The 280,894-nt window shown below is 41.6% G+C and overlaps 7 protein-coding genes and 2 pseudogenes across 14 annotated transcripts; 6 read left to right on the plus strand and 3 right to left on the minus strand.

The window, feature by feature from the left end:
* Positions 1 to 12,933: 12,933 nt before the first annotated feature.
* On the plus strand, positions 12,934 to 33,848 carry LOC142379074 (hexokinase-1-like). 3 transcript variants are annotated; one of them, XM_075464168.1, is made up of 20 exons: positions 12,934 to 13,069; positions 13,162 to 13,342; positions 15,463 to 15,625; positions 20,166 to 20,314; positions 21,087 to 21,206; positions 21,543 to 21,638; positions 21,746 to 21,845; positions 22,176 to 22,359; positions 23,232 to 23,387; positions 23,526 to 23,759; positions 24,328 to 24,632; positions 25,462 to 25,610; positions 25,890 to 26,009; positions 26,856 to 26,951; positions 27,418 to 27,429; positions 29,911 to 30,010; positions 30,177 to 30,360; positions 30,637 to 30,792; positions 31,687 to 31,920; positions 32,903 to 33,848. In XM_075464168.1, exons 2-20 carry the CDS (start codon positions 13,280 to 13,282, stop codon positions 33,051 to 33,053), a joined length of 2,772 nt encoding a protein of 923 aa, XP_075320283.1. In that variant the 5' UTR covers positions 12,934 to 13,069; positions 13,162 to 13,279; the 3' UTR covers positions 33,054 to 33,848. The 3 variants fall into 3 exon arrangements, with proteins under 3 accessions (XP_075320283.1, XP_075320284.1, XP_075320285.1); XM_075464169.1 differs by lacking the exon at positions 27,418 to 27,429 and having other exon boundaries at positions 12,934 to 13,342; XM_075464170.1 differs by lacking the exons at positions 12,934 to 13,069; positions 13,162 to 13,342; positions 15,463 to 15,625; ... (3 more) ...; positions 21,746 to 21,845; positions 22,176 to 22,359 and adding an exon at positions 22,366 to 22,761.
* A 1,592-nt stretch (positions 33,849 to 35,440) lies between these two features.
* Positions 35,441 to 53,143, plus strand: zbtb45 (zinc finger and BTB domain containing 45). 4 transcript variants are annotated; one of them, XM_075464175.1, is made up of 6 exons: positions 35,441 to 35,719; positions 36,852 to 38,228; positions 38,574 to 38,708; positions 43,660 to 43,800; positions 47,863 to 48,136; positions 49,768 to 53,143. In XM_075464175.1, exons 2-6 carry the CDS (start codon positions 37,143 to 37,145, stop codon positions 50,184 to 50,186), a joined length of 2,055 nt encoding a protein of 684 aa, XP_075320290.1. In that variant the 5' UTR covers positions 35,441 to 35,719; positions 36,852 to 37,142; the 3' UTR covers positions 50,187 to 53,143. The 4 variants fall into 4 exon arrangements, with proteins under 4 accessions (XP_075320290.1, XP_075320293.1, XP_075320292.1 ...); XM_075464178.1 differs by having other exon boundaries at positions 36,864 to 38,228; XM_075464177.1 differs by lacking the exon at positions 35,441 to 35,719 and adding an exon at positions 35,728 to 36,668.
* A 3,492-nt stretch (positions 53,144 to 56,635) lies between these two features.
* dla (deltaA) lies at positions 56,636 to 62,885 on the minus strand. The gene is made up of 11 exons (XM_075464610.1): positions 62,353 to 62,885; positions 61,926 to 62,228; positions 61,580 to 61,640; positions 61,227 to 61,484; positions 60,211 to 60,271; positions 59,976 to 60,106; positions 59,307 to 59,476; positions 58,815 to 59,031; positions 57,922 to 58,702; positions 57,692 to 57,800; positions 56,636 to 57,587 (listed from the first exon to the last, which is right to left on the minus strand). Exons 1-11 carry the CDS (start codon positions 62,419 to 62,421, stop codon positions 57,582 to 57,584), a joined length of 2,166 nt encoding a protein of 721 aa, XP_075320725.1. The 5' UTR covers positions 62,422 to 62,885; the 3' UTR covers positions 56,636 to 57,581.
* Positions 62,886 to 77,793: 14,908 nt separating this feature from the next.
* Positions 77,794 to 82,518, plus strand: LOC142379078 (rho-related GTP-binding protein RhoU-like). Its single transcript, XM_075464179.1, has 3 exons — positions 77,794 to 78,320; positions 78,480 to 78,538; positions 80,104 to 82,518. Exons 1-3 carry the CDS (start codon positions 78,050 to 78,052, stop codon positions 80,590 to 80,592), a joined length of 819 nt encoding a protein of 272 aa, XP_075320294.1. The 5' UTR covers positions 77,794 to 78,049; the 3' UTR covers positions 80,593 to 82,518.
* Positions 82,519 to 93,390: 10,872 nt separating this feature from the next.
* arhgap19 (Rho GTPase activating protein 19) lies at positions 93,391 to 103,546 on the plus strand. The gene is made up of 11 exons (XM_075464298.1): positions 93,391 to 93,457; positions 94,377 to 94,651; positions 98,198 to 98,278; positions 99,679 to 99,888; positions 100,050 to 100,276; positions 100,547 to 100,633; positions 100,822 to 100,887; positions 102,231 to 102,437; positions 102,613 to 102,717; positions 102,932 to 103,045; positions 103,445 to 103,546. Exons 1-11 carry the CDS (start codon positions 93,414 to 93,416, stop codon positions 103,544 to 103,546), a joined length of 1,518 nt encoding a protein of 505 aa, XP_075320413.1. The 5' UTR covers positions 93,391 to 93,413.
* Positions 103,547 to 115,324: 11,778 nt separating this feature from the next.
* slit1b (slit homolog 1b (Drosophila)) lies at positions 115,325 to 207,803 on the plus strand. Of its 2 annotated transcripts, XR_012769647.1 has the most exons (39): positions 115,325 to 115,661; positions 132,757 to 132,828; positions 133,935 to 134,006; positions 134,141 to 134,212; positions 162,726 to 162,797; positions 162,906 to 162,977; positions 163,234 to 163,305; positions 163,490 to 163,653; positions 163,743 to 163,890; positions 164,569 to 164,640; positions 167,028 to 167,099; positions 167,456 to 167,527; positions 167,812 to 167,955; positions 168,050 to 168,213; positions 169,105 to 169,128; positions 169,283 to 169,427; positions 170,080 to 170,154; positions 171,415 to 171,558; positions 174,679 to 174,822; positions 174,904 to 175,070; positions 175,164 to 175,302; positions 177,239 to 177,307; positions 179,815 to 179,886; positions 181,360 to 181,431; positions 181,645 to 181,716; positions 190,232 to 190,395; positions 192,589 to 192,713; positions 193,326 to 193,420; positions 194,332 to 194,471; positions 194,608 to 194,698; positions 194,907 to 195,050; positions 195,521 to 195,749; positions 195,867 to 195,997; positions 199,791 to 199,945; positions 200,070 to 200,281; positions 201,407 to 201,531; positions 201,656 to 201,864; positions 203,054 to 203,385; positions 204,375 to 207,803. XR_012769647.1 is itself a non-coding variant. In XM_075464181.1 (38 exons), exons 1-38 carry the CDS (start codon positions 115,408 to 115,410, stop codon positions 203,314 to 203,316), a joined length of 4,728 nt encoding a protein of 1,575 aa, XP_075320296.1. In that variant the 5' UTR covers positions 115,325 to 115,407; the 3' UTR covers positions 203,317 to 207,803. The 2 variants fall into 2 exon arrangements, 1 of the variants encoding a protein (XP_075320296.1); XM_075464181.1 differs by having other exon boundaries at positions 203,054 to 207,803.
* Positions 130,504 to 131,459, plus strand: LOC142378104 (tumor susceptibility gene 101 protein pseudogene; annotated as a pseudogene).
* LOC142379079 (uncharacterized) lies at positions 149,107 to 156,093 on the minus strand. Of its 2 annotated transcripts, none has more exons than XR_012769646.1 (2): positions 149,327 to 156,093; positions 149,107 to 149,216 (listed from the first exon to the last, which is right to left on the minus strand). XR_012769646.1 is itself a non-coding variant. In XM_075464180.1 (2 exons), exon 2 carries the CDS (start codon positions 155,460 to 155,462, stop codon positions 149,649 to 149,651), a length of 5,814 nt encoding a protein of 1,937 aa, XP_075320295.1. In that variant the 5' UTR covers positions 155,463 to 155,754; positions 155,865 to 156,093; the 3' UTR covers positions 149,107 to 149,648. The 2 variants fall into 2 exon arrangements, 1 of the variants encoding a protein (XP_075320295.1); XM_075464180.1 differs by having other exon boundaries at positions 149,107 to 155,754; positions 155,865 to 156,093.
* A 54,958-nt stretch (positions 207,804 to 262,761) lies between the features above and the next one.
* LOC142379167 (zinc finger BED domain-containing protein 5-like) lies at positions 262,762 to 268,576 on the minus strand (annotated as a pseudogene).
* Between the last annotated feature and the right edge of the window lie 12,318 nt (positions 268,577 to 280,894).

Genomic DNA, 280,894 nt, shown 5'->3' on the forward strand with positions numbered 1-280,894 from the left:
ACTAAGGAAAATATCAAATTTGTATTAAAATGGCATCTTCCCATAATAGGAAAACAGTATCTATTACAAGAAAGATTAGAAAAAGAATCTCTCTTTTATAAATCAAATGTATAAATCTATGCAACAGTCGGAAACCCGTTTTGAGATCAATTTCTGGCAGATCCAAACACTTGGAGCCGAATGAGACCTTTTTAGGTTTCTTGAGACAGCATGTCCTCCTTGGCTCAACACTTGCAAGCAGAAGTCAAGTTATTTTTAACAGCAAGTCCTCTGTTACAGTGATACCCCCACCACTTACTGTACAGAAGCCTCTGCAGCTATTTTTGTTCACACAACCTAATCTAAAAGAAATAACCAGACTGAAGATACATAGAGAAACTGAAGCAGAATCAGTGACAAGTAAAAAAATAACACAGAACGAAAAAAGAAGAAGAAGTAGGATTTGGGTTTATTGCCAAGATGATTTTCAGCTGTCATTGTTTCATCTACTTACTGGATGCATCTTTTCTGCTGAAGACACTCACTTTTGAACTCCGGTATATTCTTTAGTGAAACACAGAAACTCATTAAACATCTCAAACCATGTTTTGTATTACTTTCTTGGAGACCCAAAGTAAGGAGTTTAAAAAATAAATCTGAGTTTTGCATCTCCCACAGGAGAAAACATTACGACATCACACCAAATTGGCTGCCAACTTTCACTAGAGAAAATACTAAATGGTTTTAGAAAACTGTGTTGACTCATTGCAAAAATGAAGAAGAAGACTGATCTGAGTGAGTGAGTTATACTGCAATTCTCCTGCAGATCATTTAGCTCCAGCAGTCAAACAATAAGCCCCTTCCTAAAAACACAGTTCATCCACACACGTGGGTTCAAACAGAGAACTGTGAACAAAGTCTTTTTATTGTATTAAAATTCAGTCTTTTTGCCAGTTTATTAGGGAAACCCACACCTAAAACATAACAGTACAACTGACTATATATCATGGAAGTTTTTCAAGTTTCTGCTGGAAGATCAATAAAGAGAAACACCCCATATCTTGCAGTCCATCATGACCTCTGCACTTCAAATGTGTAAATGTGCATTTACACTTATTACAACAGAAAAACTGTATTCAAACAATTCAAAATATGGCAAGCAGAAGTGAACATCATAAACCTGATAAAGTTCTTCCCTGTACTTGACCTAATAAGACTCTTCCATACATACCTACATATCATATATGGACAATAAATAAACAAAAACATCGAGATGATGAAGTGTGTGTGGCCAGTATTTACTAAACGTAGAAAAAGTCGAAAACCACTTTACAAAGTGGACACAAAAAGCTGTCAATTAACTGAAACCTTTCCTTTGTGGTTGATACTGACATCAAATCTCCACAAATTGAAATGCAGTATTTTCTTCTAATTCTATCTTCTGAAGCCAAAACTGAAAAGGATCAAGCAGAGTCGACTGAGTTATTTTTCACAGACTTGACAAAGCTTGCTTCAAAGACATAGGAAACATCCGACACAGGCTGGTGGTACTAATCATAATCAACAAACCATTTGTATATGGAGTCTCCATCAGTTTTGTGTTATTTTCTGTTAAGTGCTGCCACCTAGTGTCTGTATACAGAAAATTAAAATGCGAATACATGCGATATCTATACATTTATTCAGTATACTATGCTCAAAAATACTTTTCAAAATGCTGTGGGACAACATACCAGGATTAAAACATTTCAAATTCAGGACAAAAATATAACAAAAGCAACAGCAATACAAAGCAAAAAAATAAATGAAAAAGTGGACCGAGATATGAACAATGTTCCCACATCTCTGATGAATGGTCAGATTTTTAAACTGGTGGATATATTACCTCCACTTCAGTGCATCTTACATATTCTGTCAGTGGTATACATAATTATAGTGATGCTTCCAAATCTATCTTTAAAAATCCTTTTTTAAAACCTTAAAATGCATTCATTCAAAAATAATAATCAAGTTGATTGAATACCTCAGAGATCTCAGAAACACGGTGACTTTTAATAGTTGAAGTTTTTTCAGGTTGCTGTATTTTAGACCCCGATCTGTATTCAGTCTAGTTGTATGGATGAGATGTGTGTGTGTGTGTGTGTGTGTGTGTGCACGTGTCTATATGACTTGATCACTTGCTGAATTCCAGTTTCCCGTCTCTGGCCCCAGCACCGGGCATGTTTGTAGAAGGAACAAAAGTGATTATTGGAGCATGATAATGTGATGAGCAGGAAGCTTATAAGTCTGATGTGCCTCATGCTGGAGAAACACTAGATTTTACACCATCTGAGTACTATCAGATGCAATTATATGGAAAAGCTTTTTTTTTCTCGTTGTTGATTTGACAGTATTTTTTTTTAATGCTTTTTCTTCATTGTGTTTTTACAGTAAACTAAATGACTCGATTCCAACAGTTTCGTGATGAAAAGTAAATTTGCTAACTTCTTTTCATGTCAAGTTACACTGGGATGGCAGGGTGGTGATGTATGCTATCTGGTCCACACTTCAGTCTAACAAGTCTACAAAGTAAGTTAAAGTCAACGACGGGCTTGGTTATTGTAGCATTTAGTTCAAATTAGTTCAAATTGGCATAGACGCATGTTCACCATTGTGTTCATTCAGTTCAGTTTGGTTTATTCAAATAATACCAATCATCTGAAGGAACTTTAAACAGAGAATGCACAAGTCCAATTAAATCTAACTATAATCCAATTCAGTGTAATCGATTTAAATCTAAATCAGCCCATTTCATCATAGTTGTTTTCATACAATGCTGGATCGCATCAAATCCTCAGTTATACTCAGAAAACCATCCTGAGCATGCATGAGCTGGTGGGGGACAGTGGAGAGGAGAACAAGCAGAAACCTCAATCAGAACCAGAACCAGGAAGGGGGGTCATCTGCCTCGACCAGGTGCGGGGTGAGAGGACAGGAAAGGGGGGACAACGAGCACCATGACACCAGGCCAGGGATGCCTGCTGTGAGAGGGAGAGGGAGTGGGAGAGGGAGAGGGAGAGGGAGAGGGAGAGGGAGAGGGAGAGGGAGTACAGCCAGAGAGAAGCCCAAAGTTAATGTGTCATGATCTGTGAGTTTTGCTGGGTTTGGCTTTTGCTCTTTGGTTTCTGAACTGATGTCATGTTCTGTTAGCCCCTAGTTAAACTAGTCTTGGTTGTTTACCTTGGTTTTTACCTCTGTGTAGTTAGTGTTTGTCCTGTGACTGTGTTCTGTTGGTAGGTTACTTGTGGATGTTTGACCTTTGTCTCTTGTGTAGTTATTACTCTGTCTCTGCATTCCACTCTGTTTCCCGTCATTATACCTCGATGTTCATCATTACAATATCTAATCTTTAGATCATTATGCTAACACCTGTTCTGCATTTATCATCTCTCACCTGGATCCACTCTCCTAATCACTGTCTCCAGTACTTATTCTAAAGTAGTATTGGTACTAAATTTGTCCAATGCTAGATCCCAGTTGTTGTGTTCTTCTGTTCTACATTTTGAAGAAGTTCTGCCCAGTTTCAGAGTTCAGTATTTGGATTTCCTAGTCCAGCAGCGTCCTTTTGTTATTCACATTTCTGTCTTTCTTTGTCTGTAAAACAACTTTTTTGAGTGTGTTCCTGCATCAAATTCTAGACTCCTTTATATTTTCAAAATTAATGTTTTCAATGGGCACATTGAAAATGATTTCTCTGGATTTATATCTGTTAAATAAATGTTCAAACTATATATATTCATATAGTTACAATTACAAATTATATTCAAGTCTTTGTTGCATTCTGTAAATGTGAATTTTAATTCAGGTAGCACCAAAACTTGGTGTTTATGAACCAGCTCGAAATCTGTGGAAGAATCTTCAGTCAAATGGGATTCCTGAAAAACAGAAACTAAAAAAGATTGTGTGTGACAAGGATGTCAACTTCATAGGAAGACTTAAGAGTTTTAACTGATTTTTTTTATATTGATCACTCCTCAAGTGCAGTATTCCCACTTTTAACAAATCTTTGTATCAGATATGGGAACTGTATTTAGACGCAGGGTCAACATATGCAGGATGTTCTCTGGTCATCTACTGTGTGATTAATAGAGACAGCATCCATCCCACTTTGGAGGGAGCAGCTCTCATATCTAGAAACATTTTTATGAGTCATCCACAAACATTACAACCCAGGATTACACACTTCTTTGCAGTTTCCTACCTGCTGCACCCCCCTGCCCTTTCCCATTATATTATATATAGTTTTTTGTGCTTCTTGTAGGAATCTACCACTCTGAATCAGTGACTTACCCTATCCTTCTCTTCCACAGTCATTCATCTTCAGTTGCTCTGCCTCAGCCTCTACCACACTCCCCATGCTTATCGAGTAGTGTGACCTATGGACTCTCCTCCTTGTGGATTTATTCATTAAAAACCTTTTGTTGAAATTGCTAACGTGTGCTGGTGCTTTGTGTCGGTCCGGTGGTTCAGATTCACAACCGTGTCACTGTGTACCACAGACTTTGAAGGTTGCTGTAATTAAACTACTCTTGATCCAGGAGCGTAAGATATTTATCAACCTATATACAATCTTCCTTTGATGTCTTAAGTTCTTGATAAAATAGTTGCAGTTCAACTTTGTGATCATTTCTACAGAAATAATCTGTTTGAAGAGTTTCAGTCAGGATTCAGAGTGCATCATAGCACAGAAACTGCACTGCTGAAAGTTACCAATGATCTCCTCTTAGCCTCTGATAGCGGACTTGTGTCTGTGCTTGTCCTGTTGGATCTCAGAGCTGCATTTGATACGGTCGATCACAATATTTTATTAAAGAGACTTGAACATGTTATTGGTGAAATAAAAGCAGATAATACCTTATTGAGAGGCTGTATTGTCTCTGCCCTGTTCTCTCCCGTTATATGGATATACGCGGATCTCGAGTGATCTAAATATCATCCGAAGGACGCCGACTTTCACCAAACTGTTATCGGTGAGTAGATTAACGAATTTTATGCCAGAAATAAGGTCCAGGTTTAAAAAAATTAAAAAACGAACTTCAACTTTAAGAAGATGAAGATCAGTGAAATTCAAACAGCCTAGTCAGTCTTTGACTCAAGGAGAGAAAAGAGACTCCCTGTTCACATTGATCCAGAAAATGATAAAAGGATTACAGAAAAAAGCTAATATCTAATTTTACAATATGAGAAAAAGGTCATTTTTGACGTGTTGTCAATTTCCTTTCTTATAACTCTTAAAATCCCCTTCATTTTCCCAAAGACTGGGCTAAAATTCACAAGTAAATAGCATCAGAACCCAAGAATTGGAACTGATGAATGTTAAACATTTTTGCTTGCCAAATTACCCTCATGGTTGTTAAAATAGATAAAGTTTCTGTATGGGGACAATTTAATCACAGGTCATAACAATTTTCTTGGTTCCAGCTGCCCTCATTTTCATATGAACACACAAATGAAACAAGTGCAACAAAAGAGGAGTTTTCTGTACTCAAGGAAACCAGTGTATAACTTTAAAAACTCAAACCCATTTCATATTATACTTTTTAAATCAGACACGTGTTCGTTGATTACATTTAAAATACTGGAACGATTGCAAGGTTTTGGAATTGTATGGCAATTGTTACTTTGTAAGTAGAGATAACGACGTAGTCACCAGAGAAGGTCACCCTGAGGCAGCCATGACACCAGGGAGGGTATTCCGCCTCAGAGGGGAGTAAATATATGCTAAGCCCTCCCTCTTCTCCCTCTGTCCTGCTCTTTTGGTCAGAGAGTGGGGTGGGTGGTGGTGGGGGGCACTGACAGCACTTTCTTGTCACTATTGAAATCCCTGACTTGTGGTTAGAGCACTGGTCATGAGGGCAGAGACAGTGAGGGATAAAAGAGGCCCCGAATCATAACAAATCAAAAGAGGGGGGGAGGTAAGAGGGACGTCAGAGGCTTAATACGTCATTCTGAGTCAGCAGATGTGGTTCCTAACGCATTGCCAGGTGATGTAACAGATCTGCAGAAGGAAGAATGGGGGATCTGACTATGTATAGTAATGCTGAGACTTGTTGCATCAAACTACGTGTTGAACAGAAAAAGATTCCACAAAATACTTAGCGAAATAAAATGTGAGTTTGAGAAGATGTGTGTGGTAAGGTGTGCTTATGATCTTATTGACATTCATCTGCTCTGTTGAAGTTATCATATGATCTAATGGTGTTTTTCCAGGACATAGTCTGGTACAGAACAATACGGTTCGATTTGGCACGGCTCTTCAATGCTTCGTTTCCCTTTACATCCGAATCCCCTCACTGTGGGTGGGATCCATTGTTTGTATCCACAGGGTATGAAGCTGTGGTGACACAGAAGAGACACACAACTTTGGCATGTGTGTATGCATGTGTGTGTGTATTGATTACATTGATTTAGCTGATGCTTGTATCCAAAGCAACTCACATGAGAGGACAATGGAGGAGTTTTTGCAAAGAGCTTTTTAGTCATGGACCCATTATGTGATCCATGAGCACAAATAAGATATTTATACTGTAAACTGTGTCCCAGACTCTCAAATGACTATATGTAACATTTAAGTGTGTCGATGTGTGCACTGCTATACAACTCACAGGTGATGATTCTTTCAGACCAATCACCAATCAATCTGCAGTGTTTTCAGGTCACTGGATAGTATTGGCTTAATTCTCTTGGAGCTTCGGCTGAGGTAATACCAAAAAAAACGGATATGATATAAGAATAAGAATAGGCAAGGCAAGGCAAGGCAATTTTATTTATAGAGCACAATTCATACACAGGGCAATTCAAAGTGCTTTACAGCTACATAAAATCACAAGAAGGCAATAAAACCATTAAAAAGGAATAAAAAAAATAAAAGAAAGAAATTAAAAAAGAAAGAAATTTAAAACCCATTAAAATAATCATTAATTAATTAAAAAGTGAAGAGTGCAGATAAAATACTTTCAGGTGTCATATGCACAGCTAAATAGAACTGTTTTCAGCCTGGATTTAAACATTGTCAGAGTTGAGGCCTGTCTCACATCTTCTGGAAGACTGTTCCAGATTTTAGGGGCATAAAACTGAAACGCAGCCTCACCTTGTTTAGTCCTGACTCTGGGCACCAGCAGGAGACCCCTCCCTGAGGTTCTCAGAGCCCGAGTTGGTTCATATGGCTCTAACATGTCAGAGATGTACTTTGGCGCTTGACCGTGAAGAGACTTGTACACAAGCAGAGCTGTTTTAAAGTCTATTCTCTGAGCGACAGGAAGCCAGTGCAGAGACCTGAGCACTGGACTAATATGCTCGTATTTCCTGGTTCTAGTCAGGACTCGAGCAGCTGCGTTCTGGATGTACTGCAGCTGTCTTATAGCCCGTTTAGAGAGCCCAGTGAGCAGGCCGTTACAGTAGTCTAACCTGCTGGAGACAAACGCATGGATCAGTCTTTCTAAGTCTGGTTTAGACACTATTCCTTTGATTCTGGCAATGTTTTTTAGATGGTAAAAAGCTGCTGATGTTACAGATTTAATGTGGCTGTTAAAGTTCAGGTCTGAGTCCAATATTACCCCGAGATTTCTAACTTGATAGTTAGGTTTTAGAGAGAGAGTCTCAAGGTGACTGATAACACTTTCTCTTTGTTTCTGTGGGCCACAGACAATGATTTCAGTTTTGTCTGAGTTTAGCTGGAGGAAATTGTTTTGCATCCACACACTGATCTGTTCGATGCAGCGACACAGTGTATCTACAGGCCCGTGTTCTCCTGCCGTCAGTGACACTTAGATCTGAGTGTCATCTGCATAGTTGTGGTAGGACACATTATAGCTGTGTATTAGCTGGCCTAGTGGAAGCATGTACAGATTGAACAATACGGGTCCCAGGATTGACCCCTGGGGAACCCCACAGGTCATAGCCATTTGGTCTGAGACACAGTTACCAATTTCAACAAAATATTTCCTGTACTCCAGATAGGACTTGAACCAGTTTAAAGCACGACCAGAGATTCCCACCCAGTCTTCTAACCTCTGTAATAAAATCGCATGGTCAACTGTGTCAAAGGCAGCACTGAGGTCCAGCAGAACTAAGACTGAGACTTTACTTGCATCTGTGTTCAGGCGGATGTCATTTGTCACCTTGATCAGAGCTGTCTCAGTGCTGTGGTGGGGCCTAAAGCCTGATTGGAAAGTATCAAAAGCATTGTTAGACAGGAGAAAGTCACTAAGCTGTTGGTATACAACTTTTTCTAGGACTTTGCCTAAGAATGGCAGGTTTGATATGGGCCGGTAGTTGTTCAGTACTGTGGCATCAAGATTGCTCTTCTTTAGAAGAGGCTTAATGACAGCAGTTTTTAAGGCCTTTGGAAATATTCCAGTCTGGAGTGAGATGTTGACTAGATGAGCAAGTTGTGGTAACAAACTGCTCAGCACAGACTTTAGGAATCTAGTGGGCAACTCATCAAGGCAGCACGTTAATGAACTCAGGCTGCGGCTACACGAAAACGTTTTTCACTGTAAACGATACTTTTTCTTATCGTTTGGCTGTCGCGGCCACACGGAGCCGGCGTTCCCACTACCCCAAAACGATAGTTTTTGAGAACGGGTTCCAGAGTGGGAAAGTTTGAAAACGAGGTCGTTTCGTTTCCATTATTACAGCGAAAACGTTTTTGCGTCAGTCAAACGTTGACGCTGTGAGACTTCTCTATTGTCTCACAGCGTGGCGTGACACAGTGGCGTGTGTACTGCATCGTTTCATCGTTTTCATCTGTTTTCGTCTGGACCTGAGTCTTTACAGCAGCGTTGCCGTGTGGTTGCAAGAATTTTCGTACCCGTTTTAAAAAAAAAACTTGTTTCGTTTCCGTGTAGCCGTAGCCTCAGACTGCAGATGATCTCTTCGACAATTTTGTAAGTAACAGGTGTGAAATGTGTCAGCTCTAGGTGTCTAGCTGGCTGCAGAGTAGTTATTTGTGTTGTGGAAATTATTGCATTTTTAATGCCTTGAACTTTGTCATTAAAGAATGTTGCAAACTCATTACACTTGGATGTAGAAATGAGTTCTAAAGGCAGTGAAACTGGAGGGTTTGTTAATCTGTTTACTGTAGCAAACAGGACACGAGAGTTGTTACTGCAGTTTTTGATGATTTCAGAAAAATAACTCTCCCTTGTTCTACGCAAAGTCTGGTTGAATACACATAGCTTTTCTTTGTAAGTCTCATAATGAATAAGAATTCCTTTATTCGTCCCACAGTGGAGAAAATCAGGTTACAGCAGCAGCAGCAAGAGATAAAAAATAAAATAAAATAAAAAAAAATAGTAAAAAAATTAAATAACAATATAAACACTATAAACAAACAAACAAACAAACAAACAAAAAAAAAATATATATATATATATATATACACAATGTTTTAATATACACAGTTGCACATTTAGAAATATATCTGGTTGATATATCATTGCACATAGTTAAACTGTTTCAGTCTTAAGGCTGAGTTATGCCTCTTTTAACTGCCCTTGCACTTGCGTCTTGCGGTTGTGTTGATGGCTCGAGACGTTTATGCTTCATTTTGCTTTGTCGGTGGTTGCGTGTGCTGCGTGGCGATTCACCGCCAGGACAGTAGGTGGAGCAGCGGGTTTTTTCAATGACAAGCCTACTACGATGAAAGGAAATTCATCGCCAGGAAATCCACCGACCTCTTCAGCAAGTCTCTCTTCGAGTGGATTCATGTTTCTTCTTCTTCTTCTTCTTCTTCTTCTTCTTCTTCTTCTTCTTCTTCTTCTTCTTCTTCTTCTTCTGCGTTTGAAAACATAGACATAATATGTCTATAACATGTCTATGTTTGAAAACAGCGGTCTTTTATTAGGGGATGAAACCGGAAAATGAACACGCCGCCGGATGTGATGTAGATAGTGACTTGCGCTCGTGTCTTGCGTGAAGTTTAGAAAATTGAGGTGACACACGCAAGCACGCAAGGGGGGGCTTGCAACCGCGCAAGGGCTTGCGTTGCGTCTTGCGTCACCGACCATAAAGCCTGGTTTATAGTCGGTAACGCAAGACGCAACGCAAGACGCAACGCAAGACGCAACGCAAGCCCTTGCGCGGTTGCAAGCCCCCCCTTGCGTGCTTGCGTGTGTCACCTCAATTTTCTAAACTTCACGCAAGACGCGAGCAGAGCTATAGAGTAGCCACTCTGGACGCAAGCACAAGCCACTATCTACGTCACATCCGGCGGTGTGTTCATCTTCCGGTTTCATCCCCTAATAAAAGACCGCTGTTTTCAAACGCCAAGGTAGAAAGCGAAGAAGAAGAAGAAGCATGAATCCCATAGACATAATATATATAATATATTATGCCTATGATGAATCCACTCGAAGAGAGACTTGCCGAAGAGGTCCTGGCGGTGAATTTCCTTTCATCGTAGTAGGCTTGTCATTGAAAAAACCCGCTGCTCCACCTACTGTCCTGGCGGTGAATCGCCACGCAGCACACGCAAGCGCCGGCAAAGCTAAATGAAGCATAAACGTCTCGAGCCATTAACACAAGCGTAAGACGCAAGCGCAAGGGCAGTTAAAAGAAGTATAACTCAGCCTTCTATCAGGCTTTAGTGTGTGTGGGGTCTACTGGGAGCCCTGCTGGGTCTACTGGGAGCCCTGCTGGGTCTACTGGGAGCACTGCTGGGTCTACTGGGAGCACTGCTGGTTATTGGGAGCACTGCTAGGTCTACTGGGAGCCCTGCTGGTTATTGGGAGCACTGCTGGTTATTGGGAGCACTGCTGGGTCTACTGGGAGCCCTGCTGGGTCTACTGGGAGCCCTGCTGGGTCTACTGGGAGCACTGCTGGTTATTGGGAGCACTGCTGGGTCTACTGGGAGCCCTGCTGGTTGTGAAGTCTGACAGCTGCAGGAAGGAAGGATCTGCGAAAGCGCTCCTTCACACACTTCAGGTGAAGCAGCTGAAGGAGCTCTCCAGAGCTGTTACTACTGCATGGGGTGGGAGTCATTCCCCATCATGGATGACAGCTTAGCCACCATCCTCCTCTCTCCTAACACCTCCACTGATTCAAGGGGGCATCCCAGGACAGAGCTGGCCTTCTTGATCACTTTATCAAGTCTCTTCCTGTCAGCCGTGGAGATGCTGCTCCCCCAGCAGACCTCTCCATAAAAGATGGCTGATGCCACCAGTGTCATAGAAGGTTTTTAGGAGTGCCCCCTGCACTCCAAAAGACCTGTCTCCCGAGCAGATAGTCTGCATCAATTATGTCGTCCTACTTATAAGGGAAAACTAAAAAATGAGCCATTCCAAACCGCACCGTCCCATCTAACAGAGAAGCACAATTGCAAAACTAAAGTGGACTAAAATATCTGAACTACAATCGATATGAAATAGCTGTATGATCAGGAATGACAGCCCAGAGAAAAAGTGTTTGAGAGCAATAAATCAACTTTATTGTGGAAAAGACTAAAGAAAGCACTGATGGTGACGCAAACCTAGGGATAAAGACCTGTGATACAGATAAAAGGCCAAATTTAGATGTGAGTTGACAGATACGAACATTTCAATAGTGAGTCAAGTTAAATCTAAAGAACAAACTGCAACTCATCTCTTCTATACGTTCTCAGATCTGTTCTCTCCCAGCTTTTCTTTAAACTTTCTACAAAGGCCCAGGTTTACTCCTGGATTTTAGGCTGCGGCTACACGGAAACGTTTTTCACTGTAAACGATACTTTTTCTTATCGTTTGGCTGTTGCGGCCACACGGAGCCGGCGTTCCCACTACCCCAAAACGATAGTTTTTGAAAACGGGTTCCAGAGTGGGAAAGTTTGAAAACGGCCTCGTTTCGTTTCCATTGTTACAGCTAAAACGTTTTTGCGTCAGTCACACGTTGACGCTGGGAGCCAATTTTAACACTTCTCTATTGTCTCACAGCGTGGCGTGACACAGTGGCGTGTGTACTGCATCGTTTCATCGTTTTCGTCTGGACAGCAGCGCGTTTCCGTGTGGTCGCAAGAATTTTCGAACCCGTTTTCAAAAAAAACCTCGTTTCGTTTTCGTGTAGCCGTAGCCTTAGTTACCTAGTGGACTGCTCTCCCAGAATTTCTTGCTCATAAAAGAGCTATTCTCTGACATCAGCCTTGGAGGTCCTTGGAAACGGACAAGAATCTCTGTACTGAGTGCTGTGCCAACATCCCCTTAAGCTGAGGCTATAACAATAAACTCAGGGTTCATCTGCCATATGAATTGAAATCCCATAAATGAGAACTGTACTGTTAATCAACAGTAAGTCAATATAGCAAGAAACGACACTTTTCCTTCTTTTTTTTGGTATTAAAGACCACTAATCAGTGGGAAATGAGTACATACTGTGGATTGATTGAAACCAATGATTGTACCATGACCCAAAGCTCAAGAAATAGTGATGGTAGTAAAATAGTGACATCAACCCTGTTTTAAGATATCTCTTGAATTATGAATATATTCAGTTACCAAAATATTTTCAAGCAATGTCAGGGGGCGTCATTTTGCTTTGGGTGGGGTGTGTGCAGGAGATAAGAGACCACTAGTACGTTTCTCCGACTGTAATCATGCAGAGTTGTGAGGAGATGGCTTGTAGTTGCAGTCTGTAGATGATGCTCTTCCGGCTGCAGCTGATGCTGACTGCTGCAATCAAAGAAAAATGATGACATCATTGTGTGGTTGTCCTGCCCCTCTGCACGTCCACCTCTGGATACTGTGGCAACGAGACACCACGGCTGATGGCAGCTTATCATGCAGATGCAGCTTCCTCCCCCAGCTCACAGTCACCCCTCCTCCTCCTCTCCTCACTCTCTTGCTACCCCTCTTCTCATCTGCTCCTCCCCCTCCTTCGTATCCCAAGCTCAGCCAATCAGAGGGGTCGGTGGGGGCAGGGTGTCCAGAACCACCATTCCAGTGAAGAGCTATTACATCTCCCCAGAGCTAACAGGGAGCTACCGACTCAGAGGGAGGAGGCAGAGTAAAACCTAGCCTGTCTGTGTGTTTGTATGTGTGTGTGTGCGAGGCGGTGACGGCTGCCTGTCGCAGACTAGCAGGCACGGTTGTTGCTGTAATCTTGTTCCACCAGACGTTTTCCTTTAACCTTGCCCAGCTGCTCAGCTTTGGCCTGCTTCTTCTTTCACTTCAGGGTAAACAGGGATCAGCGTGGGGGGACAGGAGAGAACAAACGCCTGGCTTCCTTTCCTTCCTTCTCTCCTCCAACCACTTCGTAGTAGCTGACAGCTCCTTGCGGACGTGCCGGCAGGATGATAGCGGCTCAGCTTCTGGCCTACTACTTCACTGAGCTGAAAGATGATCAGCTGAAAAAGGTTAGTGAGATCAGCTTTGAAATACTACAGTGGTCCTTTTGTACTGGAGTGGGGAATTGTGTGATATGACAGCAGCCCATTGGATGGTTACAGACACTGGTTAACATTAGGATTGAGCCTTGGGGGCGTATCAGCTGGGAGAGGATGATGCAGGATTTTGGAGTTCCAGGAGGAAGAGGAGGAGGAGGCCATGATGAACTCTAATTTGGATTTCAGCTTTAATTTGTTCAGTAGTTAGCAGTATTTGATATGGATGCCCTTGAGAAGGCCTGTGGTCAGGCATTGTGGTGATGTGCTGCAGACAGATAGCTAATCGCTGAGTGTTTCCGGAGCATTCGTTGCCATGACGTCCAAAGCAGACAGGTGTTTGATGGAGAGTTGGTAAAAGTCAGGAGCTATATGAGCTCCTTCATCCCTCGGTTTTTCTGCTCACTTATTCTTTTTTTTTACAGCAGCCATCTGATGTTTCCTCTTTGTCCTTATGACTACATGATTTCTTTTCTTTTTCTTTTTTGTTTTTATTGTGGAAAAAACATGAACTCAGTACAGACCGTTGTTACATGCTGCAATTAGTGAGGTCTGAGCTTGATTACTATCCACTGAAATGGACCATGGGTTCAATATAAAGTAGCCATGGAATGAAATATTTCCAGTGGGGAGTCAATACCAATGGGGGTGGGGTGGTGTGATGTCACACTGCAGCAGATAGACATGTCTCTACTGAAGTAGGTTAATGGAATTAATAAATCAGAATGGGGTTTAACTAAAGAAAAAGGAAAAAAAATATGCACAAAAAGGGGAAAGTTTTGCAACCATATCAAGAAATACTATCAAAGTTGGCATTAGCCCACATCTCAATAAATGTGTAGAAATTTGATCAAAGTGTAAAGAGCAGACTTAGAAACACTACAAACATAGTCTGGAGTTCTTGGTGGTGGGATATAAATAAACTGCTAAACATCCTCAAAGAGGCATTTTATTTTAGACTGGAAATTCCTGTACTGAAATCTGAGATAATGCTTACCATAAAAAAGGGCAGCTTTTGACCAAATTTTTAACTCACTAATCACAATTTAAAGGAGAATTCCGGCATTTTTACAAACATATCCTATCTGTAGGAGACCAAGGAAAGTTGGCCAAAGGGAAAAACGCGAGAAATTTTCATGCCCGCTGTGCAAAGTTTTCCGATTGCGCTGATTTCCATGAAAGTGGGCTCTATCGGGCAATCTTTTAACCTTTCGTAAGGCTGTTAACATGTATCACAATACTTTTTACCGAATTGGCCGTGGTGTCAGTAGCAATACAATTCAACCCAGGGGCTAACCATACCGTTAGCTAGCACAGACATTATACATTTTGAGATTATAAAAACAGCGCTCTTACCTTTCTCAGCTTCCGTGTTCCACAGGCGTGCGCACAAATCAAAAGCCGAAGTCATACGCTATAGTATTCCAAAATTTGTCCACCAAAAACGGAACACGGAACCTGAGAGAGGTAAGGTGCGCTGTTTTTAAAATCTCAAAATGTATAATGTCTGTGCTAGCTAATGGTATGGTTAGCCCCTGGGTTGAATTGTATTGCTACTGACACCACGGCCAATTCGGTAAAAAGTATTTTGATACATGTTAAGAGCCTCAGGAAAGGTTAAAAGATTGCCCGATAGAGCCCGCTTTCATGGAAATCAGCGCAATCGGAAAACTTTGCACACAGCGGGCATGAAAATGTCTCGCGGTTTTCCCTTTGGCCAACTTTCCTTGGTCTCCAACAGATAGGATATGTTTGTAAAAATGCCGGAATTCTCCTTTAAAGCCAGAAAAGATTTCTAAACTGTGCTGAGTGATATAACAATGACAAACATGTCCTTGCCCCTGACAAATAAACTATAATAATCAGCAACACAGAGACAATTCACTCAATTCCTCTTCTTTAGCCTATATATATATATATATATATATATATATAAAAAAAAATGCAAGTTCAACTCAGTGGATTATGTCTATAACATGGAAAACACATGTTATGGTCGTCACTAAAATATTTTCATTCTTTTAAAATTTTTCTCTAACTTTCTTTTGAAAAATTCCCCTAACAGCTCTTCTTTGTCTATGTCTCTCCTACAGATCGATAAGTACCTGTACTCCATGCGCTTCTCTGATGACACCCTGAAGGACATCATGAACCGGTTCCGTAGGGAAATGGAGAATGGACTTGGCCATGACACCAATCCCACTGCCACTGTCAAGATGCTGCCCACCTTTGTCAGGTCCATACCTGATGGATCAGGTAGATTGTGATTGGTGTCAGTCCCCAACAAAGCACATGTCACTGCACAAAGTGAATTTGTCTGCTTAAAATCTCCTTGACTTTACAAAAGTGCTTCAGAGTCCTCTAACTCCTTACCAGTCCCGTTAATCTGGTAAAACATACCATGATAATATAAATCAGTTCAATTGAGTTGTCTGGTATTTTCTTTAAGGGTCAAGCATGGTAAATGAGCAACATTTCTCAATAATGATAATCAGAACATTTTTGCAGCTGAATGATTTTACTGCTTAATAAAGACGGGTATGGCCTTGTTGCATTGTATGCTGCCCATCTACACTATAAGTGTGTTAAGGCATAGCCTGATGTATCCTCTTTCTGTTTATAAAAATGTGCTGATGTGTTAAAATCGTCAGGCCTGTTCTGTGACATAAGCCTCTTTGTGCTCTGGATTTGGACACAGTAGATCAGTATTGTTTTTAGACCTTGGAGCCAAACAGTTTCAACACTCTGATCTCATATCAGAAGATACACCTGTCAAATGAAAACCTTAGAATGTCCGTTAGGCTTTTTTTCTTTCAACTTACTTGGATATAACTTAGTGGCACATATGTTTTTTTTACTGACTTCTCAACCATTCATGCTGCAAGTCTGAAGGTTGGTCTGTTATCAGCCAAAGCTTTGGCCAGACAGTAATACCATAATATCTGTTTTACATTATAATTAGAACTATGTTTTGATTATTTATTTGATCTATCTAAATGGCAAAGAGAAAATAAAATAATTTAGCAACAGTTAATTTTTTCCAATCGTGGATAAATTATTTCAGTATTCTCCTTTTATTACATAAAAAAAGTCAGCATCTGTATGTAGACTTTTTTTAATAGGGTTAAAAAAATAGGCTTTTTTTAAAGGGTTTATTAAGTGCAAATTAACCTCTGGGAAACCGAACCTCTCCTCATTTGTAAACTGTTACTCAAAAAGTGTTAGACAGACTGAGGCTTGAATGACAACAATGTAGCTGGGCAGAGCCACAAAGCCTCACTCCTGCCTTCTCACATTATAAATAGACACATGCTTCAATATTTACCCAACAGGGCTGAGATCAAGAAAAGGGCAAAGTTAAAGCCACGAGAAGAGTTACAAATGATAAACATTCAAGAGCCAGACATAACGGAAAGTCTGGTTAAGAATAAAGAAGAACTCTGCCTTCATTGTAACACCTTAAATTTAGTGAAAGTCAAATCTAATCTCCCCAGTTGGACTTGTTCTGTCTCAAAGGAAAACTAAATTAAATCCGAACCAAGCTCCAACAGAAATCTTAACACATAAAAATGTCGAAGACTAATCAAATATTTCCCTTTATGGCTTTGAAGTTAAATCTAGCCTAAATTTGAGTTTGGAGATTTTAGTTTGAATTGCATAAATGAAAAACCCATTGACTCACAAGTGTTTTATGCATTACTTCCTCTACAATTTAGCAAAAAATGATGGAGAATGACTTAATGGTTGCAAAAATATTTTTTGTTTATCCTCAGTCACGTCCTTTCCATGCAAAAACACAGAGCAATACACAAACATGCAACTCTGAAAAGGTTTTGGATACAATTTCGGCAATAGGAATCCGTCAGTAAATACTTTTTACAAGCTCATATAACAAACTACAAATTCATGACCATTCATTTCCTAAGCCTTTCCACACCACAACCAGCCAGACAAAATATTTGGCTTGGCTTTGACTATGCAAGGCTACATTTATTGATTCAGTTCGACTCAGTGGGCGTAACCTGGTCATGTTAACAGCTTTGAGATTACAGTGACATTTAAAGGGGAACTCCGGGGCATTTGAAGCGCAATCCCATTGCTAGAGATTGTCAAATACTGACAGTAGGACACAGACTGGTGCAAATCTGCGCTCCCTGTGCGGCGATTGCGCTGTTTGCGCAGCCTGTCATGCTAGCCAAATACGTGGTGGCCAAGGGGCAAATTCTAAACCTTCCACGTAAAACAACAACTTGCACACTGCAGAAACGTCACACCACTTTATAAACCATCCGACAATAAAGTCACAAGCCTTACCATCAAAACCATATGCATGGTTCTCACATTACTTTACTGGCATGGGGACGTTACAAAACAACTTTATAAACAGCATGTTGTATGCGCGCGCATGTGAAAGCCCAAAACAGTCAATGGACGATACTCCCATATACAAAGCAAATTATCTTCTCTAGAAAAACTGTGTTCAAGTATTTAAAACATTACAACAATACATGCCCAGTAATTTTGTGGGTTTCTTACCAGGTGATGAAACTTGCAGCAGTACAGACAAGGTAGACCAGTTATATACTTAGTGCAATGAAATCTACCAGCATTTAACTAAAAAAAGAATATATAATATGAAATGCCGTCGGGGTCTTGGTTTGCAAGAGTGTAAAATTGTTTTAAATGTTCATAAGGAGAATCGGTGTCTGTCTCCGTGCCATCACTTCCACTAGCCTTTTTTTTTTAATTGCAGCGCGCTCTCGCTCTCGCTCGCTCGCTCCTCCAGCCCTCCGCGCTCTCGTCGTTGCCTGCTACGCGGCGTTGCTATGCCTACCCCGCTCTGCTGCAATTCATCACGGGTAACGTCGTGGAAGCCAGTATGTTATTCAACTATTCTCAGCCGGACACTACGTTACCCGCAATGCATTGCGCACACAATGTCAAAACCATTTCTGTCTGGTGATACATGATTTAAGCGGCACCAGCGAGAATACAGGAGGGAGGAACTTTCTCTCGTTGCGTTTCAAAAGAGAAAACAGATGTCACTCAGTTTTCAATGGAAAACAAATTCCAACGTTCATTTACAGTGATGTCTGCCGTTCATGACACATAATGTGAACTAATTCACGTTCAAGTTTTTTATTAAAAAATGTGTTGCGTTCAGTTCAACGTTCACAAAAAAATGAGCGTGTTCAATGAACGCGTTCTTTTTAACTCGTTCACGCACAACACTGGACGTTTCTGCAGTGTGCAAGTTGTTGTTTTACGTGGAAGGTTTAGAATTTGCCCCTTGGCCACCACGTATTTGGCTAGCATGACAGGCTGCGCAAACAGCGCACAGGGAGCGCCGATTTGCACCAGTCTGTGTCCTACTGTCAGTATTTGACAACTTCTAGCAATGGGATTGCGCTTCAAATGCCCCGGAGCTCCCCTTTAACTCAGAGAAAGAAAGCCACGTGAGACAAATATGTCACAATGGAGAAGGATCACTCACTTGAGTAACTAGCCATACCACACAAAAGCCTTCTTCTGACTCAGTTTAGACAAACTAAGAAAGAGCATCAGAGCTGGTTATACCAAGACTGTCAAACTGACACTCTGCAACATATCAGTGACACTTGTAAATTAAGCCTGGTCACATGTCATTCCAGTCAGGTCAAGGGTATAAACAGGTCAAGGCAGCAAACACTACAGCCACGATATCACTGAAGAAAGTTGTTTTGTTTGGCTAAGCGTGTCCTGTTTGATAGTTTCATTTTCCTCCTTTACTCTGTCTTTATTTCAGTCTAGATTAGCATCAGGTAAAAGCCTAAAAAGTTCCTATTTTATTAAATGCATAAAATGGCCTGAATGTTTAAATTAGTGCAGTTTGATGATTGTTTTTTTTTAAATAGACTAAATTAAACTAACTCCATATCCGATGTCACAAGAAAGCTTACCTCTCTGGAGGATCAGTTTACATGTGGTGTCCCGGAGGGACATTGTACCTCGACACCGACAGGCAGCCAGCCCCATTAACATAAAGGGGTTTCAGAAAACTGGCTGATGCACATCCTGAAATGAACTAAAGTTGTGTGCCTTCACTTTTTTAATAGACATTTTCTATGTCATGTAATTTTTCCTCCCAACTGTTTAGACCAGATTATCATAAATGCAGGTGTAGACTGTAAAGACTGACAGCCATGACATGCATCCATACCCGAGCATTTCAAGAGTAAGAACCTTAAACCAGACTTTTTTGGGATGGGAGCACAGTCGTAATCATTAACAGCTTTTGTGTAATTAACTTTCATGCAACATTCTTAGCAGTTTGTGTTGTTTAGCAGATGTGCTTTTTGTCTTTTCAGTGGCAAGAAGAACTTAAAAATTAGATTAAACAGATTTAGGCTCGTGCTTCTCCATAAGTTGCCATTTGTAGTCCCTTTGGCTAATACAACCCTTCCAAAAAAACTTTTGGAAACAATTCCATGACATGATCAGTGGGTTTAAGTTTCGTTAAGAGTACTCTTTGGCTCATCAGGAAGAGATCGGACATTTTGATGAAAAGTCAGTTTTAGAAACTGAAGATACAAGATATATTTCCTGTCAAAATCCACAAAGAACTTTGGTCTCTGTTTGGTTTGAATACACTTCCGAGGGCTATGAGTCAGATGTGAAATGTTAGCCGCTATCACTCCAGAGGCTAATAGAAGGGTTGCTTAATTTCTCTGAAAAGCAAGTGCGATAAACAATCAAAACTTGACAATATAAAATATCACCTAATCATTAATGATTGACTACATTCTTTATTTGACAGAAAAGGGGGACTTCATAGCTCTGGATCTTGGGGGTTCAAACTTTCGAATCCTGCGTGTCAAAGTGACACAGGACAAGAAGCAACCAGTTCAGATGGAGAGCCAGGTCTATGAGACCCCTGATGACACCATTCATGGCAGTGGGACACAGGTGAACAAATTCACTAAATTAAGTTTCTTAGAGAAAAAACAAGGTTTGGAACATTAGGGCTGAAATTCTGGACCTTTCTAAGGTTGATCATATTTTCCAAATATGATCTGACGAACCTAGAGACATTCATAAAACAAGGTCTGAAATGCCTTTATGCTGCAGGCCTCTGCAGCAAGACCTGTGACAGACACGCAACTGTTTAAAAAAAAAGAAATATTCAGTTTTGTGTCTTCCCTGTGAAGAGCTCAGTTGTATTTAAGGTCAGCTTGGGAGTCAGTTTGTGTAAAATGATTTCTTAAGTGTTCCTGAGACCAATGTGAGTGATGATATAATCTGTGCTGACCTACACTGAACTGGGAGAGAAGAGCTGGCACTTGGATTGTAACACAATAACCAAAACATGAGCCATTGTACACTGCAACGGGATTGGTTAAGAGCATGACTCAGAACAAACATATGCAGTGATGATGAAATGATGCAGGGACAGCTGGCAAGAAATGTAATGTGATCCATGAACAGGTTTGTTCCACAGATGTATATCCATTGTGAGAGATCGTATAAAATAACATTATAAATAATCCTCACTTCAGAGAAAATGCCTTTATACACGTGATAAGTTTGAAGTTGAAAAGCCTCAGACTTTAAACAAGAATTTGCCACCGTCTAAACTTAGAATTAATAATAGAAATGCTAAATGTTTGGATAAAACTGTGCCGGTATTTTGTACGTTTCTTTTATATTCTGGAAGTAAACATCACTTATCTGTGTCCAGCTCTTTGGTCATGTTGCCGAGTGCCTGGGAGACTTCATGGAAAAGCAAAAAATTAAGGACAAAAAACTCCCCGTGGGATTTACATTCTCCTTCCCCTGTGCCCAAACCAAGCTGGACGAGGTAAGCACCGTTAAACAATCTGTTGTGCAGCTCTCAGAGCTTCAAAGATAACTGTGCCACAGCTAAATCTGAGACCATTTCCAGAGAGACCAAGATAAAAAGAATGCAACAACAAGCTGAATGTCATTTCTACAACTTCAAAATATCAATACTTTAATACTAGTCCTTTTCTCATGTTAGTTGCTCATAGTTTCTGATGGTTAATAAGAGAGCAATGAGAGCAGTGTTTTCTGTATTAGAGGTGTAAGGAGTCCTTTGACTGAAACAGACACGTTTCAGACTTTCCAAGTTGAATTGTAATTCAAAGGTCGGCTAATCAAACTACTTTTTGTATAGGCCGTCTTACTGACATGGACTAAGAAGTTTAAAGCCAGTGGTGTCGAAGGCATGGATGTTGTGAAGCTTCTGAACAAGGCCATCAAGAAACGAGGGGTGGGTTTTCTGTCAGTAGCTCATTAGGATATAAAAAGTCAAAACTTTACACCCTTGATGGGTGTTTTTGATCTAAATTTGAGTTGATCATGATCTTATTTTGTTAGGACTATGAAGCAGACATCATGGCAGTGGTGAATGATACAGTCGGCACCATGATGACTTGCGGATTTGATGATCAGCGTTGCGAAGTGGGAATCATTATAGGTGAAAACTAAGAACCAATTTGATTGCTTTTGTAATCGTATTGTGAATTTTACAAATGACAGTCCAGGTGAGTTTACGAGACACCTTTAACACAACAGTGTTGTATCATTTACAATACTGCAACCGGCTTTTTCCTAAGACTTACCAAGTATATTTCAAAACCCGTCAGTGCTCCAAAACGTTCCTTGATTTTGTACACACAATTCCTCCATTCACTGTACATTGGCTACAGTTCAACACGTGGAGGGTCAAGATTGCAGTTTACCTTCTGAGCTCCACAGAGCAGAAGTCCTGCAGGACAGGAGTCATGGCAGCTTTGCATCCTTTCAGGAACGGGAACAAATGCGTGCTACATGGAGGAATTGCGCCACATTGACCTGGTGGAGGGGGATGAAGGCCGGATGTGCATCAACACCGAGTGGGGGGCCTTTGGGGATGACGGCTCCCTGGAAGACATTCGCACAGAGTTTGACCGTGAGATTGACAGAGGTTCTGTCAACCCTGGAAAGCAACTGTAAGATAAGATTTTCTTTTAATCAGTAGCTTTGGTGAAAGACATCATCTACCTTTAACTTTTTAGCAATCTCGTCATGTCGTTTCTACATTTGGCCCAAAATATGCACAGCACAGTTGATACATTGACTTTGTTTATCATATGTTTACACCACAGTCATAACTAATTAAAGCAATACTATGTAACATTTCTACCTTAAAATAACAGCTTGAAAAAAATTTTGCAGCTAGAATGAGTTTTAATATTACGATTGGCCTGTCTCCTATGCCCTTCGGGGGTCTGAGTTGGAAAAACTGCGCTATGTAACTTTGCTGGACCGGCCCGGGAGCTGAGCGGAAGTACTTCGACTTGCTTTCTGGCACACCTACCGCAAAAACAAATAGACCCCTCTCACGCTCTCAGGTACATTTGATTACTCTTACCTTCTCGGTCGACATAGCTTGCACCTTCTGACTCCTTGCCGGTTCGTCAACAAACATGAAACGTGAAAGCGAAAGGGTGTTGTATTTACGACAGTGTAACCGTACATTACCTCCAAGCCTGTAGGGGGAGCTCCATAATGGGCTTTTTGAGAAGTTACATTGTATTGCTTTAAGGCCTTTCAACTGATATCCCCAAAGTAGTACGCTTGAATACCTTGGTTTGAATGCTATTTGTCGTCACTGCTACACACCCTACTGTAGAAAAAAGATAAATGTTTGTTCCTAAAGTACAACCATTACGTTACTACTACTGCTGATACAGCAAACAATGTTAGAGGTAGCCCAAATTCAACAGCAACAGATGTGTGTCATTTCTAATTCAAAATGAAGATGAAATAACGAATGAAAACTGTAGTGCATCTGAAAGTGCTGCCGTTTCATCCTGATCAGGTTTGAAAAGATGGCCAGTGGGATGTACATGGGAGAGCTGGTTCGACTTATTCTGGTAAAGATGGCCAAGGAGGGGCTGCTCTTTGAGGGACGAATAACCCCTGAGCTCCTGACCAAAGGAAAGATTGAGACAAAACATGTCTCTGCCATTGAAAAGTAGGTGCAGAGAAAATCTCAGTGAACAGCCTAAGAGAAACGTAAAAATGATCATGTGAAATAAATAAGAAGAAGTACACACCTTTTCTTCAACAGCAGGGATAATATGTTTATGAGAGGAAATGATTGTGATTCTAGGACTAAAGAGGGGCTGAAGAAATGTATGGAAATCCTGACGAGGCTTGGTGTAGAGCCTTCGAATGAGGACTGTCTGGCAGTGCAGCATGTATGCACCATCGTTTCCTTCCGCTCAGCAAATCTAATTTCTGCAACACTGGGAGCCATCCTCTCCCGCCTGAAAGAAAATAAAGGCGTTGCACGAATTCGCACTACTGTGGGTATCGATGGCTCTCTCTACAAGATGCACCCTCAGTGAGTATTCCAGGAGAAAGGTATTAGAGGACAATTTTAACAAAGGAGCAATCCAACGAAATACTGAAAAGTATGATTCAGTGTCTTGACGTTTGCAGTTCCTTCAATAGACCTCCAAGACCAAAGAGTTTAGAGATCACAGCCAAAATAAGATCACGGGGAACGCAGATTTGGAGGAATCTGCTATAAGGAGCATCTTCTGTGCTTCATCTAATATTAAATCTTACTCTCATAACTCCAACACAAATGAAAATCAGTTGCTTTTTTTAGATCAGATGCCTTGTTCTTTTGGAAAAACTTTTGAGGTAAAGGCTTGGTAAAAATCCTGGGTCATCAGTTATGGAATGAATGCTATGATTGGTTAATATCTGTGGTCTAAATGAATGATCAATATAAATATATTAAATATATTTTTTTTAACCACGTTGTCGAGGTCCAGTGCTAGCATTTACATCTAACAATATGTTGATAAATTAAGTAGCAGTGAGGAAAGTAGAAACTGTATGTATTTTATACCATTTTACAATAAAAGTCTCTCTAATGAGAATATCTTCTGCTCTATGAACAGATACGCTCGTCGCCTGCACAAGACAGTGCGTCGTTTGGTTCCAGACTCAGATGTCCGCTTCCTGTTATCTGAAAGTGGAAGTGCGAAAGGCGCAGCCATGGTGACAGCAGTGGCATACCGTTTAACAGAGCAGGCACAGCAGATTCAGCAAACTTTGGCAGAATTCCGGCTGAGTAAAACTCAGCTGTTGGAGGTGAAGAAACGCATGAGAGTGGAAATCGAAAGAGGCCTAAAGAAGGACACCCACCAGGAAGCTACAGTCAAAATGTTGCCCACCTTTGTTCGAAGTACACCAGATGGAACAGGTGACTAAAAAGCAACACATAGACAGGTGTGAGGAACAAATGCAGTGGTACAATTTGTTTCCTCTTACAACCTTTAAATACCTCTTATTTTAAACTATGTACAACCAAAGTTTTACTGTACATTGCACTACACGTATTCAAGAGAAGGCATGCTTTCTGAAACAGAGAGCATCTCTGTGTCATGTCCTTTTGTAACTAATTTTAAGCTTCATTGACAACAATGGCTGCAAATTAACCAAGTGTGACAAGGATAAGTGCCACATGCAGGGTAAGTTTTCACAAATTAGAGTTTCCCCTGTTATTTGTAAGAGATAAGGTAAGGGTTGCAACATGAAAAAGTCTCAGATCAAGGCTGAAATGAGTTTGTTAGTTTGCAGTTTTATACTTTATGTAGCAGATTCCTCCCCCCCCCCCCCAACAGCCAATTACCAGTGTCAGTTAAAGTTGCTGTGTCATTCAATGCTCTATGGAAATATTTTATGGTTGAAGTCACATTTGCAATTAATACTAAATATTTTTCACACATTTTCAGGTTTTACAAATGTTACATTAATAGAAGGGTGACACAATATAAACTAAACTCATCCAGTGGTTTATGGTAGGTTACTGCAAGGACACCACAGGCACGGTGGCCGAGTTTAAAGCAATCTAAAACATGAAGAAAATTAATAGTATTTTGTCCATGACTACTGTATGTGGTGGTGAAACTTAAGGCTGAGGGAAATTCTGGAGTCTTAAAAAATTATGGAGTGGGAGAAACAGCTCTCCCTAAATTCTGTTTTTCTCAGACAAACAAAGACTTTCTGTTTTTTTGGGTTTTTTTTAACAGAAAACGGAGATTTCCTTGCTCTGGACCTCGGGGGGACAAACTTCCGCGTACTTCTGGTAAAGATTCGTAGTGGGAAGAGGCGATCAGTAGAGATGCATAACAAAATCTATGCCATACCCATAGAAGTTATGCAGGGCACCGGAGAAGAGGTAACACGTTTTCTGTCTCTATCCTCCCTCAGAAATTCATGCTTATTTAGCTATAAGGGCCTTCCAGCTTGGAATTAGATTTACCCTATTCCAAGATTTATTCCTACAATTATAACATGCATCTATCCAAATAGAAACCATCAGTTTGTCCATGTAGTTTTGCCTGTTCTAGTGAAATAGAACACGATTTCTGTCTTACCATAGAAAGTACAGTGTATTGGTAAACCAAACCCGATATTTCTCAAGTGTCCAAACAACAATAAGTGTGTGTTTTTCCAGCTTTTTGACCATATCGTGCACTGCATCTCTGATTTCCTGGACTACATGGGAATGAAAAGTGCTCGGCTGCCACTGGGCTTCACCTTCTCTTTCCCCTGCCATCAGACCAGCCTCGATGCGGTGCGTGCCATTCCAGTTATCTCTAAAATAAACTCTTCTAAGTTGGTATCAGTCTGGCTCCAAAATAAATGCAGCCCTGGATCCATACCATTGTAGGCAGTGCTTATAAGATGGGTAAATGCAAAGGCAAGCAGGAAGCTTTCAGGGTACAGTCTCTGGTCAGTCACTGCGTGTATTACACTGAACAGTCACAGAATTGTAGAGCCTTGCTGGGAATGAAGAGAAAAATCATACCTATGACATAAATATATATATATATATATATATATATATATATATATATATATATATATATATATATATATATATATATATATATTTGTATTGAAATTGAAGGCTGCTCCTTTGACATGTTTTTTTTTTTTTTTTTTTTAAATGTTGGGGAGATGGGAGACAGTTTCAGAGAATGTTCTGCTGGAACAGATATTCAACTCTCATGACTGATTGGCCGTTTTTTTTCCATCAGTATACTTGTTTTCCAAATCAACAAACACGCTGATTAGAAAGAGTAAATATGTGACCAATAAGTGAGTGAATAAATAATCAGGAAGACTTCTTCCCAATTTTTGGCTGAGGAAGTGAGCTTAAAGTACTTAATGGAAATATATCCAATTCGCTCCTACTTTTTTTTTTCACCCTGTAGGTCAAACGTTTTGCTCAAATTAACTAAACAATTATTTAAAAAGGCTGATATAGCCATCAATATTTTGGTTTTAGGCACAGCACTTCAGTGGACTACAATCAAGTTTTATCTTTTTCAACTCTTTAGAGGATAGTAAAGTACTAATATATCCAAACACACTATTTCTGTGACACATTTCCCATGAAGTTTTGTGTACTCTGCAGGGTATCCTGGTTACCTGGACAAAAGGCTTCAAGGCGACAGACTGTGAGGGAGAAGATGTAGTGGAGCTTCTCCGGGACGCAATCAAAAGAAAAGAGGTAATTACAAAAAACCTGTTTGGATGTACCTGTCTCAATCCCAACATGCCCGATGCTCTTGGTAGAACTGCAGAAATGCAGACAACAGCAAGACATTATGGTTTTCCCCACTATCAACAAGTAAGACTTCAGCGTCTACAGCAGCCATAGATGTCACAGCAGAAATTATAATCAGAGGTTTATTTAAGGGTTGTTGAACAACATCACATGACCACATAAGCGCTAATCCTGCCACACAACTTTAGGCTGAACAGCTATTTTGCAGTTTCAGCATAAACACAGTTAACCCCACCCATCTGTGTAGACCCGCAGCTGAACTGTACCATTATGGCAAGCATGTAAAATACAACACAGTTTCCTTATCACTCTTAGAACAACTATATTCCTTAATAAATGATTAAAGTAGAAATTCCTAATGTATATATGTAACACTTTAGGGTTTCATGTATTGATTTCACTCTTTTAGATGGAGGATCCAGTAAGTATTAACTGAGAGTAAATCCTTTGCTGGCAGGTAAAGCTGGACTGTGGACTGGAGCAGTGTTTGTGCTTTTTTGTTGTATAAGCATGTAGTGACACCTGGAGATGGCAGTACTCCAGCATATTTTGTCTAGGAATGTGAGTGGACTGCATTGGCTCATTGTGGCATTTAAAAAATTGCTAGGGCTGATGTTAATCCCCCTGTTTACACCATTATTCAGTTTTGATTGATCCAGTTTAATAAACTGGTCTTATATCAAATGAACAGCTACTCAGTGATATATGGAAACATCTCTGAAGAAGGCTTCCATCCATCTATTGTCTTCCGCTTATCCAAGGTAAGGTTGCAGAGGCAATAGGTTCAGGAGAGAAACCCAGACATCCCTCTCCCTAGTGACACTCTCAAGGCCCATCTCAGAGGAGATATGTAATCCCTCCAGCGAGATCTTGGTCTACCCCAGGGCCTTCCAGCTGAACGTGCCCAGAAGACTTCCAAAGGGAGGCAACCAGGAGAAATTCCAACCGCAACTGACGCCTTTCGATGTAGTGGAGGAGCAGCTTTACTTTGAGTTCCCTACAGATGGCCAAGCTCCTCACCCTATCTCGAAGGCTGAGCCCAGCCCCCATCCGAAGGAAACCCATTTTTGCCACTTGTATCTGCAATGTCATTCTTTTGGTCTCTACCCAAATCTCATGACCATAGGTGAGAGCTGAAACAATGATGGACCAGTAAATTGAAAGCGTCTCGTTCCGGCTCAGCTCCCTCTTTACCACAACGGACCGGAGCAGCGCCCTCATTACTGCTGACAAAGCCCTAATCCATCTGTCCATCCCTCGCTCCAACCTGCCATCACTCGTGAACAAGATCCTGAGATACTTAAACTCCTCCACCTGAGGCAGTGACTCATCTCCGACCCGGAGAAAGCATTACACCTTTTTCAGGTGTAAGACCTTCCTCTCACCCTGGCTGTCTCAACCAGCTCCTTCTTCTGCTAGACATTCCCAGTTCACCCTTACAACACATTTGGGCTTACCAGGTCTGTCCGACAGTCTTCCTTGCCAACAGATGTAATTCACCACCGGGTAGTGATCGGTTGACAGCTCTACCCCTGTCTTTACCCAAGCTTCCAAAACATACGACCACAGGTTCTGATGATGACACAACTACAAAGTCGATCATCAACCTTTGGCCTAAGATGGCCTGGTACCAGGTACACTTATGAACCACCTTATACTTGGTGTTATAAGTTTTTTTTTTAAAAGGTACATATATGAACCTTTTTTTTTGGGGGGGGGGGGCTTTTTATGCCTTTAATGGATAGACAGTTGGGGAGAGAGAGACAGGAAGCAGGGGGCAGTGAGATGGGGAAGACATGCAGCAAAGGGCCGCTCGGTGCGGGATTCGAACCGGGGCCAGCTGCAGCGAGGACTGTAGCCTCTGTACATGGGGCGGCTGCTTAACCCACTACGCCACCGACCACCCCTTGGTGTTATAAGTTGTTTGTAATGGAAAATCCATGACTGGCACAGAAGTCCAAAAATAAAACATTGTTCCGATTCAGATCAAGGGGGCCGTTCCTTCCAATCATGCCTCTCCAGGTCACTCCATCATTGCCAACATGGCAACTGAAGGCATGAATCTGTTCTGTGCATTGACTTACTGGATTTTAACGAAATGCATGACTAATGAATTTTTCTAAGACAGCATCAGCATATACAAATTAAGTCAGAAGTTTATATACACCTAGCCTGAATTCATTAAAACTCTTTTTTTTTTTTTTTAACCACACCTCAGATATTATACTAGCTAGTTTAGCAAGTCTGTTAGGACATCCACTACTAGACACCTACTGTGACCAAGATGCAAACATAATTTAGAGTGGGAAGTGCAAACAAATTCAATCAATCAATCAATCAATCAATCAATCAATCAATCAATCAATCAATTATACTTTATTAAGGCCTGGCATCTTGTGAATTTCTTGTTTTTTTTTTCAATGAAGGAAATAATGGTGAGGCTAGGAAGCCAAAAATCACATTTCCAACCCACCAATCATGGCAGTGGTATAATGTTGTGGAGGTGCTTTCTGACAGAGGGGTAAAATAATTTAAATGTCACGAAGCAACATTTTCAACCTAACTTTCAAGTATTAAAGCTCACTTCCAAATAGACAATAACCCCAAGTATGCTTCCAAAGTTATGTCAAAATGGCACAAGGTTAGTCCAAAGGAATGTTGTGTAAGCAGGGAGGACAACAAAGCTGACTCGGTTTCACCGGTCATGAAATGTTTGACAATTCAAAGGACTGACCTAAGACACATGAAGTTTACTAGAATCAACTATATGAAGGTGTAAAGCATAATTTTACATTTAACAAGCTAGAGTGTATATAAACTTCAGACTTCAGTTCTCATTGCAACTTATATGTCATTTAACTGAACCTTGTCATGTGACTGATTTCCCCTGTGTTAATTGTAGGAGTTTGAGCTGGATGTGGTTGCCATAGTGAATGACACAGTGGGCACAATGATGACCTGTGCATATGAGGAACCCACTTGTGAGGTGGGGCTGATTGCAGGTGAGTGATGCATCACTTGTTTTAAAATGTTTTCCCTTAAATACAATTGATCTGTAATCTCTTAAAACAAGTTTAAAAAAATGCATCGGTAAGTTATTGTAAAGAGAAAATATTGATTACATATTTGCTACTGAGATCTAAGTCGTGTGGCTGCATATCTTCTCAGGGACAGGCAGTAACGCCTGCTACATGGAAGAAACGAAGAACATTGAGATAGTGCAGGGAACTGAAGGCCGTATGTGTGTCAATATGGAGTGGGGGGCATTTGGAGATAATGGCTGTCTGGATGACATCAGGACAAAGTATGACCAGGCAGTGGATGAGAACTCACTCAACGAAGGCAAACAAAGGTCTGGAGGTTATCTGTTTTAGTAAAGTACAAATGTCAGAAAAGAAATTCTGATGATGCTCTTCTCTCTATATTCTACTCTGAATAGTTAAGCACTTCATACAAATCCTAGATCAAATGTTCGACAGAAACAAATAAGATGCAATCAGTGTCCAAATTCATCACGATCATATATATCAGCACCGTTCATTTGAAACTGAGAAAATGGCCCTTCCTATAACAGGTGTGTCGTCATGCTACTGGTAAATGAAGCTAATCTCTTTCTTATACACTGCAGATATGAGAAGATGTGCAGTGGAATGTACCTTGGTGAAATTGTGCGACAGATTTTAATCGATCTGACCAAGCGTGGCTTCCTTTTCCGAGGACAAATCTCTGAAACACTCAAGACCAGGGGCATCTTTGAGACAAAGTTCCTGTCACAGATAGAGAGGTGAGTAAGTCATTTCTCACTCATAACTGATGGTAAGTCATCCATGTTGTTCCAGTGGCTGTTTATCATGTTTTAAATCTTTGTTTTCTCAACTGTGAAAAAACTCTTCTCTCATATTTAAAACTGAAATATATCTTTCAGTAGATGCGACTGTATATATTAATTTCTTCAGTTGATTGCAAGTCTATAGTGAATGTTTATTGGAGACAAATCTGGGCATTCACAGACAAAAAGCCTGTGTAAACTGTGGAATCCGTCTTGGACCACCTCCAGTCAGCTTTAATTTTCCACATCACATTGTGAAAGATTAATTGATTTTCTAAAAAAAAAATAGTTGTTCTCTCTCTGATTTCCACTGATTCTGGGATATAAAATGAAGTCTGATCACTGACAGCTACAACAATGCCTACTGGCACTTTCTCAGGATTATAATACTATTGAGCAGTACTGCAAATCTGGCTATTCGATGATCTACATTTACACCTTGACTACACAACTGTGACACTGATGTGGTATTTGTCACGGCAGACATACCTTTATTATGAAGTATCAAACGGGTGCAGATTGATTTTCATATAGCTGTAAAATGAATGGAAACTAGCAGTTGCTTGGATTATAAAAACACTACACCACAGTAAAAAATGTGTTTGCATGCCTTCGGCAGCTAAAACACGGAAAACATTGGGATGGTTTAAAAGGTTAACTGAATGTGTTTAAGCAAAACTGCCCACAGAAAAGTAGCATCTACTGGGACGACACACCAAGCAATCAGAGAAGGGGATGCTATACTTTAAACCTACCTTATACTCCGGGAACAGCTGAGAGGTATCCAGTGACTCTCCTGCTGTTGGCTGACCTCTGACTCATTCTCACCCAACCCTTCCTGCTCCACAGTGATCGTCTGGCACTGCTGCAGGTCAGGGCGATCCTGCAGCAGCTGGGACTTGACAGCACCTGCGATGACAGTATTATCGTCAAGGAGGTGTGTGGCACTGTGTCCCGCCGTGCTGCTCAGATCTGCGGAGCTGGAATGGCTGCTGTAGTGGACAAGATTCGTGAGAACAGAGGACTGGACCACCTGGACATTACCGTGGGCGTAGATGGCACGCTCTACAAGCTGCACCCACAGTAAGATCCAGAACACAATACAAGCATGTTTGTGGACAAAGAGATTTACCCATCCATCAATTTTGTATACCTGCTCAACTTAATTCAGGGTCACGGGGGAGCAGGAGCCCATCCCAACTGCTATTGGGCGAAAGGGAGGGTACACGCTGAATGAGTCGCCAGTCTGTTGCGGGGCAAAAAAGTATCTGAAATACAGAACGTACATAATCAGTCTGTCTCGTATTTTCTCAAAGGTTCAACAATAGAGTATAAATTTCAGTGGCGTAAGAGGAGTAAACTGAAGCTGAAGATTTGACTCAGTTATTTGGTCGACTAGAAAATAAAATCCTGAGAATAACAAGCAAAAATGCCCCCAAAAATAACTGGCTGGAGCTAATCGTATATTAGGTTGGGCTAACACCATTCTGAATTTTAGCTGACAACTTAATTTCAATCAAATACGAAAAACAAAAACAAAAAAAGAACATGTGATTAACAATTTGCCTTTTTCTGCTCATTTATAAGCCACTATTCTAAAGCAAGCTCACTAATACATTGACAATTGACATAACCCTTGTAAAAAATAACAAATATTCATTGGAATGAATAAAGAAACATAATAGAAAATGTCTGTTTAAATGTTAACCTTTAGAAATACTAAACATGGCACACACGTCATCTCCTCAGCAGAACAGGAGCACAACAAGATGAAGCCAGTAAAAAGAGCTTCAACTCTTTTAAAAATAATGTGGAAATATAAGCTTTCTACAGGTTTCACTCAGCTCTTCGTACAGATGAATATAAAAACATAATCACAATAGTCTCAAATAATTACAGTTATTAAATAACTGAAAATTATGCCAGGTCTGATATTGTGATTTCTCACCATTCTGTTTTCATATCAGGATAAATTTGAAACCTTTTCTTTGAATGGACAACATATCTTTCTTTTTTTTAGCAAACTGCTTCATAACCACAGTTTCCTGTTGATCTCTTTCCTCAGCTTCTCTCGGATCTTCCTACAGACAGTGAAAGAACTTGCCCCCAAATGTGACGTCAACTTTCTGCTATCTGAGGATGGCAGCGGTAAGGGAGCTGCTCTCATCACTGCTGTGGGCTGCCGCCAGAGGGAGCTGGATGCCCAGCAACAGTGAGAATCTCTCTCCTATTCACCCACAAGAACTACCTGCTGCTCCTCCGTGACGTTCACCCACTGCGCACTGCACAACCAGAAACCATCTCCCCTTTGCAGCTGTGCCCCACCTGGTCCACCTACAGCCAGAGAGACATACTGCCTGTATAGAGAGTTAAAACTGAAGATACAAATATTATTTATTTATACTGCCAGGCGGTTTATTATTTCCATATTTGTACATTTTCTTCAATAACTTGTCAATAATCTGATAAATCTAAACTCCATAGGTGTGCAATATCAGTGTATTGCTAATTTTATTTTTATATGGAGGCAAATATATAACTCTATTTATATAGCTGAGTCCACTTTAAATCCCAGCTCAGTAAAATTTTGCACCATAGACACTTTTTATATTAGAGTTACAATGGCAGCATCTCAATGTCATTTCCAAACGAAGGATGTCTTCTCACTGAATGATGAAAGTCGTTTCTACAGGCCTAGAAAACCAGCTCCTAAAGGGCTCGCTGCAAAGGGTCAAATTCAAGAGTCACGGCTGTTCAAATCATTGTCATTTTTTGTGCTGAGCTATTAACCTGTTTGTGTAACTGTCAGTGTCTCTCACATATTCTAATATTTCTGCAGCACCATACCATGTAACCCTTAAGAGTGGACAAGGTAGAAAAGGGGCCTGTTAGAGTATCTTATTGGTAATTATTGTGAATTAATAAACTTTTGGTGTTGTGATGAACCCCACTTCTATTCATATGTGCTATGAATAAATGTTTATTGGGCCCCGACTAAAGAATGGATACTACGACCGCTTTTGTTTGTATTCGTTGCTGAGTGTCAGTGTGTCCTGTGTAATGATTTATAGTTCTCAATGTCCAAAGCCCTGTGGAGACTGCATGCTTTACGTCAGAGGAGAGTGATTACATTTTTTTCTTCTTTTTTTACTTTACTATAGATTTGTGATCAACTCAGTGAAAAGATGAACTCATTAAATCATTATTTGTTGTAGAGTAAACCCCGCCTCAATTTCTTAAACAACAAGCACGTGGTCTGTGGTTGTATGTCGAAACTTGAAATACCAGACAGGGAAGTTGATGAGCAGACACATTCTAAGATGTGAAAATGTGAAACAATTATCAGAGCTTTTAGTTGAGATGTTTCAGCTATTTATTAATACCAGTGCAGGAAGTTGGATGCCTTTTAAGATTAAATAATGATCCGGAGCTATTTCATGGTCATATCCTGGTATTCATGGTCATATATTTCCTGAGCTCCTGGTCAAGCCATGTCCATTTTGAATAGAAGAGTCGTTTTTCTCAATCAAGGCATTTTTTAATGTTGACATACATCAAGGGTGCAAGTCAGAGAGAATAAAGAAATTCCCATTCAGTCTAAAAAAAAAAGAACTTGATGACACACTAAATATGAAATGCTAATGCTAAATTCCCAGCCTGATTTGATCACAAAGGGAACAAAGAAGCAATAAATCTAGTTGCTATATATATAAAATATGTTTTCTTCTGATATTTGTTAATCAATGATCAGTAATTCTAATGAAAGAATACTGTAAAATACTGTAAAAGTCATTCTTGATGTCAATATCTGACATACAACATGAGCTGCAAAGACTTCATTCTGAAAATTGATTCCAAACTGAGTAAATTTGTCAAGTAGAGCATACTATAAACAAAAAAAAAATTCATTGCACAATTCTCTGTGCGATTTGGAGTTCAATGGGAATCTATAAATATCACGATTTACATCAGTCCTATTAAGGCTGAAACCATTGATTATTTTAACAGAAAGTGTATCTGACAATTATTTTCGCTTAAAGTCACAAAGCAATTCCTCAGAGCCCATGGCACTGTCCTCAAACTTTGTTTAATCCATCCCAAATTCTACATTTAATAAAGGAAAATCTGCCAATATTATTTTCTATGGTAGAGAATGTAAAACTTCTTTCCTTCTCCGCTTGAAACGTGAAAATGACCACACAAAAATTGATTTCTATAATTAGACTCACTTGAAGTAGTTATCCTCAAAGGTTTAGGCTGATCCAGGTGCCCGGTTCACCAGGCCTGCTGTCTTCACTGTATAGAAGATAATTGGCTGCTCAAAACAAGCTTTAAAAATATCTTATTACACCCTGTGAGTGAGCTTTGATATTCAACACCCCCCAACAGAAGCCATCCTATCATTCTGACAGTTTATTGCTTTATTTTCTTTTTCAACCAGCTCTTTTAAAACCATGAATAAAATTCGACCAAGCACATAGGGTAGAATTTAAAAAATGGCTCATATGTTGCGTCTTTCTAGTACGTTTCCTCCTCGAAAGTTGCATCGGTGTGAATGTATGCACGTCTGTACGCATACATACCTCTACTGTATGTGGTATGAGAGTTAGAGGTACATGACCGACTCTTTTGAACAGCCTCAACCTGTATGTATTCGCTTGAGAGAATAGGTGCATGGAAAGCAGCTGTCGGTGGTTTAGGTGGCGTTATGTGAGATAAACTTCACCTCGATTTATGGGTCTCTGTCTGCGCCTGCATGTGTGTGAGTCTGAGTGTGTGTGCTCGTTTCCAGCTCTCATCAGGTTTGGAGCGTTACATGAGGGTTTCCTGCTGCATCCGAGTCAAACTAGTAAGCTCCGAACTGTCAGTGCATATTTAATAGGTAAGTAGTAGTGATTAAACAACACGCAGAGACACCTTAACTGTGAACTACCCAAATGTGGCGTGAACCCGCTCTGGGCAGAAAATGTAGCCCGTTAGCTACGTTCATGCTAACTTTTCTAGTTGTGTTTGGCAATTCTCGCTAGCTTGTGATCTAGCTTGGTTAGCTTTTTTTTTTTTAAGCGTAGGGGTAAGCTTTATTTCCGTTTCAATGTTGCTAGCTGAAGTGCCAGTTGTTAGTCTGTAAGTGAAACTTTCATTTGTGTTTCAGTGAATAGTAAATACCAGTTTGCATATATATATCTTGGTATTTTGAGCACATTTCCGTGCGATACTTTAACGGCTAATGTCAACAGCTAACGCTAGCTAATCTTAGCCACCGTTAACCTGAATGCTTTTTTTTGCTGGTGCAAATGTTGGCTTGTCAGTTATCCCTGCAATCAAACTTACAATTGGATACTGTTGTAACAAGATGTAATTCATCAGCATCTGTTTCCTCAGTTTTCGTTCCCCCTTTTACGTATCTATGAGACTAAATATCTTTCGCATTGCGTTACCGGCCACCCACTGTGCAGGACAGCCAAGTAAACTGACCTAAGGAGCCGCTGGACTCGAAGAAAGCACGTGCTGTCATTTGTCCAAAACAGGTGTTCCCGATGATGCACGCGACAAATTCGATCATTAACCCGTAGCTGCTCAAGTGTAACACTCAGTCACCATCTGCTACAGCTGCATTGCTTGGTTAAAAATGAAGCAAATCAGTAAAACAATTAGGGCTCCAACTACGGACTTTTTGGATTTTGTTATAAGTGTAGATGAATTATTTTCTTAATAGATTATACTGCTTACAGTATGTTAACAGACATGGATTATGCCACTCAGAATATCCTCGTTCATTGGCAGAATTTCCGATTCCTTACTTGTTTTAACCAATAGTTAAAATAGCCAAGGTAAGTTTAAATTTAAAAAAACAGGTCCATCCTTACAATTACTCAAATACATGCTCAAATGATTATCTGGTGATTATTTGTTCTTCTTGTTGACCAATCCGTGCACTGATTACTTTGGCAGAAATATAAACTTTTCGTTGAATTGCATTATGTGGATTCATGTTAATTTCAATTCATTTTAAGTTTTTTTAACAGAGAAATTGGAGCTGGTGGAAACAACCTCCTGGCATTGGCTCCACTCAGAATAAAAAAGGCAGTTCCTCTCACACTTCATCCACAGCAGAGAAGCAGTTTGAAAGCTTACATCAGACTCATGACAGTTTGAGCCTACGCGGCCCCACCGTGGCCCATGCACTATATCCGTTTCCCTCCCTGTCCTCCTTACCCCTCAAGCTGACGCAAAACCCCAGACACCTGCCCCCCCTCCCCCACCCCCATTCCCACCCCATACCAAGTGATTCACCCCCTCCTGCTATGGTGTCCGGCACAGAGACTGTGCACTATATCCATTTGCACAATGCCAGCCAGTCAGTGCTGGAGGCCCTGCGTACACAGCGGCGTGAGGGCCTCTTTTGCGATGTGACCGTGCGGATACATGACGCTTCACTGCGTGCCCATGCCTGCGTCCTGGCAGCTGGCAGCCCGTTCTTCCAGGACAAGCTACTGCTGGGTCACTCGGAAATATCTGTGCCACCGCTGGTGCCCGCTGAAACTGTGAAGCAGCTTGTGGATTTCATGTACAGCGGCTCACTGGTGGTTCTGCAGTCACAGGCCCTCTGCATCCTCACTGCTGCTAGCATCCTGCAGATAAAGACGGTCATCGATGAGTGCACTCAGATCATCTCTCAGAGGAAGGCAGCGGCAGGGGCAGCGAGTGCAGCTGCAGCGGCAGCGGCAGCAGCAGCAGCAGCAGCGGCAGCAGCGGCAGCAGGCGGGGGTATGCATGGAGTTCTCCCAAAGCAAGAAGAGCGTGGTGTGGGGAAAGGGAGAGAGAGTGGTGGCAGTGGAAGCTGCTCTGTTAGTAGTGCAAGTGGTGGTGGAGGGTACGCAAACTTCTCTAACTTCATGGCTGAATGTGGAGCTAGTAACATGAGTGGGGGGTTGGGGGGTGCTGCTGTTAGTGTCAGTGAGAGTGGTCCAGGCTCAATGGATCAAAGTAACACTGTAAGTCTGATGGCGCTGGGAGACATGGGCACCAGCTCCATGTGCGGTGGTGATGGGATGGGTGCTGGACCTGGTACAATCCTCATGAAGCAGAGCTCCAGCTGCACTCAGGACGTAAGGTACAAGCTCCGAGATCTGCTGGCACAGACGGCCAATGGAGCCAGCACTAGTAGCACAGGGAACCTCTCAGCGGGCTGCAGCTCCGGGGTTGGCAGTGTGGACAGCATCAGCAGGGACAGCCTCCGCGGCAACACAACTGACCTCTCTGACGACCTCGTAGGGATAGAGAGATACAGTGAGGAGGAGGACTTGGAAGGGAGGGAACGAGGAAGAGATGGAGACAGAGACAGGGGGGCGAACCACAGCCGCAAGCAGAGGCAGCCGTTAAGACTTCAGGTAGGGGGATAAGGGGAAGGGTTGCTATGGTTACAGCTTTCAGGCATGCAGAGCTGCAACATTTTCCTTTCTTTTTATGCTTTTCCCTCTTCTCACACTGCATTGGCGTATATTGCTGAGATGTTTCTGCATTTTGTACAATTGAATATCTCGTCTCAACTTCAGCAGGACTTGTCTTGTTGAATATCTATGGACTTCTGCATATTAACTGTAGGTAATTTCCCTTATTAGAACCTGTGTGAAGGGGCTGTAGATGGGTCAATGCGGTGTTGTTCTAAAATGTGCTGCCTTTTGGCTCTAACTACAGTTGCAAACTTGAGTTGACATGGACTGTTTTCTCCTTAGGTGCTAGGAGGAGAGGGAGTGGTGGTCAAAGATGAAGGGGTACAGGAGACAGATGGGAATGTCTATTCCCTGGAGGATGGGAGACGAGATCAAGAGCAGGAAGGTGCCCAGGAATCCATGGCAACCTTTGGGCAGGTATGTTAAATCAGAGGTGAAATGCAGCAGCTGAAGCCAGAATAGATGACTAAGAACAGAAAGAGTTTGCAAAAATGTTACATTGTAGATTTAAAGCTCACATTTCTTGAACATTTTAATAATTCATCAATGACTATATATAGGATATGAGTGAGAGAAGAACACCTCCTATGCATTTTGAAAACGGAGCTTTTTTTTTTGTCATGAAAAATAATAACTGATAACTTCTGAGGGGTCCTCGTGTTAAATTTTTATCATCATTTCCATCACAAGTCCTGAAGTAAGTAGAGGGGGAAACATGGTGGGGAGGATTTATGCCGCAGCCTGCTGTACACTGCAGACTACATAAGGAACATCTGCCACACAATCAAAAGGATACAGCTTTGCCTTTCAGCTTTCTCACAAGCTCTGCAGATTAAGTCATGATTGGGATATTGAATTATCTGTCAGGTTTTGGCAGTTAAAAAATGTTGTTTTGCTGGGAAAGCATGGCATGTGGTCTTCAGAGAATCCAGCACCTCTTGATAAATCAACTCCTTCGTCTTTGGGTTGCTTTTCTTTTTCTTTTTTTTTTTTTATCAATACCATGACAAGGTGTGAACCACTTTTGTTACTTCCTATAAGAGCACAGACTAGTCTTTTATCCATCTCTGTAAACTCCAAATTCCATTAGCTAAAGGTTACAATTTTTAAAAAAAAGTTACATTTTTTTTTTCCCCTCGTCCAAGTCCTTCTTTATGTATTAGATGGTCAATAAAAAGTCTAACCTTTGTGACCAAATCAAAGACATTACAAAACTTTTTTTTTTTTATTATCATTGCTGCTTTGATTTTTCTCAGAAAGACGCATGTTAATACAATATGTAATTATTACCAGAATCTACTGCAGTTGCATTGTGATTGTTTTTCCCAGACACTACCTGGTGATGTTATAGCTTTTGGTGTGGTGCAAATGACAATTGTAAGAAAATGATCGGTGTATTGAAAGATCATATTATCTCATCTCTGACTAAATTTATCTGTCAATGGGTGATGGTCCTCAGCAGTTCCAAAGAAATAGAGCTGATTTTTAGCATTAACACAGACACTTCAAGACATTAACACTAAATAAGAAATCTGAAATGGTTAAAAGTTTTCATTTTATTACTGTGTGTTTACACTGCATTTTATTTCCCCTCTCTGAATAACAAACAAAAAGTTTAACTTTAGTTTATTTCACCTTTATTTATACAAGTTGGCCTCGTTGAGACCCGTAGTCTCATTTTCAAGAAGGACCTGTTCACATAAACCATGCTAAAACACAACTGGTAAAACAATACAAATGGACCAAAATACCAAAGCACGAAAGGGAAGGACAAATGACGGCTGTGAAAGTTGACAAGTATGATGGTAACGTTTCGAGTACAGATTTATATCCAAAATTGTTCCAATGGAAATGTCTGCATGTGGATAAGGATGTGCAGTTGACCAAAGAATACAGAGTGCAACGATCTGGGAGGGGTTTACATCCTGTTATGAATCTTAAAGCATTGTGATAAACAGCAGCATACTGCTCCTTAACTTTAGCTTACGCATCTGTGACATTCTTTATAGTTCTTCAACTCATATGTCAGGTTGTACTGCTGTTTTGACCGTTTCATAGTCTGACTGGTTGGACCACTAGTGCAAATCTTATCATCTCCACTTATGTATGTGTAAGGTTGGAGTTTAAAAGGAAAGGGTTATGTTGTCTGATGAAGGGAAACATAAAGGAAATGCAAAAAATACACAGAATATACATATATATATATATATATATATATTAGGGCTGTGACTCGATTAAAATTTTTAATCGCGTTAACTACAGGCTTTGAAATTAATTAATCGAAATTAATCGCATATACTTTATCCTTTAGAAAATTAACATTTTCAACAAACACAGAACATATCCCTATTTGAAATCTGAATGTAGCATGCATGAAAACACAGTATATAGAATCTTGGATGTTAAGCTGCGTTGGGCCCCGTTAGCTTCCACGCTAGCTGCTACATGTTTAGCGTTGAGGTGATATTTGAGGCTTGATCAGCGGCGGCGCCAGCGATTTTTCGTTGGGGTTGCTATGCAGTTGCTGCATGAATGTGAGGGGTTGCTAGTGTAATGTAGCCTTGCATACTGTAAACTTTAAGTTATCAGCGGAGCTTACTGCTCACAAGCAGACAGATGTCGCACTGTGCGTTGTGGTGGAACAGCTGCATAGAAGGTCCAGGGGCAAGACAGCCCCAGCCCGTGTACGCAACCACACACGCACACACAGGCATACCTGTCCATCTCATTCATTCATAGCCCGTTCACTAAGGATAAAATAGCCAATCCACAAAGGCTACTTTGCCCACTGTGTTCCTCAAATAAGTTTTGATCAACTTCATCTTGGAAAAAAAGAGCTGGGAGTGAATGAGCTACAGTGCGGACTTTCTATTTCATGTCATCTGACGCACAACAGTCGGCGACAACTTTCAAGAGATAGTTCTACCCGGCGGGCTTCCAACAGTAGCCTCGTACAGTGCTAAATCACACAGGCACAACATTACGTTCAAACTTGTTGCTCACACCAGTCTGTCCGCTGCCACAGCGGACACATAGCCTACTCAAGCCAATCTACTCGCATCACATTATGGCAGAGGAAGCACGCTGGCAACCTAACATAAAGTAAAAAGTGTGTCCGTTATTTTCAAAAGATGGTGCTAACTGCACTGACACTAGGCTACTTAGCAAGTAGCTCTAGATAGACTGCAAGCACCTAGAGTCGACTAACAAACCAAGTCACAAGAAGACTATTTGATAATAGTGTTTCGGCAAGCATATGAAAAAAGACTGGGATTTCCTACCTTATTTGTGTTACTTGAAGAAGGACATTCTCAAAATCGCCATATTCCAGTTAGAATCGCCAAATATACATTTAGAATTGCAGTTTAGCTATGTTATGAGTGAATGGGTGCTAAAATGAGAGGAAAACTGTAACATATGACTATTCAAAAACGAATTAAACTGAGAATACAATTAAATAGGGCTTCTATTTATCTCATAAATCTGCTTTATGGAAATATTATTTTAGACCTCCGATTTCCCCGGTTAATTTAGAACAGACGTGATTGGCTGACTGTAGAATGACATCACCACAGCTACTGTAGATCTAGAAACAATGTGGATAGCCGTTTCACCAGTAAAGCTGGTGTTTTATACCTTTCCATATGTATATTTATCAGCTAAAGAACGAAAAACGGGGATAGGCTACCACGCAGCAACATACGTGATTCTTTACTTCTTAATATTGTTGTCGTTGTTGCACTGCACTTCTGTTCTTTGTGAGCAGTAAACCTGCCTCTAGCCCCAAAGTTGGGGTAGCTATGGGGTTGCTGAGCACATTCTTGGGGTTGCTATAGCAACCGCAAGCAACCCCTTAGCGCCGCCTCTGGGCTTGATACGCTGCGGTGATACGCGAATTCCTTGTTGCATAATCTGCACACAACCACGCTCTTGTCGACGCTTCCATCCAGCTGTATTAAAAAAAAAAAAAAAAATTATAGTGTGCGATTAAAATGCGTTATTTTTTTTAACGCGCTAATATGTGTGTAGTTAATTAATCGAAATTAACGCGCTAAAGTCCCAGCCCTAATATATATATATTTTATGTTTTAAAGTAGGGATCTAGCGATACCACTCTTTTTCAAACCGATACGATACCGATACTTTGATCTGAGTACTAGCAGATACCGAGTACCGATGCCGATACTTCTACCTCAAAAAAATTGCAATGAATTGGAAGACAGGTTTCGGTCTCACTAGCCTAACCACACTGTTCCTGATTAGCTCGACATCTCCCCTAGCCGCCAATCTAAAAAAATAAAACAAAAATGACAAGCCACCCTCTGATTGTGGTCTTTATGCAATAAATTGGTATCGGTTCATGGTATCGGTTAACTTTAACGAGTACGAGTATATTAGAATAGTATCAGCCCGATATCGGTATTGGTGCATCTCTACTTTAAAGGGATAGTTCGCCTCTTTTGACATGAAGCTGTATGACATCCCATATTAGCAATATCGTTTATGAACATTTTCTTACCCCCTGCTGTGTCCTGTGAGCTGAGTTCCAGCCTCGTTTTGGCGATGACGAAGGTAGTCCGGCTAGTTGGCTGGGGCTTAAAAAATAAAGCGTTTTGCTTCTCAAAACAATATCCGTTCAAAAGAATAATACATTTGCGTCACAAAATCGTTCACCAAAAAAAGTCTTGGTGCTATTTCTCTCTACCTTCGTATCACTACGGGCTGTGTAGACCGTGCAGACCGAGCAGTCCCCTGCTTCCGAGCAGCAAACACTGTAACGGATGCGGCTGTTGGCAGGTGGCTGCACGCAGTGATATGGAGGGAAAGAAAATGGCACCAAGCGATTGTGAGGTCTGACTTTTTTTGGTGAACGATTTTGTGATGCAAATGTATTACTATTTTGAACGCATATTGTTTTGAGAAGCAAAACGCTTTATTTTTTAAGCCCCAGCCAACTAGCCGGACTACCTTCCTCAACGGCAAAACGAGGCTGGAACTCGGCTCACAGGACGCAGCAGGGGTTAAGAAAATGTTCATAAATGATATTGCTAGTATGGGATGTCATACAGCTTCATGTCATAAGAGGCGAACTATCCCTTTTAACACAGTGGGGTAGGCACACACCTCATTTTATCTAAGGTAGAAGTTTGTGTCAAAACATGTATTTCTACCTGTTCTTTGTTTGCTCTCCTGTGATTTATGCAACGTTCTCTGTAATCACAGTTCTAGAGCATTAGACTGGCAGGATCTCCACCAATGGAGCAGAGTGTAAAATTCCAGGGTTTCTATAGTCCTGAAGCTGAAGCCACTAAAACTGTTGTTGACAGACAAAATTTTTATTATTATTGTTATTTGTGTTTGCCTTCAGGATTTCTATGATGAGCCAGGAGTCTTTTCAGAGAGTTTCTGGCCACAGAGCGAGCCTGCTCAAGCCATGGCTTTCAACCCCAGAGGAAGGGTTAATAAGCCGTTGACTCCACCTCCAACCACACAGTCTATCAACAACCAGGTTAGTCACTCTGTCATACTGCCTGATTATGTTCACTGCAAATACACAGCAGTTTGCAGTGGACAAGGACTGTTTGTCGAGCCTTTTAGCTCCTTGCTCAGAGAAATTACTCTCTCAGTAGGGAGGTGGGATCATTTGTGACATAACTGTATAGGGATTAGTAAAATGTTGTCCCTCTGAGCAACACCTAAAGAAAAGAAACTAAACAGATGCAGAGGGATGGACTGACAGTGAAGCCCAGGATTTACTGGGCCTACATACAACAGAGGAGTTACAAGATGATTCTGACTCATCTGCTGACTGTTACTTCACCTCAGCATTCCTGTGGGTGAGTGAAAGCAGCAATATAAAAGCTTTTGAAGGCGTGTAGTCTACTTGAGAGCTCCCAAGTTATTCTCAGTCCCTTGATGTGAACCTTCTGAATGTGCCTAAAATATGTACCACAGACAATTAGCCACTAAGTGGTACAAGGAAGAATAAAGATTTGAAGTTTGGGCTTTTTTAGATGGATTTTGTGTTACTTCAGTTGGATATTTGGGCTTCATTCCACAGAAGGATGTTCAAGAATGGTATTTTAGAGTAGAGTGTCTGTCTAGTTCAAAGTCAGCCATGATCCAATATACAAATTACCTGTTTATATGGAAACTGACAGCAGCCTGTGTACATAATGTGAGAATGGACTTCACTGCAAAGTACACCGCATCTTGTGTCTAATTTTTAAAGTTTTCAATTTAATTTTCCTTGTGGATTCAGTTTTATTCAGTTCAGTTGTATTATTGATGTAGCGCCAAATCACAGCAAATGTCACGTCAAGGCACTTAAAAAAGATACAGTTCAATTCAAGCCAATTAAAATCCAATTCATTGTAGTACAATCAAATTCAATTCATTGAAGTCCAAATGAGTCCAATTCATACGGCGCCAATAAAGAAATGGCCTAGCTAAGGATACCAACAGACTACATCAAAACTCCTCTTTGATCCAACCCTCCAACCCTCCTCCCGAGCAGGTCATCAAACTGGGTCCTGGTGAGCCTGAAATACAGCTGGAAGCGGCCGTCATCCAGACGCAACTCCTGGAGGCGGTGAAATTCTCCGAGCTGAGTGCACCTACGGATGATGCCACTGACCCAGACACGACTCCATTTCAGCTGCGGAGCGCCTGTCCATCTGTCTCCACGTCACTGTCGTCCAGAATCTCAACACTGATAGGCTGTCGTGACGCGAATATTTCGCCAAAGTTGGATTTTCTGAATTCGCGCAAATTCGCGTCTTGTCATTCGCGCAGCGGTATTCGCCTCATTCGCGCCGGCTCAAAACCTATTTGCGTCTTTGCATTGACTTTGTATGTAATCACGTCGCGCGAAAAATTCCGGTCTGAACGCACCGTAAAGCCCCCCAAAAATCCCTTAATATTAATCCCATCCTTTGGAATAAGAACGTTTTGTTGTCTCTGTAGGTTAAAAACATTTGTCAGTAATGATGTTAAGAGGAATAAATGTTAATGTGAGGAGCTGCTTGTTGACTGAAGTTATGTGGCTCACACATGCTGTGTTTTTTCTGAGATTTAGATGGTCCGTTCAACTCTGTTTGAATAATTCTGAATAAAATTTGTGAATGGCAGCTCTTCCTTTACACTGTGTTTGGACGGAATGCCTTTCGTTATCCTTTCAGTCTCTTCAGACTGATTAGCTGATTCCTGCCTGCTGTTGACAGACACACTGCAGGTCACCAGTGGAGTTCATGCATCAGTTATTGTTGTCTTCTCGGGCGTCTCATGTTTAAAGTTTGTGGTTAAGTCTCCAAATGTTGGGCCAGAGTGACGATGCTCCTACTTTTATGTCTTTATCTCATCTTAACTGCATGACAGTTTTGTGTCAGAAGAAGATCTCTGTCTACTGTTTCCGCATCTTCTCCTCATTATTACCTCGGGACTGTCGTGTCACAGGAGGCTCTGAATGCTCGTCTTTTTTTGTGTGGAGCAAAGGAGAGGGCTGCAGCTGCTCACTGAGCAGGCACAGGTAGATGAGGAGCTGTGCACTTTCAACTGTTCCCATATGTGTTGTTATGGTGACTGTCAAACAGGCTGCTGTCAACTTTCTTTCTGGTCTCTTACACAAGACACATGGACTCAGGCACACATGTCGTCACTCCATCCAGCTGCTTCGAAATACGTTTGGCAGTTATTAAAAGACATTTTCAAGGTATATTGCAATGCTGCCCTGGCGTGCCTCTCTAAGTTGCTGTTGGGCTGTCTCCAAAGATGCAGTAAATGTGAAGTTATTTAGTTTCATCTCCGTGCTATGTGTCTCTGTTCAGCAGCGAGGGAGGAGAGGGGCTGTGTGTGTCTGCAGATGCTGCAGAGGAGGTCGAGACTGACACTTTCCCTTGCAGTTGAAAGCCTATTTAGTTTGGAGCTTGGTATTGATTAGTATTCTGACTATTAATAATAATTATTATTATTTTATTTTCAACTTTTTGATCTAACCTGCTTTTCATTTCTAAAATCCTTTAAAAAGTTGTTTTTAAACAATTAACTGCTCATTAGCTGCTATATCCTGACTCATTGCTTCTGACAATGGACTTGTGTCTGTGGTGTACCTTTTTTGCCCGTCTTTTAACCAACACTAACAGACGTGTGCACATCACTCCTGTTCTTAACTCCCTCCATTGGCTTCCTGTCCTTTATAGAATTGATTTTAAACTATTAATGTTTGTTTTTAAAGCTCTTAACGGCCTCGCCCCATCATATTTATCTGAGCTTTTAACAGTCCGCAATCCTGGTAGAGCCCTGAGGTCAACAAATCAATTTTTGCTGGAAGTGCCCAGGTCAGAATACAAACCTTGGGGTGATCGAGCCTTTTCCGTCGCTGCCCCCAGGCTCTGGAATAAGCTCCCCGTCGAGCTGCGTCTTATTTCTGACCTGGGCCTCTTCAAATCTAGGCTAAAAACCTACTTATTTAGGATTGCTTTTAATACCCAGTAGTATGATGACACTTTTATCTTATTTGATTTTGTTGTATTTTATTGCTTTCACTGTTCTTTTATTGTTTATATTTGGTTTTACTTATTCTTCTCTTTATTTATTACCTGCTGTAAAGCACTTTGGTACATCGTAAGGATTGTCTGTAAAGGACTGTATAAATAAAGTACATTTACCTGCTAGATCTCAGTGCTGCATTTAACCCCATTATCACGTCATCTTATTAAAAAGACTAACATTTCATCTGCATCAACAGTACTGCTTTGAGCTGGTCTAAGCTGGTCTATAAGTAAATTATCTGACAGATTCCAGTTTTATGCGTATAAATGACGTGTCCTCCACCATCATAGTTGGATACGCTAATCGACTTGAACCATCATTAAAAAACATGATGTACATTTCTGATGTTATGCTGATGATGCCAAGCTCTCTATATCAATGAAACAAATCAGTTACTTGAATTGGAGATTCTCCCTGGAGACCTAAAGGCCTGGATGAGCTGGAATGATCTACTTCTAATTTCATCAAAGAACTGAGTTCCTTGTTTTTCGTCCTGAAAATGTCAGAGTTTCACTTTTAAACATTCTAGGGACCTTTGACAGCAACATATTTGCATCTACTACTTCTATGAAGAACCCTGACTTCATTTTTGACCAAACCAATCTTTTGGCTCACATATCAAACAGGTCTCTGGTTTAGCCTGCCGTTAATTATTATACAATTATTATTCCCTGTCAATTAAAAAGAAATCTTAATTTCCAGTGTTTTCTGGAATTTTGTACATTTATACTCGGTTGCATACATAGACAACTGCGAGCAGCATATATCTGTAGTTCCTCTTAGAGTGTCCACATGGAGGACCATGTTCCTGTTGCTCCACATCTACAGGCATGATCTGCTTGTGCAGAATGCATCAAGTCATCAGATGTGTTTAAATTCACAACGAATTACTGAATACACCTTTAGAAAGCTTCATGCACAATATCTTATGAAGGCCTTTATGCCACACAGACTGCGCAGGTGCCTATTGTGCCTATAAATATGCATGGAGAAACAGTAACTTTTGTGATTTCCCCCACAGCTTCTTTTCCAGTACCCAGTGAGCCAGTCGCAGCCACCTCCATTCTATGTGGGGGGGCCCATGGGCGGGATTGACAGCATGCCAGGAACGGAGCCCAGTCAGCAGGCTCCTCCTCCAGCCCCAATGACTCCTGCCCCACCTCCCTCCACCTCCTCCTGCTCTGCAGGGCCCTCTCCATCTTCCCAGGGATCTGAAACCTCGTTCGATTGCACGCACTGTGGCAAATCTTTACGTTCCAGGAAGAACTACAGCAAGCACATGTTCATCCATTCGGGTACGTTTACTTCAGTGTGATTGGGAAAACATATTGGGTCAGGACTTTTAAAGCTCTTTTTTTTATTATTACATAACCATTTCACACCACTTTCCATGTAAACAACAGGGTACATCACTGCAGATATCTTCAGAGGAGGCCCAAAATGTGCAGTTACCCCAGATTTATTCTGAAAGTCTTGCAGATTTAACAAAGTTATCTGAATTAGTTTTTATTTTGCTTCCTGTCCATGCTGCATTTTCCAACATTTTTTTTTTTTTTTAAATTAAATTCCGCTCTTTTTTTTTTTTTTTTTTTTTTTTTGTGTAATCTTGCTGACAGATAAACAAATAGCACTATAAGCATAGGCTTTTCTTCGTAACAATATTACATCTCCCTTCCCTTGGGGGATTCAGACCAGCACAATATAACAACTCTTTGTATTTTAAGATGGCTTCATCAACCATATTTTCAATAACCGATTAATCCAGAAATTTTCTGGATTCCAGAAGTCCAGAGTTTTTGGATTATTTTTTTATTATTTCACATTCATTTTGAATCAGGTATGATCAAACCTTTGACTCGTGCATTCTTTTTATTACAAACTGAGTGGATGTACAAACAGTTTGCCATCACCAGCTTCAGGATTTTGCTCAGTGTCATTACTGATTTACATCTCAACAGGTTTGTATATAAATCTATTCCATTAGCTTATATATTGTTCTGAGAGAATGGTGTTAGGAAAAGAAGATGGAATATAATCTGAACCTCATAATGAGCATGTTAGTTGTAAGAAATGTTACCTAGGACAGCACATAGCATTTGACCTTGCAGTTTAAATCTAAGTGCTTTGTTTTACAAAATTATGAGCCATCTACATGGATTAAGGAACGTCACCTTCAACTGAGCGTCTCCAAAACTTATCTGTGCATCATTCCAGCTAAGCAGTCTATCAAACAAATATCAAAATCACCTTTTCGTGTTTCCGACAAAGATACAAGCGCTAGGTGATATGAACCAGTGCTCAGCTGAATTTGGATCTATCGTATATACCAGTATTTTGTGGTATATGTAAATATAAATTGGGAAAAATATTGAGTTTAACTTAATGTCACATATATGATATCACAAGCAATGTTATTTTAATCAAATTTGAAACCTTCCAGGTTTTACATTCCTGTTCAACAAAGCATAGCTTTGCAAATAATCAGAAGTGTAAATAAGAATAACAGACCTCGGTTTGAAAATGTACAACGGAATTTTCCGAATGCAACATCACCTGATTAATAGACTTTTGACTGGTTCCTACATGGGCTGGTGTTCTGGTGACACACTTTCATGGAATTTAGCCGCAGTTTGTCCAAACGGCTGCTATTATAAAGCAAGTGCAGCTCACTGTTGCTGAGAAATCCAAAGAGAAAGGTGAGGTTGAGGCTGTGCTGCGATTGAGGAGCAGTGAAAATGTACACTGCCCCAGCTTTACAGGGAAAAGGGATGGCATTAGATGACATCAGTATGAACAGTATTGCAAGATTTCATCCGTTCATTATTTTCCACTTGAACAATGAATACATGAAATAGAAACCACTTCCAATGAATTAACATGACTGCTTTGGGTGTGTTTGTGTGTCTGCACTTGCCTGCCTCTCTAGGTCAGAAACCTCATCAGTGCTCCATCTGTTGGCGTTCCTTCTCCCTGCGGGACTACCTCCTCAAACACATGGTGGTGCACACTGGTGTCAGGGCCTTCCAGTGCACCATGTGCGGCAAGCGCTTCACCCAGAAAAGCTCCCTCAATGTGCACATGCGCACCCACCGTGCTGAGCGCACCTTCCAGTGCAACGTGTGCCACAGGGCTTTCACGCACCGCACCCTGCTGGAGCGCCATGCCCTACAGCATGCCCACCACACCCCTCACACCCCAGGCCAAGGTCAGGGGCGTGCAGGCGACATGACCTCACCTACCAAGCACAGTCCTCCAGCTATGGGAGGGCCCTCAGGTATGGCTGGAGCAGCCAGCATGATTGGCAGCTTGGCCAACATGCCCAGCCATGGAGCCTCCTCCAATTAAAAGTAGAGAAAGGGAAATAAAGGGGAGAGGAGGAGGTTAGTTTGCCCATTCCTTGAACCAACACTTAATTGGTGCACACAGCCTTGTTATTATTTGGGTTTCTTCTGGTGGGAAGACTGCTTACAGTACAGGTCTGATTGTTTAAGCTCAATGCTGCCTTCAGTCAGGGTTCCTGCACATGGCTGGTGGGCTGGAAATAATGTATTTAAGTTGTTTTGAAATTGTACGACCATCTTTGGAAATTTTTGGGGGAGAGGGACGTTCCATTTTGAGAAGACTATCCTAATAGTTGCAGCTGCTTTCATTTCCTGTGCTGGGACATTTTTTTAGCTGTGAGAACGAACCATAAGCTACAGAGCAATATGGTTAACAGTCACACACATTGATGAACAGCTACAAAAAGGTCTTGGATTTTGAAATAAGGGTACTCTGATCAATTGGAAAGCGATCACTATTGGCTGATACTAAAAAGCCCAATCAGGGGAGTCAATCTTTTTCTGTAGTGAGAGTAAAGCTGGTCTGTGGGAGATCGCGGTACATGTAGGTACAGCTGAATTCTCTGAACGGAGGCTGTCTTTAAGTTGCTTGAAGGGTGATTTTTGTCAGATGAGGCTGCGGTTATAAAATCAGAGCGACAGTCTGGAAAGGGTTTAATTGAGCGGCAGTTGACACGTAGTCTTAATGGGCTGATTTTCAGCCCCCAGATTCTGACAAAAAAAACTGAAAAATATGTGAATGAGAGCAGCTTTCTTGGGAATTCAGCCGAGTTTATATACACTTACCCTTTACTGGTTTCACTAAAAGATGCTTACTATGCCTTGTGGTTATTCTTTGTTGTTACCACCTGCTTCTTCTATGTACTGGAGAGGAACTGAATCGAGAGCAGAGCGCCTAGGCCGGTCTGAGTCTGGTTGAGCTTATACATACAGAAGTGCTTGGACTCCCAACAGTATTATCTGTATGTTTGTCCAGTCGGTTTCATTCAGACTAACATGTTTTCATACATATTAAAGGTGGGGTAGGGGATCTTTTTCTGGAACATTTTTTTACATATTGCTTGAAATACTCTTCACACCCCCATTGCAACCAATTAATTACACGTTTTGACACAAATATGAAAAGTTTTAGTGGCCACTAGAACGTACAATCTAGGAAAAACACTATCCAATCATACTGAACGGACCGTTAACAATGATTGGATACTGATGCCGTCTATCAAACTGCAATCTGCTCCTCCCTCCCCCTCCTTCCCCCTGTGCGCGTACCCTGCTCCGTGAACGTCCAGAAGCTTGGCAGGAAGCTAAACTAGAGCCAGCTTGGCTAGCACCTAGCATTATTAAACGTATAGTTAGCATAAACTAAATACTAAATACGGCAACGATCGATGCTTGCTGTCAGAACAGCGCTCGTGCACCTTCGTGCTCGTTCATGTACTCTAGAGGCGTGCCTTCGGGGGGAAAGTGAAGAAAAGGGTTGGGACTTTTTACCTGTGTATTTTCAAAATGCAGCTTCGCTGGACTCAAAATCCAGGATCTCCTACCCTACCTTTAAGTCCAGTTAAGATATAACAGGAGACAAGTAGCACATTCCTGTTGAAACCGGTGACATTAGCCCAAGTGATGCTGAATTCAGTGTTATTACGTAACAGCTGCTGTTGTTGTTCTGGAGTTCCACAGGTTAGATGATGGTCATATTATTATTTCAAGTTTTTTTTTTTGTTGTTCTTTTCTTTTTGTGCTGGATGACTTGCAGCCCAGTTACAATGGCTTTGGATCCACGGGCTACACAACAACAAAAGGAAACAAAACAAAGTTGGGATAAAAAATTTGCAAAGGAATTAGATTTATTTGCTAGCAGAAGAAAAGTTTTTACAAGCTGTTACCCAATAACAAGCTGCTGTGGTTTGTGGAGAAGTTGCACACGGTGCCTATTGATAAAGAAATGGGTATGACATCTTCTTATCTCTTAATCGAATACTCATTTAATATTAGAATAGTATATTAGTAAATGCTGTCGCATGATAAATCAAAGGCTTCATATACATCATGTGTTATCAGTAGATCCCCCCCCTCCAACAGAGGTGATCAGTCCCAAAAGTTGTGATCAGAACACCCTTATTTTAAAATGTAGAAATGTGTGGGAACCCTGTTTGAGAGGGGAGAGTCAGCAAAAAGTTTCGGAAAACAGAGCAGGGTCTGGAAGTGGGCGAGGATGAGGTATTTTATGAGTGGTGGGGGTGGGAAAACGGTTGGGATCTTTTTTATTTTGAGGGTTGATTGACCTTCAGTTCTTTTAATTCAGGATTAGTCCATTTTCCTTGGTGTCAAACCTTCAAATCCATAAAAATCGAATGTGAAGAGGCTTTCCTGACCACCCAATGATATAACTGACAGTATTTAAGCAATTTCTCAAGATATCAGCATTAGGTTAAATAAAACGGGAACTGGTTACCATTCCTTCAGGGAAAACGGATACAACATTTCAAACTTGCTCCTCAGACTCGATTGGCATAACATTTTGAAATGTTGCTTCTGAGGAAATGTGCATTAGGTGTGTTTGCACATTACCTGATTTGTGTTGTCATCAGCAGGTGACATTATAGGCTATGTTACATAAGGCTGCAGGAGTCGCTAATTAAATACACAACTTTGAGAAAAAAGACTCGAACAGGACCAGTTTCCTCGGCCATATACAAGAAAAAACCTTTATTCTACTCATGTTGAAGTTGGCAGTAATACTCAGTCTAAACAAAAGTCAGATTTACTTACATTTTACTTTCAAGGCACCTTTATCTCTTTCTATTTTGTTATTTTTCTCGTCATGCACTTCCTGAATTGATGGAATTGAAGGTGAATAGAAAGCAGCACTGTTCAGGAGCAAGGCAGGGTGAGACGAGAGGTTGTCGATGAATAAATTGATACAATCAGGAAAGTGGTTTGAGCAGCGCAAGATTAAGGGTGGGGTTTAGGGGTGGGAAAGGGGTGCGTGTCTGGAGGGGGTAGGGGTGTTATGCACATCACAGTGAATGAATTTCACCATCATCTGTCAAAATGCTTTGTAACATTGTCCACAGGCGCCACCGGTCAGCCCCAGGATCATATACCTCTAACCAAGATGAGCCTTTTACAGCTCAGAGGGACACTATTTTCTCATTTTAACTGTTGAGAAACATTTCAGCATATTTTACACACACACACGTACCAACAATTACCTCGGTGGTCCAAAGACAGACATTATGCTTCACATCTTTTTAAGCTACATCAAACTAAGAAACAGTGAAAACTGAAGCTAAGATAGATCCATTTTCTTTTTCTTTTTTTTTTTTCTTTTTTTTGAAAGCCTGCTAAAGTTATTTTATGTGAAAGTCCTGTTTATCGCTATAGTGCTCACTATGCTATCTGTTGCTCATGTGACTCTAATGCAGAAATAATCAGAACATTAGAAAATTTCAAGTGAAAGAGCCATTCAGAGGGAGTTAAATGTGGATGAATAACTATGACAAATCAGTGATTATTATCAGGATTTTTATTGAGTGTCTGGCTGTGTTTGTCTTTTTGGACTCTGGTTAATAATAAAGTGTTTGTTGCTTAGAAAAAAAACCAATAAAAGCTTTTGTTACAGCATTATTAGGGAAAAAAGACGACTTTTCAACGTTTTAGTCAAACTAAATTAATTATGAAAATGTACAATCATCCCCACAAGTTTTGACAAAGGTAAAGTAGTGATAATGTCAGTTATCACATTAATATTTATTACAATTTGATCTCTATGCACAGTTACGTTTGCACATTACTTACACTTATTGTTGTCCCCTAAAGTTTTGGGATGATTTTGTTTCCTTTTTAACACCTTAAAGGTGATGTTAAAAGATCGTATATCCCCGATTTCCACTCATTTTCCTTAATGTTAGTTGAGGCTTCATATTATAGTCGGTAGTTTGCTTAAGCTTTGTAAGAGCCTTTGAATTGATTGACAGTTTTATGTGGATCTCCTCAACAAATGAGACATTTTGAACTTGAGAAATTTGCAAGTCATGAAATAATTTGACAAAAAAAAAAAATAAATCACTTTAAGCAAGACTTTTATTTAAAAAGAGTGAATCCAGCAAAGGTGTAGATGGGGTTCTCTCTGCTTGGACTTCACTATAAATATTGACATAAAATGTCCACTTAAATGTAGAAACATACTGCTTATTTACTGGGAGCAGACCTGGCAGCATGAGCTCATTGGCTTCTGAACATTGCAGATTTAAATAGAATATGTAAAGAGGAACTTTAGAGAAGCTGGACTGAGACACCTCTGATAAGCTATATATTAATTCAAATTTAAAGCCAAACCTTTGGTGCTTTCCTTAAAAATTTTACCTCATTTGCCAGTTGCCAACACCGTGCTGTGGTCAGGGTTTGGTAGATAAACATTGTTGAACTGTTACAGAAGTTTGATCTGTCCTCAGCAGTAGATGTGCTTCTGTTGCATTTTGTCTGAGGTGGACCCTTGTACAGTACTGTAATATGTGTGCTTTGAAGCCATGTCAGCGCATTGTAATGTACTGTGTTATGCCTTTTATTTGTTTTTGTTTTGTTAAGAGGGATAATAATGGTTTTTCTACATTGATATTTCGTCAACGGAGGTTAAATATGTCAAAAGAAGAAGTCATTTTACTAAAGAAAATCACTTGTCATGGTAAAACTACATCTTTTTGTGTATTAAAAAAAAAAAGACTAAAGGCATGATTTTAACTTTTTCTGAGAACTTAGATGTTGTACTCAATGAATTAACTGAATTAAAAAAAAATGAGTGATTTCAAAGATTTCTTTCTCCAAATAAAAAGTCTTCTATGACTCCAGGCCAGCTGCTCGTCCAGATTTCTTTTTTTTGTGTGTTTTTTTTTTTTCTGACCTGTTGGCATCACAGTGGTGCTCAGACACGGAGGACTCATTTCTACACACTTTTATTTGAAGCATGAACACAGTTGTTGATAAGTCAGAATCTTACTGTTTAAGTACAGTGTTATGAACAAGTCTGTCACTGAGATGCTCAGCTTAGTTTACACAGAATCGTATAAAAAGTTATCCTAAATGTGCAATAAACGTTCTCGTTTTACAGGCAGCTTCGAAATCCCTGAATTGAATGTTTAAGCATGTGTTTCTATCATCTCCATTTTTAGCATAGAATCCTCTAGTCACAATTGTGAATGTTTGTTAGTTTACTTGATATTGAAGAACAAGAAACAGAATATTTTTGTGATAGCAAAAATAGAAGAACATATCTCGCAAGTTCAGTAGTAAGTAATTGTTAGGTGCAGCATTTGTTAATGCCGTGTCAGAAAATGTTGTGACCAGAGAATATATGCACCACTTAGGCTCTCAAAAGCTAAATTCTAGTAATCTCCATGTTTTCTTTCTAAACAAAAGATTTTAATATATTCCTCATATTTTCGTCTACATTTTTTTTCCTTTTTATCTATCACTCAACAAAAAAGGTCCAAGGTTTTCTCTTAGCTTTGATATTTTCAAAAACAGCTTTATCAGGGATAAAATGTAAATGCCGTCTCCTTTTGAAGGGTCGGATTTATTTTTTTAATGTTTTTTTCTTGTCCCTGCATCTAGAGTCCTTGAAGGCCTGGCTGGTCATGGCTGAACTCTGGCCAGAATGCATCTGTTACTCAACAACATCTGTTCCTGTTACTCTTTTTCTCCCAGCATGCCAAGGGACTCGTAGACTCTCCCAAGGGTGGCCTTTTGTGTGCCCCATTGTCAATTCCATCATTGTCTGCTGAAGTCTGTCCCTCCAATGCTGCAGAGTTAGAAACCAACTAGAGGCCAACTATTCTGGTCTAATGATTTACAGTTATGTGTGGAGCAACTAAAGAAAACTGAGAGGAATTTAAAGTTGTGATTCTGAGGACAGATAAATGGACAAATGCGGTCTTTCTTTTTTGTTTTCTTATTTTCTTGCTGTTTTTGTTTCTGTGTTCTAATGTAGGGCTGACTAAACATTGCTGATGGGAAAAGCTTCAGATATTAGTTGTGATATATTCAAGATGCTCTTGGTGTAAAATGATATAAAGGTTTTCCACCTTTCTTGTTTTTTCACCAAAAATATCTCGATACTGCTAGTGTTGGATGTCCAGTAGGTGTTTCTGCACATCAATCTGAATTTTAAAGCCACAGATTACCTGACTTGTTCTTTACGGGCAGAAATGGAAGTGATAAATCTAGCATAGGCACATTGTTTTTTATGAATAGGCCCCCTCTCCTGTTTCCAGGGAGACACTTTCAACTCCTGGCATTAGCCAACAGTATCAGCATAGAAAAGCCCACTATGGGGTTGCCAGGGGAAAGACAACAGATGTTACTGATTAACTTTGCTCACAGACCCCTTAAGAAGTGTTTGCTGGAGTGTTTGCAGATGGATTGAAACTTGGAAGCAATTCATTTTCACATTTATCAATATTTATTTGGAAAAATAGGCTTGGCTAATTCCTTCATTCAAAAAATGGTAAAGGAAACGGTAACATAACAATTTGTACATCCCTCTTAAATAACATCTTCTTTAAAAAATTCCCATTGACATGAAGTGCCTTTGCAAATATCAAAAAAGCAACTTAAATAATCATGACAAACATCACAAATATACATTACAAAATAAAAATAACAAAATTATTAAATAAACTTAAATTAAATCATAATTTTAAATCATAACATTTTTCTTGTGTTTTTTTTTTCTTTACTTTTCAAAAGAACAATCTGTATCAAAAAGCAACATGTTTTTTTTTTTTAATTAAGACAAGGTTTTCATGTCCTAAACAAGAAAAAGAACAATACAATGTCATTAAATGGTTTGGAGGACTTGGGGAAGAAAACGCACTTCAGTTAACACAGTGATCAAGTATACATACAGCCTTCGCAGGTGTAGTGATGGGTGCAAAGCCCATGTAAACAGCCTTGTGAAGAGCAGGCCAGTATGGCCAAACATCCACCGTTTGATGCAGTTCCTGCGCTCAGCAACGGCATGTGGGTTAGAGAAAAGGCCCGGGTGCAAATGTTGCAAAAACTAAACTTGTAGCATTATACATTATTGCCATGTGACAATGTTTGTTTGTATCGAACGTTTTACCCCCACTCTCCAGTGAAAGTTAAACAGAAAGCTAAGTGGCAGTTTACTTTCCATTGTAAACTTTTTTTACCCTGCCAATTCTTATCCCACAGGCCGCTGCTGCCTACACTTAGTTACCAGTAGAGAACCAGCTCACTCTGAATATCAGTTAAACGTCTCAGTATCAGCAGCAGTCTCAAGGCGGGACACCTCCCCCCAGGGTTAGAGCAGCATCTTAAGGAGCATAAAAACTCTCGCATAGAGCAAATGAGCAACGGGCAGCCCGTTGGTGGCTTCTTAGACCTGGAGACACACAGCAGAAAAAAAAAACCATGAGCATTTGTTCAGCTCACTAAGCGTGAAAAGAGAATTATACTGTAAGGTGTATACAGTAAAACAGATCTTACCTCAGTTGCTATTATACATTCGTCCTTCTCTTCTGACATCACAAACACAGATTTGTACTTGGTGTCCACACATGCAGACAGTTCTGGGGCTTTCTTTTCTGATGCATCGCTTTGGGAAAGAAGAAAACAAAAAATGAGTAAGCTTCATAAGTCTGTATGCGTGTCATATTAAACCTAATGAGAATTGGAGAGATTGAAGTGGTATATCCATTATCTCAATAAATAATTACCATTTTAAACGTTTGCTGCGTTTCTCCTCAAACTCGAGTGAGTCCAGAGATTGGCATTTGTCCTCACAGGCCGCCTCGAGCATGGCCTCCTTAGCCGCCTGCTCATTGTTGACCTCGTGTACGAGGTTGAAGTCTGCAGGTGGATGGCGGCTTTTGTAGGTGCTCCTTCCTGGTGACAAGCCTTCATCAGGGTCACTGCTGCAGAAGTCCATCTTCTTATTGATATTTTTGACAGCTGGCGTTGGCATCAAACTAATCGCCAGGTCCCTGTCACTGCGGTGACAGTTGTTAGTCAAGTTATTTATTGTCTCTCCTTCACCTACAGTTTCTACTTGTTCGCTGTGCTGGACTTTTGATCGGAAAAACCCAACTAGTACAGCACACCCTGCCAGCAGCAACAACACCAGGGCCACACCAGACCCGATAGCCATCCAGGGCACCTCTGATCCACGAATTGCAGCATGCTCTGGAAGCAAGAACTGGCAGTTTCGACCACCATATCCAGGAGCACATGCACAGACATAGCGATTGTTTCTCTCATGGCAGGTGGCACCATTATGGCAAGGGTTATGTTCGCAGCGGCTGATTGGGGAGCTGCAGTTGCGGCCGGTGTATCCCGGAGGGCAGGTGCATGTATAGCCATTGGGACCCTCTTGGCATGTGCCACCATTCTGGCAGGGGTAGTCTGAACACTCGTCCCCGGTGTGGTCACAGTTCATGCCAGTGAAACCGTCGGGACACTGACACAAGTACGAGTTGACAAGATCCACACAGCGTGCACCTAAAAACAGAAATGAAGCTTTGAATAGATACTTTGCAACTCAAGGCACACTGACAACAACTTAACACAAATCCAAGAAATATTTTCTGTGGAATCACATCGAGGGTCTTACCATTAGAGCAGGGGCCGGATGTGCAGTGGTCAATCTTTTTCTCACAGTTGAACCCCGCATATCCTGTGGGGCACTGGCAGAAATAGCCTCCGTCGGGGTTGTCAGCACAGCGTCCACCGTTAGAACAAGGCCCATCAGCACATGTCATGGCACTCAGCTCACAGTTGTTACCGTAGAAACCATGGGGGCAAGTGCACATATATGTGTTTTCTAAATCCTGTGGGGAAGCACAGGAGACTTGACATCAAGATTTGTCTCACTTCTAAAAGTTTGTTTTTGCCCAGTTGTCCAGTCCAGTTCTACAATATTTGATTGTTTGGATGCTTCTATGGTTTCATTTTTGGAAAGAATGAGCAGTAGAGGGAAGGGTAGATGTGAGAGGATGAAGGAATGCGATAAAGGTACCCAGCTGCAGTCAGACATCATTGCTATCAACCCATGCTTAACAAGATATCTCTGTACTTATTCCAATTTCAATCCAAGCTCACTTACGGTGCAACTTCCTCCATTGCGGCAGGGGTTTCCAGCACATTCGTTGACCTTGATCTCACAGCTGGCCCCAGTGAATCCAGGCCTGCAGGAACAGGTGTAGCTGCCCTGGCCAGTGTTACTACAAGTGGCTCCATTCATGCAGGGCTTGTGGTGAGTGCAGTAGTTGAGATCTGGGGAGACACAGCAGAACATGTGGATTAACCACAGCACAACACATGGCGGGACGACAGCAGCAGCGACAGAATGTCTTTTGTCCTCTGGCACATCTCTTCTTCCAGTGTTTTTCTGGCCTACTGTCTCTGCCGTTCATCTTCATACATTGGTGGCTTTGTTTTCTCTACCCTGATGTTATTGCATTTGCATCTCTGTTTCTATGTGTTACTAACACCCATTTCTGTCCCTACTGAGTTTTAGAGAGATACAGCAGGCCTATATCTTGTGCCACACTGTGGAAATACACCTCTTTAAGTTTTAAACTCAAACAGCACCCAGAAAAACTTTCTTTTAATTTATATATTCAAACATACCTAGAAGTCAAAACTACACATTGCTCTTTTAATCTGCCAAGACTTTTATCGACTGTCAAATCATTGCTGTTTTCTTTTTTTCTTCGTCCTGCCTTTTGTAATTATTCCTTACCATCAAGCTTTTATCAGACTCTGTTCTCACCTTGGTTGCAGAAGAGCCCCCCCCAGCCCTCCTGGCAGTTGCATTGCCAGGGCTGCTGGCAGGTCCCGTGGAGACAGCCTGGGTAACGAATGCACTCATCACAGTAGCGACCTTTGAATCCCACTCTGCACCTGTTGTTGTCCAATTAGGAGGGAACACCGGTCAGTCCACTCACATTACCTCATGTGTCCCACTAATTTATTCATGCCCCAGTGAACTGGTGAGCAAAACTTACTTGCACTCCCCGGGTTTTTCGCAGAAGCCATGCTCCTCATCGCAGCCTGGCAGACAGATTGCTGTTCAGGAAGAAAATGTGATCATTTTAGAAACTCCAAAGCTGGAGAAGACTTAAATACAACTTTATTACAAACTTCAATCCCAGCAAAGTTCCCTAAAATAAAAGAAAGGAGTAGCTCCTGAACTCTTCAGCGGTTACCTTGAACTCAATCTCTTAATCTCCATGCAAGAATTTTCTACCTAACATAGTACAGAAACAAAGGAGGGAGTGTGTGAATGTGTGCGCCTCAAGTGCACACACAGACCCCCTCAGCCCACCCCACCACCCTCTTTTTTCTTCTTTGCTGCGGGTCAAAACTCTTTTATTCATTCTGTGTGCGTACAAACACACACACATGCACACACTCCCCCTTAATGTCTCGGATTGGGGCAGATAAGAGTGGACAGCTGGCAAATGTGTTGCCAGTGCACGACAGCTGCTCCATTGTCTCCTCTCTGCCGGCAGCTGCCCACTTCAAACAATACCTCCCCCGCCTCAGCCAATCAGCGCCCGGCCCACTCCGAGAGTAACGAATCGGAAGGTAGCATGTAAATTTATGGCACGCGTGAGATTATTCCCCAAAACTTTCCTTAGAATAAATCAAGTGGTCATGTGTGCGCGTGTGTATGTGTGTGTGTGTGTGCGTGTGTGAGAGGGAGGGAGGGGGGTGGCTTACGCGTGGTGTTTACGCACAAGTTGTCTTCTAACGGCAGTCAGAGGTTGTGACCACAGACATAAGACTAAAATTGAACTTTTATTTCTTCACCTACACTAGCAAAGCTCAGAAATCCGACTTATCTTCTGTCTAAAGCTTTAAAAACATCCATGTTCTTGATTTATCTCTGATTTTATTGTACATTTCTGATATAAACTTTTAGCGTCCATCTGATAAAATAATGAAAGTTTTTTTCTTTTGAGCTTTCCATCACCAGATACGCCTACACCGACAACTGCAGAAAACTTTTGTGACTCACGTTCTGTGCAGTACTGTCCTTTCCACCCGGCGTCACACACAATCTCCCCGCGCTCACCGCAGGTAAAGTGACCAAAGGCATCGTCTCTCGGCCGGCAGAACACAGAACAGCCGTCCCCGTAGTAGTGCTCATCGCACACGAATCTATACGAGTACTTGAGTTCGGTCCCTCCTGCTGTGTGCAGGTCCTGGGACCATTCCTCTCCCACAGTCAGATGCCTCTGCGTGGTCATGGTGCTGATTACCCGCTCCATGTTCTCTGAAAAGTGCACGATTAGATAAAGGAGAGGTGGGGTGTGAATACATAAATGTGAAATAAATTGAAAGGAAATGGGATTTAGGTTTAGGTCCTACCTGTAGAGAGGTCGTCTTTGGAATCGGTGTGTAACGCTTCAATGATCAGCGAGAAGGTCCCCTGGGAACACAAATGGCTTCATGAGACAGGTGGCCAGTGGAGATGCGGTGATAACATCAAGTGAGGACCCGAGGCGATTGTACCATACACTCACTGTGCTGAATACAAACTGTCTAAACTGATCCGCTGAAACCTAATAAGTGTACGCTTTGTGCTCTCTCAGCCCTTAAGTTGTGGTAAAAAATCGCACCGTTGCGCATTTTACGCACTTAATGAACGTAAATGGCGCGAATGCGCAGCCTTAAGTCCTGCTCTAGTGAAACTGATGTGAAATGCTGTATTTACCGGCCACGTGAAGCCGAAGTTAATCCTGATGGGGTTGGTGAATGAATTCTCCGGGATGACGTCGGGGACCTGGAATGAGTTTGAGCCCAGGACGGGTGTCACAGCGCCGCCGTATGTGCACGGGGGCTCTGGTGAGGCGTTGGGCTGATAGTGCTTAAGACAGATCCTGAAGAAGGTTTTACATTCGCACTGTTGCTGGAAAGACGACGTGAGGCCTCCTTTACAGCAGTTTTTGTTTCCCTGTACTCCCTTCTTGTTTAGAAACTCCTGCAACTTCAGCTCAAAAACTCCCGAACAGAATCCCTGCGAAGAAAATAAGCTGTTATCATTGGGCACTTGTTTCTTATTGCTTTTGTACGACTGTGTTATATTGAGAGAAGTGAAATAGATGCTTTATTGTTTGAGGAAGATAGAATACAGAGCTTACCTGGCATAGTAGCATGGACATGGCTGCAAGAGTCAGCAGGATGACGCGCCCCATATTAAATAAATACATAATAAATAAGAAATAAATAGAGTAAAATGTCTCGGGGCTCGGCTTGTCGTCAGGGTGCCTCCTCCTGTTCAATCCCTTTGAAAAAGATGCATTGAGGTCGTCTCTGTCGCCTCACAGGTTTTTCTCAAGTGCTGCTGCTGTGAGCAACACTGCTTTGATTCATGTCCCGCGGAACAAAGCAGGATAAATCCCAACCTTTAAAACTGAAGTCCTGACAAAAAATGTGAACTTGTGGGAGTTTGAGGCAGGTGTAATTAAAAAAAGCAGAAAAGTCCTCCAGTTCCGTTATGAAGCATTTAATCCTGCGCGTAAAAAGGATGAATGAGGGCTTCCTTGTTTGTCACTACTAGTAAGTGACCAATTTAAGGCTTTTTTTGTGGGAAGGTCTTGGTCTAAACCAAGGAGAGATTTGTCACTGGTCCAACATGCTTCCCTCTACCTCCAAAAGTTTTTCCTCACTGTGAATTGTGCGTTTGTCTCTGACCAAGGCCGCCTGCAGCCTGTTATATACGGCACGACACATGTTATGGTAATAACATGCAAATTGGCCCCTCCTCCTCCTCCTCCCGGACTTCACTTCCCAATCTGGCCGGGCTCTTCACAATGGGGTCCCATACAAGAGCCCCGACAGCCTCCTTATTTCTGCTAGCGCCACAGCACATTCGATGTTAACACAGCTTTAAATTGGAATGTGTCTAATCATATTGGCAAATAAGATGGGAAGGTTACATAAAAGGGTGATGTGAACATTCATGCTGTCTCAGGTGATACAACTCATTCTGTTTACTTTTGTTTGTGTTTGGACACACACATCTTCCTCTCTCCTAGTAAAACGAAAACAAGTATCAAATTATGAACATGACTTGGTTCTGTAAGTTGTGGAAGATGCTTTCAAGCTTTATGACCATTACAGCCCACAGTTGCCACATTTCACGTCGCTTGTTGCTGTTACGGGCATGTGGTTGCATTGATCCATCCAGCTGTTGCCTCGCTGACCAAACGTCTTTGTTTTGCTCCTCTTGAGATGTTTTGGGTGACGTGCCAAAAAGCGTTGTGAAGTTGATTCCAACAATCTCTCTTACAAAGAGAGGAAAATGTTTCCTGATCAAACCCTGACTCAGTTAATTGTTTTTCAGCCCTCCTCCCCCTCTCTCTTCCTCCTTTCCTCTCTCTCACAACCTCTACATTTTGGCATTTCTGGCTGTGGGAAGAATTTGATGCTTTGAAAAGACTCAAAAGACTAAAGAAAACATTCCTTGGCAGAGCTGCGTGATGAGGTAAACGACTTGAGGGGCCGGACTTTTGGTGTTCCATTTTGCTCTCCCCTTCTTCTCTTTGGGCTAAGCTTTAAAAGAGAACGCGTGTTTTCATGTATAGAGCTATCGCTGTGTGTGTGTCTGCGTGCGTGCGTGCAAGGCAAGCGCGCACATCGGAGTCGCTCGCGTGGCCAACATGAGGGAAAACTTTTGTTTGAGTGTGTGGTGAAGGAGTAAGTCGCCCCCCCCCCCAGCTGTATGGTAATTCAGCGCCAGCACCTGCTCTCCCCTCAATAACAGTGATGCGCGCGCGCACACACACACACACACACACACACATAATACTTACTTTCGGAGCACATTTGATTCTTTATTTCGTCTTTAAACTTTTTTATTACTTTTTTTTTTTATTAAATACAAACAGTTTTATTTCTGTTGCTCTGTGTCCGTGCGGCTTGTGCTCGTGTTACTTTGCGCGTGTCAGGAATAAAGAGTGAAGAAGTGCGGGTCGTTGCTTAATCACTTCGCGCATTCGATGCGTGATGTTTCTGCTGTATAATAGTGTTGAAGAGTGCGAGGTTCACGCGCACACTGGAAGCATTGCGTAACTAAACTCAGATTTGCACGTCACTGCTGAAGGCTTTCTCTCGCCTTTCTAAGGTTATTCTACTTACTTACCTGCACGAGCGACCGGCTGTTAGACGCACGCAGGCACGCGCACACTACCCTCCTCCAAAATGTGGCACGCTTCCTCCTTTTTCATTTTGATTACGTTCACGTAAGTGGTTACTCGTTACCTGTAATCAGTAGCAGCAAAGAGCAGCCCTCTTCCATTTTAAACCTATCCATTCGTGACCATCGCGGAGCTAGTTATGTTCCATTTCCCCCTTTTTAGTCATGAAAAAGGCAGTTTGATAAGCGTTAGTGTCCAAAACATTAAACAAGTCTTAGTTCAACGCCTAAGTTCACCTAAGCTTGGAACTCTTAAGTCCGCATCATACGGGTTAAACATGTAAATATGTGGCTATACCACAGTAAAAGCTCGATACGACAGAGCTGGCAAAAGTGAAGAATCTTCCCCCAGGATTCTCTGAACCTCATTGCTGTGCCATCTGAACCCCGCTGATCTGGATTTTTGTGCTCTTGACCACTGAAAAACATGTTCTGTCTGAATGCAGAATGGACAACGATACAGTTTTGTCGCTTTTCTTCTGGTGAGGATGCTGATATAGCTGAGGTCTGACTGTTTAACTTAAGTGCTACTGTAGGGGGCTGCTATAGTTTAATTCCTGCCCACCAGTAGCTGTGGCAAACAAAAAAGGGTGACTCGGGGTTTGACTATTCATCCATTCTCTGCGCTTTAATTTCCATTGATTGTGAATTCAAGGGGGAGGGAGGGAGGGGGTCTTCAGTGAAGGACCACGACACGCCTTCAGACGCGGATAGACCCTTACAAGCCATCTGCCACTAACTACCCCCTCCCCTGTACACGTTCAGAAAACGACGTTTATTTCCATGCTTCCCTCCCTCCTCCCCCCTCAGGCCTGAAGCGCACGTCTCTGTGCGCCTCTGTCCACCGGGCTCCGTCTACTCTCAACTGGAAGCATGTTAAAAGACCTGTAACGGTATGGGCCCTCCGGGGCCATATGGCGAGGGGGAAGCCAGAATTTTTTTCTTTCTTTCTTGGTCCCAGAAGAGGAGACACCACATGGTGACTCGTGGGAACGTAAACACCGCGCGCATCACACGACATCGATCATAAGAGGCGTTGATTGGGGAAGGGAAGGGGGGAGGGTGGTGATCGATCGATTTTTTTTTTTTGCCGATAATGCTACCTCATCACTGCAGAAAATATTGACGCATCTTCACTGAGAGTAAAGCCCTTCACTTGGAGGGTCGCACTGGGTTGGTGGTGCCAGGTTAAGTGGTTCAGTTTTCTGAATGATGCTGAGGAGGAGGTGGGAGAAGGTAGGTACAGTGAGCGCTGTAACTGATGGGGGAAACTAGAAGGAGGGAGGCGAGGAGAGGGGGGGGGCGACAAGACCACCATAATTAATGCTATGGGCTGACGCCCTAAGGTTATGGGGCAAGTCTCCACGAGAGATGTTTTTACACGCGTCCCTCCCAACTTCTTCGTGGTCGCTATAGAAACTTATTTAAACTGGCTACAGTAGTGATCACGTGGTGAATGGAAATCACTGCAAAAAAAAGTGAGTTGTGCTTTAATTTAAAGCTTGTTTTTAAAAGTCGTAAATCAGAAATGAGTTTTATTGGTTGCATATTATGTGTGTGAGGTGTTCTTCTCGCCTGTTTTACCTGCTGAAACCAGATCAACATACTCTTTTGTGTCCAGATCAGATTACTGTGGCCAGCTGCAAGGAGTGGGGGCCACAGATCAAATCCACGTTTCCCCAGGGCTCTTCGGGTGTCCGCGAGGCTCCCCACGGCTTCCCACGATTCCTTGAGCCTTCCTACGGGCTGCTGTGTCATCTGTCTCATTTGCAGACGTTGTTGTTACTGGAGACAGTGCAGCAGTAAGTAAGGTGGCGGGCGGGCGCGCGGGAGGGGGGGGGGGGGGGGACGCGCCAGCAAGTGTGTGCAGAGGCACTGGGGATTTAAAGGGGGAGGTAAAGAGTTAACTGCAGACTATGGTCAGTCGCGTGCCAGAGTTTATGAAAACACATCTGCCGCGCACCCCGGGGGCACGCACACCGAGATGTGCGGGTTCCTACAATTAGTGTGTTGGACGTCAGTTAAAAATCAACTGACTAGTTTGAGTTTTGAAATGAAAATCAGGAATATATTGATATTGATTAAATCAAAGAATAAGTTTCCATGATGCAGCATTTAACATCACTCTGATGTTGGAAACTGATGACAGGAATACAAAATACCCTCATGCACACACCATGAGGCTTCATTGAATGGTATTGATTTGAAAATTGCATCTGTACATACGAAAAAGTTTGGAAATGAAAGTAGAGGAAACCAAATGCAGTGATTTTTAGATTGCCATTGACTTTGATTTAATCGCAGACAATATGAGCCCAAGACAATTAATGTTTTGTCCTGTCAATTTGGTTTAATTTGTTAATATACTTCTATTTCAGGCTGCAAAACATTCTAAGAAAATGTTCGGATGTGGGCAATTTATCGCGAGATTGGGTAAATATTATTGTTATAATAATAATAATGACAATAATTCACACAAGCAATGTCAACAGGTGATTACAATCTTGATTCAGTCTTTGGGGAATCAAAAATGGACAGATGATTTCCAGTTTGTCTACAAATATGAGAAAATCATTGAAATGTTTGAAAACAATGTTTCTCGAAGAGGTTGGAAGGGATTTGCATATTTCTCCCTCTACAGTGAAGAATATCATGAAAGAATTCAAGGAATCTGGAGGAATTTCAGTGTGTAAAGGACAAGGGATTCAAGCCCAAGCTGGACACCCATGATCTCTGATCAGTCGGACGGCATCTGCATCAAGAACCGTCATTCATCAATAGCTGATAGTTCTACATGGACAAGGGAATACTGTGGGAAACCTTTGTCAAGCACTACAGAGTTCAATTCACAAACTTTACTGTGCAGAAAAGAAGCCTGATGTTAACCTGGTCCAGAGGCGGCGTCCACTTCTCTGGGCCCGGACGCATCTGGGATGGACCGTCACACGGTGGAAACGTGTGCTGTGGTCAGAGCGATCAGTGTTCCAGATCTTTGTTGGAAGAAATGGACGCCGTGTTCACTGACATGTTACAGCAACATATGCTGCCTTCACGACCACATCTTTTCCAGGGACGTCCATGCATTGTTCAACAAGACAACATAAAACCACATTCTGCACACGTTCCAAAGGCATGGCTGAGGAAGAAGAGGGTATGGGTGCTGGACTAGCCCGTCTGCAGTCCTGACCTGTCCCCAATGGAGAATGTTGGAGAACTCTGAAATAACCACCACCCCGAACTGTTGCACACCGTTTGCAGGAAGAATGGGAGAAAATGACAGCTGAAACACCTTATTTCTTAATTAACATTTCCCATGCAGTCTCAACTTTTACAGTCTTTAGTCACCAAATCTTTCTTCTTGAATACACAGAAGATTATGTGCATATAGACAAGTAACTAATTAATCAAACATAAACAAAATGAAGCATCTTAGTAACGTGTTTGGCAACCAGCTGCCACCAGAACAGCTTCAATGAGCTTTTGCTTTGATTCTGTGCATTACTCCAATAGAGGAGATTGAGAGCTGGTGACTGTGAAGGGTTTAAAATATGATTTACCCATATTATTATGGTTCAAGGTCGATTTGATGTGCAACTCTCTTAAATGTAATTTATTTCTAAACAATATGAGACAAAAAAAAGAAGCTTACTTATGATAGGAAACACTGAAGCTGCTCTGAGGGCTAAGTAAACCAACCAGCTTGTCTTTAGCCATCGCTCTGCTGCAGTGTGGAACGGACCCTCCCTTTCAGTCCAGACTGACTGAAAAATCTCAATAATTAAAAGATGGAGTGTCATAATATTTGTGGTTCCCAAAGGATGGACTCTACAGACTTCGCTGACCTGTTGACTTTACCACCATGAGAGTGACATTTAGATTTTTAATTTTGTGGGGGGAAAAAAAAGGATGGGTTATTATAAAATCTGGTTCCCACATTTATGTTCTTCTCATGACGAACTGCAATTGCTTCAATGATCTTTTAATTTTTCATTCAGCTCCATCAACAGATGCATTTGTCCAGTTTTTTACTTCACAAAAAGTGCTGTATTGGTATGTAAAAGAATAAATCAGAATGAGGTCATATTTGAATTGTAGTGAGGCAGCAAATGTGAGTGACATTTATAGTTATGAACATTAGGTTGAACAGCATTTCATTCAGCCAGTGAGTATATCAGGACTGAATCCAAGAAATCCAAAAGATGTTTGACAGTGTGGAGAACAAGACACAGTGCAGCCTTGACACAGTTCTTCTACACTTGCCAGGAATCCATTTCTATATGAAACTGGAGCTCTGAAGCCTGAATGCAGATCCTCAATTGTAGGTCACTTTGTATAAAAGTAATTTCCTTAATAAGTCAGTGTTATTATTCTGTAGCACTGAGGTTTCCCTTAACTGTAGCGTGATCCCAATAAAAAATAAATAAAAAAAACCCAAGGCACTATTAAATATGATCTAAGTCTGTGTGTTGAAAAAATGTTCATCATTTTTATCATCTTCATTACTAGCATCAATGAATACAGTGTAAATGGAAGAAGTAAAGAAGCCAGCTCCCCCCCCTGTTTTCTCTAACTCTCCCTCTCTATCTCTACAACCATGAGCATCTGCCCAGAAATAAACAGATGTATGCACCTGCGTGGTGGGCCTACATATGCGCACATAGCCCCCTCCCCAAACCCCCTTTCAACCTTCTACCCACAGCAGATCACAATAGGGAGCAATCATGGATGCAGTAACCAAATACTGCCTATCCCCTCAGGACACTCACTCTGTTAGGGGCATTGTCACCAGTTATATCAAGTGGCTGCACCAAACAATCTGTTGTATGACTGCTCATCTAAGGCATAGCATAATTCAGAGGGACAGAGGACGGAGGGATCAGGGGACCGTGGCGTACAGAGGTGACTGCCTGGATCATCTCTCTGGCTCCAATATAAACAGATTTTTTTTTCTGCAACAAGTGAGCTTGGTTTTTGGGGTTTCATAGAATTGAGTCCAGACACCGGACAAGTGGCTCATTGGCGTTTTTGGAGGGTGTTGGTGTGGCAGGTGCTAGCTGGGGTAACAGGATGAAAGAGAAGTTTGTTGGGGAAGGGTGGGTCCAAGACCAGGTTACACATAAAAAGCCTTGTTTTGCAGCAGTGGATAATGGTGTCATAATGGCCCCATGTTCCTATCTCTCAGCTGCTGCTGGACGACAGAGGATCCATATGCACCTGTTGTCTTTTTCCTATTGTGCCCAGTGTGCGTTAGCGTGCTACACCTCAGGAATGCTCCCCATCCAGAGGCCTGCCTCCTTGTCCCAGGAGAGGGCTTAGCCACAGTGGGATGATGGAGGGAGGGTGTCAGGAGTTTGTAAGGAGGAGCTAGGTGGAGCACCAGCAGAGAAGCTTTAGAGGATGAGGTATGGAAAGGGGGGGTGTTCCTCCAAAGCCAGTGTCCTCTCTCTTTGGGGGCCTGTCCGGAGAGCCCTGTCCTAAATCACTGGCCCCAGGGGGAAGGCTGTCCATTGTGAAGAAAGTTTGGCCCCTGCAAGCTGGGCCGCCAGCTGCCACTGCTGCAGCGTCATACCCCCCCACCCCTACACATACATCTCCTCCCTATAACCCCACCACATTCAACACCATGACAATGCTTCTTGTGACCACAGCCACGGGCCAGCAGAGAGCTTAAAAAAGAATTTGTAGGAAGACTCTTGAGAAAAGCCAGAGAGCAACAACATATTTTTTGGGCCAAAATTAATGATGACAAACCGGAGATCGAATTTTACTGCACGACATGGCATTCTGACTCCCAGCCCACTCACACAGACTGAAACATCAGAGATCATGATATTCTTGTGATTGTGTGAAACTTACCTTTTCGTTGGCATTTAGTAAAAAAAAAGTGTATCTGAAGACTTGATGCTCCATGGAAAGGTTCAGCATAGTTGATTTTGTTTACTTTAAAGACACATCGTCAGCACTTATGAGTGCCATATTCCATAAGATCAAATCTAGAAGTTAACCTGTGAACATGAATAGAATCAGCACAGTGTAGCTGTCATTTTGCAGACACTGATACTAACGTATCAAGTCATATTTCTTAACTTTGAAAAAGCTTACACATAATTAGTATTTATTTTATATTTTGATATATATACATATCTACATCTATATCTACATATATCTATATATATTATATATATTTGAATTTCCGCCAAGGAGGATGAGTAATTTATTTTTCTATTCTATTTCTATTGTTCTATATAGATATAGATAGATAGAGATATAGATACAGACATAGATATATATATATAAGATATATGATGATAGTTAGGATATAAAATATGGTGGTCAGAGTCTGTTCATCTGGATGAAAAAAAAACAACCAAAACAGCTCAAGATAGTTCTTCATGTTGAGCATGCATTGTATTTTTAACCCTGAACTCTGAAATGATATATTCTGAACCAACTGATAAAACTGTTCCAATATTGTGGATATCGGGATATGTTCCTCAAAATATTTTAAACTTAGTCCCTAAAGAGAAGGAATCAGCTGCTTTGCCATATTTAAGTTATTTGTTATGAAAGAGCTCTACATTTATCTGAGTCAAACATGTTGACTTGTTACAATAAACTGACACATGCGCTGACTTTTGGGTCTTTGTTTTTTTATTCCATCCTCCCCCTGCTGCAGCCACTGTTGTAGTCCTGTAGGAGGATTTTCGCATCTATAGCTAAGGGAGACGTGCTCCATTGTGCAGCTTCTAATGATGATTGTAATGATGGCTTGTCCATCTTTGATAAGAAACAGCACGCCCCTCATTAAAGGGCCCAGGGACCCGATTCTCATGGCTGCTGGTCCTTTCTTGGAGTTGGACAGCAGGCGAGGGAGGCGAGACGACACCCGTGGCACACGCCTGTTGACCGAGCCACAAAGCAAAAGCGTGTGACACTCACCCCACCCCCGCCGCTCCCATTGTCCTCCCCTCAGGTCCGACAGACAAGAGAAATCCTGTTACCCCCCCAACACACACACACACACATCCTCAGAAAACAGAACATACAAGCACTCCCCGCCATCCTTTCTCCCTTTGCTTCACAATCAGTTTCACAAATCAGCTGATCTCCTTCTTTGTCACACGTCCAACAGGGGTTGCCCTCATCTCCCTCTCTCCCACCCCTCTCCTACCTCCTCTGTAACCTCCCACGTCAGCATAATCGACCACATAAGGTGGAAATCTATCATTGTGTGGAAAAAATTGTGCTTGTGTATTGTGTTTAGCCATTGCCATGCACACAAACTGTTATTGGGGGATGTTTGGTTCTCTTACACTGTTTCATATGCAGGCAGTATTTCTTGGAGGTGCTGGAGGAGGAGGGTGTGGCAGGTGGGTGCGGTCTGGGTTTTAGGGATGCTGGATGGTGATGATGGTCGTGGGATGGAGAGTAGAAGAAGAGGAGGAGGAAGGGGGAGACACAGGGTGATAGGGCCGAGGAAGAGGAGGGGGTTGCAGCGGCTGCCGGGGTCAGGCCTGTGTGTCCTGGGAAAGTTGGGTTCTCCATTTAAATCTGCACATGTTGTGGCCTTCTGGTGGCTGCGTGAATGTGCATGGTGACAGATGGCCTCAGCCCATAACTATAGAGTCCAAGAGCCCCAGTCCCCTGAGGGAGAGAGGGACAGAGTGAGAGTTATGAAGAGAGAGATAGGGAGAGGGTGTAGGGGAAGAAGAGAATGTAGCGCTCAGCTGATCCCATCAAAAATGAGGATGGAGGGAAGCAGAGCGAAGAGAGGCAGAGAGGAGTGGTGCTGGTGTGTGTCTGTGTGTGGTTGTATTTCTGTTTGTGTGTTTTACGGGGGAGGGGTGGGCCCTTAATCCCAAACTCTAAATTGAGTTAATGTATTTGCTTGGTCTGCATGCACCAAAAGGGGGCCCAGAGTCCCCAAAGATTCTGATTAGGTGTCTAGTTTATCAGATGTTTGAGGACAAGGGGGGGAGGGGGGCTGTTTGTACAAGAGTTGAACAGCAGCTTTGAATGTTATGCATGTATGTGTTGATGGGGTTGGTGGGTTTGTGGGTACTGTGCCAGCTCCTTGTACCAGCCCATGTCTTGATTCGCAGGGCTGCTAGATTTCCATGTTTCTCACTGACTTCTTGTTAATCCTGTTAGGCAGTGATGTCAGCTGCTGGTTAAAGATGATTTTAATGGATTTATGTCACAGACAATTTGTTCTTCTATGTCTGTTTTTAAAGTTCCAGTGTTTAAAATTCAGGAGGATTCAGATTGATAGAATCTTGTGAATAATAAAATATTTGTTGTCAGAATCTTAGAACCAGCCTTTTTATGGACATAGATGTCGAACTGATAAGGAAGGCCGGCTCTGTGACTGCCCCGGGACCTAACTGTGTAAAGAAGAATGCTGCACAAGTTGATGAACAGAAATAACAATATCCACCACATAATATAGTGTTGAAACAACACAGTGTGTTCAGTTACGTGGCTCATCAGCCCTTCTGCAACACAGAATGATTACCTCTGAAATCGATAAAGTATTTTTTTTCATTTAATTTACATTCCATATCTAGAGATAGTCCAGGTCAGCTTTTATGCAGTCTGCCAAATTGAATGTTTCTACAGCAGGTCAAACAGTAGCTCCAGAGAGTGCCTTTTGTGTGTTTTACCCCATCCTCCCTCCCAGTTCATCACATACTGATGTTTGATGAGAAGTCTGCTGCATTACATTGCTATAGTAACTGGATTTTGGATGTTAAGACTCAGATACGGTTAGATTGTGTACTTTTAGCTAGTGAAATAAGTAGTTCTTGAAATGAGTAAGTTCTTATAAGTATACTTTAAAGGTACACAAACTTTATTATCATGCTCCAGGTAAAGCTATAAGAACATTATGAAGGGGCCTTGCTTTTTAGGGCCAGATCACCTAAACCACAAAACAGCAGCTTCACACTCTGATGGTTTTCAAGATGACAGAAGTATATATGTTTGCTTTACAAGAGGGATTTGCAATCAATCAACTGAGAGTTGGAGGTGAACAGAATTACACATGGGATGTTCACAGCCTTGAAAAAAAGGACATTCGAATTGCTCCAGTTTCTAACTGGATCCAAATTCCTTAAGGGTTGAAAAGCAAAATCCTGTACTTTCATTACTATAACAAGTTCTTTGTATGCAGGGCGAGACACACAAACCCAGTCAAAAGGAAGATAACTTTCACTAATCAGACAACAAAAGACGAAAGAGGGAAAACAAAAGGATCTCTGTAGCACATTAAATACACACCAAGAAGAGATACTAGTACTGGTTGTGGGAACCTGTCTTTTAGCCATCCAGACTAAAACTTTGATGTTCCATATTGTCACTGTGAGACTGTATACTGCCTGTCTATATGTGTATAGGATGTATTGGTCCCACTCAGTGGTGGCTTCTGGTGCTGTGAGCAACATGGCAACACATTCTGCCTCCCACACACACACACACACACACATGCACACTCTGCTGCTGTCTCAACAAGTTGTTGTCCTGCAAACCTCCTCGAGGTAACACACTCCTCATTGAGGCACCTGTCATGAGCCTCCGGATTTAGGTCTATTTCCCTCTTGTGTCATTTTCTCCTTTTCCTCATTTATACGTCAGTGTTGTCTCCCCCTATTGAGTGAGAAGTGTGTCAGTGTGGGTATGGGCGTGGCTGCTGCTCTGCTCCTGCAGGTTCTCCTGATACATCTACCCCGGCCTCACCTCTACTTAGCGCCAGATCATTGTAACTTCTTCAGTGGTCCATCTAAGGTGCCGTTTACACATACCCGGGTATTTTGAAAAACGAAGACCTTTCCCTTCGTTTGTGCCTTTCGTTTATACACAAACAGAGTTTTTTCCTCCGAAAACGAAGCTAAAAAAAAACTCCGGCAAAAGTGGAGATTTTTTAAAAACTCCGTTTAGCGTTTGTGTGTAAACTGGTTGAAAGAGTCGAAAACGGAGTTTTCAGAATGGAATGCGGAGTTGTCGTCATAGTACAGAGCCCCGCCCCTATCCGCCATGTTGGCAGGATGCTAGCGTGAGAACGCCTTTCTCTCCGTCCATTGTTTATCTGGCAAGCATGGAGGTACTAGCAGCATTTCTGTTGTTGAGAGCTATACTCGCTTGTGTGATTTTGAAAATTACAGTCATACAATGTATTGAACAACAAAGACATTTTTTCACGGCTTTAGCAGTTTTATAGTCCAGCGCAACGTGTAAAAGTAGCTCAGTCTCGCTGTCAGTCCACACACGAGCCTGGCGCAATATTTTCTTCTTGAAAAGGATCCGGAAGTTCTTCCTGTCAGCGGTTCTCTATTAGGCTTCTGATTGGCTTGTGTGGAATTCTCATTGTTCTAACACTGCCAATGTCAGGCTTGGCGTAATTTAACAGCTCCTGATAGCGTATTTCTCCGGATCAATGTAGACGTGTTTTTTTTAAAAAACGGGGCTGTGTGCACCTAGTTTTTTTTGCAAACGAAGGTTAGAAAATATGCGTTTTTCAAAATACCCGGGTATGTGTAAACGGCGCGTAAGTCTGATATTTCCTTTCTCTCAAGCCTTGTCCTGAACTAACCCAGTTTCTCTTGTCTCTCCTAAAAAATTATTTTCGGAAAGGTGTTGCCATAAACATTGGAGCCCTTGCAGCCAGCGTCTGGAAAATATCTATGAACAGCAAAGTAACACCTGATCTCGCCTGCTTGGAGGAGCTCTTCCAGGAAATACTTACCTGAGACCTCAGGACCCTGGATCTTGAACCCTGCTTACCTAGAAGACCTACCTGTCTGCCTGCTCATTGTTGCAGTACACTGCTTCCTGGATCATCACTCCCACTCAAGAGCTCATATCTCTGTGAATAAACCTGTTTGTTTTTTTGATCTCCAGCCGACAGTCTGCGTCCTGGTTCCAAAACACTCCCTTGTAACAGCTCCGGCTTGGCTTTAAGATGTTTTTGCTTAAAGCTGCAGTCTGCAGGATTTGTTGTTGTCATACGTAAAGTCCTAATTTTTGGCATTTTAAGAGTTTACATGATCTATCAGAACGCTTGAAGTTGAAAACGGTGACCTCCGTAGTCGCAAAATGCAAGAAATGCTTATTTTTTAACCGAAAAATAAAAAGTTATTCAACTTCCTGTCCCGCCCCATCAAAACACATGAGAACTCGTGCACGTCTACGTGCACGCCAGATGCGCGTACACGACTCCTCATTCATCAACTCACCTGTCATTTGCGATCATGGAAGACACAGTAAGTAGACTAGCCCGTAATGAAGTTCAATAGTCTAGATAAATAAGCGTGGGGACGAGCCTACCTTGTACCGCGCGTGCACAATCGGTGATTGACAGGCAGCAGAGCCCAGCTCGTAACCTGATTGGTTACCTTTTACCGGTCTGGTCTGCAATTTTGTAAACAAACCTGCTGGCTTTGGAGGGACCTAGCGGGACATATAGGGGACCTAGAGAACTCATTTTTTTTGTATTGGGGTATTTAATGTACTACTTTAAGAATCCCCGGACAGTTACAGGCATTATGCTTGAAAAAGAGTTGCAGACTGCAGCTTTAACTTGGTTGTGAAGACAAAATCAGACAGGTGTAATGTCCGTGTAGATTCTCAGTGATGGTATCATCACCCGAACTTCTTTTCTCGGTTCCTGAACACATTTCACCTTTCATTTGGATAAATGGTGTTGCCTTCCAAGAACTTAAAGCAGATATAAGTCAAGTTTTTTGGGGATTCCTGGCAAGAACATACAGAGATTACAGTATGTTCAGAACTGTGCTGCCAGGATCCTGATGAGAGTGCGTAAACATGAACATATCACCCCTGTTCTCCAATCTCTTCACTGGCTTCCTGTTTCTGCCCGGATCACTTACAAAATCTCTCTGCTCACCTTCCACTGCCTGCATGGTAATGCTCCATCTTACTTAAAAGACCTTCTCACCCTTCACTGTCCTTCACGCTCTCTCCGTTCCTCCAACACCAACCTTCTTCACACTCCCAGAACTGGCTCCCGCACCATGGGAGACCGGGCCTTTTCCTGCGCTGCCCCTCGGCTGTGGAACACTCTGCTGCCACATCTGAGGGTTCCACAGACTGTGGAACACTTTAAAACAGGCCTGAAAACCTTTCTTTTTACCCAATGTTTTTAATGATCTCCCTTTGAATGCTCTGTCCTGTATTTATTTCGTTTTAGCATTTAAAGGACTCACTACTTTTATTTGTGTATTTTATTTGCATTTTACTGTCCCTGCTTTTGAACCTAATATTTGTCTTTTATCCCACTGTAGCACTTTGAGATTTTATTGTAAATATAAAGTGCCTTATAAATAAAATTTATTATTATTATTATTATTATTATTATTATTATTAAGTTTACTTGGATACGCACATTTTAAACTTCACAAGTTGACCAAAGTATGACATAAAGTAAAATGGTGTATTGCGCAGAATTAATTATCTTAAGTACTTGTGTTTCTTTCACTACAGATAAAAAAAATCAAAATCTAGAATATCTAATGTTTTCTATATTTCCACGAAAACTGCGCTTGTAAAAAATGACAGTAGAATGCTATATTTTACATCATGTTACGCTTTGTAATAATTTGAATGAATTCTCAATATGTTTTTCATTTTAAAAATGATTTTTAAAATGCTGTAGTTGGAAAACTACAAACCCTTGTATTCTGTGATGCTCGGTTGTGAGTCTTTTAACGCAGGTCATAAAAACAAAAGATAGATGGTATATTTTCCTGTTTGCAGGAGTTTCCCTCCTACACTGTGTTCACTGCAGTTTCCTCTCCCCTGTTTTGACGTTTTCATCTATTTTTAACTGCAGGCTTATTTTCTCTTCCTCTCTCCTTATAGAGGCATTCGAACCTGCTGCTTACATGAGAGATGATGATTCATGTGCTACATGCAGTTCTGCTCCTTCAGTCTTCAAAGCTTTCATAATTCAACCACTAGAGGGCATCAGAATAGCTCCTCATCTCTTGATATTGTTCCATATGGAGCCTTTGATTGTTTGTTTATCATATATTACAGGAAAGGAAATTTTGAATGATAGTGTTCAGCACAAGCAGACCCTTTATCTATGTGCTACTGCTGTCAAGCCCAGTATTCACACTGATTTAGAAGACTGAGCAGATTTTGTCTGAGGGTGCTGAGAAGATTGTTTTTACTCTTTCAGAAAGAGGCACAAAACAGCAATATGCCAACCTAAATGTTTAAATTAACATTACTATCCAAAGGAGACATGTTGTAGCCTCTATTTCACTCTGTGGGATTAAGGATTCTTAAGCTTGGTTCACTTCACTTGGAAATCTCTGGAGGTTCATATGGTGCTGCTCTCTAAGCCTCTTAGGAGGCACGACTACAACAGATGTAGGGAGAATGCCAATCAGGAGCTCCTGCTGAGCAGTGAGACTCGACGTCTGTGCCACAGCCTGCTCCACCACTGCCTGCTCCACATCTCTGCTGCTGTTCACAGAAAACGCACCTAAGTTTGGTTTGCGTTTCATCTTCGCAGCTGACATTGGAAACATCAGGAGGATGGAGCGAGCAGGAGGTCTCCAGAGAACCTGAACCGTCAGGAAGGTCGACAAAAATCTTTTCTGAACGCATACTGAGCCATGCTGCCACAGGATGTTGGGAGGCAGAAGCCCGGCCGTGTGTCGGACCCCTTTGGCGGTGGAGACGGGCTTCAGGTCCCGCCGCGGCGCTTGAAGAACCGGGATTTTCCTGTGAGCATGAAGCGCCGGCGGTCCGGTTCCGCACCGGAGCGTAAGGTCAACTGCGTCCTGGTTGGCGACGGAGCCGTGGGAAAGACAAGTCTCATCGTCAGCTACACCACCAATGGATACCCCACAGAATATGTCCCGACAGCGTTTGACAACTTTACCGGTAATATCTCCCACCTGTCCTGCTGGTGTTGAACAATACGCGCAGATACAGAGTTTGTAGCTCGAGTTATAATATCTCATCTCTCTGAAAGATAGGGAGATGGTTGCTACTGTGAAAGAAACTTGCAGTTCACAGTCAGATGTCTTTTGATCTTTCTAGTGATGGTTGTGGTTGACGGGAAACCGGTGAGAGTGCAGCTGTGCGACACAGCTGGACAGGTGAGCTGCGCCTTTTCTCTCTCATTGCTTTTCTTACATATCAAATATCAGCTGCTCACACATCTTAACGTGTGGTAACTGTACAACAGAGCTTACTCTGTAGATAAACTGACTGTGAGTGCCATCACATGATGAATTCAACGCTTTTTATCCTCCTCTACTGTGGCACCATGATAGAAATGGGGGCTGGATGATAGATCAGTAAGTCATTAATGATCAATGAGTCCTTACTGGTCTTCGGTTCCCCTTTCGAAGGGCTTCTGTGTTTGTATGGTCTGCCCCCTACAGCCTGGTTTTAGTCCTCGACTTAAATAGCTATGTCATGTAAGCCTGTAAACTCTCAGTTTACATCGCCCGTGCAGGAATTGCGTCCCTCTGTCACTTTGTGCTACATCCTCCTCCTTTGGTTGAGTGGCTCTGCAAAACATTATCTTTGGCTTTTTTTCTTTCCCACGAGCATCCTCGGTTTCATAAGTATAAACATCTGAAATAGATTTAGTGAAAAAAGAGTCTGTTTTAGGCATAATATTCATATCAAAGCAACACACCTCTGTTCACACCATGTCCATGTTATCCGGAATAATCCCGAATAATTCAAAAACATTTTCCAAACAAACGATTCCCATAACATTATTTTTAAAGGGGGGAGTTGACCCTAAAAGAACATTTGAAAAATTAAAATTAAAAAATATATACTTTGAGCTGATCTTGTAATCATATAACAAGCATAAACAGCACAATAATAGTCTAAATTTAGTGGAGACAAGAAAGAGTCCTTTTATGAAAGGTTTTCAGTCCAGATCTTTAAAGTCCTGGACTCATCATGTTAACAAAGACAGTTTTAATGTACATATACATGTGAATTAAACATCACAAGATTTCAAATGAGGAAGATACCTACAAATACCTAACTTGTTTAACTTCTCAATCAAGGACACTTAAGACCAGATAAATCTAGGTCTGAAGGTTCAGATAAAAAAATTGGTGTTATTTACTCAGCCAAGTTTGGATTTATTATTTATATTTGGAGTCCAAGAAGAGATTTAAGTCCTGTTTCAGTTTTCTTGCCCTAATAAACAATAAAAACACACAAACTAATTGTCAAATTCATCCTCAAAGTGGTGTGTGGTGGTTTGCCTTAGATCCATCTCAGAGTGGTGGGGAGATCACACGACGGTAAGATGTGTGATCTTCACATCACAGGACGAGCAAATACTTTCCTTACAATTACAGGCTGAAATATCTTATTCCTCTGTCCTCACAGTGCCCCTTGCTTCTTCTTTTTTTTTTATATTAATAGCTGTCAAAATCAACAAGTCGTCTATTTTTTTCCTCATAAACCACAAACAGTACTGAATCTGCAGCTGGTTCTCCCACTAAATAAAGTATTTTGTTTTTAGGTCTGAGGTTTGTTTTTTAATCTTTTGCGGGAGGAATCTAAAGTTGACAGACTTTTTGTTGATGTTGCTTTACATGGTATTAGAAAATACATGGAATACATCTACCTTCACTCTGCAAAAGGACATGAATGTTTCTGAACTCGCACTTCTGTTTTCCTCACATAGGATGAGTTGGAGCGCCTCCGGCCGTTGTGCTACAGAAATGCTGACGTCTTCCTTCTGTGCTACAGCGTGGTCCGTCCCTGTTCTTTCCGTAACCTGACCGACAAATGGGTTCCTGAGATCCGTCAGCACTGTCCTGGCGTGCCCCTGATCCTGGTTGGAACCCAGCTGGACCTGAGAGAAGACGTGCAGGTGCTGATCCACCTGGCACAGAACCAGCAGCGGCCTGTGGGCACAGAGGAGGGCCAGCGGCTGGCCCAGGAGCTCGGGGCGGTGAGTTTTGCAGAGTGCTCGGCCCTGACTCAGAAGAACCTGAAGGACACTTTTGATTCAGCCATCTTGGCCAGCTTCCAGCAGACAGACTGTAACAGTGTCCAGCAGCAGAGTCTCACTCTGAGGAAGAAGACTCCTGATAAGATCAAGACCCTCACAGAAGCATGGTGGAGAAAGATTAACTGTCTGATGGGAGAGCAGGGCTGTGAAGTCAAATGAGTTCCAAAGCGCAGTTCGTTTATGTTTGCTTCTGGTTTTGCCGGCTGACCGTGGTGGCAGATGGGTGAAGGTGATCACAACACAGGACAACACAGCAAGACTCAGATGGAGTTCAAAGATGTATTTATTTTACACTTTAACGCCCTAACATAACAAGTACTTTGTTTTACGGTTCATTTGTTGATTATTATTTATTTAGATCATTTATTTATAATAGAAATATATTTATTCATTTGTAAATCTATTATTTTGACTGCCAGCATGATGATGCTATGTGCTATCAAGCCTTTGTTAATGTTTGTTAGAGCTGTACACATGATCATTTTAACAAGTGTACAATGAAGAAATGTTAAATACAAACTCTTAAGCAGTTGCCTGATTTTTTTTTAGCCTATTTGCTGCACAGCTTTTTCCCTCCAGCTTTCACCAGACAAACACCAAATCTGTTACAGCATTATCACAGGGATGTGTTTTGTACTGTCGCATCAACTCTCTGATCCTCTTGGCCATCCACGCTCAACAACAAGACCAAAATGCATCTTGACCTCAGTAATCAGTTTTGAACTCAGACTGTAAGAGGCAAAGCAACTCCTGGGTGATTTTACAAGAATTTCAAACGAACTGAAAGATCACGACTTCACTCAGCTTTTCTCCCTGATTCAGAGTCAGCCTGCTGAAGCCTCTAATAGAAGCAGACAGGACCACCTGGACTGAATTACACCAACATATGGAGCCTAATGTTATCCCCACAATTGAATCACACCTCAGGGAGCAAAACAAGCTAATTGCTCCACTTTTACAGCATAAACTGGTTGTGCACGAGCTTCTGTAGCTCACAGCAGTGTTTTCTTTTCATTAATTAATTAGGATGTTTATTTTTAGGCTTATCCAGTCCTAACTCTTATCTAAACCTCACTTGACATTACAACCATCAGTTAAAAAAAAGTAGTGACCGAGATGCCATCACTAAAATCAGGTCAATGCACGACATCAGAGGAAAATAGTATTCTTAGACTTGATATGACTTTTTGGAGTTCATTTCCTTATCTTCAGACTATCAATATGAGCACCAGACTCTCCAGAAATTGACCAGGAGGGGAGAAATCGGTTTAACAGGCGACTGTAACTTGGCCTGGCCTACATGCAGGCACAAGCAGCTTCCAAGAACTGACAGGCAGGTGTGGTTACCTCTCGGGCAATCTGTCAGCTGCTCCTGATCAGCTTACGGCCGGGAGCTACAGAGGGTGGGCCCACACCGTTCACACGCAGGTGCAGCGGGTGAAGCACCGATTAACTAGAGTCTGTTCCCCAATTAAACGGCGTATCAGCCAGCGCCTCCGTCAGGTGTCATGCTGAGAACTGCGTGTCCGTTGAGAACGCAGGAACGTACACATAGGCTCTTAACTCGCAAAAGGAGGCATTAGAAAGTTTGTAAGTTTACCGGGAGTTTATTTAAAAGAACACTTTCCAGATAGCAACTACACACTGCTGCTAACGCTACCGCTGCGTCGACGTCACTTCCGGTAACTCCCGGAATATGACTAATTGCATTGCTTGCACACCAAAGGCTATGTCAACTTATGTTATCTGACATATTATCTGTCATCTGTATTTATAGTGTTATTGTATGTGTGTAATGTAATCCTTTGTACTGTATGTCTTGATGTCTTTTTGTTTGTAGCTTCTTGAATCTTGACACATACCGCCTGCCGTAGTTCAAGAAGTTGCAAGGCACATTTGAAAACGCGAGGTGCTAGAGAGCAAATTCATTCGACTTTGCAAAATAAAATTGCACCACTAGATGGGGGAAGAAATACAAAGTGTCCCTTTAAACATGATATTCAGGCATGAGGCTGCTTTACCGTTTTGGCTCCATGCGTTTGCTTTGCTTTTGTTTCTCTTCAGAAAGTACAGTGCAATGATGAATGTGTCGATGATTTATTAAATAAAAAAATGTCTTAGGATTTATGTTCATGTTTGAGGATTATTTACTGCTCACTGATATAGATCATTATCAATTAAGCCATTCTAATGTTGTAATGACATCAAAGATACATTCCTTATCAGAGTTTTCCACCTACCAAAAACTACTGCTCCTAGCTTTTAAGAATGTTTCTGCCATAGAATGGCTTGATTTAATTCAAAATAATATATTTGCAAAATATCTAGCTGTTTTGTACATACATTTTGCTCACCGTGTTTTTCCCACCATTTACAATACTGTCAAAGGAGCCCTATAAGCAATTACAGCAGTATATCAATAGCCAAAAATCCCTAAGAAGCCTAATTTAAAAAAGAAAATGTATAGGTAACATCTACCTGGTCCAAATGTCCAAACTGTAGTAGAACCACAACAAAAGCTGTATAGATTGTCAGATGGTAATGTTTTACTTTGCCTGTTGATCTGTATAAGGATGGATTTACAAGACGTAATACCAACCTGCACCTTTGTGTTCTTGAGTATTCAAGCGCAAACATGATTTTTTTAAATAAAATCCCTAACCCTAACTATATAGATATTTTTAATCCTAACACTAACCAACTATGACTGAAACCGAGGTGGAAAGTGAAATATCCTTTGGACAATCTTGGACTGAATAGAACTCAAACTATATTTTCTGACATAACTGTCCACCATGTAATGTCACCTACTGTATGTCCAAATAAGCATTTATTAACACGTATATGTTGTGTAAATTGCTTTTGTGGTACTTTCATCTTTTGCAAAACGTAGGCGTGTTATGATTTTGAAAGGCACACATAGACATGTTGGAGACCAATAAGTTTATTAACTTTATCATTTTCAAGCCTCCATTGCCAGGGAGGGGTGCTGTTTGGTAAATTACTTAACACACCTACCCGAATGCACATGCACACGTACATCTTAGAGCCGTTTTATACCTTCATGAAAATATCTGTCCGTCACTCTCTGTGTCCACAGATGGACATTTTTCCAGAGCTTCGTTCAGTTTGAATTCTATCTTTTCCACATAACAGCAGAGCAAAGCTAAAGGAACAACAGTGCTGACACATCTAAGAGCAGTCCACGACTCAGATTTTTATGGGACTTTCCCCAAGTGGCAGCAAAACTCTATAACACGTAAATGTGTGTTTGTGAAGCATAAACAGAAGGGATACAGAGATTGACATTCAGCCCTTCTAATCAAAAATCAAAAATGCAAATGTTTATGCATGTCATTAACACGTTGTTTGCACATAAAGTATTGTTGGGGGATCAAGCACGAGCTTGATTACTTATTAGCAAATATTAATAAATGTTCATTGACAGTTATTAAAATTTGAAGCAAATTTGAGCACTGACATTCACAACCAGCAGTTTTCCCAGTGAAACATACGCAATGACCACAAAACAACTTCTCCTTTAAAATAGCACTATAGAATTTATTGAATTTGGCACAATGATTAAATCGATGGTGCTTTCATTAATAAACCCTATTGTCTACAAAGCTAATCCTATGTATAATATAAATAACCGATGAGAGAAGACCATGCAGGGTGGGATGTTCAAATCCCTATATGGATGTTTCGTTTCGATTCAATTCAATTCAATTCAATTTAATTCATATAGCGCCAAATTACAACAAATGTCATCTCAAGGCACTTAAATAATATAGTCCAATGCAAGCCAATTGGAGTTCAATTCATTGTAATCATAATCCAATCAAATCCAATAAATTGATTTCAAAATAATCCAATTCATTCATATAGAGCCAATTCAAAAGCTTAGGAAACATTGCACCGAAACTTCTCTTCAGTCCAATCTCCCGTCCTGAGCGTGTCTGAGGCGACTGTGGAGAGAAACGACTCCCTTTTAACAGGAAGAAACCTCTGGCGGTTTCTTCCTGTTAAATGGGGGGGGGGGAGAGAGAGCAAAGTGAGGAAAGGTGTGACGGATGAGGCCCCCCAGCAGTCTAGGCCTATAGCAGCTTAATGATGGGATGTTTCAGGATCACCGGAGCCATCCATAACTATAAGCTTTATCAAAAAGGAAAGTTTTAAGCCTAATCTTAAAGTTAGAGAAGGTGTCTCCTTCCCAGACATTTACTGGCAGCTTATTCCAAAAGAGAGGGGCCTGATAACTGAAGGCTCTGCCTCCCATTCTACTTTTAGAAACTCTGGGAACCTCAAGTAAACCTGCAGTTTGGGAGTGAAGTGCTCTGTTGGGAAAATATCTAATAATGAGATCTTTAAGACATGATGGAGCTCGGTCATTAAGAGCTTTATATGTGAGGAGAAGAATCTTAAATTCTATTCTGAATTTAACAGGGAGCCAATGAAGAGAAGCTAAAACTGGAGAAATGTGATATCTCCTGTTAGTTCTCATCAGAACTCTTGCTGCAGTATTTTGGATCAGCTGAAGGCTTGTCAGAGAATATGTGGGACAGCCCAATAATAAAGAATTACAGTAGTCCAATCTTGAAGTAACAAATGCATGGAGCAGTTTTTCTGCATCACTCTGAGACAGGATGTTCCTGACTTGAACAATATTACAAAGGTGAAAGAAGGCAGTCCTAGAAACCTGTTTTATATGTGCGTCAAATGATAAATTCTGGTCAAAAATAACTCCAAGGTTCCTTACTGTAGTACGAGAAGCCAATGAAATACCATCTAGGGTATCTATTGTGGTGGAAATTTTAGTAAGGCAAAGAGTCAGTTAGGAGATAAGATGTTTTTAATAATAATATCTTGCAAGACAACAACACAGTACCAAATACAGTGTTGCTCTGACCACTGAGGCAAAGACACTTCAGTTATATTGCCCATTTGTCATGTCATCGCTCCTTGGGTATAGTTGATCGTTCTTCTACCTTTCCTCCCCAACCACAGTTGAAGTTACCCAGTCACAGTCGTAAATATCAGCTTCACCCCTGTCCCCCTTAAAGTGTAGCTATATCATTATAACACACACCATGTGAAGAGGAATTTAACAAAACAGGACAGGGTGGTATCTTGCAGCGAGGTCTGCAGGTTATACACAGTAACACTCAATACAATGCATATGAGAATTAATTTTCCATTACCTTCCTCCCTTTTGATTATAATAATACCATTATATTAATCAACCCAAAAACAAACAAAAAAACCCCAACTTTATTTGTAAAACATCAGCCTGCGTTTGCACACAACCTGAGTTTAAAACGCAGGCATCATAGTGATAAAGGGTCCAATGATAAACAATCAAAACACGAACAACGAAAACCATTTGATGAGACACAGACTTATCAATGGCATGCACAATGAGTCTGACCAACCTATTGGTTTCATCTGGTTTTATAGATAAGTACAGCTGAGTATCATCAGCATAGCAATTGAAATTTATGCCATACTGTCTAATAATGTTACCTAATGGAAGCATGTATCAAGTGAAAAGAATTGGTCCAAGCACAGAACCCTGAGGAACTCCATGACTTACTCTGGTGTGTGAGGAATATTCTTCATTTACAAAAACAAACTGAAATCTTTCAGATGAATATGACTTAAACCAGCCTAATGCAGTTCCTTTAATCCCAATAACATATTCAAGTCTGTGTAATAAGATACTGTGATCGACCGTATCAAATGCAGCATTGAGATCGATCAGGACAAGCACAGACACAAGTCTGCTATCAGAGGCTAAGAGGAGATCATTGGTAACTTTCAGCAGTGCTGTTTTTGTGCTATGATGCACTCTGAATCGTGTCTGAAACTCTTCAAACAGATTATTTCTGTGTAAATGATGACAAAGTTGAGCTGCAACTATTTTATCAAAAACTTTAGACAAAAGAGGAAGATTGGATATAGGTGGATAATTAGCAAACACTTCTGAATCAAGAGTAGTTTTTTTTTTAAGTAAAGGTTTAATTACAACAACCTTAAAAGTCTAAGGTACATATCATCTCAACAAAGACAGATTGATCAAATACAAGTTGATGGTTTAGAAGAGACTATTGCTGTTGTTAGCTCGGAGAGATCAACTGGACAGAAGCCGTTGAGGTGTCTGATACTTGAGAATATTTGAGAAGAAGCATCACTAAGGTCGCTAAGTGCATAGGCTCCCATCAGGGCTGGACTGGGACCAAAAAATGCCCGGGCCATTTTTTGGTCCCAGTCCAGCGGCCCACCATGAATATTTATACGATCACACAAGTAATCTCATCACTTTCTGTGAAAAATGCAATTAAATTGAAAATGACCGAAAATGACCGAGTAAGGAATATTAATTTCGTATTTCTCCGGTTACCTACCAATCCATTTCAGCAAAGCAATGTTTCACTAATATTACATGGGCAACTGTAACCTGTAACACCTGCAAACAATATAGTTATAACAAGCTAAAATAACACTGAACACTTTGGTGTCTACATGAGCGTGTCATAAACATTAATGACACACTTGATATCTATGACTGATGTCATTGGGTATTTGCAATATCTGCACACCATTCAACTTTACATAAGCCTACAAAATGGAATGGCACTAGATACGTTATAGCCTTGCCTACATTAGTGATGGTTTAAGTACTGTAATGCTAATGACAGGCGCATGTCACTTTTACACCTTCAAATAAAGTAAATCTACTCATGGCATTAGTTGAAAATAAAAACTCTGAATGATCTCTGTGACAGAAATGCGCACGCGCAGACAGAAACACACACACACACACACACACACACACACACACACACACACCACAGTGGGTGACCACCTCCTAACCAACAAGGTTGTGCAAAAAACAGGCTAGGCTTTTTATTCGTGTTGCAGCCTGACTGGATAAAATAAGTAATAATTTCAGCATGATCAATTCCCCCCATACTGATGTAGTGAAGATGTAGCCTACCAGTCGTTTATCTATAAATACCTCATTTAAGTCTCCACGCACACGGAGGTATCCATTCTGCTATTGTCCTCAGTCCTCCCATTAAAAAAACATATAATTCTGCTAACATTTCGCCTAACATTAGCCTACTGCTTACCGGGCTGGCTATTCTGACTTCCTCAATCTGTCCCTGGGTCACGTCTGTCTCCTCCACCTCTGAATCCACCTCGATAGCTTCTTCCTCTGTGTTTGGCCTACACTGTACTACGGAGCCACTCGTGCACTGGGGGCTGCTGCTGATGTTGACGGCCCTGGCCCTGAACTTGATGGCCCTGCACCCGGTGCTGTGGTCGTGGTGAAAGCACTTGCAAACATGTCAGTAAGCTTCGCACATTTTGCTGCTTGTAGGCTTTTTAGCCTTTTATCTCGCAGCTTCTGTGCGCCATCCTTTCGTTTCTGTTGTTTATCCATTTCGGTTTTTGACTGTTCTATCCTAGTCCGTTCAGCTCAAATGGTAGGATTGATGACCTGTGTCAACGGTGAGGGGAGGGGCGGGCCAAAGAGGTGCTGAGAGATTTCATTGGACTAGCCCCGTCAACATGAAATCGTGGGCCGCCCGCCGGTCACTTTTTTTTTTTTTTTTACATTAACAAAAAAAAACAAAAAAACAAAAAACGTCATCACCGGCCCTCGAGGGGCGTCGGCCCACCGGGAAAATGCCCGGTATGCCAGACTGTCAGTCCAGCCCTGGCTCCCATCACTGATGAAGGCCACTGAGTGGTACCATGAAAGCGTACCGGTCCCATGGTACCCGTTATCATTTTTGTAACCCTTCTGCTTGGGGTACCTAGCACACAGGACCGGTTCCCTTGGGGAGGAGCCTGGATTGCTGAGGAGGTGCAGGCTCTGCTCTCCGTTGTTGGTGAGGAGGCTGTGCAGCGGGAGCTCGATGGCGCTGTGCGAAACAAAAAAGTTTTCCAGCTGATTGCCGCATAAATGGCAGAGAGTGGTTTCAACCGGACCGCGAGCCAGTGTCGCATTAAGCTGAAGAAGCTTCGGAGCGATCGACGTAGTGACCCTTCGGCCCGCACTCCGCCCACCCCTGAGGGTCCCTCTCAGGGTGTTGCATGTTGCAAGTGCAACAGCAGCAGTCAGCTACAGTCAAGAGATAGTCATTACCTTAATAGAAGCCACTCTGGACTTTTCCATGACCAAAGTGCAATAAACGTTTTGGTGGTCTAATTGGCCTGCCACACCATGACATGTTGACTGATTCCTCACTGTTCACAGTGCCGCAGTCCCTTTTGTTGGTGATGTTTTAGGTGATGTCACAGGTGGTTGTGCATGTGATGGCATGGGCCTGTCAGTCTGTGGCTTCAGCAGCTGGGCTGATGTTGGCAGTCTGGTTTTCAGTCTCCGACGCATGAGCAGTTCGGCAGGGGACAGTTTTACTCCAACCAAAGGTGAGTTCCTGTATTCCAACAAAGCTGTGTAAGGATCACCCTGGCTCTCTTCTGCTTTCTTCAGCAAGTTATTTCCTGTCTGAATTGCTCGCTCACTTTCTTCATTAGACTGGGGGTATCCAGGACTAGATGTGGTGTGTACAAACTCCCAACTCTCTGTAAATGTCCTGAATTTAGCACTTCCGAATTGTGGACCATTGTCTGACACAACCTCATCTGGAATCCCATGTCTCGCAAACATCGATTTAAGGGCTGTTGTCACATGTCTGTTGGTCATCCCAGTGAGTTTGGCTATTTCTGGATATTTTGAGTAGTAGTCTACACACAGCATTTAAGGTAAACACAAGAAACTTGTGCTAAAGAAAAAATGGACCAGATTCAGTGAATAATTCCCTATAATCCCTATATAGATCAGTGAGCAGTGCTGACCAACATGTCATTGGGGTCATCAGGTGGGAACCTCCTTTCATCAGTGTTTCATCTAGTTGGGCCCACGACATCTCCAGGAGGTTAGACAGTGATCACTGGCGTCCCAGAGTCACTCCCCTAATGCCATCCATCAGTGCTTGTCACACCACAACAACCATCTTTTTTTTTCACAACCACAAGCTGCCCCAGCCTCTCACCAACTGCACACCAGTCATAGCGGGGTGGGGATACAAACCCTGGTTCGGGTAGGGGATAGAAATAGAAGAGGTAAAAATATGTCGGAATGGGATTCAAACCCTGGTTCGGGTAGGGGGTAATGAAAGTATAGAGGGTGCCAGAGTTGGAGGCATGATACGACACACTAGCAGATTCAGCAGAAAAACTCACCTAAACAGTCCTACAATCACTAAAAATGCCAGCAAAAATAAGGCCATACAGGCCAACTCACCTAAAATGGCCGCCTGGTTTCAAAAAGCTCCCATGGGCCACACCCTCCACTTAAATATTCTGGATTTCTTCCTTGCTTCTTCCAAGGGTCTGTTTACCCTAAGTGCTGCCCCTGCTGGGCCCCCAGCTACTATTGCTTCTTCTAATCCAAATCCACTGACTGGACTTTACTGCCTCATCTGACATTTCCTTCACTATTTTCCTCACACTCTATCCACTTACACCCAGCTCTCTCAACAATGAGACTGTGGACTGTGGAAAAAAATCCTCTCCATCCTACTTCCATAGGACATATCCTAACTTTCCATCCTCGCTGCTCTGCTTCTGCTTCTGCCCCCAACTCCACATACCTAAGCTTTTTCCTTTTGTAACCCACTGCCTCGACACGTCCGCTGCCAGACCCTCTGCACCCTCCCTGGACTCTGCGTTGTGATTTTATATATTTGTCATGGAGTATTATGCGGAGGGAAGGAGGCACCGGAGACAGGATTCTTTGGAATGTGAGTCCGAGACGTTTCCTTTTATTACCCGCGGGCCGCGGTAACACCTTTTGGGGCAAAGGTAGAGGGAAACTCCTTAAATAATAAATCTCCTCGTCAAACAATAATTAACATAAAACACAAAACATATATCACAGAGTAAAAATAATCATTGCTGCCCGACTAGACAAAATACAGCATCTCTGGATAATTAAACCGCTAATGCAAAACATACATTTCCGCCTGGCTCACACAGAACACACTAGCATGCTAGCCACACGCTCACAGCCACATCTTACCGAGACTTCAACCAGTAACAAAAATATACAACGTTAATAACAACAGCGACAATTAGTCTAAAATATGACTGACAAACACTCATGAACAAATCAACAAAAAAAGGACCGTTACAACATAATATTTTACTATAATGCAGGATGCCTGACCATGCTTACCTTTTGGGGCAAAGGTAGAGGAAAACTGAGAAAACATGGCGTCCCACACAGGGCAAACCTCAAAAAACTACCTGTGAACAAGGTCACAGTGCCACAGTGGCGTACACAGGTAACTGCCTTACACTTTCATATGCTTCTTCTACTAATTCCTCCTAAGGAACAGTCAGCTCTATGAAATAAACTCTCATTCTACAGGGCGGTCGGTGGCGTAGTGGGTTGAGCGGCCGCCCCATGTGCAGAGGCTGCAGTCCTTGATGCCCCGGTTCGACTCCCGCGCTGAGCGGCCCTTTGCTGCTTGTCTTCCCCATCTCTCTGCTTCCTGTCTCTCTCACACTGTCCTATCATAAAAAGCCCAAAAAAATACTTTAAAAAAAAACTCTCATTCTACTCCTGGACCACAAGACTATATCAGGCCTTAGATTTGTAGAGGCAGTTTCCTGGGAAACAACAAGCTTATTTCCTAAATCTACCTGCATCTCCCAATCACAAGCTTCCTCTAAGCTGTCGTGCCTCCTTTCCTCCTTATCGTCTTATTAACTTTCTCCCCCTCTTGAACAAACTGAATTGCCATTCTCTTCACCTTAGACCCTCCTAAGTTTACCTGCCTTTGTTTATCTTCAATACCTGCAGCTAAGCTTCTTAATACTTGGTTATGTCGCCACGTGTACCGGCCTTGTGACAGACTAACTTTACAACCTGATAAAATATGCCTTAGAGTTGCATTAATTAAATTTCAATTCAATTAATTTTATTTATATAGCGCCAAATACAACAAATGTCATCTCAAGGCACTTAGATAAAAAAGTCCAATTCAAGCCAATTGTAATTCAATTCATTGCAATCATAATTATTCATAAAATAATCCAATTCGTTCATATAGAGCCAATTCAAAAACTATTTCAAAGGAAACCAACAGATTGCACTGAAACCTTTTTTTTTCTTTTTCGGTCCAATCTCCCGGCCTGAGCGTGCCTGAGGCGACTGTGGAGAGAAACGACTCCCTTTTAACAGGAAGAAACCTCTGGCAGAACCAGACTCAGGAAGGGTGGCCATCCGCCTCGACCAGCTGGGGTTTGAGAAGACAGAAGGGGGGGGGAGCACTGTAACACCATTCAAAGGATACCTGTTGGAACAGGGAAACACGAGTTAATGACCACAATAATGTCACATATACATAAAGAGAGTAAAGTGAGGAAAGGTGTGACAGATGAGGCCCCCCAGCAGTCTGGTCCTATAGCAGCTTAACTATGGGATGTTTCAGGATCACCTGAGCCATCCCTAACTATAAGCTTTATCAAAAAGGAAAGTTTTACAACATTCCCACTTAATTTTACAAAGGCATTAAGGCACTTCATACTCAATTATATTACTTTTATTTTCCAATATCCATAAAACATAAATCCATATCTCTTCGGACCTCTTCTGATTCTACTCCCTTTTTTAGCAATGTTGTCCCTTCTCAGCTGTGTTCACGATTACCTTGTTCTCTGAACAGGACTCTTCCACTTCCTGTTTCCACTCAAAGTCTGATTCATTAAAGAGGACATCCCAACAAATTTGATTTTTTTTTTCTTCATCTAACAGGTTATAGGCTTTTGCATTGTTTGCATATCGCATGAACTGAAGTTTCAAAGCCTTCTTGTCCAGTTTTCTCCTTTCTATGTCTGGGACATGTGCATAAACAACACAACTAAACACTCTCATGTGACTAATGTCTGGATTTTTGCCACACCATCTCTGTTAGGGTGCCTCTTTCTTCAGGACAGATGTGGGCAGCCTGCTCTGTATGTAAGCTGCAGTTGCCATGACCTTTCTTTTTGAAATGCCATTTTGCTAAGGTGAGTGAAGTACAGACATCTCATGGCGGATACCTTGAGCCTTCAAATATTCTTGAAATTCCTTTGATGTGTCCTCACCACCACTGTCTGTTCTCTGTCTTGTGACTTTCTTCCTACATTCATTGCAGAATGTTTTCTCAAACAGCTTGAATCTGCTTAGGATCTCACTCTTCTGTTTCATAAAGTGTACCTTAGATCTAAGGTACACTTTATGAAACAGAAGATGTTCGAACATCAAGAGTAGTCATTAATAAAGGTTACAAAGTACTTTGTGTCACCTATAGATTCAGTCTGCTGTAGCTACAAGGATGCAGATCCTCCAGGCAAAACATTGTATTGTAAGATGAGCAGCTTTACACATTGTCAGTGGTTTTAATGTGGCTGATCAGTATAGATTTCATCCAAATAATTGTGAAAATCAGCAATATCAGTAATATACTTTTCCAGCTAGATAGCACAGTCAATTTAAACAACACAGCTTTTGCTCATACCGTTTCAAAAATGTTGTCTATATATACTAATGTGATTGCACTATTGTTACATGTAGTATCTTTAACTTGAGAAACAAAATAGGGTGGCCAGGAGAAAATATGTAGGCCCAATGGGATATCTGAGTAATATTTGAAAATAAAATATAACTGTAATGAACTGATGATGATGAGCTCAGTATTGTTTCTGTATATTACACGATTAATCAGCAAAAGAGCTTCATGTCGCGTTACACGCAGATATGTTCGTTTTTTCTACTGACAAAGCTTGACAATTCAAACAGACCAATCACGGTGTGGGACATGCAAATCAGAGCCGCTGTGAGACGCCCACGTTCGACAAACAACCAATGGCTAGTGAGGTGGGCGATACGTTGTCGTAAGAGCGGAGGATTCAAACCGAAAATGGCTGCAGGGAAAGATGTCAATGACAACACACAAAACAGAAGGTAAAAACAAACTGATACTGTTGTTGCAATGTGTTTGCTGGTATTTACATCGAGTGAATGTTACATTTCCTCCTATCTGAAGCTGACCTTGTGAATCTCTACAACTGGTAATCGGTCTTTGAGTTAAGATGACAAACAGGCTTCAAGCGAGGCTAGATGCACTGCAGTGCTTACGTCCATGCTAGATTAGTAACGCTTTGAAAGCTTTTTAAATGTTTAGCTACCTCTAATATAGATAAATCAGCTTTTGCACAACGTCTTTGTTTCTGATGACCAACGGTAGCAGAGGTATTTTGAGTTTGCATTTGTTTGGGCTACACTAAACCGCACTGAGTTATTTTTGAGGTGTACAGTATGGTACACTGGGATCCGGCTATCGTATGTCATTACATGCATACACCCTTAACCTTCGTCTTGTGTTAGGGTCGGCACCGACCCGTTTTTAGGTTTTAAATGCATAAAATAACCATATAAATTAGTTTATTGCATCAAGGCTTTATGACTTTGTCAGGAACCTCTATTTCAACAAAATAAAACAAAAAAACAAGACGAAGGTTAATATGCGTCAACACAAATATAAATTGTCAAACTATCTTGGCTATGGAAAGGCTGTCCACATCAAAGGTTTTCAGTTCAATTTGTAGTGCCTACATTTATCGTGTCAAAGTGTACTTGGAATAGGGCTGCCAACCGTCCCATGAAATACGGAATCGTCCCGTATTCCGTTTTGGCAACCCTAATTTGGAAAGGCAAAGACCTCCTAACATACCTGATCACTGCTATGGCTAAATGAGAGTCTTTTACATCAAGGTGCTAAATGCATCCATTTTCTTCTTAACTGACTTGTTACTGTTGTCTTCTACAATTCAAATAAGTTCAAAAGGAGTGTGTATCTAATCTCTCTGTGTCCCTCCCTCAGAGGTACAGTGAGCACTATGGTGATCAATCATGCAGAATCATCGGACGGCTCTCATACTGGCCGACCACCAGTCATCTTCAACCCAGATTTTTTTGTGGAGAAACTGCGCCATGAGAACCCCGATGTTTTCCTGGAGCTGGTGCTTAGTAATATTACTCGCCTCATCGATCTTCCCGGAACAGAGTTTGCTCAACTCCTCGGTGACGAGAGCCCTAAGACGCCAACAGGTGGAAATGGAGGCTTTTTCCGATCCTTCAACTTCCTCAGACGCAAAGGTCAGTCATAAATAATTTCCCTCGTGGGATATATCCATCCATCCATCCATCCATCTAGCTATTATCTATCTACCTATCTAATCTCTCTATTTGAAATAGTTACTGTTTAACCTCAAGTTGTATTTGCTGTTGTATATTTTTAAATTATGGAAAATATCCTTGTCTTTTTTTCCCCCTTTTTTTTTTTTTGGCTCCACTGTCAAACAACAACAAAAGATATAAGTACTGCCACAGGGAAACTTAGAGTTTTTGTTCACAAGCTGAGCAAATGAGTTTATTTGTGGATGAGTACATTTTTAGCTCAGTTATGCTATTTGCTTTGTTGTAATGTCATCGGTATGATATTCATGTTTTTACTGATATGTAAAACAAAGACTATTATTCAGTAAAAATGGCTTACAGACCAGCAACAGAACAAGTGCTATAAAGGTTGTGCAAAGACTTGGACATATTCAACTGAAAACTCTACGCTTTCTAACTGAAAAAGGCAGGGTTAACATTTAACATTTATAAACTATTGGATCTGAAGTTTTTGTTTGTTGCTTGGTTACTACATGTACCACAGCCACCACCCATGTGACTTATCTGACTTTTCTCATCTAACGCCATATAAATAAGCTGTCTTCCATTTATTTTTCTGACAGGAAAGTCTGAAGATCAGGCCTTCTCCACATTTCAGTGCCAGCACATTGTTAGGATGAGGACTGCTCATAATGGCTTTAGTTACCGAAGGTGGACACAGACCCTTATATGCCAAATGTCCGCTTTAATTTTGGAATATTCCCATCCAAATGGAGGAAGAGTTTTGGAATTGTAACTCTTAAAAGTTGCTTTAGAGAGAGAAAGCCTCTTCCTTTCTTTGTTTGAGGATTTTTACCAAAGAAATCATTTTTTTTGGTAGAGAAAATGTGGGTGGGTGACTATTTCCTCCAGTGTTTACCACATGATCTGAATACTTCAGTGAGCCTCAGAGATGAATTAACGCTGTCCATGTACACATTTAAATTATTTTTTTTTATATATATATATATATATCTAGAATAGTAACATCTTTTACTTCAGAGGTTTGCATTGCAGAATGAAAATCACACACGGCCCTGCCCTCTAAATGCAAAGCTCCACTTTTTGTTGCTATGTTAAGCTAGTTTTTAGACCTTTTCAGCAACTGCTATTCAAAAAAAGCACCTAGCAAAGCATTTAGCTGCCCTGTTCTCCCTCTCCCTGCGATTGCACCAGTGTAATAATGAGAATTTGGACTGGTTACAAATTTTGGAGCAGCTAATTGATCAAGTGTTTCCACTGCTAAGTTAGTGGTGGGGGACAAGCAGCAGCGCGGCAGCTGACAGGGCCATGAATGAGAGATGGAGGAAAATGTGAAGACATCCTGCCACTTCCTACTGAATGTAATATTGAACACCCAACAGAGGAAGCTTGCCCTCCTAATAATGGCTGAGCCTATCCCAGCTCAGGCCGGTGACTTTAGTGCCGTCCGTGTATAAGACAGTCCATCGCAGACAGCAGTATTATGAATATCATAGTCTTGCATTAGTGATATTGTTAGTAGTCCTACAAAAGCTGGAATGTGTTCCTAAGGTGAAAAAAGGGACATGTTGGTTTAGGACTCATTTCAGACGATTAGCCCTGCAGAGTTTCTCTGTAATCTACTGTCACCTACAGAAAAAAACTGCTGGGTCATTTTCATTTTGACTATCACATTATTCATATTCCTACAATCAACATTTAGGGTCCAGCTGATAGCTGCTGCAAATTGACTTATCTGTTACTTGCGTTAGACATCAATTGGACAGACAGACATACGGAGAACCAGTTTATTTTCCATTTTCCTCATTACCTGGTTGACATTCTCTTCCCATATTATTTGTTGCCTGCTTAAAAAACTGCCACGAGGATGAACTCAGCACTCTGAAAAAAGACGCTGGATGCAGCTCTTTTTCTCAAGACAGCTGCATATGTTCTCTGCTCATTGGGAATAATTTAAAATGGATGCTAACTAGGTTGACCAGATTCCAATTCACCAAATGTGGGACAGAGGCTATGTTTGTGTGGGACAATGTGGGATACCAACGTATCGAGGTAGTCTAAAATAACTTCAAAAATATAAACATCTCTATTCTGCCCCTTAGTTTGTAACATTGCTGTGCTTTGCCATCTGGTTGATTCAGCAGCACATAACAGACTGCAAATAAAAACTTAACAATGATATCTTATTTCAATGCAACTTTCCCAAGTTCTGTTTACGTAAGAAAACATAGTAAGCATGGAGCTTTCAGACTATTTCACAGTGCCTCTCAAGTTAACACCTGACTGTGTACAATTAAACAGAACAGACAGTCAGATTACAATTGTTCTTTAAATTATAGTGCTTTAATAAGGGTATGGCTTTCCTGTATTTTCTCTAACTTTACCAGACTCATCTTGCACTGGTTTCACCCAGGGGTAGATAGTTTCCAGCTATTTGTTGTAGCTGCATTTTCTTTTCTTAGTTGTATGAGTCGTGCTTTCCTCCCTTCCCGATCATATCTCTGGTGCCGTTCTGACCTGATTTACATTGTTTTTTGTTGGTGGGCGTGCCCTTAACCTGCGCCCGCGTTCCCGTTTGATTGACGTGATCAAACAGCCCGCCCCGCCCCCTGATGACAGCCCTCGCTGCTTTCTCCACAAAGCCATTTGATAAATGCCCATATTCACTACATAATTAACTTGGATACAATGGATTAGATGGTAGAAATGACTTAACTCCGTCTTTCTGAATATTCCCAAACCCAACAGTATATTTAAAGCATTAAACTGACTAGAGCGTAAATAATGTTTATCATTCTATTCCATTTAAAAATTGACCTGAGGCAAGAACCAAATGCCAATGAGTTTTATGTATAAGAGGATTGGAAATGCATTATCCTATGTTCATGTGATGCTTGAGATGGATAACACCACAGCACAGTGCTAATGTAAATATAAATGTACTTTATTTATACAGCCCTTTATAGACAATCATTACGATGTACCAAAGTGCTTTACAGCAGGTAATAAATAAAGAGAAGAGTAAGTAAAAACAATAAAATACAACAAAATCGAATAAGATAAAAGTGTCATCATACTACTGGGTATTAAAAGCAATCCTAAATAAGTAGGTTTTTTGCCTAGATTTGAAGAGGCCCAGGTCAGAAATAAGACGCAGCTCGACGGGGAGCTTATTCCAGAGCCTGGGGGCAGCGACGGAAAAGGCTCGGTCACCCCAGGGTTTGTATTCTGACCTGGGCACTTCCAGCAAAAATTGATTTGTTGACCTCAGGGCTCTACCAGGATTGCGGACTGTTAAAAGCTCAGATAAATATGATGGGGCAAGGCCGTTAAGAGCTTTAAATTCAAACATTAAAAGTTTAAAATCAATTCTATAAAGGACAGGAAGCCAATGGAGGGAGTTAAGAACAGGAGTGATGATGTTTCTTGAGGAGTGATCTAACGTCACTTTCATGAACTTTTGACATTATCCCAATAACTTACCTGTTTCTAATACTTTCACAGATAAAGGCATCATCTTTGGAACAACATTGACAGAGAGCTGCATTGCCCAGATCTATCAGCTTATTGAATACCTCAGCAAAAGTGAGTGATCTCATTCTACTTACTGATGTTTTGGACAAAGATTGTCATGATTCAACTGTACATCATAAGCCACATGACTGACATCTCTCAGTTGCTGATGAGTCTTTGTCACAAATATAACAATTTGGCAGTGAACCTTTTGTAGTCCTCCAGCTAGAGAATGCCAGCCGGATTGCTTTTGATCCGCACAGTTTAATTGGCCTTCCTTCACTGCCAGATTCCACATTTTTAGTGAATAGGAATCATGGCCAATAACATGCTGGTGTCTTTGTTAAAAATGAATCGCGGTACAGTGACGAAAAGTTGGTGCGAGAAATGGACAGAAGGCTTGAGGCTTGGTCAACAGTAATGGGGGCGCTGCCGCGGTCTGTTGTGGTAAAGAAGGATTTGCTGGTCTGCCTTCGTTCCAACCCTCACCTATGGTCACAGATCTGGGTTGTCACCAAAAGAATGAGGTTGTGGATACAACAGCTGAAATGGGTTTCCTTCAGAGGGTGGCTGGGCTCGGCCTTAGAGATAGGGGGGAGGAGCTTCATCATCCGGAGGGAGCTCGAAGTAGAGCCGCTACTCCTCCGCATCGAAAGGAGTCAGCTGAGTGGTTCGGGCATCTGTTTAGGATGCCTCTAGTCTTGCTCGCCTCCCTTTTGGAGAATTTTTGGGCACGTCCAAGTGAGAGGAGGCCTCGGAGCGGATCCAGAACACACTGGAGGAATAGTGTCACCCATTTGGTCTGAGAAGGCCTCGGGATCGTCCAGGAGGAGCTGGATGTCTGACTTTCTCCCCTGGATCTGTTGTCTCTGCGACCTGATCTCGGATAAGCCGAAGTTAATGTGTAGGTGGATGGATAAATCACAATTGGGACCACCTGATGATGGGACCATACCTGCCATGATGCCTGAGGTGTTGTCTTTTCAGCCTCTGAATAATAATTACTAGGTTATTACACGAGTACTCTGCACTCATTGGTTGATACCTCGGCCTTGACTTTGGACTCTACACACATCAGCCTCATGACTGCATTTTTTTTCCACTTGTAGTGCTGTGGTGTTTCCCAAATTTGTCCACAACACCAAATGAACACTTGCCAATCAGTACTGAGAACCACCTTTGTGGAAGCAGGACTGCTGTTTGACATGATGGCACATAAAAACCAGCTAAAGAATGCTTTTAGTTTTTCCCCTCTGTCTGATGAAATCTTGAGTCCAAAACCCTGGTGGTACATCCCAAAGTGCTCATTTGTATACAATTAAAGCCCTTATGTTACAAAAGACGACGCAGCATGCTGCATATCTTGTCCTTTGGAACACAGCAAGTGTGACAAATCTCAGTACTGTTTGAGTTTGAAAAAAAAAAAAAGTCAAATATTTTAGGGTTTTGCTCTCTGTTTGCTACTTTGTCAGATCTGCATGTAGAGGGGTTGTTTCGGGTGCCTGGGAATAGTGTTCGGCAGCAGGCCTTAAAGGAGCTGCTTAACTCTGGAGCTGATGTTGACCTGGAGTCTGGAGACTTTCACCCCAACGATGTGGCCACTATGCTGAAGACTTTTCTTGGAGAGCTGCCAGAGCCCCTGCTGACACACAGACACTTCCACGCTCACCTTAAGATAGCTGGTAGGAGAACACATCCATTGGATCATTCACACATTTTCAACCAAGTGTTTTTTTAATGCAATTAAAAACAATAAATAAGAACAGTAAGTCAAAATGAAACCATGAATATGTACATGTTTGTGTATATGTATATATCTCAATCAATCTTTAACACATTCCAGACATGACTCTGTTTGATGAACAAGGCAACAAAACTACTGTGCCCAACAAGGAGCGTCAGACTGAGGCTCTGCAGCTTCTCTTCCTGCTGTTACCTCAGACCAACCGCTCACTGCTCAAACTGCTGCTGAACCTGCTCTACCACACTGCCAAGCAGCAGGACAAGAACAAGATGTCCGCCTTCAACCTGGCCCTTATGTTTGCCCCGCACGTCCTCTGGCCCAAGCATGTAAGACTGGAAGTTCTGTTGGAGGTGTATATTAATTACACGGTGTGAGGCTATTTGAAAGGAATTACACCATCATATGAAATGTAACTCTAGTTCACTGACTCTAAGCCACAAGCAAAAAAGGACGAGTCTGTCGTCATGTGGACCTTTTCTCTCACCATTTCCCCTTTAAGTCTATTTATCTCCCGGTGGTTCAAATCTCTGCTGGTTTTTCTGTTGCTGGAATGTTTCACTGACTATTGTATTGAATGCTGTTCTCTCTTGCTTCAGATGACAGCTGGTGACCTCAAAGACAATTTGAAGAAACTGAACAACAGCATGGCCTTTCTCATCAAGCACTCACAGAAACTCTTCAGGGTGATTATTGGCCATACGCACTACAGAACAGTGAAACATTTTGATTGTGAACCTGTTGGTAATCCAGTATGCCGATAGGCTGAAAACCCTAACAATCAGACCAGGTCTTACACTGGATTTAGAAACATATGTGACAGGCTTTACCAGTGACCTGTTGATGATTAGAAATCCCTCTGTGTGGTGTTCAGGCTCCAATCTACCTGCGGGAATATGCCAGAGTGCACTTCACAGGGACCAAGGCTCTGCAGACCAAGGTTAATGATGAGTATTTACATTCATTTACATAAAAAAAAAAAAAAAAAAAAATTCATTTCTATGAGATAATGGCACTTCATTTGATTAAAGTTCATGAAAATTTTGATTCAGTTTTATTTATATAGCGCCAAATCACAACAAATGTCATGTAAAGGCGCTTCAAAGATACAGTTCATTTAGAGCCATTTATAATCCAGTTCATTGTAAAGTTAGCCTAGCTAAGGAAACCAACATGGTATATAGAAACTTATCTGTTTCTCTCTTTTTATTTAGGTCAATTGAAAAATGTTAGGATACTATGATGATATTATAAAGCATATTCCACTGACATAAATTCAACTAAATAATTCTTCAAGTTTGGCTAGATAAGCTGCAGTCGTGTGGTGTTTGTTTTCCATGTGATTTCTGTCCCACTTGTCGCTGACAGATTGCAAATTAAAGGAAAAAGCTAATCACCATTGAATAGGAGATCTAGTGACTCCTGCTGGTCTCAAACATGCACTGCAGTACTGAAATTTTCTGACATTCCCTGTAGGAACGCTCGTGTAAGAGTGCAAACTTGTACCTCAGACAGACTGACCTTGGATCAGAAAATAGCAACAAGTCTTTGTAATTTTCAATGCTTGTTATTTTTGCTTGCTTTTTTTATTATGGATTAGCAGGGAGCCTCATTTGCCACCCACCACTTGTTTGGAATAAATGATTACCCCTGTGGATATTTTGCATTATGTGTTACCTACTGTGCACTCTTGCCAGGTGCCACTCTGGAGCATTTCCTGCCGTGACACCGGTACAATAACTTCCTGCTGTCTCAGGCATTTATAAATGAATAACTGCAGAGGAAGTCGAGATCTAATTTGTAGGGATTCTCCAGTGTGCATGTGTTAATATAGCAACTGGCATTTCATTTAGTTGATTAAGAATTGTTATACAAATGATTGAGATTAATGAATCAATTGCATTTTTTGTTTATTTTCTGCCACTTTATGTCATTTTATGATTGAATAGACCAAATGATAGTTTGATCATATAAAACTGCATGCCCTATGTGGAAGAAGCGGGCAAATCTATATTTTTTTCTTGCAATATCATAACTCCAGACGAGAAGAGGGGATAGTTAGCATATTTTACATTAGTCAAATATAGAACTGAGGTACTATTCTTTGATGCCCATCCATTAAAATTCCTTCAGTTTTATCAGAACATCTGAACATGCATGGATAGAAATGGCTAAATGACTGTTGGCCAAAATAATATAGATGCATGGTGTTAATACCATTTTGGTTTTATTTTCTCGTTTCTGTTTTGAGTATGCAGTCTGACTTGCTCTGTGCTCTCTCAGGATGATCTGGAGCTGCTAGCAGCGAGCAGCTCTCCTGTTCAGCGGGTGGTGTTGCCCCTGAAGAGGTCAGCTGTTCTGAGCCCCAGCTCTCAGGGGCAATTCCAGTCACCAGCTCAACAATACACTGAAGAGGCCTTGAAGGAGCTTTTCAGACACGTTCATCACAACATGCCCGACTCTGCCAAGAAGAAGAAACTTGTCAGACAGGTACTCTTCAGGATCCTTTTGGATATTCTAGAGTTCAGCTGGATGAAATAAGGATATATATTTTTTATATATATATATATATATATATATTTCTTCTGCAGCTAAACTTCTCAAGTGCAAATTAGTTTGTGTTTTTTGTCTTTTTGATTTAATATTCTTTGTGTCCTATGTGCAGTTAGTCAAACAGACAACCTCAGAAACACCCAGCAATGACCACAAGGTTCCCCCAGCTCCCATCAAGAAACATCCTCGTTCCCGCTCTTTCGGTGGCCTGATCAAGGTACAAAATGAGACTCCTTACATGCAGCAGAACAATAATCTAGGCTCATATTATGACACAAATTACACCATCTTTCTTGCTAACCAGCCTCTTGATTCTTTTTAACAAACAGTGGGCTGTAACTAGTTTTGACGTTTTTCATTTCACAGTTAGTGACACGACTTCTTTGTGTTTTATATATCTTTTCCAACTTTTTTTTTTCCCCTTGTAACAGCGTAAAACTCGAGGTGAGCAGCTGACAGCGGAGAGACAGGTTAGACACTTTTCTCCTGATGTCGTCGTCAGGGTGGGAAGAAAAACTGGTAAAGAGAACGCCAACCTGCAAGTGGTGAGCTTCTCTTTTTTTCTAAATTCCCATTGTATTGTCTGTTATTTCTGGCTCTGATAGAGGTTACAGTTTACACAGTTTACTACCTTCTATCTGTCAGGACTTTTGTCTCTTTGCCCCAGTGTTTCACAACTCCAGTCCTTGGTGGCCACTACCCTGCATGTTTTAGAGGTTGACCTGGTTCAACACACCCAGTTTAAATGAGTGAAATGCCTAAAACATGCAGGGCAGTGGCCAGCGAGGACCGGAGTGTAAAACAAAGTGCTTTACACAAAATTTCCCATATCTTATGGTACTTATGGAACATGGAGCATCGTGGTTGGCAGCACTGGTCTGGGATCTTTGTGTGGCATCCTCTCCTACTTACTATGGTTTCTCTCTGTCTGTGTGTATGTGCAGGTGAACAGCCCATCAACTGTTCCTGTCATGGCGAAGACGGGACTAGTTGTAAAAAACCCAGATTTTAGTTTTTCAAAAAGACAGAGCTCTGAAGGGTTCTAAGGTATAACAAGTTCTTCTGTGTTTCTTTGCTTAAATGAAATGCAACCACGATCCAAAAAAGTTGGGACATTGTATTAGATTAAATAAATGAAAAGAAAAATGGAATGCAATGATTTACAAAGCTAAGCTGAAATTTTATTTACAATAGAGCATAGAAAGAACTAAAAATATCAGCTCATCTTGAATTTGATGGCATCATAGCTACTCAAAAAAAGTAAAAGATGTCATCTGGATGGGAGCAGATGTTGGTCTACAACCTGTATATACCTTTGATGGAGCCTTTCCAGATGTGCAGGTTTCCAGTTCCAGAGGCACTAATGCCCCCCATACCATCAGATACAAGGATTTAGACTGAGAACTGATAACAAGCAGGATGGTCCCTCCCCTATTTTGTCTGGAGGATGCCACGTCCATGATTTTCATAAAGAATTAAACACTTTTTTATTAACCTGACCTCAGAATAGTTTTCCACTTTGCCTCAGTCTATTTTAAATGAGCTTTGGTCCAGAGAAGACGGCAGTGATTCTGGATCATGCTCGCATACGGCTCTTCTCTGCATAGTAGAGCTTTAACCTGCATTTGTGGATGGTACCGTGAACTGTGGTCATGATTCTGGAAGTGTTCCTGAGCCCATGCAGAGATTTCCTGGACATTCTGTCTTTAATGCAGAGCTGCCCTGAAGATCAGCGACATCAAATACTGATTTTCAGCTGTGTCTCTTGCACACAGAGATGTCTCTGGGCGATATCATGTACTGTAGATGATGGAATAATAAGTCTTCACAATTTTACACTGAGGAACAATATTCTGAAATGAGCCTACAATTTGTAGATGCAGTTGTTTCCCTGATTGCTGAACTTTTACCCAACTTTAGTTCTTAAAGACTATCCAAAGGCAAAATGATTTACTGGTCATTTTTAAATGTTTCCCCCCACTATTTTCAATCGTTTTTGGCCTAATGTATCTTTACATTTTTAAGTTATTATCCAATGTTACCCACTGCTACCTAAAATAAAACTTGAGTTGGTAAAACACATATTTACCTAATTATTAAATCTTCAACACTAGTCAAGTGTCCCACTGTAGCCATCTTATCAGTGAGGTGTAATGTAACATGCCATTCTAAAATACTGGAAAAAGGAATTATTAATGGAGTGCAAAAAGAGTGGGAAAATGTGTCAATTTTGTGTCACCACATTAGGAAGTGGTAACAAAAAGCTGGAGAAACATGCTGCAACTAGTTTCCACAGCATCACATTTAAACAAAAGGATGAATTTCAGACCTAATATGATAAATGACCTGTTTTATCTTCTTTCACATCATACTGAATGTTGGGAGCTTGTAACCCAAAATATCTTGATTTAAAAACCTTCCCACAGTTGTGTGACCATGTCACTAGTTTTAAAAAGAAAAGAAAATCCAAATGATACATTTACACAACCATCTTTTTGTTAGCAAGCTAACGTATAATAATTCCATCTTTTATTCCAGACCGTTACTCCACTATTGGCACCATATTACTGAGCTGAAATAGAAAGTGCAATCTGCTTTCTTTTTGTTTTCCACTTTGATTCTCCTTTGTTGCGTCACCATGTTTTAGCAATACAGTTGCAATAGAGTGCAGTTGAATATAATCTGGATTTGCAATGTTAGATGTTCTTATATTCTACACATTGCTACATCCCATGAGGAAAAGATTGATTATTATCAAGTCCCTACTTCTGCCTGGAAATGCTCATTTCTATTACCACATGTCAAAATATGCTTCAGTTTTGGATTTCTTGGATAAGTTAATGTCCGTCTTTGATGCTGTATGAGTCCACACGGCAAACAAACTCTGTTAAAGCAAGAAATGCACCCAAACAGACCAGTGAAGGGGGAACATTTGAACTCTGCTCACTCAACAACTTGATGGCTCAAATATGTACGTATTTTTGGTGGTTGTTTAGCTCAAATATTGGCTGAATGTTGTAAGTGAGACTGAGATGTACGTGAAATTCTTCCTTCATCTCTTTGTCCATGTCTCAGCAGGAGTCTCCCTCAGTCCAGGCTGTGTTTCTCTCCTGCTCCGGAGATCTCACGGTGAAACCCGACTCATCCTTCTACTCTCAGACTGCATTTGGGCAGTACTAACATTGTCATGTGAACGTTTGTGGTTTCATCGTAGTAAGTCTGTTCTAACTGTGGCGAATACAGAGCAGTTATGCCAGTACAGCCAAACCTTTTCCTGTATCTGCTGCAGGAACTGCAGTCACTGTTTACTTCTACCAGCAACTGAATGAATTGGAGCTTTTATTAACATTATTTTTTTATATATTTAATTGATTTAAAGTTCTAACAATAATATTGGAATAATTTTGACTTGTGCGAAGTATCTTCATCTCAGTCAAGCAAAAGTATGTAGTGGATGAAGTGCACTTAGGTAGGGCCCACGGGGGCTTACCCTGTCAGAATGTTTGGGACCGCAGCAGTTGCTGCTTTGGTTTGGCTTTACTGACTCTGACCTGCTTGTGAAATGTATCACTTGAAATGTCTGTTTTAGTTACTGTAATAAAGTAATAACCACTGGCGAGCTGAGCTTACAGCCTGTTGTAGAGTGTAGGATGTAATACATGTTGTACAGTATGTGTGTTCTTACATATTAAGATTTTGTTTTTCTTCTTGTTCTCGGTACATTATGTTGAAATTCTGTGGTTACTGGACACGTGTCTTGGCTCCTGGTCAAGAATCAATGACCTGGCCACCTTTTTTTTTTAAATTTTTTTTTGTCATCCTGATATCAAAAGCAGGATTAATTGAAAATCACTCTTAAAGCAATTTAGATGAAACTTTTGTGTAAATCTGTCAAATGTGAAAAGTTACATTCTCTGAGAATATTTCATGGAACTTGTTATATTGTTTTTGACGTTTTCTTTTTTTTTTTTTTTTTTACTGCAGCTGCATGAAAGAGGAGGTTTGATTTAAAATGTGTGTTTGAAAAGCTGTTGATGATTTAAATGAAAGTTGAAAGAGGGTTCTTCGTCTTGTATGTATTTGAAATGTGCAGTAATGTGCCAGTCAGGCCCTTCCTTCTTCATGTTGTTCATTTGGTTTACTCAGAGGAGCCGTCCTCTTGTCCGTAGAGAGAGACGAGCTGAAAACGACAGTGTTTTATGATTGTGTATGACTTAAGTGATATTATTTAACATTAATTTTACAGCAGGTCTGATTGACATGGAGCACTATCAGGGTCCAGCAAACCGATTATACTTCATTTGATCCTGTGCTGAGTGAACATGTTAAAGCTGGCAGCTTTGGAAAAACCTTAAGTTTACACGCACACACACACACACACACACACACATACACACACAATAAGTTTAACATTGGCTACTTTGTAGTATTTGACTGTTGCTTAAAAACACTGACATGTAAAAAGTTGGCTCATTATTCAGCCATATTTCCCTGATCTGATTAGAAAAAATTTGAGATGAACTAATTTCATGCCTGCAGAAGTACAGTTATTATGTGATGCTAATCTCCGTTCTCCCAGCTTCACTCATCATGGCTTGACTCTGTGATGTATGCTCGGTTGGTATCATATTTTCAGCACTGATAACTAGTTTTCCCAAACAGGACATTGCATGTTTTTAAATGATGTCATCGGGAGGAGAGTGTACTGGAACCAGAGCCCAAGACTGCTCTTTATTTATGGGCCATAGGAGTAAAAAAATGGAGACTGGCAAGCCTTGTGTGTGTGTGTAATTTGGTTGGCGAGCTTTGATCTTGCTTTCCCTCAGATTTGACTTTTTTTCTCAACCCCGTCTTGGAAACCTGGTACTGGTGCATCAACTTTTAAGGGTATAGTGGAAGTTGTAAAGATGGTTTGTTGAAAGTGATTGAAGTATTGAATATCTATGGTGGACACCAAAAGACCTTTCCTCGGTTTATCTTGCAGTACATTGCCTTATTGTCTTGTCTTCACAGGACTTGTTTAACTTTGAAAGGAACCCGGCTGAATTCTCAGCAGGAAAACGGCCTTTTCAAACTGAACTGGGATTTGGGTTAGGTTTTTTTTTGTATTTTTGTCAACTTGTCCTCTTCTCTCAGCATCTCCTCATCCTCTGCAGTTCTCGACAGACTGCTATTTTAAAACTGTTTTAAGGGAGATTGTTTTCTATAGTATTTATTGGTAATTGCAGTCAAAAGTCAGATTTTTGGGAGAAAATTAGACAGAACATTGGGGCTTAATGTTGTTAGACAAATGGATGCTGTTACATTCTGTGTGATATGACGTTCTGTCTTGTAGTGAAACAAAGAGTTCCTTAGTGTGTTATTTTGGTCTCACTCTGTGAGTCTGTTACAGAAATGTAAACATTTTGTGCATGGTCACTGCTGAGTTTTCTTTACTCTGTGGGAACAGCAGGATCACATATGATGACTAAGCAGTTTTTACCTGCACCTTATACATTTATTTGTGGAGATCACGAGACATGGTTACTCTTACCTTCTCTTGAATTGCATTGAACTCATCTGTGACTTTTACATCATGTGATTTAAACTGTGGTTACCTGTTTTTTGTTTTCAATAACTTTTTTTATGTAAAATAAGCTAACTATGTACAGTGAATTCCTTGGCAAACCATCTGCTTTGGATTAAACCTTTTTATTTCCTACCAGAAGTCTGTTTATTTTGAATTAATGTTATTCAATTGAAATGTGTGTTGAATATGGATTGATGATGACTTGATTGCATCCATCAGCAGCTGTACAGTATTCTGATTGGTCTATATGCAGTACCTACGTTTGTCCACTGAAGGGAGCTGTTGGACAGTGTAGAAATCGATTAAATCATTTCCCAAACTTTTTTATTTTTTATTTTAATTTCTTCACAATGTACCTTCATTACAGAACATACCATGAGAATATAAATGATAACACCTTGACACATACCCTGTTACTTGTTGTGACAACCTCTTCTTTGTTCTAATTTCAAGATAACATTTCGACACCTGCAGAGAAACGGACATTTAGGCTCAGCCGGTGGAGCTGCTCGGGATTCAGTTATGCACAGGAGGCTTAATTGTATTAGTGTTGAGGTAAGAGCTATGTCTTAGTAGGAGAGTAGTAAGTAGGCTGTTTATAAAAAGCAGCAAATGTGATTGGCTTGCTAAATCTCCCAACACTCACTCGTACAAGTCCCTGGTGAATGTAAAAATGAGGTCAGTTGTAACATCAATCACTAAAATTAGTTTTCAAGTTTTAGTATGTGAAACACGATTTTTCTCTGCAGAAAACATGTTAAAGGCTTTTGTTTCTGTCTACTGAACAATTGTATCAATGTAGATTCTTGAATTGGCAGTAATAAAGTGAGAGGGCAGTTCTTTAAAATTATACTGTCTTCACACTATACAAGGAGACACAGTTGAAACTTTGAATGGAATTTTATCCAAGCACGGGTTGGATATACATTGCATTAATTCAAATGAAAGAGAGACTATCCAACAGAACACAAACATCATCCAAACAGTTATATAGGGTTGTAAATGGATCGCATGATTTCTATATATGGTCAAGGTCAATACCTAAGTTGTCTACCAGATGACATCATTCCTGAAAAATGTTGAGCATTATCTCTTCTCCCTGGTGCTGACATCTAGTTCAAAATAACATTAGAACGACTAGATATTGGCCTAGAGCTTGTCATACATGTTCACAACTTGACATAGACTCTGCACCTGTTGTAGCTGCTTTTTATTATTGGTGCAGAGGCACTTACATGCACATACACAGCAAAATGAACATTTCAGAATAACATGAAGTTAATTTGTTAGAATAGGATGATGCAGAGGCGAGCACAGTCGCCTCCCACAGTCCAAAGACATTCATGTTAGGTTTATAGGTGATTCCAAGGTGGCCAAAGGTGCGTGGTCCCTTCCACTACACCCCACAGAACACACGCGCCCCCCAAAACCCTATGTGTGTGAGTGTGTGCTGTGTACAGGAGCCAGAAGGGAGAGGGGTATGGGGATACAGAAGACCGAGGGAGAGAGGCTCCCCCGGAGAGGGCAGCCAGACACTGGCCGCAATAGGCACCCCCGTTTCCTGGGACCTGCCACAGGGCAGGAGGGCCTGATGCCCAGCAGGCACCCACCCGCCCCACCCCACAGGGCCCCTACAAATAAAAAAAAAGGAAAAAAAACACATCCTGGGCCTGAGACCCACCATCACCCAGGCCCACCCAAGCTGCAACCAATAGGGGAAAAGCACCGCCACGACGCCCTAAAAGAAAAACCTGCAGACACATCGGAGGTCCCAGAGCAACCAGCCCGACACCAGGACCTGTACTAACCCACCCACACCGTGGGGTGCCCTGGGCAACCGCCACCCACGCCAGAGCGGCCCGGCCACCCGACCCAGAGCCAGCGACCCCCACCCCATGGCCCCCAAGTGACCCCGTTCCACCCGCAAGCCCCCAAAACTGCCAACCAGGCCAGACACACAGTCCCCCCCAGCAATGATCAACCTGGCCCCCACGACCCGAGAAACCACTAGACACCCGAAGCCACACAGCCCCCCCCCCAGCACACACCCAACCGCCTAGAGCGGCGGGACAGCAACCCACCACCCCCACTTAATATAATCTAAAAGAACATTTCTAAACTGGTTAATACACAGATTGTTCTTCGCTTTCCAGTTCATGAGAATAGTTTTCTTTGTGATACATAGCACTGTGAGGACTATGTGTGCGGAGTTCATTTCCATATTGATGTCGTCTAAGTCACCCAGTATGCACAGTGTGGGGCGTGCAGTAATACTACACTTAAGCCATGTTGATAGTAGGGCTGAGAAATTTCATCGATACTATATATCAATATTTCGTTTCCCGATAAAGTATCGATTTTTCAGCCGCGAGTATCGATTTAAAAAAAAAATGTTTTTTTTATTATTTTTTTTTATTTTTTTAAAATACAAACTTCATTGAAAAGTCAGACGTTACAATTAGGGAAAACACAGAACATTAATGTAATACAATACAATGCCAGGGGGTCACATTATACAAAACATTGATAAATTAGTTCATAAAAATGTTGTATAAAGTGCACAGCTCTCACATTTGTGACATGTTTGTTTGTTTCTGTTTGTCTGACTGTGTTGTCCTTCCGGTTCAAAGGTCGGACCACCGGTCCAATCAGCGACGATTCATGTCAAATCACACAGTCCCTTTTTTCCCCCCAGAAATGATGTAAGTGTATCGAATCGTATCGAATCCTATCGTTGGCTGAATATCGTATATCATATCGTATCGTGAGATTAGTGTATAGCTACAGCCATGTTGATAGGTCCTCACAGACCTCAAGCCAGAACTTCTGGACAGGCGCACAAAACCACACAGCGTGTGCATAATCATCAGGTGTGTTACCTGTTCAATGTGAGCAGATGTTTGAGTGTGTTGTGTTAGACCCATCCTGAACATCCTTTGTCCTGTATAATGTGTTCTGTGAAGGATTTTGTATTGTATGAGCTGCAAATTAGGATTTCGAGTCATTCTGAAGGTGTTCAAACATATTTGTGGCCAGAGGTTAACGTTAGAATTAGAACTGAAGGATAGATCTGTCTCCCATTTTGAGGATGCTAGAGAAATTGTGTCATCTACCTTAGACAGTCATTTATATATTTTTTGATAGCAGTTTTGGTGTGCAGATGCTTAAAAATAATGGGGAGTTGTAAGTCTGGTTGGTGGAGGATATATTTCTTAGTTATCGTAGACTCAAGTTGTTGGTATTCTAGACCAAGTAGCAGATGGTTTTATGGGGATCATTGAAAACAAGTAGTTAACTTTAATGGACTGGTGATTTTCTTAGGTTAAAAAATGCTACATTTTGTCTGTAACTAACACAACTGTCCTGCGTGTGTTTCATATGATGTAGACCCCTTAATTATGATGCTAAAGCTTTAGGTCTTAATGATTAGTTTCCTTAAAAGTTAAACATATGCACATGATATGTTTTACTTGTTAAGATATCTGTGAGAGATTTTCTGATAATTGTTTGGAGTGAAATGTGAACTAAATTACTTGTCTTTCTTGTTATTGTTTTGTTTTTAAAGTTGCTTTCTAATCATTTATTGATTGATTGAATATTGTTGTGTAACGCACACACACAGGAAGCTAGTCCTCTCAGTTTAGAAAATGAGTCAATATCACATCGGTTGCCAGGTTTTTTTTTTGTTTCTTTTTACCACATTAACTGATATATTGTTTTTGCGCCGTAACCAATAACTGAACAAACCAATGGATTTCCTATACGTGCCTTTATTTCCCATGCAGCTTCATGCAGAACACAGAACTGCAAGCAAGTTGCATTTTGGAAACTGCATCATGAAGTAGGCACCCAGGAGTCCTCTTATCTGGTCACTTTATTTCATTTACCAAATCCTTTATTGGCATTGCTAATTAGGGACCGAGCAGTGAAACTGCAAAGACCCTATTGTATCTGTAAGGATTATTATTCCGTCTTGCGTCTTCTTCTTATTATTCTTTGCAAAAGGTATGCGAAAACTCAGGAAATTTTGCGAGCGCCACCTGCCAGTCGACGACATGAAAGAATCTAAACTTTATATTTTTGGGAGTCGCTCATTGACTCTGTAGCGCCCCCTACAATGCTTAAAAATGGTCCCCGCATTGGGGTTAGTTTCGCGTGGGACGACGAAATCCGGTACACTCATTCATCATGCCCAGACGCACAAAAAAGTCTCATGCCGCCATGGTCCCACGTCCACAGGAAGGCGGCCATTTTGGATGGAACGTGAGTTTTCGTGCCATTTTTTACCGATTCCACGCCTTGCACAAGATCGAACTCGTCCTACAGATTTAATGCTACAGACTTCAAACTTGGCCAGGTTACTCTTAAGACATGGGGGGGGGAATTCATGGGGAAACTTTTTCAAAACTTAAAGGGCGTGGGCGTGGGCGTGGCCGTGGCGACGCTTCAAAGTTTGATGACTCACCATCACTCGCCACAAAAAATTAAGACGCTTATAACTCCCACATACATTATCCGATCTGTCCCAAACCTCATACGGTAAATGCTGGACCCAGCCTGAACGCGTACATATTATCATAGTTACATCCACCTTTAGCGCCACCTGCTGGTGGTTGGAAAAGTCTTTTTTTCCACACCTCGCATTTGATCGAACTCCTCCTACAGATTTAATGCTACAAGCTTCAAACTTGGTCAGGTTACTCTTAAGACATGTGGGAAAAAAATCATGGAGAAACTTTTTCAAACCTCAAAGGGCGTGGCCGTGGCGACACCTCAAATTTATGACTCGCCACAAAAAATTAAGTTGCCTATATCTTCCACATACATTATCCAATCTGTCCCAAACTTCATTCGGTGATTGCTGGACCCAGCCTGAACGCGCACACATAAAATAGTGACATCCACCTACAGCGCCACCTGCTGGTGGTCGGAAACGTCTTTTTTTTTCCACACCTCGCATTTGATCGAACTCCTCCTACATATTTCATGCTAAAATCTTCAAACTTGGCCAGGTTACTCTTAAGACACGGGGGGAAAAATTCATTGAAAAACTTTTCAAAACTCTGAACGGTGTGGCCGTGGCCAGGCTATACAAATCGTGTGATGGCGTTTGTGATATGAAAGCCTTATCATCATCGCAAAGTCATGAAATTTGGCACACACGTCCACCCTGACGACCTCGTACGTATGTAAAGAGTATCGTGTGTGGGTGGAGATAAATGGCTCAGTGGCGCCCCCTAGAAATTTTCAAAAACCCCTCCGCATTGGGGTTATTATGTACTCATACGTACGCAGAGGGTATCGTGCGTGTGGGCAGAGCTGCAGCTCCAGCATCCAGCGCATGCCCCAACGTACGCACATCCCAACGTACGCACACCTCGGTCCCGCCTACAGCTGCTTGCAGCTTTCTAGTTTTGTTTGTAGTTCAGTCCTTTCTTGTAAGTGAGCGTAAATGTTTTGGTGTGAAGTGGAGGAAAAGTCTGGATCTATTCTGAGCTGACATTTTTGAGACAAAAGCATCTGTTCTGCACCCTCAGAAATCAATTCAGACATGTCTGAAGAAAAGCCCCCCTGACTCCCCACTCACCCCTGCCACAGAGAGCCATTATGGCCCCAAAAATAACAGGGTCCAACCCCCTGGAGATGTCACTATCTTGTCCCTCCCTTTGTTGCAGATTATGGCCAAATGAGTCACACAATTCAGTTGCACAATAGAAGCAGCCGGACTCCGCCTGTGGCCAATTTGTTTTCCATTACTTCTGAAGCACGCCTTGTAAAATGAACCTGTCCAACTGCGGTTCCAGGAAGAAGACCAAGTGGGGCCATGTGAAATAATTACTCATGTACGGTGGTAAATAAAAAGCTGGGGGACTCTGTAAACTAATGACAAATCAAATGAGTGAGTCAAAGAAGATCCTACTATGTTCAACATAAATCATTGTGTTTTGTGGCAACATCTACAAGGTAAGTGAAATCAAACAGCAAATCTCTCATACAGCTGTTTGTGCTGGGGGCTCACTTTGATACTTGACTATTAGAACATTTCCAAAGACAATTTCCAGTTTGATAGAACTTAGTTTACAGTGGCATAAGAGATAATAGCTAAATCCTTTGGTATTCTCGCTTGAATTACTGTAATGTACGTTTAATCAGGCAAAATATAAGTAATTTAACTTAAAGTAACAAATTACTCTACAAAAAAACCCATTTCAATAGATTTCTAAAGGTAAGTAGCAATGGGGTTCTGTAGATTTGTACTGTTGGTGGTGTTTCTTCGCGTTATCACTGACGATTCAGATTTCGGGGGGTGGGGTTGCTCTATTTGAATTTTTAACCCTTGACAGGGAAATCACAACAGACTCCTGAGTAAGGTCTGTGTCAGCTTATGCTGTTCCGAAGTCCTTGCAGCCTGGAGTTCTGTCATGACACTTGTGAGTTGTGACAAAAAATACGATTACATTTAATGCACAGCGAAACTTACTCTGTCTCCTTTTATTCCACAGTCATTGTCCCTTCTCCCCACAAATATGTTCTCCTTTTCTGTGTTTGTGTTTTCTCTGGAATTTCCTGGTCGGATGCTTCAGGGTGATCACGACTTGCTCCCCCCTTCCTCTCGCTCTCTCTTCTCATCATGTCTGTGGAGCCCTGGGCTCTTTTCTTCCCCGAGATGGAGAGAGAGAGTAGGAGAGGGGGAGAGAGGGAAAGAAAAAGACTGCTGTCACTGGAGGTGGCCACTCCTGCTGCCCCTGCCGCTGAATAGATGTGAGTTCACTCTGGTGTGTGTATGTGTCGGGGTGGGGTGTTGTGGGGGGAGTAGCGTAGGAGGAGTCTCGGCACTGTTATTTGTAAAAGCTTTTGATGGATGATTACTCTGTGTGTGAGATAGGGGGACTGAGGGACTCCCCCCTCCCTCTTTCTCTTTTCTAGTGGCTCACTGTTCAGTGCACAATGACTCAATGAAAAGTGGAGGGGAGAGGCAAGCACACTGTACGCTGCATCAGAGAGAAAGCCCAGAGAACACACTGGAGAGTTGGAGAAGAGAAGCCAAATACAGGAGCTCTAAAGCTGGGGACAAGTAAAAGACGAGGACATACTTGTCTTTTTCCCCCCTCTCTTTACCACTCTGAGAGGCCACTCTGGGATCAAGTGGCAGTTGTTCAGCTCAAGCTGAACTTCACCTGTCTGCGTTGCTGTCTGTCTCAGCCTGTAAAAGCATCTTCTTGCTGTTTTTATCCACTTGTAAAAGAAGACAGAACTGGTCAGTCCCCTCCTAATCAGAAGGAAGGACCATCTTTCAGCTGCCATCTGCAGTGCTGTGGATTCCTGCAGGAGAACAGAATGCCTGTCAGGAGAAGACGGGATGGTGTCGGGTCAGGAGGCTGTGGGATGATGGCAGTGACAGTGGTCCCGGGCCGGCTTTTATATTTTGAGCAGTGGACTGTGCTGGTGTGGGGCTTTCTGGTGGTCCTTGCAGGTCAGGGAGGTACAGAAGCGTGTCCCCCACCCTGCAGCTGCCTGGGAAACACAGTGGACTGCCATGGCTTGGGGATCCACTCGATACCCAAAAACATCCCCAGAGGGACTGAGAGGCTGTGAGTAGTGCTGTGTGTATGCCTTCATATTTTTTTCTGTTGTTGCACGGACTAAATGACGACAGGATAAAAGATGAGGGGAGTCCTTCAAAGTGACAGCATAGTGGTGCTCTTCACTCCAAGAGGCAAGGAGCCTTTAAAACCTGGGTTCATGATTTTTTTTATAGTTACTTTTGGTTTCAAGATTTGAAGAGGTTTACACACATAATGTTTGTTTCAGATGGTTGTGTGTAAAACAGAAGATAGACAGGGTCATTTCTGAGGTGCTAATAAGTCTGCAGTGGCTGATTTAAGTATTAGTGTGTGGAAACCTGTGTGCAGTTGTTTCAAAGTGTGTGTGTGTGTGCGCGTGCAGTTGTATGTCGTTGCAATCTATTTTTCGATTTCTGTCTCGACTAGTAGTTAATTTAACTTAATTATCCTCTCACACACACACACACACACACACACACACACACACACACACACACACACACACACACACACTTTGACCCCCCATTTGATTATCAGGGTTTACTTGCTGCTCTGCGGCATTTCCCTTCTACTTCTGCAGCTGACCCTTGTTTCACTCAGATGTTTAAGATGTCCATTATTGTCTCCATCTCATGATCTTTTCAGAATACATGTCTTATATTCTTATATACCCTAACCATGCATATCTGCTCTCTCTCATATATATATATCACACACACTGTTTTAATGTAGAAAATATGTACAGCTGAGCTGTTGTATTGGGCCGTTGAGATGGCGCTAACACAAATGCTATTGATACAGTGGCCATAAGATGAAATCCCCAAGACGTTTCAAAAACATTTCTGACAATCACACAGCTGAATGCTTAAGTTTCTTGTAAAGAGGAAATGTCTGTTAGTTGGCTGCACGGTGGTGTGGTGTTTAGCAGCAGCAGGGTTCCTGGTTCAAATCCCAGCTGGGGCCTTTCTGTGTGGGGTCTCTCCGGTTACCTTGGCTTCCTCCCATCATCCAAACAATATGCATGTTAGGTTGATTGGTGGCTCTAAATTGATCCCAGGAGTGAGTGTTAGCATGGATGGTTGTCTCTATGTGGCCCTGTGATGGATTGGCGACCTCTCCAGGGTTACCCTGCCTCTCGCCTGATGACAGCTGGGATAGGCTCCTGCTCCCAGTAACCCTGAATTGGATAAAGCAGGTATAGAAGTTGAATGATTGTCTGTAAGTTAACTCACTAGACTATACTGCCCTCTTAGACATTTAGGATCCAGTTTTCTTCCCTCTTTCTAATTTTTGCTAAGATTAAAATTAAATATTTATATATCTTACAGACTGTCATTATGGCCCTCATCTACTTTAATTTCACATCCAGGTATCATGTATCTTGTTTGATTATTTCACAATAAAATCAGGACTTGTATAATTTTACCTGTCTTTCAACCCCAAGACAAGAGGTACTAATAAACCATACTTTTTAATGGAGGAAATGGAGATGGATGCGCTGTTGCTGCACTGAACAGCTGATAAAAATGACTCATGTCTTACGGTTCTGGTTGTTATGATTTATACTGTTTATTTCTCCCTGTGTGATGACTAGATGTTGGAGTAAATTGCCATATCTAGAAATGAGCCCCCGTCGTTTGAATGTAATGACATGCTACTGCTAGAATTATTGTCTGTGACACCTTTAACTGTGATGTCCGTTTGACATTTGTACTTATTTACAAAAAAGAAAGAGCACCAAATGAATTAATCTTAAATATAAAAACTGCTTTGTTGGAGACTTTTCTTTGGAAATTTAATTTTGATGTTCCATTCATTATTTCTGTAAGTGTAAGTTCTGTATGAACTGTATGGGCATCCCGGTGCAGGGCGAACATATATGTGTTGTTACATTGTGTGTGTATGTGCTTATTTCAGGTTCTAGAGTGCCTGCATGTGAATAATTGATGATTGTCAGGGGTGCCAGCAGAGATACATTATCCTTCTTTCTCTCTGGTTTACTGTAGCGTGGTTGATGTTTTCTCCTCTAAGGCGGATAGCTTTATGATCAGGAATAGAGGCTTGGGCTCTTGGTCAAAGAGAAATGGCCTGGAAAAAGCTCTAAGTCTGCAGACCCATTTTTCTAGGTGAAGAGGGAATGCCTTGCTCTACAGAGTAAATGACAGAGAATTAAAAGTTCAAAAATAAAAATTATTCTTTAGCTTGTAATGTGTCTCACATAAACTCACCCATATGGTGAACACAGTTTCATTTAGTTTAGCAGAATAGTGTCATTCTTGTTTGGGGAGTTAAAACAAATCCAAAGCATTTGATGTGGGAGCAGCCAGCATCGGATAGATATCCATGTCTGACCCCATCATTTCTCTTTTTATTCTGAAAACAACTTACTCTCTGTTTGGGACAGATTTTAAGGCCTGGATGATGAAGTCATGCCAGAATTTATCCATCTCTTTCTCAGCGAATGTGACAACATTGGATTTGCTTTGCCCCCTTTTCCACCAAGTTTTTAATGAAGGTGGAATAGCAGTTTCGCCCCAAAGGTTTCCAAAGCTCAGCTGGGCTGAATATGTCCAATATCTATTGCAGATGAACATAGACAAAAGCTGATGCTGATTTGGATGACAAGACTTTGAGCTGAATGAAGAGTCTGACTCTGAGATATCACTGACATATCTCCTCTATCCCAGTACATGTTTAAAAAAGGCATATTCTTAGCTTTCTTCACAAGTTGACGCAATTACCTGTAGCTTTAATGAAATCCCTGTGAAAAATGTGGGCAAAATATCACAAAGATACAGTGAAACAGCTTCCTTTATATCTGACTTTACAGTTCTAGTCAGATCAGCTATATTTTCAGCTGTTAGAGCGCATATCTAAGAAAAAACTCCTGCTGTGAAACACGTGTGTGGAGCAACTATGGAAAAAAGATTAGACGTTAGCTACTTATGACAACTTTAGAGTAGCATTAACGGGTGTATTCTGCTAATCAAATTTGTATAGAAAGTGATTTAACTTTTTCAAGTTTGCTCCAAATATGTTCACGTGAAGTTTATTATCAAAATTTGGCTAAAACATACTCTTAACTTGGCTTTGTAATGCTGGTACCCAGGCTCTAAATGAAGGGGGTAACGGGAGAAAACTTAGTATAACACAAGTAAATCTGTTTCTATTTCTTCGGTTGAAATTTCAATAAACTTATGGAAAGATCTTCAGACAAACCTGAGTTTAAAATAATACTTTCAGTGGTTTTATATCAACATTTGAAATTTCATGCATCTGTTGCACTGGAAAGCAGGTATCACTAAATTTGTTTTCTTATCTGAAAGAAAAGGAAACAGAGGCGCACAGTGATGTGATGCTTTGCACAGTCCTCTCTTTCTGTAAGGAGTTTGCATGTTTTTCGTGTGCATTTGCAGATTCTCCAGGGCTTCCTCCCACCCATCCCAAAACATGCATGTTGGGCTAACTGGTTATTCTAAATTGATCCTCGGAGTGAGTGTGAATATGCATGGTTGTTTGTCTCATTTCTCTCTGTATGGCCCTGTGATGGACTGGAGACCTGGCCAGGGTGTACCCTGTGTTCCCTGTACCCCCCATGACCTTTAATTGGATTAAATATATATAGAAAATGGAATAATTGATTGATGTCAGCAACAGGTGGCAAAGTCCAGCCCTGATCAGAAGGAGAGTCAGTTGATGCAGACATTTGAATAGGGTCTCATATTCATTCTAAAGGGGGTCTCACTTTTATACCACATGTGTTCCTACTTTAATAATTTTAGCTGCCTCCACCAGCCACATAATGACAGTTTACTGGGCTCATGTAAACATAGTCAGTGTGACCTTTTAAACTGTGTATTGTTTGGCCTAGTTCCCCGGCTCCTTCCTCACACTGTCCTGTAGACTCAGTCAGGGCCTGCCCTGCAGCAGACGAGTGATGAGCTATTTGTTAAAGGTCTTGTCTCCCAATTACTTTGCAAGGTGATTGGTGTGTTTGAGTTTGCTGGACTGCTAGCTACTGGGGGAAAGAGTCAGTAGTATGTGAGAGAAAATGTGTGTGCAGAATTGCTTGGGAGACAGTAATAACAGGGTAATTTATCAAGGTGACTGCACCAGTCAAACTAAACACCCTCCCCTATTTGACTGTCCTGGCAACGCCATAAAAAATGGATGCCCTTTGGGCTCTGATGAGTCCAGTTGTTTGATCAGAAAAAATAGAAAAATGTATAAAAAAGCGAGGAAGAGGAATGTGAAAGAACCTTATACTAAAGACTTACTGTTTTGAGCTCAAACAAGCATTTACATTTTCATTGTTTCACCTAGTAGTATTTTTATAAGCTCTTAGAAAATAGATCTAACTATAGTTCATAGTAAAGTGTGCTTTTCATTATCATAATTCAAAGAAAAGTTGTGATGCCGTATGAAGTGTAAATAAAGACAGAAGGCATTTAATTACAAATCTCATACACCAATGTTTTATGTAAATGAGAATACAGAAAATATTTCAAATGCTGAAAGTGAGACATTAAACCATTTCATAAAAAATATAAGCTCATCTTGAATTTAATGGCAGCACACATCAGGACCCACTACAGTTATAGTCCAGGGATTGGTGTTGAAGATGCCTTCATCTGCATGCTTCAGTGAGCCCTCTCTCATTTTAACGAAGAAAGCAGCACTGTGAGGATCATGTTATTTGATTTCTAAAGGGCTTTTAATGCAAGCCAGCCTGTAATGTTACCTAAGAAACTGCAGAAAATCAAGGTGTTCATGGAACTGAAGGGTTGTGTATCTAAGAAGGTGGTCAGCAGCACAGGAGCACCACAGGGGACTGTACTCTCACCATTTCTCTTCACTCTGTACACCTCAGACTTCTAGTTCAACTCAGAGTCCTGTTATCTCCAGAAATACTCTGATGACAGGAAATGTGACACTGATGTGTTACAGGCCCTTCAATGTCTGCAGCACGATGTTGCATATCTTTCACAAGTGTGTAGTGGTGAGTAGAAATCTGCTTTGCTGACATATGTTGGGTTAGCAGCATCAGAGCCAGAGACTCAAAGAAACTGAACAAACTGGTAAGAAAGGCTTGCTCTGTGCCTGGGACTGCTATAGAACCCTTAGAGCTCATTCTGCAGACAAGAATGTTGCACAAGTTGATCAACACAATGGAAAACACTGCACACCTTCTAGCGATCAAACAACAAACTATGTTCAGTCAGCGGCCTCTATGGTCTCATTTCTCTGGTGTGTTGCAACAAAGAATATCACAGGAGCACATTACTGCCCACAGCAATATCAATGACCCTCATATCAATGAGTAATTACTTTTTTCTTTTCATTGAAATATATGTTTTAATTTTTAACTGATTGATTGATCAGGGTGCCTTTATGTTTATCTTTGTGTTTATGCACCCCTGAAATTATTTTTTCAGAATATTTTTATTTTCTATTTCAACAAGACATTGAGTGCACTTTACAGAACATGATGTCTTCTTGTGATGAGATGCTGCCGTTTTGCAGACTTAAATGAAGGACTGGTATTACTAGTACCACTTCTTTTGCTCTATCAATAAAAAAGAAAAACACAATGTAGTAATACTAAATGCTTGTTCAGGATATAAATTGTCTGGTGTAATTAAAGCATTTTGCAGTTTTAGTTCCAATTTCTTGACTCTTCATGAACCCAACACGCAATCAGGGAGAAGAAATCTTTGAACAAGGCTGATCTCCTTACACAAACAGTGTGTATTTAATCATCCAAGACGAGTGTGTTGTATGTGTGTGTCTGTGAAAGAGAGAGATAGGGTGTTCCATCTCTGGATTTCCTGGATATCAACAGTTTAAACTTAAACAGCTGAACCAGTGAGCAGTGACAGTCCTGTCACACACATCAATAAGTCATGCACAGCAGATTTAAATAGCATACTTTTTTGCCTCACGATTGAACCGTTTTAGAAATTAGTCCTAAATCATTGATGGAAATAATCAAGCCACACATGCACGGTTATGTCATTTTGTGCAACTGGCAGAGAGACAGCTAATTGAGTGTTAGGAGGATTACTGTTAACGACTGCCACAGTGGCAGAGAGTGGAAAAAACTGAGGGGCCTCATGCACATTTTAACACCGAATCCACACACAATACACAAACTGATTTAATCACTTATTGGGGCACTGTGTTATTAATTCTGCTAGGATTTAACATGAACCAGAAACCTTCTTAACTTGAAAATTGATTGGTGTTCAACTCCAGCTTGCATGTGTGTAATATGCTTTATAGGCACAAAAACTGAATCCGACAGAATTTACAAGTGGTCAGAGAGCACACCCTCAGCCGGAGCCAGCGCTTCGTCATAGTTGTGTCAAATGTGATTCCAATTTGCACTTAAACTGGGGATTAAAAATGGATTCTTTCTTTATTGATATTTGAGCTTTGTTTGCTAAGTTTGTCTTGTTGATTGTGTCAGGCAAACTGTTTGTGTAAAACACAAACATTGATCACACATGTCAATGTGTGCTGGCTTTGGTGGGGAAATATGCACTTTCTGATGAACTGAGGTGTACATTCAGAATATTTAGCCAAGTCGAGAGAGGTATATGAAATATACTGACTTGATTATCCATCAGTGGTGAATATACCCGTTTCTACTATATTGTTCCTCTGATGTGCATCACTCTCAGTAGAGTACTCCAATTGATCATTTTTTCCTAAGGGTGAGAAAGGCACGACCTGTCTTTTTTTTTGCCATTGGCTGGCCCGTAGTTGTCCTCATTGGAGAGGTTGGGTCATAGCCTCCAATTGGAGCAAGGATTAGCCAGTTGTTCTTGCCTTACTCAAGCCATGTTGTTTCCCTCAATAAAAATGCAATTAAGGTAAAGCAAAACTTTTCAGAATGATGATCTTACAAATGATGTTACGGCGAGTACAGTTGTTCCAAAAGACTTATATGAAGAGTTTACACAAAATTAATTTTGATAATAATACAGGATACTGTATTAGTAAACAAAAAGAAATTTAAGTGGGAAATTACAGTTAGGTTGTTTGTTTTCTAGAGGTTTTTTGTTTCAGTGACACTCCCAGTCCATCCATTGTTCTCTGTATTTCTCTCACAGACACACTCTCACATATGTATACACACATGCTTTCTCAATCTCATTACTGATGACTGCCACCTCAGCTTTTCCCTCTGCCTCTTTTCTCTCTCTCTCGCCCATCTTTTATAATAATCTAACCATGTCCCCTATGGCCCCTCAGTGGGAAAGATGCTGCTAATGAAGTGCCATTAGTCCTGAGTGTGTGTTTGCATTGCTACTGATATTAGTCGCATCCCCAGTGCTGCAACATAAGAGAAAGATGATGAATGAGGGAAATGAACAGGAGAGAAAAGGAACAAGAGGAGAGGGAATAAAAATAAGACGTTTTTTTTTCTAAGGGGAAGGAAGGGAAATGTGGCAATAGGTGACTGTGACATTTATTTATGTTTTCCTTTTATTTGCAGTCTCTCCTCACTTCATGATAAAATCTTAGTCCTTTTGTGGCACTCAAGAAACAACCAGAGAAACTCCTGCTCAATATGTGATACATGACAATATGTGAACCCATTGTCATCTGAACGCAAAAAGAAAGAAAGCAACCACCATGACGTTACAGTGAAAAAGCTTGGGCTTTTTCCACCTTTCACTTAGGTTTCTGTTGGTGGCAATAATAGCATTTAAATGTAAAAAAGTATCTCAAAAGTATCGACGCACCACGATGCTAAGCTGCAACCAATTGTGAAACAATAAAGCTAACATACAATGAAGTGGAGTCTTCAGCGAACTCAGGAAGCTTACAAGGACTGGAGTAGGATTTATTTTCATTCTCTGAACTCTTTCCACACAGCTCTTTGTTTTGATGCTGCAACTGGGCAAGGAGGATGTAGACAAAATAAATAATCACAGTTCCAAGAAAACTACTCAGAAAGTTGATGATCGCTCCATTGCTGTGCTGTGGAGTAATAGGTGATGGGGTTTCTTTGTTGTATATGGATTTGCTGAGTGTGCAGTATCACTTTGTCTCTCGACTGAATGTGTGTGTGGTTTTGTTGGAAGGAGGATTTTGTTTACTCTGAGGGTGTATCTCAATATTTCACTGCGTCCGTGCATCTATATGCATGTTCATCTGTATCCATAAACTGATAGCCTGTGATTTTTGGAGAGTGAGGATTTTAACTCGGATATGGATGCCAGGTTTAGAACATATTTAGTGTGCACAGCCTCAGCACAGAACAGTACAGTACATTAAATCATATCAAAATCAAATCAAATTTATTTATATAGCACATTTCATGTACAAACAATTCAAAGTGCTTTACATAAAATAAAAGCATTGCAGCAGGGAGTGGAAGAAGCATTAAAATACATAAAATAATATAAAGAGAACCAAATAAAATAATTTAAATGAATTTAAAAACAAGCAATTGAGTAGTTAAAAATGAAAGAAAATGCTTATTACAGAAGCAGATAATAGCTACTATCTGCTTCTGTAATAATACTGACATACCAACACTTTGCTAGCATTTCTCTTTGACAACGCAACATTAGCTTTTTCTCTTCTCTCTATCTACATGACTGGTCACAGGTTTCACTCTGCTTCTCTCCTTCCTTGTCAGATGCAACAGTAGAGAGCAGAGCTCAGCGGATCAACTGCCTCGCTGCTCACTGAAGCAGTGATAGTGCATGTATGTGCGAGACGCGTTCTGCTTTAATGAGCTATTGTTTCGCAGAGTCGCCACTCGATGGGAGTCTGTCGCCTAGCTGACCCCTGACCCAGCTATGCTGCACAAAACTCAATTAACCACACCTCATCAGGGCTTTATGTCTGTTCTTTCCTTCTCCCAGAAATACATCTCTGGTGGGCACTTTGCAATTAGCAGCTTCGTGTTTTTCTGAGCCTCCACACATGTTAGTATAGAGTGTGAAGATGTGGCAATCACTCCCTGTATTTTGCTTTCCCACCTGGTGTCTGTTTTGCTGGTGCAGTTTAACTGTCAGGGTCATTTCACACACATCCTGGGAGGGATTCTGGACCCTCGGCTTGATTAGTCTCCATCTATTCTTCACTCCTTTACTTTTGTGGCCATATGTCTGCTTCCCTTCCCGTCTCTCAGAACAACCTTCTCCTCCATCATCAGCCTGCAATACCAACAAAAACAGTATTTTCTTCGAATTGAATGATTACTTTATCATCAAACTCTTAAGATGTACTGGATGTGGCTTTGATGACATGGACAACTTGGCAATATCAGGCAGGGACACAGTTTGTTTGACTCTGTTCATGTACAATATTCAACTCAACTTTTAATGTCATGTTTGTCTAAATATAGAAACCAAGAAGCTAAATGCCACTTAAGAAGTCACAGGTCAAGGTCAAAGAAACAGGTCTATCGTTCAGAAATGAGCAAATGGACTCACCAACTCAGTCCCACTGCTTGGTAAGCAGTCATGACCAAGTGGTAGCCTATTTGAGTCTCTCTTCTCTCACTCACCAACTCTGGTGTGTTTTATTAAATCGTTGTTTCTTGTTCCTTTCTGACTTTCCCTAACTATAGCTGATGAGCGTAAAGTATCATTTAACTTGATCCTTTAACTTACATGTTTTACAAGATAAGATGATGAAAGTGAAAACGGTAAATGAGTGAATAACTAAAAAGAAGATCCACAATGCTCAATCATTAACACGATGTCAACTGAAAAAATATCCCTGGTTCGGAACAACTGCTCCCATCAGTTCATTTAACCCTGGCCTGTCTACAAGTATACAGGGCATCACATCCTAAGCTATGAAATAGGTCATAGTTGTAATGTGACTTCATCCTGAGATGCACTATCCACATCTGCTGTCAAACAGCCTGAACAGGCCAGAATCCGTCTGGCTTTCTTGATGTTTCCTGAAAAATAAACTTAGGAGAGAAAATTCTGTCAAATTTAATGCTGTTATAACTTTGCATTAAAAACAACTAAAACTTTAATGTAACATTTCAAGGCTGGCAGAGTAACTGCAACTATTCTCTCTATTGCAGCTAAATCTGTTGATAGGCACTTCTCAGTGACTACCAACATCAAAATCTCTGCTGAGGTGACATTTTTCTGGTGCATCAGACTCTACCTGTACTCTACTCTACCACTACCTGGTATTTCATGCTTCTACTTTTCCTTTTCTTCACACATTTTTTCACTGGTTGAAACAAATAATAATAAACTTCACCATCCCAAGTGTATGTGGAGTGTCAGCCAAACTTTGTAGCTTAAAACTACCTCTTTATTTTTTCAACTATTCTTCTATAGTTACTGTATAAAGTAATACTAAAGCCTCATCTATGCTCTATTTAATTTTACACACAAAAAAAGCTTTGGGTTTCAAGCAATCCTTAACACATCAAATAACATAAGAAATAAGAAAATTACACAGCTGTCCATCCATTTGTCATTTTTTTGGTCCTCCCTTTTGGGCTCCCCTAGAAGCTGTGTATTCTGAACAGTTGTACAGTATAAGGGAGGATTTTCTAAAATTTTCATTATGGATATTAGCTGATATTGAATTAAATTATAAGATACAGATTTATTACATTACATTACATTACGGTCATTTTGCAGACGCTTTTAACCAAAGCGACTTACAATAAGTGCGTTCAACATCGGTAGGCGAAAGAACTTCAGGTCACAAGAAATCATAAGTGCATTTCCTTCCAATACCAGACAGCTAAGAGCAAAACTAGTGCTAGAGTAAGTGCAATAAGTCAGGTACCTAGACAGATGGGAAGACAATTTAGAAAACAAAGACAATTTAGGAAACAAATAAGTGCGTAAGGAGCTAGGACGAAACAGGTGATGTCCTAAGAGGGCTGATCTGGGTAGTATTTCCTGAAGAGATGGGTTTTCAGCCTGCGGCGAAAGATGGGCAGCGACTCAGCTGTCCTGACATCAGTCGGGAGATCGTTCCACCATCGGGGTGCCAGAACAGAGAAAAGCCGTGACCGTGTCGATCGTGCGCAGGGACCGCTGAGTGATGGGGCAGCCAGGCGCCTGGAGGCCGCAGAGCGAAGTGGTCGGGCGGGGGTGTAGGGCTTGACCATAGCCTGGAGGTATGAAGGAGCTGTTCCTTCCACTGCCCTGTAGGCCAGCACCAGAGTCTTAAACTGGATGCGAGCAGCTACAGGGAGCCAGTGTAGAGAGCGGAGAAGGGGAGTGGTGTGGGAGAACTTGGGGAGGTTGAACACCAGACGAGCAGCAGCTTTCTGAACCAGCTCCAAAGGTCTGATGGCAGATTTATGTTGTCTCAGTATAAAATAAAAAAAATCAGAGCTTTCAAACGATAATTTTTTTTAAATCCAATTAATCACAGGGTTGCTGTGAATTCATTTTGATTAATCCCATTCCTAAATATTGAAAAATTCACATTTTCTGTGTATTGTTCTCAGAACAGCGACTTACAAATGAGGATACACTCCATCCAGCTCCTTGTGTAGTCTATGGTCATCTCCCGCCTTGACTACTGCAACGCTCTCCTAACTGGTCTCCCAGCCTGTGCTGTGAAACCTCTGCAGATGGTCCAGAACGCGAGCAAGAGATAGGGATTCAGTTTGGATGCAGATGCTGTGGTGTATGGTTGGTTTGGCTGGGAAGACAAGCAGTTCGGTTTTAGAGAGGTTTAGTTGGAGGTGATGGGCTTTCATCCATTTCGATATGTCAGAGAGACAGTCTGAGATTCATGCTGAGACCGTGTGGTCGTCAGGTGGGAATGACAGATAGAGCTGGGTATCATCAGCATAACATTCACCTATCATAAATGACAAGAAGTGGATATAACATTTCTTTTTTAATAACAAATGCATTTGTCATTCATAAATAAATGTATGAATGAGAAATCCAAAACATAAATTTAATTCTGAACCATTTTGGCAACTTATTCATTGCTCTTTTTCTTTGTAAATACAGGATAGATGAATGGAACTTTTTTGAGAAGACACCTCTGCAAAATGATGTTCTTCTGTTTTCATTGCGGTAAAAGTAGTTCCCAGTTGATGCGGTGCGCATTATACAAATAATTGTTGTTACTCACGGAGGTCCAGTGGTCTCCTCCTCTTCCTTCATTTTCTTTTTGGCTTCATAGAGTTTGTTGATTTTAGTAATCACTGTGCCTCTCGGTGGCTTGTAGAATACATAAAAAGTTGCCACTTTCAAAACTTCTGCGATGCCCGTGTCCTTGACAATATTAATCGGTCTACAGTCCTGCTTATCCATTGTGTCGGTCAGCTTCTCAGATGTTGTCTTACTTAATGCCCTGCGTTCGGTTAAGCCTGATTTAAGGTCGTCTACGGAGAGCGACGGAGAGCGACGTAGAGCCCTGTCGACGGAGACCCTCCCGGAGACGCTCTCCGTCGCTTCCGTGCGTCGGCCAAAATTCCTATCTATCCGTCGAGGCGAAGGAGACTCGCGGAGACCACAAGGGTTGTGATTGGTCAGCTAACAACATCATTTCCGGAATCATTTTTCCGGTTTAGCTCCTTCCTCTCAGAACAACAACACCGCCACTTTTGAAAGAGTTTACTGTGTGCCGGTCAACATTTGGTCAAAATTATTTGCATTTCAATTTCAACAAGCTCTAACTCCAACAACAGTCTTTCTCTCTCGGTCACCATCGTTCACTGTGAGGAGTGGAACGGAGCCGGAAGATGAACAATCAATCAACAACGTAGCGACACCTAACGTAGCGACACCTACTGATCGGGAGGTGAATTGCCTTGCGTATCCGACATCCTGATGGAGAACTTCGAAAGGTTTAGTGACCACGGAGTCGGATTGACGGATAGCGACGGAGAAGCATACCGAGGCCCTTAAGGGTGGTCTGACGGATGCCAGGTGAAACACCTGAAGTTGAAGCCCCAACAAATGAATGGCTGACTCCTCCATGTTGCTCGTGTCAGCCATGCTGTTTATGTGACAACGATCGAATGCTGCAGGGGTTGAATTGTGGGTAAAATAGGGTGGGAATGCGTTCAAAAAATGATCGCTGTTAATTAATCATCTCGAATAATGCATTCATTTTGACAGCCCTGGAAAAATACTTAGTTGTTTGTTATTATAAACAGTCAGTATGGAGAGTAATTGCTGTGGGCAGAAATGACTTCCTGTACAGTTCTTTGTAGTAGCTGGTCTAAAAGAATTCTGCAAAGCAGATTGCATTCTCCATCACAGAAGAGAGACGCTGAAGGACCTAAGCTTGATAGATGATGGCGTCTTCAACAGCAACCTCAGGACGATAAGCAACTGTAGTGGGTCCTGAAAGATTTTCCCTTGCTTACTTAGGTGAGCCAATAACAGTCTAACTAATAACTTTGATGATGTGGCATGTTAGGACAACTGGTCTATATTCACTGAGGGCCAATGAACAAGATTCTTTAAGGAATCGGAATAAGGCAGGATGTCTTCCACAGCACTAGATTTTTCTCCTGAGTCAAGTTAAGGTTCCAGAAGTGCTGTAGAATCCCACAAGTCTGCAGGACCTGGGACTGACACCATCTGGACCTGCAACCCTGGACAGCCTTTGTTCTGGTTCAGCCTCTTATAGCCTTTATTCAGCAAGTTGAGAGTTGTCCATTAGCAACGTCTGAGGCATGTATGAATGTCTATTTCTCGTCATTTTGGTGTGTAATGCACCATCAACTTAGTTGGTTAACTAATATTTTTAAATGCATAAAGCTTAAATGCTTAGTAAAAGCATAGATGTACAAAACAATAGCTATGAAGGGTTAGTTTAAATTCAATGTTTAAGTCTAAACACAACTATATTGGATAGTAAAAACCAATATAATAACGACCCAACTTTATACAAACATTTGGTTTTTATTTAACCTTGTTGAATAAATTATAGACTCTTGCTATTGTCCTTTTCTTTTAACCTTGATACTGCCGACTTGAGGAAACCCAACAGGGGGATCTCCCATCACTGCTTGCTTATGATGTTGGTTTGGTGTATAAGAGCCCTTAACCTTAATACTGGAGTGATCCGCTTGCGCAGAAGAAGACGTGACATCATACGTAGCACGCTGTGTTTACGGAGGTAAATATTGATGCGACACTTGTCAGTGTGTATGTATCAATTATGAAGTTGTTGTGCAGTTGGAGCCAACAAAGTTATGAAGATTTTAATTGAGTCCAAAATCTCCCTTTCTGGGGTGTCTGCCATGCTTGTTTTGTCCATTGTTTACATTTGATCTTGCCCCGTCTCGCCTCCTCCGGTGCAGAATTGTGACATCTGCCTCACTCCAGTAATGTAAAAGTTCTATGAAAAGCAACATCCCCATTCAAACTGAGGTCACTTTGAAAAACATCAGATATGTATCCAATTTACGACCACATATGAAAGTGACCTGGGTTGAATTTGAAAAAATCAAATGTGTGTTGTTCAGTCATGAAAAAACTCAGATATGGGTCACAAATGGGCAAAAAAGTCAGATTTGTGCTACTTTTGCCTGCCGTGTGAACATAGCCTAACTGTTTCAAATTAACCTTACATGTAGGTAGACCGGCCCTGTAATGGACTGGCAACCCTGCCTGTGAGTACCCTGCCTCTCGCCCAATGACAACTGGGATAAGCTCCAGTCCCCCCACTACCCTGGGTTGGATTACGCGGGTATAAAAAATGGATGGATGGCTAATGCCAACACAACACAATCGTTTCACACGTTTCAAACAGATTTTGTGTTATCTGGTGTGCCCAAGGCTGGGCTATCGTTAGCCTAGCTTTCGCTAAAGTCCTGCTAGTTAGTGGTGTCAGCTTGTGTTAGCTCTCACGCTAGCTGGCTTAAAAGTCAGCTGTTTAGTCACTTCATTAATTTGTACGAGTGATTAAAAGACACTTCCGAGAAACATGGCAGTTGTCAACGAAGGAGCACTTAAGAAAATGCTGAAGCAATACAAATACAAAGAGATGAATGTTCGTGAGATAACCAATGTCATCTCGCAGTATAAGGACTTGAAGCTGGTTATGGATGCTTACGTGTTTAATGATGGTTCTACAAGAGACCTGATGAGCTTGACGGCGACTGTCCCTGTGAGCTACAGAGGCAATGTCTACAACATCCCAGTGTGTTTATGGCTGCTGGACACGTATCCCTACAATCCTCCCATATGTTTTGTGAAACCCACCAGTGCCATGATGATCAAAACTGGCAAGCACATTGATGCGAATGGCAAAATCTACCTGCCTTATCTACATGAGTGGAAGCATCCTCAGTCAGACCTGTACGGCCTGATTCAGGTGATGATTGTTGTGTTTGGAGAAGAGCCTCCAGTGTTTTCCCGCCCCACCACACAAGCTCCCTACCAAGCCTTTCAAGCAGCTGGACCCCCTAATTCTTCCTACATGCCTGGCATGCCTGTGGTCTCACCTTACGGCCCAAACCCCGATCCTGGAGGTTACCTGGCTTACCAGTACCCAGGGGGAAATTCTTACCCATCTACTCCTGGACCTGCACACTACCCCACCCAGGTCCCAGTCTCCACAGTGGGTCCGAACAGAGATGGCACCATTGGCGAGGACACCATCCGTGCATCTCTGATTTCAGCTGTGAGTGACAAACTTCGCTGGAGGATGAAGGAGGAGATGGACAGAGCTCAGGCTGAGCTGGATGCTCTTAAGCAAATGGAGGAGGATTTGAAAAAGGGACATCAGAAGCTAGAGGAAATGGTCTCAAGACTTGACCAAGAAGTGGCTGAAGTTGACAATTGGTGTCAGAAGTGGGATACTGACCCTGGAGGCCTGTCAGGAGACCCAGTCTGATAAGGCAGGACACATCATGACGAGAGGTGGTAAGAAGACGGAGCACCATGAGGAGCCTGACGATGGTGCGCCAGGTGCAGCAGCTGACCAGCAAGGAGCCACAGCAACCAGCAACCCTGATAAGCTGGAGGAGCTGACCAGCCTGGTGAAGTCTCTGGTCGTCTCACAGGCATCCAGAGATGAAAGGATGGACAAAGAGACGACACGTCAAGGGCAGAGTGTTGGAGATTTGGATTGAGACTGATGAGTATTGTTATTGTATTTGCCTCCGGACCGCTCGACAAGTTGACAGCATACTACTGTGCCTTGTTCGTGAAACTGTTGTCGTGAAGTTTAGCAAACAAATTCACACACTTTTGCGACTGTGTTTCTGGCCAAAACAAACTGCATCCACTGATCCATGATTACAGGCTCCTACGGGAAGCTGAAAAGGGTTAACTTGCTATTGCAACTGAAAATACATTTTCTTGCATTCATCTCTGAAGCAAAAAGAAAGTCCTCTCAGTGCAGTAAGAAGTAGTGGTGGATCAATTGTTCCTGGACAGTTCCAAATAATATTATTATGTTATAATAACATAAGAAATGTTATGTTTTTAATACGCATGTCAGAGAGTTAACGGTAGATGTGGTTCAAACACATCCACCACAACAGGCACCATCCTTTCTCTTTTTCTCTTCTTTACATGGAGCTCAAGGTCAGACTCCACCCTTTACTGTTGTACAGGAACATGACACTCCACACACACACACATACACACGCTGAGGTACATGCACACAGCTCATTTTACTTCTCCAACCACAAAGCCTCATGGGACGACTGACGTCATCCCCTGCCTTTCTTCACAGCTGTCAATCAAAGTTGACAATGATGTCATAGGGTTAGACATCTCCGACTCGAAGCAGCCTCCACCTCTGTGTTTAAAAGTATACCTGGCTCAGATAATACACTCGCAATCATTTACTGTTAAAGAGAATGCGAAAAGTCAAGTCATTTTCTTAAATCTAGTACCTTGGAAGACTTGGAAAAAATGCAACTGCAGAGTAGAGAAGACATGGAATCAAACATTGTAAAGAATCAGTTTTCTAGATTCACTTCTAGCTGATGCTTGCTACATACAGATATATGTATGTGTGTATATGTATATCTTGGCAAATGATATTATATGTATCTACATATATACTTATATATGTATATATACATGTATGTATGGTATGTATGGATGTATAGTATTCTCACAATTATATATTGTGAATAATACAACCTGTCAACACTTAACTTGTCTTGTTTATTTTTCAGAGATCTGAATGGGAATAATCTGACAGTAATAACCAAGACAGACTTCTCCGGTCTCAAACACCTCCGAGTCCTGTGAGTTTTAGCCATTGTTATTCTTACATGTTATACATTAGAACTAAGGTATTCACTAACTAATGTACTATCCAGAGAGGCCACATAATTCAGTTTTAGACTATGATATTATAACTGGTCAAAACATTTATAGATACAACTTATGGAATAAGTTTATGCAAGCTTTACTGACCTATACCTTTCTGCCATTGATTGAAAAATTGTTGACAGAGCAGCCACCTGAATTTAATAGGACATTCTTTCCCACAATGCTTTGCTCGTTTAAGGCCTAGTGGGAATGTAGGAATCCTAGCTTTGATGCCCCTAAAAGCCAGAGGGTACAGAATAATCAGTTGTCATACATGAGCCACCCAAAGGTGCTTGTTCGGTGTCAGTGTCAGTCAGATTTACAATAAGGAGGGGCTTAACTATGACCTTTTGACCTGGAAACACTGTCCTCTGGGGAATGCTGGACGAGTGATGGTTTCCTCTGTTAACCTGAGGATTCCAACTTTGGTGTAAGTGATGGACATCACATTAATAGGGGGACATGCCAAGAACTAATGACTTCCGGTAGCATGTTCAAAACAGATTAACAGCCCTCTGGGAGCCCAGGGCTCTTTGCTGTCAGGAGGGTATTAAGTATTGGACCATTGGTGTAATGTATACAGTGTAGAGCTCTGTGAAATGTAATCTCAAATATATGGATGCCAGCAGGGACTGTGGAGGAGAGCAAGTGCTTGGAGGCTCTATGTTCTCAATTTGAATAATAATAGGATGAAATATGTTATGTTCTCGCGTCACTCTCCATGCTAAATTTCTTCATAACTTAATCCAACATGATTTTTCGTTCTTCCATTTCTTATACTCACTTTATCCAATTCAGCATCAGCTACCTAACATAATTGTTTTATTTTATTCATTACTAAAATGGCAAACTGCTGTTACACAGCAGTACTGCTCGTGACTATTAATATTATACATGCTAATTCTTACTATGAATAAAAAGTACATACATACATACATACTTGTATCTATGTGGTCTAATGACTAGGATTTCAAATTAAAGTTTTATTTTGAGTTTCAGTTAATATTTGTCCTTTTCTTTATTTTCTCTCTTCTTGCAGTCACCTGATGGAGAACCAGATCAGTACCGTTGAGAGAGGAGCTTTTGACGAGCTGAAGGAGCTGGAAAGACTGTGAGAAAACAATACATAATAAAATAATTTACATATTTCTCAAGTACACACAGAATGAATGTGACAATTATCTATGAGTGACTGTAACGTGTGCAGCTCACATATTTTAATCCTAAATTTTTTTGTCTCTACAGTCGCCTCAACAGAAACCGTCTCAGCCAACTTCCAGAGCTGCTCTTTCAGAAGAATGAAGCCCTGTCTCGACTGTGAGTAGAGCCGACTGAGCCATGTTTTCTGACTTTGTTTCTCCCCACACCATCTTCTTTAATGCCTTGCACACTGTTGGTGCTACACGCAACTTTGCAAATATGTCTAATTTTTTAGATTTTTGCTGCCACTTGGGGGCGCTCTCAAATATACGAGGAACAACCTCATATGTAGGCTACTCTTTGCTCTGGTGCTGTTGTTGGTTCTTTTAGCTTTGCCTGATACAGAAAAGACAAATCGTCCTGGCAAAAGAGTAGTTTTCTGGTGTAGTGAAACTCAGGGTTCACTGCGAACTCACTGTCTGTGCTTGTGCTCCTGTGCTTTTTAAAAAAAATTATTATTCTTCCCTGTTTTTCATAAAATCTGTTGTGGTTGTCTCACTCCTAGTTCAAGAAAACTTTCAGCCAGTCACTATACAACCTAGGCATAACATTATCCAAGTGCCATTGGATTTTAGGAGGACTGCACTCAAGCCCATTTGCATTGGTTGCATATCCATAAACCTTCACTCTGTTATGGGGGACAGCAATGCAGACAGATTTATATCCATGAATCCAGTTTTATTTGACTATAATTATGTGTTATAAGTGATGTTGTTTGTCATGGACTAAATCAGCCAATGTTGATTAGGGCGCACGAATACAAGACTTATCTTTTTGGATGCCTGCTACAGTATATTAGCCAAGCTTTTCTGAAAAAGTACATTGATCAGTATTTTACTGAGAGCAATTTAAGTCTTTTAATAAAAAGCATCTGTGTAAATATGGGTTGCAAAATAGCTAGAATTAGCTAGGTGATAAAGCCATGCAATGCCATGAAGCCATGTGCTTCATGTTAATTATAGCCATGTGGAACTAGAAATATGATAGTCTGCTGTAAGGCGTAATGGTGAAAGACCATTCAGGTAAATAGAGAACTGTGAACATATCAGCATGATGGAGCTCTTTACTGTTCATGACCCAAAAATAAAGGAGAGACCATAAGTAAAAAAAAAATTAAGAGATGTACTTGATTTATTCATACAGTTTGACGAGAAAAAAAAAAAAAATGCACATAACTAATGGAAACAGGCTGTACTAGCTTGCATTGTCTGGGATTTCTGATGAAATACATATAGTTGTACTCTCAGTAACTGTGCCTAATGTTTCTCTATGCACCATGCTCATTTTAGAGAATTACTCATTTTAGAGAGCAACATATATGAGTTGTAAAAATGGTCATTGGTTCCTTGTAAAAGCTATGCATTTTAACCCTAACTATGATTGTTTCTAACACTAAACAAGTGAAGTTAATGGCTAAACCCAAACAGGAAGTGACAGAGTTTTTTTGTGACAATTTGTTTCCCTGTAATCATAGCAACCAGCAAACTGGCACCCATAAGGGTAACAGTCATATTGTAAAAATAATGTGTTTTATCCCTAAACATGATCTTTTTCTTGCCCTAAGCAAGTTATTGTCTAATCCCATTCAGGAAGGACAGACTGTATGAGCATAGATATGCAATCAGGGTAGGGAATATGAATTACCCAATGGCCAGACATTACAAAGAAGCACAACATGGGCGTGACTCAAGTCTACGCGCTGTGGGCATTGAGGCTATCTGCCTTGACGCCAGGGGCGGGGACAAAGTCATGCGAAGAGAGATGTTCTGGATCTATACCCTGAAAGCTACAAGCCATCCCGGTCTTAATGAGGACTTTGACCTGTTTCCTTTCTTATAAATGTTTTGGATTTTATATTGATGTAATAATGTGTTTGCTGCATACAACATACTTTTGATTAATTGAGCCAATAGTAATGATTTGGTATTGATCTATGGGATATATCTAATCACTCTGTGTAGTGTTTTTTTTTTTTTATTTATTTATTTTTTTTTTATGAAGAGAGCAAATTGTAGTCTATGCCTAAATCCTTCCTCTGTCTTTTATAAGTAAATTGACTATTCCAGGAACGGTGTATGTAGGCTTATGTAGTTAAAAGAGACATCTATCTAGTTTAGAGAGACATCTATGCTTCTTATACTTATATCTGCCATGTTGCCATACTGTGGTGCTTACCACTGCCCCTTGTGGCTTGGAGTAGGCCTACAGGTACTACACCTGAGGGCAATCATATAATTAGATACCTGTTTGCCTCTGTGACACACACCCTGATGAAGGCCTTAGAGCCGATACGCGTTGGTGATTTTTAATGTACGAGCCCACTTAATAAAGATTGTTTTGGACTTTTTAAATCAACTGAAGTGCCTGGACCAAGGATTCTTTCCTCTCTTTTTGTTGAACATTGCACCCTCCAAGAGCACCAGTTGATTTTGAGGGATACCAGCAGCGCTCTACCTACTCTTCTTCCCATTCAGGAAGGGACAGAAGTATTCTCGTAAAGTTGTGATCCAATAAAAAAAGTCTTCTTAAATGAATGCTAAATGAATCTAAGAAGGGGAAAAGCCATTGTTAGCTGTTGATCTTGAACTGCAAAAAAGAAGCCTTTGATGCCAACTGTCTGACCCCAACCATGAAGCGAGTAGGCCATTCTGTCATATTTTGGATGGCTAAATTATAAAATTCTCTGAACGTTAAGAGTTTCTTCAAAAGAGTATTTGTCAGTTTTGGGTGACCAACTCTTTACCAATGGTGGAGTGATCCTTTAGGACAGAAAGTGATACAATGAGCACGGGGGTGAGTGGTGAGTCTTTTAAAACTCCCCTAACCACTGTCCAGAACTTTTTTAACTCTAATTCTCCATTTGTTGAAGCTGTTATTTTTGCCAACTAAATATTATGTTATAACGTAAGTCAACATGGTGCTTCCATTAATTTGTCCAATGCTACTATGTGTAGATATTCTAAATTGCTGAATTTGGGTCACTGTGATAAACCATCACATAAACAGTGGTATAAAAAAGACATTTATTTCATTAATTTTTTCATTTCTTTTTAGTTTGCTGCTTCAGGCTGTGTACTCACTGCTTTTTCTGAACAAAAATTGACCTATTTTTCCCAGTCAGAGAGCATTGCTAGCAGTCTCCCTCCAGACTGCACAAACACCACAAATCACTTTGTCTCATAGGAGCCACTGTAAAGTTGAGCCGTCATTCGACATCTGAACATACAAACAAAGCTCTTTTTTATTTTTAATTCTACAATTGAAAACGTAGACATAATTGGTTACTATGTGGCTAAATGCTCTGAATCTTTGTTATGAATGTGCATTTGGGAGTATGCTACTGCCAGGAGATGAAAACACAACCAAACACTGCTGTAAAAAGAGGGAGCAACAGCACACATCAGAGATATCTCCAATTTGGGTTTGAATAATTGATTCATCTGTTGCAGTGATGTGTTTTTTTATGATCATGATTGTATGTGTGTGTTTGTGTGGATTTAGAAATTTACAGAAAATATACAGATACAAAGGGGTAATTCTTGTTTCTCCTGTGAATAGAGACGGAAGGAAGGTAAAGTGGTTAAAAGCCATGGAAAATATCAGTTGTTACAGAGGAAATAGATGAAAAATGAACAGGAATGTGTGTGTGTGTGTGTGTGTGTGTGTGTGTGTGTGTGTGTGTGTGTGTGTGCGTGTGTGTGTGTGTGTGTGTGTGTGTGTGTCTTTGAAAGGAAATGAGTGAGATACATTAAGAAAGTGTGAGAGTGAGGGTTTGTGATGGAAAGTGTCTGTGGGTATGTTTGTGAATGTGTGTTTGTCCTGATTATTTGTCGTTTGCTGTTTTGGCAATTTCACACTCTGGCTCCCAGCAGGGAGAGCAGAGATGGACTTGGCATGTTCAATCAATCAGCACACACACATCCACCTAAAGTGACACACTTACAGTGTGAAGCCATTAGCACTACCTCCAGCAGGAGCGATTTCTTTTCCTCCTGCTGTGTTGATGGACTCTGTGAGGCCCTGGGAAACACACAAATATGTTTGTGTTCTGCTTTTTGTTTGTGCACATTTTTATCTCTTGAATATAAATGGTCTTATATACATCAGGCTCCTTCCCTCTATGTTGCTCTCTCCATATATCTATCCCTCCTCCTTCATCAAATGTGTGTGTTTGTGATTTGCAAAACTTAAACATTAGTTTTTTCTTTCTTTTGGTGTAGACCAACAGAAATATCAGAAATGACAGAAACACCCAGATCCATCCACTTTTAAAATTACTGCATAGAGGCTTATCATAGTTTTCAATAGTCTTCAACAAGGTTAAACTCTCATAAACTCATCATATAAAGGTACCATGTGCGATTTCTGACCAGAATTACAAATGTGTTGGAGTGGAACTGAACCCAAATTCAGTATGCAGAGAGGCGCAAATACTGTGTTTGTCTGAACATTTATAAGATACACCTATTTTTTCTAACAATTTTTATTCGGCATGAAGAAAATGAAAAATATGTCAAACTGATTGGCTACGGACTACCAAAAAGTTTCATGTGTTCATATTTAATAGCCAGTTAACCTTTTCCCATGTGGACTTTCTTATGCACCTGCTTATAGACGGTATGCCCCTACATCAGTGTTCTACCATGATATTTGTAGTAAAAGCAGTGAATAATGCCTCATTTTTAGCACAGATGATTAAGCAGAAATGGATAAATGAACATAACTTGTGTAAAGTTGTACTCAAAAAGTTGCAGAAAAAATAACTAATGCGCTTAACTTGGCGAGTTAAACCTCTCAAATTATTTTTCCTTTTTCTGATGAATATGCTGTGAGAGTGGTGACGTGGGTGAGACAGTCAGCAGAGATGAGAACCACGGGTCTCACACAAAGTAGAAATGCCCTGAGTGAGACCCAACACACCCCCTCAAAGAGCAGCGTGGTGGCAGGGTAAGGTTGACGATGATAACGGGGCTTGTTGGACCTGCTTGGTGTTTTGCAATATCTGTCGAGGTAGTTAACAGCTAACGAGTTATGAGAAATGAACTAGTTCACATTCATTTATCACTTTTTTAATGACTGCCACTGAATTATCCTCCTTATATGCTATAGTGTCATGCTGTGCTATGAAGACTGGTACATGGGGACCACAGCCATTTGAGCAGATGCATTCACAAGCCTATGCATTTATCTGTTTTATTAATAACCACAAAGATATTCAAAATCATATTTTCATTAAAAAAAAACATGTTTGTTGTGCTTAGACTATTTTGCTTGATCATTTGTGCATCCTGGTGACAGCATATTGGCCAGCAGAAGCCCAGTGACACTTAAGTCTCAGAATTAACACGAACTTAAAGAAACTTCAGCATCAAGGGAAAAATGCAACTTCCAGTAGCAATTGCCATGTACCTAAAGAAACTATGGAAACATTCTGCTGATGATGAAGGAACAAAAGGTGATATGCTATGCCCTTTTTTAAATAAGTTTAAACATTTCCTATTTAAATGAATGAGACAGGCTTTGGTCAAAACATCTGTTGGTTGAAGCACAGTGACCCCAACTGAAACAGCTCACCTGAGACCAAGCTGTTTGGAGGGGTGGACTGTGAGCTGCTACTCACCCCTATTCTGTTTGGAAAAAGAAATTGAGTGAAAGTCTTTGACACAACCAAGCAACTATACCTGTTTGAACCGGAGTCAGATCCTGAAAAAGAAGGAGCAGCCAGAGAGATTCAACCATCAAGGCTTCAACAGAATGTAGGTGAAGGGTTAGTTTATGTATGTTTTTACATTGGATAAGGACACACTGTCATGCTGACTGTCGCTGAGACAAGTTAATATCATGCAGTGTGTTTATGTACGTTACCCATCATCAAAACCTGAGCAGCCATTGCACAATTTAATGCAGTGAACTTAAGCCGCACTCGGACAGTGCAGTTCTAAGAACGCAGTTCTAAGAACGGTGTTCTTCGAATTTCGTTCTAATAACTACCCTTCCCCAGTGGAACCGTTTCAGTTTGCATTCGCATATGAGTCGGGACCTGATAGAGACTGATGCGATGCAACCATCTGCGACAGTGACGTGTTACTTTAGCGAGTTCCTGTATGTGCGAATGCGGGAAAAAACGGCCCGTTTATGAAAAGGTTATAGGAACTGCCAAAGGTTCCTACAGTGCGAATGCGGCTATAGTCCCTTCAGTTGTACCAAAAGCACACTAGATCTATGCAAAGTTATAGATACGGTAATCACTCTGTTGATCCAAGAGGGAAATAGTTTAGCAGTTCTGTTGTAAGCTAGTAACAGATGCTAGAAACAAAAGAAGCTTTTCCATCAACAGTAATGGACCAAGCCATAGATGTACACCCTGTACCTCGTAGTAATGCACGACTACCCATATGTTTAAAGATTTTGCAAATATTAATGTCATCAAACAATCATACTTGGAGACCAGAAATTTAACAGTTATAACCAAGAGCGGTACAGTGTTCAGTGTAGCAACGTGAGTAAGCAGAGGACCAGTGCTGTGTTGAAAACACAGTTTATCCACACCTTTTATCTTCTCCTCTAGTGGTCATCTGAGCTGCATTACTGCCCTTAGTCTTATTTTATGGCTCTTTCTTCCATGCTCCATCTGTCCTCTGTCCTCTCTTTTCTCTATCTCCTCTGCATCATCTCTTTCCATTTGATAAGAACTCTGTTAAAATCAAGCAACTCTTGGGGAGGGCCAAGTTCTAAAATGAGCATCAAATTGGTGAGGTTTGTGTTGTTCAGTAAATTTCTGAATTTTTTTGTGTGTGCTGAAACCACGTTTACATGACACACTTGTAATTGGTATAATCATAGCAATCTTAATGAGCTTCTCTATTTTAGTGAATATACCACTATGTTCACGCAAGACAGCCTCTGCAAACTGTTGAAAGGAAAATTAGGCATACAAGTCACTGGAAACCATAATTTGCTTCAGCATCGCAAAGTCTGACCATTATTCCTCTGGCCAACATCCAATGTTGAACATCCAGTGTGTGTCAGAGGTCCCCCCCCACCCGCCCTCGTTGCCTCTGACACATACCATCCTCCTAAATATTACTCAAATTAAACATACTGTATATTCTTCATAGGAGCTGTACCTTTGGATAGCAGCGACCTTCCCATGCATAACAATACTTCTCCCCACATAGAACAAATGTCCATGTCTTGATGGATTAGAGCTGTTTTGGCTGTATGATGGGAACATATCAGATATAATAATGTTCCCATCATACAGCAGACATTTCCATGTGTCTGCTTAGAGCCAATCAGACCACCTACACCTGCAATGGGCTGTTGGGGGCCGTCAGAGACAGTCTAATAACATTGGTTCGGGCCCTTCAGGGTTTGCTACGCTGTCTTCTACATTCTAGACATAGTTAGGGCCAGCAGACGCGATTGTTCTGGCCTCCTGGCAGATTTGTTTGCCTGGCAACCAATGATAGCTGAAATATGATTGGTTAAATGCGTCAACATGAAAATACATGTCTGGCAGCAGCGCAGCCAGGGGAAAGGAAACGGACAGACAATAAAATAGTAAGATATGAAATGAAATAAAATAATAATTAAGAAAATCACAAACAGATGTTCATTTTATTTTGTTTAAGATATTGTTTAGGCCAGCAGAGAAGGCCTTGCAGGCCCTGATGGCCCACCACTGTTATATTTACATTATTAAGTTGGTAGTTTTAATATTCTGGCTATTTGCAATACATGTGCATGCAATTATTACCATGGAGAAATCAAATTACTGTTAATTTTGAGGCGAAGGAGCATAAAAATGTTATTAGACTAATTAAATCCGAGTTAAAGAGCTACCAAAAGCAAACAGTGTGCACCAATAGAAATGTCCTGGGAATTATATGTCTGTGATTTAATGTGTCATTTCATGTGTGTCCTTGCAGTTAGCTTTCCCTAAAGACACTTCATAAGTTTCTCTCATTAGGCAGAATGGCAGAGCTGTCCTCATTAGAGGAGATGATTGGCATTTGAGCACGACTAATTAACAATGTGAATCTGGCAGAGGTGATGAAAGAAGCTGCCAGGCTGCGGCTGTTTGGAGGGTTACCCGAAGTGTTTCCTCACAGTTTACCTAACTAATTTACAAAGAGAGAGAATGAGCACAGTAGGATAAAACATGTGTATAAACTGTGTGTAAATTCTGTGTAAATTGTATGCCTTCCCATTAGTACAGTATATTTCAGATAGCTTGCATTTATTTATGCGCTAATTTCACAAATTTGCATCTCTAGAGGAAAAAATGTGTGATGTATTTTTATATATGATGACTGGTGACATAATTATTTATAGTAATCTGCTTTTTGATGTTGAAAAGTATTTGTCTTTACATGTATGCATTTATTGCATTTTTTTTCTCCATTTGTGTCTTGTTAGATAACGGGACGTAGATCATTAAGATCTGTATAGTCTGTATAGTATAGGAGCAGTGACTGTCCATGAAAATCACAAACTGGATCAGTGAAAAGGGGTAGCCCTGGCGGAGTCCAACACACACTGTAAATGCTTACCCTATACTCCCTCAGCACCCCCTACAAAATCTCTCAAGGAACACGGTCATAAGCCTTTTCCAAGTCTATAAAACAGATGTAGACTGGATGGTCAAACTCCCATGACCCCCTAAGTAACTCTGCAAGGGGAAAAATCTGGTTTACTGGTCCACTCTTCCGCCAAAGTGATGGACCAGTCTTCCCCCAAGTTCTCAGAATCTGCCTCCTCAATGGAGGACATGTTGGCCGAATTTAGGGGATCCTCAAAGGGCTTTTTCCACCTCTCGACAATATCCTCAGTTCGGCTCAGCAGTTCTCCATCCAGGTGAAGCACAACCTGGGAAGGTCCTTGCTTTCCCTTTCTAAGTCGTCCAATGGTTTACCAGAAAATCCCTGAGGCCATAAAAAACAGATGCACAGACATATGGCCGCAGGTCTGATGACACGACTACAAAGTCGATCATCGACCTTTGGTATAAGATGGCCTTGTACCAGGTACACTTATGTGCCACCTTCTGCTTGAACATGGTGTTTGTAATGGACAATCCATAGCTAGCACAGAAGTCCAAAAACAAGACACCACAGGGATGATCAGGGATGCTGTTCTTCCTAATCATGCATCTCCAAGTCACTCCATCATTGCCAACATGGCCATTGATGTCCCCCAGAAGAACAATGGAATCCCCAGGTGACACCCCCTTCCAGGATGCCACCCAAAGACTCCAACATGGAGGCACTCAGCTGAGCGCTTGTGTTGTGAGTAACCCCACACCCGCCCTTCTTCAGAAGATTGGTTCCAGAGCCAATGCTGTATGTGTGTATGTGCTGTATGAGCCCAATTATATCTAGTTGGTACCGCTCCATCTCAGACACCAGCTCAGGCTCTTTCCATACCAGCAAAGTGACATTCCACGTCATTCCAGAGGCAGTTTGCAACGCTGGGGATCAGCACACCCAGGCCCCTGCCTTCACCTGCTGTCCAGCTCACACTGCAACCTGGCTCTTTTTCGGGCTGAGCTTGATCGAGCCCCAGGAGCCAAGGCTTGGCCATGGTCTTTGAGTCGCTCCTATTCTGACCCCTTCCCTAAGACCAATTTGCCATGGGAGGCCCTACCAGGGGCTAACGCCCCAGACAACACAGCTCTCAGGATGGGATACTCAAACCCCTCAACATCCTTAAGGTGGCAATTCTACGGAGGGGCATAGTAATATATCGTTCTCTTATGACAGTTTTTGCCTGTGAATTTTAACTGATAAAAGTGTTAGACTTAGCTATTATGCACAATTGTGCACAATTGATGTGCTGTTGGTCAGAGAGCTCTGAAGAGCCCACAAACACTTTACATTGCTTCATGTTACTATGTTTTATGAAGACGCTGAAGAAAGTTTAAGCTAAGCTGTAAGCCCATGCTGAATCTTAACACAGAAAGCACTCTTAGCCAAAGGACTTTGGACGAGAAGTGCCCCGCTGACAGAACATATGCCTGTACATCATGTGTTCAGTCCATTTGCAAAGGCATGCGTTTCTATGTTGACATTATCTGCATGGCTCAAATCTGCCATCACTGAATACACAGCAGAAGGATTTTCCCAGAACTTTAGAATGTTGAAGCTGGAACTATGGGCTGCTTCCCACTGTGTTTAGATTCAGACTGGATAACAAAGTCTGTGGTGTGCACAGACACCCTCACTCCCTTTGCAAACACCTATTCAACTGCTTTTCTTTTGCCCATTGTGTCTCTGCATATGTATTTGTGGAAGGTCAGTCTGCGAATGCTGACCTCTCTTGTTATGTCCATCCAAAGTAAAGCTGACACACTGAGAGCTGCGGAAGAGCATGATGGTGAGGAAACACATGTGATTGCTCACAAGTGTAATGATTAATCTGAGATGGACATTAAAGTTGAAGTAACTAGGAGGCAGCGCATGGTCTTAATCAAATTTTTTTTCTCCTGTTTTTTATGTAAATTTTCTCTCCTTGATTTTTTTCTTCCTTCTCATTACCTTCCCCTCATCTGTCTTTGGGGCTCTTCAGTTAAGTGTTCTTCCTCCCAGCAGTTGGCTGGAGGCAGGAGACACGTAAGGGAGGAGGTAAAGAAGTTTAGCTATGACAGAGGGAGGAAGGTAGAAAAAGCTGAAACAGGAACCAGTGCTTTGATGAAGGAAAACAAAGTTCCGTCCATCCATTTTCTATAGCCAATTGAGGATAGCGCTGGGGCATGAGCCTATCCCAGCTGCCACTGGCGAAGCCAACCAAATTAAGTAGTGAAAATAAAAGGAAAGGAATGCAGAACTATTGAGGCATCAAATAAAAGTGAAGAAACACTAAACATCAAAGTACATTAACATTAACACAGAAAGAAGACAAATGTATTTTTTTAATTTGTTTTACTGCACTCCTAAGCTGGATAAATTTGTGCTGTTGCCATGGTGACAGCCTTTTTTGTGCCATCAGGTATGGCCTCTCTGAGAGTTCACTGAGTGCAGGTCATCAGTGTGTGTACTGATAAATGTGTGGATGCATATGTGACACAGTGATTAAGTAAGCAAAACTTTATTTACATAGCACCTTTTTCCATTTACAAATCACAGTTTTTCACAATGAAATACAGGAAATATATATAAAAAAGATATAGAAACATAAACAATAAAAGCTAATCAACAGCAAGTTTAAAAAGATGGGTTTTCAGCTGCTTTTTAAAGGAGATCAGACTCCACTCCATTTTGTTAGAAGCCTCACAGCAGTGTTCTGTACAACATCCAAAGTCAATGCTGGGTCAAGAATTACTTCAAAACAGGAGCTAGTCTTGTGTTAACAGGACAGACTTAATCTAAAATGGATAAACAATAATCATTAAAAAGCTTTGTTGAAAAATCAATATCATTATAAGGGGATTAGACCTAATTAAAAGCATTAGAAAACACACCAGCAGAAGAAGAGTTTAGGATGCAAGAGCTGACCTCACTGTGAACAGGAGAGAGTGGCATAAAAAAAGACAAGTTAAAAAAGAATACAGTGATGATCAGAGATAAAAATGTCCTCAGAGCAAAATCAGTCAATATTTAAACCTAAAGTAAAAACAAGGTCAAGTGTGTGACCTTTGGCATGTGTAGGCCCAGACACATGCTGGGTAGAATGAAAAGAATCCATGACATTGATAAAACCTCGAGCAAATAGGTCAGAGTCATCATCAACATGTATATTAAAATAGGCAGGGGTGAAAAGAGTACCAACAAAAATCTACTCAAGTAAAACTGTTACCTTGATAAATTTTACTTAAGTAAAAGTAAAAGTACTGGTGTAAAACTATACTTAAGTAAAAGTAAAAAGTAGCCCATTTAAAATGTACTCGGAGTAAAAGTTACTTAGTTAATTCTTTTTATTAAAGAAAAAACATAGATTACAGTTCCTCCTTAATTACTCAATGAACTTGCTATTTAGTTTGAACAGGAGCTGGTTTTCAGGACTCGGCAAGAAAACTGTCTTTAGCTCATCAAGACCTAAAAGCAGAACAAGATTATCCCACATATCAAGATAAATTCAAACAAAACTCAGTTGAAGTGAAAGTCGTCAGCTCTGTGTCTTTTCACTGAGTGATAACCAACAGAAACATCTGGAAAACACTCCAGAAACACTCAGTCGAACCTCAAGTCTAAAGATCACAGATCTCTGGATGACCAATCTCAAAGTGAAAGTCAATTCTTTCTTCCTCTGGGATTTTTGACTAATTTTTTCAAAGCACTTTTTACTCCGTTTCTTTCTCCTCCTGCTCTGCTTCCGTTTCTGATTTTAATTACTCAATGAACTTGCTATTTAGTTTGAGCAGGAGCTGGTTTTCAAAGTTAGTAGAGTTCAGTCTAGCTCGGTTTGCAGTGAACAGCAGTCCAGCACAGCTGAAGAGGCGCTCACAAGCAGCAGAAGCAGGCAGGCCAGTGTTGAGTTTGGGAAAGCTTTTTGATGAGAGGAAAAGAGTTCAGTAGGTCCATTTTGTCTGAGACACAGGCAATGAACCCATCTAGCTCACTTGTGCTTTTTGGACTTCGGTGATGAGAAGAAATCATCTTCATCTGATAAGTGGCCAACATGCTCCGTCTCATCTTCTGTGATGTGCTCAATGTGATGCTTCACATAGGCCAAACCTGTGTTAAGTGACAAATATACATGTTTCCTCTGTGAACAAAAAACAATCATCATCATATAAATCAATACCATGTTTTTATTAAACATACAGATAAAATATTTTTTATATTTATAGATTAATTCATATTTTTCAAAGTGTCATGTAGACTAGACTATATCATGGATGGGTCACTGGCAGACTTTAAGTGTGGTCCCAGATCACCTGGTTTTATCCTGCATATAAGATTACTGAATGAAAAACGTTCTCCAATATATCAATCAATCAATCTTTATTTACATAGCGCCAAATCACAACAACCGTCATCTCAAGGCACTTTACACATAGAGCAGGTCTAGACCATACTCTTTCATTTCATTTCAAAGGGTTAGGGTTAGGGTAGACCCAATATTAGAACAACACTAGAGATGTTTTAATAGCCAAAACTTAATAGGTTTTTGGTGCATTTTTCAATGTGTTATAATACACTCATAAGCAATTTTCAACACATATCATAGCAATATTAGCATAATTTTGTGAGAAATTGAGGAATGAGTCAAATTTGATACTTACAAGCTTACTACCAAGTTAGCTAACGTTAACTAGCACTATAAAGCTGGCTGCTAACACTGACGTTAGCATACCATGATTGACTAAAGTTATTAATTGCATGGATCAATGATTAATTGCATGTCAGGTTATTTAGCTTCACGTGAGGTTATCTTATCTAATCATGCTTGCACAGGTTGGAAGGAGAGTTTTTGTAGGTGGATAGCTGCGTCTCTTTCGGCATACAAAGTTTACACTGCATGATGAAATTGTTGTCATTCGCGGATTTGAACTCAAATAAGTCCTTTAAGTATGACCAGGGATTGGCCTCACGCTCTCCGTGAACGCGTGTCTCGACGTTTCTGACTTTCTGGCGCTGCAGTTGTCCAGAGCCAATCAGATGGACAGTTACTGGTACGCAGACGCAGCGCAAGTTCATCTGTTTATTTAATTATTTTACTTTGTAACGGAAGCTATTTAAAATGTAAATGTAAATTACTTCCAATAATATTTTCTTAAGTAAAAGTAAAATTGCTGATTTTAAAAAATTCACAAAAAAATAGTAAATGGAACTAGTTACTTACACCCCTGAAAATAAGATACTAACTACAACCAAACTGGACAGCTTTATGGTGGAAGATAAAAAGTCGCTGAACTACTTTAAAAACACACTTATTGGGCCACTTAGTGGACGATACACCACAGTACAATAAAAAGGATTTTTATTCCCCACTTTGATCAGCTGTAGTTCAAACACTGAAAAGTTGCTGACGTTTGCTAAATGACATGAGAACCGACTCCCAAAGACCACAGCAAGACCTCTTCCTCGACCATATGTCCGAGGCTGGCCGATGAAGGAGTAACCACCTGGGCCGAGTTCAATGAGGGACCAATGATCCGAGTCGCACAGTTGTCAGGTTGCCAGGTTGTCAGGTTGCCAGGTACGAAACAGGAAATCCAAAATCTTGGAGACTATAAAATCATTCAACAAGAAGGTTTTATTTGTCACAGAAAGGGCATTAAAAGAGACATGCTACATGAGCCTGATTTTTTTTATCAGAAACAGCCCGAGGTAAGGGATGTAAAAGCTGAGAGTTTGACCCCTGACCCTCTTATATTCCACACACCGCGGGGTAAGAAGACCAAGCAACCAGAGTGTCTGGATAAGCACTTCTCAGGTAACACGGCCTCATAGATGCAGGTCCTGCACATCCAAACAGTGACATGGAAAAGCATTCCCCTCCATGGAAATCATCTGAACACAGTTGATCAGAAACGCTCTGCACTGCTTCCGAGTCACTCCACGCTCCCAGAACAGCCTGTGCTTCACCTGGACACCTGCTCTTTTCCCTCTCCTCCTCCGTGGTCTCTGTGGCCCCAGCAGAGCATCATCAAGGACGCCAGACGAAGATCCAGCGTCCGAGAACAGAGAGTGGGGAACACCAGCACAGGAATATGATAGAGGATCCGATAGCTAAGAGCGTCAGACGATCGTGGACTAAAGCAACTAAAGCATCATTGATGCCAAACAAAAACAGCAGTGCAGAGAAAAGCAGCAGCTGCTGCTGCCGGCAGCGGCCAAGCCAGACACAGATGCCACCATACAGGGAGCTCAATGTGTGAGTTAGCGTGGTTTTGGTGTGAATTTTGTTTAATTAAGATGCAGTTATGTTTCATCAGGATGCCCCATGAGGCTAATAATAAAAATGATCTATTATTATCTATATTCTGGCACCTGAGCGCGTAGCGAGGCACACATCACCAGATAGCTAAACACTGTGACTTGACTGATGTACCACAAAGTAGCTTGAATGACGAAGGAGCGTATAAGTTTGTTCTCAACGTGCACTTGAACGTCCGTTTATTGCCGTTACAGAGCTTCCATGTGGCATTTATAGCAGTAGCATCAGCAGTGTGAAACTGAAAATAAACAAATACAAAATGGCTATAAAATCCTCCAATAAATATGAAATACAATTAAATGTGAGCAAAGATAATTTCTTTAGACACAAATGAACTAATATACTCACAAACAAAGCTTCTCCAAGGCTTACACAGTTGGATGGAGTCAGATGTAAACAGAAAACATCAACATGCTGTTTCCCACATTCCTCTATCCGGAAATCTGCCTCGGGTCATGTGACAACTAACCATGTGACTCTAAACGGCCAATGAGAATACAGACCCAAATAGCAGAGACAAGCTGCATTCTACTTAAGCCCTGTAGGAGGTGCTGTAACATTTACACAATGAACACAAGTAACATAACACTCCCCGCCTGGTATTGAACACAATACCACCATCAAAGACTAAACATTTACAACTTAAGAAGTCTACAAAGTCTTTGTAGCTCTAGGGGGACATGAGCACCACCACCTCTGTGATGGGGCGGAGGAAAGTCCTGGAAGTCCCTCCCCTGGTGACCTTGAGTTCCAATGTCCTGACCCTTCCGTCACTTGCAGGAAAGGTTTTCGTGACCAGTGCCATGGGCCACTGGTTTCTCTTCATCTGAGTATCACGAAGTAGCACTAAGTCTCCTTCTTTGATGTTGGGATGGCCCTTCTGCCACTTGCAACGACTCTGAAGAGTAGAGAGATACTCGCGCCTCCACCTCTCCCAAAAGGTGTTGGCCAAGTGCTGGACCCTTCTCCATTGCTGGCGGTGTAGATCTGCATCCACGAAGCATCCTGGAGGAGGAGGACTGCAAACTTTCTGGGTAAGGATCATGGCTGGTGTAAGGAGTGAAGGAGCATTTGAATCTGTCGAGATTGTCGTCAGAGGTCTGGCATTAATTATGGCGGACACCTCTGCCATGACTGTAGATAACACCTCGTGAGTCAGATTAGAAGGTCGAACCTGAGACAGCATGGCATCCAGAATTCTCCTGGAAACCCCAATCATCCTCTCCCATACACCACCTCTGTGAGAGGAATGGGGTGGATTAAAGATCCATGTACAGCCTTCTTCATTGAGAAACCTGGAGACACTGGGCTCCTTGTCCTCTTGCAGGAGCATTTTCAGCTCCTTGCAGGCTCCCTTGAAGTTTGTGCCACAGTCAGATCGGATGAGCTTCACGGGACCCCGGATGGCAAAGAATCGCCGAAGAGCGTTTATAAAGCTCGATGTATCCATAGCCTCGATGACCTCTATGTGAACAGCACGCACACTGAGGCAGGTGAAGATCACTGCCCACCTCTTGCTGTTGGCAGCGCCCCCACGAGTGCGTCGAGTAGAGATACTCCAAGGGCCAAATACATCGATGCCTACATTGGAGAAGGGCGGCTCTGTGCTTAGCCGATCTGAAGGAAGGTCAGCCATCTTTTGCTCGGCGACCTTACCCCGGAGCTTATTACACATCACACACTTGTGCAAATGCCTTGCGATGCATCTTTTGGCTCCGATCATCCAGATACCATCTGATCGTATAGCTCCCTCTGTGAAGACCCGGCCTTGGTGCTTGACTCTCTCATGATAGTAATTGATGAGTAGAGCGCCGACGTGGCTGCGACCAGGGATGATGAGAGGATGTTTCTCATCTGCCGTGAGACTCGAGTGATGAAGCCGGCCTCCAATTCTTAGGAGTCCGTTGCCATCGAGGATAGGATCCAACTTTCTCAATGGACTGTCGTTTGGAATGTCTTTCCCTTGCTTGAGACAAGACATCTCAGTTTGATATGCTTCGTTTTGGACACATCCAATGATGACCTGTTTGGCTTTCAACAGATTGTCAGGCGTGTGGATCTGTGAACACTGATGCCAGCCTTTACATTCTGAGCTCTCCTTTGTAGTATTAGCTCTGATGGTTGCAGCAACGTGGATCAGAGTGGCTGTGGCTCTGATGAGAGACCGCCAGCTTGAGAACCTCTCGAACCGCTTAGAGCCCAGGTTTGCATTGGTGCATGACGTGAGGTGAGATCGAACTTCTACATCAGAGTCTGGGTCGACAAGGTCATAAACTGTCTCCACCACAGCCTCTTCTTTTGTAGGTTGCAGTAGGAACTTGGGTCCAGTAAGCCAGCTGGTATGCGAGAGCAGTGCTGTAGTTACTGACCTGGTTGCTACATCCGCTGGATTCTGGTCTGTAGGTACGTAGTGCCATTGTTCAGGGCTCGAGAACTTCCTGATACGTTCCACTCTGTTACTGACGTACACGTAGAACCTGCGGGTGACATTGTGGACATAACCCAGCACAACCTTGCTGTCAGTGTAAAACCTCATGCCGTTGATCTTGACATCCAATTCTCTAGACACCAGTTCCGCAATCTCAACTGCAAGGACTGCAGCTCCTAGCTCAAGCCGAGGGACTGTAAGGGCTGACATAGGAGCCAACTTGGCTTTTCCCATGACGAATCCTACGTGGTACATGCCACTGTCATCCAACACCTTCAAGTAGGCAACTGCAGCGATGGCTCTCACAGACGCATCTGAAAAGATGTGCAGCTCCACACGCTGAGCGTTAGAAACGGATGTACTCGTGTAGCAACGTGGAGTCTCAAAGTGTTCAAGATCTTGTAGTGAATCTCTCCAAGTGATCCACTCTGCTTCTTTTTCAGCTGGAAGGGGCTCGTCCCAGTCAGTGGTATCATGGGTGAGCTCTCTCAGCAGTAACTTCCCCTGTATGGAGATGGGTGCCACTATACCAAGTGGATCGAACAAGCTATTCACAGTGGCAAGCACACCTCTGCGTGTGAAGGGCTTTTTGATACTGGCAACCCGGAAGGTGAATGTATCATTGCTCAGGTCCCAGCTCAATCCTAGGCTGCGCTGGACTGGAGGAGAGTCAATGTCTAGGTCGAGATCCTTTAGATCCTTGGCGTATTCAGAGGATGGAAATGCACGCATGACTGCTGGACAGTTGGATGCAATCTTGTGTAGGCGTAAGTTGGACATACTTAGCATACCTCGTGCTGCCCTGAGTAAGCTGATGGCTTCAGTAATGGAGGGTAGAGCTGCAAGACCATCATCCACATAGAAGTTTCTATGGACAAGTTCTTTTGCTGCGTGGCCAAACTCTCCTTCACCATGCAGAGCAGCTCGTCTCAGGCCGTAGGTAGCAACCGCTGGAGAGGGGCTGTTGCCAAATACATGGACCTTCATCCGGTACTCGACAACATCACCTGTCGGGTCATTGTTCTTGAACCAGAAGAACCGGAGGAAGTTCCTGTGGTCTTCCCTCACAATGAAACTGTGGAACATTTGTTCTATGTCTGCGGTGACAGCGACCTGTTCACGTCGAAAGCGCATTAGAACTCCCAACAGACTGTTGTTCAGATCTGGTCCAGTCAGCAATACATCATTGAGAGACACTCCAAGATGTTTGGCGCTGGAATCAAACACGACTCGGATTTGATCTGGCTTGCGGGGGTGATACACTCCGAATGTGGGAAGATACCAGCACTCTTCTCCCTCTGCCAATGGTGGCGCCAATTCTGCATGGTCTTGATCGAAGATTCGCTGCATGAAGGCGACAAAGTGTTGCTTCATCTCGACCTTTCTATCCAGAGTACGACAAAGAGAGTTGAAGCGATTCAGAGCTTGTTCTCTGTTTTTAGGTAGACGTGATCTTGATGCACGGAAGGGAAGTGGGGCTACCCAGCTGTTTCCTTCATTGATAAACATCTCCTTATCCATTAGCTCGATGAACAGTTTGTCCTCGATAGAAGGAGCAACCTTATTGTCGTCCACTGTACGTTGGAAAATCTTACTTCCCAGGGAGTCGTCTTCTGGAACACGAGTCGGTTGTGAGCTCTGCACGTCGTGGGAACTGTGAGACCTTTGACTGTTCACAGTGAACTTCTCTTTCAGAATCAGGTGGTTCAAACAAGGTGTGAAGTGAGAGTGGCGTCCATTCTCAAGAACATGGGTACGATATACATTTACATCTTTGGGTTTGTGAGCAGCGCCTAAACAGGCTTCACCGATGATGACCCAACCGAGATCCAAGCGTTGGGCATATGGTGCATTGTTAGGCCCATTGCGCTGGTCTCTAACCTTGTGGACTTGTAGAACATCCCGCCCAAGGAGAAGTACGATCTGCGCCTCTGGATCAAGTGGAGGGATGTACTGTGCAATGGATCTGAGGTGAGCGTGATACCTTGCCACTTCAGGTGTTGGTATCTCTGACCTGTCTTCAGGGATATAGTTGCACTCTATGAGAGTTGAGAGATCAATGCTCAGACTTCCATCCAAAGGTTGTGCAATGAAGCCTGTAGCTCTCCTCCCTGACATCTCAGTGAGACCAGCACATGTCCTGAGTGTGTATAGAGCATCTATGCCTTCGAGGCCGAAGAGGTCAAAGAACTCAGATCTGGCGAGTGATCGGTTGCTCTGGTCATCGAGAATAGCATATAGTTTCACTGACTTGTCTGGTTGTCCTCGAGGATGTACTCTGATGAGGCAGATTTTAGAGCAGGAGCGTGGGCCATTGTTTTCTCCACAGACTTCTGTACACTTCGAATTTACAGTAGGAGGTGATTCACCCTCTTCCTCCCCGCCGTTCTCTGACTCAGGGGTTCTGCTGTCCCATGGAGCTGGTCCTGGGTGAAGAGCTGCTATATGCTTGTCACTTTTGCACTCTTTACACTGAACTGCGACTTTACAGTCTTTGGCAAAATGTTTGTTTGAAGAACAACATCTAAAACATATGCCTGCTTCTTTGAGAAAAGCCTTGCGCTCGTCTATGGTTTTGGTTCTAAAACCTCTACAATGTTTAAGAGGGTGAGGCTTTCTGTGGATGGGACATTGCTCACTGACATCCGGCCTAGCACTGGGAGTCTCTGTCGAGTCAGACGTGGAAGAGACCTCTGTCCTGTGTGTAGAGACAAAGTTTCTGGGGCTATACATCCTCTTCCCTGTGTTGTCTGGCCTTATCGTTGTAGCAGCGAAAGAGGACAGAGAGAAGCTTGGGTCATTGCGGATGTAGGCCTCTCTGCTGACGAAGTCAGCAAAGTAAGCGAATGGTGGAAAGTGCACGTCGTAGTGTATTTTGTAATTACTCCCATGAGACATCCATTTTTCTTGCAAATTGAATGGCAACTTCTCCACTATGGGGTTCAGGCCTCTAGCAGTGTCTAAGCAACTCAGCCCAGGTAGGTTGCCCTCACGCTGTGCTGACACTAACTCCTGCAGCAGGTCACCAAACTCTCTGAGCTTCTGGGTGTCTTTGTTGTTGAGTTTGGGAAACTTCTCCACTCTGTCAAAGAGAGCTCTCTCAAGCATCTCTGGCGACCCATAACACTCCTGAAGACGAGACCACGCCGTTTTTAGGCCTAGGGTTGAGTTGTTGACATGTATAGCTCTAATCCTCTTGACATGTGCTGAAGACTGTGGGCCCAACCACTTAATTAGCAGATCGAGTTCTTCACTGCTGGTAAGATCTGTTCCTTCGATGGAGCTTAGAAAGCTTGACTTCCATGCCCAGTAACTTTCAGGTCGATCGTCGAATGTGGAGAGGCTGGAGCTTAGCAGCTCTCGTCGAGCGAGGAATCTAGCGATGTCACCAAATCCTGTGCGGTCAGCACAGGGAACTTGAGGAGCTTGGGGCTTATGGGGAGTGGATGGCAATGGCTGATGTGGCTTCATGAAGTCAGAACTGTGAGGTTCAGCTTTGGGCTCTGGCTTCATTGCCATGGTGGTAAAAATATGTTGCCTATTTTCTTTGGCACCAAGATGGAGGTTTGGAGCATCACTGACGAATGTAGCAGGATCGCTTTGCTGAGGCTGACTATGTGCAGGAACAGTGAGTGTAGGCTCAGAAGCTGCTCTTGAATGACATTCAACATATTCACTTGTTCTTTTATGTGGAGATTGAGGTGGAAGAGATCCAAAGTATAATGATCTGGAGCCTTTCTCGAATTCTGCTGCTGTGGACTCAAGAGCTTCAGCCTCTGCTTCTGCTGCTGCAATCCGTTTATTTAGCTTTAGCGTAGCGAGAGCAGCATCCATACGTGCCTTTTCCATTAACAGTTCATTTTCCCTCTGAACAAAGGCTGTGCAGGCACGTGCCGCTAACGCTTTAGCTCGTGCTTTAGCTGCAGCTATGCTAGCGGAAGATTTGTTCGTGCCTGAATTGCTTGAAGTGGAGCCTCCGGCCACAGACCTGATAGCGAAGCCGTCATCTTCTGTTGGACCTGCCTGCTGTTCCTCTCTGAGTGGAGTAGCATCCATTTTGTAGCTTATCCGGCTAGCTTAACACAAACAGCAATGTCTCTTGGGTCACGAGGGTGTCCGTTGTGTAAACCCGCTGTGATGCTGTTTTTTCACTATTCTGGCACCTGAGCGCGTAGCGAGGCACACATCACCAGATAGCTAAACACTGTGACTTGACTGATGTACCACAAAGTAGCTTGAATGACGAAGGAGCGTATAAGTTTGTTCTCAACGTGCACTTGAACGTCCGTTTATTGCCGTTACAGAGCTTCCATGTGGCATTTATAGCAGTAGCATCAGCAGTGTGAAACTGAAAATAAACAAATACAAAATGGCTATAAAATCCTCCAATAAATATGAAATACAATTAAATGTGAGCAAAGATAATTTCTTTAGACACAAATGAACTAATATACTCACAAACAAAGCTTCTCCAAGGCTTACACAGTTGGATGGAGTCAGATGTAAACAGAAAACATCAACATGCTGTTTCCCACATTCCTCTATCCGGAAATCTGCCTCGGGTCATGTGACAACTAACCATGTGACTCTAAACGGCCAATGAGAATACAGACCCAAATAGCAGAGACAAGCTGCATTCTACTTAAGCCCTGTAGGAGGTGCTGTAACATTTACACAATGAACACAAGTAACATAACAATCTATTTAAGCACAATTGTTTTGTCTCTGTGCTCTTTTCAAAAGTAAAATACAAGATTTTAGTTAAAGCCATTTATATATTTTTGTATTTCTGATTAAACAGTTTTAGTCCTCCATAGACAGAAGGTGGCTTGAAAGAGGTGACTGCAGGATCTGAGCACAAGCTGGCGGTTGCGATGCTGCCTTGCAGGAATTTATGTGAACGTTACTTGCTGACCACATACTGTACAGCTCGATTCACTGCCCAAAATGGCCTCTTTCAGAAGCATAATGCAGCCAAGGCACACTGTAAAAATGCTTCCCATATTTGAACTAAACTTCTGACCTCAGTTGTAAGTTTTAATGTAAGTCTGAAAAGTTTTTTCAGATGGTGTTAGAGGATAGGTATGCATTTTGGTTAATGCTGAATGAAAAAGAGAGAACTCGCAGATCTAGTGTGTTTGTGTGTGCATGCTCTGAGAGATTACCAGCAAGAGTTAAGCATTCTGATGCTGCATCAGTGCAATTGTGTATTTTTTGTGCTTTTCCTCAATTTAATTTGATACATTTTCATCTGTTTTCTTTTTTTCTCTATTCACTTTTGCTTCCTCTGTTCTATGTTTGTTAGTATTTCATATTTTGGTAGCGTAGCGAATAACTTATTTAAAGTGTATATACAGTTTTTGTTGTTGTTGTGGTTGTGGTTTTTTCACTGTTGGGAAAAGTTGAGAAGGGAACCAGACTATGACAATTAAAAATGAACTACGTTGTTGGCCAGACTCTGTTGACCTCTGTGGACGGAGGTTATAAAAGACAGCTGGTGTGGTTTAAAACAAAAAGGTGATCTTAAAACAGGTGTTTGAAGCTGTGAGACTGATGGCTTAGGGAGGTATGATGAGCCGAATTTACATTATTTTTGGATTAAAGTGGTCCCATCACCATGATATTCTAACCTGCTCTGAACATAATCTTGAAGTTTGGGCTGGCTGTGAAAAGTTATTCCTGACGATCATCTCGATGAGTTTAAGTTGAAGGAAAACATATTAAATATTCCCTGTCATAGAAAATGCAGTTATAGTTACACAATCTATACGTGTAGTGTTGCCACAAGCACCTACATGTTATACAACTTGTTATACTGTTTTGGTCAACTCAGGGGGGTCGATTGATTAAAAGTCTGAAAACAGGTAAAGTTGGTTATGCTGAACATGCATTAAAATGATTTTTTTTCTGCTAAGACTATATTTTCTGCCAAGTCGAATTTTCACTGTTGGGATTGCAGTTAATAGAGGAAGAATAACTTGAAATGAATTTTACTCGTATTTTACAGAAAGTGATACCAAATCCTCACACTGATTAAAAAAAATAATGAAATAAATGAAATGGAAAGCATAAAACCCAACTTTTAGATAATATTCAATAGAGTTGGTCCATCTTTAGTCATGGTCAACAGTTGGACTTCTGTTTCTTCACTCTGTACTTTGTAATAGTGCTCGTTTGCTTTGGAGAAATAAAGAGGACAAATAAGAAGAAATTGTGTGTTAAAGCAAAGCCAGAGTGAGCGCTTTCACAGTCAACCACGCAGGCAATTTTACATGTTGATCAGTTGAAAAAAGTTGTCGACGGAGTCCGGCAATGGTGATGGGACGCACATACCAAAAATACAAGAGAGACAGAAAATTATCAAAACACTAGATGTGCCCCATGGTCAATTGTCGGCTTGGCATATCGAGCTTATAAATATATGGAAGGCACTGAGAGCGCAGTGAAATTCCAAGTTTACTCGATGAACAATTTTCTGAAAGCATTTCCCTCTTGCTTTTATTGGAGTAATCCTTTTTCCCCCAACCATGTTTTGTATATTTGATATATCTCCAAAATAGGTTGCTCCATTTTGGGTGACAAAGGAATCAAATGACATGTCAAAATAGCCCTTCTGTGGGAATGTTTAGGTATAATACTATACCTTTGAGTAGCGTTCAAATGGTTAGTGCACCCTTCTAATAAGGTGCCTTCTAATAAACTTTGCCAACTGATATGTTTTTGTTTTTTTTAGCTCTTTCTACAGTTGGTAGGGTGTAATGCCACTGTCGTAAAAACAAACCTCCATCTGAGCCCTGCACATGTACAGCCATGCACATATTTTGTTATACTTTAGGAAACATCATTTAAACTGGAATAGCTAATTTGCTAAGTGCTTGTCTACAAAAGACATTGAACATTTTATTTACATGAATCATCCTTTTTGTATTCTCTAATGGCCCTGTCACACTGTTGCGTATGGCACTAGCGTATGCCAGCGTATGAAAATTATCACTCATACGCTGGTATACGCTGACATACGCTAGGGGAACGTTAGGCATAGGTTGTATACGTTTCAAGCACGCTGGCATACGTTGGCATACGCTGAGGCAGAAATACATTTTTGAACATGCTCAAAACTTTTGTGCATATGCGAGCGTATGGTTAATACGCTAAGCATACGCTAGGCAAACGCTGAATACGCTAGAGGTACGATATAGGTACGTTACTGATAGGTCGAGAACGCTGGACATAAGTTGCCATACGTTGGCATGAAGGTGTACCGTACAGCTAGGAGATGGAGGCGGCAACTGACATATCTGAGCCAACCGACGATTCACGGGAGCGGTCAGGAGGAGGAGTTGGGGATCTTGATCGCTCAGAAGCATGTAACTCATCAGCCGCAGGTGCATCAGGCATTTCAGCAGGTTTGGGTGAGAATGATTCTTGTGTTTTTTTTGCCTTTTCCTTGACCTCGGCCCAGGGCCTGGGCAAACGACGATTGCTTCTTGGGAGGCATGATCGAGATGAATGTCTCGAGAGATGTTGATAGCGTGTCGTCTACTGCAATAATGGAGCAATGTGGAAAGGCTGCTGATATAGGCGCGTTGAAACGTACGCTGGGCATGCGCAGTTCATATGCTACTCATACGCTAGTCATACGCAGAGTACGCTGGTTATACGTTGTTCATACGCTGACATACGCCGGCCATACGCTGACATTTGCTAACATTCGCTGTCCATACGCTGTCAATACGCTGACCATAAGCTACTCATACGCTACTCATAGGTTCAATACGGTAAGTATACGCACAATTCTTTATTTTCAAGCACTTTTCGTACGTATGAAAATTATATTATTAATTTTCATACGCAACTCATACGCTTCTCTCATACGCAACAGTGTGACAGGGCCATAAGTCAGAGGTCTTCAACAGAGGGTCCGCGGAGGTACTGCAGGGGGGTCGCGAAATCTTTGGTTGATTAGACGATTTTTAACATTTAAAAAAAAATATATATATATATTTTTTTTTTCAAACAGTTTTTTCTCACAAATTGTGTGCAAACGTGTTCCATCCACATATGGTTAGAGGATTCATTGTCCCATCTACATGCATGTTTAAAGTTAAAATCTGTGGATTATTTGAATAGCTCAGTGTTGTATGCAAGATGTTTGTTTATAAATGGCAGTGGCACGGCCACCCTGTACCTTGCACATGTTTAAAATAAAAACATGAATATATTAACCTGTGTATTATTTGAATAGCTTAGTATTGAATGTACAATAACAGAGTAGCTATGTTTATACACGGCACTAGGCCCCGTTAAATATAAAACACAATTGTATGCCATATAAATAGTACGGGGGTCCCTGCTCCAACTCTCCATCAGTTTGGGGGTCCCTGGCCTGAAAAACGTTGAAGACCCCTGCTCTAAGTGAATGAACATTTATTAGATTTTTTTTGGTTTTGTAAAGAATATCTAACATATGCTTTTAATGATACATTTTCCCATTAAATAAAAGTTCTGCCGTTTATTAGTAAATATGGAGCTAACTTTGTAATCCAACTGAAAAACAAGCTTACTATAAGCATTAGAAGTATTTCATCCAAAAAGTTGTTGAAAGCAAAAGAATCCAGGGTGTCAGATAGGAAGAGGAGAGTACTTCAACATCACCATAAGACAATATCTGTGACAGACTGGGTTTCTGGTACCAACTGTGGAGTATGACCTATCAATATAGCCATTAAGGCTGTTTGGAGAGCTAAAGTGTCAGGCACCATAGTAACTCAGCCTGTGCATCTTTGCGAAACAAATATATTTGTATTTCCACAATACCCAGTTGGACAGTTGTGCTAATACTCAGAGCATGCAATCTAAAAATAAAACAGGAAAGAGTATGAAAGGTCACCAGCTGGATCACCAATAAGAAGCAGTGTCAGTTGGAGCAGTGAATGTTTGACTGAGGTTGACCTGTGTTTGACCTGGTGCTGGAGCAAGACTGACTGACAGAGGTGATGAGAAGATGAAACGAGTGGGAAAGTTTGCCTTTCTCACCCTCTGCTGTGAGGAGGAGGTTATTGAAATGAGAGGAGAGACCAGAGAACAATTGCAGGATGAAAAGGAGCGAGGAGGGACGTGGACACGACAGATGACAGAGCGGATCAGAGAAGAGAATCGAGGAGACAGTAGGGGAGAGCAAACATTATGAGACCACCTGCTGTCCACACACACGTCCAGCTGTGACCACTCTGTTTCCCTTCAGTAAACATCATCTCCAGTCCGACTGTGTCCTGGTAACTGATATCTTGACAACCTGAAGGGAAGGCATTTTTAATATTGTGTGTGATAGAGAGACAGAGACAGAAGAGAGGGATTTGAGATTTGATGAGGGTTCATTTTGTGTCACCAGCTGACCTAATGTTTTTGGATGGTGGGAGGAAGCCGCAGTACAACATATAACAATGTGTATTTTTAGTTATCGCTCTTTTCTTATTGAATCCATTTGAGGATCTCTTGAAGCAGATGCTTAGTTACTTGACTCGTCTTACGCTGTAATTCATGTTCTTATGTTTTCTCATTCCTGCATCACTCACAACCCAGACACTGTGAGGGAGTCTGTAAGTCATCTTTTCCTCCTTCCAGCTGTCCCATCACTCTGTATATCGCTCATCGCCTTCTTCCCTGCTGCTTGTACATTTCAGACACTGCAGAGCTTTGTGTTTTTATGATGTTGTGGCTTTTAACCACAGACCTCTCTGGGAATTTTCCTCATTTTCAGACACACAGAAGAATGCTCTGATTTATTGCCAAACCTCAATCAGAAGCACATTTTCAACTAAGAAGATTGTACGTACAAACTATTAAGGTCCACCTGCATACTATTTAGACCAAGAAGACATTGAGCTTTGTTTCCCACTTTCCCAAAGCAGCTCTTGTGTTGCCCTACCAGATGGATAAGCCCTAACTGACAGTGAATAAATTACATTTTTTCATTGGTATATGAAGGATTTAGTGGAGCATTATTAACTCATTTATTTTTTAAAGTTGAATGTAAGTGCTAATGAAAACTTTTTTTTTCAAGAAGAAAAGGAAAAGGGAAAAGACTTTCATCCTCTCACTTTTGAGATACAGCAAATGCAGCATGATGTGAAGATATGGGTGGAGATAAAGATGGGGAGAGTGGATAGTCTGAGCTGGTACTAGGAAGGGACATATAGAGATATTTTCTGACCAAGACAGCCCCGCCTAAAGTAACAGGGTTATATTTTAATTCTAATGAAGTTTTTCTGTTGGTAGCCAGTTCCGACACCAAAATACAGGCTTTCAAGAACAGAAAAAAAACAAGGATTTTTTTTTTCATAATATGTCCTTTTAAAACAAACTGAATACTGTAGTATTGTGTAAATATATACAGTAATGCAGTTCAATATCATAACAGTACAGATAAATAGTAACACAACATTACCCCTGGACTGATACTTCTCAACTCGTTTTCTAATTTCCTAGCCCTTCTGTTGTGCTCATTGTAGTTTCTAAAAGGCTCAGATTCACTGTCACAGTGGGACAGTAGCTTGTTGTGAGTTAGTATATAACAGCAGTGTAGGTCACAGTAAGTTGGTGTTTTCTCCTCTGTCAGCCTCGGCTTTGACCCTGATGTTAATGGAGTGTGTCTGAGGTCCTCCAGGGACCCAGCAATGATGTACTTCCTTCTCTGTGGTCTCTCCAACACACTCACGCTCACACACACACACATATTCAAAACTTTAATCCCATAAATCTGCTTTGTTTTCCGTCAATATTGTTCACCTGCTGTCAATCCACTTTTAGAATGGTATCTTGCCCTCCAGTCCTTCTGTTTACTGTCAGATGTAAAGCCAGCCTGTTGTAACACATGGGATGGCCTCTGAGCAGTCCACTCCAGTTGCCCTGCGGATCCCGCTGGGCTGGACTGAAAACAACATTTAGATAATGAGGAGCCAATGTTGAGATTGGTATGAAACTGAACCGTAATGGTGCAGATAAGCCTGAAGGACTGATGAGTGATTTGGGGTTCCTGTAATTAGGTTCTGTACATTCACAAATCGGGCAAATGTTGTTCTTTTTTAAAGTTTTTTAGTTTTTTATCTTTTATCTGTCCCATTGAGTCATCTAGCTATTAAAAATGCAAAAGACAATTTGGAAACTTTGAGTAATTGCAACTCAAGTAATTGAACTTTCATGGCATTTGCAAAAATTGAGTGAACATGAATAAGAAATAGGCTGATTTCATAAGTAAGAGAGTACAGGCCATATGTTTTCTGAGTGACACTGAAAGAATCTGATATGTGTGTATCTCAGAGACTTAAGTGAAAACGCCATCCAGGCAATCCCGAGGAGAGCTTTCAGGGGAGCAACAGACCTGAAGAACCTGTGAGTGAGACAACACTAACACAAAGCAGATATGATCCCCTCCTGGAAGAAACGTGTCACACTGTGGTTGATGATCCTGTTTTTTCTGTTATTTTCTTAAATGACTAGTCAGCTGGATAAAAACCACATCCGCTGTATTGAGGAGGGTGCGTTTAGAGCCCTGCGATCTCTGGAAGTTCTGTGAGTATGAAAAATGTCTTGAAATGTGCATCTCCTGCCAACACACTTATTTTCTACACACTTCCATCATTCCTCTCTCATTCTTTAATTTGATCTCTCGCCTCATCTCATCATATTTCACTCTTTTTCCTCTGCCTCACTGCTACCTCTCCTTTAAGCTATTTCTCCTTGCTTTGTCTATTATTTCTTTTCCTCTCTGCGACCGAACATCTCCATTGCACCTTTTCTTCATTGCTGTCTCTCTCTGTTTCTCTAGCACATTGAACAACAACAATATCAGCAGCATTCCAGTCTCCAGCTTCAACCACATGCCAAAGCTCCGCACCTTGTAAGTATCTCTTCTCCTTTTATAACTTTGCCCAGAACACAGAATTCTCAGTGCTGGTTCCAGAGACGGAATTAGACACTTTAGTATATTTGTTTTACGCCTATTTATCTTCTCACAGTTTGCCTGCCCTTGAATTCTTGTTAATTTTCTTTGTGTCTGTTCATGATCTGCCTCTGTCTCCCAGTCGCCTCCACTCTAACTCACTGCATTGTGATTGTCACCTGGCCTGGCTGTCTCCATGGCTGCGGCAGCGGCCGGCATTGGGCCTCTACACTCAGTGCAGTTCTCCTCCAACTCTAAGGGGCCTCAACCTTGCTGAGCTGCGTAAAAGTGACTTCGCCTGCTCCAGTATGGTCACCCAGCAGAACAACTTGCCTTGGCCCAAATGTGGATGATGGAGAAAAATTTAGAAGAGTTTCTTCTTGTCTGGTTTTTAGGCCACAGTGGCAGTGCCTTCGTTCAGCCGTGCAGTTTAGCGTCTGGGTCCTGTCCTCCAATGTGTTCTTGTAGCAATAACATCGTGGACTGTCGAGGGAGAGGCCTCACAGCCATCCCGGCCCATCTACTGGAGGCCATGACTGAGATGTGAGTAAAAAAAAGCAGTTTGTTCTGGTTTTATGTTTTTATCTGAAACCAATTATACTGTATGTATAAATGTAAACACACACATATATATATATAACATAAACACATATGTGGGTTTTTATGTTATTTATGTCTTTGTATTGTATTTCCATTGATACTACAGTTTTACAGCAAATTAGTCTTTTAAGGGAAAGATTATGCATTCCTGCAAATCGAAGTGCCAACTTTTTAATACAACGACGACGACGGCTCTGAGTGGTGTTAGCTGGGCAGCTTGGTCCTTGTACAACATTGCACAAATTCATGCCAGACTTGCACAAAGCCAGTATGCAGAAGTTTAATTTCCTCTTTGACCAAAAGTAACAGAAGCCTGCAACTGTGGTTAGACTTGTATACATGTTTGTTGAAAAACATAAAAACTGATTAGCTGACAGTCAGATATGATGGAGCCAGACTTTTCACTTGCCAAATAATACGAGGTTACTTCAAATCTTGAACTTTCAGAAAAGAACAGCTTTGCCTGTATTTAATGTTTGTTTTCCTCTTAAAGTTTTCTTTTTCACTCTTTGTCCCAAAAGCCTTAGGTAGGGTTCACTTTTCCCTTTACCTGTAACAAAATACTTTGATTTGAGTTTTTGAGTAGTTCCAGTTAAACTATCTTCTTCCTCTACCCTGCAGTCGTCTGGAGCAGAATGGCATCAAGTCAGTTCCTCCAGGCGCCTTCACCTCCTACAAGAAACTTCGGCGAATGTGAGTCCTCCCATGAACCATTTTCTCTGTGCTTTACGTGGAACAGTTAAAGTTGAATGCCTCTGAATACGAGTCAGACTGAAATAAGATTTAATGCTCAAATATCAAACATTCAGAACACACTTCATGGATTGAATATACAATCTGGTCTGGGAAGGACAGAGAAAGCCACAAGAAAATGTGAGCAAAATTGGCCGAGAAAAGGAACTTCATAGTTTCACTACCGCCATAATGAAGATGATAAACAATGGAAAAGAAATCCTGAGAAGTCCTTGAACTAGATTTTCATGAAGAAAACAGATGCCAAGTTCCTGTTTGTGAAATTTATACCGTGGCTAAGCACCTTATCTTTTCACCATACCCAACAACACACAGTCTGTAGTGCGGGCTACTTATACCATTTATTCACCACATTCACTACTTTATTGTATACATTCTAATTCGGTTCAATGTTTGTACCACTTCTACACTGTTAAAATTTGGTCGGGTGAAAATGATCTTCATGTTCAAATAATGGGATGCCTTTGCTTAGAGGTGCCTTCAGGTCTGCTGCAATCCGAAGCAAAAGCATTTGCTTTTAAAAAGCATTTATGTGGGTTTGTCCTCTGAGAATAACACATGGAAATATAAAGAATAAATAAAAAAGTATCTCTCGACATTTTATCATCAGCTTGTACTCATAGCAATAGCATACGTATGTAAATGTAAATGTAAAGCTTTTAGCAAAACTCCATCATAAAGTTGATTACAATGAAGAACACTGATTAAAACCTTAGGAATAAAGCTGTCACATAAAAGTGAATACAAGTGAATTGTAAAATAGTCATAAAAATCTCAAATATAGAATCAAAATAGTAGAAAAAGTCAATCATTCAATAGTGCAATGTGCGACTTTTAGAAAAACCACTGGGTGCTGTTTAAGAGAACTGCAAATCAAACTGAGTACTAAAATTAGTTTGCAAATCCTTTTATCTGGAGAAAAGCTGACCTACACGAACTCATATTGTATCCCTCCATGGAGTCTTTAAGAAAGAGCTTTATTCGGTGGGGAAAATGCGAGAATTTGATCACTCAAATGAGCAGTGTGTAAAAGAATATACACGTGCAGCACTTCTTACACGGTGTGAGCTTTTTCTCAAAGCTTAAGCCAGACAAAAAAGAAATAATGTTGACACAAACACAGCATCCAAATTACAACACAGTAAAAGAAGGATGTGAGATAGATGGTGAGAGGACAGAACAGAGGCACAAATCTACACAGCAGCACCTGGTTGATGAAAATGGCATAACTTGAAAATTGTCCTGATTTTCACAGGTTTTTGTGTTTGAGGTGGGTTTTCCCTTTTTTGAAAAAGGGTTGATGCGCACCTGGTCAGATGGAAAAATCATGGGTATCAGTTCTGATATAGCATCATAGAGATGATGGACCGCGTGAAAGATGATTAAACATTGCCAAACCTCCCTGACATGAAAGAATGACAACAGCGTAGCCAGCTGAAAAGAATTCCTCAGGACTTCCTTCCATCTTTCTTTCGCATATGCCAGGGCTAATGGTTTTCTTTGGGTCTCCTTCTCTAATTTTTTGTTTCTGGTCAGAAAAGTAATGATGAAGAAAAGAGCAGGCTGTTGCTGACTTTCACACCTGCTCAAGAAATAATCTATTGCGAAAGGTTTGGGGTAGCAGTGTGAAGAAAATCTTCTGAATCAGTCTTATCTGTAGGATTAATTGGACTGTCCTGAACACATAATCTGAATTTCGTCCAAGAGCACAAATGCCCACCAGTTGGCTTGAAGTGCACATCACCTTGGTGCTTTTCCTGTTTACAGAAGCAGTGCTGTATACAAACGTTGGACCTTTCTACAGCAGACACCCTGAACGCATGAGCTGCAGATCAACTGCTCGCCTGTATCACATTAGAATAAATTAGTTAACCATTGATTTCTTAAAGTTACCAAAAATTGTAGTCAAAAAGAACATATAGATTCCTGCAATAACATTTTATAGGAAACCAAGGTTGTTGGTTGCAAGCTTTATTAGAGGATGATATGTTGTGTTGTCTGACATAATGTTTTATGGAGCAGAAATTTTGATTTGAACTTTTACTAAAGTCATAAACATTATTGTTATTCAGTTTAATTGCAAAAAATCATGTGAGGTCAAAGACCCAGGAGCAGTTTTTGAAATCTGCAGGGAGTGGAGACTTTCTCGACACCCACCTAACAGTGAAGGGCTGTACTGCAAGCAGGGTTATTCACCTCTGAAGAAATCTTCTGAGCTGGAGATCAGAAGATCTTTCAAAAACAAAACAATAACTTAATCCTCAACTCAATGACTAAATTCATCAAACCAGTTTCTGATCATTTCAATCATTCTCTTGGATTGTCAGAGACCTGAGCAATAACCAGATTTCTGAGATCGCTCCTGATGCATTCCACGGCCTCCGAGCTCTCAACTCACTGTGAGTGTTGATTGCTTCTATCAATACTGTACGTCTGTATTATGCCTGTCCCTTCTTCTATATTCTTCCTCTGTTTTGATGTTTTTTGGCATCTGTTTATATGAATAATTCAGAAGTGGCACCTGCACTCTGTCAGGCTCATTGTGAATACCATAAATAAGTGTGTGTATAAATGAATCTGCATTTGTGATTTATGTCTCATGGGTCCTGCACTGGTGTCTTCTTTTTGACTCGGATGTGACCATGTGTTTGTGTAGGAATTTGTCCAGGGTTTCTGGCTTGACTGATGGTAAATTTGTGACTGCAGAAGTGCAGAAGAGAAAGCTTTCAGTGTTTCTGCTGTTGTTTGTGTGCAGGGTTTTGTATGGTAATAAGATCACTGAGCTGCCCAGCGGAGTTTTTGATGGCTTGGCCTCTCTGGAGTTGCTGTGAGTCCAAACCACTGCATGCACACGTTTTTCTGAACTGACATGTATACTGACTATGTTTTACATAAAATAATATCAGAACTCAAATTGCTTTGAAGAAACTCATCATGTTCTAAACTTTTAATGAAAACAGTTTTTAGCAAGTAATCCAAATCTATTCTGAGCCTGTGGCACAACTCTTCTGAAACTTCTAATGCATTTCATATGTAAGTCAACACAGTGTGCTACTGCAGCGTCACTTTGTTTGAGAGATGCTCATACCTATGTTTCCTGACATCCTGCAGGTTGTTGAATGCAAATAAGATTCACTGTATCCGTGCTACGGTATTCAAAGATCTGGAGAACTTGGCTCTCCTGTCACTGTATGACAACAAGATCCAGAGTCTGGCCAAAGGCACCTTCAGCTCACTGCACAGCATCCAGACACTGTGAGAAAATTAATACAAGTGTATTTTAAGTTCTGTCTCACTGCATTCAGTGGGATCTGACCAATGACCTCCCCCTATTATGATTTCTCATCAGCCACCTGGCCCAGAACCCCTTTGTGTGTGACTGCAATGTGAAGTGGTTGGCCGACTTCCTGCGTTCAAACCCTATTGAGACCAGCGGAGCGCGCTGTGCCAGCCCTCGCCGCCTCGCCAACAAACGCATTGCGCAGATCAAGAGCAACAAGTTCAGATGCTCCGGTCAGTCAGAGCCACTCTGTGTGTGTGGATGAGCAATTCCTCTGTCCTCTGTCAAATCTAGACTTCATGTTTTCTCCCAAAAAAACCCCCAAAAAGAAGTCTCTGGTCTTTATTTTGATATTGAACTCTGAGGTTTTACTTACTGATGTGTTTGAGGGCTTATAGTCTTTAGGAGAATTGAGTTTTGGTTAACGGCAGAACAAGGTCCCAGCGATTGGATCAGGTTTTTTTCTGTTGCCTATACATATACATTGCATTTACATGCTATATATTGCATCAATGAACTTATCATTCTCCACATCACTTTTCATTATCAAAGAAAAACTTTGTACTCCCTAACCTTAAACACATCTTAAATTTTCTGTTTTGAAATAATGTGCAGGAAATGTTTAAGTTCAAGAATCCATAACTAAAGAACTTGATGATTTTTCAGATGATAAGAACCATTCTACTGTTTAATCACTGATTAAGGGTAAAAGACTGTGTGTATGGGGTTTACTGCACAGTATGTGACTGGATGTCTGTAACGAAAGGCTCCCTGGCCATTTTCATGTTGCACAATATGTCAGTATGTGTAAAGCCAGATGGAGAAGTAAGCGTATGCCAATACAACTATGGCAGGTGCTCTGATCACCACACAAACAGCTTCACACTGCTTTAGCCCACAGCCAGGCCTGGAAAGATTCACCCAGGCAGACACATAGCTACAAGGGAACAGCAAAACACAGACTGTTTCATGTCTTCTCTCTGCTATTTATCTCCTCCTGATAGTTTTAGAAAGAATTATCTCCAGGACTCTCTCTCTCTCTTTGTGTGTGTGTGGCTGTACACTTTTTCAAAACATGAAACATTTTAAATAACAGTTTTATTTCTGCTTGCTTTTCCTGACAGCCAAGGAGCAGTACCACATCCCAGGTGAGTAAGTGCATTTGTATTTTTAACCCTATGATACCAATATGTTGTACAACAAATCGTACAGTCTCTATAGTAATCTGACTCCTAAGTCTAAGTAGAAAAATATCTTTTTAGCCATCTTCTAATATTTCCATCTGTCCTGGGTTTGGTTCAGGTACTGAAGACAGAGGTCTAAGCAATGAGTGTAACAGTAAGCAGGTGTGTCCAGCTAAATGTCGCTGTGAGGCCCACGTGGTTGACTGCTCCAACCTCCGCCTTACCAAGTTCCCTGAACACCTTCCATCTTCTACTCAAGAGCTGTGAGACACACACATACACGTGCTCCTAAAAGCACAGACACGCACACACGGAGCACACTTACAGCAACAATTGTCCGTCAGGCCTGGAGAGTTTATTGTTAGAATGATAAAACTTTTTAAAAATGTACTTTATCTAAAGTGAAAATATCTAGTGCAAAGATCATTTGCAGGGCTTCACTGTGGTGTGGTGGTTAGCACCTTGACCTCACAGAAAGAGGGTTCAGATCCCAGCTGGGGCCTTTGTGTGTAATTATCCTTATCGTTATCCTTACAGGGAAGTAAGAACATCTGAGAGAAAAAAAGAAGACTTTTCTTTACAATTTGATCCTCCTGACAGATTATCTTAATTTTTTCATGTTGTATTTGGGACATATCAAAGTGAATACATTTTATTATGGGCTCCCGAAGATTCACAGTGATAACGCCATACAATTTCACATACCTATTTATGTACGAAGTGTCCTGTACTGTGGTCACACTTCTGTGTCAAACTAACCTTTATGTTGATGTGTGTATATGGATTCATACTGCAGGAATGAACTCTCACTGCACATAGAAAAACAAACTAAATAACTAGACAAACTAAGTAAATATTGTTCTAATGATGTTTTTGTTCCTTGTTCTCCACATCCTCTCTCTGTGATTGTCCCAGGCGTCTCAACAACAATGACCTCTCCGTGCTGGAGGCCACCGGAGCCTTTAAGGGCCTTTCACAGCTCAAGAAAATGTAGGTCACGTTGAAAAGTTGACCAAAACAATGACCTGAGGTGCGTTTCACAAAGCAGGTTTAGTGAAAACTCTGAGTTGATTAACCCTGAAATGAGTTTTCCGTTTCACAAAGGGAGGTAACTCAAACCAGAGAAAGAGGGCTAACTCTAGCCTGTTTCTCAAAGAGAGGTAACTTAAAGGGATAGTTCGCCTCTTTTGACATGAAGCTGTATGACATCCCATTTTAGCAATATCATTTATGAACATTGACTTACCCCCTGCTGCGTCCTGTGAGCCGAGTTCCAGCTGAGTTTTGGCGTTGACGAAGGTAGTCCGGCTAGTTGGCTGGGGCTAAAAAAATAAAGCGTCTTGCTTCTCAAAACAATATGCGTTCAAAAGAGTAATACATTTGCATCACAAAATCGTTGTGCAGGAAAAAGTCAGACCTCACATCGCTTGGCGCTATTTTTGCCTCCCTTGATATCAATGCATCCAATGTAAACTGTGCAGACCGAAGAGCAGACCGAGCAGTCCCCTGCTTCCGAGCAGTAAACACTGTAACAGGTGCGGCTATCGCTAGGTGGCTGGATGCATTGATATCAAGGGAGGCAAAAATAGCGGAAAAGAAAGTAATCGGCGTATCCACCAAACACTGAGAAGGGTACAGAACTTTTACTCGGCCATTTGCATTTTAAAGTTCTTCCAGAAGGCGGAGTCGACAGAACCAAAGTCATCTGTAAACACTGCCAAGTTGAATTGTCTTCTCAGCGTATTAGTTCCAGTCTAAAATATCACTTAAAGGCAAAACACACAACTGACAGCAGCAAGTCATTCAAGGAAACAGACAGTGGAGCGAGGCTTCTACATAAAAACTACAGAAAGATGCTGATGTTAAAAGTGTGTTTGCACAACAAATGTTATGGCACTTTCATTCATATGGCAGCACATTTAAAATAAAGCTAAATGCTAAAAGCTATACACTACTTTTGGATTCATTTTTGGATTTTGCGTACAAATGCGATTAATCGTGATTAATCAGGGAAATCATGTGATTAATTAGATTAAAAATTTTAATCGTTGCCCAGCCCTATAAAACATATATCCTAAATGATTGAACTCTGGTGGGCAGTTTAGCAGGTTGGGTTCCAGCACATGGGTAGACAGTGTGCTTCTGTGTGGGCAAACAGGGTGTGTGCTGATAGGGTTGCTCTGTTAGATCGAGTGCATTGCCATGAATCTTTAGGAAAAAAATGTGAATGTTTTATCCTTCCTCTTCCAGAAACCTGAGCAACAACAAGATTTCAGAGATTGAGGACGGTGCATTTGAGGGTGCCTCCTCAGTGGTGGAGCTTCACCTCACAGCGAACCACCTGGAATCTGTGAGAGGGAGCATGTTCAGAGGCATGGAGGGCCTGCGCATGCTGTGAGTATTACTGACTGCACTTCATGTACGAAATGGTATCAAAACAGTTAGTTACTTTGATAACTAAGTACACCTGCCAAATTTAATGCCTTAACCCCTTCAATTTGAACAGCATTGACAATAACCACATGCATCAGTTTAAGTTTAAATTCAGTCACTTTAAAGCAAATTAAAGGAGATGTATTCTGACCTTTTTCCCAAGTTGACAATTTCCTGAGATCTTAAGGTCTGTGAAATCCTTTTCAGACATATCTTCACAGCTCTGTTCACAGTAGTCAGTTTAATTAAATTCTGCTCAGTTTTATTTATATAGCGCCAAATCACAACAAATGTCATCTCAGGGCACTTCAAAGACACAATCCAGTTCAGGCTGACTAGAGAAGAAAACTAATTAGAAAATGCACACACAGCAACTTAAGCACGACAAAAGATTTGACTGGCAGTTTTATTCTTAAATACATTTCCCTAACCTGCTGTTGCTATGAACAGTATGTATTGATGTGGCCCAGCTTCTTAAAACAGCACACCTCGGAAAGGAACGCTGAAGTAAGATGACGTGCCAGCTGATGAGTGGTAGACAAGCAAAAATGCATCATAATTCTTCCGCCACATATCTGCTTCACGACCCCGGGCTTCACTGTCACTGTCCTCTGTGTTTTTAACATTTTAACATTATACAGATGAGACTTTACTGATGATTTAAAGTTTGTTTTTGTCCTGGTGGATTGTTCTTGCACTCATGAGCTTATTGATGCCACTTTTAATAACAAATGGGAACTCTGAATATCCAATTCTGACAAAGTTGAAAAATCAAAGAAAAAAATATCTAAGAAAGTGCCAAGAGGTTGAAGTTTGTAGTTGGGAACTTTGGTAAGGTTTATCAGCCCTGACTTCTATATTGTAGAAGGGTAGTTATAAACTAAATGTGAGATATTGCTCTAATGAAACATTGGACAAATGACTTGTTATAGTAGAGTTATAATAAATCATTTAGAAAAGTCATGGTCTAAATTTCTTTATTCTACGAACGTGCAACACAGAATGGCACAAAAGTCAGTTCTACGACGGAAAGCTTCAAAGAATGAGTAGATCACACACCTTTCTACCTAAGCAAACATTCCATGACTTTCCTAGTGTGTATGATAGACAAAATGTCATAGTGTCCCTAGCACAGCTGCAGTCCGATACATTTCCTATCAGTACAACTAATGTTATCTAAATGAACACAACAAGGTCAGACTCCTCCAGCTCACACCAGAAAGTACATTTACATAGTGACATTACATCATCCCATCTGTACTAATGGAACGTTATTAGCTCACTTCTTTCCTAACCGTAGAGCACATATTGTGGTTATGTGACAAGTTCCCAGCTGCATTATTATTATTATTTACATGAATCTTGTTAACAATTCCCTCATTTCAGAGCCTTTTTATAGCCTCTATATAAATTTGAGAAGAACATGTCAGCAGTCACTGTTAAAAAGCCTTATGGCTGTGGGGACAAAGGACCTCCTGAAGCTCTCAGTCCTGCAGCCTCTCACTGCAGCTGCTCCTCTGTCCTGCCAGGATGCTGTGGAGAGGATGTTTATTGTTCTCCAAAACAGAATATAATTTCCTCCTCATCCGTTGCTCCACCACAGCACTGAGAGGGTTCAGCCTTCTGCCTACAACAGAACCAGCCTTTTTCACCAGTTTGTCCAGGCGCCTACAGTTTTTGTCTGTAGTGCAACTCCCCCAGCAGACAACAGCATAGAACAGTGCACTCTCCATGATAGTGTGATAAAACATGCACATCATATCACTGCAGACACTGAAGGACCTGAGCCGTCTCAGGAAGAAGAGACGGCTCTGGCCCCTCCTGTACACTGCTTCTATGTTGGCAGACCACTCCAGTTTATTATCCAGCACCACCCCCAGGTATTTGCAGGTCTGAACAGTCTCTATCTCCCCTCCATCAATGCAGACTGACTGGTATATAGTTTTAGATCTCCTGAAGTATATATATATATATATATATATATATATATATACTTATATATATATAAAACCACCACTGAGAATTTGTTGTAAATAGCAAAGCAAAAAACAAGAGGAAACAAGTTAGCAAACTACACTGAATGCAGCATGGTGTGAAGTTGTGGGTGGAGATAAAGATAGCGATTGTGCAGTGTCCTGCTTTGCTGCTCTGGTCTGGTACTGTGTTATAACCAACATGTAAATATAAACTGCTCACTTAATCACCATGAATATTTGCAGATGACCCCAAAGAAAGTGACACACTTGTGTAATATAGGATTTAGTTGTGGCTTCAGACATCTACACATGTACTGTCAAGCACAGATTTGATTTTTTTTCTCCTTTTAAAGTAACATATGATAAAAAAAAATCACTCCTTCTGTTCTTGGGAGCAGGGACATGCACAGGCATTTTAAGGGGCTGCTACTCTAACCTGAAAGAAGACAGCAGCCCCCCGCCACACAATTCTAAGTTTCACTTATCAGCATGTCCGGAAAATACAGCCATTCAACTAACCACAAATTAATTTTATAATAAAATTATCTCAGTTATAAAGGAAATGTAAGTATCTGAGAAATAATTCCTCGTGGTTTATCTATTCATTTTTTTCCCCTTTAACTGTCTGTTAACTAGTGTTTAACACTAACAGCTGAGGTAATGAAGAAGACGTACACCAACTTCTAAGGAGTTATTGCTATTACTTTTTGAATGATTAACAATAATATTACAATGTTAATTTGTTAATTGAATGCTTTCCAGTTGAACAGCTATGTTCAACGTCGAAGCTACTGACCTTACCAGAAGGGCAGCGTGTTGGCAGGATTGAGCACCTGCTGAGGCTCTGGCCCTCAAAACGAAGACAGTATAAAAACAGGGTTGGGACAGAAAGCCACTGTACTTAAACCAACAGGTATTTTGACCTGTCTCATACATCTCAAGAAGACCTCAGGAATTTATGTCAAAATGGAAAAACAAGTGCATAAAAGGGCTTAACATTTCTCCTTCAAACTGCATGCTAACTGGCCTTTTAATAGATTTTTGTTGGATGAAAATGTCATTAAATGTCACGTGTGTGTTTGCTTGTTTGTGTGTGTGTGAGCAGGATGCTGAGAAACAACAGGATCAGCTGTATCCATAATGGCAGCTTCACAGGGCTGACCAATGTCAGGCTGCTCTCCCTCTATGACAACCAGCTAAGCACCATCTTGCCTGGAGCCTTTGACACCCTGCCCCACCTGTCCACACTGTGAGCAACACACACACATGCACACTGTTCTGTTCAGTAATCTTCATCGTCCTCTTACTGTCCATCTTCCGTGTTCATCAGAAACCTCCTGGCCAACCCCTTCAACTGTGACTGCCGCCTGTCCTGGTTTGGGGCGTGGCTTAGAAGCCGGCGAATTGTGACGGGCAATCCTCGTTGTAAAGGCCCCGCCTTTCTTCGAGAAATTCCACTGCAGGATGTTGCTGTACCTGATTTCCGCTGTGAGGATGGTATGATGCACGTACTCAGTACAAGCTTAAAGTTGTTTAATGACACCAGAATCAAAGCAAAGTGAAATTCTACCATCCTGTCTGTATGTTCAGGCTCTGTGCTAGCAGAGAGCAGCTGTGCTCTGGAGCCTCAGTGTCCCAGTCAGTGTACCTGTACGGACACGGTGGTCCGCTGCAGCAATAAACACCTGCAGGCTCTGCCGAGAGGACTGCCCCGCAATGTCACTGAACTGTGAGTCTGAAAGCTCCACCAAAGCTGCATTTAAAAATGAACACATTGATTACTTAAGTTGCAGTCGCCCTGTCCACTACTTGGCTCTCCATTTTGTGGCTCTTGTACACCAAATCCCTGTGCAAAAACAGACTTGATGAGAGGGCCCCTGCTGGGCCAATGTCTGGGCAAACAAAATAGCACATAAACAAGCCACAAAGATGACTTTCGCATGCAGGCCAGGACATTCAGTCTCAGCCAGCACAAGAAGACAGAGCTTGCAAGTCCTGAAGGAGTCATCCCACCTTAAGAGAAAGCCTGCGACTGCAAAGATTTGCTTGTTTTGGAGAGATGAACATGACAAGTGAGAAGAGTGTGTGACATTTTAAGTTAGCCATTTGACTTCTATAGTCACTGTCGCCTCCTCTGATTGGATGCTCCACATAGCCAATCACAGTGAGCTCACAGTGAGCTCACACACAATGTTGAATCTGTTTCACAGCTGTAAAAAGACCTGAAAAGAGTCTGAGAGTGCTTATGGTGTGTACACACTAAAAGTAGCAGCAAGACAGATGTTCTTCAACTCTCCAGATGTGCTTAGTGGTCGGTGAACGTTTCTCTTGTGTCCTCGGTGTGTCCATTCTCATGGATGGACTCCATCAACAGACACAGTATGTTTCAGCCGATTCAGCATGTAAAATCTGTGTTGAATTTTCCAGTGAGAGAGCTCACTCTGATTGGCTGTTCAGTCAAGCCAATCAGCAGAGCAAACAGCTCATCGGAGCAGGCAGCAGGGATGACAGAAGCTAACTTAACATGTCACGTAGTCTTCTCTTGTTTATCATCTTCATGATTTCAAAACAAGCAACACCTTCACAACAAGTGGAGGGACGAAAGTGAAGACAACCTGATAATCATGACTCAAGAGAGAACAGCTCTGTGTGACATTACTGAGAAACACAAAGTGCAGGTGCCATATTTACATTCCTTTTACATCTACAGGATCCTCTGTTTTCTCTTCATTTGTAACATATGTACGACTGCCATGTCCTCTTACTTAGACTTCGACTGTACGGCGTGACTGACAATTGTAAGTTGTCTTTGTTGTTTGCTCACATGATTTTTTAAATCCTTAAAATGTCTTCAAGAGATAAGAGACAGTGAAATAAAGGTATATGCTATGCTGCATCTTATAATGCCAATGCAGCCATATTAGATTCAACAGGTATAATAATTATACTGTCAGCAATTTTATATACCCTGATTTTGAAATTGTTTGATGTATTTCATGACTATCATTGTTTCCGTGCAGTAAGATCTATCGCCTCACATTATATGGTATCAGGTGTGTAAATGCATCCTCTGATGCCACTGCACCTTCAGTGACATGAATGGGATCACTGAGACTTTCAGCATCACACTCTCTCATACCCGGCTTGTGTTCGCTAGGCATCGAGCTACATTTGAGCCCTCGGCTCTGCTCCCTTGAAACACAGCCAAGTTTAGGTTCCCTGTCACATTTGATGTTGCGGATGGCTCTTTCTTGTGTCTGACCTCAAATGCTGGGTATGATGTGAAGTGTTCTGATGAAAGATTATGTCATAAATCCTTCGCCCTCGCCAGAATTTGGTTCTCAAACCAGATTGTATGCACGTAGCTGTCATACTTGGAGACACAACAGACTATGGTGGTGCTTGCAGGCTCTCTGTCATTGTTACTCTGCATCAATTAGGTAATCAATATGACTGATCAAGGGTTTCTTTTCAAGAATGTTCAATTTTCATTTACGTAATTGATTTGGTAGGAAGCAGATAGAGAGAATATGTTGAGTTTGGGAAGACAGAAATGTGAGAATCAGTGGTGTATTCCTTGAGAAAATTATTAATTCATTCATTTATTCACTTTAATCTTAATTTAGCACCAATGTTCAACAAATGTCTCTGTCTTCACTCCTCAGGTATCTGGATGGTAACCAGTTCACTAGTGTTCCTCAGGCGTTGGCCACCTTGAAATACCTGCAGCTTGTGTAAGAGACACATGACCAAACATCTACTGATACTGTTGCACACTGCAGACACTGAGAGAGAAAATGCTGATTGTATAAAATGTTAACTTTAATAGAGGGCTTCCATCTATTAGTTTTCTATTCCCGCTTAATCTGACTCATAGTCACGGGGGGGCTGAAGCCTATCCCAGCTGTCATTGGGCGAGAGGCAGGACACACCCTGAACAGGTCCCCAGTCCATCACAGGGCCACAACGAGACAAACAATGTTAATTCAGAATCACCAATTAACCTAACATGCATGTTTTGGGGTGGTGGGAGGAAGCCAGAGTACCCGGAGAGAACCCACGCGTACATGGGGGAACATACAAACTCCACACAGAAAGGCCCCAGCTGGGATTCAAACCAGGAACCTGCTTTCTGGGAAGTGATGGTGCTAAACACCACACTACCGTGCAGCCCTAATAGAGGACTTATTTTAGTGAAATACCATGCATTCATGTTGAAACAGTTGTTTCGTCTCTGCTCTGTTTTAAAATGAGCCAACAGTAGCCCTTATTTACACATCTTTGGGGTTCTTAGACAATAATGGAAGGCATATATTGTCAACATGCAGTCAAGGTAAGCTTCTTGAAGGACATCCCAAAGCTCTTCTTTGGATGTCAGCTGCCTTTTGTTCCGTTCTCTGCCAAGATGATCCCACACTGCTTCAATAATGTTGAGGTCCAGGCTCTGGGGAGGATTCATCCCTCCATCAGACCTGTTACCACTGATTTTCAGTCCACTTCTTGTGTCATTTGGCATAGCTCAGCCTTTTCTCCCTGTTTCCCTTACTTAAAGGGATAGTTCGCCTCTTTTGACATGAAGCTGTATGACATCCCATATTAGCAATATCATTTATTAAGTTTGACTTATCCCCTGCTGCGTCCTGTGAGCCGAGTTCCAGCCTCGTTTTGGCGTTGACGAAGGTAGTCCGGCTAGTTGGCTGGGGTTGCAAAAATAAAGCGTTTCGCTTCTCAAAACAATATGCATTCAAAAGAGTAATACATTTGCATCACAAAATCATTCAACAGAAAAAGTCAGACCTCACAATCGCTTGGCGCTATTTTCTCTTTACCTTTGTATCACTACGGGCTGTGTAGACCGCGCAGACCGAAGTGCAGACCGAGCAGTCCCCTGCTTCCGAGCAGTAAACATCGTAACAGATGCAGCTATCGGCAGGTGGCTGCACACATTCATATGAAGGGAAAGAAAATAGCGCTAAGCGATTGTGAGGTCTGACTCTTTCTGTTGAACGATTTTGTGATGCAAATGTATTACTCTTTTGAACGCATATTGTTTTGAGAAGCAAAACGCTTTATTTTTTAAGCCCCAGCCAACTAGCTGGACTACCTTCGTCAATGCCAAAACGAGGCTGGAACTCGGCTCACAGGACGTCATACAGCTTCATGTCAAAAGAGGCGAACTATCTCTTTAAGAATGGCTTCTTGACAGCCACCCTTCCATGGAGACATCACTTTCAGATCCTGTTCATCTGCTGTAGATAGTTTTTTAGGCCTGACACTTCTTCTTTTGTCCTCCACTTGTCCAGTTTCCTCAAATGTTTTAAGGACACACTGCATACCATGCTGAGATATGCCAAGTTTTCAGCTAACAGCTCTTTGGGAATCACCTTGTTGCTGCAGAAATCCTGTTTTCTGTCTGTCAAACTGTGTTATCCTTGCTGTTTCATAGATGCAACTCAAGAAATGGGAACAAATCATGACGTGTCTCTGTGACAGGCTGCTGGGAACAAAGTGCCTAAAGATCCAGTTTAAAATGGCTACTTTGCTGAGTTGTCTGTTCTGTGTGGACACAACACTGGTTCATCCCTTGAGTTAGAAGCTTTTTTTTTGTGCTTGAATGATTTGTAGGTCAGACTTAAGTGGCTTAACAAAAAAAAAAACATATTCCCCTGAAAATGGTCAGGTTAAAGGACTGGACTGAAAATGAGTGAAAAAGCAGCCAATGTCCACAGAAAAACTTTGAAAGACCTTCAGAAAGCTGGAGAAATATTGCTCAAGACCACTTTAAGAGATTAAAGAAAGTATGGCTGTTTGGAATGTAAATGATCATCACTTTTACTGAAATACTGTAATTACTTTATTTAACATCTTGTTTTCATTTATGTGCACTTAAACCATGGTATGCTGTATGAAAAGTAATACATAATACATAATAAAGCTAAGACCAGACACACATAATAATAAATCTCACGGACAGCTGTAATAAAACCACTGTAATCATAAAACCATCCAGCAGGGGGAGCTGTAGATTATAGACTGAATTCTTAGTGTTACCTAAACTTCCTGCACAGCTCTTTATGTGATCAACATCAGAATGTGTATTTTTAAGGAAAGGAAGGGGTTTTGAAGGGAAAGAAAAGTATTTTCGTTGTGCATAATTCTGTTTTTGTGCATATATGTATTGTACATGATTTAGTTTCAATGCAGCTTTTGTATTTATTGAAATTTACCTTTGCATCTGCAGAGATTTGAGCAACAATAAAATCAGCTCCCTGTCTGATGATTCCTTCTCCAATATGAGCCAACTCACCACACTGTGAGTACACACACACACACTTATTTGACCATCTTTTCTTTAGTGCTCCATAAATGGTAAATATTCACAACCTACCTAACTAGGGATTCCCTGGGGATGTTATCAAAATCAAAAGAGGAAGCATACATGTGAACACATTTCTGCAGATATTTGTATTTCTTGTGTAAATAAGAAAATTAGACCTGAGAGGAAATTGTGGCCGGCAAGAAAAGCCATTGAAAGATTCACAATGATGGTTTGGAGAAGCAGGGTTCACACAGTGTATTTCAAGGGTCTGGCTGGTGAAACGTCTTCCCTCCGAACCGACACAAACCAATGTCTTTCTTTGGACAGTAAAGAAGAAAAATACAACATTGCTTATTATTATTTACTAAACTGTCTGAGTTTTGGTTTTCAAGCATGATTCCAAAAAACGTGGACCACTGTGTACAATAGAGCACAGAAAACATATCAAATGTTGGAAATTAAACATTTTTACTGCTTCCTGAAATATTATATAATCTCGGCTCTGATGGAAACAACACATCGACGAGGAAATTTTGGTGGGGACAACAAAAAAAGTAATTGGTACTAAAACCAGCAGCGAGAGGAACATGTTGCCCTTTTTAAGTTAATTGCCAACAGGTCAGTAACATGACTGGGTATAAAAAGAGCAGCTCAGAGAGACGGAGTCTTTCGATGGCGGTCTAAGCTGTCCATCATTATTGTATGTCCATCTTTAGGTCGTCGACAGCTCTGCATTGAAAACGGACATGATTCTGTCCTGTAGACTGCACGGGCTCTGGAAACCTTCCAGAATGATTGTCTGTGAACACAGTTTACTGTGCCATCCAAAAATGCAGGTTAAAGCTCAATGATGCAGAGAAGAAGCCATATGTGAGCATGATCCTGAAACACTGCCGTCTTCTCTGGATCAAAGCTCATTTAAAATGGACTGAGGCAAAGCGGAAAACTGTTCTGAGGTCAGATGAATTTTAAATTTTATTTGGAAAAAAGGGATCCTGTGACCTTTGAACTACAGAAGGACCAGGACTGACCTGCCTGCTGTCCAGACCATTCAACAAGTGTGCATTTAAAATACAACAAAGAAGACCCAGGGCTGCTGAGCAGCTAGAATCCTTTCCTCTCCCAAAGGTCCAGCAGCTCTCCTCATTTCCCAGATGTTTACAGACTGTTGTTAAAAGTAGAGGGGATGGTAAATATGGACCTGTCCCAACCTTTAAAGATGGGCTGCTTCCATTACATTCAATATGAACTGAAATTCTTCATGAAAAATTCAAATATTTCACTTTCAACATGTGATGTGTTTTCTATCTTCTATTGTGAATTAAATATGTTTATGAGGTTTGCAAATCATTGCATTCAATTTTGATTTGCATTTCACACGGCAACCAAACTTTTATGGATTTGAGGCTGTAGTCCTGCTCTCAATACAGAGTATTTCAATGTTATGTGTCATTATTGTTTTTTGAGGATCCTCAGTTACAACTCACTTCGCTGTATCCCTCCTCTGGCACTGGGCGGCTTGCGCTCCCTGAGACTGCTGTGAGTACACACATACATGCACTCACCTTATCATAGCATAGCTGCTACAGACCAAACCACATCAATGTCTAGCCCCTTTGCTTCATTACAAGCCATTATTTATATCTGTCCCTCTCTTGATGAATTGAGTGGGGCTTGCTGCCTGTCAGTCACAGAGTTTTCAGCTTGGCTGTTAATAACCTTTTCTGACCTACAAATGCATCTGTCTTTTAGCTCTCTCCATGGCAACGACATCTCTGAGCTTCAGCAGGGAATCTTCAGCGATGTGGCGTCCCTGTCTCACCTGTAAGCTCTTCCTGTTAATGTAGCAACACACACTTACATCCATACATAATGACAGTACCAGCTCAGTGTAAGGACAAGAAGGGCTTGTTTGGGTGCGTGTGAGAGTGAGAAAGAGACGCATGTTCATTTATCTGGTTTTATAGCTGCACTCAGATAAAATCCAGCTCTCAGAGGACAAGTGGTTTCAAGTGAAGTGGCAGTGTGGAAGATTGAATTAGCTTGAGAAATCCATTGTTTCCCAATGTTCTATTGATCTGAGGCCTGTACGAGTGTGTGAGTGTGTCCATGCATGTGTGTGTGTCATGTTAGCCCATCTGAGGATCTAACTACGGAAAGAGGGAAGATGGATGATCGGGAGGGTGAACAGAAAAGGGAATAAGGAAGGGACCAGAGGAGAAGGAAAAGAGTGCAGACATGGGGTAAAAAGAACAGTGAGGGAGTATTTGTAATGTTGTCATTTAATGCATGATCATGCTGTAAAATATATTCATGTAACCTAGTCCAGAGCGGAAACAGACTTTTCTCTGTTATAATGGGTGCTCTCTGATTCTTTCTTTAGATTTTCATTTTCCTTCAGATACTTTGAGAATCAACAACAGTCCATCGGTTGATACACAATTAATGACCTCATGTGTTAAAAACAAAAAAAGATATGAGATTTTTTTCCCCCATGAGTAGAGAAATGCAATTGAATATAAGATTCTAAAATCTAAAATGCATACATATAACTGCTCAGAAAGATAATGCAAAAACCACAAGACCTAAAAACATGAAAGGTCATGATGTAGTTTCAAATTCCCGACAAAACCCAGACCCCAAATCTGGAGGTTCTGCACCCATAGGTGGCACTGTTACAATCATTAGAGAGCAGGCTGGTCCACTTCAGAGAGACTGGGCCAAAGATGACTGGAGCACACCGGATACGTTTTACTGTTATTTTATTGTGCAAGCATGACTAACGTTTCGACGCCGTGCGTCTTCATCAGAGTCAAACCATACTGGTATCAAAGCATAGAATATAAAGACATTATTCCCTCCTTCTTTTCACGCATTGGTTAGTAGTGAGGGGTGGGTCTCAAGCAATTGTCCAGTAAGGGCACTCATGAATAGGTAACTTCATCAATTGCAATTTCCATTGTGAATAAAAACCAAAACACCATGAACCAAAGTGCAAAAAACATAATAAAATAAAATAAAATAAAAATATATACATGACAGACTCAGAGAAAACTGGATAGGCATAGTTCCTCATTTAGGCCATGTGGCTCAACAGTATTGAGGGTATAGATCCAAAATGCTTCCCTTTTTAATAGCATCTTGATTAGGTCCCCTCCTCTTTGGGGAGGTATGATTTTTTTCGATTCCCCAGAATTTCAAAGATGCGCATGAGCCGTGATTTGCCTGGATGTAGTGGCGCGCTATCGCATAATCCAAGTTTTTGTTGCGTATAGCAGCTTTGTGTTCAGCGATTCTCAACTTGAGAGGGCGTTTGGTTTGGCCCACATATAGTAGTCCACACGGGCATTTCAGAATGTAGACAACGTGTGTGGTGTTGCAATTAATGAAGTTGTTGATATTAAAGCGTTTGCCCGTGTGTGGATGAGAGAAGTGTTTTGTGTCGGAGGAGTTGGAGCAATGTGTACAGCGACCACATCTGTAGAACCCTAAAGGTGGAGTTGACAACCACGTCAGCTGTTTGGGGGTGGTGGTTGATGTCGTGTGTACTAGTCTGTCTCTTAAGGAACGAGGGCGCCTGAATGAGACTAGCGGGGGTTCAGCGCAGATGTCTTTTAAAGCAGGGTCAGACTGTAGGACATGCCAGTGTTTGTGCACGATGCTTTTTACTTCCCCACCCAAATTGGAGAATTCGGTGGAAAAACAGAGCCTTTGTGCAGAGGCGCGCTTCGTTTTTGACAGGAGGCTTGATCTGTCAGTTGTTCTAGCCCTCTGATAGGCTGAGGCAATGTCATTCTCCGCATATCCGCGCTCACGGAAGCGGTGCGTCATTTCCCCTGCTTTCCTGTCAAACTCAGTTTCAGTAGTACAGTTTCTTTTTAGCCGTAGGAATTGTCCAATCGGGATGTTTTTGAGCAGTCTTTTGGGGTGATGGCTATCTGCTCTAAGGAGCGTATTCCTGCTAAGAGGTTTTCTGTAGATGGTACTTTCGAGGTCTCCGTTGGCGGTTTTGAGAATCGTTAAGTCCAGGAAGTGAATCTTGTCGGCTGAATGTTCGCTGGTGAACCTAAGAAAGGGGGTAGTGCTATTGATGTAGTCCATGAAGTTGTTGAGTTGGATTTCATTACCTGTCCACAAGAACAGACAATCATCTATGTACCTTTTGAACAGAGGGATGTAAGGCAGAAATATGTTGTTTTCAGAGTTAAAAATAAATCTCTCTTCCCACAGTCCCATTACCAAACAAGCATACGATGGTGCGAAGCAACTCCCCATACTCACTCCCTGTTCCTGTAAATAATACGCTCCAGCGTATTGGAAGTAATTTTTTGTCAAAATGATTTCAACCAGTGTCAAAAGGAATGAATTGGGGGGTACCGTATTTGGGGATCGGGTGTTGAAGTAGTGTGAAAGAGCATCGATGCCAGCTGTGTGGGGAATGCAAGTGTATAGGCTCTGCACGTCAATGGTTACCAGTCTGTATTCATCCTGGCATTTAAACGAATCCAGAATTCGCAAAACATCGGTCGTGTCACCCAGGTAAGAAGGAAGTTCAGTTACATACTTTTTCAGGAAGAAGTCCAAGTATTGGGAGAGTGGTTCAGTGAGACAGCCAATGCTGGAAACAATAGGTCTTAAGGGGGTTTTCCAGAGACTTGTGGATCTTGGGTAGCCCATAGAAGACCGGGCATATAGGGTGTTTCACTGTCAGAAAGTCTTTTTCATTTTCCGTAATCCAACCCCTAGAGTGTGCTGTTGCCACTAGTTGGTCAATCGCGCTTTTGTGCTGGTCCAGTGGATTCGCAGAAAGTCGTGTGTAATGTGTCGCTTCATTCAGCTGTGACATTATCCCTTTGTTGTACTGTTCTTTGGCCATTACTACTATGGAGCCTCCTTTGTCGGCTGGCCTGATGATTATGTCGTCCCTCTTTTCCAACTGATTAAGGCATTTTATTTCCATAGCAGACAAGTTCCCTCTTTGTCGTTGTGTCTTGTTGCAGATTTTGGAAAAGTCCTTTTCAATTAGGTTTCTATAGGCAATAATGGAGGGGTTCTGGTTGGAGTAAGGTGTAAAAGTGGATTTTGCTCTGAATGGTGTAACTTCTCTAGTGATGGCTGCTGGCGCAGACTCAGAATTGCGCATTACTGTAATGGGGTTTGTTAGTGCGTTTGGTTTACTAGAGAAAAAGTGCTTAAGGTGCAGTGAACGAATAAACTTAAATGTGTCCACTTTGAGTTTAAAGGGATTTATAGTGTTAGTGGGACAAAATGATAAGCCCTTACTCAATACTTCAATCTCAGCTTCGTTGATCTCTAGTCCTGAGATGTTGATTACGGTCTGTAATGTTGAGACTGGTACATGGTGCGTGGGGAGCGACGGGATGGCTCTGGTGGGGGCCCTCTTATTGCCGCCCCGCGAGCCCCTCCTCGTCCTCTTCCTCTTTGACGGGGGGGCTTGGCGTTGGCCAAAAAAGATCTCCTGTCCTGGTTTGTCTCTGCGTCACTCGTGTGCGGGGACTCCCATTCGCTCGCGGAACTGGAGAGTTGGTCTTTGTTTGGTTGGCGCGTGGCGCGTGGCGCGCGGTCTTCGGAACGTCCTCTTTCCTTCTTTTATCCAGTCATAAACATGGCCATCAGTGTAGTCCTTGGTGTCCCTTTCGTATTTCTTGATTTTGTAGTTTTGCAATTCCGCTTGGAATATTTTTAGGGATGCGTTAATCTTGTTGGAAATGGTGGTGAAGGTGTCCGCGTCCGTTTGTGCCTTCATCTGCATTTCCGTTTGGTGGATTGAAGTAGATGTCTTTTCCCTTTCTGTTTTTGTCTTCTCGATCAGCAACAGCATCAGGTCTAGGGAGCATTTGTTCAGAATCTTTTCCCACTTTTGCATAAATTCCGAGTCGTCTAGGCCAAAAGATGGCGTTTTCTTCATTCGAAGCCCTCGAGGGATTCGTTTCACTCTCCAGTATTCAGAGAGCGTAATTGAATGCCAAAGTAACCTAATGTCTCTTTTCTTGAGTTCTTCTAACTCTCTGGTGAGAGACAGCGTATTCGGCTCTGGCGTTCTGATGATGTCTTGGAACATTGAGTGCGGTAGTATTATCTCCGCACCTTGTTCTTCTGTGTATGTCAGAGTCTCAGATCTGTTTACTGTAGTTGCATTGATGGTTGCAAAGGTATCCATTTTCGCGAGCAGCAGCGTGAAGGAGCTTGTCCTCGGTAGTCTCCGGAGTTCAACTTGGGAAAGGAGGTCACTTGCGCTCTAGCCGTTTTGGTGCTCACAGTCTAGGACTGTAGTCAGTAGAGAGCAGGCTGGTCCACTTCAGAGAGACTGGGCCAAAGATGACTGGAGCACACAGGATACGTTTTACTGTTATTTTATTGTGCAAGCATGACTAACGTTTCGACGCCGTGCGTCTTCATCAGAGTCAAACCATACTGGTATCAAAGCATAGAATATAAAGACATTATTCCCTCCTTCTTTTCACGCATTGGTTAGTAGTGAGGGGTGGGTCTCAAGCAATTGTCCAGTAAGGGCACTCATGAATAGGTAACTTCATCAATTGCAATTTCCATTGTGAATAAAAACCAAAACACCATGAACCAAAGTGCAAAAAACATAATAAAATAAAATAAAATAAAATAAAAATATATACATGACAGACTCAGAGAAAACTGGATAGGCATAGTTCCTCATTTAGGCCATGTGGCTCAACAGTATTGAGGGTATAGATCCAAAATGCTTCCCTTTTTAATAGCATCTTGATTAGGTCCCCTCCTCTTTGGGGAGGTATGATTTTTTCAATTCCCCAGAATTTCAAAGATGCGCATGAGCCGTGATTTGCCTGGATGTAGTGGCGCGCTATCGCATAATCCAAGTTTTTGTTGCGTATAGCAGCTTTGTGTTCAGCGATTCTCAACTTGAGAGGGCGTTTGGTTTGGCCCACATATAGTAGTCCACACGGGCATTTCAGAATGTAGACAACGTGTATGGTGTTGCAATTAATGAAGTTGTTGATATTAAAGCGTTTGCCCGTGTGTGGATGAGAGAAGTGTTTTGTGTCGGAGGAGTTGGAGCAATGTGTACAGCGACCACATCTGTAGAACCCTAAAGGTGGAGTTGACAACCACGTCAGCTGTTTGGGGGTGGTGGTTGATGTCGTGTGTACTAGTCTGTCTCTTAAGGAACGAGGGCGCCTGAATGAGACTAGCGGGGGTTCAGCGCAGATGTCTTTTAAAGCAGGGTCAGACTGTAGGACATGCCAGTGTTTGTGCACGATGCTTTTTACTTCCCCACCCAAATTGGAGAATTCGGTGGAAAAACAGAGCCTTTGTGCAGAGGCGCGCTTCGTTTTTGACAGGAGGCTTGATCTGTCAGTTGTTCTAGCCCTCTGATAGGCTGAGGCAATGTCATTCTCCGCATATCCGCGCTCACGGAAGCGGTGCGTCATTTCCCCTGCTTTCCTGTCAAACTCAGTTTCAGTAGTACAGTTTCTTTTTAGCCGTAGGAATTGTCCAATCGGGATGTTTTTGAGCAGTCTTTTGGGGTATTGGCTATCTCTGAAGTGGACCAGCCTGCTCTCTAGTGACTACAGTCCTAGACTGTGAGCACCAAAACGGCTAGAGCGCAAGTGACCTCCTTTCCCAAACTGTTACAATCATGTTTGTGTTTTCTCTAATTCTTTGAAAATGTCAAAAATCAAAATCCTTTCAACACTATCTTTTCTGAATTTATTGACATCTTTTGATCATCCTCATGCACTGAAAACATTTTTTACATTTATTTCCTCAATTTTCTGAATAAAGAAATTATTTGGTTATATGTTGGTGAAAATTCTTCCAGCCATCCAGGACATGGTAATCATAGGAGCTTGAAAAAGGGCAACTGGACTTCTTCTTCACCTCTCATCTTAAAGGCTCTTCAGTTCTGAACTAGATGGTGGGGAGTATCAGCTTATAAGCAGAGAGGGTCGTGACCAATGTGCATGTCGTTAGACTCATTATCACCTCTGAATTGTCAACCTGCCTGAAAAGAAGGGAAGAACACCCTCAGAAATGTGCGAGAGTATGAAAGTCTGTCAAGAAAGCTTGCAGACTACAGGAACCACCTGCGATTTAATCTGAGATGCAGACAACACAGTGTCATCCCCATCAGTGTACGGCTTAGCTCTAATATTAGAGGTCACAGAGCAGAACAGATACTGTTGAAGGCTCAAAACTAGCTTCTCAACGAAAGAATAAGGTCCATTTCAGGGTTAGGATCCATCATACTCCTGATCTGTGTTCTGTTGAACCTCTGCCTCTCCACCACCTGCCCTATATTGCCAAAAATGAGTTCAGAACTCTGTGCAGGCCAGTCAAGTTCTTCCACACCAAACTGGCTCATCCATGTCTTTATGGACCTTGCCATGTGCACTGGTGTGCAGTCATGTTGGAACAGGAAGGGGCCATCCCCAAACTGTTTCCACAAAGTTGGGAGCATAAAATTGTCCAAAATCTCTTGGTATGCTGAAGCATTCAAAGTTCCTTTCACTGGAACTAAGGGGCCAAGCCCAGCTCCTGAACAACAACCCACACCATAATCCCCCCTCCACCAAACTTTACACTTGGCACAATGCAGTCAGACATGTACCGTTCTCCTGGCAACCGCCAAACCCAGACTCCTCCATCAGATTGCCAGATGGAGAAGCTTTATTCGTCACTCCAGAGAACGCATCTCCACTGCTGTAGAGTCCAGTGGCGGCGTGCTTTACACCACTGCATCTTGACCCTTTGCATTGCACTTGGTGATGTATGGCTTGGATGCAGCTGCTCGACTGTGGAAACCCATTCCATGAAGCTCTCTACGCACTGTTGTTGAGCTAATCTGAAGGCCACATGAAGTTTGGAGGTCTGCAGCGATTGACTGCAGAAAGTTGGCGACCTCTGCGCACTATGCACCTCTGCATCCTCTGACCCTGCTCATTTTACGTGGCCGACCACTTCGTGGCTGAGTTCCCAATCGCTTCCACTTTGTCATAATACCGCTGACAGTTGACTGTGGAATATTTAGTAGAGAGGAAATTTCACGACTGGACTGGTTGCACAGGTGGCATCCTATCACGGTACCACGCTGGAGTTCATTGAACTCCTTCTTTCACAAATGTTTGTCGAAGCAGCTCCATGCCTAGGTGCTTGGATTTATACACCTGTGGCCATGGAAGTGATTGGAACACCTGAATTTAATTATTTGGATGGGTGAGTGAAAACCAATATAGTGTATCCCTAGTCTGCACTTTCCTTGAAATGCTTCAGAACCGTCAAAAGAGATACTTTGGATACATACCGCCATGTTTCAAATAAAATTTAAACAGACAATGATATCTCAGTTTTACATATGTGATGTCATAGCTTCAACTTGTGAAAAGATTGTACGTGTCTTTTAAATGATGCAGTCTTCTCCTCTGAGGATGCAAACCTGCAGGGTTCCCTACTACTTATGTGTTATATGTTTTAAAGAGCTTGGAGGTCAACAAATGCTAATAGTTCCAAACCTGCAATCTGATTGGACCAAGAGTGCTGCAGAAGGAAGTATTTTCCAGTGTTTTTCCTTCTGACTTCTAATTATTTGGCACCATTAGAAACCATGCTGGTGCCTTTACTACAACAATATGGCAGAGTCACCTAAAGTGGGCTGTTTCATGTGTTGATAAGAACTACCCTGAAAAGCAATATTGTTTTTTAAAAAATATTTTGTTTGAGTTGAAACCTAAAGTCAGTAACAGTCACAATTTGTCATCAGAATTATAAATAAATTATTAAAAATTCCGACTTGAACTAAGACAGTAATCATTAATTCTCTATGAAACAACTATGCCTGTGCAGAGCTCCTCCGTGCCTCACCGAGCTTCTGGTGGTTTTTTAGAAGTCAGACCCAATATGACCTAGATGTGACAACCTATGAACATCAGTTCAGGACTTTTCTCTGTGTGTCTGCTGTTAAGCTTGTCCATGATGATGATCTCATCCCTTAAATCAGTAGATTTGACACAACACTGTATGTGAGGTCCCAGAGCTCCACCATGTGGCCCTGAAGTTAAGTGCACTCGATTTTAACACACCCTGTTCTTCTCTCTTTACTCCTGTTCATAATATGAACGTATGTTCATGTGTTTGCATATATATGCAGAAAACAAAAAAACACCGGCTTATGCTACTTGTCCATTTGATTTGGAGTATGAGATGAAAAACCGTAAATGGGTCCCAGATCTTCATGAGCTACCTCCTTATCACAACAGCACTTTTGGAGGGGAGACAGGGGAAACACAGATCCTTTCTTTCAGATCTCTGTTTCTTTCTGCAGAGCGATCGGAGCCAACCCGCTGTACTGTGACTGTCGTCTGCTCTGGCTGTCAGACTGGGTGAAAAGTGGCTATAAAGAGCCTGGAATCGCCCGCTGTGCTGGCCCCCGTGGCATGGATGGCAAGCTGCTGCTCACCACACCTGCTGACAAGTTCCAGTGTCTGGGTAAGCTGACAGAAAGGAGGACACCTGCAGATCTACATGAAACAAGCTTTAGTTTCATGTCTTATACTGATCTTCCTTTGTAGACTCTGTTGCTAGGAGAAAATATTTGCTCTGGTGAGTGCCTTCTTAATCAAAGTAACCTGACGTGCTGTTTTAATCTGTTCGAATGATGCAGTAATTGTCTGTTTATAGGAATTGTTGTTAAGTTGATGGTCTGATTCTGCCATTTGATTTTTAAAATGATCTGAGAATAGCACCCACTTATTTTTGCTTCCTTATAGACTGTATTTAATGTGAGGTTTTTAGTCTGTATGGCCTTCATCGTTGGTGGCTGTTACTCCCACACACTCGCAGCTAAAGACGTTGTAGTGCAACTTACTTTCAACTGAGAAGTGAAGGCTTGAAGAAACTCTATTAAAAATGTACTTAATCAGATTATGATGGGGACAGATGTCACCTGAGAATATTATTGCTCTCTTATTTGTTTAAGACACACAGGTCTTTCATTTATTTTTGGAATAAGTTTAATTTTTCATGATTAGTGCTTTGATGGTCAACTTCTGCAGTTTGCTCAGTTTTGCAGTCTATTTCCAACTATGTTATTATTTTTAAGGTATTATTTTTGGTCCTAAAAATTCCTTTTTGTAACAAATCATTCAATCGTTTTTCATGTGTCTTCTGTGCATCTCCTCATCAGTGGTGGAAGCTGCGCTGATTATGCACATATAGGATGTCACAGCTTGTGACAACAGCTGACTGGGTCTTGCAGTTTTATGCAGACTTGGTTTATTTCCAGTAGTTTGACACATCTATCCTAAAAATGTTGGAATCTCCTCTTCTTTTCCCTTCACTTTGATATCCTACAAAGAATGATCTTCTTTTTAATGTTGCATTTTTAACTTACTTTTCCTCTGTTATATTCATTGCAACTTATTGTAGTGGCTCACATTTGGAGTGTCCTTTCCCTGTTGCAAATCTCCACACAGGTGAGATGTCAAAGCGTATGAGCTACATAGGCAGTTGGAAATGTTGTCTGTGCACAATAAAAATAATTTAAACAAGATTTAATTAGACATGCATCATGCTGGTGCACAACCTCATACCACATTTTTGAAGCGGTAAGAAAATAAAAAATTAATAGATAGTCTTTATTGTTGTTGTACAGTCAACAGTACACTGAAATTTCCCATGCTACTTCCATAGTGTCAGACTGAGATGCAACAACCGATAGTTTAAACAACAATTATATGTAACTTGTTATTACTTGATTAATGTAAATATAGTTCAAGTTTAATCATGTGACTCCAATCTCACAACAGATGTGTTTACTTTGCATCCCATTCGCTGCTGTATCACAGGATCATGGTAATCTTTGGTCCATTGGCAATTTCAGTCTCAGTTTCACTGTCAATTCAATTCAATTCATTTTTATTTATATAGCGCCAAATACAACAAATGTCATCTCAAGGCACTTAGATAATAAAGTCCAATTTAAGCCAATTGGAATTCAATTAATTGTAATCATAATTATTCATAAAATAATCAATTCGTTCTATTCGTTCTATCACACTTTCTACAGATTTTTCCTCCCCCCAGTACCTTAAAGTTCAATTGATAATTGATTTATTTATTTTTTATAATGATTTTCAGGGCGCAAAATGATTCTGTCATTGGTCCGCCCTGCACTTGCATGTTCTCACAAGGAGCATCTTGCATACATTGTATCCCTGTCAATCTCTTTGTTATGTGACTGACAAGTTCTTAAGATCCCTTGCAGCAGAGCTATGAAGTAACTGCCTGTCAGGACTCCTCAGGCGAGCATTGCCTTTAAGCCAAAACCGGAGTGATGTGGAAAAACCAAAATGAAGAGGATTATATTTCTAGTGGTTTTGTCCCAGCAGGGCAATTACATGTGATAAAAAAAGGGTAAAAACCAAACAAAAAAACAAAAGAATTAGAAATTATTAGCTAAGACAAAACTAAGTATTTTTTCTCTAAATGCTATTTAGGAGTATCTATGAATAAATAAACAATGATAACATTCATTGTGTGTTCCACACCACTTTTAACTGTCACATTTCTCCGGGGAGTTGAGTTTGTCGTCTTTGTCTCAGGGTTTTACAGCTGCCTTAAGAGATGCTAAACTTGTACACTGGTCTGTGTGTGTGTGTGTGTGCGTGTGTGTGAGGTCAGGTCCAGTGGAAGCATCTGTGCAGGCAAAATGCAGTCCATGCATGTCTTCCCCTTGCCAAAACCAGGGCATCTGTCAAGTCCACCACACACAGCAGTACATTTGTACCTGCACGTCCGGCTTCACGGTATGCTGCTATTGAAAGAAAATCCACCCTCTTTTAGTTCCAACGGTTTTACTGATCAGGATATGAAAAAATCATCCGGTGACCTCAGATGAACAACAATACGTGGCATATTACACTTTGTCTGTTTTTTATTGAACAGAAACTACGGGATGTAACAGAAGCAGCCCACCTCATGAAACAACAGCTTGTGAAACCACCTTTAGCAGCAATGACTTGAAAGCGTTTATATTATGACGTTATCATTCTCTTACATAAGTTTTTTAAATCATTATTGTATTATGTCCTGAGACAAAAAAACTTTAGAATTAAAACAAAGTGTAATTTCTTTTTCACATGACTTCACGTGTGAAGGTCTGTGTTGTTGAAAAACTCGTATGATCTCGCTTGTGCATGAGTCTGCCTGGGGCAGCCCCTCGTTTAATTTAATCAGTATTTGCCCCTGCAGTCCCACAGTATTATAGCAGAGTTAAAGCTGAGCATTTTGAAGCACTCATCCAATATATTGTGTTTGCATGTTGTCGGTTATTTTTTTGATCTTACATCTGACTCTGTTAATCCCATCTGATTGCCAAGCCGACCTTCTCTTGTGGTGTATGTGTGTGTGGTTTCCAGGGTAAACACTGTGAGGCTCCAGTCGATGCTTGTGTCAGCAATCCCTGCACCAATGGAGGAACGTGCCTGAGTGATGAGCAGACAGGAGGGTTCAGGTAACAAGACTTCTGTAATTAAGAGAAAAGAAAAGAAAAGAAATGTCGGACTGTCAGTTGTCACTGAAACTATTTAGTCTGCCTGGATGGAGCTTTTTTGTTTGTTGGTTTTTGTCCGGATTCTGGCCAGCTTGAAAGCAAACTGTTTGAATAAAAATATTTGTTTAGAAAAAATGACAGAATCTCAATATATGATGTTGAGTTAATAGCTTGTCTACAGCAGATCTTTGAGATTGATACCTTGCAGTAACAGTAAGATTTAGAAGTAGACAGATTATCTTCAGGTGTCACTATACAGTATGTTATCTTACTTTGCAACTTATACATAATGTATGTTAAACTGCTGTTACTAATATATGATATCATATCAATATATCAAACAAGATAAGTCCTGCAGTGGATGACTTCATGTTTCATGGGCAGTTACGTGAATATCAACAGTTCTAGGACAATCTAAATGAGGATTAATGTACGGATAAAAACAGCTGTGGAATGATATCATCTTTCTTTGTTAGTGTGTGTGCTTGACTGGCCTGTGTGCTGCCATGTTGGGTTGCATTTTTGAAAGCTAAATTTCTTGAAATGGGGGATTAAATGTTAATATGTTAACAGAACATAGAATTATTTTTCTACTATACATTTGCATTTGAGTACTTCTGAACCACTATCAGGAGTTGTGCCACAGTGAGAGTTCATATCATCCAAGTAGAAAGTGATAGATTTCATAGGATTGTGTTACGTGGCATTTAGTCTCTGTAAGCCAGATTTTTGTTTGCCAATAAATTTTTGGACATTTTGGAAATGTAGGTTTATCAACAAGTGTCTGTATTTAGTAACTGTTGTCTTTATAGTCAAGAAGTTTCTCATTATTCCTATCAGCATTATTTATGTTCCTGTCTTCTTGTGTTTAGTTGTGCATGTACATTTGGTTTCCATGGCACCTTTTGCGAGGTGAACATGGACGACTGTGAGGACCATGGATGTGACAACGGTGCCACCTGTGTTGATGGAGTTGGAAACTACAGTTGCTTGTGTCCTCCGTTCTACACAGGTACAACACTCCCTGGGATTAAGCTGCCTTCATGCCTTTAAAAAATAACACAAGGCTGATTGCTTCCAAACAATCTTGTCTAAAAAGACATACAAACTATCTTACATAATCCCCGTTCCTCACCTCTCATTCTCAGGTCTGTTTTGTGAGGAGGAAAGTGTTTGCTCTCCAGGTAGAAACCCCTGTCAGCATCAGTCCACCTGCATCAGCAGTCCTACAGGTTCCAGGTGACAATGCACGTGGACGTGCACGCACACAAACACACACACACAAACACACACACACTTACCTCTCACTTCATCATTTTCACACTCAGCAAAGTTTGAGATAAACATATAAAAGTAGATTTTGCTGAGGTCTGTGTTGAGTCTCTGAGGTTCTGCTCTGTGTGTCATGTAGCACTTTAGCACTTTAGCATATACTGTATGTTTTTAGTTTCAGGTGTGTATGCATCCCAGGCTGGGTCGGGCCAGACTGCAGTATTGATTATAACGAGTGTGTGGATCATCACTGTCAGAACGGAGCTCAGTGTGTCGACCATCTGGATGGCTATAGCTGTGTCTGTCCACAGGGATTCAGGTACTGGCAGCTCTGGGAACAGATAGATGTTTATGAACACAGGGCCACTGTTGGTGCTGGGCAGGGCAAACTTAGACATGGATTAGAGTTTAAACATTGTGCCCAATAGATATAAATATTCAAATACAATGTTCCATGCAAACCACACGTAGTTAAATAACCAAAATGTATTAAAATTCTGGTTGTTGTCTTTTTCTTTTACTTTTGTCACGTTTTTGTTTATGCTTTGACCTGTCATGCATTTTTATCAACCTCTCAGAATATGATCAAAATTTCTCTAAAAGGATGTTGACACCATGTCCAGTGTATTCACTTATTGTGTTCCCCTATAATATACAGTATATAGCATGTAAAAAATATAGTCAGTTTACCAATGCGAGTAAGCACATCAGTGTATTTCTTCGATTTGAAGACATTTCTGAGTTCCAGCCGATGTAAAGCCCTTCATGAGTTTTTCTTGATCTCTCCAGCGGTGAGTTTTGTGAGGTGGCCACTCTGCCCCCGTCACCCTGTCAGCTGGTTCAGTGTCAGAACGGCGCCCCCTGTGAGGAGAAGACGGGGGCTGCAATCTGTCACTGTCCACCAGGCTTCGAGGGTCAGAGCTGTGAGAAGCTGGTCAGCGTTAACTTTGTTGACAGAGATTCTTACGTGCGGCTTCAAGACATCAAAAACTGGCCTCAAACCAACATCACGCTGCAGGTGAGGACACGCACACGAGCCGATGTCTGGACACAACACAGCTTGAAAAAAAAATCCAATTCCAGACACAGCACACACTCCCTGTTATTGATATGTCTGTGTTTTTACGTGTTCCAGGTGTCAACAGCAGAGGAAAATGGTTTATTGCTCTATAATGGGGACAACGAACCAATTGCTGTAGAACTCCATCAGGGTCATGTGAGGGTCACCTATGACCCTGGGAACAAGCCTGCCACCACCATCTACAGGTACACATACACACCACATGCACACACACACGCATATACATCCTTTGTAGCTTGCTGCAATTGAATTGTCTGCTTGTGTGAAAAAAAACACATGCACATTACTGAATGAAAGTGCTAAATGTATACAGAAGCTATAAATGAAATGTAAATAAAGACCGCCTATTCATAGTGTATGGGCTCCTCAGACTTTACAAAAGAAACAGTACAACTTTCCAACTGTCAGTGTTAAAGGCATAGTGTTGATATGGTGATTTGTTTTGTGGGTTCTCTGCTGTTGGGCCAATGAGACAGTCTGTAGTTGTAGCTGGTGCATCATTACTAAAACAACACATTTTTTATTAGAGCTCATTACTTTCATTAATTTAAATGAAAAAAAATCCTGGTCATATACTGGCAGATAGTTAACATATATCAGGTGATAAAGTACATCAGCTCCATTGGTTTAAAGGAAGGAATAAGTGAATTGGTAGTGTTGAGTAATCTGGTATTTTTCTGTGTTTAGATCAAAATATTTAATGTCACACTCCAGCCAGTAACTGCAGGTTGATTAGTATGTTCTCATCATCAGATTTGGAAAGTTGATAGCTGGTAGCCCAGCAACATGGCTCAGAGTGTGTTAATCCATGATTTGTGTTGCTGCTCAGAGAGAGAAAGTGTAGTTTGGGATCATGGACACACACACACACACACACACACACACACACACACACACACACACACACAAACTCACAGTCTTTGAGGATACCGTTTTTTTGTGCTAAGCAGCTGCAGAGACTTTGAGGTCTTGAGATAACACAAACTTTAGAGAGAGCAGCTCATTACAAATTGGTGTTTCTTCACAATCCATTCCAACACGAACCACATTGGCAAAAAAAAAAAAAACATCAGGCTTTGTAAGCCTCGAATTCATGGCATGGCTTTTATAGTTGGTTCAAAAAGTTTTCATACCCTTTCAATTTTCCACATTTCCTTTTGATTTAGATCAATCTTAGATATTTTCCTATTTTTCTCATCACAAATCTAAGTATCCTTTAAAACGATTGTCCTACCAGTAGAATCATCCAAACCCAAGCAGGATGTTTGTGTGCATAGGCACTTTTAAGCTCTCTCCTGCTTTCGACTTTCACGGTTTTCTTGAAACCATCCCTGTGTATTGTTGGTGGTAAACTCTGGCCGGTCATCTTGTTGAAATAAAATGATTTTGCCCCAGCTTGAGATCATGAGCTCTCTGGAAAAGGTTTCCATGCGCTTGCTCTGTTGCAGAGAAACATCTCCATAGAATGTTTGCGTGTAAGTGATGTTCTGATCAAATTAACATTAAATAGTTTGGCCACAAATCCGAACAGGATCTGAACAGAGTGTGAAACCAGAGTGTGGCTGGTTTCACACTCAGACCCTGTTCGGATTTGTGGCCAAACAATTTAACATTAGTTTAATCGGATGAAAGGGTTTTGCAGCAGTCCCTTCAGACTGCTATGTGTCCTTTAGAGAGGTGTCGCCTCTGGCTACTCACTTTACTACAAAGGTCTGATAGAACGCTGCACTGATGCTTATCCCTCTGTAAAGGCTCGTGTATACTCTCGCAGCAGTGTGTCGCAGTGAGCTTGTCGCAGACACGACGCAGTTATTTTTGATTTATGCCTACTTTTGAAGCGCTGTCTGTGCTATGTTAATCCCACGCCACAACGCAAGAGGGACAATCACGAACAAGCTAGGATTGTGGGTGTTACGGTTACGGAGGTCATTCAACAACAATGGCGACTGGACGAATGCGCACTTTGATTGAGATGCAGCTGATCGATCTAGAAATAGAAGAAATATTGCTACTACTGGAGCTGGCAGAGAGGCGAAAGAATCGTCACGGTTAGCACGGTAAAGCCTGATTCTTACTCGGCGCAACCTCGCTTTGACCCATTCTTACTAGCTGGTCGCAAATGGTGCAAACGGTCACGTGACCCAAAATTCCGCCACGCCCCCCGTTGCAAGCTAAAAAATCCTCGCGCGTCGCAAGGGCGCGCACACAACTTTTTTTCTGACTTCGCACGAGCTCAACCGGAAACAGCTGACCAAGAGAAAGGAAACATGAACACTGCAGAGACCGCGGTGACCGAGAGGGTGCGCCTCTACAAACATCTGTACGACACGTCTATGAAGTTACACTGGGACAACGTTGTCCTTTGGGACAACGTTTGACAAAGTTCGTCTTGTTGCAAAGGACGAACATTCCACCTTCTCTTCTGTTTTTGCCGCAGCCGCTTAGCTCTGAGATACATATACAGTTCTACACCCAGAGTAAATTCATTCCGCATCCGCATCAGATGTGCCAGCCTCTGCTGACGTGACACCACAGGTGGCATTGTGTATGCTTTCTTCGTATGCTTTTCTTCGTCCGGTTCTTCAGCTTGTTTCCTCAACAGTGACGCCCGCTGGTCTGGAGAGAACTGCAAATGTGACGCATACTCGGCGCAAACTGCGCTTATGAGCTGAAGGAACTGTGAAGGGGCTGGCGCTTTCGATGACGTCATTAATGGTTCTCGAGCCAGAACAGTTGCGCGGTTGCGCCGAGTAAGAATCAGGCTTTAGCGTCACCATTAGCCGGTTAGCAAACCGGAAATACGCATAGTGTAGAGCGGATGTAGAGTTGACCAATCAGAGGTCTCCTTTCTCTCCTCCCTGCGGCGATGTCTGCGGCACTGTCTGCGGTGAGTTACAATTTTGGGGAGGTGCACCAGAGTGTCTGCGTAGTGTCTGCGTAGTGTCTGCGTAGGGGGCGGGGGCATGTCTGCGTTAACTGCGACACACACGCAGACGACCTGGTTTCCGACCATAAATCAGGCTTAAGGTTCATACATCTTGACAAAAACTCTTGATAGTGAGAATTAACTTGTGTTACATGTCTGACCAACATTCCTCATCGTTTGAATGGGCATTCTGAACTTATAATAATAATAATAATAATAATAATAATAATAATAATAATAATAACAATAATGAATCAGTTTTATTTGTAAAGCACTTTAGGACAATCTCAAAGTGCTACAGTGCAAGTCACAACAAAAGATAAACGCAATCTGTAAACATAAAAACAAGTAAAATCCCACCAACACACAGGAAATAAAAGCCTAAAAGCATTGTGGATTTAAAAATCAAAATGTTCTGAGACTCTTTGTAAAACTTTACACGGTCTGTGGAGCCCTCGGGTTGTCAGGGAGCGTGTTCCACGGTGTTGAGTGACGGAGCAAAAAGCCCAGTCCCCCATTGCAGGGGTGGGTGTTGAAAGAAAAGGGTGATGGTGCTGTGAGGAGTTCTGTCAAGTATGGGGGGGGGCATTGCCATGGATGCATTGGAAGGTGAGGAGAGAGACCCCGTACTCAATGTGAGCGGACATGGGGAGCCAGCGCAGTGAGTGGAGGATGTGGGTGATGTGCTCTCTCATCAGGATCCCAGTAGCACTGTTTTAAATGTAATGCAGCTTTTGGATGCTTTTGTTTGGCATCCTGATGAGAAGTGTGTTGCAGTAAACTTCTTCCGTTTTTAGAAAAGATTTCTTGTATTGTTCCACAGACGTGTGCCATGATGACACAGTCCTGTCATAAGCTCGACAGACAACTCTTCCAACGTCAGGCCTTTATTTTCACTTTGACATATGCCTAAAACTGATAATTAATGTACCCAGATGCGTTTGGATTGATAAGAAAAAGGCTGGAAAGGGTCTGAAACGTACCTGCACCCTTTTATTGACCCTTTCTATTTTGTACATTTAATAACTCTTCATTGCATCTTTTCTGTGGAGTGCTGAAACAGTGAACGATGGACAGTTCCACACAGTGGAGCTGGTGACCTTTAATCGGATGGTGAATTTGTCGGTCGATGGAGGAGAGCCGACTTCGCTGGATAGTCAGGGTCACAGCCAGCCAGCGATAGCAGAGGCCCCTCTGTATGTGGGAGGTAGGAAAGGGTGGTGGTGGTGGTGGGGGGGTGTTACACTTCTCTTCAGACATAAATATTTCAATTGCTTGTGCAGAAGTTTATGGATTTTTCAGAAAACACTAATGATTGTCCGTCTGTCCAGGTATGCCTGAGGAGGTGATACCAGCCTCTCTGGGACTTTCCTCTCAGACCCTCAACATGTCCAGTTTCCACGGCTGCATCAGAAATCTTTACATCAACCACGAGCTGCAGGATTTCACCCGTAGCCACATGAAGCCAGGGGTAGAACCTGGCTGTCAGCCCTGCCGTAAACTCTACTGCCTGCATGGCATCTGCCAACCAAATACTGCACAGGTAGAAAAATACTGGACGACATACTGTATGAATAACATCAATGTTTTTTTAAAAGTTTAATCATTTATTAATCAGGAGACAAAACATTTCTTTGGTGATGAGTAGAGATGGGAATTGATAAGATTTTTACGATTCCAATTCCATTTTCGATTCTGCTTAATGATTCGGTTCTTTGTCGGTTCCCTTATCGATTCTCATTTGGAGAAAAAGGACAACAAACCGGTCGATTAGCATCAACTTTGTTTAGTTTAGAAGTAACACGAGTCATGACCTTACAAACCCAACAACGGTGAGATCCACATTGGTCTATCATGGCCTGGGTAATTTAACTCTTCCCTGCTCTGGTGAAAGGAGAAGCTGGAGGTAGACGTGAACTGGGGGTAGTACCACCAGCCTCTGGCTCTGAGCCAGTCAGACTCTGTCTCTCATAATTTCATCTAAATGTAATGCCTGAGAAGGCATTCATTTAACCTTAACCGTTACTAATAGCAGGTTTTACAATGAGGCAAATGGCGCTAACATCATAGGCAGTGTTTGTTAGTTAGTTAGTTACCTGCAGTGTTAGCCGAGGACATGCTAACGATGCTAACGATGCTAACGTTGCTAACGTTGCTGGGTTCAGATTCACCAACGTTAGTCCGGAGCACTTTGCAAGTTGCCCTGTTGTCGTCTTTTTTAGGGATGTCTAACCAAACTTTCGAGCGTTTGTACCGTTTGGGCGCCATGTTTACTGTTGACTGCTGGCTGCACTGGACTCGCCACGCAATGTTGCATGGTGACGTCATTCGCGCCCACTGGAATCGATAAGGGAATCGTTTGCAAAATCGCCAAACGATTCCAAGGAATTGAAACACTGGGAACCGGTTTTCAACAAGAACCGGTTTTCGATTCCCATCCCTAGTGATGAGCACTGTTATTTAATTTCATACGGCACATTATGGTTAGCAAGTCAGGCGGGTGAGATCAGAGCTCTGCTTTCTTTTGACACAATGCAAAAGCAGGAAAGTTTGAAGGAAAACAGAGTAACAGAGTTAGAAGGGGACAAAGCTGCTCCAGCTGACACGCAGTTATTTAAGAATTAACATTTACAAATAATGAGTAAAGTAAATGCGTCTCGTCTCTCAGGGGCCCCAGTGCCACTGCCAGCAAGGTTGGACAGGACAACGTTGTGACCAGTCAATAACAGAAGGCCTCACTGGACCAGATGTCATCACCATGGAAACTGGTGTCAGTCTGTGTGATGTCAGCAAGTGAGAGTGCTTTCACATGTTGCTAATCAGGAACTTTTCTTTCCTCTTTGCAATAAACAAAAAAGCCTCAATGTGACTTTACAAATCCTGTTAAGACCGAAACTCTCTCTGTTTTTACTTCCAGGTGTGTGAAGGGTGTGTGTGTGGTGTTGGATGCACAGACTTACCGTTGCGACTGTGAGAAGGGATATCGGGGAGTGCTGTGTAACCTTCTGGAGGAGCCGGCAGGTTCGTGCCAGGGGCGGCAGTGTCTGCATGGCCATTGTCAGAAGACGGAGGATGGAGAGAGCTGCGTCTGTGAGCAGGGATACACTGGAGAGAGCTGTGACATAGGTGACATGAGGGGTCGGCGGAAGGATTTACTGTTAAATGGTGCTCAAAAGTTTACAGACTATTCATTTTCCTAAACAGATAAATGCATTAGAGTTTTTGTTTTTGACTTAAATCTAAACAATGGAGGTGGCTGATGTGGATTAGCACTTGATGAGCTTTTTAAAATGTATCTACATTCAAATAACGCTGAATGCATGGAACATGGCCTTGATATGTGTTATCCAGATTTCTGCTGGCAGCTCCTGAGAAGTCTGAAAGGCAAAGTCAGCAGACCATTGTCTGTAAATGCTAAAACTAGCATTTGGGTTTCCAGGTTAATGCATTACTTGTACTCTTTTTAAGTGGTATATCCATGTAACTGGTATTAAACTGCACTCTGATCTAAGTTCTTCATAAGTCTTTCAATCATCTTGGTAGAAAAACTGCCAACTTAGAACTGTAATGATTTATTTGAATGATAGACTCAAACATTTAACAATTTATCGTTATAAATGACTGTTGACTTTATGCATATATTGCTTTCATTAAAAGTCATTAATTTTCTGATCAACAAATTTTTTTTTTAACCACTACTCAGATGTACTAACTTTGAAATAGATGCTGCCTTCGTGGATTTGGAGTTTGTCCCAGCTTTTGTGCCTCGTCTAAATCTCAGTGGATTTGTTAAATTGTCTCCAGAAATCAGACATGACAGTCAACAGTATGCACTGGCAGATGCATCTACTTCATTTTGTTCAATTCAATTCAGTTCAATTTGTATACTGCCACCGCAGCAAAAAGTCTTGTTCCATACTTGTTCCATGACATAGGGAGAAGAGTTCTCTTTTTGAAAATGTTGCAACCTGTGGCAGAACCAGACTTAGGGAAGCTGATCGTCTTCGTAAATCAGTTGGCGTGAGGGCAGAGCAAGAGAGATGAGACAAAAAAAACAATAAAGAGCTTCTTTCTGTGCTATTCTAACTGGGATTTGTTTAGGAAGCCTTGATCATCAGGCCATTTGTCAGTCTGTCACTTTAGTTAATGGCAAAAAAAAAAGAAAGTTATCCATTCAATCCGTGCTCTCATAGAAGATGGTTATTCTTCCTCTAGTTTTAAATAAAAATGCTTTGTCATGCAACAAGGTTTTGAATAAATGATTTTCATGAGAACAGACTCTGTTTTAACCTTCAGTGTGTGCTACCAACCACAGAGTCCCAATGTGGAGGTGAGCCAGTCAGGGATTACCACCGGCTGCAACGCGGCACTGTCCTCTGCCAGACGTCGAAACCTTTCTCCTGGGTTGAGTGTCAAGGCCACTGCCAAGCAGCAACGGAGCTGGGTGTCCCTGCCGCCTCCTGCTGTGCTCCTTTGAGAGTTCGCCGTCGGAAACTCACCTTCGAATGCGACGACGGGACCTCGTTTACACAGGATGTGGAGAAGCCTGTGGAATGCGGCTGCAAGGAATGTGTGTAGTACTGTGGAAGTGATGGTGCACACATACACACAGGCATTTGCACACAGTACAGAAACCAAGCTACAGAGGTACACACACTGTTGGAATTCTACCACAGATAAACAGACATTTTGAGTGTTTGTGTGTCTGCATACAGACAATGTTTGTATCAAAAGGCAGTTTTTCCCTCCTTAGACATGAAATCAACAAATCAACCCCAGCATCCTCCTCTTCCTCAACTGCTGTAGGAGAAGTCATGTGCTAACTATTTAACTCCAGCTCATCATTAATACTTCTGTGTGTAGTGGGTTATGTCCTGCTTATCATTCCCTTACAATCGCAACAGTGACTCATCAAACTTAAAGCTGATCAGAAAATCCCTGTTTGTTCCTCCATGTAAAAGATCTGCAAACTGAATTTTGAATATTGTCTCCTACAGACATGGCTACAGTAACTTCTTTATATTTGATTATATTTGCATTAAGATGTGAGTTAAGTTGTTCAACAGCAGCAGTTATCAGGTTTCAAAAAGTGTAGTTTAGTTTATATATTAATCCACTGCTGAAATTTACAACCTGGCATCAGTTTAAGCACACACATTGTGCAGAAAGTAATGGGTTCATTAGAATCACTTTTAATAACAGACTTAGTCCTCTGTCCATGTCATATCTTCACTACGCTCTTAATGGTGCAGTATGATACTTTAAACTTTATGAAGCAAAAAAAAAACAACAATGTTCTTGTGATGTTATAGTGGTGTAATCATGTTCTTACCAGAGAGCGCAGACACTCTCCCCCTGTGTGTCTGATACTCCGAGCTCATGTGTTCTGTATTTTTACAACTGGTATGGCTGTGCAAGCATATTCATGCATGTGTGTAACTGCAATGATGTTTGAGATGGGTAAATTTCTAGGTTCTCCACCACTAAATAAGCTACATTCATCCTCCAAAAAAGAAAATGGTCCACATTGCTTTGGTCTTTTTGATTTTGTAACTAGTTTTTTTTTGTTGTTTTTTTACTAAAGCATGCTGGTTTGGAGTCAGAGTTTGACTTTGATCCTGTTCTTTTCCTTTCAGGAATCATTTGGACATCTTGAAAAGATCTTATTTCTTTGTGGACACTGTACAAATATTAACAGATAGACAAGATGCTTATTTTACAAAAAGTGAGACCATACTTAGTAAATGTTTAGGTCTTTATACATATGGGGTCATTATTGCATTTGTATTAAATTAGATAAATAACTAATAAGCCACCATGTTCACATCAACTCTTATCCATACCATCATTAAAAAATGTGTTTCCAAATGTTATTGTGGATTGGCATGTCTTCCATTCTGTTGTTTTATTAGGAAGTTTTTTCATAGGTGATCGTTACTTTTTCAGAAGGCTGTTTGACAGTTAAGACTTGGTTTAGGGTTAAGTTAAGACTTGGTTATGGTTTTAGCAGGGTATCAAACCTCAGAGCTTTTGAATCAACTGTGTTTTTTGAGCACTGTGATGACTGTTTTTTACCTGTTGTTAAATCCATGCTTTGCTGTTACCTAATCTTTCTGCTATTCTTTGCCTTCCACCCTTGTATGAAGCATGAAAATCTCTCAGCAGAGATATGAAATTAAGGATTCATTCAATTACTTCATTCATTTAGTTGATTTTTGTGTGTAAAGGCTGTTGGAGTGGACTCATTTGAAGACAAACGTGGCATTTTCTTTAATGCTACACTGGTTGATTTTATTCTTATTTAATATTATGATTGATTTGTTAATGACTGATTGATTGACTGATATCTCATTTGCCTCAAAATTATTTTTTATGAAATGCCCCATATAATTTCCAATGGCTGAAGGTGATGTTTTTGGATAGCCAACAGTTGAAAAACCAAATATGTACTCACTGTCATGTCTATCAAGGAAAGAAACAGATTCTCACATTGGACAAGCTGTAAGCACCAAATATTTATTTAAACTTTTTACTGGAGTTACGATTTTCTGGAACTGTATCAACATGGTGTTTTGCCATGAAAATTCATATAAAGTTAACAAGAACGCATCATTGTGTTGAACTAAACCGTGGTGATGGGAGCGGTTGAAATATTGATATATGGTCCAATAGAGCAGAAGTGTCACCTACAGCTTAAACACTTTTTTCATGTTAATTTATCTCAGATGCTGAAAACAAAAAAAGCTCTGAGCAGCAGCATTACCATGGGAGACGAAAGTTTGAACAGTGGTGTTATTTATTCATTGATTAATGCAGACTGTTGGATTCACATCAACCCATCACTGCTGTGTGTCTACGTGGGATGGGCATTTTAAGTGATTTTTGAGGTTGACTAATCGAGCCAGTTAAAGTCGATTAGTCGTGATGTCATCATTCAACTTATATTTATCACCACAGAAGTTATTTGTTCCTGTCGTTTGCTGTCACACAAGCATTTAGCTACAACAAAACCTGTCATTTTCGTTGTCTTTCCGTCTGGTCTTTTTCCTCCACAACAGTTTTGTGACTGTTTAGTAAATGAGTCCATATCGTGCTAGTAGAACCGTGGTAAGCTAGCTTCATACCACATAACGTGCATTCGACTTTGTTTTCTAGTCCAGTGAAATACTGCCATGCTTTTCTTTGATTGGTTGCTTCTACTATAGGTGTAAACTCCAGCAGAAACAGTGCCATAAATATTAGTTGTCCCTGCGTAGTGAAACATAAGTCTCCTCCTGCCTCAAACAAAAATTTGTCAACTATTTGAAATAGTAGTCGACTATGTGTGCCGTTCCGACTAATCCATTAGTTGTACACATCCCTACTATACATGTGACTGCAGCAGGTGACACTTGTGTTGTAGTGAAAGTCAGACTGAGTCAGATTTTTATCACAAAATATTACAAAAAAAGCCCCATTGGGCTAATTCATACATGACATAGACACGCTCAGTTACCACATATTTAATGAAAACTTGGTATGTGTGAAAGGTGCCAATGTTACTTCGTCCTGCCACGATGGAACCAATCTAGCTGTAGTCTCCTGTGAAAGTCTGTAAACCTACAAGGTGAAAAATGAGTTGGGTGTTGGTGGTAAACCTCAAACCTCTATCACTGTGGTTCTGCTGAAAATCAGTGTTTAACGTTGTAGCTTCACAGTGTAAAGTGGTTATCAGTCTTTTATCATGTTCAGGGTTCCTACAGGTTTCTTCAAGTCAAATTTAAGTCTTTTTAAGACCTTTTTAAGACCATTTATAAAAAAAATAATACCTATTTCACGGCCTATTTCACAGACCTACCGGCAAAGAAAAACTTTTCTTTTTTTTTTTTTTAATTTGTTAAAATTAAAATTGGTCTGTGTCAGTGCTGTAGCAATGTGATCGGACCACCCGGGGCGGAGCGGTAGCGGCAGCGTTGCGTTCTCAATGATTGGTTCCGCCACTCTTCATTTAGGCTACGTGATTTAGGCTTTTCAAAATAATAGTAGCCTTGTTGACAAATGAAACGTTTGAGGAGAATGTGATACGGAGAAGTTACTGCACAAATTTTAAGACCCAAATATCAAAATTCAAGACTTTTTCAAGTCTTTTTAAGGTATTATTTCCAAATTCATAAATTCAATGCTTTTAAGACTTTTTAAGACCCCGCGGGAACCCTGCATGTTTCAAGCAACTTTGTTTGACATTGCTTGAGAATTTTCTTGCAAACCTCTGAATTTACTTTACTTGAAATTGAAGCGTTTGTGTTGTGATTTTTTTAATGGGCTAAAACCAGTACAGCAGTACCTGTTTCCTGTGAATTTAAAAAGGTTAGGTTGCACAAGAACATGTTTATTTTCCTAAAAGTGATATCACTAAGAGTAAGTGTACTGAAACATGTATATTGATATAAGAGTACAGAAAAAAACTGAAACGATGACCAGCCATTAGGCACAATAGGAATGTACAGTTGGGGGTTATGGTTTAGGAATACAGAGTATATTATTGTGAAAGAATATCCTCACAAGTGTAGAAATGCAAAAACGTCTTTGTATGTAAGATGCTTCCAAAAACAATACACTGCTCATTATAACAAACTTCATGAAACAACAATGTGTGTTTGCTCTGGTCAAATGCTTCCTCAGTGAATGCATCATAACAATGTCACGGGAAACTGTAGCTTTTATATATAATGTCATGCTATTTATATGGATGTGACACTAAAGTATGACTTTTTAACCAATTTCATCTTCTATTTCAGTGTCTCTAAATACAACTTATATCATGAATCCAAATTAAACTAATGTAGTTTTTTGTTATCAATATTAATATAACTGCAGTAAACACAGTAACAACCTAACAGATTGTAATTTATAGCTTTATGATGCATTTTGTTTTGTCATAGAATTTTTATTTATTGGACAGGATGTTTTCACTATGTCATCTGTAACCTATAGATTCATTTTTGTCTTTTAGCTGTCCACAACAAAATAAAAATAAAAATTTCAACACAACACAAAGGAACTGTGTTAGGGTGTGTCCTGACTCACCTGGGGAGACAACCAGTCGTGCTTCTTTTTCATATTTATTTGAATAAAGTGCTGTTTGTCCTTCACTATCTTTCTTTCTCTTCATCCTTGACATTTACTCCGGTTGTCTTGTTGTTGCTCTGACCTTTGACTTCTTCGTGTCCCGGCGACCCAGGATCTAGAGTCGGCTGATGGGTGATGGCAGCTCGAGAAGACGAGAGAGAAAGCAAGAGTGGTGGAAAGAAAGACAGTGAAAGGGGGAAGGAAACGATAAAGAGGGGTTAAATCAAAGGATGGAGGAGGAAGACAGCGGCTGGTTTGGACAACTGACATGGTCAAAGCTAAACAAAGATGAAGGACAAAGTAAAGAAAGGAGCTGGAGAAGAAAGAAAAGAAGGGAAGGGAGGAGGAGGGGTTCACAGAGACCGAGAGCCATTGAATGAAACAGTGATTTATGCGTCTCTCTGTAACCATAAAACATAATACATATCCCCATCGGCTTTGACTCTCCTCCCCCAACACACATAGGCATACACAACCGTCCAGCTGGCTCTCTAGTGAAAGCTGCTGCATCTTTTCATCAGCCCCACCTCCACCTCTGCAAACCTTTCTTCAGCGCCATCTTTACCCCCTCCCCCTCTGCTCTCCTCTCCTATGTCTCTCAGGGTCTTCAAAGAAGGATAATTTCACAGCAGCAGCATCCCTACCCCCAATTCCAATAAAGCTGCTGCACCTCTCACACTGACGATCTGCTTAGCACAAAGAAGCAGTCAATGTTCCCGCACAGCAAAAATATAGCATCTGCTTTTGTCTCAGTCGCATGTTATTCAGGGAGAAAACAATTTACGTTGGAAATACTTGGATGATCTCAAAGGAGAATGTGTCATGAAGGCAGTTTTCATCAACAAGAGGGCGAGTTACAACTTTCAATAATAACACACACACACTGCTCAAGTAGTGCATATATGTAAACATAAATGAATACAGATTAATATTGTTGCGGCGTTAGACAAATGAATCCAGTTAGCCTTAAATAAACCTTCAATCTATCATCATCATCATCACCTCTTAATGCATGCTCACACATACAGTATTAATATAAACCATACACCTCCTGAATGTTCCACAGGGAATGAAAATTCGGCAGTGAAATGGAAAAAAAGTGTGAAACTCTCAAAGACATATCAGTGAAGTGTGGGTAAGTTGTGCCAGCGTGGGTCAGGTTCAAGTCACCCAGGGTTGCCTTCTTCTCAGAGCCAGACACAACATTTAATGTTCGTTTACATACTGTATCTGACAATATTTGGTATTGTGCCTTATTCTACCTTCTCGACAGTCATCCTACATTTTCTCTCTTAACAGAAGTTTCTGCAAAATGACTATAAACTAATTATATGCTGAGTGTTAAAAGTTCTGTCGTCATGGAAAAGCACTACTTTGAAGAAGTTTTTTTATTAGTTGATGCAAACTAGACTACAAAAACTAGATGAGATATGTTTGAAACCTCCTTTTGTTAAATTATCCATCTTATTAAATCTTTATTGTTAGATGTGTTTCATGTACACTGTATGTTTAATTGTTTATTTTATTTACTGACAGACACATACATATGGAAGTACAGTATACACACATCAGCCACAGAGAAATGGTTAACTGTTTGAATGCTACATGTCACAAGATATAAAGAAATCTCTTTGTGGACACAAACCGAAATATTCTACAAGGAGACATATAATGTGTCTTGATAATGTTTTCAGATTTTTAAATTTCTGAACGCACAATATCCTTATCCAAATCCATTTCCATCATTTAATAGTTGCTCTTTAGAGAGTTTATCTCTGGTATTCACTGAATCACGCTGTCGTTAAACGGGCCTCGTGGATTGGCTCTGTTTAAGAGCAGCAGGGGGCAGTAAGTTGATCCCACCTGCATGCCATGCCAAGAGGTTTTTCCCATGCTTCATTTCAACATGTTCACCTCCTCTCCCTCGTCACTCCTCGTCTTTTGGCTCCCCCTCTCTCTCTTAATGTTGCCTCTCCTCTCACTTTCTTCTGTATCCTTTCACCTATTCTCCAACACTGTTGCTTTCTGCCCTTCGCTTTACCTCCTCCTAAATGTTGTCTGTGAGCGTGTAAACAGCCAACTCTTTTAACTGCAACCAAATCTACCTTCGGGCATGAATAAAGTTTCTTAGATATTTTTCCTCACTGTTTTTCTTTTCTTTTTTCCTCCTCTTCCATTAGCTTTTTTTCATGTCCCATTTTCTTTCTTCATATTTTTTCACCTCCTCTCCTCTGTGTTTTCTTTCATTTTCTCTCTTCCCTCTTTTCTGTCTTCTCTTTTTTCTCCATATATCCCTCCTTCCCTTGCACACTTATTTTCTTTTGGCCCCTCTCATTTTCTTTCTTCTCCTTTTCTGGGTGCAGAACTCTGGTGAAGAGTGCAGCTGTGGCTGCCAACAGTCACATGTTGACCAAAAGGCAGTGTCCACATTGAAAAAGGACACACTAATCAATTTAGTGTTTTTGAGACTTAGCAGCACAACACAGGATGGTCTGTCTGTATTTTAGCCTGGCCAAGCTGAGCGCATGGCTTACAGGAGAAACAGGATCAGAAAAGTGGCTCGTCTCCCCTTGTTTCCTCTTCTTTTTTCTCGTTTCTCTCACATTTTGCCCCCACCCACATTTTTTCCTCCCATCTTCGCTCTTTGTTACCTCTTTTTCTCCTGTCTTCCAGTCTTGTCAGTTAATCCTCTCAACTCTTGTTAACTCTTTGTGAGATATAATTTTCTCTCTACTCTTTATCAACTTCAATTTTGTTTTCCATCTTTGATGTCCTTGCAATAATGTCCCTCTCCTCTTATTTCTTCTGTTCATTTTTCAAATCACTGCACCCTCACTCCCTCATCCAATCTGTCTTCTACCTGTGAATGAATTCTTCTGTGTATTTCTGTGCAAATCACTCGTCCCTGTTTCTTAAACTCACCATTTTCCCCTTCATTCTCTTCCCTCTAATTTTCCGTTCATCCTTTTACCTGCATCAAAAGGGCTATGTGATTGAAACTTAATTTGAGGAGTGAAACATGGTTGAACATTGAAGTGATTACCTTTTGATGTTTATCCACATTGGAGATATTCCGTTTTGGATTTCTCTTGCTTTTGTTAATTTCCCTATCTTTTAAACTTGAATATCATGTCCTTTCTCTAATACTATTTGTTGATCTCACAATTTCTTTTCTTCCTCCCTTCTCAGTCATCTTCATTTTCCTTTCTTCTGTCTTCTTTTTCCCTTCACATTTCACCTTTCTACTCCTCTTCTCTAATGACATTTCTTCTGTGGATTTGTTTTCTGCCCATATTCTTGTTATCCCTTTGCTTGTTTTTTCTTTGAATCTATTATTACTAACTTTATTCTACTTGTTCTTTTATTCTTCCAGTGTTATTCATGCTTAGACTTTATCTTTCTGTAACTTCACAAATCATTCTTTTCTCTCTTGTTCATCACTTACTTATTCTGTCGTCTCCTCTTCTCTATCATTTCTCAAACTATTTCTCTCCAACACACACTGTCCACTTTGTTGCTTGTATCTTTCTTTCATTAACCCCCTTTATTTTCTATATGCCCTCTTCTTCTTTGTTCATTCCCATCATCCCCTTTTGTCCACCCTTTCTTACCCATCCTTCCATCCGACACACACACACGCGCGCACACACGGTTTCTCTTTCCCCCATCTTCTTTGCCAGTCTTTTTGCTGTAGAGCAGATGCTCTTTTATTGATATGATCATAGTAAGTGGTCTCCAGGTGCTCATTGGAGCCACTGTGTAACCTCCTGAATCTAGTGTGCGTGTACACACACCCTGTGGCTTCTGCATCTTTAAGATACAGCAAACTAGAGAGGAGAGAAGAGGAAAATAGAGGACAAAGACGAGGGAGGTGGGTATGAAGGCAAACACATTAAGAAAAAGTGGACAAAGACCAGAGGAAAAGATGTGGGAGGAGAGAAGAAGACAGGGAGGTTGGGTGGTGAGTGATATATAAAATGAGAGATGGGGGAAGAGGGATGGAAGTGCCAGAGGCACACTGAATATGTTAGGCAGCTGCCAAAAGAAGTCGAAATTACCAAGGTGACCTGGGAGGTATTCCTGTAACAGAAAAAAGAGTAATCGAAAAAAGATTTCTATCAGTCCCCAATAGAACTGTCTTTCAATCATTCTCAATTAAATCTAAAAGTCTCAAGTGCCTTCAGATGACATTTGTTGTAATTTGGCACTGCATAAATAAAATTGAATTGAACTGAAATTTGACCTTAGACTTACTACCTCTTTCTTCAGTGTTAAATCAAGTCTTGATTCAGTTTTTCATTAGGCTTCCTGAAACTGAAGAGAAAAATTTCCTTTATGTCAAATTGTGGAGGAGGTGAAGACATCCAATCAGATGTGAAGGTTTAATAAATGTTGTATAGGCTGTGTTTCAATCACTCTGTCTGCATTATCAAGTCTCATGAAGGCTGTAAACACTGTAAAGTTATGTTGAATTCTGTCTTGATCCTCAAACGATAAAAGGATGAGAGACGGTTTTAGATTAGGTTCAGTATCCTATTTTATTTGATTGTGAAACAGTTTTGTTTTAAATGTTCTATGTGAAAGTCTTTAGTGCTATAGTCATAACAAACTGTTAAAAAAGCATTTCAAATAAAAACAGGGAGAAAACTAAGCTAGAGGACCCAAATGCTGGATTCCAGGAAAGTGTCAGTTTGGGTGGTGTGAAAAGGACACGGATGCGGAAATTCAAAAAGTAAACTTGATTTATTTTCAAAAACAAAGTTCAAACAAAAAGCGCGGCTGAGCCAGATTAAAAAAAACCTAAACTGTGGAATAATTATTTAACAAAACAAAACACTTAACTTGGGCGTGGCGTGGCGTGGCGTGGCGTGGCGTGGCGTGGAGGATGTTGACGGGTAAGGATCTCACAAAACAATGAGGGAACCTGGAAACTAAATACTGTGGAGGGTGATTAGGGATAGAGTGCAGCTGATGGGAAAAACACAGGTGCAGTGAATGAACTAAGTGCAGGGAAGTGCATGGGGAAACTAAAAACTAAACTAAGACATGACTAAGACGTGATCTAAAAACCAAACATGACCTAAAACATAAAACTAAAAACAAAGTCCCATAGCGTGACAGAAAGAAGGCGAGGACTGGAGAAGTAGATTACAAAGACTTTGATAAAATAAACGAATAAAGAATAGAATCTCCTAACTAAATCCAGACACGACTAGAAAACCACAACAGGGACAAGCAACAGAAGAGATAAGTTTAATGATCTGGCATCGTCCTGAAACCCAGGATGATGTCAGATTGTCATTCAAATACTGGAGTGTCAGTCCAGTATTTATTCCTTTTGAAATATACTTTTGACACCAACTAATGCCTGGCTCATTAGCTGTTAAATTCTTCACCGTGTTCATCTGCTAACCTGTGCCTGATCAGGATTTGAGCATGGCAGGCAACAGGGAACAAGTAATCAGTTTTAATTTAAATTTCAGATTTTATCAGGCTATGTTGTGCAGTATTTTAACATGCTATGAAGTGAGTTATATATGGCAGAAGATATTTGTACCTTGGTGTAGTGGTTAGCACAGTCGCCTCATAGCAAGAAGGTTCCAAGTTCAGCTCCCGGCTGTGTGGAGTCTGCATATTCTCCCCGTGTATGCGTGGGTTCTCTCAGGATACTCCGGCTTCCTTCCACTTTGCAAAAACATGCATGTTAGGTTAATTGGTGTCTCTAAAATTGTCCTTAGGAGTGAGTGTGAGTGTGTGTGGTTGTTTGTCTCGTTTGTCTCTGTGTGGCCCTGTGATGGACTGGCGGCCTGTCCAGGGTGTACCCCGCCTCTCGCCCAATGACTGCTGGGATAGGCTCCAGCCCCCCCACAACCCGACCGACGGATTCAGCGGGTATAGAAGATGGACGGATGGATAGTTTCCAGTATCCAGTCTGTGATAATGGTATACCTGTTATACTTGTTTTTGACATAATTTTCCCTTTCAAATGCTGTGTCTCCGGCGTGGAGCCAAGAGATAATCACTGTTTACATTTTAACACTGTTAAAATGTCTCTGTGGAGAAGGGTCATCAGCTGGAACTGGTGTGACTTCAGATTTTCTCGGGTAATCAAGGCCAAAATAATTAATAATGATTATAATATAGAGATATTTACAGAAATGCAGATATTATAATTAAATTTCATTTTCAACTAACTGCATAATTTGTTCTCCTATTTGGCAAATCACTTGCACTGAACATGTTAATGTGAAGAGTCGTAAAGGACCCGTAAACTAAAACTTGACAAGAGTTACAAGGACAAAGACATCAGTTAGAATCATACTTTATGAAAGTGAAACGGCAAACAAGTGAACAACTAAAGACGAGATCCACAATGCTCAATCATTAACACGATATTAACTGAAACAATATCCCTGGCTCGGAACAACTGTTCCCATCAGTTCATTTAACCCTGGCCCTTCTACAAGTATACAGGGCATCACATCCTTAGCTACGAAGTAGGTCTAAAGCCTTGTTTCCACTATGCAGTCCGGTACGGGTAGGTTCAGAACGGTACGGGTTGGGTTGGGTTGCTTTGGAGTCAGCTTGCGTTCCCACTGTACAAAGGGGACCCTCAGGGGTGGGCGGAGTGCGTGCCGAAGCGTAAATAACAAATAACAGCAAATAATAACAAATCACATCCATAATTTTGAACCACCTCCAAGCTTCTTCAGCTTAATGCGACCCTGGCTCGCGGTCCGGTTGAAACCACTCTCTGCCATTTTTGCGGCAATCAGCTGGAAAACTTTTTGGTTTGGCACAGTGCCATCGAGCTCCCGCTGCACAGCCTCCTCACCAACAACGGAGAGCAGAGCCTGGAACCGGTCCTGTGTGCTCGGTACCCCAAGCAGAAGGGTTACAGACATGGTAACGGGCACCATGGGACCGGTACACTTTCGTGGTAATGGAAACACTGAAATAAGCGAACCGTTCTGAACCGATCCGTACCAGACTGCATAGTGGAAATGAGGCTATAGATGTAATTATGACTTCATCCTTAGATGCACTATCCATATCTGCTGTCAAACAGCCTGAACAGGCCAGAATCCGTCTGGCTTTCTTGATGTGTCCTGATAAATAACCGAAGGAGAGAAAATTCTGTCAAATTTAATGCTGTTATAACTTTGCATTAACAACAACTAAAACTTTAATGTAACATTTCAAAGCTGGCAGAGGAACTGCAACTATTCTCTCTATTGTAGCTAAATCTGTTGATAGGCACTTCTCAGTGACTACCAACACCAAAATCTCTGCTGAGGTGACATTTTTCTGATGCATCACACTCTACCTATACTCTACCACTACCTGGTATTTCCTGCTTCTGCTTATTGTTTTCTTCACACATTTTTCGCTGGTTGAAATAATAATAAACAACACCATCCTGTCAACCAAACTGTGTAGCTTAAAACTTCCTTTTATATTTCTATTGTTGCTTTTCAAAGAAACACTTGATCTGATCTTTTATGCGCACAAAAAAGGGTAGGGTTACAAACAAAGGGCGAGTCAGTTCAACCATTTTTCTAGTGAGTTTAATTAGCTACTAGGTTCATACTTAAAACCTAGAAATACATAACACATTGCAGATAAGACCACCACTCTTGCGAATGCACACATCTGTCATTCCACATGTCAGGTTTGCGGTCCTCTCTTTTGGGCTAACCTTGAAGCAGTGCATTCTGATCATTCATATATACAAATGTACACTATAAGGCAGGAGTTTAAAAAGTGTTCATTACTGAACTGAACTTTAGTTTAATTCAATTTAAAGATGCACTATCAATCCCTAAATTAACATATGATGTTGCAGTACAAAATATACACATGATAGACATTCGTCATTATAAACAGTCATTGTGCAGGGCTATTGCTGCTATCAGGAATTACCTCCTGTATAGTTCTTTGTTGCAGTGGAGCAGAAGAAGCCTCTGACTAAAGACCCGTAAGAATAAAAAATTTTCTACCGTTGTTAAGGTGGTTGCTATGGACGCTGATATCTCTACGTCACTGACCTGCGCCGACATTCCCCATGCTTTCTGTTTAAAAATATACATATATTTATAAATATATATTTTTTTTTATTAGGGCTGGGACTTTAGCGCGTTAATTTCGATTAATTAACTACACACATATTGGCACGTTGAAAAAAATAACGCATTTTAATCGCACACTATAATTTATTTATTTATTTATTTTTTATTTTATGATTAGATTATGCAACAAGGAATTCGCGTATCACCGCAGCACAGGGCTTAATTTGAGCCGGAACACGCCAGAACATGTTCCGGCACCTCTGAAATTGGATTCGGAACCTTTTTTATTGGATCCGCCACCTCCCGTGTCACTATGAAAAATAAATCGCCAAAATGAAAAAAAAAAAACGACTGTTTGTGCGGTGTTCAATGTTGTTATATGTCTAGTTAGGCTACGGCTACACGAAAACGTTTTTCACTGTAAACGATACTTTTTCTTATCATTTGGCTGTCGCGGCCACACGGAGCCGGCGTTCCCACTACCCCAAAACGATAGTTTTTGAGAACGGGTTCCAGAGTGGGAAGATTTGAAAACGGTGTCGTTTCGTTTCCATTGTTACAGCGAAAACGGATTTGTTTAGGTCTGCACAGCCACATGGCTAACGCCAGTGACGTAAACACATACGTCAGTGACCAGAACAAAAAGCGGCTTCTATTCAAAATCCGGAAGAAGAAGACAACACAACAAGGACAGACAGCGATCATCATGGACCCCACAACATTGATAGCAGCACTGCTGCAGACACTGCTAACTACAGCGGCGTTGTTGAAGGAACAACGTGAGCTTCGCGCTGTTAGAAGTAGGGGCGTACACGCATGCGCATTGCTTCTTCTATTGTTCTGGTGTAACTGGTGGGGGTGGCTTACAGCGCACCTAGAGGTGTTTCGTGTGTACTGCATCGTTTTCAGCAAGCGTCGCGTTGTCATGTGGACAGAGAAGCTCCCCTGTGTGGTCGAAATCGTTTTCTTACCCGTTTTAAAAAAAACCCTCGTTTCGGTTTCGTGTAGCCGTAGCCTTAGTCTTTATTCCCCATTGAAGTTCCTCAAAAATCTTGTGTTTGCCTTTTTGATGTGTTTCAATTTTCAGGGTAAGAGCAGGGGGAGACGAGAGGTGTGACACATACGCTTGCGCTGGCTGAATAACAGTTAGCTTCGTGTCTACGATGTCAAAAAGCTACAAGCCACCCCGGTCTTAATGAGGACTTTGACCTGTTTCCTTTCTTATAAATGTTTTGGATTTTATATTGATGTAATAATGTGTTTGCTGCATACAACATACTTTTTGATTAATTGAGCCAATAGTAATGATTTAGTATTGATCTATGGGATATATCTTATCACTCTGTGTAGTGTTTTTTTTTTATGGAGAGAGCAAATTGTAGTCTATGCCTAAATCCTTCTTCTGTCTTTTGTAAGTAAATATTCTATTCCAGGAACGGTGTATGTAGGCTTATGTAGTTAAATATCTGCCATGTTGCCATACTGTGGTGCTTACCACTGCCCCTTGTGGCTTGGAGTAGGCCTACAGGTACTACACCTGAGGGCAATCACATAATTAGATACCTGTTTGCCTCTGTAACACACACCCTGATGAAGGCCTTAGAGCCGATACACGTTGGTGATTTTTAATGTACTAGCCCACCTAATAAAGATTGTTTTGGACTTTTTAAATCAACTGAAGTGCCTGGACCAAGGATTTTTTCCTCTCTCTTTGACAACAAACTTTACTTAACTTTTTCAAAGTCAGTGACCAGTCTGGTCCAAAACGATCAAAAATAGTTTCCGAAAATCATGAGTGTGAAGACCACGGTGGAGAGAGCAGTAGTATGCAGCCTGCCATTGATGCTGCTAATGCACCTGTCGTTAGAGGGGATAGCGACTCACACGGGGAAGGAGATGAAGAGGACGAGACGGATGATGGGCACTTGGAATCTGCGAGAAATAGTGATGGCGATGAAGCAGGTATTGTCAGGGACACTCGCGATGGGCAAATCTGGACGGACGCCCAGTTTACACAGAAAAAAAAAAGTTATCCATGGCTGAGGAATATATTTTTCCATGCTGTGTTTGATTATTGGGTGGTCTATGGTTTAATTTGTCTGCAAATCTATATTGAAATCGTAACTTCGTTGAAATCGTAATTCCCACAAGGCAGTGTATTTCTTTTGTTCCCTTACCTATAACACCCATACTGAGCCGCCGGATTCACCCCCCCTCTGCGTTCCGGCACCTCCCACTTTACAAATTAAGCACTGCCGCAGCGTATCAAGCCTCAAATATCACCTCAACGCTAAACATGTAGCAGCTAGCGTGGAAGCTAACGGGGGCCCAACGCAGCTTAACATCCAAGATTCTACTGTGTTTTCATGCATGCTATATTCAGATTTCAAATAGGGATATGTTCTGTGTTTGTTGAAATATTGTTGAAAATGTTAATTTTCTAAAGGATAAAGTATATGCGATTAAAATGCGATTAATTTCGATTAATTAATTTCAAAGCCTGTAGTTAACGCGATTAAAAATTTTAATTGAGTCACAGCCCTAATTTTTATATGTATATATTTAAAAATATAAATATATATTTTTTAGATATAGCCACAATATATCTGTGTGGCACATGCGCCAGTGGCTGAGGCACGGCAATCCAACTAAGACAATGCGAAGGAATTTAGGCTAACGAGAAGGAACGATTACAACAGAACTTCTGTTGTATATGCATTCTTATGTATTTTATTCTGTTCGTCATAGATAATAATACAAGTATATCTATCAACATTTGTCATAATAAAACCCAGCAGCAAGCAAAAAGGATGACCATATTAATGGCTGAACAACAAAATGTTACACTACATCTCATCTGTGTGTGTGTGTTGGTACATATGTTTTAGCAGGACATTTAGTCAGAATACACACCACACTAGAAGGACATTTTGAATTAACAGGACAGGAGCGGTGTCCTGCTAATTTTGCCAAAATTCTAAAATTGTAGAATGGTTTCTATTGGTCCATTAACCCTAAAAATGCAAAAAAAAAAAAAAAAAAAAAAAAAGATGTCCGTTTAATTCACATAAACCTGATTTTGTGTATAATCTGTGTATCGCCACAGCGCCCCCTATGGCAGATTGTGTAATAGCAAGACCTCATGAATATTCACACAGTGTCTTCTTCTGATTGGTTGTCTGCCGGAAGGTACTGATAATTAATACACTGTTCTTCTAATTCATGTGTTGCTATTTACACTGGGGTGAGTTGACATTATGATTGCTCTCGATGCGATAAAACTGAAGATTTTATAAAGGTTAGTTGGGTGACTAAACCCAACCTTTTGTTCAACCTTGAAATGTATACAACACCTAAAACATGCACAAATGAATATACATTTTGATCAAATATTGTTGCATGTATCAATGTCATTTGGACTGGAGAAATATGCCACAATGGTGACAAAGGAAGGGAAAGTAATACACACGGAGAGAGTGACACTGTCAGAAGGCAAAAAAGCAGATATAAAGGAGAGCTACAAGTATCTGGGTTTACTACAAGCATATGGCAACTATCGGGAGGCCTTAAGGAAAGCAGCAACAGCCACATACCTGCAAATAGTAAGGCAAGTCCTGAAATGTTAGCTCAATTGGAGAAACTAGGTCCGGCCAATCAACATCTTTACCCTGCCAGTAATCAGAAACCCTGCTGGGATAAGATAGAAAAGGGAGGAAATTCAGTCCACTGATTTAAGAATTCAAAAGCTGCTGATGATACATGGACGGCTCCATCCCAAATCCAGCATAAAGAGGCTATGGGCAGAGGACTAATGAGTGTCAGAGCCACTATCCAAAATGAAACACAAAATATATGAATACATCGGAAAGTGATGCGGGCTCTACACCGGCCCGTTGTGGGGAAAAAGGAGCTGAGCCAGAAGGCGAAGCTCTCGATTTACCGGTCAATCTATGTTCCTACCCTCACCTATGGTCACGAGCTGTGGGTAGTTACCGAAAGAATGAGATCGCGAATACAAGTGGCCGAAATGAGTTTCCTCCGCAGGGTGTCTGGGCTCTCCCTTAGAGATAGGGTGAGAAGCTCGGTCATCCGGGAGGGGCTCGGAGTAGAACTGCTGCTCCTCCGCATTGAGAAGAGTCACAGAAGGTGGTTCGGTTATCTGGTTAGGATGCCTCCCTGGTGAGGTGTTCCGGGCGCGTCCCACTGGGAGGAGACGGAGATGTGATAATGTTTACTTCATTCATGCAGCATTTTCACATACAATAACATTGAATCATATTGTACACAGTAATGTGTTGTTGCTCAAGTTATCAACATCTGATCGTTGCAGGAGATGGCAGCATCAAGGCCACAGAGAGTGAAAAGAAATCCCAAACATGATGCCAGTTATTATTGCTCCTTAGGTGAAGATAAGGAAGGATTTGATGTAAAATATATTAATTCATTTAAAGGTGAGTTGTGAGTTTATTATGCAAAGGTTTATTACACAAAGATTGTTTTTTTCTAACTATTTTTGAACTGCAGTTTAGGAGAATAGATCATGTTCTATGATCATTATGATCAGACCATTTTTCTTATTCCAAAGATGACAACTGCTCAAAATAAAAGCTATTACGTTGGATTTTTTTTCTTGGGTAGAAAATTGTATATCTATATAGATTGAAAAAGTTAATAATTTCAAAAGTTAATCTTAATTGCTACTATTTGACAGCTCTGTATTGTTTAAAGTGTATTATTCTACTTTGTTTATGCGTACCTTCAGGTCAGGGTGTGTTCAGGGGAAGTCATAAGTAGAAAGGAACAAGAAAACCGATTGAAAGTTAACCATGATGCACTTAAGGTTTTTATGTTTGAGTTGGACAACAGTTATGGTATGTAACTGTTTTAAGATGTTTTTTCCCCCTTAATTTTGTATCACAGAGATACAAACATTTTCAGCCTCATCATCAGTAAAAGTTATGAAACAACAGTGCCAGATGCATATTTTATGTTGGTGGAATAATATTCTTCTGACATGCTAACACTAAATATGTACAATATTTTCCCTTACATGGTGTAATAATTCTTAAGGCCTCAATATGCTTCTCCGTCGCTATCCGTCAATCCAACTCTGTGGTCAAAAAACCTTTTGAAGTTCTCCGTGGGGATGTCGGATACGCAAGGCAATTCACCTCCCGATCAGTAGGCGTCGTTACGTTAGACGACCCAATCTTACGACGTCTATCGTGAAAGTCGTTGATTGATTGTTTACCTTCTGGCTCTGTTCCACTCCTCACAGTGAACGATGGCAACCAAGAGAGAAATACTTTTGTTGGAGTAGCTGTTCTTTGGAGAGGAAGGAGCTAAACCAGAAAAGTGATTCCAGAAATGATGTTGTTCGCCGACCAATCAAAACCCTTGCGGTCTCCGCGAGTCTCCGTCACCTCGACGGATAGATAGGAATTTTGGCCGATGCACGCAAGCGACAGAGAGCGTCTTCGGGAGGGTCTCCGTCGCTCTCCATAGACGACCATAAATCAGGCTTTATTGCATACTTGATATTTCAGTGCAAAAAATCATGCATGTTAGGTTGATTGGCATCTCTAAATTGTCCTTAGGAGTGAGTGTGAGCATGCATGGTTGTTTGTCTCATTTGTCTCTATGTGGCCCTGCGATGGACTGGCGGCCTGTCCAGGGTGTACCCCGCCTCTCGCCCATTGACTGCTGGGATAGGCTCCAGCCCGCCCGCGACCCGATCGACGGATTCAGCGGTATAGATAATGGATGGATGGATGGATATTTCAGTGTTGATGCTGCCAGAGAGGATGGATCATTAGGGAGACTGGTAAATGATGATGAAGTGAACCCAAACAGCAAAATGAAAGTTACAAGAGTGGATGGAAGACCTCATCTCTGTTTATTTGCACTCAAAGATATTGGTCATGGGGAAGAAATCACATATAATTATGGTGATTCTGACTGGCCATGGAGAAGCAAGGTATTTAGAAGTGAAACAATACTGTCACCAGTTTTTCTACCAGCTTTTAACACAATTTTGAAGGGTATATCAAGTTGTAATAAACAGTATAAATATAGTCAAAAACAAAAGAAGTGATAAGCATAGTGCCTAAAATGCAGATTTTGCAGAAATACTTAATCAGATGTTGGGTCTAAAAGTTAACCCAGCTGGAACACAGTTCACTCAAGACAACCCCAGTGATTAACCAAACACACAGTGCACAAGATTGTATTTTTACTTGCAAGGGGAGCCGGACGGAGTGACAGAACTTACTCCTTCACCCGTGCTCAAACGACTCCACCCGACTTTCCCCGTGTAGTTCTTTTTATTACACAGCTTAGTTACAATCAGCATACGTAAAACAATCTTGTGAGCAAGATGCAACAAATGTTTCACTGGGACATCTAGTTCCTCACGTGTTGAGTTGTTGCACATTATCCTGCATGGGAAGACCAGAGCACCCTGTTTCCCACAGTTCCCTTGAATTACTTTGTATCACACTAAGCAAAGTTCACACCTACATGTCTGTCTATAAAATGTTGTTTACTAGAAATGAAAATCTATATACAGTTTTCCAACATTTCCCTCCTGTTTTTCATTTTTAGTTACCAAGAGTCAACATCAACCTAGTACCATTCACATAATGTGTTTTCAGTATTGGTGTCACTTAGACTGTAGCATCCTTGCCGAGCTCCTCCGGGTCATGTTGGACAAGTAAGACATAGTTAGAAAACAGCCCTGCCATCATATTGTTAATCATTGATTTAAGACAAGGAATAATGCACATTGTAAATAGGCAAAGCAGAAACATGACACAGAGAATAGGTATTGCAATTCGCATTAGGATGTGCCACCATGGTCCTGAAGTCAGCCAGGACATCAAGTCGAGACCTTGAGCATTATTGTCTTGACCTATGGCCTTTTGAAGTTTACGTAGGCCTTGCATAGCTACGGATACATTAGTTCTGATTTCGTCTGGAATGTAGGTACAACATGAAGTATTTATCATCACACAAACGCCACCAGAAGCTGCAGTTAGAAGATCTAAAGCCATTCTGTTCTGAAGAACCATTGTCCGCAAAGCATTTATTTCTCTGTTTTGACCTTCATGCACTATTGATGTAAGATTAATGAAAGCTCCAAGTCTATAGTCTATGGTTTCCAAACGGAGCACATTCTTGCCCACTCCCAGCCAGGGAAAGACAGAAAGCAAGACTTTGTTGCCGGTTGACCAATGTTTGTGTTCATCAGGGACATCTGAGCCCCAGACTGCATCATGTGGTTTGAACTAAGGAATATCTCTTTTTCTTCTCGCACCCATCTTTAGTTGACCTGGAATTGCATTGATTATAATTGTATGGTCAGTCACGAATATGGGCGCGCACACGCCCATCCAATTGGCTGGCAGCATCAGATATGCATCTCGTCCACACAACCACCATCCACCTTGCACCAAATATGTGCCGTTTGAGGCACCACTGAGTGCTCCTTCTCCATGAGCTGCTGTCTCAGTACAATCTGTGGTCATGTTTAAGCGGCCAACTGGAACTGAACCTTTTTCTTGAGAATAACACATGGCGTGTTTCCCTGTCAAATTCATGAACACTTTCTGTGGTCTGAGTTTCCCTTTGATGGTGTATTTGTAATTTATCCAGAACATGGTGTCACATATGCCCTTACATAAACCCACTGTGTAGGGATCAGTATTATTGACCTCAATGTTTGAACGTTGATAGCCTACTCCAGCAAGGCTCGTAAAGCATTTACTTTGAGTTTTGTTCATTTGTTTCCCATACAATGCAGCTTGTTGAGCTGAGTGAGGCATAACTGAACACAGATAACAATTGCTTCTGTTGTAAGTGCGAGTTAACACTCACGCATAAGAGTACCACATGTTAGTGTCTATTGGGTGTTTAGGGTCCTCAGGAATCCAGTCATGGTTGGTATGGTATGTCCATCGTCGTGATCGCTGCAGCCCTCCTGCTCCTGACCATGTCCACAGCCTTAGGAATGCACCTAAAAACAGTCCTGTAACCAACAGACAGAGTTTTCCCGCCATTCTAAATGAGTGTGGATCAGTTGTTTTCTTCACTGGTTTGAGACCTAGTGTGAGCTATGTATCACACTGCCCTTTGTAGCCAGACTTCCACCACTACTCGTTGTCAGCTGGGAAATGTGTTACCGTCTTGCAGTGGGTGAGATGTATCCACGTTGACCTTTCAGCAATTTTCACTGCTGTGGGGGTCGACAGCAGGACCTGGAACGGGCCTTCCCAGCGTGGACTTGACCAACACTTCCGCTTTATGACTTTTATCAGGACCCAATCTCCTGGTTTGGCATGTTGTTCCTGTGGAGAAATAACAGCAGTCGGCAGATCATTTGCACTCACAATTTCTTTCTCTTGCAACATTTTGGACATCCATTCTGCCAGTGTGGTCTCTTCTACTGCTTTATTTTCGTCTGCTGCAAACACAGGTAATCGAAAGGGTCTGCCTTGGACTATTTCAAATGGAGTTAAACCATTCCCTGTGGGTGTGATTCGCATGTACAGCTTGACTAGGTCTAAACAGTCTGGCCATGCTTTCCCCGTTTGCTCCATTGTTTTCCTGAGTCTTAGTTTGATTGTCCCATTTGTTCTTTCCACCAGCCCAGCACTCTGTGGGTGGTAAGAACAATGATTTTTTTAATGTCATTCCCAAATGTTGTGCCATCCTGGACACAACATCATTGACAAAGTGGGTGCCATTATCACTATACAGTTTCTCAGGAATGCCGTATTGAGGTACTATGGACTTACAGAGTGCCTTAGCTACTGTCAAAGCGTCTGCTTGTTGCTCGGAACTATTTCAACCCATTTAGAAAAAGGGCATATCAGGATAAGGCAATACTTGTAGTTCTGGCATTTGTTCAATTCGATAAAGTCCATATGTAGATATTGAAATGGGTGTTGAGTATGCGGGAACTGACCACGTATAGGTCTTACATTGCCCTGAGCATTGTGCTTACAACAAATAAGACATGCTTGCGTGGAAGGATTGGTTTACTATTTTTGATATAGAGAGTATTTGAAAAGATGTCATCATTTTGTCCTTAGTTTGATTTAACAGTGTGTGTGGGTCAGGCACATTAGGTGCTGTGCTTTCCACTGCTTGATTCACAGCTCTAAGATCTTGTATCATTCTCCAGTTCTCAGAATCTGCTTTTCTGACTGGAAAGATTTGTGTGTTGCAAGAGGCCTCTGGTGAATTTTCCATTACCCCTGTTTTGATTATTTTTTTAAAATACTGGTCTAAAAACATTTCTTTTCTCATGTGTCTATGCATGAAATCTGCACGATATCTTTGAACTTATCTGGACTGTTGCTTGTTTTTAAATTCATTTAAATTATTTTATTTGTTTCTCTTTATGTATTTTTAAAGCTTCTTACACTCCCTTTTGTTTTATGTAAAGCACTTTGAATTGTTTCGTACATGAAATGTGCTACAGATAAATTTGATTTGATTTGATAAATATGTCCCTTGTGCGGCCATACACCACATCTCTCTGTTGCGTAAGTGCATTGTCAGTATGGGGCAGTAGGGCCTGGTCACCAGCAGCTAACCCTGTAAATTCGCCCCTGACCCGATCCCAGTCATAGGTCAGACACCTCCTAAAGATGACTTCCATTTCTGAGCCGTTCCGTCTGTATGAATTACAGAGCTGCCTGTGCTTGTTTATGAAATCTTCCACGTTAACCCTTGCATCGGGTGTTAAGATGTTTTTAACTCTCTGTGACTTCTACATAAATATTGTAACTTTTGACATTCGCATAGCATGATGGGAATCTCAACCCTCGAATATTAAAAGTTCCAACCATGTAGATCTGTCAACCCATCACCATGTCCATGACAAGTGGACATTACTATAACTCATTTTCCTGGTGAGACTGGACAGCAAATTCACAACAAAAGTCCATTTTATAGAAAAAAATAAACAAGTTAAAATCAAGTCAAATTTAATTAAATTATAATCCAATTCAATCCAATTTAATAATATTCATAAAAACTCCTGTTCTTTCAGAAAGCTGTCAAGTCTCTCAGCTGGATGATAAAGATCAACTGTTGGTGCTGAGACTAAACACATGGAAATAGGTCCCGAATACTTCTGGCTTTTGTTTTTGCACTTTTGACCGTGTTTTCATCAAACTTTCTGGCTTATTGAATACTTCCTCTTCTTCTTCTGCCCTTCGTATTCTATGTGCTAGTATATTCTATTCTGAAGTGGCTCCAGTTTCATCATCAGGTTTAATTGCTACCACTGCTTGCAACGCTGTCTCATCTCTCCCTTTTTTCCTTCTGAGCTTGCTGGAGCCACACTATTGCCATTTGAAGCTGCAACTCTTTTTTCTCTCTCTGCTTTCCTCTCTTACTTGCTGCACTCACACAGAGTTTGTCCACCAGCGCCTTACAATCAGCTTCTATCATTTTGCCCTTGAACCCATATTTCTTTTCCCATTTGTCCAAACACATAACACTGTTATCACAGTATTGTTCCATATATACATTTAATATTCAAAATATTAATATATTAAAATAAAATTTTAATATACAATATACATTTCCTTTTATTCTTATTTTATATTTTTATTCATAGTTCATATTTTTTATTCATATTTCATATTTTATTTTAATTATCTTTTTATTGGTAGCAGGACAATGAAGAATTTTACTGCACATTGTACTGTATATGATTGTGTATGTGACAAATAAAACTATCTTGAATCTTGAATATATTTACAATCCCCTTCTAGGGCAGGTGTCACGCCCATGGACTCATTTTTTAGTTTTCATGTTTTAGGTTATGCTTTTGTTGTCAGTCCATGTTTAGTTTTGCCTTAGTTTCCCTTCACTCTGTTCCTTAGGTTCATTCACTTCACCTGTGTTTTTTCCTCAGCTGCACTCACTCCCCAATCACTCCCAGCCCTCTATTTAGTTTCCTGCCTCCCCTGTCGTTTTTGTCGGATTGTTGTTTGTTGCCACCCATGTTCCACGAGCTCCAAGAAGTCTAAGTATTTATTCCATGTTATATCAAGCTAAGTCTTTTGTTTTTCTTCATAGTCAAGTTTTTGTTTTGTCACAGTTCCTGGAATTTCCCCTTGGGGATTAATAAAGTATAATTGATTGATTGATTGAAGTTTTGGAATCCGGCTCAGCCGCGCTTTGTTTTGACCTTTTGTCTTGAATTAATAAATCTTCCTTATTTGTGAAAGTCCGCACCCGTGTCCACCTCCCTCCTCACACATCCTGATAGCAGGTTTGCTTGTGCCGCCCTCCATTATGTCAACTTGTCGTCTCGTACAGGCAACGTGCCTTTTTAGAGACCTAAAACATTTAATCCACTACTTTGTGTACTTCAACAGACCACGGCTTTACGTTAACACCGTTAGGTTTCAGTCCGTGCTGCTGCTTCCACTAGTGGCATTCACACTCACACTTGCTCATTCACTCTTTTTACTCTCCCTTACGGCGGAGACACGTGTATTAACCTCCTTCTGGCGGAGAAGCCCTTTTTTACTCTCCCTTACGGCGGAGAGGCCTATTTTATCCTCCTTCTTGGCGGAGTAGCCCTTTTTTACTCTCCCTTACGGCGGAGATACCAATTTAACCTCCTTCTGGCGGAGTAGCCCTTTTTACTCTCCCTTACGGCGGAGAGACCTGTTTTAACCTCCTTCTGGCGGAGTAGCCTTTCGTATACGTTTAACCGCGGTTATAGAGTCGCTCTCTTACCTTATTTCAGTGTTGTTTTGTCACTGGAGCTGTCGCTGGATTCCGTCAATCGTCGTCCAACAAGGGAAGATCAGACAACTAATCACCGGCCTGGCTACGAATTCACGCCCCAGGTCTTTGTCAGGCGTCCTGGACGTCTGGCTGTTGACAGACTTCGGTGTGTCCTCTCCCTCCTCGGCAGACGGCGATGTGTTGGAATCCAGCTCGAAGGATCAAGAAATGTTGGGTCTAAAAGTTAACCCAGCTGGAACACAGTTCACTCAAGACAACCCCAGTGATTAACCAAACACACAGTGCACAAGATTGTATTTTTACTTGCAAGGGGAGCCGGACGGAGTGACAGAACTTACTCCTTCACCCGTGCTCAAACGACTCCACCCGACTTTCCCCGTGTAGTTCTTTTTATTACACAGCTTAGTTACAATCAGCATACGTAAAACAATCTTGTGAGCAAGATGCAACAAATGTTTCACTGGGACATCTAGTTCCTCACGTGTTGAGTTGTTGCACATTATCCTGCATGGGAAGACCAGAGCACCCTGTTTCCCACAGTTCCCTTGAATTACTTTGTATCACACTAAGCAAAGTTCACACCTACATGTCTGTCTATAAAATGTTGTTTACTAGAAATGAAAATCTATATACAGTTTTCCAACATCAGACTACACTATTTCAACTTGAGAAGTTATATTCAAAATGTTAGAAAGTCACATGTAAATAGATTTATGCTGGCCTCATATTTATAAATAATAACTAGTATGTGATGTATTTTGGAGTGTATAGACACAGTTCCTGTGTAATACTTAACATGTTAGGTGCAGGAATAAGCAGGACTGAGTTTTGTACTTTAGGAACAAACTCACATTCCAGGGCGTCTCCAAGAACACATCCATCTGGCTACCCCAGAACATTGACTGCAGCACTGAGGGAGGCAGAACGGGTGGAATCGGTCCTGGTCCAAAAAGGGCACTCTTTTGCTCGCCAGTCTCACTCCTCAGACAATGAGGGGAATGGCAAAGAAGAGGAGGTCCGCCAAGCTGTCGAGACCGCTTTGAGGCAACCCCGGCGGGTCTCCAAACAAACAGAGCGGAATTCATCTGCAGGATGTTATCAGTGTGGGGAACGGGCCACATCGCACATTACTGCCCAGCCCCAGCACCAAAAAGTCCAGTACCACAGCAGCATTTAAACTAGACCAGTGTGGCATAACAGGGGAGCTGTCACCCCCAGTACTTTCATTCCCCTCCACATCTCCACGAGTGGGTCGCTTGCAGTGTTGTTTTCGTCAACGATGACGATGACGAAATCATTTCGTTGATGCCACTTTTTTTCATGACGATAACGAGACGGTGACGAGATAAACATAGCTCTCTGATGACGAAAACATGACGAGACGTGTGTGAGTTTTCGTTGACGAGACGAGAATGGAAGAAAATGTTAGTGGGTGATCTGTCAGACGTTTAAAATGCATGACATTTCTGCTTATTGTGTGTGTCAATTAAAACCTAAAAAGTATCTGCTGCGGCACCTTAAGGCTCGCCACAGGGATATTTTTTCGAAGGTAAGTTACAAATGCTGTTAACATAATCGATAAATTTCATAGTAAACTAGTATGTTTTCCACATACTCCTGGCGCAAATGGGCTGCTAACTTCAGGCTAAAGTAAGCTTTTGTTACGCTAATGTCAATTCATTATGTGTGTTACTTTAGCAGCATGTTTACATTCAGTGACGGTGTGGTTATCTCTTTGTGTGTACGTTCTGTCAGCACGTAACTTGATATGTTAAACAGGTCGAGTTACTGTTATACGTAGAGTCTGCTAGCTTTAGCCTAAAAGCCACAAGTGACGTTGTGCAGCCCTAACCAGGATCTGTGCGTTTAGTGCGCTTACAGTAAAGTTGGGACACACGCACAGTACAGAATGAAAAATCAGAAAGCTTTAGTACAGGTCAGTTAATAAGCTATGTATTTTTGTTCTGCTTGTTTGATAGTTAAGACCATACTATTTTCTTAACACGGTAGACTATACTTATTTTTTCTTTTTTTTTTTTGACTAAAACTAGACTAAAACCCTTTTGACTTTTCGTCGACTAAAACTGGATTAAAACTATCACATATAGAAGTGACTAAAATGTGACTAAAACTAATAAGCATTTAAGTCCAAAAGACTAAGACTAAATCTAAGATGGTTGTCAAAAACAACACTGGTCGCTTGGACCACACAACTGGACTGTATCTGGACTGTGTGATTGATAGTGTTACCTGCAGAGCCCTGGTGGACACAGGATCCACCTTCTCCCTCATCCGGCCTGGGACAGGCCTATTACAACCCCAAGGCTGGGCAGTGACCAGAAAGTCCATCACTACTGTGACGGGTCAGCGGACCAGAATGTGGGGGGTCAGGGTCCTCCAAGTGACGATCACCAGCCACACAATCAACCACCAATTCTGGCTGGCCAATATCCAAGATGCCTGCATCATTGGTCTGGACTTGCTTTCAGAGTTGGGGGCTGTGGTGGATGTTCCCATGACTACATTATACCTGGAATGGAAGCCATAGCCCTCCACACATCTAGTGAAGGTGGTCCTCATATTGCTGCTTCTGTCGCCCGGGATCCCATCTCCACCAAAGTGACTAGCAAGGACCCCACTCTGTTGACAGTTCCTGACCTCAGCAGTACTGCAGTGGGGCCACCAGAAGCCAAGAATGATGTCTCGCCTCTATGGAGACGCGGTACACCATCGAAGAACTGTTTCATCGAAGTTGCATGGGACTGCAGCCGGACCAGCAGCATCAGTTACGAGAACTACTAGACCAGTTCTCTGACATCTTTGCAGCCAGAGATGAGGACTGCACCCAGACTTGGTACATTTGGTACAGCATCACATTGACAATGGGAATGCTCCACCAATCCGAGTATATCACCTGCGCATGCCATTGTTCAAGCGGGTTGCAGCTGAGTAGAAGATCCAAGAAATGGCAGCAGCGGGTGTCATCAAGCCCTCCTCAAGCCCCTGGGCATCCCCCATTGTCATGGTGCAGAAAAAGACCTCTCGTGGTGGCCCTGTGTTGACTCAACCGCCGCCGCAAAGGCTGTCACAAGAAAAGACTTATACCCCTTGCCCAGGATTGATGCACCCTCGATAGCATCGCTGGCTCCAGCTGGTTCAGTTCTCTTCACCTTCGCAGTGGCTACTGGCAGGTGGAATTGGCCCCTGAAGCTCGGGCCAAGACTGCCTTTACCATCGGCCAGGGACTGTGGCAGTTCAGGGTCATGCAATTTGGCCTCTGCAATGCTCCGGCCACTTTGCCAAGTCTAACATCACTAGTTGGCACGAGAAACACTAGTCAGTTAAACTTAAGATTTATTAATATTTTATTAACGTACAATGCTGATTAACTGTTGCGTTTAAGATATCATGCAGCCACCCACCACTAGCTGGGGCTGTGACCCCCTCCCCAGCCACACTTGCGTCTCTCACACACATCTCCACACTCGGCTGGAAATTCAAATGGCTCCTGCATACATGCAGTATTTTTTCAGACAATGTCGATTAAATTTTTGTAAATTTCGACAGTTTTCTGGGTGTTTTCTTACTTTTAGACAAGTCGACTAGTCTAAATTTAAATTTTAGAATAATCAACTAGCAAATTAGTCGCCAGAAACATCCCTAGTAGGGGTACATTCTGATGGTGTGAAGCTAGTTTTTGGCCTTGAAGAACTTGTCCTCCTGATGGAAGTAAGGAGAGACTGATAAATGCAAGAGCTGTCTCTGATGATCACAGCAAAGGTGTCCAACTCACCTCCTCTGATGAACTCAGATGGATTGTCCCAAGAAATATACAGTACATATGATACAATATAAGTACAACTTACAACCCCTGTAGAACTTACGTTGCTACTCGCTGTTACAGCTGTGGATTGTTTCTTAAAAATTAATTCTCCAATCAGAAACTTGTTTGCTGCACTTTCAAATAATGCAGTGACACTTGTTTCGTATAGACTTTCACAGACATTTTTGTACTGTAGCTTTTGAATGCTGCATTCTCTAGAGATAAATTTGTTCATCATCCACTTCTAGAAACCAGATGTGACTGCAATGCGCACCATTGTACTCCGAGGCCTCCCTGTTCTACTTGGTGATGACCCCAGTGACTTCTACAACACTTGCTTCGTAAGTTCTCATAGGAGCATCTTCAAGGAGCACACACAGTTATGGGGAAGCTTGATTTGTATTTACCAGTGTCTCAATGTGAGTGAGATTAAAAAACAAAACAAAAGGTAATACTGAATATATCCATGAGTTCAGTACAAACATTGGCATGGGCTGCTTGCTAACTGAGCTTGGTGTATACCAGAAGGATGAAGTTACCAGCCTAGCTCCTGTGAAGTGAGAGAAATACCTCTCATCTCCAAAACTGAGTTCTTTAAGTACAAGACGTTGTACATATTCTTTTTTGTGGTTTTCTGTTTTATTTTGAATGATGCAGTGGAGAGAAACAGTAAATCCAAGGGGAGAGGGAGGGGATGACATGCAGCAAATGCCAACAACGGATTCAACCTCGGGCTCGCTGTGGTAAGGACACAGTCTCAATATGTGATACATGCTCTACCAGGTGACCTGCCAGATCCCTCCTGCCTTGCCTATTTGACTTAACATTTAGAAAAGAAAAAAAGTATTATGTTTTAAATGCAGATTTATTTGGTTTGTCTGGTAGTTCACCTGGTAGAGATGTATCACATATCAAGGCTGAGTCCAAACCTCTTCCCCCCCCTGCTTTTACTGTCTCTCTACTGGCAAGGCAGTTTTATTTGTATAGCCCATTTTTACAAACAGTTTGTCTCCAAGAGCTTTACATAGCATCTTAACAACATCCTCTGCCTATAGACCCTCACATCACGAGAGGAGAGGAGAAGCTGATGGAGAGGGGGAGGGGGGAGAGGAGAAGAAGAAGGGGAGAGGACAGGAGAAGAAAAGGGGGAGAGGAGAGAAGGAGAAGAGAGGGCTCTATGTTACATGATGTGTCACTATCAAATAAAGCAGAAATGCCAAAAAAAAAATCTTAAATGTTTTCTAGATTGATATAGTCTAGTGGCTTGCTTCTCGCTGTTAGCATCGCAACTTAGCTTAGCGCAATTCATGGCAGTGAATATTTTGTTCACTTTTACCGAGTATACCACTGACTTCTATCCACTGCCATTGTTTGCGCTGAGCTAAGCGGCAATGTTAAGAGCTGAAAGCCGGCTACTGGACGTACAGACACAAAAAAGGTCATGTTGCCTCACTATGAAAATGATAGAGGAAGGGTTAATTCCCAAATCGTTGGAGTATTCCTTAAAGCTGCGGTCGGCAACTTTTTTAGTCATATTAGCTTGAACTGTCATGGGATTCTGGAAGTAGAATATTAAATAGGCTGTTTGGGAAAAATAACGAATTCTGTAGCTCCCTCTGAAGCCTGTAATCATGCTTGCAAAAACCGAGCGCTCCCGGCTGTTTTTAACCAATCAAGTTAGGGTGGAGGAATCCTACCTGTCAATCACAGCTTGTGCACACGCTGCTGAGTGTGAGTCTGCCCGCAGCTTGTGTGCGCTCACACTGGTGTGAACTCACGTGCACAACCTCGTCCACAGAGGGGGAGGGGTTTGGGGGGCGATTCGGAGCTTGTTAGAGGTTGGGGGAGGGACCTGAAAGTTGTATCAGTTCGAATTTTCCAACTCGCAATTTTGAAAACCTGCCGACTGCAGCTTTAAATGCACAAGGCTGGAAGGCATTGTTGGCAGGACACATGAAATAGTGACAATTTCGAATTGACAATTTACAACATTTCTCTGTTATAATGTAATGTTTTTGTTTGGTTTCATCACAGGATTATGACACTGATGAGACCTGGGCACAAGTATCTGGCGGGATGCTGACTGTTGTCCGTGAAGATGTGCAGCTCCTTCCAAATTAGCTCCACCTTCACCCAGTGTCTACTGCTATCATTGTTGAGGGAGGTATTCATGGGCGTCAGTTTGATTTCAGAAGTGCTGGGGACAATTACTATAAACCTGAATAAGGTTTGAAAAGTGCTGGGGACAATTACAAGCTAGGCCCATTACTTCCGAATTGAGGTTTCATGATAAATAATAGGCATTGCATTAGATGATGCGTATTGACACGATATTGTCCCCATATTAAAAGTTAAAAGCCATCTGCGCGGTCTTGTTTAGGACGTCAGAAACATCCTGTTCGGTTATTGCACAGCCCTTGACACACCAACAAATCTCAGACAAACCTCGACCAAGCAAGAGCGCATCAGGAGACGTAGCCTGGCTACAAACAGCTCTTGCCCTGACAAAGTTTTCAAACATTGCCAGGCTATGAAACGACGGGCAAGAGTGAACGAGCAGCAACGCCTCTGTGAAGTAAGTTTTCATTCATTGTCTATCTCGCCTGATATGCATCATAAACACTGACGAATCTTCACCTGCAACATCAGCGACGTCTTTCATCGCTCGTTACACTGTAACAGACTGCAGACCGCAAGCACAGTGTGTGGGAGCCAGTGACGGACTGGGGGAAAAAAACGTCCCTGGCATTTTGCAACCACAAGCGGCCCCGTTGACCAGCATTTGCCAAAAGCCCCCCCCCCCCACCCCACCCCCCCCCCACACACACACACACACTTCACTACATGAAGCATACTGTAAGCATTTATTGACGCGCAATGTCATACTACATAAATAGGCAAAGAAGATGGAATGATGAGGCGATTCGCAGTAGTAATTACTTGCAACACACAGACATATAGAAAAATGGAGACGCGCACCTTCAATAGAAACATTGGTGACAGCGCACCACATCCACATCCAAAACTCAAGTTTCAGAAACCGAAATTAAGCTTCAAAGTAGAAACAACAGGCACCAGGCATCAAACTTGCCTGCACGCACAGACAGACAGACAGACAGACAGACAGACAGACAGACACACACACACACACACATACATTCGTCCACTTGTTTTTTATGTCCACTTCGCTCCTGCACCCTGTGTTTATATGCAAAAGTCCCTTCTTTAGATCGCTGTCCACTCGAGAGAGACCCAGCTAATACTTCATGACAAGACAGTTATGGTAGTCCAGCTTCTATGCTAACCAGTCCAGATCTAAATACAAAGCAACATGGAGATACTGTAAAATTGTCAGCTAGACAAGCCGTTAAATCGAGAACCCATTACCAAGTCATGAAGATAGGAATAAGAACAACTACAACAGCCCTGCCATAGATTACCAGGCAGTTACCACAAGCTAAACAGGTTTACACATCGTGAAAAGTGTGCCTTGTATTACTCTTTAGGTTAGCCAGACTAGCCACAGACTAGTTTATGACAGTAGGCTACACACTGATTTAGAAAAGTGTGACAATACAGACAGACCGTACGTGAAGGAGATGAGATGATATATATTTAAAAAAAAATAGTGCCACGGCGGACACAATGATTAGTGGAAATCCTTCGGCCCCTACCTTGTCTTGTTCGTAGCGTCTGTGCAACACATCTTGTTAATATCCATATTTGTGTAGTTGCTATCCCATTGTGAACGTATTTCTTGGCGATTGCAGAGACAAATCTGTTCAATTTGTCCCTCTTTTTCTCCGCTCCCCCTTCTATCGTTTAATACCTCCTCCTGGTCCTCGATTCATTTTTTTAAAATTGTTGTAAGTAATCCATCCGCGACATCTACCGTCCCCGTTTATCTCTTACTTTTACCAACAAGCTACAGAATGTTGAATCTTCTACGTTCAATTTTTTTTTGGCGGGAGCTGGGTAAATGAAATTCCCACAAGGCAGTGCTTTACTCCAGTTGTCTCAAACTAGAGCCTGGCTCGGCCGGATTTTTCTGTCCGAGCCCGGCCCTCAACTGACAGAAAAGTTCTCAAATCCGACCCGAGCCCGAGATTAATTAAAATATTTGTGTCCGAGCCCGCCGGAAGCCCGAGACCAGTGACCAACGCAAGACGGCGCACCCTAATCAGTAAATACACATTGGTGACAGCGCACCATTATCCACCATAATCCATTATAAAACATACACATTAATGGCGGTGCACCATAACAAATGCACAAGCACTCTTCAGTTCTCCAGAAGCTATTTTTCTTTTAATGTCCTCCATAGCGCTTCCAGCCAACTGAGCTCGGCTGCACTGATCGCACGTGTTTAATGTAAAATTGTTCGAATGGTCGATATGCGTGCGTGCGCACCAAGCATGCACAGACCACAGATGCACACAGATGCATGCTGCACGGCATGAGGCACGAATAGCCTACCAACATTTTCATTTATGCATATTCAATTATTTATGTTTATCACAAAAACTGACGTTTGCAATGAACTGAAACCTGTCCTCTGGCTGTTTATAATTTTCACGATGTCTGCTTGCTTTCGAGCCCGACCCGAGTCCGACAAGACATTCTAATTTTTTGTCCGAGGACCGGGCCTGTCGGGCTTCGGTCGGGTTACCATACTCTATTTCAAACACATACAAAATATTACGGAGCCCTTAAAATGACATGAGAGTAAAATAAAACCCAAGGTTTTCTCGCGCGCACGCAAAACTTTCTGGTGGGAACGTGAAACTTAAAGAATAAGGCCCATGAGGATACTTACTCTTACGCGGTTTGATATCCGCAGAAAGTTGACCTGCGTCTGACATTAGACCTACATCAGTGGCGGCTGCTGACTTTTAAAACAGGGGAAGTCCATATTACGCCATTGAGACAAAACTACTAGCTAACACGACAAACAAATGCACAACAGGAATATGATTGACAAAACTTCTAAACAACAAGGATGTGTTTCTTATTTACAGTGTAATATTTACAACAGTGTATGTGTGTAAAGGATGGAAATGGAAACGATGGGAAATGAGTGAAACTCCGACAGCACTTTCACAGACAACCAGTCTTTTTCGTATCCGCTTTGGGACTGAAGTTCCAGCGTGCTTCTCCCCGCTTAAAAATTCTGCTGCCACAAGATCTGATGGACAAACACTAACTCCAATCATCACGACACAGCCCCTCATATTGACACGCCCACGTCTAATTTACCCCCAGAGACGCTGGGCTGCCTCGGAAGCCTGGCTGTTAGTTGCGGCTTCATAACCAACTCATTTACCATGGCGACGGCGCCACGGATGGCTGCCTCGGTACTTCGCTCTCTCGTGTTTTTTACGTTTTTGTGCATTTGTCGTGTTTTCTGTGCTCCTTCTCTGGTCACTTACTCCAGAGAAGAACTCCTAAACATTGGTATAACCACCAGCAAAGTTTTTTCTTCGGTTCTCATCGATCCGGAAAACTTAACAGAACTACTCATTGGAGGAGCAGCAGCTCTCTGTGGTCTCCGCTGGAGACGCCGGACACATCGGGGGAAGCGAGCCGGCGCACTTGTCAGATTGCGGCAGCGGGGGTTTCGCACTACGCTCCCGTCTATTCACCTGGCCAACGTCCGCTCTCTGGCGAACAAGGTGGACGAACTGCAGCTCCTCAATACAACCAACACGGACTTCAACAGATGTGCTGCCTTGTGCTTCACCGAATCCTGGCTCGGTGAGCACATCCCGGACACTGCTCTCTACCTGCCTGGATTTCACCTGCACCGAGCGGACCGGATAACGGAGCTTACGGGGAAAACGAGGGGAGGCGGAGTCTGCTTTTACATTAACGAAGGTTGGTGTACTGATGTCACGGTCCTAAACAAATCATGCAGTCCTCAACTAGAAACACTCTTCATAAACTGTAAACCGTTCTATTCGCCGCGGGAGTTTTCCTCGTTTGTTCTGGTCGGAGTCTACATCCCTCCTCAGGCCTGTGTTACTGAGGCGTTACAACACCTGGCCGACCAGATTAATAACGTGGAGAAAAAACACCCGGACTCTCTGCTCATTGTTTTGGGGGACTTTAACAGAGCAAACCTCAGCCACGAACTGCCAAAATATAAACAGCATATTAAGTGTCCCACCAGGGACACAAACACTCTGGACCACTGTTACACTGTTTTTAAGAACTCATATAACTCTGTCCCCCGTGCAGCCCTGGGACTCTCTGACCACTGCATGGTTCATCTTATCCCGACCTACAGGCAGAAGCTGAAATCTGCTAAGCCTGTGGTCAAGACGGTGAGGAGATGGACCAACAACGCCAAAGTGGAATTACAAGCCTGCTTTGACTGCACTGATTGGAGTGTTTTTGAGAGTGCAGCCTCAGACCTGCATGAACTGACTGATACCGTGACATCTTACATCAGTTTTTGTGAGGACATGTGTGTGCCCACCAAAACCTTCCGCACATACAGCAACAACAAACCCTGGTTCACTGCAAAACTCAGGCAACTTCGTCAGGCCAAGGAGGAGGCCTACAGAAGTGTGGACAGAGTCCTGTACAACCAGGCCAGAAACACGCTGACAATGGAGGTGAAAGCAGCCAAGAGGAGCTACGCTGAAAAGATTAAAAACAGCCTTTCAGCCAACGATCCAGCGTCAGTGTGGAGAGGCCTGCAGTCCATCACCAACTACAGGAGACCATCCCCAAACACTGCAGCGAATCATCAACTGGCTGACGAGCTGAATGTGTTCTACTGCAGGTTTGACACATTCACACCTCTCCACCTCCCCCCCCCCCCATTGACATCACCTGCCACTCTGCCACCTCTCCCCTCTGACCCCCCACCAGCACTCACGATCTGTGAAGAGGATGTTCTGTCAGTCTTTCACAGACAAAAGATCAGGAAGGCACCCGGCCCAGACGGTGTGTCACCTTCCTGCCTGAAGGTCTGCGCTGACCAACTGGCCCCCATCTTCACCCGGATCTTCAACAGATCCATGGAGCTGTGCGAAGTCCCCTCATGCTTCAAACTCTCCACAATAATCCCGGTCCCCAAGAAACCCACCATCACAGGACTGAACGACTACAGGCCTGTTGCCCTCACATCTGTAGTCATGAAGTCCTTCGAGAGACTGGTGTTGGGGTACCTGAAGGACATTACAGACCCCCTGCTGGACCCCCTGCAGTTCGCCTACCGAGCGAACAGGTCAGCGGATGATGCCGTTAACATGGGACTGCACTACATCCTGCAACACCTCGACTCTGCAGGGACGTACGCCAGGATCCTGTTTGTCGACTTCAGTTCGGCGTTCAACACCATCGTCCCAGCCATCCTCCACAACAAACTCACCCAGCTCACTGTGCCCTCCTCCACCTGTCAGTGGATTACAAACTTCCTGACTGACAGGAAGCAGCAGGTGAGGCTGAGGAGCATCACATCCAGCACCCGGACCATCAGCACAGGTGCCCCCCAGGGGTGTGTACTCTCCCCACTGCTCTTCTCCCTTTACACCAACGACTGCACCTCAAGAGACCCGTCTGTTAAACTCCTGAAGTTTGCAGATGACACAACAGTCATCGGCCTCATCCGGGACGGTGATGAGTCTGCATACAGACGGGAGGTTGAACGGCTGGTCTGCTGGTGTGGTCAGAACAATCTGGAGCTGAACACGCTAAAAACAGTGGAGATGACAGTGGACTTTAGGAGAAGCCCCCCCCACTCTGCCACCCATCACCATCACCAACAACGCAGTGTCTGCTGTGGAATCCTTCAGGTTTCTGTGCCCCACAATCTCTCAGGACCTGAAGTGGGAGACCAACACAGTCACTACCATCAAAAAGGCACAGCAGAGGTTGTACTTCCTGCGGCAGCTCAGGAAGCTCAACCTACCTAAGGAGCTGCTGATCCAGTTTTACACCGCCATTGTTCAGTCTGTTCTCTGTTCATCCATCACCGTTTGGTTCGGATCAACCACCAAACAGGAAAAAAACAGACTGCAACGGACAATAAGGTCTGCAGAGAAGATTATTGGTGTCAGCCTGCCCTCCATCCAGGATCTGTACCTGTCCAGAGTCAGGAAACGGGCAGGTTACATCTCTGCAGACCCATCACACCCTGGACACAAACTGTTTAAACTCCTCCCTTCTGCAAGGCGCTACAGAACTCTGTACGCCAAAACAACAAGACACAGGAACAGTTTCTTCCCTCAGGCTGTCTCTGTGTTAAACAGCTAAAACCGGACTTCAGTGTTTCATCCTTGCACCATGCACCAATTTGCACTTCTGATTTAATCTTGTTCTATGTCTTTTTTTTTTGTAATTGTTGCACTAAAGAGAGTGAGGTGTAACCGGAGTCAAATTCCTCGTGTGTGTCCACATACCTGGCAATAAAAAGCGATTCTGATTCTGATTCTGATTCTGATAACATGATTTCCTCAGTGAACGGCGGCGATTTCAGAACAAATCACTTAATTAAGCTACAGGACAACATGTAGTTATGAAAGTAAATGCAGTATTGGGCATATCTTGTGTTTTGTGAATAACTGTTTTATCGTCAATTTAACATTGAAGATGTAGCAATTTGGCCAGAGAATGGGAGAGGCTGTCCGGCTTCCCGTGTTGTCTCTGAATAGGCTGACACATGACGATTCTCTGCCCGTCCTGCTGCCTAACCTACACTGTTTTAAAATAAAGTGAAAGTTTCTCGTGCGCACGAGAAACTTTCTAGTGCCCACGCAAAACTTTTCTGGTGGGCACGAGAAACCCTTGGGTTTTATTTCACTCTGCCATGTCATTTTAAGGGCTCGTTAAAATATAGATAGATATACATTTATTTTATTTTAAACATATATACATCGTACGGAGATATATTCAGATAAAATAAAATAATGTAATGTAAATGAACCATAATAAAACACATCATCAAGGTCCCACCGTCAGTGTGTAATGTATAGCGATTTCAGTGGTATAAATAGCGAAAAGGTGCCATTGAAACGTCAGTAAGAAGGAACTTTTTAGGTTGACGAGGGAGCGTGATGACCGACCGTGACTGCTCAGTCCGTGCCTGGTGGGAGCGGAGCGGATTCAACATAGTTGCTATTCAGCTATGGGGGCTGATCGCAAGCGCATTCATACAAGGAGAGTGAAAGCAGAGCGGATCAAATAGTCTTTGGTTGGGAGAATGCCATGATATAAAATTATAGTTTTTAGCAAAAGCGGCGTTTGCACTTTCTCTACGTTTTTAAAGTGGTGGGGACAAATCTGCTCGTCAGACAAAGTGCCGGGGACGCGTCCCCACCGTCCCCGGCGGAAATGATGTGCCTGGAGGTATTGTAATGGATGGTCTCCAGAACCTACCTGAGGCCCTTTGCCTTTTGTTTGGACTGTCATACGCTTTACATTTGGACTACCCGAAAGCCATGAAAAACACTTTCGGCTTCATTCAAAGAGTGATGCTTGGCTTGGGAGAGAACAAACTCCCACCAAAATTGCAAAGTCTTAAAAATCTCTTGTTGAGTTAGAATGCAAATGATCGAGTGGATTGAGTTGTTTTTTATTGTTCAATAAATTAAGACTCCACTCAAATTGTCAGCCCATGGGTTCATCAGCAAGTTACTAGAGGCTGTAGTACGTATATTCATTCACACATATGTGAGATCCATTGCCAGTTATTACCCTCTCAGGTTTTTGTGCTCATTGAATATATATGTATATAGTGATTTTTGAGTAACATTATTCAAGAATACAAAAGTGGGTTGTCGAGTGGTGGTCGACAGTGATTGATACACTGTTAGTTATTACAGTATTAAAGCTGTATTAAAGCTGTTTGTGGATGTCATTCAAGGCAATCTTTAAAAAAAAAGTTGATATAAATGGAAGAAAAATAAAAAAAATTGATATAATTGAACTTTCAACTGTGTTATTACCTTGATTTATTAATTTAAGTTTAATTGTAATTCAGATTATTTTAGGAGATTGGAACCTGTTTTTCATTCCTGTATAGATATTTGATGAAGACATCCCTTTTACCACAGAGCTAAAGGGATGTCTTTATGAATCAGAATATACAGATGTCGAACTTCACCAGATGGAGTTAGAACAGGCAGAGAGAGAGAGGAGGGACAGAGAAGTGGTCCCAGCTGAAGTTGGAGCCACAGCTGCAGCTGTGAGAGACAGGGTGACCGACAAATGGTGGTGCACTTGTTCGAAGTGCCCAGTAATGCCAACGGAGGTGGAGAGCTACTGCTGCCACGAATGGGAAGTCATCATGCCACAGATGCAAGACCTTTCAATTGATGAAGAGGCCAGTGTACCAGCTTCTGTCTGCATCACAAATCATAAAGACTTCTCCGCAATCCTGAATGCTGGTGTCTTGCAAACCTTTTTCCACGTTCCCAAAATTAACTGGAAGAAGCGACCCAGGCCAGCTCTCCACCTCCGTTGGCATTACTGGGCACTTCGAACAAGTGCACCACCATTTGTCGGTCACCCTGTCTCTCACAGCTGCAGCTGTGGCTCCAACTTCAGCTGGGACCACTTCTCTATCCCTCCTCTCTCTCTCTGCCCGTTCTAACTCCATCTGATGAAGTTCGGCATCTGTATATTCTGGTTCATAAAGATATCCCTTTAGCTCTGTGGTAAAAGGGATGTCTTCGGCCCCATCCACACGTAGCCGGGTATCTGCTAAAACTAATATATTTTTCTACGTTTGGACCTGTCATCCACATGAAAACGCATAAAAACGCATCGTAAACGAATGTTTTTAAAAACTCCGGGTAAAGTGAAGATTTTTGAAAACTTAGTTTATGCAGCTGCGTGTAGACAGAGATAACCGGAGTTTTGCGTTTTCAAACGTCACAATATGCGCCAAAACAACAACAAATCTGCTTTAAAGTCTAAAGTGCGACCTTTGCTAACTAAAGAAGCATGGATGCCTTGAGAACTGTGGTGGTTATTATTGTGCAGGCGCTGTTTACTGCCTTGATTTTACACGCCCAACTCGTACTCCCAGAGGAATGGCGTGACAATTTTGCATGTCCCGGTCCTCACTCCTGTCGCTGTCGGAATAATTACGTCCTCACATCGAGGGGCAGTCCACTCAAAAAAGTTGCGTGCACACTTTATTATTTAGCTGACGAGGGCAGATTGCGCAAAACAGCAAATGCATTTGGGTTGTCAAGACAGGTGAAAACGCAGATGTTCGGTTATGTGTGGAAGGTGTTTTTTTCGAAAACGAGGTAATGTGGATACAAATTATTTTATAAACGGAGGGGGGGAAATATTCGGTTTTAAAAATACCCGGCTACGTGTGTACATAGCCTTCATCATTGGTGTCGTAGTCAGACATGATTACGTTAACTTTCCGAGCAGTAAACACCGTGAAACAGGCGCGGCTGTCGGCAGCGCGCAATGATACTGCAACCTAGTGCCAAGCGATTGTGAGGTGTAACTTTTTCAGAAAATACGATTTTGTGATGCAAATGTATTACTCTTTTGAATGCATATTCTTTTCAGAAGCAAAACGCTTTATTTTAAAAGCCCCAGCCAACTAGCTGGGGCTTTTGACTACTTACGTCACCGCCAAAAAGAGGCTGGAACTCTGCTCACAGGACGCAGCGGGGGGTAGGAAAATGTTCATAAATAATATTACTAGTATGGGATGTCGTACAGCTTCATGTCAAAGGAGGCGAACTATCCCTTTAAGTAGTTTTGAAGCCAGTACTTTTATACTTCTACTTCAGTAAAAAGCCCGAGTTGATACTTCAACTTCTACAGAAGTTTTTTTAAACCTTAGTATCCATACTTCTACTTGGGTAATGAATGGGAATACTTTTGACACCTCTGAAAATTGGGTATCGAAAATCGTGGAATTTCACTGGTATTGATATCAACTACTAAATGTCTGCAGGGCTCTCAAGTTTTCAAGTTTGCTTGGAGTGAGATTCGGGCGGGGCAGGGGACGGGCCGTGTGCGCGGGGGGGTTTCTTTAGTTTTTTTGGGGGGGGGGGGGCTGGTCCCTTGCAGTATCTCATCGCCATACACTAGCTACTTAAAGAACAAAGAAATTGTTTTATTTATACCAAAATCACAAATCTTCACTTTTACACTAAATTCTGCTATATTTTAAAATAAATTATTTTAGGTATGCAAAGTCTTAACAAACAAAAAAATTTTATGAGTGTTGTTTTAAGTGTTTGTGGCAGATTTTGATGCTTGATGACTGATATTGGGGGCTCCCATTTAAAGCACAGCCATTTTCACAGTCATGATGGATGACAGAGTTCCATTCAGAGCCAACGTGTTCCTGGTCTTGGTTTTATTGAGCCCCACCATGGAAAAAACCCTCTCTGCATCAGCATTTCAGTGCGGCAGAACTAATACCAGTTTGGCAATTGTAGATAGCCTTATTGGGAATCTGCTCATACCAGTCACCTTTGAAAAAAATTAACCACGGAAGCCTAATTACACTCCTACATATTTTTCATTTCTCATTAAGTTGCTCATGTCAAAGGGTGTGTGCTGAATATTTAGACCTACCACTCCAACGAACACTTTAATCGGCAGGTATTGGTCTTTTACAAGGAGTAGGAAAACTATAGTAACTAATAAAAGATTCAAATAAATGAAGATATGACCTGCTGATGATCCTGACGGTTCTCTTCCACCTCAAGCTCGTCTACAACTTCTGCACGTGTGCTTGCAGCTGAAAGCTATTTCAGACCTCACCCGGCAACAAGAAATTCTGTTTTCTGATTGGCTCAGAAATTCTATTTTGTGATTTGCCGATGGGTTGCTAAATCAAGACAGCTGTACCAGAGCTATAGTTCTGAGCTGTACGAGCGCACAGTAACCTGCCATTGACTCGTTTATAGTATAGGCCATTAGAATTTCTGTGCGACGAAGTTGATCATTTCTCAGCGTGAGAAATGGCATGTGTGGCGTGTGAGTGTGTGAACTTGTTGAAATACGTGTGTTTCACGCTCATTGTGTGAGACTTGAGAGCCCTGTGTCTGGTATTGTTACATCCCAAGTGTAAACAAACTTCTTCCGGGCACTTCGGTGGATATAACGTGGTCGGCGTTGAAGTCCGAGCTGTTTGATGGTTGTGATGCACGCTGGAGTGGTGGAGTTAAGGCTCTAGCATGGTTGCTGCGTCTGCTAGCGCGAGCGGTGTTGATGGTGTCACGATTTCGTGCCCGCAATATATAGTGGCGCAAATCGATGCGCCAGTCGTTGCAATTTTCTCCGTCACAGAGGTGGCGCTGCTACGTGAAGGTTACCGCTAACTACTCTACAACCACGAAAGTGGAGAAGAAAACAAGGAGTAGGAACACTGTCATTAATTATACTGCTGCAGTATTCGGATAATTAAAATTTTTTAATTCAGTTAAAAGAGGTGAAGGTCTGAAGCCCCTGGCATCACCACTTTGAGTCTCTGCCCTCTTCTTTGCCTTCTCGTATCTGTCCCGTAGCTTCTTCCACACATTCTTACAGAACTGTCCCTCTTTCTCCAAAGTTCTGCCAATCTCTGTCCACGAGTTTTGGGAGTTTACGTGGTTCCTGTGCTGTTTCACTGCAGTTTCGTACAGGTGCTGTACAAACGCACCTCCTGACTGAGCCTGGTCTCAAATTGGTCCATCTGGTTTGTCGTTCTCGGCGCAGCCAAGTTACAAAAATCGAGTGGTGCACGACAACGCGATGCGCCGTCTTTTCAAGGCAAGCGCCATGCCTGAAACGTCATTTTGACGTCACGGTCCGCCACCGCCGAGACAGATTTTAACAATATTACGAAGATGAAAGAAGGCAGTCCTAGAAACCTGTTTTGAATGTGAGTTAAATGACAGATTCTGGTAAAAAAAATAACTCCAAGGTTCCTCACTGTAGAACTGGAAGCCAAGGAAATACCATCTAGAGTAAGTATTTAACCAGAGAGTTTCTCCCTGAAGCACTCGGGTCCAAAGATAACAACTTCAGTTTTGTCTGAATTTAGAAGCAGACAGTTCTGAGTCATCCAGGTCTTTGTGTCTTTAAGACATGCTTGCAGTCTGACCAACTGATTGGTTTCATCTGGTTTCATAGATAAGTACTGCTGAGTATCATCAGCATAGCAATGGAAATGTATGCCATGCTGTCTAATAATGTTACCTAATGGAAGCATGTATAAAGTGAAAAGAATCGGTCTAAGCACAGAACCCTGAGGAACTCCATGACTTACTCTGGTGTGTGAGGAAGATTCTTCATTTACAAGAACAAACTGAAATATATCAGATAAATATGACTTAAAGCAGCCTAATGCAGTTCCTTTAATCCCAATAACATGTTCAAGTCTCTTTAATAAGATACTGTGATCGACCGTATCAAATGCAGCACTGAGATCCAACAGGACAAGCACAGACACAAGTCCGCTATCAGAGGCTAAGAGGAGATCATTGGTAACTTTCAGCAGTGCTGTTTCTGTGCTATGATGCACTCTGAATCCTGACTGAAACTCTTCAAACAGATTATTTCTGTGGAAATGATCACAAAGTTGAGCTGAAACAATTTTCTCAAGAACTTTAGCGATAAAGGGAGATTGGATATAGGTCTATAATGAGCCAACACTTCTGAATCAAGAGTAGGTTTTTTAAGTAAAGGTTTAATCACAGCAACCTTGAAACTATGTGGTCCATAGGCAAGGCAAGGCAATTTTATTTGTAGAGCACAATTCGTACACAAGGCAATTCAAAGTGCTTTACAGCTACATAAAATCACAAGAAGGCAATAAAATCATTCCCCCCAAAAAAAATAAAAATAAATCCATAATTAATTAATTTAAAAGTGAAGAGTGCAGATAAAATACTTTCAGGTGTTATATGCACAGCTAAATAGAACTGTTTTCAGCCTGGATTTAAACATTGTCAGAGTTGAGGCCTGTCTTACATCTTCTCCATAGCCTGCCAACAAAGACAGATTGACCAAATCCAATATAGAACTATTGATTAAGCTGACGACCAGACTTAGGAGAGACTGACACAGTGAGGAAGTGAATAGGACTGAGACAAGACAAAAAAAAAAACAGAAAAAAAAATCATGACACAAACACGATCATGATAAGCACTGTGAATGTGACATTGCCTTGAGGAAACATTTGTCCTACGATTAAGTTGCGCTGAAACAACAGTGACTTAAATTCTAATGACTTGTGGTTCATATTGAGGCAAATATGCTTGACTGAGGTGGTTCTTTCCTAGAAACAGCATACTCTGCAGGACTGAGTTTTACCTTAGTTCTACCTGCATCAAAATTGTGAACTGCACCGGTATATTTTAGAAGTGTCACGGTCATGGGGTTTTCCCCATGTTTTTGGTTTTGTGTTTGTCATGCTTAGTTTAAGTCCATGTTTAGTTAAGTTTGCCATTGCCTTTTTTCTCACTTCCCATGCCAGGTTATTAGTTTCACTCACATCACCTGTTTGTCATTTACCCAGCTGCACTCATTTGGCAATCACTCAGTTCACTATTTAGTTTCCATGCTCCCCTTTCATTTTGTGAATTTGTTCTCTGTCGTCACCTTCCATGCTATGCTATGCTATGCCACGTCACTTTAAACACAGTTCTGTCAGAACCACTCTAGTCAAAACGAGACGAGAAACAGAGATACATTTCAGAAGCTTATTCTAAATGCATACAATTTGTGTTTGGCCGTATGGCTCTGTTCGGAGGAAGTTCCCGACTTTTCCATGAGCTCCATGGAAGCCAAGACAGGGAACAGCAGCATCCTCAGGTGGAGTGCCTTCCATTTGCTGTAAAGGCAACAACCCCCTAGAACAGAGCAAGCAACAATGACAACAGTATGACATTGTTGGCAATGAGAAGTCGGTGGAGCAGGGGAGGTGGTGGGTGCAAGCAGAAAGCAAAAAGAGCAGTGACAGCAACCAAGTTTAAATGAAGCGCCCCAAATGCCAGCATCCAATAGCGAGCAGCAGCTGATTACCCATAAGCGCAGTTGGTTTGTGGACAGCCATGAGGGTTCGGTCGGCGTCAGCCAATAGGCAAAGGGCGCGTTGACTACGTGGTCTGCCAGAACTATCGCGTTGCTACATTTAAGTATTTTTCTTGTCATGCCAAGTCTTTTTGTCTTCATGCTACAGTTATATTCCTGTTTTGATTCCACAGCTTAGTTTTTGGTATCCGGCTCAGCCGCGCCTTTTGTTAAACCTTTTTTGTGAATAAACCCAGTTTGCTTTTTACACCTTTGAAGTCCGCATCCGTGTCCTGCCATCGACCACATCTGACAAGAAGGAGATAGGCATCCCTCTGTCTCTCAAGATTATGACAAGGGACAGAGTAATTACTGAATACAAAATTAAGTGAGCTTTACCTCGTGGGGTTATAGACGCAATTTACACTTAGATTATCCTATGGGGCTGATTGATAGAAAAATAAGAGCATCACTACTGGAAACACTGTGATGATAGAGACGACAAAAAATAACAAAAACAAAGACGTGTAGTCAAGACTGCAACTGGTCGAAGGGTCAAGACAGAATTTCCACAAAGTCAATCGACTGAAGGCTGTGACATTCTTTGTGGGTGTGAATCATCACAGACTATCCAGGCTTTGCCCCTCTGTGAGGAAAGACGAGGCAAGATTTGGATTAAGAAAGTGATTGTTAGATATTCCCACTCAAGTTATCTATTGTCTTCCCTTGAAAGTATATTCATGTGTATGAAACTATATTCATGGTATGGAAACTTGTTCAAACAACTCCAGATGAAGGCACCTTGCGTGCATAGAGATATACCTAAAAGACGGTAACATTAATACATAATTGAGTAATTCAGAATATTTAAATAAACACATTAGTTGTCTTTATCACTTCGATGACCAGAGGGGTGTTCCACAAAGCTGGATTAAGGGAAAGCCTGGCTTATCTAGATAATTCTGGCTCATTTAAGAGAGAGTTCCGTTCCACCAACGTGGCTTATTTGGATGCCCGCTGAGTAACCATGGTAACCTATGCCGCAGAACGAGACTGCTCTTGGGCAGGCTAATGTTCAAGCTTAGCTTAGCTGTGTCTCAAAGAATGTATGACCGGCTGATCAGTTCATGATTCTAGGATCTTCCGAGCAGCCTCAATGGCACAGGTTTGCACAAGAATTTTACTTACCCGAAGGAGTGTACTTTTTAAGTAAGGTGTATATAGCATAGGCATAATTTTGGTAATCTAATTAGAGGTCAGGTGTAGAGGTCATCTTAAGGAATTTAAAGTGTTCGTCATACTTTATTATAGATAGCCATATAAGGCACATATTGCATCAAATTGCCAAGTCTTAACACATGTTTATCCATCCAACATTTATCTTATTCTGCAGGAGAGTTCCATGGTGTCCTGCTTGCGGACAGAGGCTATGCATGCTGGCCGTACCTCCTCACGCCATATCCTGATCCAGGAACAAGGGCGGAGAGGGCATTCCACCATGCACATGCTACAACAAGGGCACGCATAGAAATGACCTTTGGCCAAATTAAATGCAGGTTCATTGCTTAAAGTTTTCAGGCACCATGGCTGACACCAAATTAATAGTATTTTTCATATGTTTTACATTTTGTCTCGTGGAAAACGTTTCAGGCTCAAGTCTTTTCTTGCTTGATTCCGTGCAGGTTCCAGTGCCTGAAAGGTCTCAGGGTTTCTCCTGATCGGGCTTGTGACATCGTCATTGCCTGTGCTGTCCTTCACAATATAGCAACAATACGGCGGGAGAGACTTTCCACCACAATGGTGGAGGAACAATGGGCCTCATGCAAGAACATTTTCGTATTTTTATCCTAAATTTCTCTTACTTTTTTCGTACGAAGGTCTCGTAAGAACACGCCACGTCAGATTCAACAAACGCTCTTAACTTCAGAAAAAGTGTGTAAACGACCTGCGTAAATGATGAATCCCACTCGTGCGTATCTTAAGTTCACGTGCACGAGGATAGTAGATTTGCATACTCCACGCCCAAGATTATACCATATAAGGCTGTGCTTCCTCTCTCCTGTGCCAGGAAGTGTTGAGTCATGAAAACGGCATCAAGGCGCAAAAAAAACAACTTTACAGGCTCTGAGACTGAAGTTCTGGTTTCAGAGATCCAAAAAGGAAAATCTGTCATTTTTAGCAGTGTCAGCAGTGGAATTACGGGACCTGCTAAAGCGAAGAAATGGGAAGCAATTAGGAGTGCTGTTAATTTCGTGTCATCTGTAGTTGTCACCGAAATAATAATAAAAAAAGAAATGGCTTAATATGAAAATAGCTTTTAAAAAAAACATCTCGCCCTGGGCAGGCGCTCGATGACTGCAACTAAAGCCGTGCAATCAGTTGTTGCCTCATCATGATGGCACTTTGATGGGGTGGTCCATGAGGGGGGTCTTCTGGCACCACACCTTCTGGTCGGTCTGGTTCAGGTTGTAGGAGACCCTCGTTCATGGCAATATTGTGCAAATCTGGCATGCCTTCTCTGGGGTATAGAGCAGTTTGCCCCCCCCCCCCCACCCCCATGTGTCTCGTGCTCCAATTATGATTGGCAGTCCAGCCACGGCATGAAAGTCCCTCTTAATTTGTACTTGTTGGACAGCGGTGTATGGGAATTTGATGTACCCTGGGTGATAAACTGATGAGAGCTTTGATGACCAAGGGGAGCGCACGATTCACAGAGGATTGGGACACACCCGATCTGTCTCCAATCTCCCTCTGAAAGGTTCTAGTGGCCAAGGGTGGTGAGGACCTGGACGTGTGGTAGAATTGGGTTAGATCGGCGTGTTTCTCTCTGGAGTTGTGGTAGCAAGCTGCATATTTGCAGCAGCACAGTCCTTGGCAGTCTTAATTGCTATGTCAGCCATTCGTCTGTCTCCACGTGGATATCTACACGGTCTCTTCAAGAGCCTGACGCGCTAAGGCATCCAAAAGTAGCAAGTCAGCCGCTGGTTCGTGTTATATACAGTCAGATTAACCTTCAATTAGTGCATAATTTAAGTCAAACAGAATAATGTCAGCATAATTATGGTTTGCTTCAAAGTAATTAAATATACAATCCATTAGTCAAGCAAACTTGATTGGAATAATAGCGGACTATTTTACGAATCTCCTACGACAGCTCTGGATCACTCGTAAATTCTGTTCGTGCCTGAAAGAAAACGTAAAATACGAAAAGATTGGAGAATGCACAAATTCTCTTAAAGCTGCCGTCGGCAGGTTTTCAAAATTCCGAGTCTAAAGTCGGAAAATTCGAACTGATACAACTTTCAGGTCCCTCCCCCAACCTCTACCAAGGTCCAAACTAGAGGCCTGCGCTGTCCCGCTCCCGCCCGTAATTCCCGCATGATTCAGACATTCGCGTTACTTCTCACAGACGTTCTTGTCATTGGCTTGAGGAAAGAAACATGATCTTAGCTGCGCACACCACTGTCCGATCCTTCACGTGGGGCACATAGTGCAGGAGCGCATTATGGCACAAGCAGCTGAGGCTTTACAGCAATAAGCCTACCCAACATACCTACCAAAATCTGCCGTGAATATTAAGAATAATACATTGTACATATGTTATATGCCACTCCTCACATTTCCATTCTTGGAAGTAAAAGTATATATTTTTAGTTAATATGATTTTAAACACAGCGTGATGGAGCCCCTCCCCCTACTTTGAGTGGATTTGAGCATAAATATCTGAGCCTACAGCTCACGTTACATTGATTTAAATGCAAACAAGTGGAATGAAAACAATGTGTTATTAATTACCCTACCTTTTCTAAACCCAGAATGTTGAAAATGTAACATGTAAGCCAATTATTATTTAACTAGGTTAACCATGCCCTGTCCCTCGTCGTTGTGCAATGTGCATCTCCTGAATAAAAGGAGAGATGGATCGCGCTTTTGAACTTCTTTTAGTTAGGCTTTATTTCTTCTCAGTTGTTTTCAGCAGCAGGAGATCATTATAGCTTTTATATTAAACACGTTTTTAGTTAACGGGACTGCAGCTTATCACCGCTAACCGCCCGCTCCTGCACTGGGCTCTCCCCCTCCTGCCCGCGCCCGCAATGAGCTTTCAAAATGTGTCCCGCGCCGCACTGCTTTGCGTTGGGTCCCGTGGGAGTGCAGGGCTCTACTCCAAACCGCCCCCCCAAACCGCTCCCCCTCTGTGGACGAGGTTGTGCACGTGAGTTCACACCAGTGTGCGCGCACACAAGCTGGGGCAGACTCACACTCAGCAGCGTGTGCACAAGCTGTGATTGACAGGAAGCGATTCCTCCACCCTAACGTGATTGGTTAAAAACAGCCGGGAGCGCTCCATTTTTGCAAGCACGATTACAGGCTTTAGAGCAGGGGTTTTCAAATTCATTGAATGTGAGCCTCCCCTTGGAATAGGTAAAGATAACCAAGCCCCCCCCCAGGTCCCTACAGCAAATGCATCTTTCTTTTGTGTTCCTAGAATGGTGTGTTTCAAAAACAACTGATAGCCCAATACATGTATTTTTTTTATTGTATTTCTTTTAACAAAGTACACAGAGAAAAATAAAGGTACACACAGGGTACAATATTGCACCTCTAGGTACAAAATGGTTCCTTTCCGTTTTCTGTACCTCAAAGGGTACAGGACAGACCCCTCAAAGTACCTTATTGTACTTCAGAGGGTACATGCCTCAGAAGAGTACACATGTGTACCTGCGAGGCAGTACATCATCAAAAGTAGGCCGGACATGTGAACACCGCTGTACCTTTAAGGACACCAAGGTCATAGGATATGTAGCCTAAGTATGGGGCATATAGGCTAGAAATCCCTATCACACTATTTATAGCCTACATTAGGCCTATAATCATCATACTAATAGTAGCCTAATAATAATTATTATTATGATTATTATTATTATATTAGCCTATTATTATTAGTAGTAGTAGGTCTAGTAGTTGTAGTAGCCTATCATCATTATTATTAGGCCTAATTGTTTGCATTGTTTTAAAAACTACCCTATCCTTAAAAATATTAGAAAAGGAGGGTAGGCCTACAAGATAAACCAGTTAACTGAAAGAGGAAAGAAGATGCCTGTGTTGTCATCTAAACAATTAGGCTTTAATCTTTGCAGCTGTTCAGTCCATCAAGAGACCATTTTTCGCCTAATTTTTGAAGGCAGGGGTTTCTCCTCCCCCATTTAGGCTAGCCTACACATGTGGATATGATATTTTTGCCAAAACATTAAAAATAAATAAATATGGTTCACAAATGGCGTATATAGGCCTATTCATAGAAAATATTTTATTTCTAACCGGTTCTAAAGAAAACGTTTTTTTTTCCTCACGTGACGGTCAGTGCGTCGGCACGTCACGTTTAGCTACTGTGTTCTGTTTTGTGAAAATATGCAACACGCCATTCATTCATTGCAATCGGGGCCGGGGGTGATGTGAGGTGACGTTTCTGCGGCGGCACGGGCCAGGTTCACAACGGTTTCGTAGCAGACATTGGTGCTGCGTGGCGTTGTTGGAAAAGATGTCCCTCGCTCACCTAACAACAGAACAACTCCTCCACAAGCTTTCCGAAGCTGGTATTGAGATAACGGCGGTAGAAAGGGAAAGATTCATCGGTGAGTAATCTCTATTTACTCTGGAATACTTCGAGAAGTTTCTGTGGTAATGCAACGTTAGCTAGTCACACACCTGTGATGTGACTACGGATTAGCTTACAATTCTGACAAAACCTATGATGATGAAATTCCTAATATGTCCCATGGAGACTATTTCTCATGTACTGTCAATGTTGTTGGACTATAACGTGATGAATAAAGTTGTTGTTGTAGATAGGACACGGTAACGTTTGAACAAACAAATTCGGCTGATACTGCAGCACTAATAACTAGCTGCTAACAGCTCTATGAGCTGACTAACTGGATTGGTTCTAGAAAAATCAGTGTACGTCAAAGTTGAACAAATGACGATGAAAAACACAGCCAGCCCATCCATCGCCCACAAACATTTGACATTCATAAGATGATTTGAACGTGGTAGCATGGTGTTAGCGCGTGGAGCTTCTTAACACTGGAAGCAAGGCATCGCGTGTATCAAACCAGGGTAGTTATTAGTGCTAGCTACTTTGAACTCTATGATAGAGGGCGCCGTGTTGGAAATTCAGTGGACAGAAAAGCATCAGTGAAAGTTGTCATGGGGAGGACATTGTGATACCCACAACATTTGACATTCAAAAGCATACTTGAGCTCTGAAGCACGAGGTTAGCCATATTCTCAGAATGAAGTATGGCGCGAATCCAAGAAAATGCGGTGGACTAATTCGCGCCATCCGCCATTTTGAAGACGTCTTGTAGAGCTAGAGATTCGAGCTGGCACGTCATTACTACTTAAATTCCATTAATAGTCTGGTTAATCTACCGGTTAGGACGGAATAAATGCAACAGTAATCACACCAAGTGCAATTGACAATGCCTGTGTCACATTAAGCAAGTGTACCTGAGGTGATCTGTTGTTCTCATCAGGTCATATCTGTCTTGCTTTGTTTTTTTAGAGAATGAGGTTGATGGCGAGACCGTGGATCGCGGCCTTACGGAATCAATGATTGCATACTTGTTCGAGAAGTCGTTCAAAAAGCAGTTAAAATTCAGATATTTCGTGCAACAGAACAAGCAGGTCGTGCTCTGCCTGGAAGAGGTGCAGACATCAGTTGTAGAACCCGTTGTGATATCTACTCCTGCTGCCTCCAGGGAGAAAAGGTATGGGGTGACACTTCAGTTATTGTTTAAATAACAATAGATGGTATGGGATGAGAAGGGTCTGTGTGGATATAATTTTGATTAGGCTATATGGTGTTTGTACAACATGAGTTGCATGCATGTGTTGCAGGGGCCTTCCAACCATCATTTCCATTCCACAATTTCAAACTGATGTACAAGTGAAACTGGATGCCAAAGAACCATGCCACAAGGTGCCGAAATATCGGAACACAATCATAAGAACCTTGTATGAAATGATGTCTCAATATACAATGTAAGTATCAATATGAATATTTCAGGAGCTTGGATTTTAAAACATATGTGTGTGTGTTTTCATTTTGATTTGTTAAAAGTTAAATATTGGGAAATGATTTACCCATGGCTTAATCCCTTAATTGCATACCTGACTTAATTGTTTTATTTCAGGCATGAAGAAAGTTTGTGAAACATATCAGTGCGTCTTTAGGTTCACTCTCAACCTAATTTCCTAGGTGTACAAATAAGGTACCGTATGATTAGTCGCTACCAACCCAAATTCAATATAGAAATTGTGCTATTGTAGCTTAATTCTGGGTTTTTTTGGGGGTTTTTTGGATGTTATTTATGAAATTCTGTTTTGGACTTGCATTATGGATGAGGGTTCCCACTGGTGCTTGAATGCTTGAATATGGGAAGGAGCCCCACACCCCCCTCCCACTCCATCTACCAAGTTGGTAGATGGAGTGGGAGGGGGGTGTCCCCCAGTGGTTCCCAAAGTGGGGGACATTGCCCCTTTCCATGGTGTTGACCCCCCCTGGTGCTCCCTCATACCAAAATGTTCTAGAAAAAGCCCGGAGTGTCTCTTCTTGTTGCACATGTATTTTTTTATCTTGCTGTGGGGGGTACAAAGCAAAGTATGGTGAGTATGTGTGTTCATACTGACATGGGCAAACGCATATAGTAGGCTACCTATTTAAAGGTGCTGGAAAACAATTTGGTGCTTGAAAATTGCTTGATTTCGTTAATGAAAAAGGTGTGGGAACCCTGTAGGATGTCCGTCTTCATTGGACAAGCACGAATTGATCATATGATCATGATGGATCACATGCGCACTTGTGGGGATGGTGGATAATAAGCACAGACTGGTAGCGACTGATTATGTGGTACCTTATTTGTACACTTACGTAATCGGGTTGGTAAAGAGCAAACCTAAAGATGCAAGGAATTCCATTTGATTGTTAATTTTGCCCCTTAATGCTATTTCATACAGGTTTCCTTGTAACCAGGATTACATTCAGGTTGTCAAGGCATTGATCCTGAGATACCCCTTCCTGAAAGACATTGATGGCTCAGGTTATGTAAGTTAAACATAAACTATTTTGAAAACTTTTAAATAAGTTATTTATGGAAGAGGGGTCATTACTTGAATGCAAGTTGCTAACTGTAAATGTGAAATTTGTTTGCTTGTGTGTGCAGCATACCTGGCACATGTGACTGAAGAGAAAATTCAAGACTGAGCGTGCCCCGCTTGTTAATGATCCAGAAGTTCAAAAATACAAAGAGAAGTATGCGACCAGAAAGCCCACCACATTAGACCAATCAACACGACCTAAACAGCCGAGACCATCATCAGTAAGTAATAGAAACATTATTCAAATCTAGACTTAAGGTTGAATATGATTTGTTGATGTGTTGTTAAATAACATTTTTTGATATGTTGTTACATAATATTTTCAATTAATTTAAGGCCTGTCATTAATGCAAGTTTAGATCAACTGTAAAAACATTTTTCGATACATGTTATGAAGAAGGGCAGGAAATGAGTGGAGGCGAAATATTGAGACCAACAGTGGCAGCTTGAATTGGAACTTAAATGTTAATGGCACAAACACCCCGAACGCGAAAAGAGCAAGAATGACGATTGGAGTGTAGAGGAGCTGGCGACAAAAGCGATTTGGGTGACAGTTTGTAATTGTACTTCAGCTAATGTCGTTCTTGCCCTTAAAGCCCTCAAAGCTTTTGTCTCGCTTGGTGTGTTTGTGCCGTTGGACCTCTTGACTGTTTTGATTCCTGAAGTTGGCTCACCTTAGTTTTGTGGTTAATTTTGATTTTAAATAGGAGTTTGCCGTTATGGGAGAAGACGCTACCTCTGTTGACGCCCACATCCGTGTGCTGTTGGAGCAGTATAAAAAGACACAGCCCGACATGTCCATTGTGAAGGACCGCATGACCAGAACATTTTCTTGGAGACGCAGAGAGATCATTGAGGGAATTTCTGTGGAGGAATTGATCAGAAAATATCCGTTCCTGACAACGAGGGGGTAAGTCAAAATCGGTTGTCTTAACTTAAAGGTACACTGTGTGAGATTTTTAGTTGTTTATTTCCAGAATTCATGCTACCCATTCACTAATGTTACCTTTTTCATGAATACTTACCACCACCATCAAATTCTAAGTATTCATTATGACTGGAGAAATTGCACTTCTCATACATGAAAAGGGGGATCTTCTCCATGGTACGCCATTTCGAATTTCCAGAAATAGCCATTTTTAGCTGCAAAAATGACTGTACTTGGGCCATTCTAGAAAATATTAGTTTATTACTTGTTAAACTTTCATGAAAAGATCAAATTCGGCAATACGCAGCCCAGTTTCAATGAGCAGCATAGTTGCAGTACCTTTTTTGACCATTTTCTGCACAGTGTACCTTTAATGGATCACAGGTTATAATGACTCATCATAACCCGCTCTATCAAAAATGTTTATTTCTTGTCTTATCTGTCTCTAACCTAGTGTGGAATTTGTGTGTTTATTTTTTATTTGCAATGCTTTATGTTCATGTGTTCTTGTGTTCATGTGCTTTCTTAATTAGTTGCACAATGAGGTGGACTCCATTCATCCTGACCCAGTGCCTGTCTACCGTCGAATCAGGGACAACTTCACAACAGTGCTTCCCAAGCTTCTCTGTTTGGTGAAGGAGTCTTCACCTCTGCGCAAAGCCTATCTTGACGCCAGGAATGATGCCCTGCCTGAAGAGCATGCAGGTACTTATTCAGATTGTTTCAATGAAGTCTCTAAAACGCACATTAGGTTATGTCAGGTTTAACATAATCATGTTATTCTATCTGTTATTCATTTTATGGATAATGGTAGTGTGGGGGGGCGTTCGTAAAGAACGATTTTTTTTTAGCTATTTCCAGAATTCATGCTACCCATTCACTAATGTTACCTTTTTCATTAATATTTACCACCACCATCAAATTCCATGTATTCATTATGACTGAAAAAATTGCACTTTTCATACATGAAATGGGGGATCTTCCCCATGCTCCGCCATTTTGAATGTCCAGAAATGGCAATTTTTAGCTGCAAAAATGACTGTACTTGGGCCATTCTAGAAAATATTAGTTTATTACGTAGTACACTTTCATGAAAAGATCAAATTTGGCGATAGGCAGCCCATCAGTTTCAATGAGCAGCATAGTTACAGTACCTTTTTTGTCCATTTCCTGCTCAGTGTACCTTTAAGGATCTCTGTTACGTAAGTGGTGGCCATAGTAGGTATTGCAACTGCTGCCTTTTCCAAAATTACTGATCAATAATGCAATTTCCATGTCATAATGAATGCTTAAAGGTGCACTGTGTGCATTTGATGGTGGTGGTAAGAATTTGTCATACAGGAAATAGTATTTATGAATTAACAAAATGAATGAACTACTACAAATATTATACATTGTACCTTTAATATGGTAATATTATTTACACAGTTGGCCAAAACTGGATAGGCCTTCCCAGTTAATGCATTCTTGTCATTTTTATGGCTATTTTCAAGTTAATATACCCAGTCAGTCAAGTCAATCTTGATTGAACACAGAAGTCATCCTCTCACCAGAGAATTGTAGAACCAGAACTTTGGAAATGTAAACCTTGTTTTAGGCATTTTCCAATACAAACAAGATTTCATTGATCTGATAATGAGGCTAATTCTCTCAGAGCCCTGGGGAAGTCACCTGTGTGGAAGGAATCTGTGGCAGGGTTTTAACGTCTAGGTTTTACTTTTGATACCACTGTTCCACCTAGATAATCAGTATATGTTAGATCAAGTTTATCTTTATCAAATCAAAATCTTGCTTTTATTGAATGTTATTAAATGGCTAAAGCAAGGTTTAAGTGTCTCAAGGTCATAGTTTTACAATTCTAGCGAGTTATTGGATGACTTATGTTCAATTAAGAATAACTTGACTGACTAGATGGTTTTACTTGAAAATAGAAAACATTGGTGTTGCACAGCTGCTAGATATCGTTTTTATTTTTCTTTCTTTTTTTAAGATCACAAGTCCCACCACCCTTGCGTTACAGTAGCTTGGATTCGCGCTGTCAGAAACTGAGACCTCTTTTTGCGCTACGATTGGTCAAATAACACTCTAGGGCGGGCCTTAGCCAAAGGTCATTTCTAGGCTATATGCAGGGTTCCCACTGGTGCTTGAATTCCTTGAAAATGCTTGAATTTCAATTAAGTGTTTTCAAGGTTGTGAAAATGCTTGAATTTTTGGTGAAGTCAAACTGAGTAAGCCAAATAATAGAAATAAAATGTTCAGGTACATCTGAGGAAGTGAGGTGTCAGATGGGATTTGCCATTCGACACCCTAAAATTGATTAGAATGCAGGAAATTGCATCTTAAAAACATAACATTTTCTGGCGGAGGACCCCCACACCCCCTTCCCGCAACCGATTAAAGGTGCTGGAAAACTGAAAATTTGTTCATGAAAAAGGTGTGGGAACCCTGTATATGTGTTCATGCAGGTTTGATGCCCTCCATGATTGTCCAAACTAATGTGTTGAAGTGTAAATCTTAGTTGTTAATGTATTTTTGTCCCCCCCCCAGCCATTGACACCAGAGCTGGGATTATCCTCCTGCCAACACTATTTAAGGAGAAGGTGGAGAACCTGATTATTCTGGGACCGGTAACACGAGCTGGATATTTGTCAATATATTTGTCAAATGATTTTAGTTGGGTTTGGTTTAATTGTATGAATTGCACTTGATTTAATCGCACCATTTTTCATTTACAATCTGTCCTGTAGGGCGAGCCAAACACCCCTTACCCAACTATTGGAGTGAAGGCACAGGACTGGACAGCTGCGATTGCCGGGAAGGCTGACAGTGTCGTTGTGGTTGACGGGCTTCGGGTGTGTTCCCTGGTTGGGGTTGAAGAGGCATTCATCGCAGCGTTCAGTATGTATTTTGTTTTCAACATGGAATACCCTGCCAACCTGAAAAACACCATGACTTTCGTCCAAAGATGTCTAGCCAAAATACTACTGAATGGAGAGAAGCTGTCAACACCTGTGACCCGTATCATTAACCTTCTTTACTGAACAAAATGCCGCCACCACAGCATCAATGCACAAAGTGTTTGCGCAGAACGTTTACACGTACAAAATTGATGAAGCATATTGGACTGGTACATGCCCATGAACCGAATTTCAACATCACATGTGGACTGAAAAACTGCCAATCATCTTTTTCTAAGTACCATTCCTTCAGGCGGCATGTTTACAGGAAACACACAGACAGCCTTTTCCGCAGGACAGACGACAATGACAATGACAATACAGAACAGATTGAAGGAGACCTTATTCCAGAATCAACTGAACAAGTGCCACCTTCTATGGACCAACTACTAACAGGTCTAAAAGACAACTTATTTCGTTTTGCTTTGAAATGTAGAGAACAAAATAGACTTGCCATTTCAGTGCAACAAGATATTGTTGATGATGTGCAGTTTTTGCTTTGTTTTTTCAAAGAGAACTATGATGCATTTATTTCATATCACCTTGAACAGAGCGGGTTTAATGTTGCTGAATGTGACGAACTGAGACAAGTCATGTCCTCTACAGACATGGTTGACAAAGCCTGTGAAGTAATTAGGTCTCCATTTATGATGCAAAAGCACTGCAAGTCTAAAATGGATTTAATTGAACCAGTCACCTATACACTTCGAAATGGCTCAGGGAACAAAATTGGTCATTTTTCCTATGTGCCAATTACTCAGGTACTCAAAAAATACTGTTCTTTTGAAGATGTTTGGGATCAAATACTTACAAACAGTACAAAGTCTAGTGATGATGAGGTTTTGTGTGATTTTACAGATGGGAATACTACAAGCAGCACTTGTTTTTTAAAGAAAATCCACAGGCATTACGCCTTCATTTATATGAAGATGAATTCCAGATAGTGAACCCTCTGGGTGCAAAAAGAACTAAATACAAGCTCTGTGCATTCTATTACACTGTAGGAAACATTGGTGACAAATACAGATCAAAACTGAACCATATTCATTTAGCGTTGATGGTCCGTTATATCCATTTGAAAGAATGTGGACTAGATGAAATTCTGAAGCCTATCATAGATGACCTCAGGAGTCTTGCACTTGGGTTCACAGTAACTGTTGATGGCATGCAACAGAATATCAAGGCAGCCCTTGCCACTATTTCTTGTGACAACCTGTCCGCACATATGATAGGGGGATTTTCTATGTCGTTCAGTTCCGGGAGAATGTGTCGGTTTTGCATGGCAATTTATTCAGACTTAAAAAAACACTTTTGTGAAGAAGATTTTGTTACAAGAACCCCAGAGGGCCATGCATACCATCTGTCAAGTGGTTGTGATGAACGTGAGAGGGTCGCTTTATATGGTGTAAGGGCCAGGTGTCCACTCAACCAGTTGGATTACTTTGATGTCACCAAATGCTTCCCTCCGGATGTCATGCGCGACGTATTAGAGGGGGTGTTACCTCTGATTACAAAATTGGTTATATGTGAAGCCAAGAAACAAAAACACATAACTGTTCCAGAACTCAATGATGAACTAAGACGTCTGAGCTTAGGTAAACATGATCGTGCAAACAGACCTGTGCCATTGACTGAAAATTGTTTGAAGAAAAGCATAATTGGGTCTGCAAGCCAAAAGCTGTGTCTCTTTAGGATTTTGCCTTGTTTGATGGCACAGCGAGTCCCACCTGGCGCTGCATATTGGAATGCCTATTTGCTCACTAGAGAAGTTGTGGAGATTATTCTAGAACCTCATATCCGGAAAGAGAACCTGGCATACCTTAAACTACTAATTGAAGAACTTCTGACAGAGATGACAAATGTATTTGGGGATGTCTTGACCCCTAAGTGTCATTACTTGATACATTATCCCCGATTAATGTTGATGTATGGACCCCTGCGACACCTATGGTGCATGCGTTACGAAAGTAAACATCAATATTTCAAGGAACTTGCGAAAGTTAACAGAAATTTCCGAAATGTCACACTGTCTTTATGTAGTAGGCATCAATTCAAGCAATGCTTTGAGTTTTCGTCAAACTTGATGTGTGCATTTGAGAGGTCATACAGTAAAAGTGTAAATACACCATTTACAGCACTGCCATTGGATTTGCAAAACACTTTGAAGGAGTATAATGCATTTCAATACGTTTCCTTTGAGGGTAAAGTACTTCAGCGTGTCAAAAATTTGAATGTAAATAATGTGAAATATGATGTTGAAGATGTTTTTGTTGTTGGCCATGTCCATGCTGAGGAAATCCCTCTGTTTTTTTAAGTTGAAATACATTCTCAATGTAGATACATGCTGGGTTTTATGTGGGAAAATTTTGTGTCCTCTGTCATTTGACAGCCATGTTCATGCATACACAGTAAAACTGGAGCATGACTGGACATTGTTAAGCCCAGGAGATGAGCTAGATTTCCATCCCCTGGATGTGTATTTTATTGACGATCGTCTATGTGTTGCCATTAAATACTTGGTTTAATAAATTACACTGAAGATTGTATACCTGTTGACTTGTGCATTTATTTCAGCAATATTACCACAGAAAAATTAATAAGTACATTTTTGTACCCTATTCATTTGTACCACTTAAGTACACTTCTGCACCTTAAAAGGACAGAAAAGTACCTCTTGAGGGTACCGCATGGTTATGGTGGTTTAAGGTACATTTCTGTCACAATGGGTACACAAATGTACCTTAAAGGGTACAAATGAATGGGGTACAAAAATGTACTTGCATAGGAAGGTACAGAATTGTTCTTCAATATGGTACTGCCGGTGCGACAAGCATTTGTACCGACTTAGGTACACAATGGTACCTTAATTTTTCTGTGTGTAGCCTACATTCATAAAAAAGGCTTATTCATAAAATATCCATCCAAATATTTCCATCTTAGAGGCTACTTTTAGCCTACTGAAACATCACGAACAGAGGTAACAGAGGGCCTAAAATTGAACTGTCTTTAGAAAAAATTCATAAACGATCGTTTTCAACAGCAGACTAAACAGACGCCAATGTCCAACTTAACTCATGTCAACAGGAGACGTCAACTGAAATAATAATAATAATAGGCCTAATAATAATAATAAAGATAGACGTCAACATATTCTGATTTACTTGTTAGGCTAATTATACACAATTTAAACCTGTTGCTATTTTAACCACCATGTTCTCAAGCGTTCTCAATGCGAACAATGCGGACGCGCCTTTGATGCACACAGCTGTTCAATGCGGGGTTGTACAGAAGACAGAAACAGCCGCAAGTCATCTTGTACTTGTAGCCTTGACCGGTATTTGTTTTTGATCAGGGTGAGAGCAGAAAACCCACATTCACACAGGTAAGTGGAGGTGAAGGGGATCAGGGCTCTCATGGCTTTGGCGGACACATGGGGAAACTCGCTCTCGACACTCAACCAGAATCGCGTAATCGGCATTTCCACCAGTCTCTGTTTCAAGTCCACATTTGAGCTGAGCTCAACAAGAGCCTCCTCCTCTTGTATGCTCAGATCATCTCGGACTGTGGGTGGGAATGAGAAGGGGTTTCTGACCCACTGGTTTCCCAGTGGCTCCTCTCCGAAATACTGTCCGAACTGGTCACGCAGCCCGCTCAGATGCGCGCTGATGACCTGTTTCACAGAGCTGAGCGGCAGCGCTGTCTTCTCCAGCGCATCCTCCAATGTTGGGAATATTTCAACAGAGTGTAGCGTTACCGGGTATTTATATACCTATTAAATATAAGGATTTATGAGATGTTCTTACAGTCTCAAATAAACCTTACCTCGAATTTAGGGGCACCACCAACCTAGGTTTTGACTTAATTTTAAGTCACAGTCAGGTCGGAAAACTGTTCGAAATCTTACGATCCTGGTGTTAAATTAATATTCAATTAATATTCAGTCTCATATCTCGCTACTTTCGTGAAGTTCTCGTTTGGTTGGACAGACATTACGTAAAGAAAGCATACGACACAATCTGTGATTATAACATATATATAGATATATGAGCTGTTTATTACAATGATATGATCTTAGACATGAACCTTTAAACAAACAGGAGATGCATTGAATATTGGTGATTATATAAAACACTTAGTGAATATAAAATAAAATATGGGGAATGGGGAGATACTGGATTTATTCAAATAGTTTGGGTTAGCTGACTATTTGAATCTAAATACTGTACTGACATTTCGGATTAATTTATCATTCTGTGAAAGCCTCGAGACATCCATCAAACCCACTTTAAGGTGAAAACGGGTCGGTCTTACTGTGCTGAAGTTCTGTTCAGTCGGTTCGGACCAATGGTAGCGGCCACGCGGGTCCGAGGGGATTTCTCTTCCGCTCTCTGGGCCTTCCTGGCTGTGGTGGCTGACTTTAGCGGACTTCTCAGTTGCTTCTTTCACCGGGAAACGGGGACGATGGTGTCGAGGGCTTTACTGTGGGATGATCAAATCCATCGTTGTGTCAGAGTTGGTCCGTTGCTGCTTTCTCTGATGAAGTGAACTTAAGTTCACAGAAGATTAATAAAAGGTTGCTTGGAGTTGGCTTTCTTGGTAGGAAAAGGTGATGATGGCGTGAAACAGCGGAGGTTGTGACGTGCGACGTAGAAGGACGTGGATAGCGAGGGACGAACACAAACACGTAAAACGTGCATCTTCAGAGTATTTCAATCTGTTTCTTTGTTCGGATCTTTCTCTCTCGTCTCCGGGGTCTCACTGGGTTCTGGAGGGTCTCCTCCGGTCGTCCGCTGCATCGTTATCCACACGTCCTTCCGCTCTCTCCTGAGATTATGGGAAAACTCCCAAACTCCGGCGAGCTCTTCTCTTCTGCTTAAACCATTTCTAAAAGTCTATGAGCAGCTGTTTTCTGCTCAAATCTTCTTCTGAAACTCTGGGTTGGAACCCTTCTGGAACAAGATCCAGGGCACAAGAGGGCAAGCGCAGGCGCCTGAAGCGAGCCAGAGCACACGAGCCGCAAGAAGGGGAGAAGGCAAGAGAGGCCTGTGTTTTCCGCGGTTCCGGGTTTTGACTCTCGGAGGCGGGGCTTACACTACTTTTTCAGCCAATGACATGCTTGAACTGTGTGCATGTCTCTGTAAGGTGATCTGTGCTAGGGGGATTTCTGGATTTAGACAAAGAACTTTGTGTTTCTCCATTACTCCCATCTCATAGAACATTTGTCTCGGTGATTCTGAAAACACCACATCTTGTTAAGATATGCAGATTAAAGATATAACATAGACTTGTAATATAAAGACATCAAAATAACACACATGATAAAGACAATTATGACTTTCAAAATTCAGATGAATATCTATGAAATCGTGACATATGAATATTGAATTACACAATGCTAATTTCTGTGTTAACAATGGGGACACTAAACAAATACCAAATAGATACCGAAGGGACATCGTTAGAAGTCACTAGCTGCATATATGGTCCATTTTACTGAGTCCTTTATATGTTCAACTAATCAACACTGCAGACCACTAGGGGGCAATGTGGTTCCATCAGGCAGGTTGGGCATTTTCCACCAAAATCAGTTCTTTGTCAATATTTAAGCCAGAATCGTACAAATTGTCTCTATATGCGTCTTGTGATCAAGCTGGAAACCTGAAAGAAATTGTACACGGTTATCAAACACATTTAATATAGTTTAAGATTTGACTAAAAGTGAGTCTTCTTAGTTCATGTGTAGCCATCTGGTCGGTTTGCTTGGTGAAAAGGGGTGTTAAAGTGTCAACTTTCGAGTTATGGTCTAGATAAGATAGTAAGTCTCCCACTTTTCCAAGAGTGAGTTCGACTCCCCAAAAGCTCTTAAGGGTGTTGTAAATTAGGCAGTTTCTGTCTCTTTTTCCTTTGTGGAAAGAAAATGAAGATCTGGTTTATATCCACATACGTAAACATCCCCCACAGGAATGTTGGTTTTGTCAAAGTTTGAAAAACTCTTAATCCACACGGCACTGTGACTGCTACAAGAGCCCCTTCCAATACGGGCACACCACACATCCAGCTTCTTCCTGAAGCTGGACACTTGGTCGTGTGCCGTATACACATTGCACTCTTTGCCCTGGAGAGAAGTATTCAGGGTGTTGATCCGCTCGAAAATGTCAGACAGATATGCCAACAACGCGAGCCAGTTCATGTCTTCCAGATATTTTGCGAGAGGGGAGTTAATCTTGGTTAGGAAGAGGTAGACTTCTTCTCGCAACTCGCAGAGCCTGGTGAGGACTTTTCCCCGAGAGAGCCACCTCACCTCGGAATGCAGGAGCAGTTGCTTGAATTGAGCGCCCATTTCATCGCACAGGATTTTAAACAGGCGTGCGTTTAAGGCTCGTGATTTAATTGTGTTCACAATTTTCACTGCATTATCCAGAACCGCACGCAATTCGTTGGGCATCGTTTTTGCTGCTAAAGCCTGGCGATGAATAATGCAGTGTTTCCAAACAGCGGCAGGGGCAGTGTTCGAATTACGGGGGGTACCGGGGGGGATTGAGACTTGATACCTCCCAAATGGGACTAAATTACACTTTTGGGGGGTACTGAAAAAATGTATCTATTATTAAAATCAGGTGTTGAAAATGTCTTGTTACTTAGTATTTTTCAATGTGTACTATGAATAACCAAATAAAATGCGTTTTAGAACACCCCTTCAATGGACTGTACCACCAGCGGGCGTTTCGCATGTTCGCAGGCAGCTCGCACATAGTCCAAAACATCGGCAGCACTGAGATGCAAGGTTTTGATGCCTGTTAAAATGATGTTTGAGATGCGAGCGCGTGGATTTAAGGTGTCAAGGTGGAGGTTTCCCGTGATTTGTTAAATGAAACTAACAAATCAGACTAATATTATTTCAACTTTAAAGCACTGAACTTACAAACACTCAAGACAGGTGACCGCCCTTCCCTTTCTCCCATGAGAAAAAAGTTAGCCTAGGAACATGCACAAGTAGTCTCAGTTCAAAGACAGAGGCAGACTGCTCTAATCCAGAATACACCAACCAACATACTTGATGTCAGAAAATAAAGTACAAGGCTTATCATGTGTTTAAAGCACAATTGGAATAATATCATTTAACTAAGTTAGAAGAAGGCAAATCGATAGTGTGACTCCACCAAGCAGGAAGTAAGGATAGCTGTGTCGAGCAAGGAGGCAAAAAGGATAGCATGCCCACAAAGAGGTAGGGAAAATGGGATTCCTTACCATATGTCCGCCGTGACAAATATAGGATTAATCATAATTTTGACTGTGTTTGAAGCCATTTCATGTAGCAGCTAGCAGTATACCATCACTACTAGCACCACGGGGCTGTCTGATAGCACTTTTTAATCTCAAGAAAAGCGCACACTGTTTACAGCGGACATTACAAGCTATGTTGAATTTGGCAGTTGTAGTCTGATAATTTACAGCTTGATTCTGTATGCGTCATTGTGTTCACTTTGCTGATTGACATTTCTTGATTGCGTCTCATGGGCACTACATAATGTAGGCTAGTTGCTAGTTTGCTAGTGGGCTTTTGGTAAGCCATACAGCTGTTTGAAGTTGGGTCGTTGCTAGGTTTAATATTTATGTATTATTCTGCATGTGTTGGTTCTGCTGCTGTGCTTGTTGCTAACTGGAAAGTTAGCAACGTCCTGCTGCAGCAACATGTGTGAGACAAACTTTGGCTAGGTGGTTGAACTTGATAGTGCTGCGTGCAGATTTGAGCTGAATTCACCTGCGCAGCGCGGATTTTGCAGGGTTGCCAGATGATTTCCAAACATGCTCAAACCCCGCCTGGAGGCACTAAATCTAGACTAAACCAGTCTAAACTGAATTCTATTTATTTCTATGGCCATAGAGCCATATACAGATACAGAAAAACTCGCCCAATACCCATTTTTACCCGCAGACGGTCATCCAAAACAGCCCAATCTGGCAACACGGAGTTTACGGAGACGAGTGCTTTGATGTGATCTTCCCGCGAACGTGGTCACTTGATTCATCTGAGGCTCTAGCAGGGAGTTTGCAAATGATAACGTATTGTTGTGTTTGCATATCATGATATTATCATGATTTTTTTTTGTGGGGGGGGGGGTGACGTCATCAATTGATCCGCAAAAAGTCCGACCCCCCCGAAGCCCGGTGGATAATTCGAACACTGGGCAGGGGCAACGGTCTGCACTTGTTTCACAAGACCGCTGTGACGGCCGGTCATGGCCCTTGCCCCATCCGTGCATATGCCACAACACCGACTCCACTCAAGGCCTTCGGCCTGGTAAAAATCATTCAGCGCCTTGAAAAGTTCATCTGCTGTTGTGCGGGCAGGGAGGGGAACGCAAAACAAAAAATCTTCGCGCACACTTTGCTCTTCGATAAACCTGACGTACACCATCAATTGAGCGCAGTGTGCAACGTCAGTGGACTCATCCAGTTGAATGGCGTGGATGGGGCTTTTGCGAACACTGTTCACCACCTGCTCTTTGACATCGTAAGCCATGTCGGATATTCGTCGCTGGATGGTGTTGTCAGACATTGGGATTGTGTCAAGTTTAGCTGCAGCTGCTTCTCCCAGCATCACTGAACACATATCTCTAGCTGCAGGGAGCAGAAATGTTTCTCCATCAGTATGGGGCTTGCCTGCCTTCGCTATATGGAGAGCAGCTCGATAAGATGCTTCAGTTGCCTTAGCGTTAGTGGTGCCAAACGAACGCATTACTGCTTTTTGTGATCTCAATTCATCAAGTATCCTCTCAAAAAACTCCAGTGGCTTGTCAACTAAAGTCGTGTGTTTCGTTTCTACATGACGGCGCAGTTTGCATGGCCGCATACTGTCATTTGCCAATGTCTCTTTACACACTACACATTACGGCAGAGGTGCGCTCTCAGAACCAGACCACGTAAACCCTAATTTTAAATATTCGGGATCGTATTTCCTACGTTTTTGGGGGGCTCCTCCCTTTCTGCTGACTTCTGTTGTGGTATCAGAAAACGATGCATTTTTCATTAGTCCTGCTTATTCACACACGGAAGCATGAACAATCAGTCTACTGAGATGTTGACAGAAACTGTTATATTTCTTCGCGCGTTTTCGCCGGCTCGCCGCGCCTCCCCTGCGTCTCTTTGGCGCCCCCCAGGGGAGGCGCGCCTCACCTATTGAAAACCACTGCTTTAGAGGGAGCTACAGAATTCGGGATTTTTCCTAAACAGCCTATTTAATATTCTACTTCCAAAATCCCATGAAAGTTCAAGCTAATATGACTAAAAAAAAGTTGCAGACGGCAGCTTTAAATCACTCGTACGCACGACTTAAGAACAAATCTGTGCGTACGAACGGTTCTTGCATGAGGCCCAATGGGAGGACATCGAAATAGCAATTCCTGAACAAATGGATGGAAGAACAGTGAGGGACCTATACAGGGACACATATTTCCTTTGATCCTTATCCTTGTGACCTTTGAGTTAGAACTTCTTTTCATAATTTAGCATTGACACAGTAGCAGTTTAAGTCAGAGCAAGTGTAAGAAGGCTAAATGAACAGAGATAATTAAGAATTTTCCAAACGTTAGGTCATGGCACCTCACTATGAATATAAATGCAGAAACAAATTTCTAACATAGTGTCTTCTAAACCATCAACTTGTGTTTTAGACCCAATCCCAACCAGACTGTTCAAGGAGGTTTTCCCCTTAATTGACACTTCCATATTGGATTTGATCAATCTGTCTTTGTTGACAGGATATGTACCTCAGACTTTTAAGGTTGCTGTAATAAAACCTTTACTTAAAAAACCTACTCTTGACTCAGAAGTGTTAGCTCATTATAGACCTATATCCATTCTCCCTTTTATGTCTAAAGTTCTTGAAAAAATAGTTGCAGCTCAGCTTTGTGATCATTTACACAGAAATAATCTGTTTGAAGAGTTTCAGACAGGATTCAGAGTGCATCATAGCACAGAAACTGCACTGCTGAAAGTTACCAATGATCTCCTCTTAGCCTCTGATAGCGGACTTGTGTAGTGCTTGTCCTGTTGGATCTCAGTGCTGCATTTGATACGTTCGATCACAGTATCTTATTACAGAGATTTGAAAATGTTATTGGGATTAAAAGAACTGCATTAGGCTGGTTTAAGTCATATTTATCTGATAGATTTCAGTTTGTTCTTGTAAATGAAGAATCTTCCTCACACACCAGAGTAAGTCATGGAGTTCCTCAGGGTTCTGTGCTTGGACCGATTCTTTTCACTTTATACATGCTTCCATTAGGTAACATTATTAGACAGCATGGCATAAATTTCCATTGCTATGCTAAAGATACCCAGTTGTACTTATCTATAAAACCAGATGAACCCAATAGGTTGGTCAGACTACAAGCATGTCTTAAAGACATAAAGACCTGGATGACTCAGAACTGTCTCTTCTAAATTCAGACAAAACTGAAGTCGTTATCTTTGGACCTGAGCGTTTCAGGGAGAAATTGTCTAGCTATATAGTTACTCTAGATGGTATTTCCTTGGCTTCTAGTTCTACAGTGAGGAACCTTGGAGTTATTTTTGACCAGAACTTATCATTTGACTCGCATATAAAACAGGTTTCTAGGACTGCCTTCTTTCATCTTCGTAATATTGTTAAAATCAGGAACATCTTGTCTCAGAGTGATGCAGAAAAACTAGTCCATGCATAAGTTTGTTACTTCAAGATTGGACTACTGTAATTCTTTATTATTGGGCTGTCCCACATATTCTCTGAAAAGCCTTCAGTTGATCCAAAATGCTGCAGCCAGAGTTCTGATGAGAACTAACAGGAGATATCATATTTCTCCAGTTTTAGCTTCTCTTCGTTGGCTCCCTGTTAAATTCAGAATAGAATTTAAGATTCTTCTCCTTACATATAAAGCTCTTAATGACCGAGCTCCATCACATCTTAAAGATCTCATTATAAGATATTTTCCTAACATAGCACTTCGTTCCCAAACTGCAGGTTTACTTGAGGTTCCCAGAGTTTCTAAAAGTAGAATGGGAGGCAGAGCCTTCAGTTATCAGGCCCCTCTCTTGTGGAATAAGCTGCCAGTAAATGTCCGGGAAGCAGACACCCTTTCCACTTTTAAGACCAGGCTTAAAACTTTCCTTTTTTATAAAGCTTATAGTTAGGGATGGCTCAGGTGATCCTGAAACATCCCATAATTAAGCTGCTATAGGCCTAGACTGCTGGGGGGCCTCATCTGTCACACCTTTCCTCACTTTACTCTCTTTATGTATATGTGACATTATTGTGGTCATTAACTCGTGTTTCCCTGTTCCAACAGATATCCTTTGAATGATGTTACAGTGGCGGATGGCCACCCTTCCTGAGTCTGGTTCTGCCAGAGGTTTCTTCCTGTTAAAAGGGAGTCGTTTCTCTCCAGTCGCCTCAGGCACGCTCAGGCCGGGAGATTGGACCGAAAAACTAAAAGTTTTCAGTGCAATCTGTTGGTTTCCTTAGCTAGGAAATTGTTTTTGAATTGGCTCTATATGAACAAATTGGATTATTTTATGAATAATTATGATTACAATGAATTGAATTCCAATTGGCTTGAATTGGACTTTATTATCTAAGTGCCTTGAGATGACATTTGTTGTATTTGGCGCTATATAAATAAAAATTAATTGAATTGAATTGAATTAACACTTTGCATGAACCGTACAATAATGACAAGTTTGAGTTCATGTTGTGTTAAATTGTTTAATTATTCATGTTTTTCAAGCTGTGGAGAGAAAACAGAATTAAATACAGTTCACACCATTACCTTCTCCGTCCAGTTTCATAATCTCTAGCTTGATCTTTTTTATTTTCAGTTTCTTGTATGCCATGTCTAATTGGGTGCTCTCCATACCCAACAGAAGTTTCCGTTTGTACAGAGTTCGGACTACCAGTGTGAGCAACGAAGTATGTAGGCAGTGATAGTAATGTGAAGAGTTACTTACTTCACTCTTTACTGCTGGAATTTGTGTTCCTGTTGCAACCTACAGTAAAGTGTATTGGTGATAATTAGGTCTATTGGTATAGAATAGGTAGACTGCAGACGCATCCGAACCGTTTCACATTTTTAATAATAAATAGTGTTGTGGAAGTTTTGTCTGAACTCCCTATTAAGGTTTGCTTAACTTCCTATTACATCTGATGAGAAGTGAAATAGAGACTTTTCAATGTTTCTGCCGGCCGGCCACGTGTTTATCATGGATTAAAGTTCTCCGTCGCTGTGACGGATTTCCGTCAGCTGAACAGCCTGCATAGTTTGTCCAGACGGATTTTCCGTCAACTGAACTCAACTGGGAGATTGTCCTGATCGAGAAAGGGGAGGGTGGGTTGTGACGGGTGTTTGGTGTCAATGGCGATTTTAGGTAGTGGCCAAGGGTGGCCAGGGCCACCACTGAAATGTCATTGGTCACCCCGATGGCCACCCTAGATCTGATAGGTAATTGATCAAGTTCGTCCACACAACAAACAAGAGAAACGCTGTCAGTCAATGGTGATGGCTGGCTGACGGATCAGTTTTACATTTTGAACTAACACAATAATGGTCGGACTGATGCTGCAGAGAGCTGATTTCTGATCAGTTTTTCGAGTGACCATGCAGGTCTGGGCGGCTATGGCTTATTTTATCGTTCAACATCTGACAACCCTGCTCAGTAGAGCCAACGCGAGATGAACACTGCCTGTCACCTGCAGCTCCCGCGAAACAGGATCAGAGAACCCGCATCCATTAACTGGATTTATCGGATTCATACAATAAGGTATGGTAATATAATGATTTATGTCGTAATTTGCTCTGAGTGTGCAGGGGAACTTTATTCAGCAAACTTTATGTAAGAGGAACAGCTAAAAGACGAGGGCACAAGACGAGAGGAGGGCACACGTTTTAGCTAAAACCGCAGCCTGCAAACCAGTTAGTCAGTTTCTTTTTTGTTGTTGCTAACAGGATAAATTGAATATGAAACCGTTCAGGACAGGAGCAGCATACGTTTCTCGAAAGTTGGGTACTTTCATGAGTAGGATACAGACAGCAGTAGGCTAGCAGCTAATTTATCCTGCTTCCTGTTGTTCAAACGCAGCGAAAATAAATTGTCATTCACTCAAAATCATGATACATTCATCAAAGTGTAATATGGTTTCGAAACGTTTATAATTCCTCATAGATAGAAGGCGCTGTACAAAATAAAAGTATTGTAACGACCCAGAATTAAGGTAAAAGCACACGGACTGGCTTGTTTCTCCTCTCCCTGTCAATCACTGGACCGCAGGTCATGTCACTCAGGTGTGGGCTGGTGTTTGGGGGAGAGGAGTGGGCGTGGGCAGGTCTGGTGCTCTCCTGGGGTTGGTTGCGGAGCAGGACTGAGAGTCACCCGTGTTCTGTGATTGTACTGCTAGTGTAAAACTTAATAAAGAGCAGTTCGGCAACCGCCGGTCTCAGAGCCTCCGTGAAGTCACTACAGTATTATTATTATTATTTTCAATCCAGTTCGGGTCTCATTCATGAAACGGATTTGCACAAGAAAATCTCCAGATAACCACTAGCTACGTTTTACCTCATGTCACGGTTAGCCACAAGATAGCTTTTCAAGCCAGTTCGGTAACTAGATAGCTGGCGCTACCTAACTGAAAAACGTTGATAACTAGCTAGCTACTGGCTAGCCTTTGACATATTGAGCTGAAACCAATTGAAGTTGTGGCATTTCATATCATTTTTGTTCTATGAACCGTTCTTAAAAAGTCTGCTAGTTGGCGTTGGCTAATATGCTAGTGGTGGCTAAGGCTAGTAGAATTTCCGTGTTTTTTGGAACCATACAGGAGTTTTTCAGCTCTTAAACTCATCAAAAATCAACTGCGTTCAACTACGTCAGAGAACAGACTCACAGGTTTAGCAATTCTCAGTTTGAGATTGAGTCTAAACGTGCAAAAAAATTAGATTTGGATGAGTTTGTTAAGAGATTTGCTGCACAGCACAGCAATCGTCACATACAGCTTCTGTAAATTTGATACTGAATAGCAATCAGTTGATATACATATTTTGTTATTGTTAATGGGGGGAAACATTTCTGCTGCTACAATAATCCCAAGGGAAACACTGTTTTAATATACTAAAAAGTGGAATGCTCATGTATGTAGACCAAATGTTGAATTTATCACACTTGGGTGTTGAAAAAAACTGTTGTATATGGGCTCATATAAAGTACAAAGTACGATGGGCTTCCTAAAAAAATTGCCACCCTACAATATATGCCTACCACCCCATGTATAAATCTCTAGAATCGCCACTGTTTGGTGTATGGATTTTATTATAATACTGATGTGATGTAACAGATTAAATTAACAGCAGTATTTGTTTTGATTCCTTTATGTTTGAGCCGCGCCCTCCCCTGATAAGTAAGGTGCGGCAAAAAAAAAAAAAGGAACACGAGTTGTCCACGGCGGGGGCAGGGCGTGGGGGCTGGGGCTACAACTGCGTGGAAAAATGACTTACAGTAATTATTAGTCCTAGCTAGCTATAATTTACAAATGCACGCCTTAAAATAGTATTTCGTTAGAGCAATATAGAAGGAATGCTGGACCGGTACCTGAGGCCTTTACATATTGGAAACCCCCATTAGAAAAGGCGTTTGTCAGGTCTGTGAACTGATGTCCACATAAGGTTACTCCTGGTCGCATCTTTAATTCGCTGAAAATCATCAGCGTTCAATGACCCAAACGGTCCAAATTATATAGTTTCAGCGTGGACAAGACAAGCGAGTCTGGAGCATGTAGAATTATCTAGGCTATTTAGTTATTTGAATGACCTAAGGGGTTGCAAGACAAATATACAGGGTGAAGCTATTCTATTTAGTCTGCATGCCAGGCATGAATCAGACTGCTTGCACGCTTGTCAACGCCAGCAAACTGACAGAAATTAGTCCTGATTTACAGTTTCCAAATAGACGGTCCAAATTATTTTGTTCAGACTAACAGGGATGCTCAAGCCTTTACCTTATGGACAATCAAAAAGACGTTTTGAAAAGTGTACGGGCGCAATGATGTTCCGACATGATTCGTTGTAAACCAAAGCCGAGTAGGCTACATCAGTGAACACGTCTCGCATATTAACATATCAGCATGCCAACAATAGGTTGGTTGATAATATAGCCTACCACAGGGTATGCTACAGCGTGAAATGGCCCTTAGGCTATGTCGTTCTGCAGTGCATTTGATTAAGGAATGCGAATGCGACAACAGGTTCACGCAATGTTTTGGGGAAACATGCGCTAATGTCTTAATGAAATGTTGACGTTACTTGAACAGGAAGACCATTGCATTTTATTTCAATTGAAGAGCTCACCCGAACGATTGCCTGTAGCTACGTTCACACACCTCGATTTTAGGCTAGAACTAGTTGCTCAGCGAGTTAGAGCTAAAGTCATAGAATGTTTGTCTTCCAGCGGAGCCTGAACTTGGACAGGTGGGCACTGTTGCCAGATCTTGGACAAGAAATAAGCGACTGCCGTCCTGAAAACAAGCCCAAAAGAAAGATGAAAAAAATAATAATAATAATAATAATAATTTTAAAAAAAACGTGGGTGTCGTCAGTCGTGTGTCTTATCTTGCTCTTTGCAAGCGTCTGTGTGGTAGCTTAGATCCACGTAAATGGCCAAGGGAGACACAGAGAGTGGTAGGCTACTTAACTTAACAGTTGTTGTAGGCTAACTTGTAAGGATGAGTGAGAAAAAAAGAGTTGTCATTGAGAAACACTAAGTTACAAATATCCAAACATATTCGAATCACCTGCAGAGCATAAGCAAACATCAAGCCCAACCCTGAAAAGAACAAGTCCCCCAAAACAACGCAACCAGCGACTGCAAAAACATTTTAAGCGACGGCTCAAAAAAGAAGCCCAAAGTCGCTTATTATTATAATCGGAATTGGCAACCCTGAGAGCTACAAGCGATGCATACATGGACGCCCTTCTAGTGAAGGAAGGCACCGATGTGTCCGACATCGACAAAGAGGTGAAAAACAAGTGGCGGTGGGCCTGGCTCAATGAAGTTGGGGACAATGGTAAGCCGTTCGGATCATGGTGTAAAAAAATGAAAATCCCTGGCGTCTGCTTCTGTGTGGTTTGCCACAAGAAACTTGTGTATGGTAGCAATGGCAAGAAGGTGCTAACGCGCCATCAGCTCGAGGGTAACCACAAAACCCACATAAGAAGCCTCAAGCACACGTCTGCTCTGCCAGGTGCACCCAACAGCAGTGAGGTTGCACCATCCATGGCCAATCGTGTCTGCGCTCAGAAAATAAGGATATGTTCTTTCATAGCACAGCACGATCTGCCATTGACCATCCAGCCTCTGGTCAATATGATGCGAGCAGCAGCTGAAGACGGGAGCGCGCTATCCAGGCTGTCCTTATCCAATGCACACGCCTCCTACTTAAGCACGCATGGTATTGCACCTCTTATCATGGTATTTGCGTCTTATCAATGAAGCTGCAAAAGAAAATGTTTTTGCTCAATGCTGATGAGGCAACAACTGCAAACATGGATAAGATGTTAAATGTGCTTGTTCGCTTTTTTGATGAGGAAATGGGGAAGGTGGTCACACAGCACTTTGGGTCCAGGATAGTAAACATCACAGATGCTTCCAGCCTCACCAATGCACTGCACGATATCCTCCAGTCAACTTGACCTGGGATCAAGTCGCATCAGTTTTGCTGGACAACTGCAATGTCATGAGAGGCAAGCGGTCTGGAGTGGAGACCCAAATTAGACAACTCAACCCATCTCTCCTTGACATCAGTGGAGACACAGTCCACATGGTGTCGAATGCTGCCAAGGCCCTTTTGGGGTCTTTTCAGAATTATGTGGAAGAGTTTTGCATGGATGTCTATTATGACATTGAAAAGTTCCCTAAGCAGAAGGAACTGTTTGGAGAGTTGCAATCCCTTCTACATATGAAGATCCGCCCCATCAGCAGTCGGTTTCTGCAGATGCTAGATGTGTGCTGCCACAAGAATGCATAGACTAAAACTTCCCCCCCTTCCAGGCGGTTAAAATGAATGCGTGTGTAATCCACTGTGAAAGTTTTTATCCCTTGGAAACAAAACTGAACACTTGCATTAGGTCTTAGGAAGGTATGTGTAAAATTGGGCTAGGACAGCATAAAGGACACACTTTCACATTTTATAGAATCGTACAGTCTGCTGAGGCATCTGATCAAGTATCTCCATTATCCCTCCATTCCTTGCATAGAACCAATGTACGTTCTGTATTGAGGGCAGAGGTATGGCTACATTGGTTTCCGAAGGGGTACAAGGGGGGGAACTCAATCTGATATTTAATCGCTAAAGATTTCAGTCAGACGACTTTTTTTTGCTTTAATCCCTGGTTTATTTTCTTCTGCAGAAGGGTCAGTCAACACCAGTCAGCGTTCATGGTGAAAAAAGACCCAGGACAAAGGAAATCCAAAGCATTTATACATGAGGAAGGGGCTTTGTTCTTTTAGTTGTGTATTCTTCAACCGTCACCTTACCACACCCCCGGGGGAAAGTCTCACACTTTGGAGAGGGGTGTGGGATTTGGTCTTGTTGATCATTAAAAGATAAATAGTCTAATACAATTATTGTCTGGGTGTTAATTAAGCGACAAATGGTTTGCAGACATTGAATTTTGCCATTACAATAGCCTTTCTGTGGCATTTCTGTGTCTACAGACAGCGTCATCATCGAATGCCCGAGATGTGCTGGGGCCATCAAACTGCAAACAGAGAAACACTGCAGTTGTTGAAGTAGGAGATCACAGGGATGCATAGTATTTCCATCGGAAGAAAATTAAATTGAATACAACTACTCACATGGGTTAGGGATGTCCTCTGTGGTCTGGGGATCAAGCAGGCAGATGGTGTCTCCCACTACTGAGAGATATAGGCACACCATCAGTTATTATAATTGAGAGAATGACAATTTGAGGGAAAGTGATCAATACCTTCTACATACTGATTCCGCACACTTTTGGGAACATATCCCGAGGAGGTCCCTCCCTCTATCCCTTCCACCAGTGGCCATCCTCGATTGCTGGTTAGAGCAAGTTCCTCTGCTGGTGGGAGATTTTCGGGTGGAGGACCCCCACCAGTGGCAGAGGCCTCTGTCTTTTTTTTTGGTAGCTACAGTGCAACATATTTACAGCTCAACACATTTTGTAGACAAACACATTTCTTCAAAGGCTGCTTACCACTCTGAAATATGTTTCTGTGCTTTATTTTCACCTGCTGCCAGGTACGCTTTTGGCTGTTAAGATTGCTCCTGTTGAGATGTAACAGTGAAGAATTAATATGCGCGTCACACACTCACACAATGATATAGTCACAAAGTATGATGATGCGTGTTGATTATTGAGTTATTAATAAACTGAGCAGGGCCAGTATATTCATGCAGTACATCTCATACAGAGACAATTCAGCATGCTTTATGTAAACAAATTATAACAAAGAGGAGAGCATAAATACATGAGGACAGTGAAATAAACATGTAACAATTGACAATGGCATGAAACTTACGCATTTAGTCTGTGTGCAACTGTTTGCCATGCCACTTCCCTCACGTTATTGATCACAGCTAATTTTCTGGTGATGACACTTTTACTCATACAGCTCCATCAGCATTCTTTGTTCAGCTGCAAATAACAGCTCTTGTCTTGCTCTCCTTTTCTGCCATCTCCGTTTTTCCACCATCCACTCGTCAGGGCTTCCTTCATTCCTTGTGCACTCGCACATAGCCAGGCTATGTAAGCCTCGCTTGGATTAGCCTCGATTAGATGCTGCTGAAATGTCTTTGTGGAACAACTTGAGGCTTAATTGGGAGATGGCGTTAGTTTAAGCGAGGCTTTCCTGATACAGCCTGGCTTTCTTCAGCTACGTTCGTGGAACACCCTCATGATGTTTGGTTAAAGCTGATTGTATGTCAAACAGTGGTTTCATTCTAGAGTATATGTTTAAAGGTTATTTCTTCGCTTAAACGTCAGTGCAGTCAGAATGCTGCAAAAATAAACAATCATTTATCATTAATCACAACATTCATAAATTCACATCCACTGTTTTGCCAATAATGAAACGGCACTAATCTTTGATTCAACTGATGTGCATGGTGTGAAGTTAGTGTACAGTCACAAGGGCACTGGAGTGATTCATGAAGAGGTCTGGAAATATTAATTCAATCCAAATTTCAAAAGGAAATCAGAGGAATAAACATAGATATGTGTTGTTTTTATTGTGCAGAAGGAAAAAGAAGTCTGAAGGCAATAAAATGTATTATTGAAAAACAACAACAAAAGGAAAAAAATTTGCAGCAGTCTGAACTCCTCTGAGAACTTTAACAACATTCCCTTCAAATAAATCTGACGTGCTGCTGGGTCCTGATTGATCTTTTGTCCAACAGAGTTGAGAGCAGTTCTTTGTTATTTTCATTTGGTGCTTCTTATCTGACCTTTGTCTTTGGTTTTCCTCTGTTTTGGCATTCACGAAGAATACGAGAGGATCTTTCCTGGAACGTCACTAACTCACAACAGAAAGAAAGGTCTCTTGTGTACAATTAAATGAGATATATTATGCCCTTTTTTTTAAGAAGTTGGTTAAGAATTTTCTGAGGTCCTTTTAAAATGTATGAGACATACTTTAGACAAAATATCACTTGGCTTAAGTACAAAAGCTGTCTTCTCATCCTATTTAAAGAAGTCTTGAGATCAGCATCTTTAATGGAGCAGGTATAGAATGATATAATCGCTCCATTGCCTGTGGCATACAACGGAATTCTGCGTCTCTTAATACATTGACTCCCAAGTCAATGTGTTAAGTTTACAGTAAGTTTACTGCCCATGCGTTGGCTCCCAAATGGTAAAAATACGTTTTTACGGTTTTTTTATGGATTCTGAATCTATACATTCTAATGCACATTCTGTGTGATTTTTGTAATTATGTGATGAACAGAAACTGACATAGATGGCAGTCAAAAACTGGTGTCATCATCTGGACATTTTGATCATTACGCCAATGGCTTTGCGTCAACTCAAGAACAATTTTGATAACGCTGCATTGATTGTTGTGCATTTCCGCATTTTGTCCAATCGCACGTGTCGGTTTCCAGAGGGTGAGGGTAAAGTAACATAAACAAACAACAAGAAGGAGAAGAAGACACGCAACAAGTCTAAGGAGGCAGTCTTATGAACAGGTTAGCTTTGCCACATGCGACACAACACAAATCCTCTAACCCGGATATGTATGTATCTAAAGTGCCACAGGCTGAAAGAGCGCACCTTTCACAAAAGCCCCGATCTCAGTTTGTTGTTGATTTTGGTGGATACCCGCCTTGGTTTAGCTAAGGATAGCTCGCTAATGGCGGCACCTAGAGACACGCAGTTTTGACCCACAAAGAGTTTAAAGTCTCAGCTTTCAAACGAGCCATAACATGTTTCAGTGGCCCTATCACATAATATGCTGTGACTGTACAAAAAACATCAAAAAAATGGTTTAGAACGCTGGGAGTCTACGACATAATTCTGTAAAAACCGCTGGTAGTCAATGTGTTAAAATATAGAAATACGTATATGCACAGCCACACAAAAAACAGGAGACAATATATAGGTTTATAAAAAAGTTAATACATAAAACAGGTATTAACAATACATTTTTGAGTGTCTTTATAGAGATGGGGGGCAAGGTGTGGGAGTTCAGTGGTGAAAGGAGCAGTCTCTCATTCCACCTCTTATTCCGCCCCCCCCCCCCGTCTTAGGGGTGTGCATTTCTTGAGACAGACAGCTTCCCCCATGCTTAATGAAGTGGAGGAAAAAAAAGGTTATTCAAACAGAATGCAACTGTCTCTCACAGAGCTGTGCAACCACATCAGTTTGAACCAGAGTAAGACCCTGAACAAGAAGAACCTCCAGAAGATTCAACCATCAACAGGACACAGGTGACCATTCTGTTTCTGTATGTTCGTAAGTTGGAAGAGACATACCGTCATGCTGGCTGTTGCATACAACCCACTGCAAGTCATTTTGATTCATATCATATGACATGTTAAAGTATGTTACTTCTTATCAAAAATAGGGTCCCTGGTGTGCACTTTAATACAATAAAAGGAAATACACCAAAAAGGTATTTCTCCAGTTACACCAAGAACATTCAAGCTTTGTTTATATTGATATCGTTACTTTATGGTTCTTGGAAGGGAAACTGTTTAGCACTCTAGGATGTCAGTTGTCAGTACCTCCAAGCAATGCTTTCTCAGTGATGGGCTCAGCAGATGTACACAGCTTGTGTGTGTGTGTGTGTG

Source organism: Odontesthes bonariensis, chromosome 4, assembly GCF_027942865.1.
Source record: "Odontesthes bonariensis isolate fOdoBon6 chromosome 4, fOdoBon6.hap1, whole genome shotgun sequence".
Classification (NCBI taxonomy): domain Eukaryota; kingdom Metazoa; phylum Chordata; class Actinopteri; order Atheriniformes; family Atherinopsidae; genus Odontesthes; species Odontesthes bonariensis.

Bases quoted from the DNA above. Each gene is read 5' to 3' on its own strand.
- LOC142379074 (XM_075464168.1), top strand. From the start codon at position 13,280: ATGATAGCGGCTCAGCTTCTGGCCTACTACTTCACTGAGCTGAAAGAT. The intron at 13,343-15,462 runs GTTAGTGAGATC...TCTCTCCTACAG, and splicing joins AAGATGATCAGCTGAAAAAG to ATCGATAAGTACCTGTACTC. The intron at 23,388-23,525 runs GTAGGTGCAGAG...TTGTGATTCTAG, and splicing joins CATGTCTCTGCCATTGAAAA to GACTAAAGAGGGGCTGAAGA.
- zbtb45 (XM_075464175.1), top strand. From the start codon at position 37,143: ATGGTGTCCGGCACAGAGACTGTGCACTATATCCATTTGCACAATGCC. The intron at 43,801-47,862 runs GTTAGTCACTCT...TTTCCCCCACAG, and splicing joins CACAGTCTATCAACAACCAG to CTTCTTTTCCAGTACCCAGT. The intron at 48,137-49,767 runs GTACGTTTACTT...CTGCCTCTCTAG, and splicing joins GCACATGTTCATCCATTCGG to GTCAGAAACCTCATCAGTGC.
- dla (XM_075464610.1), bottom strand. From the start codon at position 62,421: ATGTATTTATTTAATATGGGGCGCGTCATCCTGCTGACTCTTGCAGCC. The intron at 61,485-61,579 runs GTAGGACCTAAA...TGCACTTTTCAG, and splicing joins CAAAGACGACCTCTCTACAG to AGAACATGGAGCGGGTAATC. The intron at 59,477-59,975 runs GTGAGAACAGAG...GTGTCTCCCCAG, and splicing joins GGGGCTCTTCTGCAACCAAG to ATCTCAACTACTGCACTCAC.
- LOC142379078 (XM_075464179.1), top strand. From the start codon at position 78,050: ATGCTGCCACAGGATGTTGGGAGGCAGAAGCCCGGCCGTGTGTCGGAC. The intron at 78,321-78,479 runs GTAATATCTCCC...TGATCTTTCTAG, and splicing joins AGCGTTTGACAACTTTACCG to TGATGGTTGTGGTTGACGGG. The intron at 78,539-80,103 runs GTGAGCTGCGCC...TTCCTCACATAG, and splicing joins TGTGCGACACAGCTGGACAG to GATGAGTTGGAGCGCCTCCG.
- arhgap19 (XM_075464298.1), top strand. From the start codon at position 93,414: ATGGCTGCAGGGAAAGATGTCAATGACAACACACAAAACAGAAG. The intron at 99,889-100,049 runs GTAGGAGAACAC...AACACATTCCAG, and splicing joins CGCTCACCTTAAGATAGCTG to ACATGACTCTGTTTGATGAA. The intron at 100,888-102,230 runs GTTAATGATGAG...GTGCTCTCTCAG, and splicing joins CCAAGGCTCTGCAGACCAAG to GATGATCTGGAGCTGCTAGC.
- slit1b (XM_075464181.1), top strand. From the start codon at position 115,408: ATGCCTGTCAGGAGAAGACGGGATGGTGTCGGGTCAGGAGGCTGTGGG. The intron at 164,641-167,027 runs GTGAGTCCTCCC...TTGGATTGTCAG, and splicing joins TACAAGAAACTTCGGCGAAT to AGACCTGAGCAATAACCAGA. The intron at 194,472-194,607 runs GTACAACACTCC...TCTCATTCTCAG, and splicing joins GTGTCCTCCGTTCTACACAG to GTCTGTTTTGTGAGGAGGAA.
- LOC142379079 (XM_075464180.1), bottom strand. From the start codon at position 155,462: ATGGATGCTACTCCACTCAGAGAGGAACAGCAGGCAGGTCCAACAGAA.